The 277,581-nt window shown below is 43.3% G+C and overlaps 9 protein-coding genes, 1 long non-coding RNA gene and 1 other non-coding gene across 16 annotated transcripts; 5 read left to right on the top strand and 6 right to left on the bottom strand.

The window, feature by feature from the left end:
• Nucleotides 1-18,556: 18,556 nt before the first annotated feature.
• Nucleotides 18,557-34,980, bottom strand: cdk16 (cyclin dependent kinase 16). 3 transcript variants are annotated; one of them, XM_085261074.1, is made up of 17 exons: nucleotides 34,837-34,980; nucleotides 33,726-33,920; nucleotides 31,427-31,579; nucleotides 29,486-29,604; nucleotides 27,746-27,874; nucleotides 26,686-26,742; nucleotides 26,266-26,380; nucleotides 26,076-26,170; nucleotides 25,932-25,994; nucleotides 25,515-25,638; nucleotides 24,186-24,306; nucleotides 23,903-24,000; nucleotides 23,573-23,678; nucleotides 23,284-23,326; nucleotides 23,046-23,136; nucleotides 22,884-22,961; nucleotides 18,557-22,790 (listed from the first exon to the last, which is right to left on the bottom strand). In XM_085261074.1, the coding sequence occupies exons 2-17, from the start codon at nucleotides 33,847-33,849 to the stop codon at nucleotides 22,753-22,755; spliced, it is 1,554 nt and encodes a 517-aa protein (XP_085117200.1). In that variant the 5' UTR covers nucleotides 33,850-33,920; nucleotides 34,837-34,980; the 3' UTR covers nucleotides 18,557-22,752. The 3 variants fall into 3 exon arrangements, with proteins under 3 accessions (XP_085117200.1, XP_085117201.1, XP_085117202.1); XM_085261075.1 differs by lacking the exon at nucleotides 34,837-34,980 and adding an exon at nucleotides 34,260-34,386; XM_085261076.1 differs by lacking the exon at nucleotides 31,427-31,579.
• Nucleotides 34,981-35,973: 993 nt separating this feature from the next.
• Nucleotides 35,974-41,954, bottom strand: abt1 (activator of basal transcription 1). 2 transcript variants are annotated; one of them, XM_085261077.1, is made up of 6 exons: nucleotides 41,792-41,954; nucleotides 41,242-41,654; nucleotides 39,391-39,741; nucleotides 37,487-37,662; nucleotides 37,184-37,369; nucleotides 35,974-37,093 (listed from the first exon to the last, which is right to left on the bottom strand). In XM_085261077.1, the coding sequence occupies exons 2-6, from the start codon at nucleotides 41,552-41,554 to the stop codon at nucleotides 36,911-36,913; spliced, it is 1,209 nt and encodes a 402-aa protein (XP_085117203.1). In that variant the 5' UTR covers nucleotides 41,555-41,654; nucleotides 41,792-41,954; the 3' UTR covers nucleotides 35,974-36,910. The 2 variants fall into 2 exon arrangements, with proteins under 2 accessions (XP_085117203.1, XP_085117204.1); XM_085261078.1 differs by lacking the exons at nucleotides 41,242-41,654; nucleotides 41,792-41,954 and adding an exon at nucleotides 39,877-40,012.
• rad51c (RAD51 paralog C) lies at nucleotides 41,756-42,644 on the top strand. Its single transcript, XM_085261021.1, has 3 exons — nucleotides 41,756-41,760; nucleotides 41,836-42,052; nucleotides 42,144-42,644. Exons 1-3 carry the CDS (start codon nucleotides 41,756-41,758, stop codon nucleotides 42,642-42,644), a joined length of 723 nt encoding a protein of 240 aa, XP_085117147.1.
• Nucleotides 42,645-45,253: 2,609 nt separating this feature from the next.
• Nucleotides 45,254-78,573, top strand: grm6a (glutamate receptor, metabotropic 6a). The gene is made up of 16 exons (XM_085258984.1): nucleotides 45,254-45,422; nucleotides 47,552-48,181; nucleotides 52,208-52,424; nucleotides 52,503-52,638; nucleotides 53,926-54,080; nucleotides 54,197-54,337; nucleotides 54,429-54,629; nucleotides 60,081-60,220; nucleotides 60,320-60,442; nucleotides 60,893-61,157; nucleotides 61,253-61,488; nucleotides 61,579-61,740; nucleotides 61,846-61,995; nucleotides 65,958-66,098; nucleotides 66,185-66,300; nucleotides 70,404-78,573. The coding sequence occupies exons 2-15, from the start codon at nucleotides 47,597-47,599 to the stop codon at nucleotides 66,272-66,274; spliced, it is 2,742 nt and encodes a 913-aa protein (XP_085115110.1). The 5' UTR covers nucleotides 45,254-45,422; nucleotides 47,552-47,596; the 3' UTR covers nucleotides 66,275-66,300; nucleotides 70,404-78,573.
• Nucleotides 78,574-82,128: 3,555 nt separating this feature from the next.
• Nucleotides 82,129-86,820, top strand: tsr2 (TSR2 ribosome maturation factor). Its single transcript, XM_085258985.1, has 5 exons — nucleotides 82,129-82,404; nucleotides 83,474-83,564; nucleotides 84,329-84,420; nucleotides 85,639-85,797; nucleotides 86,446-86,820. Exons 1-5 carry the CDS (start codon nucleotides 82,198-82,200, stop codon nucleotides 86,545-86,547), a joined length of 651 nt encoding a protein of 216 aa, XP_085115111.1. The 5' UTR covers nucleotides 82,129-82,197; the 3' UTR covers nucleotides 86,548-86,820.
• A 1,393-nt stretch (nucleotides 86,821-88,213) lies between these two features.
• On the bottom strand, nucleotides 88,214-105,213 carry srpk3 (SRSF protein kinase 3). 2 transcript variants are annotated; one of them, XM_085258982.1, is made up of 17 exons: nucleotides 104,721-105,213; nucleotides 103,631-103,727; nucleotides 98,109-99,241; nucleotides 97,904-98,012; nucleotides 97,728-97,815; nucleotides 97,550-97,637; nucleotides 96,623-96,729; nucleotides 96,371-96,536; nucleotides 95,967-95,992; nucleotides 94,277-94,369; nucleotides 94,133-94,184; nucleotides 93,835-94,053; nucleotides 92,752-92,849; nucleotides 92,542-92,649; nucleotides 90,522-90,591; nucleotides 90,291-90,383; nucleotides 88,214-90,133 (listed from the first exon to the last, which is right to left on the bottom strand). In XM_085258982.1, exons 1-17 carry the CDS (start codon nucleotides 104,728-104,730, stop codon nucleotides 89,949-89,951), a joined length of 2,742 nt encoding a protein of 913 aa, XP_085115108.1. In that variant the 5' UTR covers nucleotides 104,731-105,213; the 3' UTR covers nucleotides 88,214-89,948. The 2 variants fall into 2 exon arrangements, with proteins under 2 accessions (XP_085115108.1, XP_085115109.1); XM_085258983.1 differs by having other exon boundaries at nucleotides 103,631-103,724; nucleotides 104,721-105,212.
• Nucleotides 105,214-107,190: 1,977 nt separating this feature from the next.
• On the bottom strand, nucleotides 107,191-207,352 carry plxnb3 (plexin B3). The gene is made up of 40 exons (XM_085258981.1): nucleotides 207,003-207,352; nucleotides 176,714-176,789; nucleotides 141,574-141,978; nucleotides 140,684-141,407; nucleotides 138,473-138,652; nucleotides 134,618-134,746; nucleotides 134,364-134,464; nucleotides 133,978-134,110; nucleotides 133,074-133,233; nucleotides 132,701-132,809; nucleotides 132,499-132,607; nucleotides 132,301-132,417; nucleotides 124,770-124,883; nucleotides 124,576-124,666; nucleotides 123,588-123,757; nucleotides 123,095-123,246; nucleotides 120,139-120,241; nucleotides 119,920-120,056; nucleotides 119,661-119,837; nucleotides 119,417-119,582; nucleotides 119,200-119,331; nucleotides 118,356-118,460; nucleotides 118,105-118,266; nucleotides 117,794-117,945; nucleotides 117,437-117,537; nucleotides 117,004-117,221; nucleotides 116,699-116,877; nucleotides 116,523-116,589; nucleotides 116,107-116,253; nucleotides 115,947-116,027; nucleotides 114,766-114,844; nucleotides 114,490-114,593; nucleotides 114,296-114,383; nucleotides 113,955-114,121; nucleotides 113,356-113,516; nucleotides 113,113-113,260; nucleotides 112,953-113,017; nucleotides 112,728-112,803; nucleotides 112,560-112,634; nucleotides 107,191-111,263 (listed from the first exon to the last, which is right to left on the bottom strand). Exons 3-40 carry the CDS (start codon nucleotides 141,960-141,962, stop codon nucleotides 111,159-111,161), a joined length of 5,673 nt encoding a protein of 1,890 aa, XP_085115107.1. The 5' UTR covers nucleotides 141,963-141,978; nucleotides 176,714-176,789; nucleotides 207,003-207,352; the 3' UTR covers nucleotides 107,191-111,158.
• LOC146551237 (uncharacterized) lies at nucleotides 161,458-162,450 on the top strand. Its single transcript, XR_014890287.1, has 2 exons — nucleotides 161,458-161,903; nucleotides 162,228-162,450. It is a non-coding gene; the product is annotated as an uncharacterized LOC146551237 (long non-coding RNA).
• Nucleotides 207,353-208,758: 1,406 nt separating the features above from the next.
• Nucleotides 208,759-233,764, bottom strand: abcd1 (ATP-binding cassette, sub-family D (ALD), member 1). The gene is made up of 17 exons (XM_085259202.1): nucleotides 233,238-233,764; nucleotides 231,154-231,435; nucleotides 228,097-228,215; nucleotides 227,839-227,996; nucleotides 227,518-227,705; nucleotides 226,030-226,204; nucleotides 225,708-225,898; nucleotides 225,400-225,580; nucleotides 225,162-225,304; nucleotides 224,768-224,945; nucleotides 224,499-224,593; nucleotides 219,252-219,397; nucleotides 218,954-219,099; nucleotides 218,049-218,133; nucleotides 216,509-216,634; nucleotides 215,559-215,646; nucleotides 208,759-210,869 (listed from the first exon to the last, which is right to left on the bottom strand). The coding sequence occupies exons 2-17, from the start codon at nucleotides 231,280-231,282 to the stop codon at nucleotides 210,747-210,749; spliced, it is 2,271 nt and encodes a 756-aa protein (XP_085115328.1). The 5' UTR covers nucleotides 231,283-231,435; nucleotides 233,238-233,764; the 3' UTR covers nucleotides 208,759-210,746.
• A 7,023-nt stretch (nucleotides 233,765-240,787) lies between these two features.
• ccdc120a (coiled-coil domain containing 120a) lies at nucleotides 240,788-274,149 on the bottom strand. Of its 2 annotated transcripts, none has more exons than XM_085260108.1 (11): nucleotides 273,887-274,149; nucleotides 248,289-248,474; nucleotides 248,018-248,135; nucleotides 247,799-247,926; nucleotides 247,340-247,453; nucleotides 246,981-247,122; nucleotides 245,179-245,235; nucleotides 244,300-244,396; nucleotides 243,341-244,131; nucleotides 241,757-242,033; nucleotides 240,788-241,171 (listed from the first exon to the last, which is right to left on the bottom strand). In XM_085260108.1, the coding sequence occupies exons 2-11, from the start codon at nucleotides 248,334-248,336 to the stop codon at nucleotides 241,066-241,068; spliced, it is 1,878 nt and encodes a 625-aa protein (XP_085116234.1). In that variant the 5' UTR covers nucleotides 248,337-248,474; nucleotides 273,887-274,149; the 3' UTR covers nucleotides 240,788-241,065. The 2 variants fall into 2 exon arrangements, with proteins under 2 accessions (XP_085116234.1, XP_085116233.1); XM_085260107.1 differs by lacking the exon at nucleotides 273,887-274,149 and adding an exon at nucleotides 256,941-257,148 and having other exon boundaries at nucleotides 240,789-241,171.
• trnae-uuc (transfer RNA glutamic acid (anticodon UUC)) lies at nucleotides 263,007-263,078 on the top strand. Its single transcript has one exon. It is a non-coding gene; the product is annotated as a tRNA-Glu (tRNA).
• Nucleotides 274,150-277,581: the final 3,432 nt, after the last annotated feature.

Below are 277,581 nucleotides of genomic sequence, written 5' to 3' on the forward strand. Positions count from 1 at the left end.
GAGCAACAGAGAAAGGTGAAACAAATGCTATACGAGGAGTCAGGAGCTTTTGCTTGTGATGACGAAGACATAGGGTGTATTCCAAGCCTGCAAATGTCCATAAATTTAAAGGACAACATCCCAGTACAGCGAACCTATGCTGCAGTGCCCAAACCCCTCTACAAAGAGGTTAAAGAATACATCCAAGATCTGCTTGCCAAAGGGTGGATAGTTAAGTCAAAGTCACCGTACGCAGCACCTGTCGTGTGTGTCAGAAAAAAAGATGGAACATTGAGATTATGTATCGATTACAGGCTTTTAAATCAAAAGACTGTACCAGACCGCCACCCACTGCCTCGCATCCAGGACCTCATAGACACACTAGGAGGCCACAGCTGGTTCACCATCCTGGATCAAGGCAAAGCCTATCACCAGGGCTACATGGCAGAGGGATCCAGACACATGACAGCATTCATCACTCCTTGGGGTCTCTATGAATGGGTGAGGATCCCATTTGGGCTCTCCAATGCCCCAGCCGCTTTTCAACGCAGCATGGAGGAGATGTTAGATTCCCTGCGTGATAGCTGCTGCATCCCTTATCTCGACGACATCCTCTGCTACGCAAAATCTTTTGACGAGCATGTCGAGGGAGTACGTCAGGTCCTGAGGTCTCTAAAAGCCCATGGTGTCAAGCTTCGGCCCACAAAATGTGAGCTGTTCCGGCAGGAGGTCAGGTATGTGGGGAGGCTGGTCTCAGCTGATGGTGTCAGGATTGACCCAAAAGACACTGATGCGATCAGGCTGCTGCAAGAGAAAACACCCAATACAGTGGGTGAGGTGAGGAAGCTGCTTGGGTTCCTGAGCTATTACAGAATGTACATCCAAAACTTCTCTAGCATCGCTAAGCCAATCTACGAGCTGCTGAATGTGAAAACCGCCCCAGCAGTAACAAGTGGAAAGCTCACGAAGGGAAAGGGGGCCCAGCTGCCATCAAAGACACCTATCGTGTGGACAGATGAGCACCAGAGGATACTAGAGCAGCTGATAGACACTCTGTCGCACCCACCCGTGTTGGCGTATCCAGACTTTGAACTCCCGTTTGTACTCCACACAGATGCCTCTAAGGAGGGACTAGGCGCTGTGTTGTATCAGCGCCAGGGTGGAAGAATGAGGGTCATCGCTTATGGCTCGAGAACTCTGTCCCCTGCTGAGAAAAATTATAACCTGCACTCAGGGAAACTGGAGTTCCTCGCCCTTAAGTGGGCGGTATGTGAGAAATTCAGGGATTACCTGTTTTATGCACCCCATTTCACAGTCTATACGGACAATAATCCCCTCACCTATGTGCTGAGCACTGCAAAGCTTAATGCGGTGGGCCACCGCTGGGTGGGTGAGCTGGCAGATTTCCGGTTCGATGTCAAGTACAGGCCGGGGAAGGTGAACATAGATGCGGACACATTCTCCCGGTTCCCACTTGACATCGACACCTATCTCACAAAGTGTACGGAAGAGCTCACGGGAGACGCTGTCCATGCTGCCTGGGAGGGTTGTGAGTCAGCAAAGACAGAGGACGTTGCATATGTTGCTGCCCTGAGCTTAACATGCCCGGAGCCACCGGTGAACGGATCACCATTTACAGTCTGTCACAGTGATCTGGTGACATCACAAAGGGGGGATCCTGTTATCAGCGAACTGATCAAACTGAAAGAAACAAAAACAGTAATAACGAATGACGACAGAAGGAGAGCCAGTGGCCCTGTGAGGAAGTTGATACACGAGTGGGGAAAGCTCAATATCGAAAACCAACTACTGTATCGCACGGCAGGACAGCGGAGACAGCTTGTGCTTCCAACACAATACCACCCCCTAGTGCTGAAACATCTTCATGATGACCTGGGTCATATTGGGGCAGAGAGGGTCATTCACTTGGCAAGGGACCGTTTTTACTGGCCTTTTATGAAGAGGGACATTGAAGCGTATGTGACCAGGAAATGCCCCTGCATTAAGAAAAAGAAGCCGGTCAAACAGATCAGAGCCCCGATGGGATCAATCTCCACTTCTGCGCCGCTTGAACTGGTGTCTGTGGACTATATGCACCTAGAAGCCAGTAGGGGGGGCTATGAGTACATCTTAGTAGTCATCGACCACTTCACCAGGTTTGCTCAGGCCTACCCCACGAAAAACAAGTCGGGAAGGACGGCGGCGGAGAAGATATTCAATGACTTCATCCCCAGGTTTGGATTTCCAAGGCGGCTACACCATGACCAGGGCAGAGAATTTGAAAATGACCTGTTCATGGCCCTACGACGCCTGGCTGGGGTTGCTCACTCGAGGACGACACCATATCATCCACAGGGCAACCCAGCCGAGCGATTTAACAGGACGTTGCTCCAAATGCTAAGGACGCTGGAGGAGAGGGCGAAGAGCAACTGGAAGGAGCACCTACCCCAGATAGTGCATGCCTACAACTGTACCAGGCATGAGGCCACAGGCTTTTCACCCCACTACCTCATGTTTGGTCGGCACCCCCACCTCCCAGTAGACCTAATTTTTGGCCTGTTAACCAGAGATCAATCTGAAACACCTCAGAGTTATGCCAAAAAGTGGGCATCACGGATGAAGGAGGCTTACCGTATTGCAGCTGAGAATAGCCAGCACTCCAGTGCAAGGGGTAAGAAGTATTATGATCGTCACATACAGAACACAGTCACTCTCCAGTCTGGTGACAGGGTCCTAGTCCGTAATATGAGTGAGAGGGGAGGACCTGGAAAATTGAGACCCTACTGGGAGCAAACTGTGTATGTCGTCAAGGAACAAGTGGGTGACAGTCCCATTTACAAAGTATGCTCTGAGGCAGGTGGTGCTAAAACCCGCATACTTCACAGAAACCTTCTACACCTTGTAAATAATCTACCTGTGGACTTACCTGACCTGCAGAGGGGGCCATTGCCATCCAGAGGGGCTCGAAGGAAAAGGAGTGACCCTGCTGTGGGACATGATGGGATGGAGACGCCCGAAAGCAGCAACTCTGAAAACTCAGACAGTGAAGCACCCAGAGTGCAGTACTGGCTCAGAGTATCACCACAGGCTCAACGCCAAACAAAGAATCTGAGACCAATGCATCAGTCCCAGAGAAATATTGAAGGAGCCCAGAATGTCCCTGGAAAACAAATATACATGCCACGGTCAGGAGGTCATATGGCAGAGCAACCCAGAGGCACTTCTCCTGAAAGAGAAGTTGAACAAGAACAAGGTGAAAACCAAATTGCAGACTGCTCTGTTGCTGATCCAGAACACCTTGATGCGGAGGAGTGTCCAGAGACAATGACTGAGGGTGATGAGGCTCGACCGCTGACTCCTCAGGAAGCCACAGTGAGGAGATCCGCCAGGGACAGGAAACCCCCTCGGGTTCTCACATACGAGTCCCTGGGCCAGCCATCTTACCGAGCACACGGGTCACTTAACCCCGCTGGACTTTGTACAGTACAGGCCCTGCCAGTCTGGGGAATGCCACCCCTCACTGTGCCACACTACATCCCATACCAACCATTCCCCTGCACTGTTGTACCATACACAAACCCATATTGATACACACACTGACGAAATACCTTCGCTCTGAAATATGAAGATCAAGAACTGTTTCTAGGTGAGCGAGTTAAAGTGTTAAGAAGTGTGAACTTTTTGTGTATTTTCTTGAAATGTCTGGAGCCATCTTTTTTTTGTTTGGGAGCATGTGATCCACACAGAAATGTGGTCACAATTGTGAGTTAAGTGTCGTGATATATGGAGATTATTTTGCATGTTTTATTTTGCTGGTTTATTGGTGTAATTTAAAGCCACAATGTCATGTAAGTTCCCTGTTGCCAGGAGAGTGTATAACACTTTGGACAGTAGGGGGCAGCAGCGTGCTTTGGGAACTGAGTCGGGTGCATAGCTGCCGTAAGTTTTCCATTCTGGCAAGACTGACCAGGCGAACGGCAGCGTGTCTCCTGTGCTCACTTTCTCTCCTGTTTTACAGGATCGTAATCTGGCTACGCGCCCATCATAGTGGGGCCTGTAACACTCTCTTCCTTCCTAGAAGACTGGCTTTACATTTGCACCCTGGCTAGCACACCTACTGGCTTATTTCTTTTTAAGTTTTGAATACTTACCTGCTCACTCTCAAGCAATGATCACTCTAAAATCTCTGACTTCTCTTTTACTGTTTTTGTCCACAACCACAGGCTAATTAACATATATTGCACCAGCCCAACTATAAATGACAGCAACAACGTCAGCCGCTTACGTCGTAGGCTCTACAGAGATTCCCTGATTAACTCTAAATCAGACCTTAGCAAGGCTGTCTGCTTGGTGGTGGTCCTGAGGGTCATTGATCCACTACTGATCATGTGAGTGAGTTACATGGGGAGGAGCTGCTTGCCACCAAGTGGGGCGGGCAACTGTTTGGTGTCCAGAGTGGGGTCTCAACGCACACTGACAACTTTAAACTACAGCTGTGGCAATGTGTAAAAACAGAAGAAAAAAGAGGAAGAGGGGGAAAAGGTGGACAGTCATGAGTAGATAGTAATAACTGTGGGGGATTACATTGTTTCTTTTGTTTACTTTGATTTTTAACATTATGCCTTAATAATAGTCTATTGTGGACACGGACACCTGGAGACCCAGTGGTTGAGTAGTCATTCCTTTAGTAGTCAACACCTTTTCAGCTCTAAGTTTGCTGTGGTATGTGTAGTAATTTGGACCAGAGCAGACATTGGCAGATTCATGGATGCAGAAAGTATAACTGAGGATTGGGTCAACTTAATTGGCTGTGCTGGTCATCATGACACTTGATCAAATGTGCATGGCCGAGAGTCACACTCATGAATGTGAGGCTCCAAAGGACTCCAGAATCACTACTGGTCACATGGACCAAGGTGTGAAAGAAAGCATGGGTTGTTATCATCACAGGAGCCAAGATGTGAATCCTTTGTGAGACCACCTGTCATCATTTGAGCTATTGAGTTCACATGGGTCAAGCGGGAGCTGAATTGCCTGGGAAAGGATATCAAGCCTGCAGTGTAAGTGACTGAAAGCCGATGTCATCTGTCCTCTCAGTCAAAAAAGTGAGCATCCTCAAAAGAGTGTCCTTTTTCCTTTAAGAGCAGATGCATCTACACTCACCTTGACGTATCACACGCTTAGCTAACCAACTCATTCACTTCACCCCCATCTTACAATGTTCTACTAATTCCAATGTATTTCTGCATGATTGGCGCTCTTGAAAACACTGGAATTCCTGAGGAGGAAAATTAAAGTTACGGTAGCTTGTTTTAGGTATCACATTGTCTTTTGTTTGTTGGGGGTTTTATGTGAAAACAGCCTGATTTTGAGGGTTCTAGATCTTAACAAGATTATTCGATAGTATTAAATCAAAAAAAGAAATTGTTTAGAAAAAAAACTGTGGTGCATTTTAAACAAGGCTTTGGCCTGAGCATCACTGGCTATGAAAAGGATTTCCTAACACTGTCATTTTCTGAATTTGTGGGGTCAGAAGTGCTGCTCAGCCAGCGTCGGTTTAAAAACTCCTGACGACGTCTTTCCTCCTGCCAGCGCTCTGCCTGATAGTTTAATATCACTTACAGTTGTTTATTTACGACCCAGATCCCCATCTGTGTTCTTAGCTTAATTACTTCAGGGTTATGTGTAATCACTGATGGAGGGTCTGGAGACAGAGGGGGGAGATGAAGTGAGAGAAAATTAAGGTGAAGGGGGAAAAAAACTGGGAATAAATGTGAGAGGTGCATCTGGGTGGGTGAGAAGGAAATTAAGGAGAGACATAAATGTACATGAGGGTGAAAGAAACTCTGATTCAGCTATAAGAAGAACAAAAATGAAGTGCAGAGGAAAATGAAGAGGTATTAAAAGGATTTTTTTAAGTGCAGCACAATCACATGGTCAGTGGATTATGATCATCATAATCACAGTATCATAACTGACACAATGATTTAAAAATAGTGGTGGATTTGAGACGGTACAGCTGGTAGACAAGCATGATACTAACACTGGGTGTTTGATTAGGTTCTTTGAGATACTGTGCAAGCTGTTTGTCTCCTTCAGATGGCCTAGAAAGGATTCATCATCATACATTTAAAATAACATTTTTATAACAAAAATCTCCAACTCGAAATGAACTGGAATGTAATGTTAACTTTGTAGCAGTGCACGCATTTTCCCATTTATTTTTATTCCCATTTATAGGGAGTGAAATTCTAGTATTTACTGTATTTTTCGGACCATAAGGTGCACTGGGTTATAAGGTGCATTAAGCGAAACAGAACAGTAAGATAAGTCAAACTTGACTCAACTCATTCTTCTTGCTTCCTCTACTTCCGTACCACTGATTCATTAATGTTGAATTCTCTCGCAGCTGCTCTATTCCCATGTTGTTGCAGTATAACTAACCTCGTATTGTGGATGGATCATCTCAGTTGTTCTGAAGTTTGGTCCGTTTATAGCATCCACCCATATGATTGCATTTGTTCCTAACCATCAGGAACCCTCACGTTTACTTTTATCAAGTGGGAAAAAGTTAGCTTACATCCTCCAGCTTCACTGTGTTTATGTTATGCTAACATAGCTGTGTTGCTAGCAATCACGTAGCACATCATTATATACCAGCTAGCTCAACTTCAGTAACCCTACAAACGTCACTGCTGTTTAGTTTTCTGTCTTCATTCATGTTGCAAAGCACAGCTGTACGTTTTAATTTTTCAAAAATCTCTGTCATATTTAGGTGGAAACTAGCGAGCTAACTTCCTGCTAACTTCTAACTCCGTTAAATTTCATAAATTCTGTTTTCATGGATGCCTGGATGTTAAACTTAATTGTTACACCCGGTAAAGCAGCAACGCTGATCATTTTATTAAAGATGAAAGAATTTAGACAGTTTTGGACCCAGGTTACTCTGCAAGGCTCCTGACTATGGTAGCTGTAATGTTCCAACAATCCATCAAGCAGTGCGGCTTCGTAGCTTAGCAAAGTGGTACTAAAACATTTTTTGACAGATTTTTGAGCGCCATGTAGCACATAAAATCAGTTTGAGGTCAGTAAGCACAACCAGAATTCATACATAAGGTGTATCGGATTACAAGGCGCACTGTTGATTTTTGAGAAAATTAAAGGATTTTAAGTGCGCCTTATAGTCCGAAAAATAGCATCAATTAGCAGTGCCTGTATCTATGCAAAGCACTCATGCAATCTAGCTTGGCTAGCATTAGCAGATAACTTAGCACTCCACCCTCCTATCCCGATTCAGTCACTTCTGGATCTAAAAACCAAGCTATCAGGGGGCAGAACACTAATGTAAAACCTTCTCTGGAAATCAACTTATGGTGGCTCCATCCATCTTGTAAACAAAGCAAAATGAAGGCAACCTTCCACTGTGCTGCTGCAAGTTTTCAAGCATTTATAAAGTCTGTAGCTACAACAGACTGTGGCCGTTCAGAGCGAGAGGACAGAGTGTTATGGTTTCCCTGTTCAGGCGTTGTTTTCAGCTTTGACCTAAACTGGGCTCATTGGTGTCTAACAGAAATACAGATGACTGTGTACCTGTGGTGCAGAAGCCACTTGGACCTCCAGACTCCAGCAATAAGCAGGTGCCGCTTCATCCCGCCAAAGCAATAAGCTAAACGCATCTCCCCTCGGAGCCTCATGCCTTAAAACAAATAAACCAAAAGCAAAGCATAATGAAATGGGCAATTCAGGGATAGCATAAGCTAGCGTCCACAATCAATACAGAGGACAGATGGTTTTTCTCCTGACTTAAGTATTTGAAGTCAGGGACTCTAAACTTTGAAAGAGCCTTTAAGAGGAAAAATGACTGGGAAGAAGTGCACCTGCTTTTATAACTGCTTTTATTTGCATTTAAAGTAGTACTGTCACTTCTTGGTGATATTTTTCATTTTGTTTGCAGTTTTGCCACAGTGAGGGGGGGGTGAGGTGGTTCCAGTCATTGCTTCTTCTGCACTGAACCCTCTGGGGAATATTTCTCATATACTGTGGCTACGTTTCGTGTCTTTTTTTCTTGTGGCTTTTCAGATGATGTAATTTTTGGTTAAGTAATTTGAAGGTTGTTTTCTGCAGCACTGTCATAGAATTTAACCCTTTGAGGTCTAAATCATCATCTGTGAGGATCCTGATCTATCAGAATATGTAATTTTTGTTCTTTTTAAAAATGTTCTCACAAGTCTGGCATACATAAAAATCTGTTAACTTTTTTTTTAACGAAAAAGTACTTCTTGTTTGTCTCCAACTCAAAAGTTTAGAGTTCCAGGCTACAGCTGGACACCAATGACAACTAAGACCTCAGTGTAGTAGTAGCTTTTTTAAAAGTCTAACAAATCATTCAGTGTAATTTATAACACAAAAATGTGAAACATGAGTTGGTATAAGATACAAATATCTTACTGTAGCTTTAAATTTGTCTCAAAACTATGAATGAATTAATTTTCTCTATTGTCATTATACAAACAAATTGTGAAGAACGGTTCACTCAAGAGCTCAGTGAATTCCAGTGTGGTGCCAACTGGAATTCACTGAATTACTAAATACTCCACAGTCAGTTGTTAGCAGTATAATAACAGTGGAAGCAGTTAGAAACGACAGTAACTCAGACAGAATGAAACATGGGGATAAGAAATGAGAAACTTTCACAAAACTCTCACAACAGAGTATTTTTGCATTGTGTTAAAACTAAAGTTATTCAGTAAATAGCCCGAATACTTAATTCGCAGCTGGATGTCAGTGATCTGCCAAATTAAATCTAGCCTTAAAACAGCTTGGTAGCTTATGTTTTTAGGCTAAATATTTTTCTTTTATTACACTACAAAATGAAACCTGCTCTGTAGATTATAGTGCAGAAACATCAGCATTACACACACACTAAAATGTGCAAATAAAACACAATGAGGCAGAGAGATTAAACCTTCAGGTGGCCCGACAGTCATCCAACATCAGGTCTTTTTATCCAACTGTCTGAATGAGAGCAAACACACAAAAAGGCACACAGCTGAACTGCACGAGCACGATACTTACTATTATGTTCAGCTGCATAAAGTCAGTCATACAGACGATGAAAGTGCAATGATGCTGAAAGAGGCATCTCTTATTCCCAACGGCAGGTTTCTCTGTATAAGATTTTTTTTAAATACCATTAGCAACAAGTTGGACTGTGCTTAGATAGACAGTCTCTGCTGAATACACACCTACAGGGAGCTGGATCCCCCCACCCCCTCCAAAAAACCGCACACGTTTTCATTACCATTATGTGATTTGCCTTCATCGCCATTATGTTCAGAGCATTCTCATTCCCAATACGTAACATACCCACGATTTTTCATGGCCTGAGGCGTCTCAGGATGCAAAAGGTACCCTTCAGTGTCCTTATGAGACACTCTAGGTTTTCAATTGAATGCAACAGAATTCACATGCGTCGCTATGTTACGCGTTGGGATGAGAACGTGTTATGTTATAAATAATCAGACACCAACAACACCAGTCCTATAAAAAGAAACATAAAACATGACTCTAGAAATGACAGAAATCATGTGTATTTTGTTAGCAAATTCCAAGACTATGCTGACTGTAACTAGCTTATACTTTAATACAGCTAGCTACTCTAACAAGCTGACAGCCAGTGACATGACTCAAACTCCCAGGTGTGCAAAATCGACTCATGATGCAGAGATGGACATGGCTTTACTTCTAGCTAAGCTAACTTAGCTAACTCCCACAAACTAAGCTAACTACTGTCAAAGTAAACAAATTAAATAATAGATCTGTCCCAATTCCTAGGCCACATCCTTCAAAGGACCCGGCCTTCGCGTTCTACGTGGGCGGGTCTGAAGACAGAGAAGAGGCTGTGGAATGGGACGGCCTAGGCTTCAGATTTGCGTCCCCAGCTGTCTCTGTGGAGTTGAATAAACTCAGCCGTCTGCTCCTTGCTATCTAATATATAACAGGACATTGGAGTATATTCTCGACTAGGGATGGGTATCGTTTAGGTTTTATCCGATACCGGTGCCAAATCAGTACTTTTGAAACGGTGCCGGTGCTCAAACGGTGCTCAAACCGGTGCTTAAAGAATGGAGAACACAAAATTGGTCCAAAAACCTCTCATGTTCAGCTGTTTTTTGTAAAAAGATAACAATGTTAGCCTTTTCTGCAGCTGTGGGGCATATATGGTATCACTCTTGGCTGGAAGCAGTGCTTAAACAATGGAAAAAACACAAACTTTGTCCAAAAACCTCTCATGTTTAGCTGTTTCCCACTTTTTCTTTGGTCATTTTAGCCTTTTTGGCCAGGGTGAAGGAAGTATCTGCCATCAAACAAGAAGACAGCCGCATGTAGCTATGATGATGTTTGCTAGTTCACTTTACATGCATTAATGTATGTTGGGAAGCATTTAAGTAACAAAGTGTTGCAGGTTACCTTTGTGGTGGCCATCTTGTTTTCCCAGTAAAGAGGAAGCCTGCCTCAATTGCAGCTCTTTTATAGGCCGGTCTTGTATTAAGAAGGTGTGTCTTTAGAGTATTTAAAGGGAGCAGGAAATGGATTGGGGGCCATTTTGAAAAGTTGCTGTCTGCATGTGCATGATGTTGGCAAGAGACAATAAAACAATTACTTTAATTGGGATGGAGTGAAGTCTGATGTTTCCCTCACCACCCCTCACTGTGTAACAATGTAATAACGAGCCTACTCAACGTAAATTACACACAAACAACATTAAGCTACTCACGCAGAGAAGAACGGCTGCTGCTGCATCATCATCCTCATCATTTCTGCTACACTGGCAGGGCTAGGGGCCAGGACTCTCCTCTTCGGGTTTTTGGGTATGTTGCTAACTCCGGGTCTGATAACAGGCACCACACCCGCAGTAGATGCGCTCGGTGTGAGGTCTCGCAGCAAGCTATTAAATACGGCGCATTTCTCGGCTTTTAAAAAAAACGCTATGTGTCGCCAGGTGTTTCATCAGATTTGAGGTGTTACCTCCTTTGACAGTATCAGCTTAAAGCACTTGTTGCTGCTGAGTTTGCATATTTTGCTGTGAAGTACAGCCAGACTTTGACCGCTTCGCCTTGGGCATTTTTAATCTGTAGCTCTGCTCTAAAAGAACGTACGTACCTGGACCCGCCTACTATCCTCGGAAACGTAAAATGATTGGCTAGAAGTGTATCACAGCTCAGGAAAAAAAAGCACCGAAATAAAGCACCGAAATAAAGCACCGAAATGTGCGCTGCTTTTCGGTCTGGTTACTACCGTTTATGTCAGAACCGGTGCCATCATGGCACCGGACACCCACCCACCCATCCCTATTCTCGACCATCTCACACTTCTGTTTATTCAGTTTTCTGTTTGATGTTTATTCAGCTGTGTAAAAACTATAACTTTAATCTCAGCCAAACTGATTTACTCAGGAACAAACACTGATAAAGCCAAACAATAACATTTTTATTTTTATATATCATATTTAATTTAAGTAGCGAAAGACCGCGGGGGGTCTGAAAACGATGTGCTGGGAGTTCACTGTTCTCGCCGGCTCTAGTGAGCCTTGAACTCCCGGCTAGCTAACGAGCTGGTGGGTAACAGACGTCTCCGCATACGTCGCAGCACTTTTGCAAATATGTGATGTCTTGATAAACCGAGCAGATATTTGAAGTTTACACATCTACATTCTCGCCTGAAAATATTCTCGCCTGGCTGTGACGTAATCAGCCTTCAAATGCAGCCTCCGAAGGATGCAGCCTAGGAATTGGGACACAGCCAATTTGTTGCTAGTGGAAGTTAGCTAAGATAATTTAGCTAACTTAGCTAACTTTTGCTAGTTGAGCTAACTAATGTCAAAGTAAACAAATGAAATAATTTGTTGCTGGTGGAAGTTGCCTCATTGAAGTATATTCCCCCACATTTACTGCTAGACTAGCAGCATTTAGTTATTTATAATTACATTTATTTGTTATTATCATCTCCACTCACCACTGTCATTCTTTTTCTTTCCTGTATTTTGTTTTTTCATTTTTGACTTCTCTTTGGATTTATGTTTTATCATCGTCGATTTTGATGTTCACTTAATAAAAGGCTTATTTTATCTTGTTCCGCCTGCTTGGTGTCCTGCATTTGAGTCCAGACATAAGATTTGCTCCCTGCATATCATAACAATTAGATATCTGTATGCCAGTAGAAGTGTGCTGTGGATGAGCAGGATACCATTGTACCAGGCCCCACTCCTCTCCTAAACCTACCTATGAAAAAAACTGATGTGCAAAACACCAATTCTGAAGCCAACCACAGTTTCCTGGCTGACAAACATGCAATTTATGTCAACATCACTGCTCCAGTAACCACCTAATGTGAACTTTGTAGATCTCTAAAAGTAGAACGTTACATCCAGGCAGCCACTCTGTCAGGGCGCTGATGCCACAGCGGGAAGATGCAGAAAGCATCTGACAAAGCAGTTGCACTTGATGCCTTGGGAAAGTTGTGTTGTTTTGAATAGTAGGCTATCCACTCTAGATGACACTGTCAGCGGTGAAGACTATTAGTTCAATTGTCTTTCCCAGTTTCCATGGCGGACCCCTGAGCTGAAATGAAAAGGAAGACTTTTCTTGTCCGTGTGTGTGTGTTTGCATGTGTACAAATGCTGCACTTATCTAAATATAAACAGGCTTTAAAGCACAGATTTGAAAATATATCAGAGTCTCTGCTGCAGCGCTGTAACCAGTGGAAGAGAGAAACGAATAAAAAGACGACAGGCAGAGGAAGAAAAGAAGACAGATGAAGGAGATGCAGAGGAGAGTACAGAGCAGAAACCGAGGAAAAAGACGACAGTCTAAGGGAGAGGGAGAGAGATGCAGTGACATCACAGCAGAACAGTGAGGTAACGTCTGTGACACAGAAGCTGAACCCATAGAGCAGACTGTCATTTTTCACATCGATTAGAGCTGTTGATGCTGCAGCTCATGAATACTTAAAATGTTTTTATAAATATATTTAAAAATCTGACACCAAAATAAATTTTTTAAAGGAGCTGTTTACCAACTGAGAGTACTAGACTGTAATTTTGCAAGCCTGGGTTTTTCAAGGTCGATGCACTTTAAGGCTGCAGTAAGTAGAAGGAAATGAGGAGGCAGAGGAAGTCACATACTAGGACATTTTTTCAAACACCTAAGATCTGAGTAAGAAGGTTAGAAGTGTTGTTGCTAGTTTGCTAAATAATCCTTAGACAGTGTTGCTTGACCTGTGGTTTTCAGCCAGCCTCAGTGATACAGCTGAGATGTGCACGTTCCTAAGAAGCAACCTAGAACACAGATTGTGTGTCATGTTGTGTAATGTGCTGGAAATCTTGGACAGAAATCATTCTGACACACTTCTGAGCTTTTAAGGTGGAAACAATGGCCTGAAAACACAAATTTAAAAGCTTGTTATACCCTAACTCTTATGTCTGCACCCAGGCACAAGAGGAGAGCAGAATAGTTACTTTTGCATGAATAATATGACTTCTGTCTTTGTTTGTATCTAAACACAGGTTCCCTTTCAGTTGGTACAACACACAGTGTGGAATATCACAACCTCACATGTCATATACTACGCTATATCTCACTTCCCTGTATATTCAGGGAACAGAAGTTACAGACATAACTGTTTGCCTTTTATTGTTCTTTCAGTTAGTACTATGTACTTTTACTGGAATAACCTTGTACCAGCCTCACTTTCTGAAACATTTTCTTTGTGAGATACCTCTCTGCTCTCTCATTGTCTTTAAAAGTGTCGCATAAACACAGAACTTCACATGTCTTCACAGTCCCTGCTTCACTTTTTAACCCAGCCATCCTCTGCCTTCCACATCTGATACCGTGCTTCTGGCACAATCTTTGTCGCTGTCACTCCATCAGGATAGAAAAGCCTCTTAACACCTTTAACACAGAAGCTGCATTCACAGCCCGCGTTTGGAAGAAACCATCTGAAAGCAGAGAGGGTTATGCTGACAGCTATAGCATTAAAGTAATGTGCTGGTGTTTCTGATCTATCAGCTTTACTTCTGTGTTCAGGGTGCCTACGCTGGCTTGATGGGACACTGATGCTGTCTTGCTGCCATCTGCTGATTACAGTCTGTAATGACATCACGATCAGAGAAGATGAACCGATGCACTGAAAATCTAAAAAAATAATAATAATACCTTTAATAGTAACTATTAATAGTTACTTTTCCTTAATTAGTAATAGTGATGGCACTGGCTAATTATTATTAACCACTGATTGCTCAGATGTTGCAAGTTAAAATGTTTCAAAATCATAGAGCTAAACTTTCTTAAAGAGAATATGTATAATATAACATATAATTTGAATAAATAATCCATTATTGTAACAGGACATACATATGAAAGGAGATGAAGGAAGGCGTAATAGGTCCACTCGAACTTTGCTCTGCCCCTCTCTGCCTGCCTGTGTCTGTCAACTCTGAATTAGGACTAATATAGTCTTAGCATAGAGGCAATTTAAGATCCATCCATCCACTTATCCACTTCAGGGAACCTGTCCCAGCAGTCACAGGACAAAAAGCAGGGTACACCCTGGACAGGTTACCAGTTTTGCCAGGGTAACATAGAAAGACTGACCACCTCGTACAGTCACATTCACACCTGTGGCCAATTAAGAATTGCTAATTAGTCTAACCCATGTGGGAGGAAGCCTGGGTGCTCGAGAAGACTCATGCAAGCATAGGAAGAAGTTGCAAATTCCATGCAGAAACAATAATAATAATAATAATAATAATAAGCTCAGACGGTAAGCAAACTGATTTGGTAGTAAGATATTTGGTTATAAGTGTTATCGTGGAACTTTGCAGTTAGTTCAAAAATCTTATAATTGAATCCAGCTTCACAGCTTGTCCTATAATTCAGCTGGTTTGAACTCAGAGCGTCCAGCTGAAACCTTTAAATTATATAACTTTTAACTTGACTACATTTTGTTTTTTGTTTCAAATGAAAAACATCTCTGCTCACAGTTTACGAGAGACTGCTGAGCTCTTATATAGAAAAAGACTTGAGCAGGTCATTATGAAGTTTTTATCAAAGATGATGGTTTTTATCCAGTATTTCATTTTCCTCTGCTTGTCCATGCAATAACAAACTAACAGCCAGACAATGTAAATCAAAACCTGCAGCAGATCAACTGGAAAACCTTCACAGACACACAAAAAATAGTTTTGAGAGGATTTTTTTTAAAGGAAAACAAAATCTAAAAAAAACAAAAAAATAAATCTGTGTTCAAGAAGAATAAAAATGTGAAACGGCCAAATTAAAACAAAGAACTTTATAAATTAGGCAGGAAAAACATAAAAACACACTCTTCAAATGAAGGTACGTCATGCTGAACTTTTACCTGCATTGAATCGAAGCCTCGGGTTTAATGTGAGTTTTTTGAATCCCAAACCGACTTCATCACAAACACTAAAAGAAAGAAAAGAAGACTAAACACTCTCCAGCAGCCTATAAAAACAAAATCACTTTAGAAAAGAAGAGTGTGCTCAGACAGATAGCGCTGAATGTTCGTGCACGTCAGCAGCAGCGCTTACACGTTTCATGTTTATGGAGAGAGAAGCTCAAATCTGCAGCAGCTTTTTGACTCCATTCTGGCAAAAAGCACCAATATCTTCATTTGTCTCTGCACAAAATGAATTCTGACGTATCAGCCCATTGTATGCAGTTTATCGGTTATCACTCTCACAAATGTTGCCTGTAGGAAGCCTCAACATGCAGACTCAGCAGGCTCAGAAAGACAGAACGGGAAAATGAAGAGGACGTGAAGATAAAGAACAAGTGCAGTGGGCAGGAAAATGGCGAAGATAAGGACTATATAAGTTGTAAATGACTTTAGTTTGATATATTGAGGGATGTCCTAGTTTCCTGTGGTTAGTATTCCACACCTAAGTTAGTAAAAGTGACTGACTTCACACAGTATCTGTGCTTGAAAACATTCCCTAATTACATGTATCGATTACACCAACTTTACTGTGGAGAAGTTTGTACATAAAACAAATAGATACTGTCTGTAAGCGCTGTGTGAAGTTTCCTCACAAGTCAGATTCACTTCATTTATCTCCTAACAGCTTCTCTGCCTGAGTCCTTTTTTTGTACACGGTCATTTAAGTTACTTTTCTTTCTGTTTTAGATTTAGTTGCATTTTTATTACCCCTCTCTGTCTGCACCTTATCCAGGATTTCCACTTTACTCAGTCCTCCAAACAAACCTGTTTTAGCAGTTACTCTATATTTCCAAAGCATTTGCTTCTCTGCCTTCACACACATATGAACTTATCTCACTCTTAATCCACAGGTCTAATATTACGGCGATCCACTCTTTCGGGCTATAACTGCTTCAACCTTCCTGGGAAGACTTCCCACAAGGTTTAACCCTTGTGTGGTGTTCGTATTTTTGTTACTCAGCCAGTGTTCATGGGTCTGGTGGACCCGCTAGAGTTTTGGCTTTCCAAATTAACACTATCAAACAATTTTATGTTAAATTACTCAACAGATGTTTACTTCATCCCAATTACAAGCCATATGAACAGCAAACATGGTTAATTTTTTCCCTTTACCTTTGTTAGATCACATTTATGAATTAATGTGCTTCTCGTTTTTCTTTTATATAAAATGTTATAAAAAAATCAGTTATAATCAAGTGGAGTGAGTGGAAAGACACAACACATTTACACGTGAAGCAATATGTTTCACAACTAAATGGGATCAGCTGCTCATCAATGGTGACATTATGAAGCGCCTTGAGGCGATATGAAGCGCCTTGAGGCGACTTTTGTTGTGATTTGGCGCTATATAAATAAAATTGAATTGAATTGAAATTGAATTAGGCCCAGGGTTGTAAAACAGGGGAGGTGGTGCACACACTTATCCCACACTGTCCTGATGGCAGCTAGCTTGTCTCTCTGCCGTCGAGCTGGTCTGTCGTCTCGGTTATCAAAACGGATAATCCTGGAAATTTTGTTGAAGTTTTCCAGAAACATTGATGCATGGAAAGTTTCTTGCCGGTTTCTGCATCCCACAGGGATTCTGTGGATTCCCCTTTGGACCTGAAAACTCCAGCAAGGATAAGAACCCCAAAGTAGGCCTTTGGGGTTCTTAGATGGATTTGGTCCATCTCCTTCCACCTCTCTCCAAAAACACACCTTCCTTCTAGATTACTGCAATCCAGAATAATTTTCTGGATGGAATCTGGGATGAAAAGCTCCAATGAAGACTTGATGTCCTGCACATGAGTAACTGTCAGCCGTGTTGGCCCTGGCTTATCACAGTAACAGCTCTGCAGGGTGGCTCATTTCTTGGGCAAGAAGACCATTCAATTTCACCAGTTGTTGACATCCATATTTCTTCACTTGCTGTCTGGTGGGCTTGTTCTGGTCCTGGAGCTGGCTGCAGATGGGGTACTCGTCTTCGTTTTGTTACTAAATGGTGCTCAACCTCATCCTCTTCTTCAAAGTCACTGTCAGACTCAGAAATGTGAAATATTCTGAAACCTCTTTGTCAACATCATCATCTGAAGCTCCTCTCTCTTCCAAAATCAATTGGACGGCCCTCACAGCAGATAATATTTTGCCATCTTGATCAGTTGTGATAAAGAACCACACTGGCAAAGTCTTATTTATAGTATTATGCCCCTAATTTGCAGGTGGGACAGGGTATGAGAAAATAAAATTTGGATCCCTAAAGAAAGAGGGTAAAATGTGCGGGAATGTAAGAGCAGACGGTGTTGATAGTTGAATTTTCAACAATGTTGCAACTTTGTGCAGGAGCGGGAGGGGAAGAAAACACTATCAGCAGCACCAGAAAGGAGGAAGACAGAGTGTGGGAACACAGGACCTACACTTTCAACACTTTTACTAGACCTGGGTCCAGTGGACCCGAACACCTTGTATGTAATGTAATTGCGTGGGGGGAGGTACAGTATGAGGTCATTGAAAATTTGTTCAGATTCATGCTCTTCACAGAAAATAAGCCAAAGCCAATGAATTTCAGGTTGAAAAAATAATTAATTGTTTAATTTTTCTTTTGAAAAAAACTGAAAACGGGTCTCACAGACCCGAACACCATACAAGGGTTAACAGTTGTTTATGGGAATTCTTGACCATTCTTCCAAAAGCACATTTGTGAGGTCGCACACTGATATTGAACAAAAAGGCCTGGCTCCTGGTTTCCGCTCTGATCCCAAAGGTGCTTTATCGGGCTTGAGGTCCAGACTCTTCCTACAAAATTGGGAACATGAAATTGTCCCAAATGTCTCGGTGTGCTGAAGCATTAAGAGTTTCTTTGACCTGAACTAAGGGGACAACGCCACACCATAATCCACAATTCGGCACAATGCAGTCAGGCATGTACTGTTGTCCTGGCAACACGGCCATGGAAGTGATGGAAACACCTGAATTCAATGATTTGGATGGACGAGTGAATACTACAGTACAGCGTACCTGTTAACTGTAATATCAAAGTAGAAACACTAATAAAGTCTAATAAACAAACAGCCAACACTGATAATAAATAAAGAATTTTAATATTTATGTACTTTAAATATATCCAGTATACATGAAGTAAACATAATTGTACACAATAACAGGATATACTTTCTTTTTCATACTTGGACTCGTATTTCAAGTATGCAGATCCATTATAGCATCAGATATGTCGCAGTGCTTTCTTGGCAAATGGAAGATTATTCAAATGAACAGCATAGAAGTTATCTGGAAGAATCCCATCATGCAGTGCAGTATATTGCAGATAACTTTGGTATGGTGTCGACCAAAACAAAGCATGTTAGTTCATTTACAAAAGCAGAGAAAACAGCATTTGCATCTATGTGGACCAGAAACATGCATGTTTCTCCATAGGTCACTAAAATGTTCCTAAACGTGACAAACATAGCAGACATGAACCCTGCTGCTGCCTCGCTTTGCATGATTTTGAATGATTCTTGTTTTGTGTCCCGTTTTGTTTAATAATTCATGTAAAAGCAAAATGTCCAAATCTGATAAAAGGTGTTAATACAACAAAAAAAAATCCCCTTTAGCAACAGCGGATTTGAAGTTTAGCATCAGGAGCACCGGCTTTCAATTTTGAGGACATTAACTTCCCTCTAAAAGGCATCAAGTGTGTTTTTGTTGTATGAAATAGAGGCAAACTGAAGATTTCATGCACCAGGATGTACTGCTCCCATCACAGAGCCGTGCAAACTGGATCTAAGCAAGAGGACACATATGTACATGTACAGTCTCCCCACAAAGCAGCACGATATGGGCACATTTAACAAAGCTGCCAGTTCAGGGTCTGTGAAACGCTTGGTTTGTGGTGGGAGCAGCACACACCAATGCACGAAACGATGATCCAGCTTTTGATTTTAATGACGTCTTTTTGTTGTTATAAATGGAGGCTGTTTAAAGAAGGGAAACTAATGGCTTCATACATCACAATGTACTGTTCCCTTCCCTGAGGTTCAGTGACTGGATACTATTAGAATGGAAAAGAGAGAGAAGACGTGTACATGTGAAAATACAGCGTTTGTAGTTTGAGAACCAGCCCAGTCGGTCTTACGTGCACCTTTTAATAAAGTAGTACATGCTGTATGATGATCTGTTAACTCTGCATTAGGCAACACACTGTATGTGGAAAACTCAAGTGATGACTGCTGAAAATGTACCTGTAAAATCCTGTCCTGAAGGATTTCTGACCATTTTGCTTTAATCTCAGATTAAAGCAAAAGTGCTTTTCTTTCAACAACTGGGACGTAGTGTGCTCCTGAGTTCTTTTCCATTATTTCATGTTCCTAAAACCAAAAATGCAGATCAATCAGTGACCTCTGAAGAAACATGCGCTCTGAACTTTCACATCTATACGCCGTTTCCTGTGCAATTGAGCAGCAGCTGAGGAACAACAACACTGCAGCGTGCAGATTAAAACCTGTGATTATCTCTAATAATCAGTAACTCTGTACACATTATTACTGTAAACCCAGCCAACATTAAACTACTGACCACATCAACAGTTTAGAGTTACATTCAACAGTCATTTGTTTAACCCAGCATTAGCACGGCTCACAGAAGCTTCACCTTTAGTCTGACTCTCGCCCCGTCACATCACTTTGAACACATTTAAGTCCTAAAAGAAAAACACACAGGTTGCAGTCAAATAGTCAGTTTTCCTCAGGAAAGGTAAGCAGCTAATACCCATGCCTAATTTGCAACAATTATATGTAATTAGGTCAAATAAAACAGCCACAGGGAAGGTTGCAGTATACCTCAGCTTGCATGGATATGTTCTCTTTTTGTGCCTTGCTGTGTTGCCAGCTTTGAGGATTATTACTGTTACTTCAGTCACAGATACTGGAAGCCTTAGACAAAGGTTGGTGAGGAAGTCATATTTATACTCTTCCTGAAACAGAACACATGGGACAAAATAACTAAGACGAGATTTTTGCATCGCTGGAGACAGAAACACCAAAGCATCTGCTGCCAGTTTAGTGTGTGAGCAGTCTGAGCACTGTGGCTCTTTGAAGTCCTTATAAATCATCCTTTTGTAACATGTTTCATTGAAGTTAAGGAAAAGTGATTAGAAAATTACACAGGTGATCATTTCTTTTGACCATTTGACTGCAGCCAGTGTCCAATTTTATTCACAGAAACACAGTAAACACTCTGAATTACTACCTATAACGGCAACTCACCTCCACAATGTTTTATCGTTTCGTTTCAATGATTCACGGGGAGCAAAAGTCTGAATATTTTCAGTCTGATATCTTTTTCTGGTATTTAAAAAAATGTACACCTCTAGAATCCATTCTACCTTTTTAAGACTTCAGACTTCTGCTGCCGTTCAATAAAACAATCAAACATAAAGGAGGTGCGTTCGTTTACGGGCACTGGATGTCTCTAACCTCCCACAAACATACAACTGTATGCAACATTTTTACAGCAGATTGAAAAGTCAGCTTCCTCTGAGTCAAACACCTTGTTCGATGGTTATTATTGTCTTATTATTTCTCTATTGCTAAGATTTCTTCACAGCTAAAAAATAAAGATTCACATCAAGAACAGCTTATCTCTTAAAAATATGAACACTCTTAAAACTGATAAGAATACAAAAAAAATGAAATAAAAATAAAAACTGGCTTTTTGAAATTACATCTGTTTTTGAAGGGATGAAATCTGAAAACTACCTGAAGGTTATATGAATCCCATCCAGCGACACCTGGACTCTGTGCAGGGGAAGATTAGGTCTCAACGAGGATGTGAATCTCTTTAAAATGTTCTTTTGCAGTCTGTTTACACACAGGCTAAAAACCACGAGCTGCAAAAAGTTCTTTATGAAAGAGAACGCGATGCTGCGTGTAATTTGCCATCAAAAATTGTCTGTTGCGCATTTCATAGGAAATTCCCAATCGGCTGAGTGCTGGTTGAGTCTGTGCAGAAACAAACTTGTTTGCTGCTGTTTAAACAGAATTAGCCAATCAGTGCCCTGCATTTTCCTCTGACATGTCATGGGGTCTAATGAGGCAAAGGCATCACACTTTTCAACAGTCTCCATGACAAAAAAAAAACAAGAAAAAAAAACCCTACTTACTGATCTCCAATAAACACAAAAAAAAAAAACAATAAATAAAACTCCAGTTGAAATAAATTCTCTGTGATAAGCTATATACGGCAGATTTATGGTGTTACCGTCTCTTGGTATTAATATATATATATTAACAGTATTACAGTATAAAGTTCGAGTGTACGACACACACATGCAGAACAGCAGAAATCAGGTTCACACTTTCAAAATAAAAGCAAAAGTTTAAATTTCCACAGATGTGTGTTTGGCTTCTCCTGCAGGCTGTTTAATAGTAACACTGAAGTGTAAAATGTAATACTGCAAACCGAAACACAATCGGCAGCTCGACACAGATAAGGAGACCGCTGAAGAGAACATTCGTCTTCAGCCTTTAATGTGAAAACAGCGCCTGTTTTCCTCTCGCTGCAGGCTCGACGTTACTCTGACGGTTTCATCTCATGTTCGGTAGCACGTTAAAAAAAATATTAAAATAAATCAAGCTGCAATTTAGGGAAAACTTTGGAGTCAAAATTTCTGAATTTTTGTTTTTTGTGTGTTTAACAAACTGAATTTTTATTGTGTTTCATCAGGTGTTATTAAAGTTTTAAGCAGGTACAGTTCAGCACGCTGGGACTGGATCGTGGCTTCAGTTTAACGCTGACTTTGCTGCCGCAGATGTTCACACGGATGATATGACGTATACGGCTGTTTCCAGGGGTTTCCATGACAGCAGAGCTGAATTCCAGGTTTTCCAGGACTTTCACCAACTTGATATTTATGTGTTTAATCTTTGCAGTGAAGATGGAAGACAGAACCTCCTGGAGAAGCTTTTACTACAATTCACCCGTTCATCTCTCCATGTACCGAGGTGAAGCCCTGAAACCCGTTAGTCCCAATATTCTGTGCTCTGATTGGTCAGGTAGCTGCAGCGAATCATAATTTCCTCTCTGTGTAAACAACGGGCTTCATCTTCTCGTCATAAATAATAGTAACTTCTGTTTTCTTCTACTCTGTTGCACTTGCTGTTAGTCGGTAAAGTAAATCCTCTAGCCAAAAAAAAAGCATCATCATCATCATCGTCACTTCCTGTCCTGTCAGTTTCCCTTTGTTTGTCCAGCAGCTGACTCCGCCTCGCCACGATGTCAGAAAAGCATACTCCGCCTCCTGTTTGGACTGTTTGCTGGACAGAAAGACAAAAATAGACGATGTCAGTGTCAGACTAACCCAGCAGGGAGCCACGCCGGCTCTGCCTCCTTCCCACACAGACTGTTACCTGGATCCGGTGCTGCTGCTGTTGGTCTCATCGTTTCCTTTTCAAGCTGAATCTCTGGCAGGGTGAAGATGGACGTCGCTGAAACAAAAACAACCACAGCGCCTCTGTGATGTTACCATAACAACAGGGACCAAATGGGACCGGTGTGAACTTTAAACTTACTGTCAGGAAGTAACTTCACTCTCTTTCCAAGGTTACTGAAGTAAGAGTGGTTCATCGACTCGTCTGCAGAGATCCTCTTCTTCCCCTCAAACTAAAGTTTAAATAAAGTTTAAACTTTAAATTTTTATTTTCCCCATCACATAAATGAACACAAAAAAAAAAAAAACCCCAAAAGGTTATTTATTCGTTATGATTCAGAAAGAAAAGGAGACGCACAAACACTGCGAGGTTAACTGACCTGTAGGAATTCTGACAACAGCTCCACTCCTTCAGTGCTGAGCCTGAACACAAAAACACAAACTTCGTTATCTGGTGCAGTGAGCCTTTAAGATTACTGCACATCTGTGTGCAGCTGCAGATCTGGTGACTTAAAATAAAGTAAAGAGGAAGGCTCTCTGGAGGCCACTGCAAAGGAATCACACGGATCCTGGTGGGTCAGCAGCAACAGGCTGGACATATGGATGAGGAGGCTTAGTGTTTTAACCCCCGGCTACTAAAACATGGTGTACATGTGTGCAGCTCTGCACCTGGGAGTGTGGTTACTCAGTCTCTCTGCTTTGTATTGAGGATAGTTAAACGCCACAAACTCCTCATTAGACGTGATCCCAGGCCAGGTCTGCTCTGTGGGAGTACCTGCACACAAAATACATACGAGGTTTATTATAAATATAAATGCAAAAGCTTAACAGCTATTTTTTTGAAACATACATTTAAATTAATTTACAAAATAAAGCTAAAAACAGCAGCATGATGAGGTGTGGTGTGACGTCCCTCCCACGTCCAACCTAAGGCATGCTTTTAATCAACACAGGTCGATGGAGTCCTCAAAAGATTACGAAGTAGAAGATGATTCTCACCCAACAATTTAAAGATAAAGTGAAGCTCCTCCTCGACTGTGGAACCAGGAAACAGAGGTCGACCTGTCGCCATCTCGTAAAAAATGCAGCCAACACCCCTAAAAACAGAAAGACAGACAAGCGCAAAGACACGCACACACACGGCAAGAGGTTTGTCTCATCAGATGGTTTAACCATAGATGATCATTTCACCACAGAAGAATCGATTTTTTTAAAATGTAATTTATCAAATTTTCTAGTAGCAGTACTACAATAGAGTAGTACAGTGTACTGCATCACTGACCACATGTCGATGTGAGTGGAGTAGTCGGTGCTGCCCAGCAGGATGTCAGGTGGTCGGTACCACAGCGTCACCACCTCGTTGGAGTACGTCTTTGTTGGGATCGACTTTGCTCGAGCCAAACCTGAAACAAACACACACACACACACGCACGCACGCACACACACGCACACACACACACACGTGTCATTAAAGCCTCATCATCACTGTCTTTACACTGATTCAGATTACATTTGTATCCTAACAGCTAAAATAAATGTATTCATTCTCCGTAAGGACCACGACTCACACTGCCTCAAAAGGCATTTTAAATACTTTCTGGGTGTTGCATTACAAATAGACGATGGGATGATGTGCAGTGACTCTGCTGTCCTGAATTCACCGAGGAGGTCATTCTGTCTCTGGTTGTGGAGGTCAGATGTGTGTCTGTAATCCTCCTCTGCCAAACTGCACAGAGCAAATCCATGTCTCTGGCTCATCGTCAAAGTCCAGGCATAAAAAGGGATCGGTCGCCCTCTGTGTCTTTAACCGCACGGCCCGAAGCGGTTTTAATATCCAATTCTCACAGGAACCAAAAATCGACTCTCTTCCAATAAAACTGTCTCCACTGGTAATACAGGAAGAACGGCTCTCTGCGATGCTGTGATAAATAAATGAAGTGAAGGTCTGAGAGAGGTCCCTGAAGAACTTCACATCTTCATCACTAACATGACATAACTGCCAGCTGGTTGGAATGACAACAACAACAAGATGAAGAAAATCACGAGGTTTAGTGATAATCGTGGAGCTGGAAAGGCAGGGATTCAGCCGGGGGCTCCCACTGGCCAAGGGTTCGGTCTGCAATTTAATAAGTAGCACTTGTTGTGTGTGTGTGTGTGTGTGTGTGTCAGTCACAGATGGGCTTGGCAACAGCTGGGCAGCTCTTCACACACACAGTTGATTTGGTCTTTTACTTTCTTGTAATCCTCTTCCAGTGTCTTAATTTTCTCCCTACGCAGCTTCACTGAAGTCAGAAGTTGAGAATAAATAAAATTTGATATTTTGCTCAGACGAGCAAGATGTTCCTCCAACCAATAAATAATGGACGTGAATGTCGGTCCATTTCTTCATGTTTTGTTCCACCTTCAGAGCCAACTGTTCTTGTTTTCTTGTTTGCCTTTTCCTTAGTTTTAGCGTGACAGGTGCCGGTAGCTCACGCTTACATCATTACACATTTACATCACTCAAAAGGTGAGTTTTGCACAAGAAAAACCTCAGACGCTAAGATTTAAATAGGTCCTAACTTTACAAAAAAAACAAAAAACAAAAACTAAGAGTGTCTGCAGGACTCACCAAAGTCTGCTAGCTTGAGCTCTCCTCGCTCGTTGATCAGCAGATTTTGTGGTTTTAGATCTCGATGGAGAACTTTCCTCCGGTGGCAGTACGACAAACCTCGCAGCAGCTGGAAAAGGAAGAGCTGAGGACAGAAACACCACTGCAGTTACAGGAAAAGTCGATGAGCACACGATGCAAAGAAAAACCCTCAAAAACAGGGAAACAAGAGAAGAAGAATTCCTTCTGCTTTTTTAAATTCATTTTTTATCATTGTTTAAAAATCTACCAAAATCAGAAAAGTTAAATCACCAGCAGGTTTGTCACATCAGTTTGTGCCACACACACACACACACACACACACACACACACACACACACACACACACACACACACACTTAATTTCATTATACTAAGAATAAAACAAACTTTTCTCACTTTGACATTGTGAACATGAATGACATTTCCACAGTCGTCCAGATACTGCTTCAGATCCTTGTCCTGAAACACATGAACACACATTCAAACCCACCAAAGAAGAAGAAGAAGAGGAGTTTGTGTATTGTTGTGTGCATTTCTTACCAGGTACTCAAACACCAGTGTGAGGGATTTCTGCGTGTGGATGATGTCATGAAGCGTGACGATGTTGGCGTGTTTCAAATCCTTCAACAGAGACACTGAGGAGTAAAAAGTACAAACATGCTGTCATTAGTACTTCTACTACTGTAGTACCAGTAATACTTCTGTTGGTTCAGTGTCAGTGATGCAGTACCTTCTCTGATTGCAGTACACGGAGCTCCTTCTTCATGTTCCAGTCTAATTTCCTTCAGAGCCACGAGATTTTCAGTCAGTTTACTCCGACCTTTATACACTGTGGCATAGGTCCCCTACACACAGGTGACACACAGAGAGGAGAGAGGCGGGGCATTTGGGCCATCGGAATCTTATTTATTGATTTCAGGAGCCAAAAGCAAACATTACAACAAAAAGAGTGGACTGTCAGGCAAAGCTTTTTACACTTAATTTGTAGAAAAGGTCAGAAAACTTTACATTAGTTAGTGAGTCTGAAATGAAACCTTTAAGGAGTGTCACAGAGCAGCACGGAGCACTTAGATCCTGTTTGTGTTCTTTATTAAACAGTTTCAAAGATCTGTCTGACATCAACCGATAGAAGGAGATAATGTGGCCTCACCTCTCCCAGTTTGTCCAGCTTGATGTAAGTCTCCAGCTTCCCAAAACCAATCTCTGACTGCAGGCAAAGAGGCAGAGATGAGAGGGTTAAAATAACCTGCACTGGCACACTAAATGCAAGAGAAACAACACAACAAACATCCTGCATTACTTGAAACAACAGAATCAGAAACCGGTTTCACACTTGCATCCCCCCCTACAGACACACAGTCTGCAGCCCAGCGTATCCAAATTCAGGGGCCGCATCCTTCGGAGGCCGCAGTTGTAGGCCGATTACGTTACAGCGGCGCGACAAAGCCTGCCCAAATGTCTGGGTCACAAAATAAACGTTTAACATATTTCCAGGCGAGAATGTAGCTGTGTAAACCTCGAGTATCTGCTCGGTTTATCAAGCCATCACATATTTGTAAAAGCGCTCCGACGTTTTCGGAGACGTCTGTTACCCACCAGCTGGATAGCGAGCCCGGGTTCAAGGCTCACTAGATCCGGCAAGAACAGCGAACTCCCAGCACATCGTTTTCAACCCCCCCCCCCCCTCGCGATCTTTCGCTACTCAGGTTAGACATGATTTATAAGTCAGTTAGATAAATTAAAAATGTTGTTGTTTGGCTTTGTTCAGTCTTTTATTAGTTCCTGAGTAAATCGGTTTGGCTGAGATTAAAGTTACAGTTTTCACACAGCTGAATAAACATCACACAGAAAACTGATTAAACAGAAGTGTGAGATGGTCGAATTTACTCCAATGTCCTGTTATATATTGAACAGCAAGGAGCAGACGGCAGAGTTTATTAAACTTCACTGAGACAATCTGCAAATTTCATTAAAAGTTTAATAAACCATCATCTTGTCTTTATTTTTAGTTAGAAATGATAGTTATATTAGAGCAGATGCTGGTCCAATAAGCTATACTTTCCACGTCCACTGGATGCATGATCCAATTAGTCGACTAATCACAAAAATAATCGGTGACTAGTCGACTATCAAAATCATCGTTTGTGGCAGGCCTACCCAAAACTGTCCCAAACACCTGCGTGAAAACAAAAAGAAGCAGTTACACATACCAGAGACACTCTACGCAGCCGCCTGCTGATTGGCTGCTCGAACAGAGCTGGACCAATCACATTAAACTTCTCCAGGTAATCGTCTGGAAGACGGATGTCAGCCGGTAACGACAGACGTTTGTTGATGTCCTGAAACAGAGAAGAAACACAACAGAATTCATGTGAACGTTCACCTTCATCCTCCGCAGCACCTGACAGTTTATTTTCATCAGCAAAGACCTTTTACCGCTGCAGGTAAATGTTCAGTCATCATGAAAGGAACCGTTTCATTTTAACATGAAATGTCTGCATTGGATCTGAAGTAGCACTAAAAACAAACAAAGGGCAGACAGCACTGGAAATGCAGGCCCTGAATGCAACCTGTGACCACTGCAGCAAACAGTAATCGCACCCGATTCCTCTTAAAGATGGCTGCCTGAGCGAGATTATAAAAAGAACCCACGAACTCCACAGCTGCTCGTTTGGCTCTCAGGGTGAGACCAACATGGTGAGGAATCCACCTGTACCTGTGCTTTAATGTAGCAGCAGAGGTCAGGATCTACAGGAGGAGCCAAAAGAAAATACAGGTTGATGGACCTGATCTGACCCAGCGGTAGCTGCAGAGCCAGACACATGGAGGTTCCTCGGAGGAGAAGACCTTTACAGACTAATGGAAGAACAATGTGAAATTATGAGCTGGATAAAGTCCGTCCCCTGACCTGAATCCATCAGAAAACCTTTAGAGGATTTTAAAACAGAAGGCAGAGAAACAAAACCTCCGGCCAGGAGTCAGAACATCTGTCCACAGATGTGTGACAGACTGGCATCACCCATTAGCCGCGAGGGGAGGTGGTGTGGGGGGGGGGGTCACACATCTGCCTGCAAAAACAAAAGCCCACATAGAAAATAAAAAGCTCACAGATGAAAGAGTCCTCACTCTCTAAGCGGTTTGCTTTTAATGACACAGCAGCTCAATCAGCCCACACTTCAGCCTGACAGTTATTGTAGCCTATTGGCTCATTTACAGCTTTACCAGCACTGCACAGGTAAACCCAGCTTTGTTAAGCACCAGTTCGAGTCTGGCGCTGAAACGAACACATTTTGCTCGCTCGTTCCTTAAAAGCAGGACCTGGACCAGCCAGCATGACAGCTGTGCATCTGTACCCGGAGACCAGCCGAGTCTTTCAGTCGTGAAAAAGATGAAGACAAGCTCGCTGACATGTTTGGGAAGCTGCAGGCTAAACCACTCCAACGCATCTTTGCATCTGATAAATATTAATGTTAGAGAAACACACGGCACTGTCTCAGTCAGAGCAGTGTGAAGGCCCTCCGTCAGCAGCTACGACGCGCTGGACTGAAGAAGCAACAAGAAATCTCAAACCAGACTTAGCTCTATAACACATTTGACTGAAGATGTTCCTTTGGAAGGAATGTAAGCCTGCAGAGCACGCAAGCTGAAACACCCACATCCAAACAACTAAACAGCCAGAAAACGAGCAGCTGGAGAAGAAAATATCAAAAACGAAACCAACCAAGGAGGCGAAGAGCTGCACCAAACCGCTAAAAGGTCCTCAAGGCTTTGCAGAAAACAAATAGTGAGTGCTCCTTAAAGACTGGGGAATATCCCAACATCTCTGCTAGTAAGCTCACTCTGTGTGTGTGTGTGTGTGTGTGTGTGTGTGTGTGTGTGTGTGTGTGTGTGTGTGTGTGTGTGTGTGTGTGTGTGTGTGTGTGTGTGTGTGTGTGTGTGTGTGTGTGTACCTCAGTAGAGATCTTCTTATTCCTCATTCTGACTTTAACTGGACTCTGAACATCATCAGAAGAAGAAGCTGGATCGCTTTCTCCATCTGAGCTCATTTTCACATCTTCATGGACGATCTCTGAAAACACACACGAATAACAGTCACACGCATACAAAGAGTAGAGCAGGCCTTAAATTCCCCATATCACCAAATGCACCAAAACAAGTCCGATCTACAGAGGCTCCTCCCTACAACTCATCTCAGAAATCCCGTGTCCAGGCAGGTCAGAGCTGTTTTGGTGGCATGACTCACAACTAATCCTCCTCTGCAGTAGCGTCAAAAACAGGAATATCCTGCCTGAGAGTGATGCTGAAAACGCACTCCGCTGTATCTGTCACTTCCAGGCTGGACTACTGTAATTCATTTATATCAGGATGTACTCATAGCTCTCTGAAAAGCCTCCAGCTGATAAAGAAATGCTGTAGTAAGAGTACTAACGAGGACTAGAGAAAGAGCCATTTCTCCCATATTAATTCTCTCATATTAACTTGTCTTCATTGGCCCCTTGTGAACTCTAGTATAGAGCTTAAAATCATTTTCATCACACACAAAGTCCTGAATGAGCAGAGTCCATCATATCTTAAAGACTTAATAGTATTGCATTATCCCAGCAGAGCACTTCGCTCTCACAGTGCAGGCTTATTGTGGTTCCTGGAGACTGAGAGGCAGAGCCACGCTGATCTCTTCTATGGCACGACATTATTTCCTGCGACACTCCATAGAATTGGAGGCAGAGCCTTGAGCTATCAGACGTCTCTGCTGTGGAACCAGCTCCCAGTCTGGGTTCGGGAGTCAGACACCCTCCCTGATTTTAAGCTTTTCTTTTTGGAAACAATTACATTTCGGGCTGGATCAGGTGACTCGAACGCTCCTTGGTCATGTTACACAACTTCTCATATTACGCACCTCTCCTGTGCTCTCTTTTTATATGCTGTGATTGCATGCATCCATTTGGTTTCGTCTATCTCCCCACAGTCTCTGCTCTCTCTGTATCTGTTCTGCAGGCCAACCTGCTCAGTATTTCATCTTATATTCTTTCTATTTCTACATCGCTCTGCTTTTTCCTGTCACTGCGACCGGTTGCAGCAGACTGCCTGGGTCAGCTGCAGGCAAATTCTTCTTTCTCAGTTCAGAGTAAATGGTAAAAATGGTAAATGGCCTGTATTTGTATAGCGCTTTACTAGAGAGCTGATATGCAGCAGAATGCAACTATGCAGCGCATGTTCTGCACAGTCACAGTCTGCAAAAATTTGGGAAAGAATTCATCAGTTCATGGACAAAACGCAGCGCTGTTTGTATGACGTGGCTAAGAAAACATCCACAGAGTAGACTTTGTAAATTTACAATTACAAGAAGAAATACAAACACCATTTCTGTGTAAAATGATCGTGCACGCCGTGTGTAAAACAAAGTATTTTGACTGGTGTGTTTTTATATTTATGGAGTGCATCTCTGCAGCACGTACACTCTCAAGCCCAGAAAAGCCACTTTCATTGATTAGAGCAGAAGTGTGACGTTGCAGCATTCAGCCTGCCAACACATGAAGCCACAGCGTCCGTCAGACTGTTGTTTTCTGGCTGTACTGAATTTAAATCGAGGGGAATGCCTCTTTCACTGCTCCAGCATTCAGATTTAAACTCACCAATTATGACTTCATTCCTGTTTCACAGCCAACAACTGATCTATGTTTTCACTTCACAGGAGAAATTAAATTTACTTAGTCGTTAAAATAAAACATCACCAGTTAAACTCATCTACATTTTCAAGCATACAGCAAAATCAACTTCTATTTTAATGTTGATAGATGCACAGTACATGATTATACTGTATATATTCAGCACGTATGTGTGTATTAGTGGTACAGTACTTGTGCATGTACATGTATTTGCGGCATTAGTACCCAGTCTGGTGGCGTGGTTCAGGTAGGAGCTCAGGCTGCGTCCGAGGCCTCTGGGTTTCCTCAGTGAGGTGCTGTACGACTGAAGTAAAGACTGAACTGAAGAGGATGAAGATCGAACCTTCAAACCTCCAGAGGAACGAAGAGACACCACCTCTGAGGGGAGAGATGAAGGGGCGAAGTGAGGGAAGGATGTGGGGAGGAAAGGAGGTAACAGAAGGGCGATGGAGGGATGAGGGAGGTGTAGGAGGAGGTGAGGGGAGGAGGCGGGTAACGGTTGGTTGATTTGGAAGGAAAAAAAATGAAAGTGGGGTTAAAGGAGAAAAAATAAATTCAAATTAAACAAGTGTTATATTATTGATTAATTGATTGATTGACAGATCCAAGAGGCAACCAATCAAATCACAGATCCAACCAACCAGTCAGATCAGAGGAGGGAATCAGGCGGGAAGTGTCAGGAATTAAACCAGTGAGCTTCCAGTTACTGGTTTGCTGTGTGAGTGGCAGACCAGTTTATAAAGCTGGTTAGCAGCTGGTTAGTTCTTGACTGTTTTAACTGGGAATAATTTTAATTAGTTAGCTACATATTTAAAAAAAGAGGGGGGAAATAAAATGAATAAATATATTTTATTCATGTTATTTACATACTAAAGCATTCAGCCAATCAGGACAAAGTTCTGCCATCACAGAGGTGGTTCCCTATTGGTGGAGCCGGAGGAAAAAGTCTGCAGCTCACTGCAGTCGCCAAGCTCACGGCAGGTTATGTCACCATGTGACACAGTGACACTCTGCAGCACCAGCGGACTTCAGACAAATCTTTAACCAGCATGCATCACGGCAAGCCAGGGCTGCACAGCCGGTCATGTGGTCGCCCGTACTACAACATATGTCCAACATGCCCAGAATATCTTTGCCTTATCGGGCTTCACTTTCTCTGACATCCACAGTCAGACTGAACAGTCACACAAAGGTGGCCATCAACTCGACAAGCTTTCAGTCAAGTTACAAGTGAGTTCCCACGAGCTGTGACAATCTGCTGGGATCATGTGGGAAAAACACAAAAACATAAACACTATACAGTTGCTGTGGTTCAAATGGAAGCGTGTGACAGGAAAAGCACTGGATAAACAGCATTTATATCCAGGAACTAACACTGGGGGTGGGATTCCTTATTTTCTGTCATATATACATATACTGGTAAAACAGTCGATGCTAGGGCTGGGAAATTTATCAAGTGCGTAGTCTTTGGAACATAAAGTCCGGAGTTCAAATCCCGGGTAGAGCAAGCATCCAGGCTATTCAAGCCTACCTTGGAACATGAGCGAGGTAAGCATGGAAGCAGTCCCAGCTTAACAAGCTCTGTGTCAGGTGTTGCCAGGACATACTGATGGGAAGTGGGTTACTCTTTGCACTGTGTGACATCAGAAAGCGAGGACAACCCCGACGTGGTCACCACGGAGGATAAACACATAAGCCCCAAACAGATCAGTAGCTAAACTACTGCAGTGGAACGAGAGATTAGAAACAAAATGAGCACAAGTCTCCTTTAATAGACTTGTCATGGCAGCACGAGCGGATACGACTATAATTACAACTGTGTATTGCATTAAATGAACGCGTTGCCTCGCTGCATTCTTATGTGTAAAACAGCATTAGCATTATTGTTTCCCTGAGGCTTTTTGACTGTCTGAGAACAAATGGAAACATAATTCTAAATGGTAAGTAGGCTGCCTTGCAAATTTCATATAACATATAAAGTATTTAACCCTAGAACACTAACGTCGGGTGATGTTCACCCACGCGGTGAATAAAAATCACTCGGAGGTAAATTCCAAGGGAATTTATAGTTAGCTGGTCATTCTCTCTCTCTCACAGATGTCAGTAATGTAGGGAAACTGGACAAAGCTCACATGTCCCAGGAATGGGAGCACCAAAGAATTTCCCAGTTTCATTATTTATTTTTAGGACTTTACCTTTTTTCTCTTTATGACATGTTGTATAAGGGGAAAATAAGAGTACTTTAATTTCCCATTTATTGTTGTATGTTTGTTTATATATATATATATATATATATATATATATATATATCTCTGTCCATCAAGGTTCAAGACATCTTCTAGGAATGGTGACACTATATCCAGTGGACAGCAATTTTCCATGCTGATCTCTCATCTCAAGCATAACCTGCACCTGAGCAGCCAGGTGTGTGGCATTAATTAAAGCCGCCATCATAAAAATTGAAAACCCAGCGCTGAGCTCTAAAATCTCGGCACAGGCCTCTGTTCACACCTGACAGGATTACCTGAGTCGCTGTGTGACGTTGCTTCCTGAGTGATGGTGTCACTCAGTGTCCTGTCCCCTCCCCCTGACCCACCCCTCCCCAGAGTGAGTGACAGCTGCCGTTTGATCTTCCTCATCCTCTCCATTAGCGGGGGCTGAGGGGGGAGAGGGGGACGTGACGCCAAGGGGGGCGGGGCTGCCAGTCTGGAGACCACGCCTGGACAGGTAGAAATAAAAGGACAAATGTAAATAGCCAAACAGTTGGAAACACCTGAACGCCTCAACATCTGACTCATCATGCCTGAATTAGTAGTTGTGCATATTCATCTACCATTCATTCACCATCATCACCTGCCACACCACAGCCGAATAGGTCTACCTCACAAGAATCACTCGTCTCACCTGAACATCATCACCTGTAGATCATCAGCTATAGATTCGGCTCACCTGTACATGACCACCTGTATTCATGTCACCTATGGATTTGGTTTACCTGAGACATCATCCTCTTTATGCTCATCTCACATTGAAATCACTACATGCACTCTCATCTCACCTGCAGGTAATCGCGTGACACTTAAAACTAATCCCACGGAACACCCTGAAAACGCGGGCACGAGTTTCCACTGGTGAATCTGACGCACACAGGTGAGTGTGATGTTACTCAGTGTTGATGAAAAGACTCGAGGCCTCGGATCTGTGTAGCAGGAAGTACCCGCACTCACTAATGAACCCAAACAGCCACTTAGATCCGCTTCATGTCACGTGCACACCTGACGGCTAACACCTGGCTGAGTGACAGGACATGTACCTGACAGATGCGTTACGTCACTGCCCGTGGATCTGACGGCACGGAACGGGAACTGAAACTACGTGTGTGTGTCCCCGTGGCAGCTGTTGTTTGTGTTCTGCCGCTTCGGGTGTCGCGTCTCCGTGGACCTGCCTACGCCTGTGTGTTTCTGAGCTGGAGAGGCGAGGACGGGAGCCGTGTATTTCCTGCAGTAAACCGTCCTCCTCACTGTTATAAATAGCAGCGGAGGCGGAGCGGCCGCTGCTCCCTCAACGACTCACTCACCATTTGATAAAGACGGTTTTCCGGTTACACGCGAGGCCCGGGGGTGACCGTTACTCACCGGGAGGGTTTATCCCGGTCTGTCCCGGGTTATCCGTGGCTCGGTTCAGTCTGACGGCTTCTCGGATCTTCCTGGCTCCCAGTAATCTGCAGCCATGTTGCTGCTCTGCTCAGCTCCGCTCCTCCGGTGCGTCCTGACGGAGACGCTCACGGCACCGTCGGTGACGTAACAACCCGGCACGTGTCCCCGCCCCTTTTCATTTCTTTATATATATTTTTTATTAAATATGTAAACATGTTGATTATACAAACAGAGCAGCTAAAAACAACAAGAAATTGTTCCGAAAAGAAGCCAGTCGTTTGTTTGCTATACAAACAATTTAGTTAATAAGTCACACTTGGATATGAGGGATATTTTTTATACTTTTACTAAATAAAAAGTTAAATAATCACTTTGTTAGTAGCTCGTCACAAACACATAATTTGTTCGTTCATTGCTTTTCAATCTATAAAAAATGACCAAACATGACTGTTAGACCAGCAAGCTGATTCGCTGTTATGTCCATATCTTGACATAATGTGGAGAGTAACTGGACACGTGGAGTAATGTCCTTTAAGAAACAGGAAAAAAAGCCCTGACACATGTCTGGTCTTTGAGTTGATCCACTCATCACTGAAGCCTCATCACAAATGGTATCAGTGGAAGGGTGGCTACAAAGGAACATGACTCAAAAATCCTGCCTCAGGTTGTACAGAGTTTGGTTTAAGTAGTCATCAATACGTATGGAGGAGGTCAGGAGAGAGTGAGTGTCTGCAGCCATCTATAAAACAGCCTCTGTCATCATGTGGGTTTGGACTTCAGTGTTATTGGAGATTTTGTCAAAACTGATGGAATTATGAATGCAGAAGAGTATCAACATCTTTTGATACATAAAATACCATCTGTGGGGTCTAATTAGCAACAACTTCATTTTTGAACATGACAGTGATTGCAAACATACTGCCAATGCAGTAAAAGCTGCATATAAAAACACAATCAGTCATGGATCGGCCTCCCCAGAGCCCACACCTCATCATCACTGAAGCAGTGTGGGATCATCGTCACAGAGAACAAAAGGCAGCCGACATCCAAAGAACAACTTTGGAAAACTATTCCTGAAGGCTGTGGTGAAAAAATAAAGGCGTCATATCAAATATCGAATTTCATGCTCATGAACCCATGAGTTTATTCAAACTGTTTCCCAATTTCCTAACAAAATATCAAGAAACCAGGAGTGGCTCAAGACCTTTGAATAGTAATTCTCCAGTGATCAGCAGATCCAGCCCACAGAATTTGTCCCCAGTGATTTTCTTCTCTCAGAAATGACCCCAGCTTCTGTCCTCAAGCCTGATGACATGTGAGCTGATCCCGAAAAGATACCCAGGCAGAAATGTCTGCTCACCAACACTGCATCGCTGGAACAGCGCACAAACATTAACATAAAATAACACGTGAAGAAAAAATATTGAATCTTTCCAAAAATATTTTAATATAATCCAGAACTCCCACTCCAGACTCTCAGTGGACACTCACAGGGTAGCGTGTACCATATGAGGCCCTGTGGATCTTCGACTGCAGTCAAATATCTTTCTGAAGGTTTAAGAGACCTCGCAGCACCACATTCTGCTGAAGTGAGTATCAGAGAATTTCTGTCAGCAGCCCGGATCCACACATGGAAACTTCCTGCTCTGGTTAAACTAAGCTTGTAACGCCTGTTGGGAGTCATCACTGGGAAACGTGCTTCGAGGTGACAGACCAATCAGCATGTTTTAGCAGAATGCTAGCATCTTATGAGCAAACTCAACTTTGCTTTAATAAAATCTAAATATAAGTGTTGTGTATTTCAGCTCAGACATGTTAGCGGCACTGCCATTAGCTTCACTGGGCGCCCTCTTCTGTACCTGTAAGTTAATCACAACAATTTCTATACAATGAGCTGAAAAGGAAGTGGAATGACTCCTCCATATTGGCTCTCCTCCACTCCCTTTGCTCCGCCCCCTCCCCTGCCAAAACTGGCCTTTGATTGGTTGGGGAAAGGAATCTACACTTTCTATGGAAACATTGGTCCAGGAGTTCATGAAGCATCTCTCTGTTGTCATTGTGACGGTTTGGAGTTGAAAATTTTGGTCAGAAGCGAGACATTCGATTGGCTCTTCTGCTCCATGAGGCGGGCCTTGTCCAGGTGCTTCTGCAAAACAGAGTCCTTCTTCCTCTTCTTCTTCATCTGGATCTCCTCCTCCGTCTGGCGCTGAGTGAAGTCCCACGTCTTCTCTTCCACCTGACGATGACAAACAGTTTTAGAGCGAACGTGCGTCTCTGCCTGAGCAGGGCTAACATTCGTCGCTTCAGCTCGTGCTTCAGCATTTACCTGCTCTCCGTCTCTCTGCCTCTTCTTTCTCAGCTTGTCCAGGTGAGCGCTCTTCTCCACGTTGTTCAGGTAGAAGTTTGTTTCTCTCTTCGCCTGTGAAACTTCAGTCCTGAGCCTCTGGTTTAGGACCGTCTGCTCGTAGGCCAGCCGCTCACTCAGGTGAATCCACTGGAACCTGTGCAGGTACTGCGGACACAGGTAAGCAGTAGGGACAAATTATTTGACACTATGATGACATTAAACAACTGTCTGTCTGCATTTTCAGCGTAACCGGTGTGCATTAATAGGGAAGAAGAGACCTACCTTCATGCACCACAGGTCAGAGGAGAAGCGCTGGCGTTTCCTGGTTCCCATCGGCGTGTTGTGGAGCGACGCCGCCACTTTCTTAGCCACACGTTTATCTCTGAACTCCACCCATCCTTCTGTGAAGTCACACCTCCGCAGCCCAGCCTTCTTCTTCCGTTTCCTCACCTGTCTGTCTGCAAGATGAGCACATCGAACATTAACAGGTGATAAATATCTGAGGGGCTATGGTGAAAGCTTCACTTTTCCTCACTTGCTGTTCATGCAGTGGCGCTGACGTGTGAGATCAAGTGTTTAACATGGCTGAAACGTACCATCACAGGATCAGGTTAGCCTCTCAGAACTTTACCTGTCCCCCAACAGGACAGGTGGACCCACAAAACTGGTAGCCACGTTCTCCAACTCCACATCAGACCCACTGATTCAGGTTTTTTAATTTGTCACTCATTTGATCTTTGAGTGTACATTTTCTCAACACAGATTAGGTCCCTTAAACTTTTTTGGTGATAAATTTAGAATATTTATCGTAAAAATTTTAAACATGTTATGTTTCCTATATTTCAATAAAAACAAACCTTTTTGAAAGCAGCTGACTCAGTCTTATAGACATCCAAGGTCTCAATAAATACATCCGTTAAGAGTTTAAATAATGTTTAATAAAGATGTCACCAAACAGACTAGAAGTAAGGATATTTCCTCTATTTATTTTTATTTCAGTAAGCCTCCCAAGGCCCTAACATCTTTGTTAGTTAAAGATCTTTTGTTGGGATGATCAGGTCAGCGGTAAATCTGGAGTCGAGTTATAGAGCAGTACAGACCCGTTGCAGTTCGGGACATCTTGGCTTAACGCTGCCTCTTATTGATTTCTGGAGGAGGAGTTCTGTTTTCCTTTTAGGATGTTGTGGGCTGAAGTGAGATGTTCTGAAGGCTGACTCTTGCCCACATGTGATATAAAACCATTGACTGTAAAATTACAGCTCGAGTGCGTTTCGTGGAGTGTTTTATTTCGTATAAAATAACCCCTCGAGGGGAAACAGAACCAAAAAACAAGCAGAATGCAGACACTCGCTGAAAAATTCTGCTTTAAACATTTAGTATCGCTCCATAACAAAAGGCATCCACACAAGGTTTAAGTCTGAGAGTTCAGAGCACTGCCTGTCTGTAGGTTAATCAAAAAAAGGCATTTTTGGACTGGACCCTCTGGAATTTTTATATCCAGGAGAAGCTTTTAATTGTGTATTTTTTTTTTTCAGGACATAAACCGAAAGAACGAGATCGCGAATACAAGCGGCGGAAATGAGTTTCCTCCGAAGGGTGGCTGGTCTCTCCCTTAGAGATAGGGTGAGAAGTTCGGCCATTCGGGAGGGGCTCAGAGTAGAGCCGCTGCTCCTCCACACTGAAAGGAGCCAGTTGAGGTGGTTTGGGCATCTGACAAGGATGCCCCCTGGGCGAGGTTTTCCAGGCATGTCCCACCGGACGGAGGCCCCAGGGCAGACCCAGGACACGCTGGAGAGATTATATCTCTCGGCTGGCCTGGGAACGCCTTGGTGTTCCCCCGGATAAGCTGGAGGAGATGGCTGGGGAGAGGGAGATCTGGGCTTCTCAGCTCGGGCTGCTGCCCCTGCAACCCGACCCCGGATAAGCGGAAGAAAATGCATAGATGGATGGACATAAACTGTGAAAAATGAAACAGTGACCCTTGTTTCATTTTTTTTAAATTCCATCACTCCCAGAAACACCCAGAAAGCACAGAGAGCTGGTACTCTAGATTACTGATCCAGGTACAGTTTGTTTTCGTTCATTCGTTAGTGTTGTGTGTGTATCGAATGAGTATATCTGCACCACATACTGTCTGTGTTATACTGTGGTAGTAATATCTGTGTGTATTCTGGTAGTACTTGTACCTTCAGGCTGTAGAAATATGCGTCCGATCTCTCCGTACACTGATAGCAGGTTCCTCAGCTGTTTGGGGCGGAACCTCGGAGGAATATGACCCAGGTAGATGATTCCAGGGACGCACTTCCTGTCCTGAAATACGTTCTTTACCTTCTTCTTCTTCTCTTTTACCTCAACAGCGTCTTTGTCACCAACATCTTTATCCTCATCATCTCTTCTGTCTGCAGCAGCTCCCTCCTCCTCCTCCTCATCATCATCAAAATCACCATCTTCCCGCTTCTCCTCCTCGTCTTGTTCTTCTTCATCTTCAGTCTGAGCAAGCGCCTTCGTGTCCTCGTCTTCCTCTCTTCTCTCCATCTCTATAAAACAAAACGTGTTTGCACGTGACTCAGACTGAAGAGATAATCGCGAGAGCAGCAAAACTGGACCCAGAATAACTTCCGCGTGCAGACTTTTTCAAACTAAAACACTTAAAACTCACAATAAATGCTTACTTTAGGTTTCTTTGACGAACTTCTGTCACAGTTATGTTTCACGTGCGCAAACCGTCGCATGTGATTGACGAAACAGAGCGTCGCACTAACAAAGATCAGCTGACAGTTGACTTCCGGTTATGCCTTCAAAATAAAACATTAGGTGGGCGTTGTATAATCTTCTTTCATAAAGGAAAAAATTTTGTCTTTCCCCAGCAGTTTATTTGTTGAAACAATTTTTTAATCAGATTTATTTATTTATTTATTTATTTATTTATTTATTTATTTATTGTGTGAAATGATGTCAAAGCTGGGGGAGGTGGGCAAAATGTACCTTAAACTCCATAGCATTTTTATTAAAGCTTTAGGTATTACCTGTTATTTTACTACTACGTTCTGCTGTATTATTATAGCCATCGCTGCGTGGCAGTACAGAAATAATGAAAAACTTCTCAATTACAACATTAAAGTGGTATACACATTAATGGACTAGTATGTCTGATTCATTAGTGCCATGGATATGATTCTGAATAATTAGTTATAAAGTATTTTCACATGCTGAACTTCATGTACTGTTACTTCTGTAGATTATGATATTTACTTAAATAAAGAGTCTGAAAAATCATTTCTCGACTTTGTAAAATATTTCTTAAAAACAATATGATGTTGAATTCTAGCGCAGCTCCATCTTTAGGACATTGGCGGTTCATGAGTCTAAAAATCCTGCAGTGTTTTTCTCTACAAACTTTAATCTAAGCTGTATTTCTTCCACCTTGTTTTTTCAGTTTAATAAATCCCAGGAACCATGTTCTGCACTCAGTCATCGAACCTTCAGGAAACCTGGCGAGAAATGCTGCAAACAGGAGGATCCCAAATTCAGGACCAATATTAGATTTATTTATTTTTTCAAAAAGTGAAACAAGAGATCATTAACAGCTGAAGGAAGTCAAACGGCTCTTATTTTGAAATTCAATCCGGATGTAAGTTTTTGTTTTCGCGTGTGAAACGCACGCCGGTGACGGCGGGTTGCTTTGAAGCTGTTAGCGTTTAGCAGCGGAGATGCAGAGACCGGTGTCCAGTTTGCCTCTGAGCCAGGCTGTGAGGCTGAAACTGGGTAGTGCTGGTTTCCAGCTCACCGCGGACCTATTGGACTTCAAACCGGACAAGCTTAGCAAAGGTACCGCTCCATTTCCCCCCACAGTTCCCAAAAACTCCGGTCAAAATGTGTCACATTTTAGCTCGTCTGTCTTTTAAAGCCCTGCAGCAGTAAAAATCACAGCTAAAACAGGTTCACAGCGTCCTGGTAACTCATGGTTTTCTCATAGCCTCTGAGAAGACCGTTTGTAATAAGGAGCAGGGATGGCTGAAAGCTGTTTGTTTGTTTACCTTTTATATTCTGCTGAAATGCAGACTTATGGACAGGAAGGTGCTCAAAACACTGACACTGAACTGAGTCACGTTCTTCATCACAATAAACATCAGGCTGCTTTTTATGTGAAACACAGCTGAGCCTTTGGAAGAAAACAAGTACGTGAGATTTATCGAGGAGTTTCATTTCAGAGACCGGCCTGAGCGAAGAGGAGGCTGTGGAGGTGCTGAAGGCTGTGAAAGGTGGAGGAGGAGGAGGCGGAAGTGGTGACATCTCAGCATCTCTGACCGCTCTGGAGCTCCTGCAGAAGGAGGAGGAGTTAAGGAGCATCGTGACATTCTCCTCTCAGCTAGACGAATGTCTCGGAGGAGGAATCCCTGTCGGGAAAATAACGGAAGTCTGTGGAGTTCCGGGAATCGGAAAAACGCAGCTGTGGTAAGAAATACACACACACACACACACACACACACACACACACACACACACACACACCATCATCTATAACCTTACAGATGTTTTGGAGCTGTGATGATGGCGTGAGGAAAACAGTCGAGGAAAATTAGTCACCGTGATGTGGATCAGTAAAGTGAGTGATGATGTCGCCCTTTCAGTCTGCAGCTGGCGGTGGATGTTCAGGTGCCTCAGTGCTTCGGGGGGGTCGAAGGTCAGGTGATGTTTATTGACACAGTGGGCAGCTTCCTGCTTCAGAGGGTCACCGACATCGCAGCAGCCGCCGTTAGACACTGCTCCTTATTGGCTGAGGACGATGAGCAACGAGCCGCCATGGAGACCTTCACCGTGGAGACCATCCTGTCCAACATCTTCTTGGTAATGTCTACTAAGTGATGTATGCAGTGATGTCACTATGCATCTGCAAACTTCTAAAATTCTGATTGGCTCTCTATCTCGCCTCACTCAGGTGCGTTGCCATGACTATGTGGAGCTGCTAGCTGAGCTCCATCTACTTCCTGACTTCCTGTCCCAGCATCCAAAGATCCGCCTCCTGGTGATCGACAGTGTGGCATTTCCTTTCCGCCTGCTCTTTGACGAGCTTTCACAAAGGACACACCTCCTTAATGGCGTCGGCCAGCAGCTAATCACCATGGCAATAAACCATAACATTGCAGTGGTAATCACCAACCAGATGACGACCCGGATCCGGGACGGCCAATCGCACATTGTCCCTGCCCTTGGGGAGTGTTGGGGCCACGCCCCTACAATCAGGCTCCTCCTACAGTGGGAAGGGTCGCGGCGTCTGGCGACCATCTTTAAGTCTCCATGTCACGTGGAAACCATGGTGCAATACCAGATCACCCCCGAAGGCTTCAGAGATGCCGATCAATCAGAAATGGCGCACAGCAAACGGCCTCGAATGGACACTGACCAATCAGCTGCTGAGCCAAAAGACACAAGCAGCTGATTATTGGGAAACTGTCCAGTAAGAAGAGGCTGATTGAGCATTTGTCTTGTGTGGATTTAATGACACTGCTGTGTTCACACAGGAGGTTCCTGTTTAAATAAAGTTCAGTTTGAGTCCAGCAGGTGGAGACACAGAACTGGTTATCAGTCAGTGGCTCCTCCTGTCTGCGCCGTTCATCCCTGACTTTCCCGAGCAGATGCTGAATACTTCTGCGTTTAGAGAAGCTGCTCTGCAGAAGAGCAGGGGTCAGAGGTTAGAGGGTGGCCCTCTTGCTTGCATATTCTTCATATTTAGATATGTCAATATTTATAGAGGGAGATTAGCACTACAGACACATCTGGATTCATTTAGTTTATTAAAACATTGTTTCTGTTGTTTCTACTGAGACGATCTTGTCTTACCCTCAGGTGCAACACACATTACTGTTGTGTTCAAGCTTTTCTTCTGCTGGAAATAGGCAGAAACACTGGCTCGTTTCCAGTCCACCTTCTCAGTCCATGATGAGTGTGATTCTGTTTAGAGTGCCTAAGGGTCGCTTAATTAAGGGGTGGGGTAGAAATACAGCGGCGAGCTTTGGGATGTCCTCGCTTTTCACTGATGGAAAACAAGAGGATTGATGTGTTAAAGCTTCTTACTGACTGATGACTATAAGCATCAAGCCACAATGGAGAGCTTCATGACTGCTTGTAGAAATCGTGTCTGGAATTTTCACCTGTTGAGTTTAAATTTCATTTAGGTCAAGTCAAAGTCAAAAAAACTTTATTTATCCCTGAGGGGCAATTAAGATAAAGTTTTTTGACATGAAATGGATTTATTCTTTTCTTTTATTATTGTGACAGCAACAATTAAAATAATGAACTTCATTGATGAAGCACCTTTCAGATCCAGCCATTTTTGGACAAATGTTATGGCCAGGGTCGCCACCAAGGGGGGCCAGGGGGGCCACTGGCCGCCCCCCAAAATTTACAAGACTGTCCAGTCTTGGTTATTTTAAACATGAGCACAAGAGACAGGAAGACACTTCACAGTGAGTTGAAATATTGTGTATCATTTTGAATTAACTGTATACAATTCTTTTGTCATGCCTTCACGATTTCCCGTCGTCCCTTCCTTCGTTGTGTCCCTGCACTGTTCTGTTTTTGGTGCGCCATCTCAATATTTTTAGTGGCCCCCATATGAAAAAAATTCTGGAGGCACTCGTGGTTATGGCTTCAAAATCCAGACGCTAACAGCAATGCCCGGTGTCCATCTTTTATATACAGTCTGTCTTTTCTCATGGGAGGGTCCACACACAAAGCCTGTTGGGGTTACTTCAGGTAGGACATCTGACATAAATACAAATCTAGCAAATTAAAACATGTCGAGCTGCCTGCTGTGCCGTTGTGAATAAGGGAGCAGCTGAAAAAAGCTTCTTCAGTGTGTGGATTTTCCACACAGAAGTAAGGAGAGAAAGGGCAACTAATAAATAAACACCATCTCCCATGATGCACTTCTGCTGACATGATTGGCAGCTGCAGAAATAAACTGAAATAATTTCAAAGAAGTTTTTGTCATTCCGAACTTTTTTGTTATTATTATTGTTTTTGACACTGAATATTTACAGGCAGATGTTCCCTAGCAACAGATGTTGTTATCACTACACACAGGAAGATCAAAGTGGGTTTAAACATCAGGAGGTAAACACTGAACACCTGTCCGACACCTGAGCAGGTAAACACTCAGAAGTGACGGAAGCCAGCAGTGGTGGCTGTCGGTAAACAAAGGGTCAGCTTGGTACATTTTGGGCACTTTTCAGGGCATTTCTTATAACTGCTGCCCAGAGATGTTTCTGAGTTACAGAAATTGGATATGCCTATGCTTTATTAAAAGTAGGGTGGTTACTGGTTTCTCCAGCTTAGTGAAGACCAAACAGAAGTCCTTCAGCACAGATTTGTGCCTAAGCTAAAGGAAACTGCAGGTCCTTTTCAGAAACCTCGGCTTTCACTACAGATGTTCACTCACTTAAAAATGTTAATGCTTTTATTTCATCACCCCTGGATTGCTGTTGTTCATTGTTCATTTGTCTTCGTAAAACCTCCTCATTAGCTTCAGAGTCCACTTTAAGAATCTGGTTTTTAGTTGTAGAGCTCCGTATGGACGGTGAATCACCCCCATCTCTCAGCCTGAGATCGGTGGATTCAGTCTGTTTATAAAAAATTACTCAATATCATTCTTTTAAACTTGTTTATAGGTAACTTTTTTGTTGTGAAGCATTTTATATTTACCTTGAAATGTCCTATATAAGTAAAATTGTACTTTTTGTCACACCTGACCTTCAGAGATCGACTCTAAAATAATCACTGGGCTAAATTAAAAAGCTAATAATAAAGTAAAAACATGTTCACGGAACACACACACCTACTTTCTCGTTGTGTGCTCGCAAAGACCCTCATTAACATGATTCAACCTGATTTGCGGAAACCTTCAAACAGCAGCGAGCAAAACGTGGTCCTCGCGCTGCAGGGAAGTCCTCAGCCCAGTCCTCATAAGGATGGTAAAACCAGTGCACGCCGAGCGTTAGTGTGCATGTTTTAATTAGACAGACAGACAGGCAGGTGGAGAGACAGACGGGATATTCAGTCCGCTGATTGGAGGAGCAGCAGGAGGTGAACCGGAGTTTGACTCAGTCGCCGGGACCAGCGGAGAGTTTACCGGAGAGGAGCGGCGGCTGTCTGCGGACCTGCAGGCGGAGCGGGTTCGGGACTGAGCTCGGACCGCGAGGAGAGGGATCCCGCTGCGGTGAGTGCAGAACCTGGTGAAGGAAAACCAGTCAGAGAAAATGATTCCAGCAGAACCAGTGAATGAAACCAGTCCACGATACAGCAGGACTATCAGGCGAACACGGAAAACAAGCTGCTTTTATGTAATGGTCAACTGTGAGGGTTATTTTTCTTTTAAACCCAGATAACTGATTAACCTCCGGGGAGGAGTGAATGTGATGTGCAGCACGCATTTGGCTGTGTAAACATTCAATGAGCTGAACTCATCTGATCAATATATTTGTGACTTAACTGATCAATAAATAGATACATGAAAGTGATTAATGTCTATGTTCTGATGGTCGCTCTATTACTGTTAAACTTTAGATTGCTTTTTTCAATAATATTGAATTTTTGGAGGATGTTGAGCTGAGAGATGCTTCTTGCCTCACACGCTGCAGATCATTTTTTCAGGACTTCCATCTTCCTCTTTGAAGACTCATTCTGTTGAAAGCCCCTCCGGCTCACTGATAACAGGCTCTCGCTGCTCTTCAGTAACCACCAGGCTCACTGGATGATCCTGTTAATAAAATCTTAATTTAAGATTAAAATATGACACATATCAAACTGACTTTCTACTTCAAGAACAAACTGAGCTGCTGATGGATCCAACATCCTTAATTAAATTCAGCACAGACATAAGTTTCTGACTTTCACTCAAAAGTAAAAAAGGTTAAGTCTGCATTTTTTTTCAGTACTAGGAAACAAAATTTTTCCATGAATATAGAGATAATGCTTTACCAGGGAGTGCTTAGTGAGAATACATCATCTGATCATTACTAGACTGCTAATCTAATCAGGAAGTGTTCCTCTGGGAAAATCAAGAAGGAAGGAGGAGGAAAAGATCTGAGTGAAGCTGGAGTCTCGTTAACATGGCTCGCACTTTTGTTTAATTTGTGTAAAAAGCGGTTTTTCTTTTTTTTATGGTGAGTTTGAAACATGCAATTAAGCTTATCTTTGGTCTTCTCTGGTGCTTTCATCTGCCACGTACGATGTGTCAAACTGCTGAAGGAGCAAAAAATAAAGAGTACAGTAGAGCTTAGAGATTTGGAGCATTTTATCTGATTCAACTTTAATTTGATTAGTAGTGTGTTAAATGGCAGTGATTATTGGAGTCATTCATCATTAGATAGTTTATTATTTCTAACGGAGGTTTGGAGACAGTGACACTGACAAAAGGATAAGAGGTGGTGCAAGGTGCAAAAGACAGCTCAGCGGTTTGGAGGCAAAGTTAGAGACATGAGGTTGAGAAGGTTTGGACATGTGCAGAGGAGCAGATATATTGGATAAAGGATGCTGAATATGAAGCTGCCGGGCAGGGGAAAAGGAGGAGCACAGAGAAGATTCATGGATGCAGTGAAAGAGGACATGCAGAGTGTTGAGGGGATGGTTTAGAGGGTGCAGTGGAGGTAGATGATCTGCTGTGGTGACCCCAAAAGAGAGCAGGTGGAAGAAGAAGAACAGAGCCAGCTTTTCCTCTGTTCCACTGGAACTGTGATTGCTAATAAAGTTTATCTCTTTAAAATGTTAGCACAGCTGAAAACTGCTGTGATCATCAAAGAGGAAGTAATAAATCTGGCGAACTGAGTGTGTGAAGCAACTGTGGGTTTGACTGTAGCCTCAAAATGCCCCTAAAAGCTAAACTGTGCGCTTGTCCTTTCACAGCCTCGCAGAGTTTGGCTCTGACCGTTTAATGAAGCAGCCATTTGAGGACCTGTGCCAGTTTCTGTTTGTATTTTGCTTATCACATTTTTGTGGTGATATGTGATAGCACAGCAAACACAAATTGTATCAAATTTATTTCATTTTGTTAATTTCCATCATGGAGCTGAAATAAAGTTCACGCCATCCTGTTGGCCATTATCAAACCCACACAAGCTGATTCTTCTGACTCTGAACTAGACACATTTTTTCCTAATGTAGTGAAATATTGCCTCTGTATGCCTACACAGAGAACCAGTCTAATGAGTTATGATTATTATGCAACAGTTCTGATCATTTTCAGGCTATATTAGATCAACCCAGGTCTTATTTTCTTCACAAAAACCAGGACAATCTTTGAGTCGTAGTGGAGTTACTGACACCACTGACTGTTTCTTGTCTCCTTAGGTTTCCACAGCAGGATGAAAGCTCAGTTCTGAACATCACCTCAGTATGACATCATCAGGCCCTGCCCTATCCTCTCTCCCCCTCTGCCATCATCGTCATCTTCATTACCTTCATGTCTTCTTCTGCACTTTCTACCAATATCATCTGTGGCCCCGCCTCCTGCTATCTCTCTGCCTCTGGACTGGTGGACAGGTGGTCCAGGTGAGCGCTTCTCACCAGCACTTCCACCCCCACTCCATAAAGATACCAGGTGACATCACTCTGGGCGGGCTGTTCCCCATCCATGCCCGCGGACCCCATGGTGTAAATTGTGGGGAGCTAAAGAAGGAAAAGGGGATCCACCGCATGGAGGCCATGCTGTACGCTCTGGACCAGATTAACAGCGACCCTGAGCTGCTGCCAAATATCACACTTGGGGCCCGGATCCTGGACACCTGCTCCAGAGACACCTACGCTCTGGAACAGTCACTCACCTTTGTTCAGGCTCTTATCCAGAAAGACACATCCGACATTCGCTGCTCCAATGGCGAGCCGCCCATCATCCGAAAGCCGGAGAGGGTGGTGGGAGTGATCGGAGCATCAGCCAGCTCTGTGTCGATCATGGTGGCCAACATCCTGCGGCTTTTTGAAGTAAGAGCACACCTGTCTTTATACAGCATGAATATAGAGATTATAGCGAGTTAGCCCTAAAGATGGTTAAAATAACTGGAGGTTGTGAAGTATTGAACTAAAAACTGAGAGATTACTCAGTATTTACTCCACACAGAGCAAAATACATCAAATGTCTTGTTTTAGATTACATGGGGTTGCAAAAAGACTTCATAAACATACACTGGTGCTGGAGACTGGTGCACATATGGACTGGGATCCCTTTAAAGTAAGGTAATGAACAAGAAATAGAGTGGCTATTGGAGTATATGTATCACTGGCATCATTTGGATGTTAAAGAGCTTCTTGGTGGATATTCTTGAGCAGTTTGAATTTATAGAAAATAATTTTTGAAAAGCAACTGTGGAGGGGAAGGAGTTCAAACACAAAAGCTGGGCAAAATCCCAACATTGTTGGTCAGATTAAATCTGGTAAATCCAAAAATGGAGACCTTATTGTTTGTTAGATTACAATTACAAAACAATAAGTATAATTTCCCAGTCAGATTAGACTCTGCACAGTTAACAAAGGGATAATGCCATTGCATAATGAAACAAGAACACAGCAGTGTGAGTTAAATCAGGTGTAGAATGAAGTTCAGTTTATTTTATATTAGATCATCATTTACAACAAAAAATTGTTTAGAAAGTTGAGAATTTGTTAGTTTATTTTTTATTTTACTTCATGGTTTATTTATTTCATTTTTGAACGACATAAATTCTTCATGTAAGTGAAATTAAAATGTGTGTTCATTTGTATGGTGGTCTGAAAAACACGTGCAGAATTAGATTTGTTTTTTTCAAGTTCATTCTTTATTTATTATTTATACAGCACTGATCCATTCAAAGCAGTTTCTATTTCAAGATAAAAACCCTTGGACTCACTCTATAGAGAGAAGGCCAACTGTTCTCCTATTAGCAACATGAGGGAGAATAAAACACCCTTTTAACAGGAAGCCGCCTCGAGCACACTTAGAAAAGATCATAGGGAGACAACAAACAAAATAATAATAACACACATTGTTGATTTAGCCCAGGAGCCGATGATACCAGTACGAGGAGGTGTAAGAATAGCAGTGACAAAGCACAAACTACAGGAGACCAAAAACGCAAAGTTAATGATATTCAATAGTTATTAATAACACATAAATGCAGGGAGAGCAAAAGACAGCAGAGTTGGTTGAGGTGGTGAGTGCATTATAAGAAGCCCCCCAGCAGTCTGGGCAATATTGAAGCATAACCTTATGGATGGATCTCAGTAACCTCATTCAGCGCTGACGATAAGACCGTGACCCAGACTTTGACCTGTAAAGTTTAAAAAGTACCGGCTCTATCACAGAAGCCTGTTTGCATCATTCTTCATTAACATGAACTAAATGCAGGACTGAGATCCAGCAGGACAAATATGGAGACGAGTCCATGTGTGAGTCTTTGAGGAGATAGTTAGAGGCTGTCAGCGTTAGAGGCTGGATATCAGCTAAAAGGCTCAAAGTTAAAGGTTTATATATGCAGCCCAGCCGTCCCCAAACTTTTTTGTGCCACGGACGGTTTAATGTCAGACAATATTTCCACCACCGGCCTTTAGGTGTTGTGGATAAATGCAACAAAATAAAATGATACGACCAAAACATAAACTGTGGTATTTTTTTTAAATATAATAATAAATTCTGTTTGTAATTGTGTAACTTTATTAGCAACGTCCTCCTGAAATGCACCGACAACATTGAGAGTAACACCCTCCTCTCTGCCCCTTAGTGCTCTCTGGTCACTATGGTAATGTGTAAATATTTATTTCAAAATAAGACACAAAACTACAACAGGGAAGACCCAGGGAAACTGAGTTAACAACAAAACCCCTCAAAACCATAAATTTCACACCCGAGCCGGGTTTGGATGGAATATTGAGGTTGGTTTAGAAGCAAGCATCTGTGCTTGGTGATGTATCTGGGCCATCTGCAGGAAGCAGCTGAAGATCAAAAAACGAACCACAGCCTTTATTTATATAGAACTTCATAAAGTATTTAATATGAGAACTAAAGGATTACAAGGCTCAACAGAGCTGTGACCCTTTTGTGTTAAAAAGAAGCCTGAAGTTGTTCTTGGTTTCTTAATGATGAATATGAGTATACCCGCCACCACAACTTCTATAGATTAGCATTTTTGAATTGTACAATTTCTCTGAGTTGTTTCTTTTGGTTTCAAAGGGGCTGCATCAACTTAATCGACTTATGTAGGAGTACACTTTAGATCGCCGCTCTCTGTCATATATCAAGAGTGACTGTATTATAATAATTAAATGTGGTGTCTGGCTTTCATTTTCAGTATCTATAGTTCAGGTTTCCCATTTTGGGTGCAAAACTAAGAGCAGTCAAGTGTAGGTTGATTGTGCATGTGTGTTGTAATGGTGCTTTTTGCAGATGCCACAGACAAATTTCACCCACAGACCCATGCATATACAATATGTACGTATCTTCTAGGTGTGGATGGTGAAGACACCACTATCTTAAAACTGCCCTCCTTATAAGAGCTTTGTGGTCAGCAGGCAGTGGCTCTTGTTAGAAAAACATGAAAGGGCATTGGGTTCAAAGGTATGCTTTCAGATGATTGTGCAGTATTGTTTGGTTTCTCAGTCAGATCCGCCCCTCTTTCATAACAACCCAGACAGCAACGGCATTGATTTTACAACCTAGTAGGTGATGTCACGACGATCACGCCCATGTTTTCTATACAACCCATAACTTCTTATGGATTGTGTATATATATATAAGGATGGCTAATCTGGTTTAACATACACTCTTAGAGACAGACAGGTACAGTAGGGCAGACAGTGAATGGATGAAGCCGTCTGGTTGGTGGATTAATGTTTTAAACAGACACTTTGTGTCTGGATGACTGACTGACTCTAATGAAAGCTTTTAATGACTCTGTTACGGGTGCTCTCTGTGTGCGTTTTTGTGAAGATGTGTGTCCTCAAATTAGGTCAGATTTTTAAAGGGTTTTTGAGCGTTCAGAGCCGGGTTTGAAGGTTCAGTCTAGAACCGGGTTTACACTCCTGACTGAGTGTCCGTGAACCACACACACGTGTCTCGGGTATATTTTCAGCAGCTGAATTTTAAAGCAAACCCCAGCAGAATACACGTAATCACACATTACAAACTTCAGCTTCTGGCACATATGGAGCCCCATCTGTATTAAATCATGACTGTTATGTTTTGACCGATGAATGGAAAGTGCACTGAAAGCCATTTTCTCCATTTACGTACTTTAAGCTCATGATTTGGGATGGGTGTCGTGCTCAGAGACACTGCTGCATGTATACTAGAACAGCCAAGTGTCAAACCACCAACCTTACAATTATAACCCAATGGATCCCATGAGCCATAGCTACCAAATTTAGCAAACTGGTCAATTAGCTGCAAGCAGCGTTATCTGCGTTAACGCCTTCTTTTATAGAGAACCGAAAGCTGAGAGGACCCGATCACCTGAGCACAGACCTGCACCCCTGCTAGGTGATGTCACAGAGAGTTGGTGGGGGGTTGATGGTGCCATGGAGCGTTCCTAGGTGCTCACTGTTGACATAAATTAAGTGCAGAGATAAAAGTGAAGGCTGTAAAGTGAGACTCAGTTCATGTCTGTTTCGCTCCACTGAGGATTCTCCCTGATGATGATGATGGCTGTCATAACGAGGTCTGCTCTCATTAATGTGAAGACCTTCATTATTTTGCTCACAGACACACACACATACACACAGGCGCAGTGTTGTGCGTTAATGTGATTGTTATTCTGTTTATTGAGGCTCTGACACACATTCTGCTCAGCTGTTACACAACATTAATCCTCTATGTGCGTGCGTGTGTGCGTATTGTGTTCCGGGCCTGTTAAACTCCAGCAGTGTCTCCAGTCTGACCAGTGTGTTTAATTTAACCTGAGCGCTGACTGTCAGGATAAAGGACGCGTCTTTGATCAGATTCTGTTTAAACCTGTCACCTGTTGGATGATTGTCTCTCAGATCCCTCAGGTGAGCTATGCATCCACAGCTCCGGAGCTCAGTGATAACAACCGGTACGACTACTTCTCCAGGGTGGTTCCTCCGGACTCATACCAGGCTCAGGCCATGCTGGACATCGTCAAAGCCATGGGCTGGAACTACGTGTCCACCCTGGCCTCGGAGGGTAACTATGGAGAGAGCGGAGTCGACGCCTTCATGCAGATCTCCAGAGAGGCTGGTACACAGAGCTTTCTTTCAACTTGCGTGTTTTTCTTGATCTGTCCATCTCTTGGTAACATCTTTCTTTTTATGTCAGGTGGGGTGTGTATCGCTCAGTCGGTGAAGATTCCTCGCGAGCCAACAGCTGGAGAGTTTGACAAGATCATCAAACGTCTGATGGAGACGAGTAATGCCAGAGGCGTGATCATTTTTGCCAATGAGGATGACATCAAGTAAACACAAACACACAAACATCACTTTGTAGAAATCCCCTTTTTATTTATGTAGCAACAGTTCACAACAAGGTCCGTTTCATAACTGTCTCACTGTATGGTAAAGACCATGAAGTATTAAAGAGAGAACTACAATTACACAATCCCCAGTGAGAAAGCATTTGGCAACAGTGGGAAGGAAGAACTCCTTTGTAACAAGAAGAGATCTCCAACACACCAGGGGCAGCCATTTCTGGTGACATTATAGGAAGGTTCAACAATCCTATGGGAGCTTAAATAAGGGATGCTTCAGCTGATTCAGCACTTACTTTAACCTTTAATAAAACCCAAACTGAGAGCTGGCTCCACTGATAGCTGAAGGCGCTGCCTCCCATTTTCCTTATTGAAACTCTAAAGAACCATAAGTAAGCCTGCAGTCTAAAAGCGAAGCGTTCTTTTGGTATAATATGACACTTTGAAGTCTTTGAGACACAATGGAGCCTGATCATGAAACTTTGTATGTGAGGAAAACGATTTAACAGGGAGCCAATGAGCAGAAGCCAATATGGGACACATATGTTCTCCATTTCTAGTCCCTTTCAGTAATCACTGCAGCTTTTTGTGTCCACTGAAGGCTTTTCATGGAGCTTTTAGAGCAACCGGATAATAAAGACTTACAATAGTCCAGCTTAGAAACAAATGCATGAACTAGTTTTTCATCAGCACTTTGAGACCAGATGTTGCTGATTTTGGCAATATTGCACAGATGAAAGTGGGCGGTCCTAGAAGTCTGTTTAACAAAAAACCCAACCTGACCACAACTAAGTCCATTAATCCTTTTACGTTTAGTCCAGATCAGGAGTTTTGACCAGCAGTGCAGGTGATTAGACACTATGAAAAACCAGTGACCTCCAAAAACCACCAGCAGATATTTTACAACATTGTCATAATATGAAGAACTTATTGGAACTTTTCTCAGGTTTAACTGATTTTATTTTACTTCTCAACCGTTTAAGGTTGATGGAATTCGAAGTGTTCTGAAAATCTTGTTAATGCGATAACTCAAGAAGGAAGTCAGAATTTTCAAATTAATACCATAGTTGCATCTATTAAAAACTCAGATGAGTTTCAATCTCTTTGACCTTGACCTCAAGGTCAGAGGTCAAGTTTTCTGGGGAATGAGGCGACTTTGAAATCGATACCATATGTGTGTCTGCTCAGAGGCTGAGGAGTAGCAATGGCAGCGGACTCATCCTCATGTGTTGTCACATCACTTACTGTCTGATTCTTTCTGTCTCTTTCTGGTAGGCGTGTCCTTGAGGCAGCAAAACGTGCTAACCTGACGGGCCACTTCCTGTTTGTGGGGTCAGACAGCTGGGGTGCAAAAAGCTCACCGGTCACTGAGCTGGAGGATGTTGCCGAGGGTGCAGTCACCATCCTGCCAAAGCGGGCTTCGATTGACGGTAAAACCAAGAAAACAAAAACGCAACAGGCTGGAATCCCAAAAAGTTGATTCATCTGGACGTTTTCAGACTCGATGCTGTTTGTGTTTTATGCGTGTTATACTTTTGTTGTGCAGGGTTTGATCAGTACTTCATGACTCGCTCCCTGGAGAACAACCGCAGGAACATCTGGTTTGCTGAGTTCTGGGAAGACGATTTCAGATGTAAACTGACCCGGCCTGGAATCAAACTGGACCCCGATAAGAAGAAATGTACAGGTGTGGCTACACCTGAAGGGCGTCTGGGACCAGCTGTGAGTCAACTTATCGAGTAGTTTCCCATTATATGACACAGTGTGTGTTCCTGCAGGTGACGAGAGGATCGGACGGGACTCGCTCTACGAGCAGGAAGGAAAGGTTCAGTTTGTGATCGATGCGGTCTACGCCATGGCTCACGCTCTGCACAACATGCACCAGGATATGTGTCCCGGCAGCTCCGGAGTCTGCAACAACATGGACCCTGTGGAGGGACAAGTGCTGCTGAACTACATTAGAACCGTCAACTTCAATGGTAAGAAAACACGCAGACAAAACATTACACTGTTTTACGGTAACAGTGCTTTACCTGAAGTAAGGATACGAATGTGTCCTCATACTCAGACCTGGTCTTGAACCTTGGCTCGTGAGGCATTGTGGTTGCTAGAGGAATGGGCAGAGAGCTTGGTTTGGTTGCTATTGTAAAACTGGTTCCATGGACATCATCTCTCTGGGGAAAAAACGTGATGCCAACTGGGTGTAATTCGTCTCCGCACTCTGGAAACAAACCCTTGGAGAGCAGCTGGACTGCCTTTCCGGAGGTATCAAGGTTGGGATTCACACTACGTGGCAGTAGTAAGAAAAACAAGTGGCCCGAGGGGCGGATGCTGTCATATGTGGGTGGTAAACATTAAATTGGCATTTTTGAAGCACCAAAACACCTGAGGACCAGGATGTGGTCAGGTGTACATCTTCCACACTGAGGTTAAGAGGGGAGCAGAGCTTCAGGGCAGAATCAGTCCTGGCTGTTTTGAGTGAGAAGATGATTTGCATGCACTGACCAGGGATAACTGACAAGCAGTGGAAAGAATCCTTTGAGGAACTCCTGAAAGTGACGGATCTGTCCTTAATAGAGAAGGCTAATCTGTAAGACTTAGAGAAAAGCTCACACATATCCATGTACGAGTGTGCTGATGTGAGTCTGCAGGTGTGAACAAGATTCTTCTGAAGATGCTGAAGGCTCGGGACCTGACTGTGAAGCATCACGGCAGAGAGGAGACACAGGGAGGAGGCTCATGAATCATTTATGTTAACTAAGAGCTTAATGTTAACACAAATGGACGATACAATGAATGTGGCAGTCAAAGGTGTGCCATGTGGTGAAACGACGTTGGATTTCATAAATCAAACATATGCAGGGGGAGAAGAGCTACACTCAGACTGAGGAACAGTGAGAGTTTATAGCAGGGAATGGGATTGTGTAGTTTGCTCTCAGTGCAACACGAGTGGAAGAAGAAGCTGCACAGCTCACATTTAGCAAGCAGCAACCTCGAGGGCTGAGGGTTGTTTTTTTTTAAAGCAACCATTTTTATGCAATCTATCATGTTTAAACAGACACAACAAAAACTGAAGCTCCTGCCAAGTAACCTTCAGTGATGCCACCAAATCCCAGGAACACACCCAATTTGACCACAGAAGGACAAAAGAGTAGAAAAAAAATAAAGCACAACATGAACATGAGACAGATGAATAATCTTCTGACTAAAATATTTACCGTATGACTGCAGTGTAGCCTTTTTCTCTCTTTTAATTCATATACAAATATGTTTCAGTCAATTCAATGAACTTTTTTCTGTTTTTGCCATCAAACATTTAGACGTTGATTAACCGTCAGCTGCTGGTCTTTTCATGACGTCCAATCATAGTTGGACTTTACCATGATGTCGGCTTGAGTTACATCTTTGTTTCATTAGTTTCTAATAAGAATGATTCCTTATTCCGGAGTTACTTTCTACAATCTCTGCATCGAATAAAATGTCAAATAAAATGATATAAACACATTTTTAAGCAAGTTGTTTGATAGAAAGAATAACAAGAAACCTCCATTTTTCCTACTGGAATAATTGACTTGACATTAATCAAGCAGCATTCCTGAGTCTGTAAGTTCAGCGTGCCACAAATGAAACAGAAGTGAAATTTAAATAACTCGTGTTTCAGCCTGTGCACGTCTGTCCACAGTCATGCTGCTGTTAGTTGTCTTTTAAAAAGAAAAACAGATAAATGTGTTTCATTCTGATCTCTGTTTCTACCTTTGTAAAGACGATTTGATCTTCGATCTCTAAAGATCTCTAATCTTTGTGGATCAATATCAACATTCACACGTCTACAGTTCAGTTTTTGCCATTGTATCACAACCAGTTTTGACCAGAGAGAAGCTACAAAAAACTCTTTCTGTTATCAGAATCAGAATACTTTATTAATCCATAAGGAAATGATGTGGTTACAGGTGCTCGAAGACGATAAGAACAGCAACAGACTGAATTAAATTAAATAATACAGCATATTACAAAGTTACTGAATATAAGAAACAGCTCTGATACTTACAAATAGCTCAATTAGAGATATCCAGAATATTACAGAGATTAAATATACATGATTGACATTTTAATCTATTTAAATGCTGCATAAATGCGTTAACTGCAACTTTAGTTCAATTTTCAAGAGGAGTTTCACATTTTTAACCGTTAGCATTTCATAGACATCAGGGACACCAGCCAGGTGGTCTGCAGGATTTCACTGTCCCAGTGAAGGAGTCTCCATCCATCCATCCATCCATCCAACATCCATTCTCTTCCATGTATCCTTATCGGAGTCATAGAGGGGCTGGAGTCTATCCCAGCTACCACAGGGTCAGGGTACACCCTGGACAGGTCACCAATATGATGCAAGGCTAACACAAAGAGACAGACAACCATTGGCACTCACTTTCACACCTGTAAGCAACTTAGAATGAATCAACCAATCAATCTAACCCCATCGATGGGTTTTTATTTTTTGTTTTTTTAGCATCTCTCTACATCTACAGAAACTCCTCAGGACCAGGTTTTAGATTTTTTTTTTTCAAGCAACTGAACAAACTGTTCCTGTTAGACATCAAATCCATATTTTATAAAGATGTGAAGCTGCAGCAGCTGGAAGACCGAGAGGATTTCATCTGTAACCACCGGAGCTGCATGCCACAAAGCACGCCAGTCTCTCTCATTCCTTCGTCTCCCTCTACATAAACTTCATCTTCTTCAAATCATCAATATTTTATCATTTTAGTCCAACTGTTTTCTTATTTATGGTTCTTTCTGATTTTTAGGAGATTGAACTTTAAGAAAGGCTGATTTTTGGTTCTGTGAGACTAGACACAAACCTGAACAGGGACAACACAACCAAAGTTGAATCCTGCAGACAGACACCTGGTGGTCATGTGATCTCTGAGGCCCTCTCATACTAATATTGGGATTTTTCTCTATAATGAAAATATTGCATCATAAAGAGCAACAGAGTACGAGGAGCAGTGTTTTGAGTTCATGTTCTCTTCATTTAGACTGAAAGTTACTTTTAAAGGAGAGCCTGCTGATATATTGATATATTCGGTTATTACTGTAACCTCGGTGTTATGGGCAGCGGGTGCTGAAGGGGGATTGTTTGCTCTGATTTTTCAAGTTTTATTTATATAAAAAAAATACAAAGTGCCTTGAAATCATAATAATTCTTATTTTTAACAGTAATAATCACAATAATGACCAGTTTAAGGTACTTTTTATTGTAAAATCGAGTCTTTATAACATTATTGCGAACTACACAATGATCGACAATCCCATTTGAGGAGCACTTGGTAACACTGGGGAGGATAATATTATTACATTGAAATCTATGTAACTATGTAATAATAGGCAAGAAACTGGGGATAATAATGTTATAATAAATTAATGCCTTTGAAGCAAAACCAGTTTTTATAGGACAGTAATATATTTGTAACAATGTCATAACCTGCTACCAATAAAATGACAATATCTTTGCATAATGTGCAAATTTTTATAAAGTGACTCGTGAAGAGTCAAAATTTCACATTTATATCTAATTCCATGTTAATAGCCTATTAAAGTAAACCTCAAGAAGAATGATGATAACCTGGAAACACATGTGATCGTTTATTTATAATTCCCTAAACAATGCAAAACTTCATTGTTCATTCTTAATGTGGAATTAGACAGAAACAGGACCACCATGCATGTTTTCAGTTAATATCACACAATGTTAAACACATTATTTATAATGTTACTTTCAAACAAAAAATACTACTGCAGACATAAGGTAGGATTTATTCAACCATTATTACATGGTAATAATATCTTGAGCCACGGGGCTCAAGAGTTGGGAGTTTGCCTTGTAATCGGAAGGTTGCCGGTTCAAGCCCCGGCTTGCACAGTCTTGGTCGTTTTCTCCTTGGGCAAGACACTTCACCCGTTGCCTACTGGTGGTGGTCAGAGGGCCCGGTGGCGCCAGTGTCCGGCAGCCTCGCCTCTGTCAGTGCGCCCCAGGGTGGCTGTGGCTACAATGTAGCTGCCATCACCAGTGTGTGAATGTGTGCGTGAATGGGTGGATGACTGGATATGTAAAGCGCTTTGGGGTCCTTAGGGACTAGTAAAGCGCTATAAAAATACAGGCCATGCCATTTATCCTAATATGGTATGGAATCAACCAATATTATGCTCATACTATGAGGTTATTGCCACATGTCAAGATATAGAAAATTACCATTTTATTGCTGGCAGGTTATGATGTTGTTACCAAAACATCACTATACTACTACAAACTGGTATTGCATTACAGGCATTCGTTATTACCTGTTCTTACCCAGTTACATACATTTCAATCTGATATAAAACCACTAAACGGCTAAAACCACTGTTGACGCAAGATAAATATTTGGATATTACTTTGGCAATTTCCAGTAATTAAGAGGTAAAAATTTGTTTCCATACTATTACTGCCTTGTTTCAGCTTATTACCACACTGTCACCATGTTATTACCAAGTTGTAATGGAAATGACTCTACGAGGACAACACGTTCTGGATCAGCTGGAGTTCTCTATCTTCTGATCGCTGCGTGGTTCAGGTGTTGATTTAATTTCCACAGCTGGTTTTTGTTTTTATTCAGAGTCACGGAGAGATAATAAGTTAATGCACTTTGCCTGTTTCCCCTGTGGACTCGGTCTTTCTGATGTACCGTGTGTGTGTGTGTGTGTGTGTGTGTGTGTGTGTGTTAATAATTAAAGGATGCAGCTGCTGAAAACTCTGAAGAAGCTTTCTGCTTAAAGGACTAGCGAGAGAGTTGTGAGAGTTGAGTGAATGTGCTGCAGTTACAGGCAGTAAAGGTAGTTCTGCTCTCTGTGATCTGCTGAACTATTCAGGATAAAATCAGATTTAATACAACCATGAATTTCTGATGTCTTGTCTGTATGCACAAATGCAAAAAGACCAGCAGGTTGGCTTGTGTTGGGATAGACCTCAAGAGCAGTTAAACCAAAGTTAAACCAACACAGAGCTTTGAAAGTCAGAGGTAATCCCAGCAGGAAGTCCAGCTCTGTCAAACTGATCCTTTAAATCCCTCCACCTGAAGCTTCAGTGTTCCCTTTGGGTTCATTAATATGTTGATTCATTCTGTCCTACTGTCAAACTGGATTATGTTCCTGCTATTTCTTTCAGCTCAGGTCCACGTCCATGTGAGAATGACCAACTTTTAGCTAAGTGTCCTAACTAGCTACACTCTGAGTTGTTGGGTCTTTAACTGTCTTGTCCAGCTTTCTATCAGCCAAATAATGTAGTTATTGTGCAGCTGGGTGTAGCTGCTGTTTCCCCTTAAAGTGGAGATGCCACATGTGGCCTCACAGAGATGAGCTGTTAAAGGTGACGTGGCCTGTCTGTCTCGCAGGAAGTGCTGGTACAAGCGTTTTGTTCAACGAGAACGGAGACGCTCCTGGACGCTACGACATCTTCCAGTTTCAGATGACCAATCACAGCCACCCTGGCTACCATGTCATCGGCCAGTGGACCAACAATTTGAGACTCAATGTAAGAAGAGTGAACATGAAAGTACTCCTGCTGGGTTTTAGTGTTCTGTCTTTCTTTGTGTGGCTGTATGCCTCTCTCTTTCTTCCTGGGTGTCTGTAGCTGGAGGAGATGCAGTGGTCAGGAGGGGATAGATCCGTTCCAGAGTCCATCTGCAGTTTTCCTTGTAAACCAGGAGAAAGGAAGAAGATGGTGAAGGGGGTTCCTTGCTGCTGGCACTGTGAGGTAAACGTGCAGCATGCATGCATCTTTTTATCTGAATTCTGAGAATTTATAATTAATTTGCTGTTTAGATCATCTTCGCTTTATCTGTGCACTATTATTAAAATTAGGAACATCCTGTCTTAGAGAAAGCCTGCAGTTGATGCAAGACGTTGCAGCAGAAACTAGAAATCAAAACTATTAGCTTCCTTTTATTGTCCCAACAAAATCTGACTACAGTTTAATATAACATCACTCTGCTGACATGCAAAGCCCTCAAGCACTAAGCTTCATCAGTTTTCTTCCTGTTAAAAAGATTTTTGTCCCTCACTGGCACCAAGTGTTGCACATTACAGATCACTGGATTCGAGTTTGTCTTCTAACCTGTCTTTTCTCTGATCGTTTGAATGTTGTGCTTCTAAAACCGATGACAGTCGTTCTTCAGTCTGAACAGTTTCTCTCCCCTGTCTGCAGCTGTGTGATGGGTATCAGTACCAGCTGGATGAGTTTAACTGTGAGACCTGTCCGTCAGACATGCGGCCGGTCCCCAACAGAACCGCCTGCCGTCCCACTCCCATCATCAAACTGGAGTGGAACTCTCCCTGGGCCCTAGTGCCTGCCTCTCTCGCTATGCTCGGTATCCTGGCGACCAGCGCTGTGGTTATCACCTTCATCCGCTTCAATGACACGCCCATTGTCAGGGCGTCAGGGAGGGAGCTCAGCTATGTACTGCTGACAGGTGTGTATCGGTAATTACATCATCAGCTGTGATGATGACGTCATCAGCTCTGAGGGTGCCGTCACCTGTCCGCCCCTCTCTCTCACTCGCTGCAGGTATCTTCCTGATCTACCTGATCACCTTCCTGATGATTGCGGAGCCAGGTGTGGTAGTTTGTGCATTCCGGCGCCTCCTGCTGGGCCTCGGCATGGCCATCACCTACTCTGCCATGCTGACCAAAACCAACCGCATCTACCGCATCTTTGAACAGGGCAAGAGGTCGGTGACCCCGCCCAAATTCATCAGCCCCACATCCCAGCTGGTCATCACCTTCATCCTCATCTGTGTCCAGGTGAGTCCACAGGCGCCACATGGCTTCCTGTTTCCGCCTATAGCATCTCCTCACATGATTCCCACTTTTTGTTCTCTGTGTGCGCGGCAGGTCCTCGGTGTGTTTGTGTGGTTTGGCGTCGTCCCCCCTCACACCATTATCGATTATGACGAGCTCCGCCCTCCGAACCCTGACCTGGCCCGGGGGATCCTGAAGTGTGACATGTCTGACTTGTCAATCATCTGCTGCCTCAGCTACAGCATCGTTCTCATGGTAACACACTGACCTGTAGCAGATACGTCAATGACCATCTTATAGAGCACAGATTCATCGATGTTGCTAGGCAACCTTTATCAATCCTGCTTGTTTCGCTGTTAGGTAACGTGTACGGTGTACGCCGTGAAGAGTCGTGGCGTTCCAGAGACGTTCAACGAAGCAAAACCAATTGGCTTCACTATGTACACAACCTGCATCGTCTGGCTCGCATTCGTACCCATCTTCTTTGGTACCGCACAGTCCACCGAGAAGGTAAGAACCAGGCCAAACCGAGCCAAGCTAGGTCAAGCTGCAACCAGAATCAGGTATATTTAAGAAGGCACGTACAAAAACATAGATATAATCATGTGACCTGACTTACTGGTTTGCATAGAGCTGTTTTGTGGTGGAGTGCATTACATACACACATTTACACACAGTTAATGCTGAGTAACGTGACGTTCAGATGCTGGAGTTTCACTCACCAAAACTAGACTGCAGACTTTTTAGAGTTAATCACACCGCGTTATATTATCTGTTAGATAATGGCATTAAGAATACTCCACAAGACACCAACAGCACAAATACAGTGAAGTGACCCAGTTCACTGGCACATATTAGCTGAAGTTCAGCAGAGAGTCTGAGCAGATGTGCTTCTAAAATGCATAATGTATTAATAATATGTAGATCTTTGAATTACATAAAAATAAAGCCACCATACTGCTGTTACGGTGGGGGGAAATAACCTAAGGATTACAAAGGCGTTTATGTAGCAGGTTGTAACATGTTTATTTCTGATCTAATTTCCTGTTTGTAGAAGATGATTCACTTTTGGACGCAGCCTCAGGTGGACATTCAAAGAACTGCAGTCAACTTGGTCAGAGCGGGCGGTACCAGGCTGACTGTCTTGTCAGCATATTGTTTTCAGGGTTAATCGAACTTCTCTGTCATGTTTTGGTGCTGGTGCCTCTGTGACGGACTTATCAGACAAACGCATGTCCATGCAGGAAGCCTGTGCTTTGATTGGACAAATTAGTTTTATTTTTATGCACTAATTACCAAATATCAGTCTAACACACAGGGTTCAAAATGTGAACGGTATGGCTGACATCATATTGGCTTCATCTGTTATATACATCAATAGATCCTCAGTTTTTCTTGTGACAGACCGTCAGGGAGATTGAACCCAGCAGACACATAAAAAGTCTTTTGACGCTAATATAAAAAATGCATTTCTTTACTCTCATTAACAAATAACCTGAAATGGTGAACCTCATAGGATCTCGTTACTCTTTAAGGAGGAAACCAGGAGTCACTGTTGAATTCTGGTGAGCTGTGCTTGAACTCATTTCTGAACTCGTCCTTCCTGCATGTCCGCAATAGGACCTTCATCATCACGCTGAGGAAGGTCATGTGATATAATCGCGAGCTGTGCCTAAACGCTGGGCTTATTTATTTACAGCCACGGGGAAACACAAATACGTCCTCACCTGCAGAGCGACGAGCTCCTGCTTTTGTTTCCTGTGAGGGGAAAATTAAAACTGTGAATTGACCCAGAAATGTGGTGAAAGCGGGTTTTAGTGTATGTGGTTTAGTCTGAGCTGAGGGAGGGACGAGTCTTTAATGCTGCAGATAAACCGGAGCAGAATTAGACACAAAGTGGAGGCATTTCCAGGCTGAGAGGGGAACAGCTGGATTATACAGATTATGGACAAACACAGGACGTAATTATAGAATAACTTTTTTAAACCAAAGTTACAAAGAGCTCCACCAAACAGATAAAAGAGACAATAAAAGACTAAAATAAGAGGAAGGAAAGAGCAGCGTCAGAAAGAAGCACGTCCAGCAGATTTATCTCAGAGCGGAGAGGAAACCACAGGGGAAGAAGAAAAGAGGCTTCTGGGAAGAAGAGATTTAACACGAGTGCAAACATAAAGATACAGAGCAGACCATCCTCGTGTGTTTTTGCTTCTGCTCTTTCCACTTTAATAGCTCGGATCCTGTAGCCTGAGGTCACCGCTTAGGCCAAACTTTCATGGTAACAGCACAGTTTGCAGTCCTGCTGAATGATTTGGTGACATGTTGTCTGCATGTTGTGTGAAGCTGTACAGCAGACCACAGCAGCCAGTCTGGCAGGTGTTTCATTAGACCTGCACTGAGCAGCCCTCCTTCCAGCTGAAAACCAACCAGAGCTGCCAGAAACAGCACAGAGGTGAAGCACGAGCCAGATTTCCTCCGTGTTGGAGTCGATCAGCTCACACGGGCTCCTGCCTGTCACCGTCAGCCTGAACGGAATAAGCTGCCGTCACCACGGAAACCGAGAAACGCTAAAACTACATTAAGTGCGATTGTTTGTTTGTTTGTTTGTTTGTGTAAAATCCAGGAAAGAGTGTGCGATATTGTGGAGGAGCAATCACTAAAATTAGAATTAAAATCCTTCCGCCTCCTCCTCTTTTGTTCCTCCTCTGCTCCTCCTGCCTCACTCTGATAACATTCAGTCCTCCTCGCTCCTCGTCTCTCCTCCTCCTGCCTCAGAGTCGAGGAGTGACGGATGCTGGATGGAGGAGAAAATAAAAGAAGCTGTTTTTATTGTCGTCTTTTTTTTTATCTGAGGCCGAGAGAACAAACACGCACACAGAGCTGCAGGAGGATTAACGGAGAGAGGGAGCGTGTGTGGTTTTACTCTGACTGTGGGGACATAAATCTGTTTACACACTGTGGCCACTCGCCTCTCTTCTGGAGACAAAAACAGGTTCCTGTAAATCACTGCGGTTCAGCAGTAAGACTTCGAGTGAAGGTCAGACCCCAGAAAGCGAATCCAGCTTAGTGTGATATCGTCTGAAGTGATGGAAACACAGCTGTGTGGTTGAGGGAATTAACATGTCTGCAGGAGTTCACACGCACTTAAATAAAGCAACGCGATGGAAACTTGCTGGCACTGTGTTTGTGGGTTCCTGTGCGTGCTGCAGTGTGTGTGCTGTATGTATTTTATGTCCTCACATGTCACACACAGCATTGTGCAAATGTCCTGAACTCTTCCTTTCTTTATTTTTTGCTTCCAAGTTATTTTTTTAAACTGGTCTTGAACCATCGCTCGTCAGGCTTTCTGAAGAGGTTTTTCTTTGGACATTCGCTGCTTTTTCTCTCATTTTCAGTCCAGTTTCTGTACCTCATCATTTTTTTATTCATTAAAGATCTTAATGTTGACCAATGAATCATTCAGGCATAAAAACTCTCTCTATGGAAGTGTAGTGTCTACACATAACAGACAATTTTGTTTTGTATATTTAGGCACTGCTACTAACACACAATGTACTCACATTTCTTTAGCCGAATCTAGGAAAAATGGCAGAGATAACAAAATTTGACTGGCATGAAATATTATTTATGCACCGACGAGGTGATTCACAACGAGGTTGTAGCTGAAAACGTGGCATATCTCAGCACCGTGAGAAGTTCTCTTTCAAATTTGAGGAAACTAAACAAGTAGAGGACAAAAGAAGAAGTGACAGGCGTATAGAAACATCTACAGCAGATGAACCTTCAGCTGATCTGTCTACTGTTCGCTGAAGCCTCAGTAAAAAGGGAGACAGGAAGAAGAAGCTGAGGTACCAAATTATTCCTGAAGACTACTTAAAGAAATTACAGAAAGCTGCCTTGGAGATTTCAGCATGTGTTGAAGAACAAAAGTATTCATAACAAACTTTTATTTTCCAGCTTGTCAGTCTTGTACAAATTCAGTTTTTGTCTTAGTTTCTGTGTTTCCATCTATGTTTCTACTTGTTTTGATAAATTTCCTGTTTCACGTGAAGCATAAACTGGTAAACTGCACAGCAACACCCAGTACTGTTTACACCTCCGTGTTGCAGTGTGTGTTTTTGCATATTTCACAGGTGCACCAGTAAAACATTCGAATAGCAAACTGGTCGTCCAGTTGTGACCTTTAAAAAAATGTCCCTTTAAGCCTGATTTGGTCACAAATTGATTGAAATTCTTCTTTTCAGGCTGTTACAAAGGCTTACTGAACTCCGGGCGTTCACCGATATCCCACTGAGCAATTTTCTGCTGATTGGAGTTCTAAAGAAAATCTGCCTCGACCATGAAAAGTTTAAAAAATCGTGACTGTTGGTGAATCTGCTGGACGTCGGGGTTGCTAGAAGTCAAAGTAATGAATTTGTACAGAGGTCACCTTTACGTGGACAAACGTTCTTCAGCATCAGCCTCTCTTTCCACAGATGTTCATCCAGACAGCCACTCTTACCGTCTCCATGTCTCTCAGTGCGTCCGTCTCTCTCGGGATGCTCTACATGCCCAAAGTTTACGTTATCGTTTTCCATCCCGAGCAAAACGTCCAGAAGAGGAAGAGAAGCTTCAAGGTCTGAGAGCATCTTCGTCTTCCTGTCGTTGTCGTTGCTTCCAAGTTGCTGTGTTGCCTCACAGTTGCTGTGTTGCTGTGTTGCAGGCTGTTGTCCAGGCTGCCACATTGTCTCAAAAATCTACAAGTGACAAACAGAATGGAGAGACAAGGATTGAACCTGACAGATCGCAGTAATGCTGCAGTAATACTACAAACTAAAGGTACTGAAACTACAAACTGTACACACTGACGATCGGCCTTTGTTTGAGATGAGTCTTAAATGTGGGATAATTAGAGCTCCCCTTTATTGCCATTGGTAAACTTTTCCAATATTTAGCTTCTTCCTGTCAGCACAGTTTGTTCGGCTTATGAGGCATCTCACAGTGCCCTCTGGTGGTGGTTCTTTTGCTAACGCAACAGTGTGGTTAACCTTCAGCAACTGCCCCTCTAACACCAGTGTTGGATGAGTGGATGAAGCTGTCCACAGAGGCTGAGCCTTTTTTCTTTACCAGGCTGTTAGGTCTCCTAACATGTGAGTTTATGATAATTCACTCATTTTTAGAGGCAGCTTCAAGTGGCCATTAAAGGAATTGCAGTTTTTTGCACTTCCGCCTTTGTCTGGTACTAGTAAGAGACGGGCAGGATGTGAGGAAACACAACCCTGAAGCTGAGATGACTCCAACACTCATGTGAATTTATTCTGCTGGTTTGCTGATAGTCCAAGACTCCTGCATGGATGGCAGGTGGAGGTTACATGTGTCTAATGAACAGAAGGCAGACGACTCCTGGCTCGTGGAAGCCACTGCAGATATTTTTGGAGCTTCTGATGAATATTTCAGCCGCTGGTTAAAGATTTATCTTGATGTTAACAGCTGAGGTTCTTTGTCCTCAGAAGCAAGGCACTAGCACTAACGGGTGGCGGTTCTATTCCCTGTGGAACAGGGCTTAGCGTAGCATCTTATTCCTCTTCTGTATTCTCTGCTGGCTGATGCGACTGCTACCTTTCTCCTCGGGGAAAAGCACCAGACTGTTAGCCACAGGGTGAACTTAAGAGAGCAGAGGAACACCATCTTTGCACGTCCAGTGGTTTCCAGTGTTGTGTTTGATCAGCTTTCAACTGTTACACAACTCTGATTATTGCTGATAAAGAGGTTCTGCTGCTTCTAATTTGGGGTTTCATGTTTTCAAATTTGAAACCCTAATCGATGGATACTCCACAGCTGAGCTCTCATTCACTTCAATACAAACTGCACGTTGTCCATGTACTCAGCTCCTAAAGTACATTTCTGAAGGCAGACCATAACGCAGACACAAAGCATTAATAGAAAGGGATGCCAACACAGAAGATGGGTGGGTGAAGTGGAGCAGGAAGGATAAAAAGTGATTTAAAAAATGCATTTTTCTGCACTTACAAGAAGTCATAATTACTGCATCTTCTAGGTTTTTTTTTTTTTATTTGCTTCAAACTTTGATATATAAGTTCAAGACATTAAGATTGAAGTTCTAGTCGGTTAAAACTGTTTTTATTATCCAAAATCTGCAGAAAAAAATCAAGACTCATCAGACCAGGCAACGGTTTTGAGCCTTCTATTGTTCAATCAGTGGTCCCCAACCCGTCCGTGAGTCGCTTGGTACCGGGCCACGTGAAGCTCGGGGGGCAAATTTATGGTTTTCAGGGTTTTTATAGTTAACTCGGTTTCCCTGGGTCTTTTCCTGTGTTGTAAAATGGTAAATGGCCTGTATTTGTATAGCGCTTTAATAGTCCCTAAGGACCCCAAAGCGCTTTACACATCCAGTCACTCACCCATTCACACAGTGGTGATGGCAGCTACATTGTAGCCACAGCCACCCTGAGGCGCACTGACAGATTTGTAGTTGTGTCTTATTTTGAAAGAAATATTTACACATTACCATAGCAACCAGAGAGCACTAAGGGGCAGAGAGCAGGATGTTACTCTCAATGTTGTTGGTGCATTTCAGGTGGACACCATTAATAAAGTTACACAATTACACCGTGAATTCGTGTTTATTATTATATTTACAAAATACCACAGTTTTTGTCTCAGTCGTATCGTTTTATTTTGTTGTTTTTATCCGCGACACCTTAAAGGCTGTCTGACATTAAACGGGTCCGTGGCCCAAAAAAGGTTGGGGACCGCTGCCTCAGATCACCTATCTTCATTTTCAGGCACATAGATTCTTAAGATCAGGAACTGAATCTCTAACCAAAAATGTCAAAAGCTAAAATGACTTTACTTTTATGAAACAGGAAGTTGTGATGTTTTACAGTGTGCAAAGAGTGTGAAGTGTAAAGCCCATGTCAGTCAGGATTTATGTTTGTATCCTGCAATTGTCTCAAACCTGATTGGCTGATATCCAGTTTGTTCTTAATAAACAACAGCACGATGTTACACTCCCACCACCTGCCTGTAAATAGCAAATGTTGTAGCACTAAACTTTTAATAAATGCCCATGTTTGGGTTTTTTTCTAATTTTGGAATTTTTGTTGAATAAGAGATGTGGAGTAGGATCTTTTAACACTTCATTATGTGTCACTGGTAGATCGTGCTCAGCTGTTTGCAGGTCGGACAGAGAATCAGAGCAGGCTGGGTGTAACACCGAGCACATACCTGTGTGTCAGTTCAACAGCTAGGTTTGCTCTGCCCTTATAAGACATTCAATCTGGTAAAGTGGCGACATACTGTCAGTCAGATATGGGTCACTCTTCTGCTGGTGTTTTCTACAGCTTCAGTCAGAAACAACAGTGAGAGAGAGAGAGAGAAATGGACAGTGCATCAGCTACGTTTTCTTTAAATCATATTAATAGTTTCATTGTCATTTAGAAAATGCTTCACATTTGGAAATCCACAGATAAAAGCAAGTATCAGCACACTGCGTATAATAAACACCTGTGTGTGTGTGTGTGTGTGTGTGTGTGTGTGTGTGTGTGTGTGTGTGTGTGTGTGTGTGTGTGTGTGTGAGAAACATCACCAAGATTAAAGAGTGCAACTAAACCAAACTAAAACTACCTGATTATTTATGACGAGGTTGAACTTTAAGATGTGTTTTCAGCCAAAACATCTACAGGAGGCTGTTGCACCACCTCAGTGCAGCCTGGTGGTTTTGTGTGGGTAGCTCCCGAAATGCACAAAACATTCGTCCTTTGGTCTCGTGTGGACCTTTCAGCACCAGTTACATCCTGTAAATCTGGAGTTTTACAGTAAATGCACTGGAAAGACTACATCAAACCAGCTTCTGGTTCTTGCAGTCTGGTCAGTTTGTAATAGATGTGAGACTGCAGAGAAAAGTGAACAATGGAAAACTAAAGATTACTGATGATTTTAGCTCCGCCAGCTAAAGGCATGCAGGTATCACTGGGTCCAAGTTCATGTCCTTGGAGGTTCATATATGGACCATGTGCTAGTCAGTGGTACCCTGACCGCTGTTAGGTACCAGGTTAAAATCCTCACATTACTGTCAGTCATATCCTGATGCACTGGGTCCTCAGTTCATCCTGGTCCAGGACAATGTCAAGGCCAGTGTGTGTAGACAGTTCCTGGATGATTAAGCTTCTGACAGGACAGACCTGCATCCAACTGAGAACCTCTGGGATGTTATGCATCCAAATAACACCACAAACTGTACACTGTACACTCACTAATCATCTATTGTTGACTTCTACAGAAAAATGAAGAGGTTGCATATTCAGATATGTTTAGTTGCCATCAGATTAATGAAACGAGCGCATGTCAGACATAAAACTTCTTTCACCTCATTGTCTGATCGACTCCTGCTTCTTTCTGTTCAGACGTGTGCATGAGATTCAGGCATCATACCATTAGAGGTTTGTGTGCCCACCTGCAGCAGACTTTCAGATCCACACTGCAGAAGACAACCCATCACTTTCAGCGTGGCTCGTTGCTCCGATAAATAAATACCAACGTCTGCTGACTGCTCAGAGTGCAGCACAGCAGCTGGCTGTCAGCCTCACCTGCCTTTAGTTCAAATCAATTTTATTTTCAGTCCCAAATCCAAAGTTATGTAACGCAGAGCCACTTTTTCATAGGAAGGTCAAGACCTTCGGTATTAGAGTGAAAAAGCCAGCCATTCTCCACTAAGCATCAGATTAGTGCCCCTGCTTTACATGAGCATTCAGGACGTGTTGTTTTTGGTGTTGGTGACGGAGGGTGGGCCGTCACATAGGCAGGCACTTTCACACAGTTAAAAATTAAATCAAAAAGGAAATGTGAATAATAATCAGGACTAATGGAAACGTGTCAGGTAACACGACTCAAGCACTCGTTTTTTGCTTTTTTCCCCTTAGGTAGCTGTGGACCAATCCCCATGCAGAGCCTGATGACATCATCATGAAGATCACATGGTCACACACACACACACACACACACTCAGAACAACAGTACACTCAAGTGCATAATATTATGTCAAAATGTCAGATAAAGCAACACCGGGAGCCTCATTCATAACCATTACATACACACAAAACTAGGCCTGAAACAGTACGGCACAGGTAATATTTGTGATCTAAACTCTCATTTTGGAAACGAGGGAAAATGAAACAGAAATACGACACATTTTATTTCTCACTTTCATCATTCCAACTTATTCCTAAACACTGAAATCAGTCATTTTATCATCATTTTCTCCTGCATTAAACCTTTCAACTAAATCAACCAGCTTAAACTTCAAATCAAATTCTGTTTACCACGGTCACCATCACACTCACCAGCCCTGGAGTGCAGATGAGAGGCCCAGGCTGTGTGCTGTGACTCGGAAAAGGTAAACCTGAGGATTTCCTGCCAGGACTGTTTCTTTTTTTTTATTATTCCTTTTACACTAATTATATTTGGTGATATAGCTTTGTTCTGGGACACGTCCGCTCTTAAAAGCAAATATGTGTAAAGCCTAAAGGCAGAGAACTAAACAGAGCAGCCACCGGTGACAGTGATTGTTTAAGTCAGAAGTAGCATGAAATAGAGGTGTTGGGGTGGTGGTGGGTATCAAAGTGGCTTGCAGAGATTTTTCAAAAAAGGTGTGCCGAATGGCACGCACTGGAGTGAGCTGATATACTGGAGCTGCTGGCTGAGCTTGACTGAGTGGCAAACCAGAGCTAATGTTATGTCTACTTAGTGGAGTAGCTCAAATGAAATGCATTATGATGCCGGGATGTAGCAGCTGGATTCTGGAAAATCAGACTCAGTTTTTCCCCAATATTAACCTGTTAACCTGTCAGAAATTTTCTTCACCTCACACAAAAAAGACGATCACCGACTAACCAAGAAAACCAAGTCCCAGTTTTAGTGGATCACAAAACATTTAATAGTTGTGAGATTTTTTTTATTTCAAAAAGGAATTTTCATATTTTCTAGGAAATATTTAAAGACTTTTTTTGTTTAAACTTTGAAGAAATCCAATATCTCAAATTATCAGGACATTTCATTCTGTCCTGATAAGTAAATCATTAAATAACTTACTATTAAGACGGCATAATTACTGTGTATCTCTCAGTCTAGTTGGTTGCTGAAAAACCTGGCTGTTCAGAGTGATGTATAGACGCATATTAATGGAAGGTCGGCTGTAAGGTAAAGGTATGCCTGGAGAAAAGGCAACAGGGATGACCACAGCCTCGAAAAGATTTACGAGAAAAGTCAGTTCGAGAATATAAGAGCTTCACAAGGATTGGGCTAAGGCTGGTGTCAGCGTGTCAAGAATCACCACTGATGCATCGAGTCACTCCTGAACCAACGACAGCACCGTAAGCATCTTACCTGGTCAAAGGAGAAAAAGAGCTGGACTGTTGAGCAGTGGTCTGGTTTTAGAAGAAAGCACATTTTGTGAAAGTCCAATCCTAGGATGCTAGAGAAAGTCCCAGAGTCTGGAAGAAGAGGTGAATCCAAGGTGTTTGAAGTCCAGAGTGAAGTTTGGAGTGTCGTATCATCTACTGTTGGTGGTCACCCACTGTCAGGTGCCATTCGGTTCATCTGGACGCAGCATTTTCAACAGGAAGAACATTTCTTAACATTTCTTAAGTCATCCAAGTGAGTTCTTCAGTCTTCAGCTGACTGCAGGTTTCCCCAGCGCTATCAACAGACTCTTATGAAGACTCTAGAGCGGCTCTTCCTCAACTTCCTCCGACCACAGGTACAACATGCCCAGGACCCACTACAGTTTGCATACAAGGCGGGTGTCGGAGTGGAGGATGCCATCCTGTACCTCCTACACAGAGCCCACTCACACCTGGATGGGGGAAAAGGCACGGTCAGGATACTGTTTCTTGACTTTTCCAGTGCCTTTAATACCATCCGGCCCTGTATGCTTCAGGAAAAACTGAACAGGATGGAGGTGGACCCCTGCCTGGTGGCTTGGATCTCCGACTACCTCACCGACAGACCACAGTACGTCAGGCTGAAGGACATCACGTCTGACACTGTGGTCAGCAGCACAGGAGCACCACAGGGAACTGTGCTGTCCCCTCTTCTCTTCACCCTGTACACCTCTGACTTCTGCTACAACTCTGAATTATGCCACATTCAGAAGTTTGCAGACGACACGGCCATCATGGGGTGTATCTGGGATGATCAGGAAGAGGAGTACAGAAGTCTGGTGAGGAACTTTGTCGCATGGAGTCACACAAACCACCTGCAACTCAACACCTCAAAGACTAAGGAACTGGTTGTGGACTTCGGGAGGTCCAGAGAAGGTCCACTGCCGGTTCAGATAGAGGGGGAGGAGGTGGAGGTGGTCAACAAGTACAAGTACCTCGGGCTGTGGGTGGACAATAAACTGGACTGGTCATGCAACACAGAGCACCTGTATAAAAAAGCCCAAAGCCGACTGTACTTCCTCAGGAGGCTGAGGTCTTTTAACATCTGCAGGAAGCTCCTGAGGATGTTTTACCAGTCGGTGGTTGCTGGAGTACTTTTCTATGCTGTGGTGTGCTGGGGGAGCAGCACAGCAAAGAGGGACTCATCCAGGCTGGAGAAACTGATCAGGAGGGCTAGCTCTGTGGTCGGCATGAAGCTGGACACTCTGGTGACAGTGGCAGAGAAAAGGACATTAAAGAAACTGATGGACATTATGGACAATGCTGGGCATCCTCTGCACACGGCCATTAACAATCAGAAGAGTCTGTTCAGTGACAGGTTGCTTCTCCCCAAGACAAGAACTAACAGACTTAAAAACTCCTTTGTCCCACACGCCATCAAACTGTTTAACTCCTCTCTGGAGGGGAGAGGGAGGGGAAACAGGAGGACAAAGGAGGGGGAACAACTAAGCTGTAGTGCCTCTTCACCTCACTGTGCAATACCTTGTGCAATACTTTTTGTAAATAGTCAACAGTGCAATAGACTCAATACTTGAAATGTGCAATTCACTTGTATTTTTATTTTTTATTCCTATTTATTCTATTTATCCCCTTTGTATATTTTATTTATATTTCCCAGAGGAACCCACCCGAGGGATTAATAAAGTTCTATCTTATCTTATCTTAACAGTACAGATTCAGTTGGGTGGCTGAAGCTCAGGAAGCAGAGCAGGTCACCTGCTCCAGTCTGCATCCTAAATATCCTTGGACAAGATAACAGCACATATTAACAATCATGAAACTGAGCTTGTAGATTGTTAAGCAACGGTACTAGTTTTGGTTGTAAGATGGTGAGATATGTACTCTGAGGCCCCCTCTCTGGTGCAGAGATGGTCTTCCCTTTTTCATGTAAACCGCCTCCTCGACTTCCTGCTCAAACTTGTGTTCCTTCCTGTCCAGGATGCACACATGCTCCTCTCTGAAAGAGTGGTTGCTTGCCTTCAGGTGTAAATAGACTACACAGTCCTGGCCTGATGACGTATCTCTTCCGTGTTGTGCCATTCCCTGAGTCAGCACTTGTTTGGTTTGCTCAGTTCAGAACCTGATCCATGCGCCGGATTACTTTCTGGCATGGAGCGTTTTCACGTTTGAAAGCCACAGAGACCTGATGTACTGTAAAATATGTCTCACCTGTTCCAATACTTCTGACTCATAATGGCTTACCGATGGTTTCTTTGGGTATCTTACTAGTTTTGACACATGACCAGCTGGGATAAGCACATTTGATCTGGGTCTCTTTGATTGGATGTTCTTCTGCTTCTCTGCCCACTTTGTCTGTGGGACTGGTGTTCGCTCTGTTTTGCAGAGTCCTGTGTAATGTGGTAATTTCACAGTCTGAAAATGCACAGCTGTAATTTTTATATCCTCTCTGGTGAACGTGATGTGTGTGTCCACCAAGTTAATAAGATCAGTGAACTGTGGCTCATCCTGAGATTTGATTTTCACCCAGGTGTCATCCGCATACCTGAACCATTAGCTCGGTGGTGTTTCGGGAATGATATCAGAGCCCTCTTCTTGACTTTCTCCATATGCAAGTTAGTCACAATAGGGTCAAGTGGAAAACCCACGGTGCATCAATGTGTCTGTCTGAAGTCCTGGCCTTTGTATATGAAATATGTAGCTTGAAGTAACAGCTCTCAAAAATCTGAAACCTCACATTCAGCCTTGGTTAAATAATGCCACCCAAGCACTCAGACGGGTGTGTAGGAGAGCTGAACAAAAATAAAGGATAGACTTCTGGTGTCTTTTCATGCTCTTAGAGAGTCTCTGTTAAATTATCAGAGGCGTTCCAGTAAAAACAAAGTGTTTGTCTGATATTGTTTCTCACAACTGTCACAGACGACCCTGTTTTATTCAGCATTATTAACTCTGTTGTTAATCCTCCTGGTTCCTCCTCTCATAGAGTCCAAAGCAGTAGATGAGAATTTGCTTTTGATGCCAGGATTGTAAGTATTCGGTCTCATATCATCCCTCCTGGCTTTGACCCATCGTTTCACACATCCTCTGTTGCTTTTGACCACTTTGAGTCTGTGTCTTTGCCCCTTAAAACCCACAAAATGTCTCCTGGACATTCATCTTGGCGACTGATGGATATTTTTGGCACTATAGCAAAGAGTTTACTCACTATTATCAATGGCCGTGGCATACTGTGGTGGAGTCTATTGTTTAAAAGCAAAACCTTGAGCCCACAGTTTTATCCAACTTCTGACTGATTTCTAAACTTCTTTCTAGTCTAAGGTCCTGGAGAAAGCTGTTTTCCTTCTCTCTATTCCTTTTTGTGTCAAAGCAGTGTTACTGAAGAGTTTCAGAATAAAAGGGGCTGGAATGGTTTAAATCTTGCTTTACCAAACAATTTTACAGCTTAGGCGTGCATCTTCCTTTCTTATGTGGAGCCACTCGAGTCCATTCTTGGTCCTTTTTTCATTTTTAGATGCTTTTAGATGCTCTGGCAGTTGACAGTATTTTTATTCTTTGGCTTTTAAACCGGACTGCGTTCCGATGACTTTTTATCCACGCTGTTTTACTTATCTTCTAATCTTTTTTAGATATACAGCACTTTTTACATCTGTTGTTTTCAAATGTGCTTATAAATAAACTTGACTGGACAGAGACACTTGGTTGGTGTCGAGGGTGGGCTTGTCCTCTAATCTCTTATGAGCTGGTCCGGTAGCTGCAACACAAGTGAAGAAGATGTAACGGCCTCATAAGAGGCCATTGTTTCATCTGGTGTCGTCCAGCGTGATTCGAATGTTGCGTTTGGTGCTGCACACGAAGCGATTCAGGACCAAAGCCAGAAACTTGGAGATAGGTGACAGAAATGATCATATAAAGTTGGGGAAACCTGCAGTCAGCTGACATGAGTGATGAAACCTTTTTTCCCACAGACAATGCTGAATCCAGATGAACGAAATCAACTTTCTGAGATTTCCTTATCTGGATCATTGAGTCTACACCAAGGCATCTACCAGGAGGTTTTGAAGTAATGTTTCCTTTCACTGAAAGCTTTATGGAGAAGCCAAATTCCTTTTCACCAGGACTTAGCACCACTCACAATGTTAAAACTGCTCCCAAATGATTTGCTGACCGTGTTATTATCATGTTATTATCATGCTTAATCATACAGCCAACTTGCCTGATCTGGATCCCACAGAGAATCTGTGGAGATTGTCAAGAGGAAGATGAGAAAAACCTGATCCACAGAAGGCTTCTGTCAAAGCAACCTGAGCTTCAGTAACATCCATACCTCCATGCCACGCTGCATTGATGCAGTAATTCATGGAGCCTCAAAAGAGTACTGTGTATACAATCAAAACATAATAAACTACACATTATTACATTATTATTATTATTATTATTAAAATATATTCTGCCCACAATTCTAATTTTAACCTTTGATTTTATATATTTCGGGTTTTTACTCAAAATAATTGCTTCATGTTTATTGAAGATGACAAATCTTTTTATTATTATTATTATTATATAATAGATACAGTTTTCAAAGGTTTCTGCATTTCCTTTTTAGATTGATCTTTGGAAATATCCTAATAATTTGAGATACTGGATTTCTGATTTTCATTAGCTGTAATGGTGTAATTAGCCATAAACACCAAAATGAAAACAAAAACCATCATTTTTAGTCAAAATATTCAAAAGTTATTTATTGAAATTACCACAAATTTATTTTTTTGTGATATTCAATGGTTTTTAGATGCACTAGTAGATTGTAGCAACACGTGATCCTGTTAGTTTTAATTTTGTTTTGTGGAAAATTACTGCAGTTAACACAACTGTCCTGTCAAATAAAAAAATAAATGATGTTCACGTGAGAATCCAGAGGTGAAGGTACTGTAGTTGCCATAGTTTCGGAAAGTTGTGGGTCATTTTCTCTGGTGTAAACGTACAAATACTGCAGATAAACTAATGCGCAATGATGGTTAAATGGACTAGTACTTAAATGGCACTTTTCTATTCTTTTCCTCCCTGACATGCGTGTAAACATGTTTTATGAATGAGGCTTCTGGACTCCTGTTCGCGTAGCATTTATTTTATGAAGAGGATTTAGTTTGATGGTGAAGTCACGCGAACCAGCATCAGTTTGATGTTGGCGCTCAGACTCAGATCGGTGTGCCAGATGTTGATGGTCAGAGGAGTTCGGGATGACTCACCTTGTAGGTGACCAGGATTTCTGCCCCGCTCACGCTCAGTAACGTTTATTCAATTCAGTTTTATTTATACAGCGCTAAATCCCAACAACAGTCGCCTCAAGGCACAAATTTTATCCAGCTCCCGCACAGACTTTATGTGTTTTAAACCAGCTACCATTTGAAGACACATAAAACATTTCTACAAATATATGCATCAGAACCTAGACACAACTGAAATAAGCCAATGACTGCTCAGAGTGGGCGTGGTCATAGACAGGAACCAATCACAGTGCTCAGTGTCCTGGATTAAGACCCAGAGAATCTTCTGCAGCTGCAGCTCCATCGTTGCTTTTAAACCTCCTCATTTATTCATCCATTCATGTCAAAGTGTTTCTTTTCCCATCTCATTCAGACAGGATTTAATATTTCAGACAGAGCAGGTGATGAAATATTAGTCTGATACTCAAACACCTGCAGCTGCTGGTCCAGGATCTGGTCTGGGTTCTGGAGCCATGAAGGGTTTTTTGTTTTTTTCTGAGGTTTCTAAATTCATATTTAGTTCTTAAAAATGGAGTTCACATCCAGATCAGCCCTCACGCACTGCAGGAAACATCACATACATACAGAGGATTCACAGATAAACGTGTGGGTGCTGAAATCAGTAAAAGAAGAAACAGAGCACGAGAAGGAGAGAGTGCAGGAGGAGGATTAAAAGCCTGCAGTGAAATCCTGTCTGAATGAGCTTTTATTCTGAAAGAAAAAGAAGACCAGCAGGATTTTCACAATAAATTGGTTGTCAGAGAGACAGAAAGCTGCAGGTCAGCAGCTGATTAATTCGACCCTCACTTTTCTGTTTGTCTGTGAGGACCCGTGATTTCATACTGTACTGCCAAAAGTACGTGGACGGCACCGGCTGGGTGTAGCCAAATATTTAGCATCTTGTTGCCTGTTAAAGAAGAATCTCCCAGTTTCCATCTGTGGTGTGCAAAGATGATGTGGTGATGTCATAATGAAGTGTTCATTATTTAGACGAGGTTAGTTTTTTTCCAGGTTAAATCAAATATTAATGACATGTCTTATTTTATAAAGACTGAAAGTTTTATCTTGAAATAAACACTTGTTTTACTTTATATTTATCATGTAATTAGACGACTTTTTGAGGATGAGATTACTGAAATATTTTAAGGTACTGCTGAAAGATTATTTTTGCGGTTTTAAAGTTCGTCTTGAGAAACGTCATCAGTCCTTTTGGGCGTTTGTGGTGATTTTACAGTTTAGTTCCACATAAATGTGTTTTTAAGGGATTTGTTGTGTTTGTGTTTTTAACACAAACAGCTGCATGTTACGCTGTCATGTGTGTACAGCTGTCCACATACTTTTGGCCATAAACTGTTTCTATATTTGCTGTGTTTATAAAGTTGATGTGATCGTCATTTCTGCACTGACAATAAAGGTTTCTGTTAAACTGATCAAGGATTTATTATTGTTATTATTATTATTTATTTTAATAAGCTTAAGAAAAATGATCATTTTTCTTTCTCTGAGGCGTCCACGAACTAAATTCTCAGACACATCAATGTTTCTAAATAGATATGGAAACAATACAACCACCTTCCACCACTTTAACCCAGTTAATTTGCAGTTTTTATTTCCTTTTATCAGAGGTAGCCTTCATCATATTCCCCAAATAATTTTTGCATATGACTTTCAACTTTTGGCGGAGCACAGAAAGCAAAAGATGGTGACCAGCTCACCAGCAGGCGACATCTTCATCAACATGTATCAGATTCCCCCTAAAGAGGGACATCTGCTCACCCTGAGCGGCACATGGGGGACTGAACAAAGCAGAAAGGGAACACATTCAGTGTAAAGAGCTGGTTTAGAGCAGAGTGTATTGGTTTTGGTGATCACGGGGCTCATGTGCAGCCCTGGGCCTGCCTACTGATGTATTACATGAAAAATGGCTGCACAGTAAGTTTAAACATTTCCCTTCAGGTTTATTTCTATAGTGCCAAATCGAAACAGCAGTTGCTTCAGGCTCTAAAACTCTACAATAATTGTATGGACAAAGTTTGCATCCAAAATTTTAATAACGCAGAAGAAGGAAGCATAACACAGAAATACTTAGCAAATATATTTGGACATTGACACGAGTTTATGTTTTTTTCACCTGTTTACTGAAGCATATTCCAATTCTAGTTATATAATGGACATGGACATAATGTGCAGACCCTCAGCTTTCATTTGAGGGTATACGAATATTTATGGACCTACCTGTAAATGACTGAAAGCTCAAATGATCATTTTGGAGGATTTCTGGTTATTTTTATAAATTATATACACTGCCAATTTCCAATATATGTATTCCCAGGACACTTTAAACTGTAAGGTAAAATAAATAGCAACGATCACAGAGATAAAAGCATGTGGAGAGAAAAAAAACTCCCTTTTAAAAGGAAGAAGCTTCCATCAGAACGGACATCAAATATCTGCCTTAAAAGGTTGGAGTAACTGGAAAAGAGAAAAGATGAACACAAAGGCCCAAAGGGATGACAAAAGAATATATGAAAAACAACTCAGCAGGTTAGTGGAGCCATCAACCAAACATCAGGAATATGCAGGTCCAGTGTCAGAGATTCCTTTCTGTGGGAATTTATATTATTCCAGGAGAAAGGCACAGAGATAGAGCACAAACTGTTGAAGAGAGAAGACAGAAAGGCAACGGCATGCAAGAGCAGTACATAAATAAATTCAATGAGTGCGAAGGAAATTAGAGATGAAGAAAGCTCCTCCGGGCCTATAGCGACAGAACTAATGCATGCTTCAGGGTCACATTTAAAAATATAATACAGACTAAAAGCAACACAGCTGCTGCTGCCGGTGCTGAAGGAAACCTGCAAAAATGTGACTGTGAACATGTGAGTTAATATTAATAGGATCACTGGGGAGGTGAGGAAGCAAGCGTTGCATCCATTCATTAGGTGAATATTTGAAAATGTCTGGAAAAGTGAAACAGCTGCAATAACACAATCTCCACAGCTGCAGACTCCGAGGTAACGTCAGCCAATGAACTAAAATTCTTCTTTGTGCTTTGATTGTGCGATTAAAGTTTAGTTATTATGCTTTTTTTCTTATTCTCTGTCTTGTGTTACGATGATGGATGTTCACTTTAAACATGGCTGAAGTTTTAAATAATAAGTTTGGCCATAAAAACGATCCCTATGAGCCAAAACCTCCAACATTTTATTCAACAGCGGTGCCGGGTGGAGATCAGCTCCATTTCATTAAATGTATGAATTGTTTAATACAGTTTCAAAATGCAGTTCTGGTTGTGTTTAGAGGTCGTAGGAAGAGTGAATACACAAACAACAAGTAAATGATTTCAGGGTCTGCAGTTTAGGATCACATCCCTGTACAAACACTATGAAACACTCGGACTGCAGCTCAGCGCCGTCCCTGAGAATCTTTTTTTCACAGTGATGTTAATCAGTGAAAGGTGTCGAAAAACTCCTTAATAACTCTCACAAATGGCACACTGAGACCTTTTAATGCCATATTCCTGAGAACTTATTGCTTTCATATGAGCTGAACTGATATCTGGAACCTAACCTGCTTTCACTCAGGCCTCCATCCAGAGGCAGACATTTGAGAAGCCTCAAACTGAATCAAATCCTTTCTCAGACAGCAGATGAAGACAGCATGAATGTAGAACATTTCTAAGTAAAATAATAATAAAAATTATGGACAGTAGGTTTGTTTGTTTTTTGTAAGTCTCGCTTATGTTTAGGTGGATTTCTGTTGAGTTGCTGCCACCTGGAGGTGGACAACAGAACCTGCACAGATCGAAACTGGACAACAGTACATATTTGATTCTATTATGCGCAAATACATACCATTCATCTTACATTAGTGTTGAAAAGGATGATGATGGTGACCCTGAGAGGAAAGAGAAAAAATGCTGCAAAAGCTTTAAAAAAAATCAGGAAAGAAAATGGAAGTGTTTCTGGGACACTTGACTGAACAGCTGCAAAGAACTGCAGTGAGGCACGTTCAAAAGAAGCAGAGGGTTCATTAGTGTTGTGAGATCTAAGGATGTAAGGCAATGAGTGATTTAATCACATTATTCGTTTAATACTCTACACACATGTTTGTTACTGTTTACTGTTAGCGTGTCACTTCCCCCGGCGTTCAGTCAAGTTTTTGTTTCCCAAGAAACGCTTCTGTTTTCTTTCCTGATTTTTTTCCTCAATTTTTTTGTTGCTGTCTTTTTCTATTTCCTTTGTGTTTTGTGTGCTTTTGCAGCATTTTCCTATTTGCTGGTGTGTGTTTTTTTAAAAGTTGCAGTCCATTTGAACTCTCAGGGCCACCGTACAACAACAGTTGAGCAGTCTCCTGTGTGTGTAATGTCTGGTTTAAAAAAAAAACTAACTAAAATGACAACAGTGGAAACCAGCAGCTACATCCATCATTTATATACAGTCTATGAGAGTTTACGTGTTTCTCATTTTCTCATTTGCTATTTAAAAGTAAGTGCGGTTAGTCAATGGTCTTCCTAGGGGAAGACATTCTTTCAGTTACATAATCTGTAAAACCTTAGATCTTCCATGTCATGTTCATCCATTTATGACCACAGTGTGCCCGTGTTCTGATACCAGGCTAACATACAATGTCACAAAGCTAAAATCATCTTAAACCGGTTTCTGGTTGTGGTAGAAAAGGACATTCACATCATGGACAATTGTGGAGAGCTGGGAGTGACAAAACTGATTAATTAAATAATGAATTAAATGTTTCATTAATTATTTAAAATTGGAATTAATTCATTAAATAAATATTTCAATAATTAATTAAATGGCCATTCATTTCATTTAAAACATTTAATTATTTATTTTCAGTTGTATTTAATTGATGACATTTTAATTAATGATATATTTAATTAATTATTGACACATTCAATTCATTTTTTAAATGATGTATTTATTTAATTCCTTTTGGCACTCCTGGGCCTCCACAGTACAATAATGTCAACATGGGCGGAAAGTTTCCAGCACCTTGATGAATCTGACAATTAGAGCAGTTCAGAGTTTACATGCATGTCTGTTTATTTCTTTAGCTTTTTGTCACAGTCCCGTTTCGATTGGAAGGAGCACGCTTTTCCTGAACGATCGCTTCTGTCTGATCTCTGTTTCTGCACTCGGCTCCTTCCGTCTGTCAGACCCAACATGGCGGCCTCCGCGGCTTCACGTGAGGTCTTCACAGAGGGAGTCCGAGCGGTTCTTCAAACCTGGCCAGTTCTTCAGGTGAGTTAGAGCCGATCGAGTGCCTCCGGAGCGGAAGGCAGACGGGTCCAGCTGATACCCAGACGGGTTACTGATTCAACGATAACCGATATGATGCTAACATGCTAACAGCTTCTCACGTGAGGAGCTTATGTTCTGTTAAACCAAATCACAGACCTACACAGAGCATTTTTATGGCAGCGGGACCTTTTAACTGGATAAATAAAGGATAAATACAAAAGTCACTCTGCCACAAACTGACGGCGACTTCTACCTTGTGAGAGGAATGTTGTTTGTGGCTCAAGATGACTTGATATCATACATGAGGAAGACAGTTCACATATATCTCACATATTATAGGTCAAAATGTCTTTTTTATGGAAGTGTAAATACCGGGAATCACTTTTTGGCACACGGGGGTTGTGTGGTGATTGTTTTTATGTTGCTAAGTAGACTGTAGTCGGCAGGATTTAGAAAGCAGTTTTATATCAAATAAACAGAGGACCTGTTTTGGAAGTATCTTCATGATTCTGCGTTACTGTACCCACATCATCATCAATCCAGTCCTTCTTGACCAAGATTAGTGTTATTTATTGAAGTGTGGAGCTCAGTTCGGATGTGTAAAGATGGAGCTGCAATGCAGGAGGACAATTTGAAGACCAGGATTAGATTCAACGATGTAGTGAAGCAGCACATGCAGAGAGTTGGTGTGACTGTAGACAGATGATCTGCTGTGGCGATCCCTAAAGGGGGCAACCAAAAGAAGGTGATGAACTTTGACCTTTGGATAGTTCATCTTTTTAAATGTTTCAAAATGATTCATTACTTCAGCAGAATGCAGGTAGAGCTTGGAGTTTGGGCGTCTGGATGCTGGGGGGTGGAGTCAACACATAGAAGAAGAAGTGGGAAATTTAAACAGACGTGTGGGGAGGATGTGTTTGAGTTGGGTGCCTGCAACATCTCGCAGGATTCTCTGTTTATGAGATTTTATTAATTAGCTCGTTTATTCTTAAGTCAACATTAGAAATCTGATGTTATGTATGATGTGAGGTCACAGCAATAAAATGTACCATCTCTGTTTGTCGGACAGATTGCGGTGGATAACGGGTTTGGAGGCATCTACGGCCAGCAGAAAGCTGATTGGATGGTGGATGTGGTTCAGCAGTATTTCCATGACAACGGTGGGTTTGTGTAGTTGTTACGGTGCTAATTAGAAGTGGGTGAACCCTTTAAATCGAGTTTAAGCTTTCAGTGATCATTAGATGTGATCTGGGTCGTCTCAGTTTGAGCTCGTGAGGATGCATGAATAAAAGTGACTTTGAACCTCCAACGGTTCAGTCTGTTTTTTGAATCTGACAAAGGACAGCGTGAGATATGGATTGAATTTAATGTTGCATAAGAAAAGACAAATAATTAGACAAAGTTTCTGTCGATATCAAGTTGATTAAAGGGAAACTCAGTCAAGTGTGTCTCAGAGGTTTAAAGGGCTCCTGTTGTCCTTCTTTTCTGCTCCATGTTCACATCAAACTTAAGTCTCAAATAATGAGGTATGTATGTAAAAGCAACCCATGTGAGCCTAAAGGCTTCAGACTGCTCCAAATGCTCCTCAATAAGATGCCAGAGAAAGAGGGTATGTTTAATATGTTCATCTCAACACGGCTCTGCCTGTAGACGCTGAAACCCCGCCCACCTGTAGTTTAAACCCTCTGTTTACAAGACGTAGCCTGTCAGAAGAAGTTTGGTTTAAAGGGAGATGATCTATAATATTTCAGACAGGATGAACTGAGGAGCAGTTTAAGATGTTTTGAACTGTGCGCCATGCAGAGCTTTACTAGTGGAGTCTAAGAATAGAAATAAGGAGCAGAACCACGTTTAATTAAACAGCGAAAGCTTCAGGGTCATTTTTGATGTTGTGTTAACATCTCCGTGTGTCTGTGTGTGTCAGCTGACCTGCAGCAGTACGAAGTCGAGGACTTCATCGCTGAGCTGATGGATCAGGAGTTCAATACAGTGGTGGATGATGGGAGTTTACCACAGGTACACACACACAAAGACAACAGCAATAACAGTGTTTCTTTTTTAAATCCTGTTTTTAAAATGCATTCATCTTCACTATATTTAAGTCTTCTGTGGAGAAAAGTAAACCGTCGGGATCAGAGGCTACATTTCTCATTCTCTGCATGGATATGATGTTATAATAAAAGCAGCATGTTTATGACATGTCTGCATGTAAATTCTGGTTGTCTTCATCACCTTCCTGCCTCCTGATGTCAGCATTATATCTGCGTGGTCTTATTAACGTCTTCATCAGTTAGTTCAGTAGGACGAGCGAGGCATGAGTTCATCGGTTCTTCTTCTCGCCAGGAGAATATTTAGTCTTTTTGTTGTGTTTGTGAAAATACACGGCAGTTCTCGCGCTCGTACTGCCTCACGAACGAAGCTGCAGCGTTCACTATGATGTGATTAATGATGCAGAACTCGCGGTTGAAAATGGGCTGTTCGTGTTTTATGGTCGAGCAGAGGTGGTGCGTTCGCTGTCCGCTCCAGAGCTGGCAGCGAGCTCTGTATTCAGATGGAGGCGGTGCACGATGTGCTACAGCCAGTCTGTGGTTTGCAGAACATAAACACTGTTTGATGATGAGCTCCCAGATGTTTCCATAACCCCGTCCGCCCATCCTGCTGCTTCATCGCTTTTCTTATCTGATGCCTCCTCTTTCTTTTATGGGGTTTTTGTTCCTGGGTGTTTCCTGGTCGTCCTTTTGGAGCTGGCGTTGAGTCCTCAGAGATTCATGTCGGTCTCATCCTGGAGAAGAGTCACACCTGCTGCTTTTCTCCAAATTTAGCATCCACCTTAACAACACCTGCTTCTCTGTCACTTTGAAGTTTTGCTGCCTTTTGAACAAAAGCGCTGCGGATTCTGTTAAAGCGGCTCCGTTTGATCTCTTCTGCTTTGTTTGAGCCTCGTTATTTCTTCTTTCCTGACGCTTTCCAGGACGACTCGGTTTCTCTGAGCTCTTTGTTCTTGTAAACATTCAAGCGGCCAACTTTTCACTGTTCAAACCTCTAAACTCTCCACACAGTTGTTTCCTCATTGACGTCAACTTGTTTGAACTAAAGCGCAGCAATTAAAGTAGTTTTATTATTTTATTCCACACCGAACAAAAACTGAAGGAATGAACACAGAATCGTCCGCTTGGTGCCGGTCTGCAGGTGTGGATGTTTGAAGGTGATGTGTGTGTGTGTGTGTGTTTGTAGGTGTCCGCCAATCTGCTGCAGATGTTCGGTCAGTGGCGGCAGGGGGCACTGGAGCAGCTCAAACACACCATCAACACTCTGACACAGAATAAGAGTCAAAGGGCAAAGGTCACGGCTCAGCCCACACAGTCTGATGAAGAGAGCAACGATGACGCACAGGTACGGCTCACCTGACAGACACACACAGGTCAGAATCAGGACTGTGGATTTTGATCTCCGTCACTCCCACTGAGAATCTCTGAGCGACGTTCAACCTTTTTGAACGAGTAATCTGAATCTTTCACACCTGAATTACATTTTATAGGCTTTGTTAAAACCTGCAGCCCCATCAGTTGTGCGCCCACTCGAGCAGAAATCTTCAAAAAGTGTATTTTGTGTGAGTTTTGCAGTGTTGCATCCATTTTGATCTTCTAGCCGTGATTCCTTTTGTGGTTTAAAAATGACTGTATCACATAACTACGGAGTATTTGCCATGGACTGTCCAGTATGTGTCTTGCTTTCAGCTCCAGCTCTGGATGGATGGAAGGAAACTGTAGTTTGAAAATCTTTCAGCTTCTCTGATGCAGTTACATCCTCGTTCTGTCAGTTTGTAAAGTTGTGCTGCTTCTGTGCTCATATTATAGTCGTAAACAGACAGAAAACATTACGATATGTGGAGTGGGTGTAAAATGGATTTGGTTGCTGTTTTAAAACAAAACTCAAATGTGTTTCATGAAGTTATGAAGGTTTAAAATTCCTGGAAAAACCACGACACTAAAAAGCCAATTATGGCCCCGCCCCGTGAGTGATGGTTGTTTGTGTGTGCAGGAGATGGAGTGTGAAACGTCTGGTCCATCGGTCAGCAGGACACATCCTCCTCCTACTCAGGATGAAGAAGATGGCTGGACGGTGGTGAGGAAGAAGAAGTGAAGATTTTAGGATGAACTGTTAAACTGAGAGACTGAAGCATCTCACCTTTGACCTACAGGAAGAGACTTTTTAGTGAAAGCTGGGCCTCAGCCTCCACCTGCTCCAGACTGAAAGGGTCCTGCAGGCTCAGAAAGGCGTGCTGTTTGTCGGCCGCCTGCTGGGACGTTCAGTCTGGAGCAGGTGGACGGGGACGATGTCCTTAAACCGGAGTCACTCTGCTTCCTGTGGATGAATTTTTTATTATTATTATTATTATTAAACACTTTGACCATACGCAGTGCTGTCGCTATACTGTACATCACAACATATAGAATTATACATCTTACTAGTACTGGGTCAGACAGACTTCAGAGGTTCGTGCAGTTGCTTCAGGTTTGTGGAGACCACCTGAGTCCAGTGAACTCGTTTTCATTAACTATGTTGCCAAAAGTATTCACTCACCCAGCCAATCACTGAACTCAGGTGTTCCAATCACTTCCATGGCTACAGGCGTATAGAATCAAGCACCCAGGTATGCCGACTGCTTCTGCAAACATTTGTGAAAGGGACCCCAGCGTGGTACCGTGATTGGATGCCACCTGTGCAACAAGTCCAGTGAAGTTTCCTCATTACTAAATACTCCAGTCAGCTGTTAGTGGGATTATAGCAAAGTGGAAGTGATTGGGAATGACAGCAACTCAGCCATGAGGTGGTAAAATCAGAGCGGGGTCAATCGCTACAGACCTCCAAACTTTATGTGGCCTTCAGGTTAGCTCAAGAACAGTTCGCCGACGGCTTCATACTGTGTTTAAGAAACTGGTCCTCTGTGCTGTGCACCACTGCATGGATGACATCGACCTGATGAGCCTCTCTACGGGAACACACCAGGTTCACGTCCGACAGCTTTGTTCAAGCTTTCGCTCAGCTGGAATTTCAGTCTGCGTGGGGTCGTAATTTGAAATATAGACTGCCTCTATGTGCCAGAACTCCTGCTCTCCTTATTTGCTCTGTGCAGCTTGACTTTGCATTAAAGGAAAAATATATATTTTTAGCAGCGAGCAGAGTCTACTGCAAATGCGTCTGCTCGAAATGCAAGCATTGTTTTGAGTGAACACGAGCAGCTTAGTCTACAGGCACCTGTAGTTGAACTACTCACAGCAACTTCTGGCCCGTGTCTTTCTCTGCAACCAGTTGCAGTTCTCACCAACCAGCTGGGGAATACACGTTTTTCCCTAAATAGGGAGGGGGGTCACTGATCGGTCACTGGGCCTGTGTGAGCGAGGCCTTAACCAGCCCACCACAGTTGGAATGTAATGCAGCTGCAAGTGGTGTTTTCCCAGGATCAGTTTCTGCCACAGGCCCATCAGCAGCTAAATCCGGCTCTGACGCAGAATCAGCCCCGGCTTCTTGTACACTGATTTATGTGTTGAAAAGCAGGCTCCCCTTCAATTTAAGCAGATGCAGTGAAATAAGCAGACGTCTCTCGTCATCTCAGGAGGTTATAAAGCAGTGAGAACGGCTTCAATCAAAGGCAACGTCTTCAGTTTCAGGTTTTTCTTCTAATGACTGATTTTAAAAAGTCAGAAGAATTAGCCATGAAATAATGAATGCATATAAAGGAGGTGATAAACAGCAGTAACCCAGCATATACTGCAAGTGATCAATAAAGCTTCAACTAAAAGTCAGGTGAGTGTTCGTTCATCTTTATTTTCACAGAAGAAACATTCCACACTGACATGTAGAAAAAAAACAACCTTATTATATCAATGTGATGGGGAGGAGGGGGTGGGGTTATTTCAAGGCACTATTTATCATATGAACATAGAAAGAGGTGAGGGCAGGTGAACAGGGGAGGTCAGAGGTCATCAGAGGACAATTCGGTTTGACCTTCAGCTACAAAGATCAATACCATCATCAATAATACTGTGGTCAGTGTGGGCGGGGTGGGTGGGTGGGGGTCAACTGTTGTCGGGAAGCTACAGTGTGCTCATCTAAACAAAAGTCATCAGGGAGATTCACGAGTCCTAGAAGTCTCTGATCAGTAATCAATAGTCATCATCTCACAGGTTCAGCAGGAAGTGACAAAGGGACAGGTAAATATGAACTCAGCAGAAATCAGAGAAATGCAGCCGAGTGACCGGGACAGAGACAAAGTGCAGGAAGGAAACTTAAAACTCGCTCATTCAACCGAGCCAAAGGTCAGCAGAGGTGAGAAGACTGAGGCTGAATCCAAATGTTTCCACCGTAAGGCTTCGTCAACACCGGCTAGGCTCATTGTAGCATTTCAGCATAGTTTTATATTTAATTTAAAATAAAAAAGGCTGAAAGCAGTGGATTGCTTAGAAAACTGCGGGAGGAAGAACAGCAATGGCAAAAGGTTCAGGGCAGAGATATCCTTGCTTTACTGAAAGTGACAGACAAGGATGAAGCAGGTTAGGACGTGAGCCCAGCTTTAATTTTCCCGTCATTTTGTGACTAATAACAGATCCAAACTCTGGAGTAAAGTCGACACAAAGGTGCCAACGCAGCAAACACACAAAACAAAATCCTCTCGCTCATCAAACGCCCTCACACACTTCACTGGCATTCACTGGTGTCGTTCGCTTACAGTGAATGAAACGTAACTAATAAATATTAAAATTTACATTTTTTAAAAATTCTTAATATAAGGAACTTTGATGTGCTCTGATTCAGTTCTGCATTTCCTTCTGCCGCAAACCAACACACTAAACGTCATTTCCCATGCTTATTAACACTAAAACTATATTTAACGTCACAACACTACGCTAATATCCTCAAGCAAAGCCTGCAAAAATGCAGACTTTTGTGAGGTGTGCATAAAGAGATAAAAACGTCTGCGAGCGGCTGATAAAAGTTAGGAGCAGGACGGCCCTGATCGCTGACGTTTGACCTCGGGGAGGGCAAAAAACTCACCTCCGCACAGTCAAACTTAATCAACACAGGAAGATCAAAGGAGGAAGAGTACAGCTTATTTCGCTTCAGTGGACACATCAATAAAGACTGCATGTTGGTTAAACTGGTCTTTAGAAACAGGCTGTGTTTACTGCTGCATCACCTGTTCGGACTTAAGTCCACCTGACTCTTATTTAAGCACAGGAAGTCCCACAACAAGTCAGCAGGAGACGCAGGTTTAAGTTCGATGTAGAAAAAAAGAGAAACTTGGAAGAACTGGAGTTTTCTATCAGAAATTATACTGAACATATTAAAATACTCACATATGAGACGTGAGGACTCCGATTCAGTTTGGATCCAGCCTCAGCCAATCAATCATCCAGTTACTTCAGGAATCAGCGCAGACACATGATCAAGATAACAATTTCCCACATTATGTGAACTCAACAGACGCTTCCTCCCCGACCGCCGACTGTCTCTGCGTGCAGCCCCTGAGGCTGCGTGCGCATCTATGTCTGCAGCCACGGGTGCTGCAGGCACTCTGCCGCCGTCGCCCTACGCTCAGGCTGCAGCTCCAACATGGTCAGCAGGAAGTCACTGAACTGAGCCGCCTGGTCCAGTGGCCACTCGTACTTCTCCAGCAGAACCTCGAACAGACCCCACGGCTTCAGGTTGGAGATGTGACGCAGGTCACCTGAGACAGGAAGAGTGAGGCATCTGGTTTTAAAAACAACCAGGTTCACTGAATAAGGAGGACAGAAAAACTCCCAAGCTTTACCATCTGCAACAAGAGTTCCAACTTTCCCCTCCTTTCTCTACAGTTTAGGATCACTGAAGGTAAACTGTCTCACCTCTCCTGCTGAAGTACTCTCTGGAGTACCTGCCAGACAAAGCGAAGGGCAAAGGAATCGGCCCCAACAGCTCGATGATGTGAGCGATGTGATCTGAACACACAGTGAAAAGTCACACTGAGGTAGTGTAAACACAGTCAGTCTAACACTACAGTACTCTGTGTGTGTGTGTGTGTGTGTGTGTGTGTGTGTGTGGTACAGCTGAGTGTACTGCCAGCTGTGCAGTAGTACCTTCATCTCTGGTGTAGTCTTCTCCTGAATGGGGCTCGAACAGGTAATCTCCTGTTGCCAGCTCAAACGCCTGAAACACCAAAATCAATGTTTCATTTAGTCATGTGACCACTGACTGAATCACACATCAATAACTTGTCAGGGAAACACAGATGAAGGACACACGGGTGGCGGTGTGTACATTCTCTGCATAGATCAGTGCACGCAATCAGAAGGTCTGCTGCCTGCACCTATTAGAATACCAAGTGAATTTAAATTTGCCTAAAGCAAAACGTCTCAGGACCGAGCTCGCAGTACAGTTTACACAGTTTACTCTGCCTTACAGAAACCTGGTTGCAGCAGGATGATTATGTTAGTTTAAATGAATCAACACCCCCGAGTCATTCTAACTACCAGAAACCTCGAAGCACAGGCCGAGGGGGCGGCGTGGCAGCAATTTTTCACACCAGCCTGTTAATCAACCAAAGACCCAGACAGACTTTTAATTCATTTGAAAGCCTGATGCTTAGCCTCGTCCACCCCAGCTGTAAAACTCAGAAACCAGTCTTACTTGTTATCATCTATCGTCCACCTGGGCCTTACACAGAGTTTCTGTCTGATTTCTCAGACTTTTTATCTGATTTAGTGCTCAGCTCAGATAAAATAATTATTGTGGGTGATTTTAACATCCATGTAGATGCTAAAAATGACAGCCTCAACATGGCATTTAGTCTGTTATTAGACTCAATTGGCTTCTCTCAAAATGTAAAAACCCTTTTATCACACTCTAGATCTTGTTTTAACATATGGCATAGAAACTGAACATTTAACAGTGTTTCCTGAAAACCCTCTCCTGTCTGATGATTTCCTGATAACATTTACAATAATTGATTACACAGCAGGAGAGTAGACTTTATCACAGTAGATGTCTTTCTGAAAAGAGAAAGGCTCTCCCTCCCATTTGTTCCTAGAGTATTTAAAAGTAGAATGGGAGGCAGAGCCTTCAGTTTTCAGGCTCCTCTTCTGTGGAACCAGCTTCCAGTTTGGATTCAGGAGACAGACACCATCTCTACTTTTAAGATTAGGCTTCAAACTTTCCTTTTTGTTAAAGCATATAGTTAGGGCTGGATCAGGTGACCCTGAATCCTCCCTTAGCTATGCTGCAATAGACGTAGGCTGCCGGGGATTCCCATGATGCATTGAGTTTTTCCTTTCCAGTCACCTTTCTCACTCACTATGTGTTAACAGACCTCTCTGCATTGAATCATATCTGTTGTTAATCTCTGGCTCTCTTCCACAGCATGTCTTCATCCTGTCTTCCTTCTCTCACCCCAACTGGTCGCAGCAGATGGCCCCGCCCCTCCCTGACCCTGGTTCTGCTGGAGGTTTCTTCCTGTTAAAAGGAAGTTTTTCCTTCCCACTGTTGCCAAAGTGCTGCTCATAGGGGTTCATATGATTGTTGGGTTTTTCTCTGTATCTACTGTACAATATAAAGCGCCTTGAGGCGACTTTTGTTGTGATTTGGCGCTGTATAAATAAAATTGAACTGAATTGACACCACCACACCAAATCTGAGACTTGCAAAATCTCTTCTGAGCATCATTTTGTGCAGTGACAGCCAACACTCCCATTACTGTGTGACCCTCAAACCAGTCAGAATAACAGAAAAACACAGATCAGCAACTTATGTGTTGCCAGATGGGTAGAAACTGCATTTCATAAACAATCTGTCAGATCAACCTTGAAAAAAAAAACAATCTTCATCAAATTATCCAGATCAGATGACTTGGAAATGGGATCGTGCAGGGACCGTGTATAAAACGCAGAGTTTAGGCAGAGTTGTTTCACACACACCACTGCTCTCATCTCGTTTATTTTAGGGAATTGCTTTCGAAATAAAAGGCCTATTTATTTATACACAGGGACAATATTTAATGGCTACATACAACAATGGTCTGATGAATATGCTGTAACAGTCAGACTGGGGAAAATCCCGCATGTAAAGCATGTCTATGTATTTTGCACCAGTGAGTACGTGTACCATGCAGGCAGTGCTCCAGATGTCAGCCGGGGGTCCGTACTCTGCTCCAATCAGAACCTCCAGAGCTCTGTACTGTCTGGTCTGAATGTCCTCTGTGAAGTGTTTGTGCTGGAAAAGAGACATAAGACGGGAAAAGAGAGAGGAGCCGTCTGATTGGTCTGACGGGAAAATAAACGAGAGGAAGAGATGACCGTGAAAAAGGATTCTCACCACCCAGCATGCATTTCCCAGATCAGCGATCTTCACTCTGATCTTGTCTGCGTTCTGGGAATCCAGAGGACTCAGGACAAAGTCGGAGGCGCTGAATGCTGAAATTTAAAAAAAGGAAAATCAGTTAAACCTGATTGGTTTAACTGCTGTTTGTGTTAATGCAGGATTTAGAAGGATTTGGCTAATTTGCAGACACTGAGTGAGGTGCTGGAAGAACTTCTGCTGGGTGGCTTCAGTGGTCACGTGGACAAACCTGGTGGTCCGGGGTGGTGGTGCTCTATTATTGGATTAGTTTGCCCATAACACCATGTTTGAGCATTAGCATGTTCATCATGAGTCCAGTTAGCAACAGGACATCCTAGGCTGCCACTCAATTCTAGATTTTCTGACTGCATCATCGGACCTGTGGCTGTAACTCTTTCAGCTGTTTGGATGAAGACGAGTCAAACTGTCAAAAGATCACCACTCGGCGGCGAGTAGGATCATGAGGTGGGGGAGCATGTCTGGCATACTAAAGCATATAGCGAGGGTGGAGTGGGAGTGTTTGGCAGAGGTCCCAGTCCAGGAGATTTAAACTTTCATTTGGCAGAGATTACAGGACTCAGAGTACAAATGGGCCACGTTCCACCTCCAGTTCAGAGTTCCCTAACCAACCATTGAGCTGAAGAAGTCCCTTCAAGTGTGGTTAGCTTATGCTGTGTACAGAACATTTTTGGATAGAATTTTGGGGACAGTGGGCTGTCTGAATTGTTGAGTCTGAGGATCCCTTTGATACAAGGAGCACAAATCAGCTTCCTCTGAAAGATCTGTGGGAGGAGCTAAGAGTAGAACAACTCCTTTGCTTCATCATCATATCATTGTAGGGGATGCCTCCCTGGGCTGGTCCTCAGTCCCCTGATCAGAACCTGCTCTTTATCCTAAAATCTGTAGAATAACTTAGAGCAGTGTGAGAAAGATAGTAGTGAAATATAAAACTGGAAGTCTTTCTAGGGAGAATGGGCCAAAAATCTCTCAGTTGCTACAAAAACAGACTACAAGCGATAAAGGCGAAGTATTAAATTGAAACGTGTGAGCGTGTCCAACCTTCTCGTCCACTCGAGTATCCGGACTGAGTAGAAAGTGCAGATTCAGACGTTGCTGACATCACTGAGCTGGAGAACCCTGATAGGCCAGAAGCGGGACTTGAGAACCGTCCGGGGGCGTGGCCGTTACACCCATCCTCAAACCAAGAGCAGTTGGACTCTGGGCTGGTTTTGCTGTTGGCTATAGAGCAGGACGTGTTGCCATTGACAACCAGAGAGCCTAAGAACAAAGAAACACCGTATTTATACTGTGTTAGACAACAAATTCTACTTCGGCCTTTACTAACGGTCACACTCACCGATACTGTCTGCATCCTCAGCCTGCAGCACACCATCGTCTTCCTCCATCCTCTGAACACACAAACAGAAGAGTTAACCCTGCAGTACTGCTGGAGGACTGGTGCAGCATGTTTCACAGTACTATTACTGCAGTGCTACTGTACCTGTATATCAAACAGTCTCTCCTCTAACAACTTCTGCTGTCGCTTTGCTTTTCTTTTTAACTTCTTCTTCTTGTTTTTAGACAGTTTTCCGATCTGCGCGCACACAGGGCGAGACAGGCAGCAGGACAGTGAGGCTTCAACAACAACAGTAACAATTTTATGTTTCTGTAATCAAGACGCTCAAACACACGCCTGTTGTTACTGACAACACACACCCATGCACACAGTTCCTTTTCTTGACCTTCGGCCAATCAGCTTGCAGTAGTTTATTACAGCTATAACGTATCTGATACCTGCACTACAAGGCAGGATCTGAGGCTGAGTGAGGTAACTTCAGGTTTGAACTCATCTTTTCAGTGTCACAAACGCAGTTCTTATGGGAGAACAGCAGCAGGATAACTTATCCTGTTTGAGATACCTTAGAGCAGGAGTGGGAGAACTCCAGGCCTCGAAGGCCGCTGTCCTGCAGGGTTTAGATATATCCCTGATCCAACACAGCTGATTCAAATGGCTAAATTACCTCCTCAACATGTCTGGTAATGAACTAATCATTTGATTCAGGTGTGTTGACCCAGGGTGAGATCTAAAACCTGCAGGACACCGGCCCTCGAGGCTGGAGTTCCCCACCCCTTCTTTGCAGGTATGCAGCACATATAATGCTCGCAGAAGGAGTTTCTCCAGTTTTTTGAGACCCAAATAATTTTTCATTCCTGATTAGCTTCAGTGAGAGATACAGTACTCAGCAGAAGTGAAAACATAATTCCTGCCTAAATTTCTGTCCCACTAGCAGCAAGTAATCTTAGAGCCATTTTGCTCCATATAAAAACAGCAAACCCTTTTAGTTGCACACCAGCGTATTACCAGGTTGATTGTGAACTTTTTACCTACTTGTGGCTCCATAGTGTAACATGCAAAAGGTCCCTGGTGTGAAGCTACCTGCTGTGGCGACCTCATGAATAAGGGAGCTTCTACATTTATTACTTTTGTATATGCCTGCTCTCCCCTGCTCTCACATTTCAACACGAGCTGAAGAATAATTATTTTAAAAATGATCTTGCTGTGCCTCAGTGTTGGAACGGTGATACCGATCAGTCTAATAATTCACACAGTCTGATTTTCTTTCTGGTTTTAACAGGACTGGTTCCAGGGCTTTCCAGTTTTACTGGCCACTCACACTGTTTTACACTCACACATCAATACAGTGCTTTTTTACACTATACCTGCATATAAAAATATGCTAGTAGACCTTTCCATGTTTTCAGTCGACTACATACTGCCAAACAATTGCCACTGGAGTTTGTGGTGATTCTAACTAAAGGTATCAAGCCGATAATCTCCACATGACTGCTTAGCCTGATTGATGATTTTAGGGTATTTGAAGCCAGATAAAGGAAAGATATCCTAGGTCAGGGGTGGCCAACTCCAGGCCTTGAGAGCCGGTGTCCTGCAGGCTTTAGATAACACCCTGGGTCAACACACCTGAATCAAATGATTAATTCATTACCAGGCCTCTGGAGAACTTCAAGAAATGTTGAGGAGGTAATTTAGCCATTTGAATCAGCTGTGTTGGATCCAGGACACATCTAAAACCTGCAGGACACCGGCTCTGGAGGCCTGGAGTTGGCCACCCCTGACCTAGGTGTTTAGAGGTTGCACTTGAATACAGTAGGCATCACATCTGGACACTTACCTCTAGATCCCTGGGAGCCGTGCTAACTAGAGAGAGAGACACACAGGGACAGACAAACAGGGAGGAAACGGCAGAAACAGGAAGAAGAAAAGGAGGAAAACAGAGAGACAGGAGAAACAGTGCAGTTAGAGCTGTGTAAGAAAGGAGAAGGAGACAGCTCAGAAAGCAGACAGACAGGCAGGTAGATGTCTCTCTGGATGGAGTGGAAACCACAGCTCCCAGTAACTGTCTGTAACACGTCTTAGCATTAAACATTTCTGTTTGTCACTGATCACTGAGCTCACTGATCGATTTCTCACTTTGATTGGAAAACACTTGACAAAAGCTTCATTAGCAGGTTCCTGACACTTAAAAAGAGACACTAACGCTTCCTAGTTCCGACCAATCACATAGCAGCTGATCACCTGATGATCCAGAAGGGGGTGGGGCTCCAGCTCTCTGCCAGATAGTAGCTTCAGCTGCCAATCTCCTGACGTAAACCTCATCAACCTCCAGCAGGATGTTCTCTGGTTTGATGTCAGTGTGGATGATCTTACACTTGGTGTGGAGGTAATCCAGACCCTGCAGCACCTGCAAGCGCACAGCCGAGTCCATGCGGGTCAGCAAGTCCAAGTCACTGTATATATACTGTATAGATCTGTGTTTGCATGCGCTACCTGTCTGATGATGGCCTTGACACAGGCCAGAGGAAGTCCCATGTAGTTTGACTTGATGATCCACTTTAAGAGCTGGTGGCCCAAAACTTCCAGAACCATACAGACATCTGAGAACGGCTGAGGAAACTAACAGCCCACTCTTTCTAAAATTAATTATTAAACAGTACCACACAAGTACCAAGTCTACTTGGTAAAAACGAATGGAAAAACATAATCAGCTTCCTCTCCAGCAAGTCTCCTTCACGGATGGATCTGTCCTGCTCTGCAGCCTCGCTGAGCTTCGTATAGCGGCTCGCTAACCGGTTCTTCGTGTGCTGGTGAATCTCCAGAACAGAACCAGCAGATTTGCTTTGATATGATGTCGTCAGCCCGCGTAGATTTACACAACACCACCTTAAAATACCTCAACAAATATAAAAATTCTTAATTGATAATAATCAGGAAAGTACAGCAAAGAGTTTAATTCATTCTCAGCTTCTTCTTCTTCTTCTTCTCGATGTCTTTAATCTGCCGACCTTAAGGGCGAAGAGGAAGGATTCCTGTTCACAACTGTGCAACGAAAGACCTGTGACTTTTCACATTTGCAGTAACAGGGCTCAGGATTGTGTCGATCCGAAACACTGTGGTGTATATCCACAGACAATGAAAGGATAACAGGTCTTCATGTCTGTCCCACTGCAGGGCCAGACTGTGGCACAGCCGCTGAATGATTCAATGAATCACAACAACAGCGACTGGTCAGCTTTCCAGTATGAAAAAGCTACATGGGAAATGCTGGAGCTAGCTCCACAGCAGTGACTGAACTTTCAAATTACAAACAAGGGGGTCATTTTTTATATTGATCACTAATTAGCGTGTAGCGTCATTCTGAAAGATGGAAAAATAAATCTTTTAAAAAAGAAATTAGAAAACTTGGTTAAAGGATACGCACTCCATTGACTCCAGAGATCTTGAAGTCATCAATGAGCTGGACGATGGTTTCTCTGTAGGGGTCAGAGGGGTCGCTGTCTCTCACCTGGAGGGACCGACAGACACTCTGGTTACCTGAGCCACAGCCCACGTTGTTGCCGTTGTTTAGAGAAAGCATAAGAGAGCAAACACTCACGCATCGCAGCAGTTTGATCTCGTCCAGAGCCGTCTCAGTGTAATGAGGAGCGCTCTTCACCACTTTCAGCGCCACAAAACGCTTCTTCCTGAATCAGACACAGATTCAGATCATGTGACAACAGAAACCATGCAAAAAGCCAACGAACTGTCTTCAAAACATCATGTGTGCCGTACTGCAGATCCCAGCAGAGCCAGACGGTGGAAAAGTGTCCCCAGCCTAGTTTCCTGACCACGTGGTACCTCCCGTTAAACAGATCGCCAATATCCACAGGGTAGTATCCACCTGGAGCGCACAGAAAGAGAAGAAACCAGAGCTTTTATTTGATTTTAAACCCACGACAGATCTTTACTCTTGCAGGTTTCTCTGATAAATTCTCACCTTTACAGTAATCAGACGGGTCCTCCTGCTCCTCATCATCAGAGCCCAGCAGCTGGGCTGGGGGTGGGGTTAACTCTGGAGGGGGCGGGGTCATAGCTGGAGGAGGTGAGGTCAGTTGATGGGTTGCCGTTGGCATCATGGGAGGAAGGCTAATGGGAGGTCCCAGAGAGTCGAGAGAGCGCATGAAAGAGGGGGAGGAGGAGCAGAGGGGGGAGTACAGGTGGGAGGAGACACTGGACGTAAAGGTCACTGAGGTAAGCAGGTAAGGATCGGGTTGGGAGGGGCTTAATGGAGGAGTGGGAGGAGCTTTGGCAGGATGCGTAGCAGACACCGACGGGGACTTAGAGGCATTGTGGGTAACCGTGTGCGGTGAGGTAGGAGGCGATTTGTAGAGCTCTGTTTGACCGTCTGCTGTGACGGACTGAAGAGTTCTGTGAGGCGATCTGGAGGAATCCTGGGTATTATTACTCTGAGTAACAGTTGGCAGTGGTTGGCTGGGACTGTGAGGAGAATGTGGAGAAGCTGCAGGAGGTGACCGGTTGCAAAACTTATAGCTGCTGAGGGCAGTTTGAGGAGGTACCAGGGGTTCCTCGGGGGAAATTATTGTGCCTAGAAATGGTGATGAGATCTGGAGGGGAGGTGGTGACGGCGTACGGGGAGCATTCAGCGCTGTGATTTCAGTGGTTAACGGGGGTGTTCGTATGGGCTCCTGTGGAGGTTCTTGGTGGGGTGCCGTGGTAGTTTCATAGGGATCTTCTGAGCATGCTGAGGTGTTTTCATGTGGCGTGGTTACTTCTGGAGTGCTTCTAGGATCATCTGGAGATGTTGACATGTTTTCGTGTAGTGTGGTTGTGTCTGAAGCGCTTCTGGGATATTCTGGAGATTTTGATGCGCTTTTGTGCAGTATGGTTACTTCTGGAGTGCTTCTGGGATCTTCTGGAGATACTGACATGTTTTCGTGTAGTGTTGTTGTGTCTGGAGTGCTTCTGGGATCTTCTGGACATGCTAACGCGTTTCCATGCGGCGTGGTTGTGTCTGGAGTGCTTTCATGGGGTGGCAGAGCAGTCTGTGGGAGTGCTGTGGGTACCCTGCTGTCAGCATCCAGAGTCTGAAGGTTACAGAGGTCATCAGACCTGATGGTAAAAGAAAGTAGAGTATATTGAGTGGATTGAGAATACAGGGCAGAAAACTCCCAGTAAAAAAATAAAAATAAATAAAAAATAGAAAATTCATAATCGGCAAGAATTATGGGGACATTTTTTAGACATTTAGTTTGCTGACAAAAGTATTAAAGATAATTCAGCTGTGAATCTTAGACATGGGTTGCAGGGGAAAGCTATAAACTCACACAAGTGGCAGCTACGTGAGCCCGATCAGGATTTCTCTTATTTATAAAATGTTTCATCCACCAAAAGTCAAAAATGGACAGTGACAAAAAAAAAACTACTTTTTTAATTAAATTTTAAATTAAATGCCTTTGTGTCTCTCAAAGGGCTAAAAATACCAATAAATGCAGAGATTTCAGTCGAATAAAGTAACAAAGACTCTGTGTCTCATCATTATGCAGCTTTTATGTACGACCAGGGGGCCAGTCGTGCTTAAGTGCAATCAAAAGGCACATTTTTAGCCAGGAAGAACCCCAGTTGATACAATAATAACAAAAATAATAATGATAATTTCACAGTGTTCAACCATGTGGAAAGATTAAAAGACTTCGAGAAGGGAGTAACTCATGTGTAAGAAGACTACTTCAAAGAAATTTGAAAAGCTCCTTTAAATCTGGGAGAAAATAAACCAACGAGGATGAACCTCAGTCGCTGAAATGTCAAAAAGTTACTGGAAACGTTTCAGGAATATGAACTCTCAGACCACACGACAAATCAGGTGAAACCTCGTACACACAACAAAGATGCGGACAGTAAAATATGAAGGTCGAAGGACTCTTTTTGACATTCGGATGAAGATTTGGAGAAGTTTATTTTGTGCTTTTTGAAATGAAGCAGGTGTGTGTGTGTGGGTGGAATCAGACAAGCAGTTTGTTTTGTTTGTTTCTGTAAAAATAATTTTAAAAACTTTTGAAAACAAAAACAAACAAACAAAAAGACTAAACCCTTAGCTCTGTGGACTGTTACAAGCTCAGTAATTATCTCATTCTGGACACAGACAACCTGCAGAGATCAAATAACACACACACACACACACACACAGAGAGCTGCTTTCCATCATATCTGAGTCATGGACATTGTTGAAGTTTGCCTGAGCTGTACTGAAATAGACTGAAGTGCGCACGTGTGTGTGTGTGTGTGTGTGTGTGTGTGTGTGTGTGTGTGTGTGTGTGTGTGTGTGTGTTGTGGGATCATAATTCAGTCTCCGGTTCTATTATTGGATCTGAGTGTCTTCAGGCTGAGACCAAAACTGTTTCTGTCAGCGGGACAGCAGCTAGCTTAGCAGGAAGCCTGCAGCAGGCTAGCTGTTTCGCTGACATTTTGTGTGTCGTTATGTGACGAGCTGTTTATCGACAAGACTCACAGCTCAAAACTTTCACTGGAAATCTGTCAGTCCTCATTCGTGGGCAGTTAAACTCAGTAAATACCCAGTCTGATTGAGTTAACTGTCACATGTGTTGATGCCCTCACTTCGGTCTGGCAGGCAGCTCTTTAGTCATGGAAAATTAAAGGTCATTACTCAGCCAGTGCAATGCCAACCATGAACCATGAAAGGAGACATCTGCTTCGTCTTAACGTCTGTATTACTGTTTCTTCAGTTACCTGAAAAACCAAAGCTACCAGCAAACTTTGAAAAACTTGAGCTTGTTCTCCATCACTCCAAATACTTCGCATGGAAATCAGCACCTACTAATCAACTCATTTTCAATCAGACCCAGGTAGCAGATAGCAGACAGCAGGCTGGATGGCTCCACAGAGACTTTCCCCTTCTGTGCACAAGTAAAAACTTTGATTGTCCCTGTCAAATATTTAAACTACTGCCAACCGCCAGTGCTACCGCTCAGCCTCTGTGTAGACACACCTATGGTATCGATTTCTAAATGATACATCACCTTGTTATAGAGTTATTACATTCACAAGATATTCAGAAAACTTGACCTCGAGTTCAAGATCACTGAGATTTGAACTCGATACACCTAAGGTGCTACTACGTCACCTCATTTTTTAGTTATCACATTCACAAACTTGGGTATCAACACCGGCTGCCTGCCCCGGACGGTGACAACAACACCTCGTCAGCATTTTACAGCTCAGGAGTAAAAATACTAAACATTTGACGTGGTAGCTGTTCTTCAGTTTAAACCTGCAGAGGCATAAAGTCAAAGGTAAATGGTTGGGAGGCCATGTGAAGTACTTTCACCTGCATTCTTTCTAATGACCAGCAGGGGTCGACTCAACAGAAGTCTCACTAAACACAACCTGATGCCCAGTTTGTAACGTATGGTTCCATGATCAATGACAATGACTATCATACACTGTGAGATATCAGTGAGTACCCCTGATAACTACGAGTACTGCCTCTCAGCAGGCTTCCTGGAGTTGGCCAATCAGAAGAAAATGGGCTTTTGGGCAAGGTGGTCTTAAAGAGACAGGAGCTAAAAGACCACATTTAGACATGTGGACTGAGGGGGCTTCTTAAACTGCATAAACATAAACAGCTGGATATTAGCAGAACAGAAACACTCAGGTGCAGATGTTGCACTCATTTTGTTATGGTCCGTGTCCACAGCGAGAGAGATTGTTGTTGCTAGGTTACAAAAACCATCTTCTTTAAATTTTTCTTCTCTATCCTTAACTACAGTGTTGATACTGTAAGTCACGACCTTTCTTGAATTTAAGTGGTCGTGAGAGAGAGGTGCCAGTGAAGAGCACAGAAGTGTTCCCAGAGATGGTCTAAGAGCACCGCGAGAGCAGAGCAGAGGGGAAAAAAGAAAAAGAGTGTGCTGAGGCTGTTTTTGTGATGGATTTCAAACACCATCAACGCAGAGATTCAAAAGATTTATTTTCTGTAAAAAAAAACAAACAAAACAAGAAAGAACAGATGACAAAAGTGCAAAAAAAAAAAAAAAAAAAGGCTGTCTGTGCACTCAGAGCTTTACTCTGGTACAGCTGATCTGCAGTTTTCTATATTTCTGCACAAACATGTCATAGAGGTAGAAATAAGAACCATATTAACCAAATTCAACATAAATATTGGTCTTAGCTGTTGATTTATTTACATAAAAATAAAAGGGAGACAATATTAACCTGTGCTTCAATAACTGGTGCAAACCCATCGATGCTGCGATAACTACAACTAAACATAACTCTTGATTAGTCCTGCACACCGGCTTGCAGGAGTTTTTAGTCCAAACTTCAGCTCATGTAACTGACGTGAACGCCTCACTTCAGACTATTTCACGGCCATCTCCATTATTCTCTGATCATTCTTTGCACTAACAGTGTGTATGCTGATGCTTATTTTCTTGGTGCATGATCGACTTTCTCCTATTTCAGGTTTCCTGAAATTATCCTTCAAAGTTTGCTGACATGATTGAGAAAACAAGCCCAAACCATGTACTACTGCCACCATGTTTCACAGATGGGATTAGGGTCGTATGCTGAAATGCAGTGTTTTCCTTTTTCTACAGATGATGCTTCAAAGTTAAACCTAAAAAGTTCTGTAACAGGCTCATCCACTTACAAAGCACTGCTCAAACAGCCTTCTGTTTCCTCCACATAATGTGTGGAGAATGTGCACCGACGTTGCACAGTGATGACACGCTTATGAACATTAACATTAACATGGGTTATGATAACCACACTTTGATAGATCTATGACCTGCAAGGGAAAAAGCGGGGCTTACTCACACCTGATTGCAATCCCACTGAATAAAAAACATCTGATAACAAGTTCATCTTCAAATCTACGGCTAATCCCTCACACACTTTCACCTTCCCCCTCACAGATAAATAATACTGAGTCATTTTCTGAAAATAAATCAACAACAAATGACAATATTTGCATTTTATCCATTTAGTTAGGTTATTTTTGTCTAGTTTTAGAACTTGTATAACGTCACTTTCATGCAGAAATAAAGAAAATCTAAAAATGTTTCCCCACAGCTGAAGATGCTGGTTAAGTTCTGACAAGGGGAAAAATGAACAGGTTGGTTCTAATGTGTTTCTGTGATATTAAAGCATAATAGCAATCTTATCTTATGAAGCAATCTTGAACTTTAAAGTTACACAAATTAGAAAAAGTGAAAGCTCATTAAGACACCAGAGATAATTCTTTGATAAGATAAATGAGCTCAAACTTTTCAGAACTTGTTAATATGACGCGATCAGGAAATCAGATTAAGGAGTAAAAATCAATGCTCTAAATGAATGGAGGTGACACACAGGAAGTTAAAACCAATTTTCTTGGAGTGCACCCACATGCATTCACATTAAGACACGCCTCTAAATTTAGCCTGTGAGTTTGTGTATGGGGTAAGCAGCTGATCCAGTCTACAGTCTCTGCTGGTTTCTTACCGGTTCTCTTCAGCTCGAATTCTCCGGTGTTTTTTGCCTCTGCGGCGGTGTTTCTTGCCCGTGCCGGCAGGGTTTCCGGATCCGGCACCGACTGCTGCTGAGAGGAGGAACAACGTCTTTAAAATACATCATTAACACAAGGTTCAATCACATAACAAACACCATTAATAATGTGAAAATCCAATGATGTGAGCCTTCCTGTTAAAAATATCATCATAAATAAATAATCAAAATACTTTAAAATAACACTATCATAACTCTGATAAGTCTGTTCCATAAATATTAGATAATTTAGATTAGCATTATGTTACCAGCATTTTACAAAAAGTAATCTTTTGTATGTTGTATAGTTTAATTTGCATAAAGATGTAAAACTGCCAGATTACATGTTACTGTTTATTCTGATGTTTGATACTAATTAATAAAATACAAGAAAACAGTACATAGTACACACACATCACTGCTACAAATATCCAACACATTGTAACCAGCTGTCATGCATATATTCCCTAGATTCACGACAAAACAGTAGAACACGAACCAAACACGATTCATAAAATTCTTAAATTTGGGATCTTTAATAGTTGTGTAGCACCTACACAACTATTAAAACAGAAAACAGCACCGGATGATGGTAACCTGACACAACCCTACAGTACGGCCTGAAAACATATAACACAAGACTGCACGTTTATGACCGAAAACAATAACTCCAAAGATCCTGTTCTCCATAACCCTGAACCCGGGATGGGGTGGTGTAGAGGCGACAATCATGGAATACATTAGAGATTTGAGTTAATGAAGTGTCACCTGGAGGCTCAATCGTGTGCCGAATTTATCAGCAGACGTTTTTATTTAATTTGACACGTAAGTCAGGTCGGTGAATTCGACAGTTATCTGATAAAGAGGCAAAACCCTTAAATACAACATTTTTCGAATGGAGTCTGGCATTGAAGTTGGCGGAACCCGAAACCCCAGTCCGTGTGTGTCACAGCCTGGTACCTCAAGCTGATGCGAGCTAGCTTAGCATGTTAGCGTTGACTCCAACTGTATCGAGCTGTAACACCGAACTAAATCCAGTCTACTTTACCTATCAGCATCTCGGCTCCCGGTCCCCAGTCCGAACCGGTCAGAGAGCGTCTATCTCGTCCGGGCTGACGTGCTCTGACGGCTCTCGAGCGTCCTCGACCCGGTCGAGCTTCACAAAAAAACAGCCGCTGGACTCCGTAAACAATGCGGCTGCAGGAGGTTCCGAAAGTCCAAAAATTAGATCGGGTCGAGGCGGATCCGCACGGTGCAGCGTGGTTACCACGAGCCGCTGGCCTGTCCGTTAGCCCGTTAGATAAGAGCTGTCGGTCCGCTGTCAGTTAGCCTGTTAGCTCCGTTAGCTCCAGCTGCAGATCACCAGCTGGTCCTGCTGAATCCGCCCCGACCTGTTCGTCTCTGAGCCGGTCCAGAACCTGGTCCGCACGCTTTATTTGGGTGTGTTTAATTCGCTGTCTCGGTCTTGCCGTTCATGGACTCAACAGCTGCTGACAGCCTGACACCGGACACCGGGCTTTACGCATGCGCAGTGACCGGCCACGAGCTAAACTGGGAGCAGTGGCGCATCTAGAAGGTAATTTAGGGTGTCTGTGATAACAAAACAGCAACAACCCAGTGCCCATTCTTATTGTTCATGTGCAAAAATGACGTCAGAGAAGTCAGAGGAAGTAAGCTGAATCTGCTGCTGATGCTGATGTTGGGTAATACCTGGGAGACCAGGATAGGATACATGTGTACATAGTTACTATTTCTATTTATTTATTAGTGTCCTTGAGCACGATGCTGCTTTCTCATGGCATTCCTGTCAATGGGTGAATGCGAGACACATTGTTAAGCACTTTGCAGGACTGCTGAGATTAAACGGTGGAATATATGCATTAAACCGTTTAGGTTTAAGCCACAAAACTCCTTGGCTGTGGTTTCTGTTAAAATAGACCATGTTAGGCAAGCTTAGAAAGAATATCTGTCAGAAAGCTTTTCTTCTTCTTCTTGCTGTCATAAAGTGCTGAAGGCAAACTTCTCCTATGTGTGCTGGGATGTGGTTAATTCACTATCTGTAATCACAGCAGGATGGCAGGCTTCATTTTCCTCCAGCATATGCTGCAGCAGAGCTGATGCTGAGGCAGATTCCAGATGCATTCAGCTCAAGAACTTGTATATTGTGGGTTTTGTGCACACAAAATGCTTACATTCATCAAAGGGCTTTCGTCATTTCTCACATTTTTTGTCTCATCGACGGGAAATTGATCTCTGTGAGCCATGCTCAAGTTGATGATGCACATATAAGAGCCAACACACACACACAGCTGGAATATTAGCACAAGTATTTTTCTCTAGAAGTAGTTTCAAATATTTTTGAGAATGATGACACATTCTTACTGCCCTTTGTTTAACTGAAAGGTATGCTATCTTGTCACGTTGCCTTATTATGAATTTAAATAAAGGTTCAATATGAAATATTGTAATATATGTTACCATAATCTCCGTTACAAGTGAGATCATAAAAGCAGCTGTAATAAGGCAATAATATAACAATAAATGATGCACACTGCAGCTGTGCCAAATATTATTTCAATATGGAGAGATCATTCGGAAGAACTGAACAAAATCTATTGAGACAGAGAAATTAATTCATCTATTTGGCCACTGGACTCTGATGACCCATCATGGCAGAATGGAATCCCAGCGGGGACAGGATTTAGGGCAGGACCCCCGTAGTTTAGGTCCTGGTGGTGGTGAAGATTAAGATGAAGGCTTGGATGGAGTGAGTAACTCGGGTGAGGTGAAGATGGGAAGGAGAGTCTGAAAGGGAGAATGTATCTCAGTGCTCTTCTTCAAAGCATGCAGAGTGGCGGCTGACTGGGTCAAAGAAGGCGGCAAGAAGATGACTGGACTGGTGTAATGATGCCAGTACGGAGTTTGACAGCATGGGAAAATGGTAGTGACTAGCAGCTAAACATCCAGGAAAGCAAGCAGATGAGTTAATATTGCAGATTGTTCTTGTTGAACTTATGCATGAACTTCATATCTTATTTGAAAAGCTTGAAAATGAAAGAGATGAAGAAGGTTTCATGTTGTAAAAAGCCTGTTGTCCTGACTATTCTTTCCTTCTCTTTGGAGCAGAGGGAGACCAAGGGCAAAACACAAACTACAGGAGAGAGAGATGGCAAAAGTTTGTGACTTTTCCAACACCAACATCTCTGCTGCTGCTCATTCAATGGTCTGAAATCAAAATGGTTGATGCTATAAAGTGGGTCATGGGGCTGTGACAACCCTAGGAGCTAAAGAAAGGTGATTTATTACGATTCATAAAAAGATCCAAACATACTGTCTCACCTCTTTCGTCAAAAACATGATAAAAATAATCCAGAAGGAAAAATGTTTTTTGCTACAGGTCCAGAGGGCCTCGTTTCCCCCCAGGAAACAGAAAATCCAGACTTCTCATGATGATGTCGTGAGAAATGATGTCATCATGACATCAGAACTGAAGTTTGAGATGCCACAGCACAGCTGAGAACTGTTAAAATTATAACTTTATTTTTACATGATACAAATTGTGTTTGGCCTCCTGCCTTTTCACAATAAAAGCACATTTCCATTGCAGACTGAATCATCATCATCATCATCCTCAGACAGGTATTTACAGGCACATTTACACACTGTTAGCAAACTGTACACAGTCAGTAGAAACAACTGATCCTGGAGTTCTTTTATACAAACCCTTAAAGTTTCTTTTATTTATTTTTTATTCCCTTATAGTAGAAAAAAAAAACAATTTCGTAACAAACAGAGCTCAACCAATTAGAGCTGAGGATCAAACTGTACAGAGATCAGGTGACATGCGCATCATCACTGACAAGGCAGGTTTTAAGCCCCGCCCCTCACCTTTAAAACAAAAGAAAGAAAATTATACTGAAGAAGCACCATAAATCTGCATCTGCATCATCATCATCATCAACACACGCATGCAGAAATCTATTGTGACCGAAGAACTACAACTACGGGTCAAACACAGGCTCAAAAAGCACACAAGCAAAACACAGAGTCAGAAATAGAAGAAGAAGAAAAGTCCAGCAGGAAGAACTGGGTCAGCAAAATCTGGTTCAGGTCTCTGGTTTGGTTCAGTTCAGTAGCAGGGACCATCATCAGAGTCCACCTGCTAGGTTCAGTCCAGCCAGAGGCCATAAACACCGGGGGCACGCACCCAGTGTCGTCAACGCCATCCACAAAGACCAAGACGACACACTAACAGCTGAAACATCATGGCTGCCTTGAAGACCCAGCTGTGACGTCGAGCAGAATCCAAATATCCCGAGAGATGTCGACTCTTTAAACCGGGATCTGGAATTTACACGACCCTTTAATCCCGGTATGTGCAGTGAGTCCGGATCCTCGAGGGCTCCGACCGTTTTTGTGCTATAAACATTACAATACTGATGAGAACGAGAAAGCATCCATAGATTTAAAATGTGGTACTGGATGTGAACAGCCCAAGACCTGAAAGCTCTGTGGTTGGTGATTAAAACCACGCAGGGCATCAGCAGCATCCATCTACCCAGTAAAAGTGATACTGGTGAGATACATGCACAGATAAAACCCACCCCATCCACAGCCTGTTCACCCTGCTGCCATCTGCCAAGCAATGCAGGAGGATCCAGCGGTGCACCACCAGATTTCTTTCTTTTCTTCCTTTTTTTTCTTTTCTTCAGGCTGCTGAATTCATCGCCCATCCTTTTTTCATTAGTAGCATGCAGCAGCTACGTCTACAATTTCCTTTTACCACCGTGTGTTGGGTAATGGTAATAAAAATGAGCCTTCGATCTCTTAAACTTCACTCATTAGATTCGGGCAGATCTGATATCAGAGCTGTAAACTAATACCTGTCACGTGTAGCTCAGCAGATCTAAAGTAGATGAAAACGGCTACCATAACAATGGATGTGGCAGCAGTCGGTAACAACCGTGGCACGACACCTGGACCAGTGTTTCAAGTTACTCGTAGCTTCGTTCTTGAAGTACACTGCGTCCACCTAATGATAAAAAACATTTTTAACAGTTGCAACTCAGCAGAAATGCTGGGGGACATACACGCCAAGCAGAGAAAAACAGGAAGCTACAATCGCCACAATCTGTGACCTGAAACAGCAGCCGAGCACAGTGTGGTACGTGCTGTTTGTGCTCAGGGTTTGTGGCTTTACTCTGTTGTGTTTGGTGGGGGTGGGTTCTTCTGGCATATTGTCAGGGTTTGTGTAAGTTGCTGTTGTTGTTTTTCCTTCCCTGGTTCAATACAAGTTAAGCATTTAAACTGATTTATTTTCCCAATGAGCAGGGGGATACGTGATCAATAAGGCTGCTGTCAGAACAGACAGTGCCACCTAGCTGCAAGAGTGAAGGCACAGCTGGGATTAAATAAGTATAAATAGGACTTACAGTATGTACACACAATAAGTTAGTAACTAGCTAGCACACAGCCACTCTTTATCTCTTTATGTCACTTACACAAACACAAACACACACACACACACACACACACACACACACACTCTTTAACTCCTCCCACAGATTTTAGATTGTTTTTTCAGCAGGTTCGACTTCAATGTTTCAGTTCAACATTCAGTGTGACTCCAGTCTCCGTCTCCACCACTGCCTCCTTTCACCTGCACAATACTGTCTAAATTAAGGACATCAGTCATTCGTAGGCTGGACTTTTGTTCAATTCCTTCGGTCCTAAGAAGCTCCAGCTGCACTCTGAGAAGCCTTCAATCACCTAAAATGCTCCAGCAAGCGTACTAGCAGGAACAGGGACTGAAACAAGACAGAAAAGAGCTTCAAGGGTTCCTTTCAAGGAGAAAAGAGTTAAAAAGTTTCTTGCACACAATAGCCATAGTGACCTGCTTCTTAGCTTCATTATGGAGTTACAGGAAAACGGTTATAAACCCTTCTGAATAGACAATTCAAAAGGGTTTATTTATAACATTAAAATAATCTATGAACTTTAACAATTAGAAATAAAATGACATTAGAGCACATATCCTTCAATGCACATCAGCAATAGGCAGGGAGAGCAAGATAAAACCCAGCACAGGGCAGAGCAGACATCAGTGAAGATATATCACTTTGATGAAGTCAGATGCACCATGAAAGGTGAAGCTGGGCTGCAAAGCAGCTTGCACATCAAAGCAACTGCGGGCAGGCTGAAGCAGTTAAAAACATGCTGAGCTACCAGCTGATGTGGGTGAGGACTGTGGCTGAAGTTTGCAATTGTGGTGTGTATGAGCATGCATGACACCCACCTGATTCATAACTACTTCTGTAAGTGGTAAAAGTACTTTTTCCTTTCAGCATATCAGAGTGGAGAGATGCTGCTGAACACATCTGGTGAAATCAAAAGGAGTGTCTAGAGTAAGGGTTTCCTAAAATAGAAAGAGAAGTAGAGCCAGCTCCCACTTTGGCTTTGGGAAGCAGACACCCTGTTTACTTTGAAGACTAAGCTTCAAACTCTCACTCTTCTTAAAGCTAAAGTTCAGACTGGATCATTAGTCTGGGACAGTCTAGGAGAGGACTGTCACACTGGATCCTGTTACCACTGCAGTCCCTTCCTTGGAGTCCACAGTTTAAAAAAGATGTGGATTGAATTTGTTTTCATCTCTGACAAAGATCCTCACTTGGTCACATTCAGCACTCGCTGGTTTAGTTTCAAACTAAATCTAAAGCTGCACTCATACAAAACAGATTGATGAAGCAGTCTGGACCCACACCTGTAACTGAGGAAGGCTGGAAGGACTGGGACCAGCAGGTCACTGTTAATGAGAAACTGGAGTCACGCTGAAACGTGGTTTAAATGCTCCCTGATTTTGGTTCTTTTATTGCGCTTCTTAAAACTCTGCCCAGATCGGCAACATCAGAGCTGCTGGTTTCAGTAGAAAAGGCGAAACTTACAAACAGCACGTCTGCGACCAGGAGCTCAATAATCAATACATGAGAATCTGAGTATTTCACTTGTGCTTTTTGACTCACAGACAGTAGAACAGCAGGGAACTCTGGGAAACATAGTGCAAGGCAGCAGGTGATGGTGATATTCCCTGATCTAATTGGTAAGATTGTCGTTCTCCACCACAGGCTGGTGTCAGTCGGCGTAATGCGGCTTCAGGTTTGGTTTAGGTTAGTTTAACTTTAGTTTCAGTGCTGCTGCTCTGTGAGGAAATCTAAAGACCTAGGATCTCCTGAGTCGGACTATAAAAGCTCATATATCCTGACACACACACACACACACACACACACACACACACACACACACATACACACACACACACACACACACACACACACACACACACACACACACACAGATGCACACAGCAGGAAGACACAGTGCCACAGCAGTCCAGTCATTTCCACTGCTTCAGTCTTTGTAAAGATGTTTCTTATGATTCTTCATCCCCATCCTCCATCATCCTCCTCTCCTCATTTAAGATAAAAACACATCAGAGGTCCGTGACCTTGTTCTCCACCAAGGCGGCGACCTGCTGCAACCGATAGGCCAGCTGCATCTTCTGCCCTGAACTGTCCTCCTCCAGAGACATGATGATCTGAGCAGTAGACACAGTACAGAGAGTTGGACAAGTGCAGAAGTGTAAGATTAGTCTAGAAAGCTGCTAATAACCAAATACATGTTTGTTTCTTTTATTGTAATCTGTCATTTTAACCACTGGATTGCAAAAATGCAATGTAATCTGAATACTTCGTGATTTCTTCAGAAGAACAGAGTGCACCTGTTACCAAGTATTTTATTTATATAATACACTTAATGCACTGCAAATGTATATAAAACATTTGTAGTGCAATTAAAGTGCTAAGTGAGAACTTACAGGTGTTCACAGTAAATAAACTTTATACGAACTATTCAGACACAAACTGTTTCTTAATCAGAAGACTTGTGGAGGACTCACATATTGTAGTATAAGATAAGTTTTCCCTCAGAACTACTTTTATATTTTATTTTTCCTATAAATAAAAACAAATAAAATGGCTATTTTTTCACAGATTATCATAAAAAACAGATAATGATCTGGCAGCGTGACTTACTTGGATACACTGACTTCAACATTTAGATTTATTTAGAAACAGATGCGGAGATAAAATCAGATTTACTGTTCTGTTTCTTTTCTTGTAAATAAAATAATTTATTTTTTATTTTATTTTATTTAAAAAAAAGTTATCAGGTAAACCTGACAATGAACCTGTAATCTACTTACAGTTGCTTAAAAAAAAAAGTCAGGGCTGAAAATAGATTTAGTGAGAGGTGAAAATGCCTGTCAGACGATCCCATTCTTTACTGTTTTTATCACTTTTATATAAATACCATGCAGCACTCTCTCACAGTATAAGGCCCTCATTAATAGGTGGCACCTTTATTTTAACTATGTTGCTTATTTATTGTAGACTCCATTATTTTTATTTTTATCTTGCTGCTGTAACACAATATTGATGCCACAAGGGAAATTAAAGTATTAAAGTATCCATCCATTGATCCGTCCATCTACATCCCAATAGCATCCAAGCCATTACCAGCCCATAGCCTGTGTGTGTGTGTACATGTTTAGACATCTATGTGAGGACAGAAAATTTGCATGCTACTAAAATTGTGGAGACCAACAGTCACTTACGGGGACAAAATACCCATTCCTACGAGTTTGAAGGCATGTTTGAGACTCAAAATGTGGTTTTAGTGTCAGGTTGAGGGTTAGGGTTAGGCATTAATTTTTGATGGTTAGGGGCTAGGGAAAGCATTATGCCAATGAGATATAAAAACAAGTGTGTGTGTGTGTGTGTGTGTGTGTGTGTGTGTGTGTGTGTGTGTGTGTGTGTGTGTGTGTGTGTACTACCTGATCATAATATTTGTTGATGTACTTGTAGAGCTCATGGAGAGCCACAAGATTGTTCATTTCTGATGCAAAACTCTGGAGGCAGACAGGCAAAGACAGTTTTAACATCAGTTTTTCTTACAGCTGAATTTCAGTATTTCAGGCTCTGTTCAGTCTGTGTTTACTGACCCCAGAAAGTTCAGTCAGAGTGGAATTCATCTCTTGATAACAGCCTGACGCAGCACTGTGGATGTCACTGTAATACCTGAGCGCATACACAGAAGGTTATCAGTACTGCGGCTCTCGGGCTCAAAGAATCATCAGCTAAATTAGATCTTATCTTCCCCACAGCATAAAAACAGTCTCTCTATAGTGCATTATGAGTTAAACAATGGGGACAAGAAGCTGTCTCACCTTTCCACCAGCTGTTTGTATCTGGGGATCTCTCTGGCGTACAGCAGCTTGTTTACAGGCGAGTCCTGATTGGAGAAAAAGTAACCATGAAGCCTAGAAAACAAAATCAAAAAACCAAAACCAATACATAGCCAGGCTGAACAAGAGACAGAATTTTTACCCGTCCCACTTTGTGCTCAGAGGTGGTGCAAGAGTCTATGAAGGTCTGAGCGATGACAGACAGAACGGCGTCGATGCTGTCGGTCACCTGAACGTCCAGAACGAACTGAGGGTTCTTCAGGATGTTGACCCAGAACCTAAGAGGGAGACTGGAGGGAGAAAGACATGGGTCAGAGAGAGGGAAAGGGGTGAGAGGGTTGTGGGAGTTGAAAATCTCGATCGGATAACCAGATGTGTGCCTCACCTGTTGGTCTTCCAGATGTGGACAGTTTCTGGGTCGTCAATTCCATGTTTCTCAGCCATGTCGTCCAAAAAGTCGAAGAAAAACCTCACGGCGATCGGAGGAGGACGCTTTGTACTGAGTATCGCCACAAACACGTCATCCACAAACTTTTGCAATGTCCCCTAGTGAGAGACAGAAAAGTAAAGTTGAAGGACAGATAGCCAGGCGGTCAGTTCTCTGGCGTGTATTTGTTTGTACTTATCACATGGCAAGGACAGCTACCTGATAGAATGGAGACCAAACAAACAAGTCTGCACAAAAATAACCTTAAATTTAACAGGTATACCTGTAAAGGTTTTAGTGTTTATCCCACACACTCCTCAGACCAAGAGTTTGTCTGTGGAGGTGTGTGGTGGAGAGTTAACTCTTTACCGCCCCCTAGTGGTAAAAGATGGTATGGCAACAACACACACACACTAATATCAGAACACACACACACACATCTATTTTGCGCATATCTCCACCATGTGAAATTAATTTGCTGTTTAACCTCCAGAATCAATGGTGCCCACAATGTCTGACGTCCCCACAATGCTTAAAGGTAAGGATATGTGTGTTACCTTCATGGACAGCAGCCTGGTCAGGTAAATCTCTGGGATGGCCTTGGCTCTCTCCCTCTCCCTCATACTGCTCTTTCTGTGTTTTGGGATTTCAGGATCTTCACTGCTCTTCACCAGGTGCCATAGACGGAGACCCTCCTCCTCCTCACCCTCCAGCATTGGCGTTTCTGCAGCCACCATAAAGAGACGGTCAGCCACCATGTTTTGGTGTAATACTTTTACACAGAGTTTTATTTTTCCTCTTTTTTGTGCTACATTAATTTTAATCTCTGGGAGTATTAGATTTTAGGGTTATATTATATTTTTAATATTGAGATATTCTGTTAAGATGTGTTTCTTACTCTCTCCAGTTTGGAAGACCTGGTTGACTCCCACTCCACCTGAACTTTGAGAACGAGGGATGAGAGCGACTGTGGCGCCGTCGGGAACCTGAAGAACCAAAGAGCAGAGAACGATGTGAACAAGGAGATGGACAACTGGAAGGAGGAGCAGAGAAGGTGGTGATGGTGGAACACGATTGGCCAGTTGTTTTCACCTTATAGTGCTGCAGTGTGTTGAGTCGTTTCCAACGACCTTGAACCACTGCTGTGACATCATCATCCGACAAGGTCAGATGACCTGCTTGGCCTGAACGCCACTCTATTGACAAAGAAACAGGTACATATGAGCTGCCAGTCTGGATCTACGGATATGATGACACTATGCATTCTCAGATCCACTAACCGAATATTTAAAACACCCACTAATGCTTCGGCCAATTTAATCTACTTTCAGCCATCTCATACAACAGATAGGTGAGACAGGTGTTTACCGAGGTCAAGACTGTCAGCTGATGGTCTCTGAGAGAATGGAGCTCCTCTGTAGACCTGATCCAGAATCTTATCTTTCACCTGAACACAAGCAGACAGCAAAGTGACAAAGGTATTTAGAAATCCCAGTGGAATTAAGAATATAGACGACTACTTCTATGAATCTGAAATTAAATGCTGCAGTGAAATTTTGTATTGTAGTGCAACAGAAAGAACATGCCACCAGAGGGCATTTTTTATCGATGGATCGATGTAGCTGAGCTCAGTGAGCCGTGAAAAATAGCGAGACTGGGAGGGGCTTACATTGCAGAAGGTCAGAAAGGTGAGACAAAAGATGGCAATGCTAGACACTGCAAATGCCACTGGACCCTTCGGCAACCAGAAACAAGAAGGTAGGCATTTCCCCAAAGAGTAATTGCCTAAATGAAAACTCTAAAAGTAAGAAAACTAGTCAAAGGTGGCTAACTTTAGCAGTTACTAACTGCAGGGGCTTTTCATTGCAAATGAACACTGCAAATGAACACACACAGTATTATTAGTATTATTAATATAACCAATACAGTTTAGATAAAATAACACTTTTTTTAAAATCATCATTTAACACCTGTTCCGCCTTCCAGCTTGCAGGTTTGCAACATCAGGACTTCGGTTTTGACAGAGTACAGCTGCCCTCAGTTGCAGCTATATGGGCTGTAGCCACTGATTAATAGCTGCTTGCATGACCTAACAGTTGTCCCTTGATGAAACATCAGTAATTATTAAATCATCTATTATTTCTTATGCAGCAGCATATGGTCGCAGCAGATGGCCGCCCCTCCCTGAGCCTGGTTCTGGCATAGGGTTCTTCCTTTTAAAAGGGAGTTTTTCCTTCCCACTGTCACCCAAAGTGCTTGCTCATAGGGGGTCATGTGACTGTTGGGTTTTTCTCTGTATGTATTATTGTAGGGTCTACCTTACAACATAAAGCGCCTTAAGGCAACTGTTGTTGTGATTTGGTGCTGTATAAATAAAACTGAATTGAATTGAAATTATGCCAAGCAAGGTTTATTCAGCTAATCAAATATATATTTGTAGCCACAATAACTATCACCATCACATATCACTTACTATCATATGCAGTATAACCAAAAGGTGTGAAGGCATTAAAAATAGACACCGCCCTACCGTACAAACAAGCATGTACCTGTGTGATCGTGTCGGTGTCGAGCACTTTAACAGGACATGGCTGAACTTCGACTCCGTTTTTCACCAGCACTGTCAGAGTCTGAGAGAAAGAGATGACTTGTCATAAATGAATCAGTGATTCAGCTGCAGATCAGTGTGATGTCTGTTACTCTGGTTACCACTGAGCAATATTCAATGTCCTCCCGCAGCAGGTGACTGTCATTGAGCGTTCGTTTGGCTTTTCCCGTCACAGCATCCACCGGCCCTTTGTCCACCTGATACTTTATGGCTCTGTAGAGCATGTAGAGAGGCTCTCCCGCCACCTCCTGATAGACAAAAAGAGCAGCGACCGGGTGGCCAACATTATGCATGGTAGTTTTATACCCAACACTGAGACAATCTCGTGTTTTTTGATTGGTTCTAATTCACAACACTCAAAAAGAAATGTATCAATCTCTGGATACCCTCTGCTGAAATGTGAATTAACAATTATGGCAAAAGAAAAATGGACTACACCTCAATGATTCTACTGGGATGTGGTCAGGGACCTGGTGAGATGGGACAGGCAGTGGGACAGAGCCAGAGAGACACTTACCTTCAGGAAGGAATAGAGGCAGATGGACATCCAGTTGGTCAACATCTTCTCAACGACCGTCTCTGTTCTGAAAGACAAACAGGCAAGCCAAGACATCAGTAGGACAGACACCTTTAAACCTGAAAAGACTTCCTGTTGAGTTCTAATGTGACTGAAGTTGCTTTTGCTTTGCGTACCGGCGCAGCATGAGTTTGGGGTTCTTGGCAACATACTGCTGCACCAGGTCCTGCAGCAGGCTCTTCATGACTTCAGTGAAGTATTCCAGTTTGTCGTGCAGAGCCATGGTGAGCAGGCTGGCCACGTAGCCACGATCTCGCTGGGAGAAACCCTGCTGGGCCTCCAAAGTGTGGATGAACTGAGACACACACACACACACACACACACACACACACACACACAGAGGCATATAGAAAAAATGTCACCTGTGAGTCTTAGACGTCATATGACCATTCTCCTGCCTCCTCCCACTATCTCCACTCACCCTGGTGAGGAAGAGTCTGTTATTGAGCAGGTTGTTGAGCTGCTGCAGGCCCTGCTCCACAGTCTGCCTCCTCGATTCAGGCAGATCTAGCTGACGACTCAGTGGCGCCGTCTGCTGGCCAGGGAAGAAAACTCTCTCTGCATATATCCTGTAGTCCAAGAGGGGGACTCCTGGTCCTCCCACATCACTGCTCAGATCCATCATCTCTGTCATCAGGTCTGAAGGACAAGAGGTATACGAGGAGCAAATGGCAGCTTGAGATTTCAAAAACGTAAAGAGTTTAAATTTAAATGTATCCAATCAAACACAGAGGGCTCAGTAAATCTTTAAAGTTTTAACATTTTTGGGCAGATCTGCCATCAGGAAATCCAGATGACTAAGAAGTCCAACACAATACGAAGGTTTGCAGTTCATTTAAAATGTGTTTTCATACCAGTGAACTCTTTGCGGCACTGATCTCCCACGTTGATCTCCAGAGTTTCTAACTGCAGTAAAACCTTTTTATAATCTCGGAGAGCCTGTTTACTTTTCCTCCTGCACAAAGCAAAAAACAACAAAACAAAAACACTGAAGATTAATGATGAGATGAAGAATATTCTCATAAAAACATTGAGTCGACTTTTAAAATGTCACTGCAGACAAAAATGAAGTGATTGTCCTTTTTGTTTTTTAAGCACAAAAATACAAATAAAGGCGTTTGAGAGGAAACAAAATCCAAAACAAGACGTCACAACAGCACAGAAAAGTCGCCTAAAAACACACCTGGTTTCACACACAGGTGGATACTTACCTGTACATGAGGATGATGACCAACACTGACAGGATGATGACAGCTGCTCCTGCCCCCAAACCGATCTGAGCAGCCAATGGGACAGCAGGCAGCAGAGAGTTGCTGTCGTACTGAACCAATCCCAGGTCCACTTGCAGGTTTCCCATGAAAACCTAACAGAAGACATGCAGACAGAGAGTGAAAAAGGCTGAGTGTGAGAATGAGTAAACCACTGGCCCTTGTATACCAACCGAGCTGGAAAATCCCTAAAAAGCATCTCTGCCTTGGATATGAATCCCTGTAAAAGCCAACAGCTCAAAACCAAAGATCACCTTGAGGCTAGGAAGTTCATGGCTGTCATCCACACTGAGTGGTTGGACCTCTGGAGGGTCACAGTACAGGTGAGTACTGTCCAAAGTTTTCACGTCACACTCCTGATCTCCAAGCCAAGCCTTCACTTCCTCTTTGGACATGGCTCTGGTCAGGTCCTGGCCCTGACGGACGAAAAGAGACAGAAACGGAGGTTAAATCTGAATTTATTCCGTCTGCATGGCTCAGGATTCACATACGACAGTTGCTGTACCTCCACAGCGATCACTCCTCCAGGTTTGAAACGGAACGGCACATCTAGATTTTCTCGGTTGATTGGAAATAAAACTGGGTTTGGATAGTAAGTGAAGCTTTTACCCTGGAAGACAGACAAGCAGAGAGACAAAAAGGTTTTCCATCAAGCATTAGAAGTGGAAAATTGTTCAGTAAGGCTTCATTCACACTGGATTTCTGTCTGTCAGGCAGGTTTCAAAGCACGTATGCCTCATTTTTCAGCCTCGGGAATAATTCCAGTTAAAATCTGCTTTTTTTTAATCTCCTTTTATTTAAAACCCTTTCAGTCCCTTCCTTTTCTTTTAAGTAAATTGCTATTCAAATCCCTCTAGAGCCTCATCCTTTATTTTCAATCATCTGCATCCTTTTTTTATGCTTTTATATTTGACTATGTGAAAATTAACGAAGTGGAAATTTTTGTGGGGCTCTGCTAGACGTTAGGGAAGCAACGTGACAACATATGCCCCATTTGTTCATATTAATGCGTCACACTGTGTTTAAAGTGAAGTAAAAAATTAGGCTTTGATAAAGAAATGCATGTGTGCCGCTTCACTCCTAATTCCAATAAATCCATACAGCAGCCCAGTATCACCCCTTAAAAAGTATTTGAACTGACAAAATTCAGATTTTGGAGATTTAATCTGCTCCTATGAAAGCAGCAGAACTGACTCTGAGCAGCTCCTGTTCGCAGTGCATCGTGGATGTACGATCAAACGTCACAGGACCAGACGCTGAAGAAAACTGGACGAGTGAAGGAAGTCATCAAGGATGTATTCTCACTATAATCCACCCTGGTGTTTGACCCTTTTAATCATGGGAGGTACCTTGATGCTCTCATAGTGGACTCTGACGTTATCAAGCTGAAACCAGACGCCCTTAACTTTGACCTCTGGGTTCACTCTGGGGGTCGGGCAAGTCATCTGAGAGGACGACAGGATGGAGCAGCGCTCTGATACCTGAGAGGCAGACGGGGAGGTAAAACAGGCGTGAGACAGGCTAAGAATTTTAAAAGCTCGTCTCCGATTGGTCCGTTTGTCTTACCGTTGTCATGGTGCTGTTAAAGACAAGCTGCTGCTTGGAGGTGAGAAGAGCCAGTCGTTTCTTCCGTTTCACCCTTTGTACCTCTAGAGGCTCCACCCACACAGATATGATTGGCTGCTGCACCACATCCAGGTTCCTGCCCTCCACTCGTATGACACGCCCACCCCTAAAACGGTCAACAGCTAATTAGCAGGTGTGCGTGTGTGTGAGGATCGAGTGCAGGTGTAAGGCGACTGGCGCTTACGCGTAGAAGCTCTCGGCAGGTATGGCGCTGGTGATGACGGGGTCTTCGAGGTAATGGAAGGTAACGTTTGGAATAGTCCGCTCGGCTTTACCAAACAGAACCCGAACTGGGACGAGACCCGTCCGATTGCTGGAACCAGTCTGACACACCAGCTGCGTGTCATTCACCTCTTCAACTCTGAGAACAGGCGAGGAGACAGACAGTCAGGCAAGTAGTAGTATTGGTGCTGCAGTACCAGAAGCCGTGGCGTTGTACTTACATGTAGCAGGGCTGGGTGCCCAGGAAGGCGCTCAGGTCAGACGTCTGCCCGGTGAGCAGCTGTCGTCCTTTGATGGTCAGCCTGGTTCCTCCGGAGACGGGACCTTTATTAGGAATGAGATCCTGCAGCAGGGGATCCTGAACCACAACATGTTAGACATCAGATATACCTTTATACTGGTGACCAGATACCACGTAACACTGGGCTACTCAGTCTTACCTGATAGGTGAACATCTTTGTTGACCTCCCACGAGTTGTTCCCACAGTAACCAAGATGGGCCCTTCTTTCTGCTTCCCACTAGGCTGCAGCTCACACACAACCCTGATGCACACACACAAACACACACAGAAAAAGCAAACATGAGCTTGTGTGTCTCCATGCAGAGGAGGACAGCTATACTGGCGTGCCGACTGTGGAAGATTCCTATTGGTGGAACAACACTGGGAAAAAAACAACTTTTGTTTATTCCTTTGAGCTCTGAGTCACCATAGCCACATCCCAACTGTTCTGACGTGTGTCACTTACGTGTGTGTTTATCTATTTATCCAGTGACTGTTTTGGAAAATCAATTTTCAAGGTCAAAATCACATATTCTGATAACATAGCCCTGCTATAAGACACACTCGACTCGCTGCAGTCTTTCTACACCTACACGACAGATGTCACACCTCAGAACCTGATTGGTTCCACACTGGAATAGAAATGGAAAAAGTCAACTCAGGAACCAAAGTAACCATCCTCAGAACTTTTTAGATTTTTAAACTGCTGTAGCAGTCTCATCCTCACTCTTTTTACTTTTTAAAACATTTTCTTTCTGATTAAGATAATAGTTAGGGCTGGATCAGGTGACCCAGAAGTACCTGTGCGACAACCGTATAATAAGCAAGCCTGGTTAAACCCTGTGAATCTCATTTATCAAATGCACTGGAGCATCCTTCATGGAAGCAAAGGAGATGATGATAACCCACAACTCAACGAGTGCACCATAAGACTATTAATGAAAGCAAAGATAAAAATATCTGACACGATGATGGAGGCCAGCGTGTAAATTACAGCTGCGGCTTCCATCTTTTACAATAATGCATATGCTTTGAACTTATAATAGCCTTTTATTAAAATCTGCGTGTTATCTGTAATGTAGATTTAGAAATATAATAAGCTTAATTAAAATGATCAAAGTGAAGCGAGGGTTACAGTGTTACACTGGCTATGTTCTCATTTGGGATATTTCGGGATTAGCATCAATTAATTCTATTTCAGAGATGCTAAAAGCCTTAATATGGTTAGGAGATGTTAGATTTAACAATATTTCTTAATACCAGCATTTTATTTCACCAGCATTGATGTTACATTATATTGTTCATAGTTATAAAGCCTCCATAAAACATCAAGCTAAGAACACAAGTTTTTGTAGTTCCTCTACTGAAATTGTAGTTTTATCACGGAAGACCAGCGTCAACAGAATTCACTGTCACAAGCTTTTGCATCTTTTCTTGACCTTGTGACATTTTCCATGAAGGTCAAATAAGATGTGACCCAGTTCTTTTTTTTCCCTTGTTATTTAGCCTCGTTCCAACCTCGAGGAAGCGTTAACGTGTTTGTCTTTACTTGGTAACATCAAGCTGAAGTTGAGATAACAACATAAAACTAAACTGATAAAGTTTTAAACTTTGGAGCAGGTCCCAAAGTTCCTAAAGATACGAAATCCCCGAGGCTGAGTTGGTGAAAGTATTCTAAAATTAAACAAAGTCATGCGGAAGATTTCAATCTGATAGCTTATTCAAATAAGTCAAAGTCAAAGTCAAAGTCAACTTTATTTGTCGATTCTGCCACATGTACAGGACATACGGAGAATAGAAATTGCGTTACTCTTCAATCCCTAGATAAATAGCAAATGAACATTTAAATATATTTAAATATAAAAGTGATTAAAAAATGCAAGTAAAATAATTAAAAAGTAAAAATTTAAATAAATACAATTTTACATATAACAAGAAAGCTATATAATATACAATATAATGGGTAAGTGACATTGAGTGTAAACCAGGCAGAGTAGTGCAAATAGGCAAATAGTGCAAATGGAGATTTAGTAATGTACAGTAAGAGAAAGTGTAACAACAAAGTCTTATGAGGTAAAGCACGGAGGCTAAATCAGAATGGAGATTTTGCTCCCGAGGGAGTGAGTTCAAACAGAATCAGTTCTGAAGAGAAAAAGGCTTCGCTCCATAAAAGCTTGTGTTTGAATTTTCTCCCTGTGTGAGCATCAGATAGATTTGTCTCCTGTTAAAGGTTCTCCCTGATCTAAATCGAGGCTCTGAGGATGGGAGGCGTTATGCGCTGTACAGGTTGTAGAGCTCCTTAGGGCAATAAAGAAAAGTGACTCAACGGGCTGCTAGTGTCACACAGACAGGAATAAGAATATTTGACTATGTTAGAGCTGCTGAAAGGAAATGAGAGAGGACACGTTAGAGTGGCATCCTTGGAGGATTTCACCTGATTCTAGACTTTTTCTGTTTCAAGGTGTTCACTGAAGACTGTTTCAGCGCTTTAATATGAGACATATGAGCACAATCGAGCACTGAAGCATGGCTGGAAGTGTTTCTGATTTTATTATGATGTCGGAAAGGTGACCTGTTACTGTTTGGATTTAATAGGTCATTTCACGTGTCAGAAGTCAGTACACAGCTTTGTGATCACATCCACAGTACGAAATAAAATCGTAAAAATGCAGAAGTGTCTTAAACCTGCATGGTTTCTAATGGCCAGCAGGGGGCGACTCCTCTGCTGCTAAAAGGAGCCTCAGTTTCTCTATCAGATCACACATATGGTTTAAAAACACCAAGATGGCGACAGCATAAAGACTCACTTGAGGCTTCTTAATGGGACTTCACTAACCAGTGGGTGATGTCACGGCTGCTACGTCAGTCTACAAGTGGGTGTCTGTGGTTTTACACCATTCAGAAGAATATTGTTGGATTGAAAACTTCTGGACTATCATCATCAAGACATCAAGAATCCCAGTTATTGATATGTTATTGTGCTGAACTGGTGACTGCCAGGTTTGTTACAGAGCAGACAGAAAGGGAAGTCTCATCACATCTCTCTGTGATTCAGTTATGTGCTGAACGTTTGCATAAATGAATCCCGTAAACACTAATGTAATCATCATGTTACCTGGTGGAGATCTTGTAACCTTTAGACTGAGGCAGGCATTGAATACCCGCCACAGTGACGCCGCCCACCACATCCTCATACTTCATGCCCAGGTTCGATCCTGTGATCGTCACCAGAATGCCGCCCTCTAGAGGACCGGAGGCAGGCTCCACCTGCAGACAGACAGGTAGAAACAGTTTGAACGAGCTCTGCAGACACACAGACTGATCTTCCGATCATTATAAAAGGACGAGAGACGGAAATCTGCGGGAGAATTGTAGGAACACAAAGATGGCAGCTGTCCTGCCCCCAAATAGCCAATAACCACCTTTGAAGCTGCTTTTATTGGATGTGACTGATGATTCTGTACATGCAGTTTTTAGGTCCCAGTGACCACTGAAATTAAAGTTATACCAGGTTCACTCAGACAGGGCATCAAAATTACTGCCTGGATTTGATCCAGTATGGTGCACAGTTGCGGGACTTCCTCTACGTGGACTTTGACGAGACCCACCTTTGTGATCTGAGGAGGCGGGCAGGTGTCTGCAGGTTTACTGGAGCAGGTTCGGCTGTACACACAGCTCGGGGCTGGGCTTCCAGGACACCATACACAGCCGTACTCTTTAGGCACCGCCCTGCACTGTGAGCAATCTGATTGGCCAGCTGAGCAGTCATACAGCTGGACTGTATATTAATAAGAAAAGGAGACAAATATCATGAATGCATTTCTCTTTCTGTCTTTGTGAAAACATTAACCCCCATCCTCACCCACATGCTGACTTTGGTCAAACACAGTGGGCCTCATCACTGTGTGAATGCATGAGTCTGTGTGAGTGAGTGTTTTTCACACAGACTCAGACTGTATGCACAGTTATAGAATGACACACAGCTGTCCTAGAAAATGTTAATGCAGATATTTAAACTGAATAATACTAGTAGTGATATTAATACCAGAAACAATATCAAAAATAGTTAAATCTATAGTTGCTCGTTTCTAATTCTAATAAGCAATTGATCTTTTATACTATATAAAAAAGATCCAAAGACTTAATAAAGATAATATCTGAGTTTCAAATGTTTAAATTAGAATTATTAAAATGCTTTAACATTTAAAACCATTCATTTTCTAATGCTTTGGTATTAGAGCTGTATGAAATAACCATGAAATTGATGTCCTTTCATCCTTACTGCTGAACCTTCATTTCTTGGCAATATTCCACATATGGTTTCAGTAACTGCAGCGAGGCTTTTGTCGTAGGTTGGAGCTTTCCCTTTCCCTGCTTCCTCTTCCCCTGGTCTGTGTTTATTTTATGTATCACATACAGTTCAGGATTCAGGGGACACAACACTCTGATTCACTAGTAAAAACAGTACTGGGCACTAGAAACTTGTCATGAATCCAAGTGTAATTTCATGTGTGTACTTATTTTTTGTCTAAATATTAGTAAAGGAGGCCCACGCCCTCAGTGTGCACTACATCCGCACACAGGTAAGGCTCTTACGTCGGAGTCCAGGTGAGGCATCAATGCGTCGTTCCCCTCTCCGCAGGTAGACAGGAGCAGAATACTGAAGTTGACTGACTGGATGTTGAAACTACAGACAGTGGGACAGGTGGACAGACAGAAATTTAAATATCAGCTGTGTGGTTACTGCCATTAACTAATTATCTGCAAACGTGTTTGCGTGCGTCTCTTACTTGATGCTGCATGCAGGTGAAGGTGTGCGTGTTGTCGTGCATTTTCTCCACAGAAGCTGTCAGATTAGTCCGGGATCCTTCGATTTCAACAACACACACATACGGAGCTTCATCCTGCAGAGAGACCACACACAGACACTCAGCTGTTTGATTTTAGTGATTCAGGTCAATAGAACAGACCAACGCCCGAAGGCTGGTACCACGAAAATAGTTCAACATACCCGGGATACCTTTGCCTTATCTGGTTACATTTCATCTAAACGGCCAATCTCTTTAAAGTAGGTACCAGACAAAGCCTGGGGGCTAGAATCAGCCTGCCACTGATTCCAGTCTTTGAAAATGTGAAGGAGGGTGTATAATCTAGACTTTTAACTGTGTTTTTAGAGCTTGTACTACTGATAAAAACCTCCCCCACGCCTATTCATACTACACGAAAGTAAATACGATATATATAAACAATTAAATAACAGAACATTCCCGTTTTTTCACTACTACAGGAATTCATGATTTTTACAGTGAGTCCACAGGAAAAACATGAAAAAAGAAAAAACAATCTGTGCACTGAGCTAACAACATTTTTACACATTAATTTCTTACAATTTAAGCCAAAAGTATCATTATTGTATCACACAGACAAACTGAGATGTATTGCTGAATTTGCACTTTTTTGTTGTATTAAAGCGTCTCAGGAGTTAAGTGTGTGGTTAAACTGTGCGGTTTCGCTGATTCAGTCCACGATCACAGTGGCTCATGATGTAAAATGAATTTGAGATCCCTGCTATACTCTCTCACTATCTGCACACAGAGGTTCACAGGATTTTGCTGCGTTGGAATGATTGGTCAGTAGGTGGTGGTTTTGCACATGTTGATCTTGTTTCTTGTTAAGAAGAGTAAACCAAGGTTAACCCTAAATAAATTCATCCGAAAGTCCCAAATCATAAATTGCAGCACACGCTTACGTTTTATTAGCAGACTGATGGATGAACATAATATAGGAGGTCGTTTATTTTAATTGAAAGCAATACTTTTTAAGTGCATATTATCACAGTAACATGATGGAGCTGCAGCTGCTTTCAGGATTAGTTCAAAGCTGAATTTTTATCTGATGTTGGAGGTTTTTTGATGACAACAGCTCTGAAGATGAAGAAGTAACTGAGGCTGCTCATGAGGATTCTGTGCCTTTTACTATTTACATTCAGAGTTATTGCAGTTCTTTTCTAGGAGTCTTTATTTTGTACAAACGGTGGTGTACCGCAGGGTTCTGTAAGACGGCTTGTGGCTTCATAAATGTCAATTTACATAAGAATGAAATTAATTTATCCATCCAGCAGCAGCAACCTGATAATACCACAATTCTCCAAAATCCTAGAAAACCTGTTTAATAAACGATTAGACAAATTCTTAGATAAATATAAATTACTCTCTGACAGTCAATATGGATTCAGATCAAAAAAATCAACATCTCTGGCATTAATCGAATCAATTGAGGAGATTACGAATGCTATAGATCAGAAACAGTATGCAGCTGGAGTATTTCTGGATCTCAAGAAAGCATTCGACACAATCAATCATGACATATTAATTAATAAACTGGAACAGTATGGGATTAGGGGGGTTGTACTGCAATGGGTGAAAAATTATTTAAGTGACCGGAAACAATTTGTGAAGCTGGGTGTCCATTCCTCATCATGCTTGGACATTGCTTGTGGTGTTCCACAAGGCTCTGTACTGGGTCCAAAATTATTTATTATTTATATAAATGATATTTGTAAGGCATCTGATATATTAAAATTAGTATTATTTGCAGATGACACAAATATTTTTTGTTCTGGGGGGAATCTAAAGGAGCTGCTGGATACAATTACTTCAGAAATGTGCAAAATTAAAAAATGGTTTAACAGGAACAAACTATCGCTAAATCTAAGTAAAACTAAAATTATCTTATTTGGGAATTCCCTTAGAAATGCACAAGTGCAGATTCATGTAGATGGTGTGGAAATTGAAAGAGTACTTGAACATAAGTTTCTTGGTGTGATTATAGATGATAAATTAAACTGGAAGTCTCATATAAATCATATACATAACAAAATTTCAAGAAGTGTCTCACTCTTGAGTAAAGTAAAACACATTCTGGACCACAAATCACTCCACATTCTCTATTGTTCCCTGATTGCACCGTATTTGAATTACTGTGCAGAGGTTTGGGGCAATACTTACAAATGTTCGCTATCATCAATCTTTATATTACAAAAAAGGGCCATAAGGATAATCCATAAAACTGGTTACAGAGATCATACAAATCCACTATTCTTAAAATCAAAAATTCTAAAATTCACAGATCTGGTTCATTTTCTCACAGCACAAATTATATATAAAGCAATAAATAACCTGCTTCCTGACAATATTCTAAAAATGTTTTCTAAAAGGGAACGGGGATACAATTTGAGGGGGGAATTAAATTTAAAACATCCTCGTATCCGTACAACATTAAAAAGTTTTTGCATCTCTGTGTGTGGAGTGAAGCTGTGGAACAGACTAAGTAAAGATATGAAGCAATGTCCAAGTATGGCGCAGTTTAAAAAGCGGTTTAAGGATATGGTTTTTACAGGGTACAGGGAAAAGGTAGAGATTTGATAGGGTGTTCTTGTCTAATATTTTCATGTGTGTGCGCATGCACGGGTTTGTTGGTATGGGTATATATGTATGTGTATATGTATGTATGTATGTATGTATATGTATATATGTGTATATGTATGTGTATATATGTATATATATGTATGTGTATGTGTGTATATATATATATATATATATATATATATATAAAAAAAAACACCCAGCACGCCCCTGCGGGCGGTTTATCCTTCAAGCTCGGGTCCTCTACCAGAGGCCTGGGAGCTTGAGGGCCCTGCGCAGTATCTTAGCTGTTCCCAGGACTGCGCTCTTCTGGACAGAGATCTCCGATGTTATTCCCGGGATCTGCTGGAGCCACTCGCCTAGCTTGGGAGTCACCGCACCTAGTGCTCCGATTACCACGGGGACCACCGTTACCTTCACCCTCCACATCCTCTCGAGCTCTTCTCTGAGCCCTTGGTATTTCTCCAGCTTCTCGTGTTCCTTCTTCCTGATATTGCTGTCATTCGGAACCGCTACATCGATCACTACGGCCGTCTTCTTCTGTTTGTCTACCACCACTATGTCCGGTTGGTTAGCCACCACCATTTTGTCCGTCTGTATCTGGAAGTCCCACAGGATCTTAGCTCGGTCATTCTCCACCACCCTTGGGGGCATCTCCCATTTTGACCTCGGGACTTCCAGGTTGTACTCGGCACAGATGTTCCTGTACACTATGCCGGCCACTTGGTTATGGCGTTCCATGTATGCCTTGCCTGCTAGCATCTTGCACCCTGCTGTTATGTGCTGGATTGTCTCTGGGGCATCTTTACACAGCCTGCACCTGGGGTCTTGCCTGGTGTGATAGACCCCAGCCTCTATGGATCTTGTGCTCAGAGCTTGTTCTTGTGCTGCCATGATTAGTGCCTCTGTGCTGTCTTTCAGTCCAGCTTTGTCCAGCCACTGGTAGGATTTCTGGATATCAGCCACCTCCTCTATCTGCCGGTGGTACATACCGTGCAGGGGCCTGTCCTTCCATGATGGTTCCTCGTCTCCCTCCTCTTTCTTGGGTTTCTGCTGCCTGAGGTATTCACTGAGCACTCGGTCAGTTGGGGCCATCTTCCCAATGTATTCTTGGATGTTCCTTGTCTCATCCTGGACTGTGGTGCTGACACTCACCAGTCCCCGGCCCCCTTCCTTCCGCTTAGCGTACAGCCTCAGGGTGCTGGACTTGGGGTGAAACCCTCCATGCATGGTCAGGAGCTTTCTTGTCTTTATGTCAGTGGCTTCTATCTCCTCCTTTGGCCAGCCTATTACCCCAGCAGGGTACCTGATCACGGGCAGGGCGTATGTGTTGATGGCCCGGATCTTGTTCTTACCATTCAGCTGACTCCTCAGGACTTGCCTGACCCTCTGCAGGTACTTGGTGGTTGCAGCCTTTCTAGCGGCCTCTTCATGGTTCCCATTTGCCTGCGGGATCCCCAGGTACTTGTAACTGTCCTCTATGTCTGCAATGTTGCCTTCTGGTAGTTCAATCCCCTCAGTTCTGACTACCTTCCCTCTCTTTGTTACCATCCGACTACACTTCTCCAGTCCGAACGACATTCCAATGTCATTGCTGTATAGCCTGGTAGTGTGGATCAGTGAATCGATGTCTCGTTCACTCTTGGCATACAGCTTGATGTCATCCATGTACAGGAGGTGGCTGACAACTGCTCCGTTCCGTAGTCGGTATCCGTAGCCAGTCTTGTTAATGATCTCACTGAGGGGGTTCAGGCCTATGCAGAACAGCAGTGGGGACAGAGCATCTCCTTGGTAGATCCCGCACTTGATGGTAACTTGTGCTATGGGCTTGGAGTTGGCCTCTAGTGTTGTACGCCACATCCCCATTGAGTTCCTGATGAAGGCTCTTAGGGTCCCATTGATCTTGTACAATTCTAGGCATTCCAGTATCCAGCTGTGGGGCATTGAGTCATAGGCCTTCTTGTAATCAATCCAGGCAGTGCACAGGTTGGTCAGTCTGGTCTTGCAGTCTCGGCTGATTGTTCTGTCTACCAGTAGCTGGTGTTTTGCACCTCTGGTATTCTTGCCAATTCCTTTCTGTGTCCCGCTCATGTATTGACCCATGTGCCTGTTCATCTTAGCCGATATGATGCCTGACAGGAGCTTCCATGTAGTACTGAGGCAGGTTATTGGTCGGTAGTTGGAGGGGACCGGTCCCTTCTTGGGGTCCTTGGGGATCAGGACCGTCCAGCCTTCAGTTAGCCATTCCGGGTGTCTCTCGTTAACTAGCAGCTGGTTCATTTGTGCTGCCAGACGCTCGTGGAGTGCAGTCAGCTTCTTCAGCCAGTAGGCGTGAACCATGTCGGGCCCTGGTGCTGTCCAACTCTTCATACTGGAGACCCTTTCTTGGATATCTGCCACTGTGATGGTTACTGGACCCTGTTCAGGGAGGTCGCTGTGGTCTGCCCTCAGATCCACTAGCCACTGAGCATTGCCGTTATGGGTTGCATCCTTCTCCCATATGCTCTTCCAGTATTGCTCCGTCTCCAGCCTTGGTGGTGCTGTTTTCTTATTGTTCCCTTGCCACTGAGAGTACACCTTTGCTGGTTCTGTGGAGAACAGCTGGTTTATTCTCCTGCCTTCTATCTCTCTGGTGTACCTCCTCAAGCGGCTGGCCAAGGCTGTGAGTCTTTGCTTGGCAGTTTCCAAGGCCTCAGGTATGGACAGCTTGCTGTATTTCTTAGGCACCTTATTTGTCGCACCTTTCTGCAACTCTGTTAGTTGGCTAACCTCCCTCCGTGCTACTTTGATCTTGCCCTCTAGCCTCCTTCTCCATGGAGGGTACTGCCCCTTGTGGCTGTTCAACTTGTAGCCAAGCATCTCACTGATCACTGCTGCCGTATTGTAGATCAGCTTGTTAGTGTCGGTAATCGTGGTTGTAGGTATTGCCCGTAGTGCTGCATTAACATCATCTAGCAGACCTTCTGAGGGTACTTCACGTAATCTTGGTAACCGGCTACGGGGGATCCAGGTTTCAAGCTTGGCCATGATCCTATTTTTCAGGTCAGTTCCTCTCGCACTCAACGATCCTTCTCCTATCGCACTTGGGGCTATGTACCCAATCTCGGGTGGGGGTGATGATATCTCCCCCCTGACCTGGCGTCCTGACTCCTCCTTGCCGTAGCATTTGTGTTGTACCTCGTCAATCTCTAGCTGTGAGAGCAGTCCCTTCTTTCGAATGTTGGAACACTGAGCTACTAGTTGTTTCGCCGTCATTGTGGATGTTGGGTATCGAAGAATCCATAGGTCCCTCATCCTATTCATGTAGCCCCTTCCGCCGGGGTTACTTGCGTAGTAGCATTCCAACAACGCCCTGTTTTCATCTCTTGCCCACCGATGCCTTCTTGTTCCAGTAGCCCACTTTTCGTCAGGGTGCCCTGGTTCCTCAACACCTGACGCGGACCTTGTTGATCCGGGCGACGTCCGAGCCGGCATGCCTTCATATTTATCTGTCTCGCTCATGTCTGCGGTAGGCTTGCTTAGCATAGGGGGTCTAGCCTTAGGACCCTTACTGGATACAGACGCCCCAGGCAGGAATCGAACTTGCGATCCTCTGTTCCAAAGGCGTGTAGTTTAACCACTACGCTATCCAGCTGCTATATATATATATATATATATATATATATATATAAAATTGTAGGTTGTGTATCCTTCAGGTGTTAATGGGGTTATTGAAAATGTGTATATGTGCGTATGTGTGTATATACGTAGGTATGGATAGATAGAAACATATATGTGTATATATTAAAAAAAAAAAAAAAAAAAAAAAAAAAATTACACATAACATATAATGTAATTACAAGGAGGTATTTCTGTAGTCTATTGATACTAGATAGTGGAAAAGGGGTGGGATTAAATAAGCTTATGCTTCTTCCTGCTCCTTTTTGAACATGGACGTTATTTGGAGTTGTGGTTGCTCGTTTTCCTTTTGTTTGCTTTGTTCATTTGTCTCTTTTAATTCTATTTTTTTTTTTTATACTTTTTCAACATGTTCAAAATAAAGATTCAATCAATCAATCAATCAATAATTAGCTCAGACTAAAACACTGAAAATGAATTTATGATTCTCTTAGCTGCCTCGAACTCGCTGCTGTTAACAAACAAGCAGATATCGAGTAAAAATTTCCTTTTTGTGGAGCCAGAAGACCTGACGCACTCCTGGAAACACCTGCCTACAGCTGCTGCAGACACAGATGTAGAAACACGATGAGGAGCCAAGGCTTACGGAAACTAACAGAGACTCCTACACTCTTCAGTCTCTGAGCGTTTCTTCTTCACTCACCTCTCTACGTGTTCATTCACCACTTTGCATTTAATCGTTAGTTATGATTAATCTCTGGCTCTTTTCCACAGTCTGGTTCTGCTGGAGGTTTCTTCCTGCTAAAAAGGAGGTTTTCTGTCCCACTGTCACCAAGTACTTACTCATAGGGGTCATCTGATTGTTCGGGTTTTCTCTGTAATATTGTAGGATCTTTATCTTACAATATAAAGCACCTTAAGGAAGACTGTCTAAATTGAACAGCATCAAATCGGCTTCGTGTTTATGTGCACAGAGAACAGTGTAGCAGTGCAACCAGATACAACGACCAGGCTCCAAGAAACAAAAGCTCTAACTAGGTTACGCTAAGTGTCACTTTTTGGGAGGTTACAGCAGATGTTGCGGCACCAGATAGTCGAAACATGAAATATCAGTCTGATCTGACTAATGTTCATCCACTTCAAACAAAGACTGTTTTTACAGTTTTAGACATGAAAAACATTTTTTTGGTGTTTTGCATTAAACTGTTAATGGGACCATTCGATTAGACTCCATTTAGATCCCCGTCAGACTGAAATGAGGTCAGAGACGCGGACTTACAGTGTAGACGTCCAGGTTTCGTCCCCGCAGCACCACTGTGGCGCTCAGGCCCATGGGAACTAAAGCAGAGCTCTGTAGGTCGTAGACTAGCGGACAGGAAGTAGGACCAGGAGAGTCCTGCAGACAGAGAGGAGGCGGGGTTAGAGACAGGCTGACAGACAAAAAGATGGAGACAGACGGGGCAGCGGGCCGTCTTACTCTGTGGTTGAGGATGATGTGCTGGTTTGGACAGCTGTGGTTGTGAGTGCAGAGTTGATCCAGAGGACACCAGTTACAGCGCCACACACTGCTGACACACGCCAAACACCTGAAACACACACCACGGCCTTCAGCGTCTCCTCCATCACTGATTTAGATTCAGATAAACGTACAGCACTGTCACTGTGCCTACGTGACTTACTGGGAGCTCTGGTTCAGTCGGCTTACAGCCATGCAGTCATAGAAGGTCATGTTGCCTGTTGTGACGGTCACATGACCAAACATCAGTGACACGGGCAGGATCATGTGATCTGCAGGTGAGAGGTGACAGAAGTTACACAGTAGCACACCTGAATGAAGACGTTTTTACTGTCACTGCGTGCTGCACTCGGACTCTGTCACCGGCGCTCAAACTGCTGCGTGCTGTAAAATGCTTCACATGCAGTTAAACCTCCTGATATTTTTGGCAGACTCATTCTGAAACACTGTGTACTGGGACACACTAAATCTGTTTCTGGCATGCTAAGTAGGATGGTATTATGGAGGATTGGAACGCGCCCACAGTTCCTACTCACTGCTTCCTGTGGGCAGAGGTGGGAGGTGCTCCGGGGCAGGGGATTGGCAGGTGATGCTGTTTCCCATGACAATGGCAGGCTGAGGCGGGAGGAGCCCGAAGATGCAGGACAGAGACTCCTCCTTTGCGAGGGCGGGAAGCTGGGGGACCGACAGCGTTACCTGAGAGACGAACACAGAAACACGGTTACTGCTTTTCCATCGGGACCCTTCTCTCTGTCTCTAGAGCAGCTGTGTCTCGTATCAGCAATCCTTCCATTGTCTTACTGTCAAAAAAAGAAACGCCCATTGACAGTTTGGGGTCTTTCTATTATTTTTCTTTACTTATTTATATATTTTAGGTTTACAAACGAGAACAAAACCACTTCTGTGCTGGCTGAAAAAGCTCACAGTGTTACTTTTTTCTCCTTCTATTTTAAAAATAAACAACTTTACTTCACATCACAAAATCTTAAAAGGTTATTGTCTGAATTCATTTCACTCAGACCGCAATAACTCCTATGTTTGTGCTGATCCTTATAAACCCTGTGAAGATACTCGGTGAGGCACTAAATATGAAGATGTTTCGTTCATCCTGTCAGCGCTGCAGCAGTAAACAGCTGCTGCAGATGTTCATCGGCTGCTGTGAATCTTGTCTGAAGGATTGGAACTGGCTGGACTTGCAGTGCCTCTGCAATAACACACAGCCAACACAACAACACAACTGTGTTGAAACAGAATCAGCAACCTTCAGTCAATCAGAGAGCTGCTGAACTAGCACCTCAAGTTTTCCTTCAACCTGGACTGATACAGACACCTGCCAGCAACACCTAAGGGTGCCCTGACCCAGGCTGTCATCACTGCGGGAGTGGCTGACTGCATCATAACGCTGTCAGTCAGAATCAGATCAAAACAACAGCAGCCTACCTGCGTCTGCTCTTCTTTGCTGTGATTGGCCGGCTGCAGGCTCTGCACTGTCACGCACTGACTGGTTGGTTCAAAGCTCCAGAGCCAGTGGTTGGGCTGCAGGTGACGCTGACACTGATGTTTCCGGGAACATCTGCACAAAATACAAACATTTGCAGATTAGTAACAGCAACAAACAACCAAACGCAAAACGGCGTCAGAGCAATGTCACATCAACGTGCAGATGCTGCTGTGAGCAAACCAAATCTACTACACTTTCTTCTTCTACTGTCAGTCAGACTTTTTACAAAAAAAGTAAAAAGTTTACATAAAGTTTACAAAAAGATATAAAGAATAAAAATGTACTTTTAAAAAGTTACAAAACACCAGCCGACAGGTAGACCTACCTTCCCTCCAGGACACACCAGCCACAGTACGGGTCTCTGACAGCGAGACAGGAGCGACAGTCTGTCTGTTTCTCACAGGATGACACAGGAACCTTCGACAGCTGGGAGAAAGACAGGAAACAGTTTGTTTTCATTTTTTCTTAAATGGATCGTCTGATTGGATATTGGGGACAAAAGGAGGAAGGAGGAGGGGGAAAAAACTGAAGAAAAGAAAGTGAGACAGGAACTGAGGAAGGAGGTCGACTGTCTCTCACCCTGCTGTTTGTTAAAACATAAACATGTTCCTGGCTCTCATCCAATAGGAGATCAGCGCTGACGGCACTGCCACTGTCCACCAACTCGCTGCCATACAGATGGCCTGACTGATTGGAGATCACCAACACCTGAAAAACAACAACACAGGTGAGTCCACAGATTCCGACACTGTTCTGTTGTTTGGTTTGTGCAACCTCAATCCCTTTCCTCACCTCCTTTCCTTGTGTCCTTTATACCAAACAACAAATTACACATTCTGTTACACACACACATATCAGGTATTCATATCTTGTGGGGACATCTAATTGACATAATGCTTTCCCTAGCCCCTCATCCTAACCATAAAAAATGAATGCCTAACCCTGACCCTAAACCTAACCATAACCCAATTACAATTGTAACCCTGTCACTAAAACAACATTTTGAGTCTCAAAAATGCCTTCAAACTTGTGGGGACCAGGATTTTGGTCCCCACAACCATAGTAAACTACACACTCTCTCTCTCTCACACACACACACACACACACACACACACACACACGACTGGAGAAAAGCAGAAAGCTTGACAGCAGATTTCTAACATAAGGTATGAATACAAAAGAGAATCATTGTCCTCCCGCTATGTCTAATGCTTCTTTTAAACATCACAGGTGAAAAGACATCCACAGAGGGGTACACCTGTGCCTCCTCTAATCACCGTTCCTACAGCAAGCCTCGCGTCTCCAACTTCAGGTACTGACAAACCCCTTAAGATGGCATGACTGACTTCCAGATCAGAGACACGGAGACAGAGGGAAACAGGTTGGCCCTGGTCGGACCCTCCCTGCTGTCAGTACATCTCAGTGAAGGGCAGAAAATTGGCTGATTCCATCCCAGTTTCACTAATTGGCTCCATCCACACCCTGAGATGTTCTGGATCTGTACTAATGCCACTAAAACACAAACACACATCTCTGTGTACTGTTCATTGTTTATTTGTTCTGAGTACAACAAAAGAACGCTCTTTCTCTGCTGCACAGTATTTGTCACTGAATGACTTTCCTGCTCGAGTGATGAGACGGGATCCTTTCATGTGGACTCCTGCTGTGCCGACTGTGTGAAGTATTTTGAAAAAGTTAACTCAAGATGGAGAAACTCGTGTCAGCAAATATAAAACGTCTAAGAGCTGAAATGTTGTGACAAGTAAAAATGATGATCATCAACATTTAATTTCAGTAAAGTGACAACATGAAAGCAGCAGTGCCTGCTGCCGCTGCGGCAGCAGCAACAACCCGCCAGCAGGTGGAGCTGCTTCACCCCGACAACACCCCTCAAGGCACCTGCACTATCAGCAGCGTGTGACAAAGAGAACAATTCAGACAGTGAAAAATGCAGAAAGGAGGATCGTTTGAGTTTGAACAGACTCGATCCTGCTGTGCCACATCCAGTTTATTTTTTGTCTTTTTTTATTCTTGCTGAGATGGAACAGCAGCATCCTGACAAAGTAGAAACTCTGGAAATCTCTACCATATCTCAGCCACTTCACTCACTGATTGGTCAATTGTGTGCAAGTATAAAGGTATGGCAGGGCTTTAGTGTCTCTCTTATCCCTCTGTGTTCAATCTTCACTCAAATACTTTTGTCACGTTTCTTGTGTACAGCTGTGAGTATGTGAAACACTGAGTTTTTTAGAAGAATTGAAGTACTGTTACTGCTTTTTCCTGTAGAAATGCGAACCTGTCTCCTGGATTTCACCTAAAGGCATCAGGGTGTAAATCTGAGTTCAGGAGACACTTCTGCACCGCAGACTGCAATAACCTAAAAACACAATGCTTAGTGGAGTTTAATGCTGAGCATTTTCATCATCACCGTCTTCTTCTTTTAAACAGGATGCAATGAGGAAAGGATTTTTCTGACTGGGAAACTGAGGACATCACAGGTTCATTTATGTTTAACAATTTAAAAAGACAAAGACTATCTTCTCTGACTTAAAAGAACCATATTTGTGTTTCAACAGTAGACGGACTAGTTCTTACATACTGCTTATCTACTCAACTTGGGCATTCAAAGCACTTCATACAGCATTTGTCATTCATCCATTCACACAAGCACTTTCTTCTACACCTGAGTCCTTTCTATCTTACATTCACACACATTCATGCTCCGCTGAACGCATCAGAGATCAGCTTGGGGTTCAGTATCCTGCCCAAAGATACTGAGACATGCAGACTACAGCAGCCAGAATTTGAACCACCAACCTTCTGATTAGTAAATGACTTTCTCTACCTCCTGAAGAACAGCCACCCCCAGTCATAATGACCTGAATGACCTGAAACAAGTGAGTGAGCCCACAAAGTCTACAGGGCAAAGGAGCCAGAGCTGCTTTCACATCGATTTCTATATAACTAGAAGTCCTTTTACAAGCAGAGGAGTCAGGAGTCACTGTGCTTCTAGTATACATCCGCACAAAAATTTAAAACAAGTGCGGGGACTCTGCCTTTAGATATGTTAAAGTGCAGGAGGAAAACATGTGCATATGTGTTTCTTTAGTTCGGATAGCCTCGGGTGCCACGCCCACAGAAACACTGCAGGAGCGTCACATGCTGGAGAAACTGGTGCTTGAGCACCTTTCTGATAGATTCACTATTTCACAATCCCAACAGAAGCACAGCAGTTAACATGTGCCCGGGTTCGCCGCGAAAAACGTGGTGTTGCACTTGTACATGCCTCTTGTTGTTGATTGGTTATTGGTCCCTCAGGTGCACTCTGGGTAAGGATCCAGCAGGAGGCCCTGAAACATTTACAGTGTGTGTGATTAAATATTAACGGGGAGAATCAAAGCTCTGCTGTTTACCTCGCTGAGGCTCCGAGGCAAGATTAGAGCTCATTAACGCACACACGCACACAAGTTTGTCCTTCTAACTTTGCGAGGACTATGAGTCACACGGTGCATTCCCAGGACCCTTACCCTAAACTTGAACTTGATAAAAACTTCGAAATGAAATGGGAAAAAAAAGCCTCTTAAGGTGTCCCGCAGCGAGAACAATTGGGTACAGAATCTCATCACTTTTCAAATGTCCTCTCTAACAATGTGTAAGACTGGGTCCTCATAAGCCACATGTACAAGTACACACACACACACTTACACCCAGTTAAAAGCTTCAGGGGTGTCCTGCTGGATTCTTACCAGACTGCACCTGAGAGACCAATCACCAATCAACAACAAAAGTCTGAGCATGCTCCCATGTGACCCTTCCCACTCTTCCCAAACGCACCACACCCTCGAGCTAAACGCCTGTTAGTCACACACACACACACGCATACATAGAGTGTATCATTGTGTTGCTTATAAAGAGCTTCAGGCTACAAGCTGCTCTGTTCAGTGTGTGTGTGTGTGTGTGTGTGTGTGTGTGTGTGTGTGTGATCATTTTCCTGGTGCTTCTCTTCAGACCTTCCAGTTACAACATAAACAGGAAACAGCTGATTCCTCCCTGTAGCTAGAGATGGAGACACAAACGCCTAAACAGGCCTTTTCACTGCCAAGTAAAAACCAGTCTCACCAGCTGGTCTCTTAGCAGCTCCATTAGAGTGGAGGGGTCTGAAGCCTGTTCAATTAAGCATTATTCGTATATGCATTTGCACCCCAAAACTTTTCATGTGAGAGTACAAACGGTTTTATACTACAAGTAACTGTCTGCTAAATTCACAGCAGGGAGATTAAGCATCATGTGTCATATCGCTCCATGTTCAGCCACAATGTGCACCATTTCAGCTGTTGTGTGGGACATGTGGGAAAGGGTAACTGAGGTCAATGGCCCAACCGACGGCGTCTACTTCATGTGTGAAACGGCTGTAAAACATGTTGGTGGTGTCACCTTTTGCAGTTGTCCCTTTCTATCTCCCAGGAAAGCGATGGTGTGGCCCGCCTCAGTTGCTGTGGTGACAGCAGTCAGCTGTATAGTGGAGTTGACAATGGGCGTGGCTTTGAGGGGCACGGCGCTAGCGATGGGGTTGGGGGTGTGTTCCCCTCCACAGGGGTACTCTGAGAGAGAGACCTGATAGATGAATAAACAGAGAGAGAGAAGCCAGTGAACACAGGTATGTGGTCAGCCCTGCTTTATCTGTTTACGTCTCTAAACACAAACAATATTGCTTCCATTCACCTTTAAAACTCGTGCTTTTTTCCACTCAGCCTGTCATTTTAATCTGTGTATTTTTGCTCTATGTGGGTCAGCTCTGTGTTACAAGCTCTGTGTTTGAGTGGCAGCTGTCTGATGATAAGTCCAGATGCTGAAGATAACCACTCTAATCCACACACACACACTCACTCACACACACACACATAGTATTAAGGTCAGCAGCGAGGCAGATGACAACCATCGACAGCTTCTTGCCTAAAGCAGCTGCTAATCTGTGATGTCATCACATGTAAAATGTGATGTCATACGATGTCCCACTTGGCCGACCAGGACCTCAGCGATCCGTGGGATCATCTTTGGACTCTCATTGGAACAAGTTTACTGTCCCATTGTTTTCAACTGTCACCCACACTTCTGTACTGCACTCTCATTACTAGCAGTAGCTCTAACTCTGTCATCTGCAGTATCTGGAGTTTATATTTGGCTCTATCGCTCTTTGCTTGGACCTACTTCTGAGAGCAGCAGCAAAGACAACAGATTGGTCAACTTTATTAAAAAAAACATGAAATTAAGGACTTGGGGTGGAGGTGGGTTGCAAAGTGACTTGCAGATCAGAGCAACCATTGGGTGGGGAAAAGCAGCTTAAAAGCATGTCCTATATGAGATTTACCAGTTGGACATGTCGAACGGTAAAAATCAGCTGATTACAAATAAGCTTGACTTTGTGGTCTGAACTGAAGCTTTGGCATCAATCCATTCATATATATTTTCAACGTAGAACTGATATTATCACAACTCTATTGCCAAAAAACTTGAACAGCCTACCACAAAGTTATTGCATAGAAAACTGAAACCACAGCTTTCATTCGCTTTAGGAGGGGCTACCTCCCACCCCCCAATCTAAAAAAAAAAGAATAATAATGATTTGCAAAATCAAAATACATTATGCATGTATTATGTGCACCAAGCTAGTGAGTGTTCCAGGTAAGGAGGTTACTCACAGCCAGTAATGGTAAGTGTTAAATCTACATTAGTGCTTTCTATCCAGCATTCATTCTCCGACGGATGCATCGAAGAGTATCGATTTAGTATCTTGCCCAAGGATATTTGGTATGAACACCACCAACCTTCTGATTAGTAGATGACCTGCTCTACCTCCTGAGCTACAGCCACCCCCAGTGCCAATGCTGGGTGCAACATGTTACTGGTACCACATTATATTTTTCAGTCATGCAGTAATGTAATGAGTTACTGTACAAAATTCAGTAGTTACACTACAGTTGCAATTATGTCATTACTTACATTACAAAGGTTCTTTAGTTCTGTGCACACTGAGCAGATAGAAAGAAAAAAACATTCACTTTTTCTTCTGCACCCCTACGCAAAAAACAAACACCTCGTTTTGATTGTGTACAAGGAGGAGGGAAATGGTTTAGTGGTCAACAACATTTGTTGAGTGGTGATATGGAAATCGCTTTTATTACAAGAGCATGATTATATAAAGTGCAAACTGTGTCCAGGACAAAAAATGACAGTGTTATACTGCTAACATCGACTCTTTGTGAGCATCTGCACGGACAGCATGCTAATACAGAGCTAACGAAGAAGGCAGTGTGATGTTAAAGTTGAGCGTATGCTGACCCCAGGCCTGCATCCAGAGCCTGAGCTTCAACAGGTAACAAAGGCAGCGATTAAGTGACGCAGCCTCCACTTCTGTTCATGTTTCTACAGCAAAATCATCGTGGCGATGACTTTGAAGTTTCATTGAGCTGGTTTCAAACTTTGTTATGTCGGCTTTGTGTTCTTACATAGCCTCAGGTTTACATTGTGTTTCAGGTCACGTTACAGAGTAGCAAGAAAGTAACGTAATGAGTACTTTCTCTGGGGACAAATTCATAGATTACTTTGTTAATCACCCCAACACTGCTCAGGTGTTTGTGAGTTTACCTTCGGCAGTTTGAGACATTTTGATGACACGCCGTACTCGATGTAGGCCTCCTCCTTTCCACCGCTGCCTTGTCCTCCCTCTGTGTAACACACTTCCTGTGCTCTCCGCAACATTGTGTCTAACTCCGCCATGCCATAAACGCAGAGAGCTGAACGATTTGTTGCTACGGGCGTGGACGCCTGCCCCGCTGCCATGACGACAAACAGGTGAGGTTCACCTGAGTGGTTGCCTAACCATGCACCCTGTGCCAGGTTATACCCACCCTGGCACAGCAGCGGCACCTCAACGTACGAGTAGAAGCTACGATCAGAGATGCAGAGCCTAGAGGCATAAGTCCGGTACTCCTTCTTGTGCCGCCGTGAGAACAGGAAGTAGACATGGTTGCCATGGACAACAGCCTTCACAAAGTGGTTGTTGTAATCGGAGTAACTTCCTACAACAAGTTTTCCAAGCTCCTCCTCCTGAGAGAACGCTCTGCGGGGTGGAACCACTGGAAACAGCCGCCGTGTCGTGATTGGTGGGATGTCACCAGGGCCTTTGCTAGTGTAGCTTCGACCAACCAGCATCAGGCGCAGCACGTCACCATCCCCACCCCCTTCCTGCTTATTTTTCGTGGTTATTACCACGGCAACAGTGGAGACACCTGGAGCGTTGGCTGCGACGTACTGAGTGTCAACGGGATTGGACGTCTGATAGATGAGCTGAGAAATATTGGACAGACTCCTGCAGAGAAAGACAGGACAGAAAAGTCATTCTTCATACGTGTTTTGGCTAATCCAGACATCAGTCACCGTTGATACATGCAAAGAACAGATACAGTGTGAGAAAAATGTATTTGGATAAACTCTGGGAACACAGTGAGGAAAACTAGCACAGTAAACTGACGTACCTCTTTTCACAGATTCCCTGGAACAGTGATCCACAGACTATCAGACTCCCTGGCTCCACCCCCTGCCCCGTCTCCATCAGCAGCAGTTTGTTGTAGTTGTCGGTGTCCTTGGCTGATGGGCATTCCTGGAGCACGATTGGTGGGAGGCACTCTGGGGAGTCCCGGTAAGGGCCGGTCTTTACGTGCAACAACACCTCGAGGCCAGTGGTCAGCTGGTACAGATTATTGACCCCGCCCACATAAATATGTCCCGCTCCAGGATCCAGGAGCAGGTGCGACAGGGGGGCGCCCTTCAACTCCACATGTTTCGAGGCATCCACAGGTTGGGAGAAAGGGGAGAGGATGTGGAGGAAGAGGAGGAGTGACGGGGGGATGGAGGAGGCCAACATGGCAGCTCCTCTTTACCTGAAACAGATTAAAGTTCAGGAGAATTAAAACTTGTGAAAAGCAGCTGCTTATGATTATTCACAGGTCAGCAGGCCCACTTGCAGTTAATCTCACTGCCCGCTGGTCAAAAACAGACAAAACTTGTTTTTCTTGTTTTATCTGTCCAAACCCTAAAGATATTCCCTTTACGGGGCGATCTGGTGGAAAAAGGAAATGAAATAAACCCTCCGAGAAACTGAAACAAGACAATATTGTAGATTTTTGAATTGTGCAGAAACTGACCCCAGATCTGAACTTCACTGTAAAATTTGAAATCCACTAAAGAATGTCTTCTTGGCTTCACCGTCCGCCCACAGAAAGTCAGCGGTCTGTCTGAATACAAAACTCAAAGCTGTGATTGCATCTTATTTCCACTTTCTCCCCTGCAGCAGAAAACCTCGCCCGAGTTTCAGAGCAGAACTGAACCATGACTGTCTCAGATTAAGGTGGAGAAACACGGATCTATTTCATACCCCAAAAAGAAAAAAAAAATCTTAAATATGTAAAATACACCTGAGCAGGTGAGGCTCAGCCCTGCAGACTCGCTGCACCGTTTCTCTTTCTCTCTCTGAAGTTATTAATAAAATATTTTTGCTGCTTCACACTTTTCATCTGGCGGTCAAACTGTAGTTGCCTGTAGTAACATCACCATGGCAACAAACCGGTATCCACGGCAACACTGTGAAACGACTCAAACCTCTGGTGGGTTGTTTGGTTTTTATGACAGAGTGGAGTTTTAAACTGGTGTCAAACTGGTTTCAATCTTGCGGGTCCTTCTGTGTCTTCAGGTTGCATCACTCTGTCAAAGTGTAAAATATTCCTCAGACCTCATTCCTCTTCTCCTGAGGATAAATCCACGATCTTTCCTCCAGCTCTCCCACTACTGCTACAAACAGCCTCCGCCTTCACTTCACCTGAAACAAGCTGATTTACTATACAGCCGAAACGAGGAGAAAGAATCACTATTTAAAGATGAAATTTCAAGCAGCACAAAAAGTGTTCTTCCAATGCTGAACCTCCAAACGGTTTTATTCACAGGCCGCCTACAACAGACACGGTCAGCAATTAGTTAGCTGTTATGGGGTTTGTTTTGTGGAAGGCAGAAGTAACCATATACTGATGAGGGTGGAGTACTACGTTATCAGCCTTCGTAGACTGCAGGGGTGACTGGCACTAACACAAAACCTGCTAATTAGTGCTGATGATACTTTTGTTATTCCATCTGTAGTCATCTCTAATTGGTTGTGTGGCTTTGAATGGAAAGCCAGAAGGCAGTGAGAGTAGCACCACCTACTCACAGAGCAGAGCATGTATTATTACAATGGCTGTGTTATTGATAAAGTCAAAGATAGCATGAATGGCCTGAAACAAGCTGGGGGTGGAGGTGAGGTTGCAAAGTGGCATGCAGAGGTACCAGTAACCCTATGTTGAACAGCTTAAATATAATGTTATGTATAAGATTTACCAACAGGATGTACAGAGGGGTTTCAGGCGACATCAGCTGGCACTGAATTATGCATCTCTGCCAAATTTGCAGGAATTTGGCTCCATGGCTGTGATACAATTTTAACTTTTCATATTAGTCATATCGTTTATAAGATAATTACATTAAATGACTCTAATAGTGTCATTTATGCTTAGCTTATGCATGTATGTGTGTACATGTTTAGACATCTTTGTGAGGACAGAAACTACTATACTTGTGGGGACCAACAGTCAGTTATGGGGACAAAAATGTCCATCCCCAGGAGTTTGACGGCATTTTTGAGGCTCAAAATGTGGTTTTAGTGTCAGGGTTACAATTAGGTTATGGTTAGGTTTAGGCTGAGGGTTAGGGTTAGGCATTCATTATTGATGGTTAGGGTTAGGGTAAGGAGCTAGGGAAAGCACTATGTCAATGAGATGTCCTCACTAAGATATGAAAACGAGTGTGTGTGTGTGTGTGTGTGTGTGTGTGTGTGTGTGTGTGTGTGTGTGTGTGTGTGTGTGTGTGTGTGTGTGTGTGTGTGTGTCATTATGAAGGGATAAAGCAGGTTTATTTGTACTGTAAATCTGGGCATTTTAACACAGGAGTCTATGGGGGCTGACTCGCTTTTTGAGCCAGCCTCAAGAGGCCATTTGCACTACAGTTTTTGGCGCTTCTACTTGGACTTCATATCTCTGTCCCAAGTGGTTGCCACATGGTTCTATCCAGTATGTGTTGGAAAACACGCCTGTTTAGATACTCAAAATATGGAGAGAATGCACACAAACAGCTTAGCTTGTCCATCGGTGTAATAATGTGTAAACATTTTCAGTTCAGATATAATCTGTTTTGATTTTCATTTTTACCTTATAAAGAGAAGCCCAGGGGTTTTCTTTGACTGGTATTTTCAGATAGTGGGGCCAAAAAAACTCCCAAAACTCGAGCAGAACCATGCGCAGGAGGAACTGTTTGGAAACATTTTTGCAAATCTGTATATTTTTTGCTTAAAGACAACATCAAATAATCCTGGCAAATATCCAGTCTTTCAAACAACCATCAGGTCTAAATCAAACCGCAGCAGTTAGAAAAGCCAAATTCTATCCATGACATAAACTCACAGTTATGACATTTGATCATCAAACTCCCAATAAAATGGTTTTTAATCTCCTTTTTTTAACAAAGGTCAGTCAGATTAATCTTGAGCACTAATGTGGTCAAAGGTTTTACCACAAGCCTCAGAATTTCCTCTGAACACTTTCAATCAGTCGTCTTTTTCTCGACAGCAAAACAGATCTTTAACTCACATTTCCACACAAACAGCCAGCGCATATCCTCTTTTTAACAATATTCCCAGTTCGGCAACAAAGAGGACTTTCTCTTGCTTTCTCGACACGTCAAAACAGTCACACATCAGATCTGATTCAGCTTCATGCAAATCAGAGGAAGAAAAACTCATTTACATCTGTAGTCTCAGAAAATACCACAAACTGTGGGTTTTACTGTGCTGTGGCGTGCCTCTGATTAGAGCCTGGGACCTCCAAACCAAAAAATAAATCATCAGGATTTTTCCTCTTAATCCAGCTGGAGCCTGAGGGAGACGACACACCAGGCGTGCACCGATTGTGAAATTCTGGGTCAGTACTGTTTGCAATTTTCAAAATAAAAATCTGCATCCTAGTATATACATATACATATAACACTCAGAGGGTGATTTCAAACAGAAAGCCAAACATTAAGCCCCGATTAACATTGATTAACAGTATTGTTAATACATCACATGTGATGACATCACTGTTACGTCCCTCTGCAGCTTTTAATCGTCTCAGTGTTTTCAGCTGGTGCTAATTGGCCACACCTAGTCAGGTGTGGATAAAAGCATACCTGAGGCAAGCTTTCCGGCAGTGCACTAGTCTTTGCCTTGGTGGCACCAGCCATTTTAGCCAACCTGGTTTTCCATTTTAGGATGAAACCTCTTCTCACCCACACTCTGTTATTCATCTCCTTTTTTTTATGTTGCGGCTTTTGAGCCGGGTCGTAACAATCACATAAAAGAAGGTCTATGAAACATGAATTAAGAAGTTGTTTAAAGGAGGAGGTTACTGATTTCATCAGTCGTATCTCCTCAGGCAGGTTGTTCTAAAATCGAGGGCCCTGATAGCAAAAGCACAGTCACCACCCAGGAGGATCGACATATCTGGTATGTATCTCAGGCTCAGACTCAGATGTACTTTTAAAGGGATCAGCAAAATCTTACAAGTTGACTCTATAAGCTTACAGATAGTCAAAGCACAGAAGTCAGGACTGGGGTGAAGCTCTGCAGTCCACCAAAACCAATAAAACCCCAGCTGTTGCATTTTGAATGAGCCAGAGGCGAGAGAGTAACTTTGTGTTTATACGAGTGTGGACAGAGTTGCAGTAGCCAAGCCTGGAGAAAACAAACATGGGGATGACTTTTTCCAGGTATGACAGTGAAAGCTGTGATTTAATTGAAACAAGACCAGGCGGCTTCTTTGATGTGTGCCTCAAAGCTGAATCAACTTGCTCCCTGCTGCTGCGGAGTCGGGGCGGTCTGCCTCTCCCCACCGCAGGGAAAAGGGTAACACCACCTGGGTCTGGGTGCAGTTCCCCCCTCCAGGGGCAAGGGTACCTAGACCCGGTTAGTAGAGTACGCTTGGGGAGTGTGATCGTGTATGTCTGTCTCCACGTCGGTTGAGTGTGAAGTACATATGAGAGCATGAGGGTGGGAATGGATGTTTGTGTCTGTGTGTGCCTGTATGTCTGTGTCTATATGTCAGGTTGGGTATCAGACGCCACCTCTCTGGGGACATCTCGGGCCCTCCAAGGTTTGGAGGCCTATCTCCACCCACCACCACTTCCCCTGCCGGTGGCGGACTCCCTCAGGTATCGGTGCGTTGGTGGTTCTTTGTATCTGGGGGTGGGCGTCCAGGTACACACCGGCTCACTCCTTGGCGGCCGCTTATTGGGGCTCGCTCGGGCCACTTTGGAGGTGGGGTGCCCCCGGCCTCTCGGCCTGGGGCTCGGTCACTCAGGCACAGCTGGCTGCCGGCGGAGCTCACGGGCGCGTCACTGCAACTCCCCCTGGCTTCTGCTCCGCGGCTGCTGAATGAGCTCTCATCTGGGACTCTCCTTAGCTCTTACTGGGACAGTGGCGCGGCTGCCCCTCTGTGGGTCTTCCTTGGTCTCTTGTGTTCTGGGGGCCTCTGGATGTCTGGAGTTTTGATCTCCTCCATACCTGCTTGATACCATAGAGGACAGGGCTGTGGCTCCCCACACTCTCTAGCAGATCATTACATGGAGAAACCTTTGGAATGCAAGCATGCTGATCCACACAGGTATGCACACAGGTGTACACATGGGTATTCACAGATGCGGACTACAGCTTTCTTGGCTGCTGCCTCAAAGCACACTGTGCGCTGTCTATCTTGCGTGCTGCACAATATCGTTTATTATTTAGTAACTATTGATATCTATGACTAGCTAGTTTATTGTGATGGTGCTTTTTTTTTTTTTTTATTATGTTGCTCTTTGTTGTTTGCTGTCTCCCCTGTTTTTTTTGTTTTTCTTTCTCTCCATACAGGTGACCCAGGAGTTTTTTTTTTTTGTTTTTTTTTTTTTTCTCTCTTCCCCCCCTTCTCACCGTCTCTTCTCCCCTTTGGTTTTCTTTCTTCCTCTCCCCCTCTTTCTTTCATTCTTTTCCCCCTGTCCTATTAAAAAAAAAAAAAAAAAAAAAAGGATGACAAAGGATGACGTGATGTCACATGCTGCTGTTTCTGATGTCACTTCCAAAAAAAAAAAAAAAAAAAAAAAAAAAAAGCTGAATCAACTTGTGCTCACAAGATCCTGGCAATGGGCTTCACTTATGTGGACCAGGGTCAGGGTAATGGTCGCGGGGCGCGGGTAAAGTTGAGTTGGAAAAAAAAAGAGACTAACATGGTGGGAAACAGCAATTAGGCTCTTAAGGTCACCGAAACTCATGGGAAGGTACACTGCATGGACAAACCTACTGGGTCACCTACACATCACACCTCACCACCATAGAAACCCAGCCATGAAGCTACTGGTGTGTAGTTTTTGTGCAGCTCAGCACTTGGTAACAACACTCTTTAACTTTTCTGCTGAATTGCTGTGCTTCTTAAACACTTTCTACGTTCGAGTTCAGTGACCTGTTAATAGTGACTCATTGTAAAGGCAATCGGCATGGCTTGGTGCTTGACTTTATACACCTGTGGATATGAGACTGAAAACATTTTAGTCCACATATCTGTATGTTGTGAGAGTAGCGAAGAAAAAAGATTTAAGATTTAGCTGAATGGAAATGAAATTGAAATTAAATAAAAATAGGACCTAGAATTGAACCTTGCGGTACACCACGGTTAGTGTGAACAGCAGCTTAAACACAGCAGCTTTAATGCTTTTTCTGCCCACCAAAGGACAAACTACAATGTGAACTTCAAGGCCATTTTAAGACACGTTTGACAGCTTCTCCTTCATCCCTTTATCAGATACCTTAATTCAATCACACAAACAGTCTCACTGAATCTGGTTCATACCCAGTGCTTTATAGCAGTGGGCCATGTTTCCATCACTGATACTTGGTGCCATTTGCTTGGCACCATGTGAGTATAAGTCAAGTTATTCACTCATAGTAAGCCATAAAAGAGGTGGCTTTATCTGTCAACTGACAAGGTTTTTTCTCTCTCTCTCTTTCATTTGGTTTTAGGTCCTGTGCAAAGGTGGTTAGTTGTGGTTGTAATCGGTGCTCCTGTATAAGAAACACCTCAATGTCAAGCGGGGCCTTTGATGTGCCACAGTCTTATAACCATCCCACAGCTACACAGACACATTTTACAAATACACAGAGACACTCAGGTAAGGTGAACATAGCTGTAGGGAACACACGACCGAGGTAACGAGGCTGGGAAAGTAAAACTGAATACTAAATACAGAGACAAAGGCTACCAAAATAAAACAGGAAATAACATTACAGGAACAGCTAACACGGAGACGAAGGCTAGACAGGGTACTAGGGAACATGCGGGAGGCGGACAACTGTAAATATAGACCTAAAGAGACAAAACTGAGTACAAAAACAAACAATACCTGTAACTGGGGATATATATACTAGGAATCAAACTAAACATAAGACCTTATGAGTCCAAATACAAAAAACGATGGGTCAAAGACCATCTCAGACCGCAAAGGTACACCTGCACTTGCCTCAAGGCACACCATTTGGAGATCACTGTTCTCAAAGATAAGAATTAAAACCAACCAAATGCAGTGTCCTTGATGCAAACTCATTTTCCAACAGGGGGCAGTCGCTTAAAATGGCATGATCTACCCTGAGTGTGACGGGCAGATATCAGTCAGCAGGGCTCATATCGGCTGATATGCACATCCCGGTGCCGTCCTGCCATGAAGAATAGGAACTGGATGTGACAGCTGATTTGAGCCTAGGTGAGCTGGTCAGATAAAAGCTGAAGTTGGAGTAGATAAATAAAAGCAGACTACTGAGTGTAACAGTTTTTTAAAAGAAAATGAATTTAAAAAATCTCTGTGCAGCTGGGCTGATGAAGAAAAAGTGAAGGCTTCAAACCAGCAAGGACAGAAGAGGCTAATCTGAGTTCGGCTAGCCCGTGTAGCTTTCAGCCAACTTCAGTTCGGTCCAAAGCTTCAAGAGGACTTTACACGATCAGTTTGGCTTCATATCTCTCAGGAAAACAAGATTTTCTGCCCCAGTAAAATTAATAAGAGCCTCTGATATGTTTTACAGAGTGTGTTCCTCTGATACAAAACACTATTCATCTCTCTCTCTCCTGGTTAACTCGTGCTCGCTCTACCCTCCCTCCTGCTGCGTGTTGGTACAGACTGAAACTCGCTGTTTAACTTCCCCCCCAGTGCATGCTGGGAAACAGCCAGTGAGGCCTCGGGACACACAAACACACGGTGCCGAACACACACAGCAAGAGGCACACATGCTTCAACATTTCCATGGTAATACTGATCATCCTCACACACAGTCAGTCTGTATGCTAATCACTTCCTCCTTCAGCCTGATGGGTGGGGAGGGGGGCTTCATCTATAATTCATGCTGCTGAGGAGAGAGAGAGAGAGAGAGTTGTAGGCTGTCAGAAAGTAAAATGAGAGGGAGAGTTAAAGTTGGAAGAAAGAAAAAGAGAGAGAGGTTATAAGAAGGACAGAAGAAGGCGAGAGAGAGCGCTGGAGGCGACGGAGCGTTAAAGTAAAAAATGAGGAAAAAGACTCAGAGAGAAAATAAATTCATGTTTGATCTGCTGAATTCAGATCAGCTTCTGTCAGCCTGTCTATCTGTCTCTCTGTTGACCCTGAGAGCTCTGCACACTGCAGCTTAAGAAAGCTCAGGCATGGGAAAGTGCTACGGACACGTCCATGATACCTTTTTAAAATAAAGCCAGTCTCCGTCCATACTAACGCGCCTAAGAACATATCGCGTACACCGAGCCACGTCTCCTAAGCACAGATGCAGAAGCAGAATGATAAAAGGCAAAGTTGAATGGCAACAGCTGGTGCCAGACATCAAGGTCAGCAACGCCTGTTATTCATCCTGCGTGTTAGTCAAGGCTGATGTCTTTGTTATCTTCTCAAAAAGCATCATATGATAAGAGTGTCACAAATCAGAGTGGAACACTTAGCGCCCCAGCAAACACGTGCGCCTGCATCGCCGTTTCCAAAAGTCAAAGTTTCCGTGAAAGGCTCGGTTTTCAGTCTCAACTCAGCTGCATTTACAGAAGCCTCCACATGCCAGGCGAGCGTGGATGCTCGGTCAAAGCACAGAAGAAGAAAGTACATGAACATAAAATGCATAGTTTATGACTAGTTGGTTAACCCTTGAATTGAAATTTCTATGTTAATTTTCATGTTGCTCTTATTATACTCATCATGTTTTCAGGATTATTTAAACAGGAGGGCGAGCAGGGTCAGAGAACGAGGCAGGGGTGACTGCAGGAAACCAGAATAGCTCATCATAGATAAATACACTGTAAAAACTGGTGTATTGTCTTAAAATACTATAAAAAATTAGATTTCACAAAAACATCTATAATATAATGCTGTCTATAGTAATATGTCCCAGTGTAATAATAACTAAATAATAACTAAAATCAAATCAGGGATGTGGAGTACATTTACAGCTATAATATATTAGAGTAAACTATATTTCAGTAAAGTACTCGAGTAGATGTACCAAGTTGCATTCCCCCATTGGTCCCATCTCTGTCATGAGGTGGCACATTAACTGTAATTTTAGTCCAGTGGAATTATTCAGGAGGAGAGGACCCCCTGAATGAGACAGACAAGCTCATTGTCATAATAATTGCTAAAATAATTAAACCATAATTAGCTAAACAAAAAAAAGTGCGTTTGAGAGACCACGTTTTATCTTCAACGCTTCTCTTTTCAATGCAATCATTAGCTGTCGTAACCTGTCAGCTGCTGTAAGAGCTCACAGAAGGAGAAAGCAACAAACGCCTTCGTGTTCACTGTGAGCAGAAAGCCAGCATCTGAATTTAATGACAGCCAAAACTCCAAAAATGTGTTCAGGGTTTAAATGAAACAGCTATACAGCTGAAAAGTGAGGCGTGATTTACATATTTGTGTGATGCCTCAGTTTCCTAATGGCTCTGATCAAAACAAAGCCAGGAAACAGACTGTGCCTGGAAAAAGAGTTTGATCAAGGCAGTTGCTCCCGGCCATCGAGACAGACAAAGATCCACAGTGAAGCAGACGCCCGAGTTTCTCGCTAGATTTAAAGGCAACTTTCCCAAAAATCCTGTTGACATTACACAATTACCACAGATATGTTATTCATATTTATTTTTAGGTAAAACTTTATTATTTAATGATAGTTTGGTAACACTTTATATGGTTCAATTTAAGTAAGCTGTTTAGTATAATGTCTTATGTATTGTATTAAAGCTGTTAAAATATTAATAATTTAATTTAACATATAGAAACTGTTAAAAACTGTATTATGTATTTGCTCATGACTGTGTCCGTTAGTAATGGGTCATGTGATACTTGGGCTGAATTCCTTGCTGTCCCATTTTAACCTGTTAAGCACTCCGGGGCATCAGTTTTTCATGTGCAGGGCTAACAATGTGAATTTTAAACCTAGTCAAGCAGTTCTGCAGCCTAAATCTGACCGTGTAGTGAGTGAAAGTGACATTAGAGGACACAGCAACCTACCAATATACCTGAAAAACTATCTGAAGTGTCCTGAAGTGGCCTTCAGGTCAACACTTCGTGTATTTTAAATGTGCTGTACGTGATAATAAAGCTGACTTGACTATAACTACAGGTTAATTAACTCTCACTTTACTGTTTATTACTGATGATTGTTACAAAGTAACTGCTCAGAGGACAGTTGTCTGAAAACTTATTTCAAAACTGGGGGTATTATTAAAAAAGGTCAGAGAAGCCCTGAAACATGCAGGCAAAAACACAAAAACTGAAACATGACCGAGGAGAATCGTTTTCCCTTCCAGGCTGACCAAACCCCCTTGAAGGATCCCCAGAAACTATTCCAGTAACCTTCATGCCTCCTCAGGGGCTCGAGGAACATTTTTACAGGCTTATTTAACCTCCTTAAAAGGCCTGACAATTTCTTCGACAACCCCTGGAAACTTTTCATGCTCCTTTGGAATCACCCCAGGGGCCATTTTCACATCCTCCAGGTCCCCCGAAACTTCTTTTGTGACCCGAGTCCTTTCCAAGGACAGACCCGAGGAATTAGCTGCACTAAAAGGCACCTGAAACATCTTCCATTACTTCTGAACCCTACTCCTGCTTCCTCAAGGACCACCGTCACTTCTCCAAAAGCCTTGAGACCTCCTCCAGGACCGCTAGGACTTCCTCTGCGACCTGGAACTTTGTCTAGCGCTCAGAATTAAACAGCCGTGAAGAACAGGTCCTGCTCTCTGATTGACCGCCAGGTGAGCAGATTAACCTCTGTTTCTGCATCGCAGCTCCAGGTGTTTTATTGTGCTAGTAACCGTGGCAACGGGGACGATGCTGCAGGTGTGTCTGCAGTGAAACACGCAGCAGTTTACTTTGCTAATCGCAGCAGTTTGTACTTCACTCGTCTTTTGTTCCTGCCCTCCCTCCCCTCTCTCCCTTCTCTCTTTCTCTCTTTTTTTAATTTTCTCATGGGTCCTCTCCTCGCCTGGCTCGCCCCCCTTCTTTTCTCCGCTTCCCTCCTCTCTCTCTCTGTATGTAAATGAAGGACAGCCTGCTTTCAACACAGTGAGGTGATGATTACAGGCTGCCTTACCTCAGGCGCACACACACGCACACACACACACACCTCCACCCCCATATTATCTCTGTGGTTTGGTGCTGACTCTCACACTCACTCTTCAAAGAGACGACAGAATCAGATGCATACACAGCTGTGAGTGTGTTACTGTGTGCAGTTAAATTTCTTGTCTTTGTTCATTTCCTGTCCTTCCCTCTCGGCGACTCCCCTCCCTCTGTGTTTGTACTCGTCCTAGTTTCAGTCTGCTGAGGAGCCTCAGAGCCAGGCAGCTGCAGAATACCCTCAGCACATCAGGGTCCATCCTGAACCCGGTCTCAGCACAACCTTTGGCTCCCGCTTTCTACCTCATAAGAAAGCAGAAATGAGCCAGCCACACCTTCCCGCTTACATTCCAGTGGAGGAGATTCAGACCGCCGTCTTCCTCCCTCTTTACCTTCAGGCAACATTCCAGAGTAGGAAAAATTTCATGCTGATGCATCAACGGCCTCGCAGAGCATCACATGTTCAGCATCATATAATGCAGAGGCTCGTCACATGATCTGTGGTGCCTGAATCTATGCACTGTGTCTGCAGCACTGACAGGATCCATGCAAGTATTCAGTAAAAGCATCTGAAGTGTAACACAAAGTAAGACGCTGCACAATGCTGTAATACATTAGTGTCTGCAGCCTCTTCCATCCACCTCCAGTTTTTGGCACACTGTATGTTAGGCACATGTAGCCTGATGGCATCATTATGACTGCATTGTGACATGCCACAAAGGGACATCATCCAGCTCTTTTTACACGCCGATGAAGAACAACCAGGACACGAGAACCTCACAGCTGCTTCTGGATTCACATCTATCACAGCATCTCAATCGGGGAACATCTGCAGACCAACTACAGCTGATGTGGACGTGCCAAAAGCTGCAGTTCCTCTAATGACCACATCACAAAGCTGACTCTTAAAGCGAGTCGATCCCTTCAACTCCCATCTTTAAATCCCCAACCTAACAGCAAAAATGAGCCATGTTTGTTTCGGTCTGTGGCTGTTGTACACTTTGATCAGCTGCACTGGATTGTGCACTGTGTTCTAATTCACCCATTAAGGCTAAACTGAGGCTTAAAGTTAGGGCTGGTCTGGTCTGATAGCTGCTCAGCTTCAGTAAAATTCTATTGCTTTATTTGTGCATTAGTACATTTGCATTTTAAGTACACCCTGCTGTTACTATAACACTCCACCAAATCATCCAAATACAGTCACAAATATATGTGCTATGGACAAAACGCTACTATCAAGGTTTCAAAGCAAAATGCAATAATAGAATGATAATACAGCAGTAAGAAAGCAGGAGAGAGCAGGGAGAAGACACGCACTGTCTGCAATATCCTTACGTCATATGGGTCGCCTGCTAATCGGTGGACTCTGGACACCCCCGCAGAATACACTTAGTGGGAAGGAAGCGCTTTAACAGGAAGAGACCCCTAACAGATCGAGGCTCACCCTTAACCATGTGACGTGTTGTTACAACAACAACTTTCTTGTACAGACAGAATTATTTGCTGAAACATTTTATAATAACATGAAAAGTATTCAAATGCTTCAGCTGGTAACAACAGTGTTGTGGTAAAAACACGAGAAGTTTCTTTGTTATGAGGAGAAAGCAGGTCAGAGCTGCTGTGGGACAGAAAACGGGAACAACGGCTGATGAGACTCCTAACAGTGCTGGAGGTCCTGGGGACAGGTACACTACAGGGTACAGACACACAGCAATACTACCTCAAATACTAAAGAATGTGAACCACATACACACAAACACTCATGTCGGGTATTCATATCTTGTGCAGACATCTAATTGATATAGTGTTTTCCCTAGCTACTAACTCTAACCATCAAAACTAAATGCCTAACCCTAACCTTACCCTAAACCTAACTATAACGTTATGGTAACCCGGACACTAGAACCACATTTTGAGTCTCAAAAATGCCTTCAAACTTGTGGGGACCAAGATTTTGGTCCCCATAAGGGCTCTTGGTCTCCACAAGTATGGTAAACTTCACCTTTTGGTCCCCACAAAGATATGAATACACACTTACACACACACACACTCAGAGGACTACCACTTCTCTATGCATTTCCTCTCCCTTCCTTTGTTTTTCTTTTCCTTCTTTGTCTCTTTCTTCTGCTTCAGGATTATTTTGTTGTGTGTTTGGCTTTGTTATCACACACACACACACACATACACACACACACACATTAAAAAACACTCCCCTGGTGAGCTCATGAATATTTTTTGGTGTTCGAAGAGACGAGGACGGTTTGATATCATCGAGGGTGTGTGACAACTGTGACACACAGACACACTCCGTGACACACACACTCTAAATCCCAGTGGGATTTAGAGTGTGTGTGTTTCTCTGTGTGTCTCTGTGTGCGTGTTATGCATGTTGTCAGCTACTGTCACAAAAAGTCATTTCCCAAAAAGGCATTTTTTATGTCTGCGTGTGAATCATAGAGCTGACTGTACACAGACCTTCATCATCGTCCCCACAGGAAGTCAATTTGTTGCCGTGGTGATGCAGCTCATTGATGTAGAAACATGATGAGATGTTTAAAAACAAACAGCCCATGCTCCGGTGCTATTATTATGGCAGTTACTGTACAGCAGGCTCGTAGCAGGGTTTGAACTCGCAGGTCTTTTAGTGTTTATTGGTAAATGTTTAGCATTTGAATTTAAATAGTCTGCCTCTGTGTCACTTTTTATTCTGCTGCTGTTCAGTACAACATATACACAAGCTGGTAGAACTAAAAGGAGGCCTCGGAAGCATATTACCAGCCAACAAAAACTTACAGAAGGGCCAACTTTGTCAAACTTCTAAACAATGTTGAGGTTTTATTAAAAGGTAAAATGTAAGGGTGTGTCTGCCAAATGAAAAAGCTTCGATTTAAGTCTAGAAAGTCACTTCTTTATTTCTGCATCGTTCTCAGATGGTTCCTAAAGTTAAACCGTTGAGGCTTTCACTTTGATAGTGACGTCCCACCTGATGTTCTTTAGCTCACTAATCAACAGGAAGCTGTCCAAAGGGGGTAAATGTGAGAAGGTCAATGGTTGAAATTTGGTTGAATTCAAGAGAAGATTACTTTTCACCTTTCACTTCTAAATTCTGACTTACAGGGGACATGTTATTAAAGAACATAATGGGTCAAACTGTTACCTACATATTGTGTCATAGCAACGTGATGCATATCATGTTACTGGGATTAGATTTAATCATATATCTCAATACTTTGTGATACTCTGAGGATTTCTTTCAGGAAATCTGATTGTAAAGAATTTGTCTTATTATAAAGAAAACCTTACTTAATTATACCGTTAGATTTGTGGTCTTTGTATTTGCTTTCATCACAGTTCAGTCAGGAGCACTTTCATCAAAATATAGCTGTTATTCGGTCTGCAGTAATTTGTATTTGGTGGAATGGGTCTGAAAAGCCTGAAAAGGGGGGACCTGACATAAATGTGGGTTGCAGAGCGGCTTGCAGAAGTGTGGGAAGGCTGAAGCAGCTTCAATAGCCAGTCTTAGATTTTTCAATTGGATGTGTAGAAGGATATCAGCTGAGCTATCAGGTCACATCGACGGCCACGGAGCCGCTGATCTCCCGTCATTACAGCTAAACTAACGCTGTGCTACAACCCAGGAAGGTAGCAACATTTTCCCTGTAAAAGCTTTGCTTGTTATTTGCTAACAAGTGGCTAAATAAGATAATAAGATAAAACGATGATAAGATGATAAGTTGCCACAGACACTGAACATCAGTAAGCGGAACAAAGGAGCTTAGTGATAATGACCTTACAGTCATGCGACAGTGGTGTAGTTTATTTTTGTCATTAGAGTTTTATTTTGCTGAATGCATTTACACTCAGAATCCACAAAAACAGACTAATTTCTGTAGATCATCTTTCTAAATAAAGTCTCTTAAGTGTCATAAACCTTTATGCCAAGCAGACCTTATTTTTTGTGATAATCCAAAAACCTGAGGGAAAATCCTTGTGTCGAGGAAAACAATGCTAACTACCAGGGTGGCCTATACAAGCAAGCTATTCATGCAGAACTGTTTTGATAGAAGTGTGTCGATAATTTCTCACGGCTAATCGCGTTAGCTTGATGTGGACACAGGACCGAACTGTAGCTCAGACTTTAGTTTTTGTGCAGCAGATGTCTTTGTCTCCGTCTGAACTGTTTTCAGCAGCAGTGGGACTCACTTTGATTCTGGGCCGTTGTGTTCTGATCCGATCTGAATGGAGCTAATTCCTCTTTTTTTTTTCACAGACAGAAGAATGGTCCATCGGGCTTTAAACTGTAACTGTGTGCGTTCACATAATCATCAGCTCACACTGGGTCTTTTTTGATGATGACGAGGCTGCTGAGCAGCTATTCCTGCCTCTGTGTCTTTAATCTGGATTAAATCCTGTTTGCACTGACAACACATGTAAACACACTCAGAGCCGAACGCTTGACAGCAGGATCAGATCAGAATAAGAAGAATTAGAGATTCTCCTCAGCTTAATCCCAGACACCAGATCAGAATAATATGTGAATAACAGCAGATTAACAGCAGTTCTCCTGCAGGGAAACAACAACCATCTAAAAATATCTGAAACTCGAAGGAATTAAAGGAGTCGTAGCGTTTCTGTGAACAACTGCAGCTCAAGTTTGGAATTCACATTTCTGCTGCACATCACATCTTATTCATAAAAGCAACAGTCCAGCAGTCTGTAAATATCTCTGTTCTGAGTGCTTTTGGAACCCGTAAGAACCTGTGCAGACTGGGTTGCAGGTTATGACTGCTTTTCATTGTGCTTTCAAACCAGAAGCTTTTAGATAGGTGTCAGTGAAGGCCAGCACTGAACACGAGGTGTTTAAAAGGCAAATATTGACACCAAATATTTGATTCAGGCTTTTAGGTACACGGGTACTTTATTGTCATTCAGTGCACTCCCGCCACAGTATGTGAGCACACTGTGAATGGAAATGCTCAAAGTAAATAAAGCAGTAAGATACTAAGTGGCCTGAACATACATTTATTTTAAAATTCTAGTAATTTAAAGATTTTGATATACCTGTTACAGTTTTCTTTCTTTCTGTGCAAGTTAAACTGTTTATGTTTGATTACATTTAAATATTTAGTAGATTGACTCAGACACCTACTGAGTCAATATAATGACTTTACTGCTTATTTCTATTGTGTGGATCTGTTTTTCTCTGTGCTTGTCCATTACTGCTGTAAGATCCAGACTGAGCATGTAGGCAAAGCTGCAGGTCTGCAGGAGCAAATTACAGACGTTAGCTAAAATACTGCATGCTGTCATACAGGTTGTTTGTTTTACCTTCATGGTAGAAACACTCTGAAAACTCTGACACCATGAATACATTAGGTTGCTGGTTTCATCGCCGTGTCAGCACTGATAGAAGTGCACTGAGGGATGGCCTTCTTATTGTAGAAGGGAAGCTTTTGAAGTAAAGCTATTTTATTGCCGCTCGTCAAAAGTGAAACATCACTCACCATAAATATTTTAAGAACTAATAAGGCAAAAATGAGATCTAAGTCATGGTCTGTGATGACCCCCAACCCTACGGCTTTGTTGTCAATATATGAGTTTTTTTATTGTTCTCCCATATTGCAGGGAATAAAGCAAATAGTTCTAAGCAACACATCAAGAACTCTTTATTTTAGGGTTAAAACCTAACAGTTGTGTTCCTTCAGGGCAAGCAAGGCGAGGATTACTAGTTTCTAATTTAGCACTACCAAGTTCGAAAAACAGACATCAATTAAAACCAAAGTAAAGCAATTTCTCTATTTGCATCTAACACAGTGTTCTGTCTTAAAGCTTCTGGCTTGTTTGCATTATACCTTTAAATTTTTGCCATCTTGTGGCTGCAGTTGGCCACTGTCTCTGGAAGCAGTCTTAACTCTGCTTGACTATGAGCCACTGAAATCTGTATCGTGTCAACAGCTTTTTCTGGTTGTGTTTGTGCATTGCGGATGAACCTAAACTAACTCAGAGTAACTGAAAGATAAAACAAATCCACAGACTTCTGTTCTAAAATATATATATATTTCTTTATTCATCACATCCACCAGGTTACAAATAACTTGGTGGATAAACTGGTTTAGTTGTAGGGTTAAAGGTCAAGGTTAGGCTCCTACTACTCCAACCTAACCCTAACTGTGGGGACATAACAGTTATTCAAAGGTGTAGCACTGGACCTCAGTTGCCCTCTTAAATTTTCTGTCAACTTATTGGGTTTCACAGTGAGCGCCAAACGTTGAGGCCTCAGAAGTCATCTGTGCTGAGTAAAAGCAACAACTGTGCTTGTGCTGTCAATAGATTTTTGTAATCAGATACTTGCATTTTTTCCTGCTGAACATAAATATTTCAAAAAAGTGGCCATGCAGCAAAATGTTAACTGAAGGTGAAAGGTCGCCGCTGCACTGACAGCAGGACAAAAGTAAAAGGGATTGCTCCGCCCAAAGCTCAGAAAGATCAGCAGAGGAGTTTCTTCTTCTGCACAGACAGAATAAATCCACTCGGCCTCAAACACACATCACATAGTTTCTACTGCTCCCTTTCTGCACTGATGTTTGGGGGTCTCTACTTGGTTTTCCACCACAGCATAAAATCTTTAAATTTGTTCATTTCACAGTTTTCATCTCACACTGTGTTCTGCTGCACTGTACTGTACTCTATTGTACTCTACTGTAATTGTTTCTACTGTATTTCAGTGCAGTCCTCTGCAGCCACAGCAGCAGCAGCCTGTTCTCCTCCGCAAACTGAATACTGATCACTGCAAACATTAAATATTAATAACTACAAGACTTTGATACTCAAACTATAACACACACACACACAGATGTGTGTGTGTTTGAGGGTAAATGTGTGAACAAGTGCAGGGAGGTGATGGGCGTTAATGATATTGATGCTAATTCCATCACTCTAAGTGCAAGTATGTGTGTTTCTGTGTGTGTTTCTGCATCCGTGTCTGTGTGCGTGGGTATGTGTGTGAATATATTATCTCTCCAGCCTCCTCTCCAATTAGCAGACTATGTAAGTGGTTCTGATCAGCAGGAGATCACATGACAGGATTTACCTACACCTCCTCGGCTCGCGGGTCCATCACAGCTACACTGAGAGGCTGTTAACACACCTCAGTGAGCCAGAGTAACACTTCCAGTCCCTGTCGGCACCCCTGACAGGATGCAGCCTTCAGAACAGAAACGATGAGCACAAATGATGTAAACAAATAATCGTTCTCCGAGGAGTGCCTTTTTATGCAATCGTAATCCTCCACAACATAAGACCATCCTTTAAACTCTACACAGTGTCACTCTCTAGAGAGTGAAGTCCTGTTTTAAGCCCTAATATTAGCATTTGGGTGTTAGAAGCAACCCCTAGCAGCCATGTGAGTACTTGTAAAATGTATAATGTGCACTGGTATCACCACTTCTAAATGAGGTGGTAGAGAGGTAAGAGATGGTTTGGACATGTGCAGAGGAGGGATAGAGGATATATGGGACAAAGAGTGCTAAAGATGGAGCTGCCAGGCAGGAGGAAAAGAGAACTACAGAGATTGTTCATGGACGTAGCGAACAAGGACATGCAGAGGTTGGTGTGACAGGTTTGGGATAAGGTGAGGCAGATGATCCTCTGTGGTGACCCCTAAAGCCAAAAGAAGGTACTCAGCACCCTGGAAACCTAAAAAAGGAAATCTATTAACATGTATTTAACATTGTAAAAGGGGGCATTTCAACCACAATCATGATCTTAATAATGCTTAGCATTAAAGGTTAAAGTTGTTTTTGTACCTAAATCTAACAAAAAATGAAAATGATTCTTAAAATGAGTCCATAATGAAACTCTAGCTCCAGTCTCCCAGTTGATTCATGTTTATGGATGTATGGACACATCACACAGACACCAAAACTTAAACCTTTTCTTCGTTTTTGAATTATTAGTACAATTAACCACACATCAAACCATATTATTTGTCAGATAGTTGTACTGGAAATGCTCCAACAGTCGCCATCTTCCCCCCGTTCAGCGCAAACATTCAGTGAACCAATGGCGCTAAGGTAAAGTCAGCTACAGCTTCCTGTCACTCAAAGTGGCCACTCCCTTTTCTTTAAGCCTTAATAAAAATTTTAATAAAACAATCTCCCTCAGTTCCTTTGAAAGGCAAGCTTAGCCAAAGAGGCCTGAACCATTTTTGTGCCAGACCGTAAACATGTGTTCTCTGCTGTAAATTTGCCCATTTAACACAGGAGTCTGTGGGGATCTAATCAGTTTGAAGTCTCAAGTGGCCGTTAGAGGAACTGCAGTTTTGGGCTCTTCTGTTTCTCAGCCCCCGAGGCTGTTTTGTTGGACTGTCCACCGCTCTGCTGGTTGGGGTCCACCGGGACCAGCCCCTCCATCAGATCTAATTCTGCCCCCCAGGCTATTAGACTCCCTCCTGGACCCAATCCCAGCTGAGGACCAGGTGTTTGCCTTTAGACCAGAATGCTGAAAACAAATATGTCCAGTATCAATGGATTAAATGATAATTGTTTAAGGTAGTCCTACCCCTCTCACAATACGAGCCCAGCTGAGGATCGGGGGTCTTTCTGAGATACAGTGATTTAGTGTTTGGGGTTGACAAAGAAGAGGGAAACAAAGTCATGTTTAAATCTGGTGAAAGTGTCTTATTCTGAACCCTGGACCTGAATTCACCCCAGAGCCTCACCTGGACCCGGGGCATCATCTCAACAAGTCATCTATTCAGCCCCCATAACTGCTGCCGGTAATAATAACTCCTCAGCTGCGGCACTGAGACCCTCTATTAAATCGCACGTTGGTCCAGATTCAGTTGTCATGACAACAAACACAAAGACGAGCAGAAGAAGACAACAGCTGGACGGAGAAATGGTTAAAACGGGAATGAAACAGGAAGTCGACCTCAGAGCGTCGCCGCTGACACCGATAATCCAGTGCGAGCATGAAAGTGACGCATCAGCAGATTCAAACTACCGAGGCGCAAACAGGGGAGAAAAAATGAGGGCTACATTTTCCTGCATCAGGGTGGAGACGTGTAGAGGAGAAAGAGGAGGAGGTGCAGTTATATTAAAACCGAAACCCTGACTGTGTTTTACAGCTGCTGTCTCTGCTGCCTGCCGCCCCTCCCTCTGTAGCTAACAGGCGTGAACCAGCTTCATTATGTGTTTATGAGAGAAGAATTTTTTACAAGATTAAAACAAGGCTTTGAAGGGGGGTGGGGGAGGCAGAGGGGGGCAGTAAATGACAAAAATACTGTAATAACAGAGAGGAGGAGGAGAAAGAGGAGGGGGGGGGGGGGAGATCTGAACTCTAATAAACATGGGGGAAAAAGCAAAGGGAGGAGATTCCTTTATTTAGCAATCTGTTTGATTCCCCACAGAAACAAGAAGATCAGGACGAGAGGAGACAACTGGACCTCCATCATCTCCTCCCGCACCGGAGGACGACTGAAGCCAACGAGCCTCGTGGAGCACAGATTTCCTCTAACAACCTAATTGAATTTCTGAATGCATGAGTGACTCCAGTGTTGAAGTCACTCGTGCAATATATATATATATATATATAAAAGAAGGAATATGAAAATAAAATGAAGATAAAACACATTAATGGCTGCAAGTTCACCGCTTTTATGATTTTTATAGTCACATTCTCTCCTTTAGCATCTCCATAACCATTACATTAGACCTAGTCTTGTCTGAACTGCTCATTAGATCCGTTTTTATTGCTTTTTTATGTCACACTGTTCCCCCTCTTCTGTCTGCTCCAATGGCAGCTTTATTTTTAATATATCATCGTTTCAGTTGCTCTTATATAACCCCCGACTGTGGTAGCTGTACTGTTGGGGAGTAGTCAGAGAAATGTAATTAAACCCGTAGTTGAACTACATTTCACTGCATCTTGCTGAGCTTTCAGCTACAATCGCAATCATCCCTCAGGTATTTAGATTACTTTTTTAGCATTTTTGTTGAAGTTAACTATTGAATAAGGAGCACGGAAAGAGAGGAATGTTGTGTTAACTCATTTTACCGGTGCTCCTCTGTTGCCTCGCTCCCTTCTCCTTTCATCCTGACCACTGTAAAGGCATGCAATCATTCATCAGTCAGCCGCCACCACAGACTTTAACTTCACCGGAGTCCACGGGGGAAAAGAGCGGGCGTTACCCAGCATTCACACAGCAACAATGCCATACATCTCCTGCATCTCAACCTAAAAAAAGCATCGCCACAAAAGTCACCAACAAGTCCTTTGTTCGTGTGCGAGCAACGAAAGCCGAGAGTAAAACACACTCTGCACTGCAAAGACTGATCTTTTTTTTTACAAACTAGTTTAGATCACCTTTATCTGAGTAGCTTTAGTTAGCTACGCTAGAGTTCTCCCTCAGGTGGCTTTTATGTAATTTGGTTTCTCCCTGTGCAGAATAAGTGGTAGGTCTGCTTTCACAGAAGTTTCCCCACCAGCAGATATCTGGAACAGGAATTTAAAACATTTTACTTCCTCACACAAAGCAGAGCAGATAGCAGATCGGTGGAAATTCAGGTGGTGATTATGCTTGTGTTGTTTTTTGGCTAATGCACTTCATAACTGAGGTGCTTCCATTGTCTGTGTGAGGTCATCACACAGTTAATTAGTCCTGAACGTGCAGAACTTTTGCACAGACTTTTTAATGATATTCATAATTCACCGCACTCAATGGAATATTCTTCAGATAATTGAATTAAAAATGCTCCAAAAGGCCTTCATATTACAAACACAGTGGATTGGTTGAGTTCAGTCTGTAATTATGAAACTTTAGGCATTAATGCAATCTAAACTCTCTGGGTTATAAAACAGTTGCATCCAAAGCCTAAAAGCCTAAAACCATTTTTGTATCAGGCTGTAAATGTTTATTTCTGCTGTGCAGTTTAACATTAGAGTCTATGGGGAGGGACTTAGTTTTGGAGCCAGCCTCAAGTGGTCATTGGAGGAACTGCAGCTCTTTTTAAGCACTGGCTTCATTTGTGAGCAGAACTCAGGTTAGAGAAGTTCATGAGAAAAGACTGAATTGTTTTCAATGAGACTCAAACACTTTAAAATGAAATTTGTATCAGCAGCCACAGACTCAAAGTTCTGCTTTAAGTAATCGGTAGTTGTGCTTCAAACACTGAGTTTCATCAAAAACTGGGTCTTTGCTGCCAGAGCACAGGCGAATGCGCCAACCATCGGCCAGAATCCAGCTGCTTCGGGCTGTTTTTCTCTTTGGTTCATTCATAACAGAAGAAAATGATCAGAGACTGTCAGCGATGAAACAGTAAAGTGTCTCCGTCACCGTCTGTGCTGCACACATCTGCATCTCTCAGAGTCTCAGAGCAGGAATGCAAAGATGTCAGGTGCCAGACTTCGGCACAAACAGGTAACCACAGAACAAAAGGCCCGTACTGCAGCATCATGTGGACCACAGCACCGATCTGATTGGTTGATCTGTCCCCTTACAGAGAACCGATTCAAGTCATTAACATGTAAACTGGATGCGGTCGCCCACAGAGACGCACGTCGACACATTCAGGGCGACACATCAGATGGTTAGCCTTCCACCAAAGATCAGCTGAACTTCTAGAAAACGTTCAAAAGAAAATTCTGACTGAATGCTCGTTTCCATGCACTGCGGCTGATGGCCGGTCGGGCGAGCAGCAGGTGGAGAAAATTCACCACAGAACCACCGAAGAACCCACGCGGTCGAGGTCATTAAAATGACTCCAATCACAGCTGAAACAGTGCAAAAGGGAATCAGAAAACATGGCAGAAACAGGCTGTTTCTGTTGGCTTAAAATGACACTAACAGAATCAGGATTTCCCTTCATGATTATCATGGTTTTGGCATTATTGCAGCTATAAAAAAAAAAGCAATAAAGCTGTCAGTCAAATTCAGATTATATTACTATACTATCTGTGGCAAGATAATTAAACTCATAGAACAGGTGCACGGAGGTAATGAGAGTCTGTAAACTAAGTCTAAAGTGTACAAAAAGAACAAATATTTATAATATTTTCATACGTGCATAACTAACACGACCTTTCGGTTGTCATGCCACCGCTAGTCAAAGATTCATCCTAGAACGTGCCCTCGTCCAAGCAACAGCTGGCTGTGTCACCTGACAGCAGCCAACAAATTTGTTATTTACAGAGACGACATCCGTTAAACTGTATGTCGAGAGCAGAGAAATCCAAACTCAGCATTCAGTCGTTCAAACATGTGCTTCAGCTCGAAACTACTCTGGACAAAGAACATAAACGTAACCTGCCAGCTCGCTGGCACAAAGACCGTGCGTTGTTCAAAGCCACAGATGTGCAAACAGTGGAACTAATTCCAGTGCACTCCCTATTAAAGGCTGGTGTCTGCCTCCATCCAGGCTGCTCCATCACCTGAACCACATACAGTCTGTCAGTGCAGAAGTTAAATTGTCCTCAACCTGCCAATTCTCTAGCACACATTCCCCATCACACCTGAATGCACCAGTGTGAGAATAACACAGGTAAATGAGTGCAACACGACCTGCACACTCCATCCCAGCAGCTCCCAGCATTTTTATACTATGAACATGCATTAGAGGTGGGCTGCGTCCCACTGCGTGCTACGTGTGAGAAGAAGGATCTCCACAAGGTTAATGTGTGAAAATGGCTCAAGTTAAATTCTTTTTGCAAACCTGGATGATTTACTGAGAAACGGCAGCTCTGCATGTTGTTTGTGCAGCAATGTGAGTGCATGTAACAAGTGCTTCAGTTTCACCACCTTTAGATGGGACAGAATTAATCGCTAACCCTGTGGTTTCCTCTGGCGTGCTGAAAATAGTCCTTGTATCACACCTCATGCTTTGTTTGTTTTTCCACTTAATCAGTCATACAAAAATCCAAGTAGAGCTTTATATAAATACACTTCACCTTTATTTTTGCAGGAGCTATGACCCCCTCTCACCAAAAACATCAAATTCACTTTATCTTCACTTCGTGTTATTAACCTAATTGTTTGCACACAACTTGCAGCGTCTTCACTTCCCAGTTTAAACACCACCGCTCTAATCCAAACCTAGCCCCGTGACATATTCTCAGAAATAAAGCTTTCAAACAGCTTTCAAGCTTTCAAAAGCTTTTAACCTTTTAAAGGGCTGCCTGATGTTTTCCTAACCTGATCAAGAGGACACGGATGAAGACCGAGCTTTAAAAAAAACTGTCCCAAACCAGATTTGAACCCAAGTCTCCTGAAACTTGGGATGTTTCCTCCTCTATGACCTGATTCACTAGTGAGACTTTATATTCTTGGAAATGGTTGGATACTTCAGGCGTGTTTACGTGGACACAAAGCGGTCAGGTTCGTGACAGGTGCTTAGAACATTGGAGTGAGATGATCAAACCACAGAGCATGTTACATACCGAGAAATGTCACTCTGTTAACACAGGAAGCCCAAATACTTCAGATATGACACATTTCTGATGCTGCAGGAAATTTTTCTGCAACGGCAGCATCACACCTTCAGAGCACTCGACTGTGTTTCCTGGCGGAGCTCAAAGTTTCCTCAGTGACTCACTGAAATGTCCTGATGGTTCAGCCTATGTCTGAACTGACAGACGAGGCAAACGCTGCAGACAGTCGTGCATGCGTGTTGCAGACGGCAGAGAAAACCGAACTCCGGCGAGTTCGCTTCAACATCTGCAAACAATCTGCAGATTATTTTCCCATTTAATCAATTAATTGTTGCTGCTTCCAGTCTGAATCTCCAGCTGTGACGCATTCAGCCACCATGAAAACTCATTAAGGGCATTAAAACGCTGCACTTCATTCAAAGAGCGCGTTTAATATTTATCCCATCACACTGCTCTCAGTTATTGCTGTGCAACCTAATAGTTTACAAACAATAACTACAATGAGATAATAAAATATAAAGATTTATTAAACTAAACTGCAGTTTAAATGTGATTTCACTGTAGAGCTATTAAAATCTGCCCCTCCAGCTACTTTATTACTGACGCATCAATAATAATGAAATATATAAACACAGGAGGGTTTCACACAGCATAACACACACACACATGAAAAGAAGGATTGTACATTCACTGATCAGAATTCATTAAACTTTATTCATGAGATAAAAAGATAAAAATGAGTTTTTTAAACACCCAAATCAGGCGACATCATCAAAACTTAATTAGCTTTAATTAATTATTCTGCCAAACTCTGCAACCTTTCGCCTCAAAAATCACACCCAAGCAAAGAACGTGACAAGACCGATCAGACAAATATGGTTAATTATTCTTTGATTCATTGCTTCTGCTGTTTTTGCCACACAGGGCGGGGCTGTTATTGTCTAATGAGCCCATAAAGCTGGTTAACTGACCTTCATTTGTAAAGATGTTAAAGGATCCTTTGAGAAACAGACAGTTTTATTCAGTTATTAACTCGAGGTTTTATTGTCCGGCTCTGTGTGTCTCTCTCGGGGCCCTGCAGGTCCACGTCACGAGCTGGTTCAGTTTAATTAAAGCGCTTCATAAGACGGTATGAGAAGCTTTGCTGTTGTTCAGCAGGTTTGGAGCAGCGTTCACGTCCCCGTGCGTCCTGTACTGTGCGGTGTTCACACATAGAGGGGCGAGTGTGACATAAGTCTGCCTGTCAGGAGTGGATAGCTTGCATGTTTTTGTTTTGATCTTGTTTTTACCCACAAATGTGTTTCACTTTTACTCACTGCTGAGAATCAGACACAAACTTTCTGAGGCTTTGGAAAGCACCGCTGGCTTACATTTGGACACTCCTCACTGAGAGGGACGATGCTCGCAAGATGCCACGGGTGTTGGTTGCTTTTTGGTTTTTCTGCCCTCACTATTTAAAAAATATATATGTTATGACCGGCAGCCCAAACGCAGCCGTCAGAACTAAAACTTAAAAGTTGCTGCAGCTTTCAATGCTTGGGCTAAAATATAACCCTTCGCAGCATTTGTCATGTAGGTTAAACGATGACAGCCACCAAGAGCGTTTAACGTGATGCTTTAGAAGTGTCCACATGTGATGAGCTGTGAGTGACGGGCCTGTTTCACTCAATCTAAACTGCTTTGAGAAGTGGCAGGGGCTTTGAAACAACAGCAGTGTTTGACGCTGTGTGAATCAGACTGAGCTGACTGTTCATAGACGTCCAGTTTCAGGTAAAACTGACTGCGTTTAAATCCTGTGACACTTGTACTAACAGGTTGGGGTGGGTCCATTTTTGACTGGGATGGTTCTGCTTGCTTTGAAATGCTGCTTCATCCTGAATTTGATGTTTTACTTGTAATTTACTGTAAAATATTTTGTTCTGAATAAAGATTTCCAGGGTTTTACTGCACAGTGTTGTACTTTTGCAGCAATGCTGCATTTTTGCCCTGTGACCTGTCCAGGGTGAACCCCACCTCTCGCTTAATGTCAGCTGCAAAAGGCTGCAGCCCCCCTGCCTCTCTCCAAAGGATAAAGCAGGCAGAGCTAACAGATGGGTGAATGGATGGATAGATGGAGACCCGCCGCACTTCTTCTACAGTGTACATTGTCAAGCAGCTTTCAAAGGAAACAACACAACTCAGACACAATAATGAAGGGTTAAGTTACCGATCACTGCACACGGGGGACACTTTTCATTTCAAACTGCAGGATCTACTGTTTCTATTTTATTTCACTGTCGGTGAGTTTTTATCGTGTTTCACGTCAAACATTTTTGTCCCAAATGAGACTTCAGACACAGACCATGACCATGAGTCTCTGCTGCAAAGAAGCACACAGATTTCAGCATTACATGGACTCGTGCATCCTCGGGTTGGCACATTTTTAAGTGGAGGGGAGGGTTTTCGTGGGAAATTCTTCCACATCTTAATTGAATAAAGCCCTCAAACAGCGGCAGCTTTGTCACAGAGCTTGACACAGCGGCTGCACCTTTATGCGCACAGCGCTGAATAAACTGCCAGCAGCAGGAGGAAGACACAAAAAGATGTTTACAGGGAGATGCTTCACGTTTGTAGCTTCTTTTCTTTCTTGTTTGACATGTCTGAAGTTCATCACTCTGAACACTTTACTGAAGCCGTGACTGCACTACCACGGAATAAAACCAGCGTGAAAACAGAATTCAACAGTCAGCGACACATTTCAGAGCAAAAGAAACACAGCTGCGGGAAACTTCTGCGCACAGCGAGAGAAAGCGACGGTCAGAGTCCACGGCTCTGTGCCACTGATCTGATTCCTGCTCCACTAATTAAATAACGGCGCAATTAAGGAGAGTCAGCTGTCAATCAAAGCCTCCTCTACGAGCGAGAGGAGCGCACAGCGAGGACGGAGTGAGAGAGGGGGAGAGAAACGGGCACTTACTTCTTTCAGGAAACAGTCCGTTTTTCTTTCATTCCTCCAGAAAATTAAAATTAAAGAGGCGACAAGAACTGAAAGAGCCTGAACACCGGGCGAGAGAGAGGGGGAGAGAGGGAGGACGCAGGACTACCAAGAGACAGATGGAGAGAGAGAGGGGATGACAGGAGAGAGAGAGAGAGAGAGGGAGGGAGAGCAGCCGGCTAGATGGCTGTAATCCCATTATTGTGAACGACACATTGTTCTGAGAGAGAGAGAGCGAGAGACGTTCACAGGAAGCAGGGAGAGAGAGAGCGAGACATTCAAAGAGAGCGGGGAAGAGAGAGAGAGAGAGAGAGAGACCCACTGGGAATAAAAGGGGCGGGGCTTATCGGCCACACTTCTAGGTGGTGTCAGAGGGGGCGTGGTCTTATATTAATATTTAATAGGTAGGTTGAAGCGTGAAGTTAGAGAAAGAGAGGGCGAGAGGTAGTAAATCAGAGTGTCGCCACACCCCTGCAACTGTGTGAGCTGCTGTGGGCTGAAGGAGTCCAACCATGAATCCAGCCCCAACATACTGCAGCACCACCTGCAAACTTCTGTTATTATTACACGATCAGACCAGGCGCTTCGACATATTCAACAAGCATGTGAGTTTATGAGAATGAAAAATAATTGCTACACCTGAAAGGAAACCGACCAGCAAAGCTCAACGTTTCTCACACAAACAAGAGTTCTGAGTATTTTTAAAGTGGTTTACGTTTTATTTGCACGCGGTTATCGAGACGGCTGTGGCTCGTGTGGTTAAGCTACTCCGGCTACCCTGGTCCACATGTTGAAGTATCCTCGGGTAAGATACCAAACCCTGAGATGTCCCCAGTGCATCTATTGGGGTGTGTGCATGGATGAAAAAGTGTTCAGGCATGGAGTTGTGCGATTGGGAGAATGAGACGTGTAGTAGGAAGCACTTTGAGTGCTCATGTTGAGTAGAAAGGCACTGATCCATCTTTGTGAGGGTGCCTTTGCACTGCAGGAAAGTTGGACTGTTAAATAGCAGCAAATCAACACAACAGTTGGCCTCAAAGCGCTTTATACTGTAAGGTAAAGACCCCACAGTAGCACACATGACAACTCCTTTACGGAAGCGTTAACACGGGGGTCTATGGGGGTTTAATTGGTTTTAGAAACAGCCTCAAGTGGTCATTGGAGGAACTGCAGCTTCTTTTTTCCACTTCCGTGTTGGTTTCCTTTTCAGCCTGGAGGTCTGCTGCTCTCTAACCGACCCTTTTAGACTTTATGCTTCCACTGCTGTGCAGTAGGATCCATCAGATCGAACTGATGATGAAATGATTTTGCAACAGCTTTGTGATGCAGTTGCATCATTGTTGTTTGTTGCATCCACCTAAATGATGAGTTTTATGTTGTCGATAGTCAAGTGGAAGAGGAGACGAATGCTACCGCTAATACATTTGGTGCTTCTTGTCATCGTTTTCTCCAAGTCGACCTCCACCCTGCAGTTTTCTGTGCCCAGAGAAGTACCTACCCCAGAGTAGGCCGTTTGTTCTGCCCCGAAAATAGCAGTAAAAGAGGCTCTTCAAAGGCAGTTCCTGCTGTTGGAACCGGAACAAACAGCCACCAGTACATGCAGTGGGAAATTATTACATTATACTTGTTTAGTCAAAACTTTGTGTTAGTTTAAATGAAGTGAAAATGCAAACAGAGCAGGACTGGGGAGAATCTGCTGCTAAATCAACTCGGACTAATCTCAAACAAACCCAGTGGAATCACACACTTTATATAAATAAGTGTTCCAGATATTTGACTGATTATTGATGAGCTTCTCCTGGTCTGTTTTTTTTAGTTCATGTTTTCTCATGAACTGCTTTAATTGAACAGAAGCGACTTTTTCTCGCATGAAAGCCGAGCAGCTGCTATCTGAAGTGCATCGTGAATCTTCAGACATCTATCTCTGTTCACTTTGATGCTGAAGAAAACTTAAATACTAAAAGGTTCTCAGGCAGAGTCAGAACTTTCTGTGGGTTTCTCGTGGTTTATTTTGGATAGAGATCAGACACAATGACATCCTCAGGAAGTGGAAGTAACACAGAATCTAAACATGCTGTGTGCGCGCCTCAATGTGAGGTATACGTTCTCATTTCTAACACTAATGCCTGCCTCGCACCAAACTTTTCAAGCACTTTTAGTGTCTCAGACAAATTTCCATCGTGGCATTAAAATCCTGACAGTTTTGTGGAAGCTCATTTTGATGGTTAGGTGTAGAGTGAGCATAAAAAAGTCTTTTTCTTTTCTTGAATGACTGATAAATTCAGATTTCTCTAATATTAATGTACATTTTTCCGACTTGGCCTTCTCTCTGACTAAAAACCGACACATTATCTTTAGACATGACAATTTCCCAGACCATAGCAAGTCTTTTCAAAGTCTTGTAGAGTGTGGTAGGTATAAGATAAACTTCCTGTTCTGCTTACATATAACCTGCAGTTCTCTGATTGAGGATGTTGGCCTCATGTTTCGCTGACAGTCTGAAAACTGCCTTTTCACAACTGGAAACAAATCAAAACCAATTTACCTGCAGGATTACAGGATACAGCTGCCAAAATCTGACAACGCTGGAGCCACTTCCTGTCAAAGCAGGCATCCGGACGTTATCTGTCCGTGTTATACATGTTATGAGATATTTGAGTCATAATTAACAGGCTCGGGGCTCAGATTTCGCGTGCTTGGGGAACGCCGCCTTCTTCAGTAAAACCACCTCTGCAGCGAAATGAAGCGTCTCACAGAGAAAGCAGAGTCCCTCTGAGGACGTCTCTCTGAGGATGTCCCACAGCCGACGCGTCTCTTTGATTCTCCTCCATCAGCTGCTGCTGTGGGCGGCCCAGCAATCCCACTGCGAGCCACAGTGCATGATGGGAACCAGCTGCTTAGTCTCCTACATGTTCTCACAGTCTTCAAATTGCAGCAGGTGCTCGTCATTTCCCTGCTCCGGACCGAGGTCGGTCTTATTCATGTCTTTTTGATGTTGTTTGCTCTTCTTTGCTCTTCCTTTGTCAGGTTTTTTGTCCCACACAGAAATGAAATCCAGCAGCAGAGCAACGAGCAGACTCACGTTATCAGATTGGCTCGGGCTCGACACTAAACGTCTCTGCTAAGGTGAGTGAAAGTTTCTGTTTTCTGTCGCCTGATTGGTTCACAGCTGACAGGTCACAGCAGGTGAGAATCCCAAGGTCGTCATGGTAACCACCGACTGTTTAATGTGATGTGAAGACAGCGTGAAGACTTGGTGCGTGCGCGAGTGTGTGTGTGTCTGTTATCGCCGTCATCTTATCTGTGACACACACTCTGCTGGTAAAACATGTGTGTGACCTCAAGTTACTCAGTGTGTGTGTGTGTGTGTGAGACGATATACTCATGCATTCATTCATGTGTGTGTGTGTGTGTGTGTTAGAGCTCAGCTGGGAGTGTTTGTCCACCTCTCATCAGGAGCCCTCATGTAATATTAATCACACACGCATACTTAGGGTCACACGCACTACTGAACACACACACACCGATCACATCAATCAAACACACAAAGAGAAACACACACAGCCGTACCCCAGGATTAGCTACTATCTATCTTTGTGGGGACATTTTGTTCAGGCCTCACTCTGGGACGGGCCTCAAAGGGCCGCTCAGGGTTCAGATCCGTGGAGCAGAAGCAGGTTTACGCTCAGGGTTACAAAAGCGTCACACTTTCCGCACTCGTGGGCTAAATTAAGTCATCGGGCTTTTGTGCGGTTGTCTGCAAACTTCACATTGTCGCTGTTGTTGTGTAGACTTGTCTGCATTGCCGCCACCCAACTCTGCATATAAGTAACGCGTTCTCCAAGCAGACCAGAAAGTGCATATAATAAGAGCAACCACCCGTCCGTTGTGCCTGCAGCTGTCCGTGTGTGCATCCGCAACCCAGTATAATCCGGGCCCGAGTGTCCCAGGAGTGCAGTGTGTGCCTGAGGGTCCTCGCAAAGATAGGAGAACGGCCGTGTGTGTGGCCAGCTGGTGCAGCAGCGTCCATGATGTGATTTTATATTTCTGCATTAACGTCTCAAACAAACACTCGTTATTTAAAGGCCATTTAAAATCCGTCCACTCGACAATTTACTGCCAGTCACACAAAGGAAATAAAACATGCGACCAATTATAGCCTGCTCTCTTTTTCTAAATAATCCACTGCAGGACTGTGTCCTCACTGAGCCACACACTCATGTTCTCAGCTTTTCCATTAGTTTCAGCAGCTGTTCAACAAACAACAACAGACCACATACCTCCACCAAGGCTGGAAAGTTTCTCTACACCCTCGATTCAGAATCATATTTGGGTTAGTAGTAGATATTTCATCTCAAAGGATGAAAGGAGGGATAAAAAAATATTAAATTTTTCCTTCAAGATTCCTGCTTCTGGATCCCGGTCTGAAACAACTCTAAAAGTTCATGATGTTGGGCCGAGCTCTGGATACCATCCACCCACACACAACTTCTTGAGCAATCTTGCTAATAAACTGGACAAATAAAAAATAAATTGAGCCAATCACAGTGGAGATAACACCCATGGGAACAAAACAAACTTGCTAACTTGAAATTCAAAACTTTGCTACTTTCTGCTGCTTGCTCGTGCATCCTAAAACATCTGATGTAGACATGAAGAAAAGTGAATAGATTCTTGAAGTACAGTGAGACTAAAGTCAGAGTTTTCAATATTTCATAAAGGGATCTTTACACCTGGCCTACTGTGGTTCCATGTAGATGCTCAATCATCCAGGCAAGGAAATCCCAAAAAGTTGATTCTGTTCATCTGGACAGAGAAACGTTTCGTCACTCGTCCAAGTGACGTCTTCAGTCTCAGCTGACTGCAGGTTTCCCCAATCTTTTAAACAGTACATTTTCACAATAACTGAAACTAGCACCACTGAGGGAACAATGGACTGTGAGGTCAGGTTTTTGATCACTAATATGCAAATTGCCATGACCATTGATCAATGGCCATGAGTACCATTCACAGTGTGTTGGGGAATGGCTGCAATCACAGCATTGTAAGATGGTGAAAGAGGTCCTCTTAGGCTCCCTCCTTGATTCAGAGATGGTCTTTCCCTTTTCACGTAAATGGCCTCCTTGACTCCGCGCCCATCCAGAAAGTGCACATCTTCATCATTGAAAGTGTCCACTGGCCCGTAGGTATGTTGCTGCCACTGAAAACGGTTCATCCAGATGAACAGAATCAACTTTTTGGGATTTCCTTGCCTAGATAGATTGCAAATATGTTCGCAATCTGTCTGCATTTATTTGCAAGTTTTCATCAATCTGTCTGATTGTTTGGAGTCAGGTTGCCTCCCACCAACCAATCTGCAGAATCAACGTGTTAGTGCAAGTGCTCGCCCAGGTCTTGGGCATGTTGCACACTCCTGTTTATAAACCAGGCGGTCGCCACAACTAATTGCGAAAACGTCAGTGCAGTCACCACTGATTTTTCATAGTCACGAGGAGGCTGCAGCCTGTTTTTCCCTCAGGATTCCCTCAGGAGTTTGCATGCATGCAGGTCAGAATGGGGGGAAAAAATAAAAAGAGCATAAATATATGTCATGTTTAGTGTTGATTTGCAGCTGTTATTACAGCTAAAAGCAGCTAAATGCACTTCTTGTGAGCATGTTTAAATATTTCTAGTTTTAGAAAATATTTCTACAATTTTAGAGCTTTGTTAACTGCTGGGAATCAGTCTGCAGGCACTCAAAGGGCCTTCATGCAGTTTCTCGTTAGACATGATCGGCATCACTGAATCCAATGAATAATAGAAAAAATATATTCATATATGAAGTTACAGAGGTAACTATTTTCTGCCAGCATCCTGCTATCTCGTCTTTTCTCTGCACCAGTGTAGATATTTGCTGTGCAAAGAGTCAATTGATGCATCAAAAGCCCTCTTTTATGTGAGCCTGAGGAAGAAAGCCTGGGGTAACAAAGAAAGTTGATAACCGCTGATGTGATACCCATTATCTCTGATTGGAGTTTTAGGTTTTGTATAGGCAGCCAACACAAAAGAAGGCTGGCTATGTCAAACTTCACAGCGCAGCCCTCCTCGAGACTTCGGCATGAGATAAGATATGATATTTCGGGGTGCGTGTGTTTTTTCCCAGGTAAGGCTTTGCAGTAGAAACAAAAGATGAAGGACGAGTGAAGAGGCTTTAAAGGGGGCGGAGGATGGGTCGAGGAGGAGCGGGAGGAGGGGAGAGGTACGTGATGAAGGGGGAGGTGGGGGTGAGAGAAGGGGGCAGGTTTAGAGAGCGTGAAAAGCAGCTTGTACAGAGACGAACCAACCAGGCGGAGTAATGAATGAGGGGGGAGGGGAGGAGGAGGTGAAAGGTGACACGCAGTAATTGGGGGGAAATGTGTGTGTGCGATGCAGCGAGGCGACGTGTCCCAGATAAAAATCAAAAAATCTAATTCAGCTTTATTTATCTTCGGGGTCGTTTCGTTTAACAATCAGTGAAATAAATTAGGTTAACGCAAACTAACACATGACGGGAAATACATCTGTGTTTATAGATATGGATACAGATATAGCTGTATGAGAGACAGGAGACGGAAATGAAAAATATGTTCTTATGACACAGCTGAATGTGGAATTTAATTTTGGGTGAATTTATGGCCGTAGAAATGTTTCTTTTATTAAAGTCATCTGTCTGAATTTTCCTGTCTGTAATCTGCAGAAACTCATTTCAACAGCAAGGCAGCTGAAACCTGATCACGCAAAAGTTTGATTAATCACGCGATTGACTACCCTACGAGAGGGAGAGAGACACAGGAACACAGAGAGAGAGGCGCCCTGGTAACAATGGCTCTTCTGTTGCAGTAACTCTCTCTGATGATCTTTGGGTCACTGATCCTGAATCTGCAGATTCTCTGTACCAACTAATTAGATCACTGCATCCTCCATCTATCACTGAACTCCCAGCGACTGTAATAAGCCGTTTTCACACGTGAACTTCGGCGTCGGAACAATCAGGTCAGGACTTATTCCACAGTTGTCGTTTCTAATGTGCAGCGCGCAGCAGGAAATAGTCCGCTTCCGACTCGTTCTCGTTTCTAATCCGTTTGGTTTAGGCGAGGGCGCAGAGGCAGCACACACGACGCCCACTCACTCGCTGTGAATTAACTGAACAATTAGCTGCGGTACTCTCACATGGGCACAATCAAGCATCACATGGACTTTGTAGCAGGGAGCTGGCAGGTTAGAGACTGTTTAACGTCCAACTCGTTCTCACGTGCAGCTCCATCAGTTGAGAAAGGTTCAAGGCTTCAGGTGTGAAATGCAATACAGACACAATAAGCAGCAGAATATCACACAAAGGCAACTCTACGGGGCAAGCGTTTAGTCTCAGTGATGTTCAAGAATGATGACATCATCAGGAGCCATGTGGCAGCTGCCTGTGAGGTCACCGGTGAGGACATCCGGACTTATCAGAAGACAGAGATTAGAGCCGCACCAACCTGTTGAGGCAACCTGCTGCTGTGATGTAGAAACTGAGCTGTGAGGAAGAGGAACCTTCTTCATCAGGAGGACGTTCTGGAGGAACACAAAGATGTACATCAGCACAGATGTGAAGTGCATTAATCCCAACTTTTCTTCTAACGGCCGGGGGTGACCTCTCTGGCTTCAAATCAGATCAGTTTGTATGGAAGTCTATGGGAAAATGACTCACCTGATTTATAAGCTCTGCAAACACAATGCTGAGTTTATGGACTCAGCCTTTACTTTAAAGTCTTATTGAATACAACATGATGCTAATTTTTTAAAGTTTTGGCCCTGTGTGGAGTAAAACAGGTGATAAAACAGTAGAAACTAGTGCTGTCAGCGTTAATCTCTTTAAAATGACGTTAATGCCATTACTGCATTAACGCCCCAAATCTCAGTTATCAAGTTAGCGTGGATCGCCCCATGAGTGGGATTGGACGGCACTAACGCGTTAACAAGCTAACTGCCCTGACGCGTTGACACCGTGCAGCCCGACGGATGGAACGATCGCACTAGAAGAAACATATAAACAGGTGTTAAACAGTCTGAAAATTGAACTCAGTTCCTTAAACTTGTATTATTTTATGACCAGCAGGGGGCGACTCCTCTGGTTGAAAGAAGACTTCCAGTTGTATAGAAGGGAAACTGCTCCTGGGCTCCCGCGCTCTTTGGCCTCAGTAAAATTGACTTTATGGGCGCAAGTGTCACATAATACTAGATAAAACACAAAGTTCATTTTTGAAAACTATGGTCATACTAGGGTCAGAGAGAGGGATAAACAAGCAGGCAGCTTTCTTTCATAAAAAAAGGATTTGAGGCTTTCAGAAAGCAGTTGGTGACGTCACAGTGGCTGCATCCATCTTTCATATACAGTCTATGAGTATCTGTCTCTGTTAGTGAAATGAAGTTTCATTCAACTTGAGGCAGAAGACTTTTTTTCTCTTGGTCAACATGTTGACAAACTCTCACATCCAGCAGGTTTATCTGACCCCCGGGGTTCAGGTGTTAATCAATAACAATTGTCAGCACCGCAGATGAATTATTGATCGGCTCCCTGATAAATCAATGGTTTCGGCATTATTTTCATGTGTAATCACAGACATTTCCCCGTCCGCAGTCTGAGATGTCAGAGCTGTCATCGGGGCAAAGCAGACAGCGGCTGCGGGCCCCTGAGGGTCTAAAGTCCCTAAAGGTTTCTGTCATCATTCGAGCTAGGAAACCATGGAAACAGGCGTGTTCACCCTGTCAAAGTGTCTCCTGCATCTCCTGGCAGTGTGCCCACAGTCTCGTGTTTTGGGTGGATTACTCCTTTATTGGCTCTTCATCAGCCATCTGCCTTCAAGGCCAACTGTGAGGTCAAGCAATGAATCACTTCCTGTTTGCCTGCCGGAGCCTATAATGAGTTAATGAGCTACGTGGAGTGTACAGCTAATCAATCACCGCAGCTATTGATTGATGATCTATAGACCGAGCTGCTCCTGCTCATCTGTCCTCGTCAATACAGCCGCTTCTCGCTTATTAACCTGCACACACCCGAGATCTGACATCAGCACATTTAAAGAGGACTTGGGCTAAAGTGCACTGAGAACTTCTCTTTGAGACTGGATGCTTCACCAGTTTAATCCAAACTGGGAAAAGGGAGATTCTCTGACAGCTGCTCACCAATACTTGCCCTCTAAGTGAATCATAAGTGTGAGTGTCATAAGTATTTTGGCATCTTCAGCTGAGGTTAATATCTACATGTGTGTGAACAGGCCGAGGAAAAACCTCCCACCTCCAACCCTTCGCAGTCAATTTAAGACTGACTTTAAAAACTGAACCTGTCCTTTAATGAACACAGCCTGCGGCTCCGCCCCCTGTTAATCAAACACAGTCATCAGGTCACAAACGCTGAAGCACTAAAGCAGCTTCGGTCTGTCGCTGTCAGGCGTTTTAAAAAGAATGAAGGACGACCGACAGCGCAGAGCCAGCTGAGGCATTCGGTGACCTTGAAGACAAAAACCAGGGATTACGACCCTTCCGTGTGTTTGTGTTGTCATTGTCTCTTTTTGAGGATCAGTGTCCTCGCTGCTGATAAATCCAGCCTTCACTCCCTCTTACAGCAATAAAATCTGATCTTAAGAGTCCGTTTGTTTCAGATTTTAACAACAGGAAGCGTACATGAAGTTAATTTTTTGGAGAGTTCATGTCTTATTCATGTTTTCGCGTTTTTCTTTGAAGATGTTCGTCCTTAAGCTGAGCTGAAGTCAGAGACAGATGTTGTAGATTTGTTCTATTTTAAGACTCAGCAGCTTGTAAAGTCACGCTTTAAGGATTACTGTCGACAATGTGAGGAATTTTCTTTGTTTTGTGATATAAACTCCTGAACGGAGGCGACTTTAAAGACAAATAATCCAGCCTGGAGGATCATTAACTTTTATTTCACACAGTTTATTGTTCATACGAGGCTCCATACCGAGCCTTTTTGTTGGCTGTTTGTTTGGATTGCAATTTTTCTTTTTCGTGCACACACTTTCATACTTAATGCTCTTTTATGCTAATTTTTATACTTCAAGGAAACTTACATTTCTGTTTTGTTTTTTGCAGAATACTAAAGTCTCCATTATATTCAGCAGCTCGTCTCTGTCTGTCAGTTGTTTGCTGCATGTGGCTTTTTATAGACGTTTCTCCATAAAACACCGCCAAGAGTGAGGCAGAGCTGTACAGTTGTAGCTGGACAGCTGAACAAAGGGATGACTCGCTGTAAAGAGCAGAGCTGCAGAATCAGCTCATAATTGTCTGCAGCTTTGCTACTATAACAATTAAATCTGTTTTCACACTGTCATTAAATACAGTGGGATAATAAACACAGTTTATAGTCTGTTTAATTAAAAGTGGTGCAATTAAAGCTGAAATATCTCTCTGAAAGGCAACATTACGTATTTGTTGTGAATGTGGATTTTGCAGTTCAGGCAGGCTAAAGAGGTTTTCAGATCATGTCTCTGGGTTCTAATAGTAAACACAGAACCAAAAACAGGAGCTGAAAGAGGCTAAAAGAGCAGAAGATGCCGACTGATGGCGTTTCAGGTTCTACACGAGGTCGGCATCTTACTCTGCACATGTGACTGGTTTACAGTCGGCCTGGTAGCGATATCAAACAGCACCAGCGTCAGAGGAAGTGATCCCGTAGTGAGGTCAGAAGGTCTCCGACAAACACAGAGGCTATTCACTCATGCATGCATTCATCCGTCAGAGTAAAATATCAGCTCTTTCGTCACTCGGCCCAGTGTTCACATTCAGCCCAGTGTTCAGCAGCAGGAAGTTTACGGAAGTCAAAATCCAGGGTTTTCCCTGCCACTTAAACAGTTTTATACAGCCCCAAAGTCAAACGAGCCAGAACACACATGGAGACTGGTATATACTGGGTTATATGGTGGGGAGCTACACAACAACCTGTTCAGTAATGTTTAATAATGGAGGGTTTCCCAGGTTGTTGCTGTGGTAGCCTCAGATTCGCCCGCTAACTCCGGTAAAGGGTTTTATTTTCACAAAAGAAAGAAGAAGCTCGACCGTCACACATGCTGAGCTCCAAACAACAATCTGAAAATGCCACAGAAACCAGAGGAAAGCATTATGTTATTCATTAACCACTGACACGTCCTCCAACCTGATGCACCACATTGGTGTTTTATTACTCTCAGGGGATCCGCTGCAGCAAACCAGCAAGAGGTAAACCGTTAAAACCAGTAATTAACTCTTCCTTATGTGACAGTGCTGTGGTAAATGGATGGTTTGGGGCTAAAAAAATAACCTGCTGCAGTTTAGAGAACAGATCCATTCTGGGTAGAAATAAACACTCTGTTGAGGTTAGCAGACCTGTTTCATCATGGTTAGAGTAACAACAATGTGGTGAAAGGGAAACTAATTTTAAAAAACTTAAAGTATAGCTGGGTGTCATCTCCATGAAAACAGAAAGATCTGAGGCTTTCTACAAATAGGAACCAAAGAATTCATACAAGGAAGGAAACTGGACCTAGTAAAGATCCTTGCGGTGCTCCTCACCACCACAGGTGATCCAGACGAAGACACCTTGTTACTCACTAACAGAGGCTGATCTGTTGATGCTGGAAATCCACTGAATAAAAACTTGATGAACTTAAAGCGGACTCTTATCTGTCAGGAGTTTTTCCGAGGAGCCGATAAGGTGAAGTCTTTCTTTGAACAGATGACGGTGTGTCAAAATAAACCCATCTATCCTCCTCCCTCACTGCTTCATGGCCCTGGAGTATACAGATGGGCTCCACATGAACTCCAGGGTGCACTAATTGATAAAGAAAAATAGCGTCGGTTGTAAGAAGCTGCCGAGCAGGCAGAAACAGCCCGTCCAGCTGAAGCTCCACCGTGATATTGATCATTATTGAACAGCACATCATCACAGTAGGAGACCTGCTAAATCGGTGGGTATAGATGCATTTTTATAGCTTCGGGTTGACTTTACAAATGTTGCTGCTAAAATCCTCATCTGATCAAAGGGTTGTTGTCTATTTCCTGCTAATGCAGAAAGTTACATCTGCAAGCACTACTCAGGGCCGAAACGACCCATCCAGGTAAAGTATGTCATTGCACCAGATTTGTTTGTTCCTGCTCACTTTGCACTTCAGTCCAATCAGCCAATCATTGTCCTTAGATATAGATACGTGTGTGTGTGTGTGTGTGTGTGTGTGTGTGTGTGTGTGTGTAACATTTGAAGAACAGTGGTCAGCAGTTCCTACCATCCCTATTGTGCTCTGGCTGCCTCTATGTCCATGATGGCTGCCTGGATTTTTAAAAAGTGGATTTTGAATTTCCACTTTACCTCCCGTGTCTTACATTTTACTTCTCTCGTCTTCCCTGTGGTTGTTCTCCTGTATGCATTTATGTTTCCTGCTGATCAGGTGTAGCTGAATTAAAGCATAAGGACACATTTCTCTCTATATATATATTCTATAATTATAATGAAACGCGATACCCGTCTCCATGAGGTCAGCAGATATGCTTCATTACGACTCCCAGACTTCTTCTTTTATGTCTAATATGAAGGCAGTGGCTGAGCAATACTCAGAAAAACCCTGACAATGCAGCTGTCACATTTTCAACTTGTGATGCTTGAAAATTGTCACCTCGCTCTGACCACTATCACCTCTGAGAAAACCACAAGGGCTCATTACTGTGAAAATCACACATTTCTACAAAATCTCTGCCTTTCAGAAACTGACAAGCATCCTCGTTCACACCTCTAAACTTTCAAGCAAGCGGAGGAGAAGAGAGCAGCTGATGAGAAACTTCATCCTGGATGAGAGGACCGACCCTGGCTCTTCACCAGAACCAGACTTTCATTCTGCGTCGGTGCCTTTGGTTTATTTAGATCTTCCACTGTTCTGTGATTTTTATTCTAGTGTTTAATCTCTTCGTTTTATCTTCTTATCTTTTATCTCCCTGCGTCTCTGTTTTCGAATCCTCCTGCGTTTCTTGTATCTCGTCTCGAAGCCTCGCGCGTTTCATGTGCAGCCCTCTGTAGCAGACAGCAGATCTGAGATAAAGCAGCAGCGTGTCTGTAAACTGTCGGATCTTTCATCAGGCAGTTTGGGTCAGAGTCCTCCTGCTCACACACTTCTCTAAATAAACTGGACAAACCGGTTCAACAGTTTATAAGACTCCGTGCTGAAGGTTTCTCAGGTTTGGATTAAACTTGCAGATGTGGAGCTCATCTCATTAACAAGAGGGGGTGGTTGAGATGTTGTAAGTCGTGTAACTCTGCAGGGAAATGAGGAGCCAGACCCAGAGAATGTTAGGAAGGGGCGCCGCGGGAGCCCCGACCCTGACTGACTGACAGTGTTTCTGAGCGTTGCATCATCAGCTAACGGAGACTCATCTGCAAATATTTTCATAACTAACAGCTCAGATGTGCTTTAATGTGGGAACAACAGGCTGCACGCTGGTATTCTGTGACAAAGGTGCCTCTGTAGAGCTGAGAAGCAGCTGTGAGCACATTTTGAGGAAAATGCAATTCAACCGTGACCACAATGTCTAACCGCTTATTACTGATGTGTGGTTAATCAGCATGCAAACATTGAACCTTACACACACATATCAGACCATGCTTGAACACTTCTTCTAGCTACACATGCGTGTAACTGCATTTTCATCACTTTTACTTGTCACTACATTTTTGGATCTGTAAACTTCTTCAGTGAGTCTCGGTTTCACATTAGGTCAAATTTAGCTGTTTCCTTTCTGTTTTCATTTCCGCCAGTGACTAATTCACCAAAGACTTGACACCAAAGATCTATGAAAGTGGATGGCGTGCATGCACTATTTAACAAACGTCACAAAAACAATGAACACTTCTGCCTTTGAGCGTACGCAGCTCCACTTGACCTCCTCCTGTTTATCCTCCATCCACCCGGACCTCCTGCAGAAGACTCTGGTGCAGCTAAAAAATATTAATCAATTAAAGAGAGGGAAACTTGATGCACTGATATGAGAGCTTAAAGCGAGAAACATTTCCGTGCTTGAAAGTGCTCTGTGTGTGTGTCTGTACATGTTTACATATTTATGTGGGGACCAACAACCCTTATGGGGACAAAACCCCGCCCCTTGCAAGTTTGAAGGTGCTTTTGAGGCTCAAAATGTGGTTTTAGGGTCAAGGTTACAGTTACGTTATGGTTAAGCATTAATTTTTGATGGCAAGGGTTAGGGAAAGCATTATGTCAATTAGATGTCCCCACAAAGACATGAAAACACGATTGTGTGTGTTTGGCTCGATATGCCTACTCTTGCCCATCATGTAAAATTGTAAGCATCCTCTGCTTCATTTCCCGCACTCTGGTGAATGTTTGTGCACCACTTTGTGCGTTGTCTGCATGAGTTTTTTGTTAAATGTTCACATCAATGATGAATTAATTCATTTTAATTAAAACAACTCCTCCTCCTTTGCTCTTCTCGCTCCTCGATAGTTATCAGGCTGACTGCCTGCGCAGGGCTCCAGATGAGAGGAGGAGATTCTGTGCCACTGCTGATTGAGATCACAACACTGTGCATGTGTGTGTGCGTGGCAGGGATAAATACGTTTGCATCAAACAACTCAGAAGCTGTGCGACTTCAAATTAAAATTCTTTTTCTCTTTTTCTTTATTTAACCTTGTGCACGTGTCCTCGACCACGAACGGCAGCAGTAAGTTGGTGTTTTCAGTGGAGGACGAAAGATTTGGACCCACTTCCTGTGAGGCAAGAGTTCAAACCACCAAACCAAACTAATGCAGTGGTGCTGCCACTGCATTAGTTTACTCACAAATTCATATTTACGAACACTCGTGCTACATATAGAGGGGAAAGTAAGCAAGAATATTCTTCTAGAAATGTAACTATCCATTCAGGAATCTAAATTATTGCTAAAATATTACTTTAAATAAAAGCTTGTTTCAGAGTTTGATATCTTGTTGTTCTTCTTACAGGTTCAAATTTGTTTTGTTTTGCAGGATTACACAAAACGAGGCAGAATTTCATGAAAATTTGGAGATGTAGCACATGGCTGAAGACATAATCCATAAAATCTGTGTGCAGAGCTACATTTCTTTCACTAAAACTGTGAAATAGGGCACCTGCTGTGGAAGCGAGTGCTCCTCTACTTTCTGCTGCTTCTATCTGATCTGCGAAACTGAACCAAACTCGGCATTCAATTTTTATTTTTGGTGCACAAAAAAAATTAAACCGAAGCCTCCAAATAGGCCACCAGTCCTTTAAATCCCCATTAAACCTGCCCCTGAAACACACACACACGCAGTCAGTAGATTAGGCAGCCTGCCTTCAAACACTAATCTGTGGAGTTAATCTGATGGTTGTAACTCTGCAAACTGAGACATTATAGAGCTATAATCTGCATATATGGAACACACACACACATGCGCGCACACACACATAGAGTCAGCCTTGTATGCAACATCTTTTTGATGCAGGTTTTTTGCACAGAAGTCTCTGTTTCAGGTTGGAAACTCATGAAAGGTCAGTTTCAAGCTGTGTTTACGCCGTGTGTTGTCATGTGATCCATACCTGCACTCTCACACCTTCACCTTCCACTACAGCGTCATTCTGCTCTTTGTTTACATGTTACACAGCAGCCTAAAGCAAATGTGGTTGTAAATACGTACGGCAACAATCTAAACTCCAAACATGAAACACACCTGCGATGCCGCCACACGTGCACCACTACTCTCACTTATTCATTACTGCCTTTGTTACATTCACGTGCTGCTTATGTCGTCTGCAGCTCTGAATGTGTGCACTCAAACTGAAGGAATGATTTAATGTCCTGGTGTGTGTGTGTGTGTGTGTGTGTGTGTGTGTGTGTGTGTGTGTGTGTGTGTGTGTGTGTTTCTAAGTTGGGGGTGTAACAGATGCTGGTGAATGAAGACAGCTGCACTCCAAGATACCAATTATACACACACACACACACACACACACACACACACACACACACATACAGACTGTATAATCTTCAGTGTGAGGCAGTGACACCACATTATTTCAGTCTGTAATCTGAACACTGACAGAGGCCATTAAAAGGAACAGTCCAACATTTAAATGAAGAGTACAACGGCATGTAAAGTACGGGTGTAACGTATAAAAATCCAATATTTAAAATATAATTTTGAGCCCAACATTTAGAGGAACAGCACACATTAAGTGTAATATTTACCAGGACAGCCTGGTAGGGCTGTCCTGGTAAAGAGGGTCGATAGTGTGTGTCAGAAGGCAGTCAAGTAAGGAGGATCTGGCGGACCAATCCCTGACTGAATACCTGGAGACCCAGGACACGCTGGAGAGATTACATCTCTTGGCTGGCCTGGGAACACCTCGATGTTCTCCCGAGGAGGAGGTGGAGGAAAGGGAAGTCTGGGTTTGAGCTGCTGCCCCCACGACCCAATCCCAGGTAGGAAGGAAGGAAGGAAGGATGGATGGATTAAAAAAAACTGGCATTCAATGCAACAGCCCATCTACCCAAGGTAGAGCATGAGGGCCCAAAGTTCCCCTAACACACTTTAAAGTACAGGAGACTTTCATCCATCACAGAAGACAGCAAAACTGCATCTCAGCTAAAAAGTGAGACAAATATAGTCAGAGAAAAAACTTCTGAGACACTCAGAGGCTCAAACTACGTGATGTTAAAATAAATAGCAGCACAAGTCCTGAAAACGCTTCTGTAACATGGCAAACAGAACAATCCAAGGTTGACTAGAGAGTCAAACTGGGAATCAGCAGCTGTTAAATAACAAGAACCACATAGAAACAGATCAATGAATCAATACCTCCAGTGGATGGATGAGTCAATCCAACCACTGAGATCAGTTTGTTTTTATTACAAGACAATTTTTGGATGTTTTTTTTTTCTGAATATCAAAATCAAATAGTCTTAAAAAAAAATGGAGGATACTATAATCCGCACATGTGACATTTCCTTGAATGTATGATTTTGTGCTGTTTTGATAAAATATTGCCTCAGACAGACAGAATGATACAGACAGATGGACAGAAAGAGCCAAGAATAGAGGGGGAAAGGAAGGAAGAGCAGCACAAGGGGAGGAAATGGAAACACAGAGACAGTAAAAACAGCTCATTGTACCACAGAACAGGAACTTCCTCCTTCATTAAACACAGCAGGATACAGTCACAGTAAGCACACACACACACACACACACAAAGTAACACAAACACACGGTGTGTATCCTGACAGTATCAGAGTGAAGCAGTGTCTCATTGGGACAAACTATCCTGTTAGTCACCGTCTCATGAAGCTCGCTCTGTCCCTCTAAATATACAATGTAGCAACCGAGTGCATCATTACAGGCTGATCCAGGGTCAGCGAGGTCTTTCAAACAGTCACTGTGATAACAGACTCGTGGCGAATCAGCTCCAACCTTCAAACTCAAAGACTAATCACAGAGCTGAGACAATCGAGTCGTTGTTGGACGCCTTGACGTTTAGAGTAAAATCATTTCATGGTTTGTTATCGCTGCTTTAAATATAGCTTATAGTTCTAACATTTCCGCTGCCTCGCCCCAGTAACTTTACACAGCGATAAGACTGTAAACACCGCGTGCTGTCAATAAAGCTTTTCCAAAGAGCTCATTTTTTCGTCCTGTCATTTTGTTCCCCTTTGTTCACAGACTTTGTTTAAATAAAGGCTTCCTGTTGAAGCCTGACTGTTCATTAACACTGTTCACCCCGAGTCTTTCAATAAAGTTCATTTAAATTCACATCCTTTTGTTCAGGCGGTCTTTGTCTGCAGAGCTCATTTAAATAAAGAGACAGTGTCAAAGCCTGGAGTTTCAATAAAAACTATTCAGCGTGCTGCTGTGAAGATCCTGTTTTCAGTAAAGTTCACTTCATCAGTCCCAAATATGCTGGAACACCCAGCAGGCCGCGAGGTTCCTCGAGTCGTGTCCAGAGACGGTTTGACACACAGAGATGTTCAACGACAACAAAAACAGCTCTCTCTGTATAGCAGGCCCGATTAAAGCCCTGAGGGGCCCCAAACTCCCAGGGGGTCCCTGATTAAAGTGCCAGGGGGCTACAGGGACCACCATTATTCAGTCGCCAGAAAACGTTTGCAAACCCTTTAAAATTACCGTAATTTTAAATGTGGTCTGATCTTCATTTAAGTTATAATCACAGACAAGCACAATCGGACTGTAAACTGTCAACAACAGATATTCTAAATTCAGTTACACGATGCAGTTTAATGACAAGAAAATAAATCTAACAGTTCTGACAGCTGTTTGTCTCCAAAGCTGCAGAGCTGCTGGATACGTAGAGATGTGGATCTTTTATAAGACGTGTTTCTGTAGAAATATTTAGTAAAACTTTTCATTTTTTTGCTTTAAGGACATTTCAGGGGTTTGAGGGGGCATTTTAAAATTCCATTATCCACAAAACTACCTGAACTAGGTCCTTGAAATGTTTTAGGGTAAATATCTGGTACCGTGTTTCGATGAATATGGACACTCTGGAGTGGATGATGGATGCTTGAATTCTGTAAAATATTTGGATGTCCGACCACAGACAGCAGATTTGGAGGCCTGTAGAAACCACAGGTTTGCAGCAAAGCGACTGATGTTTTATTTACAGCTTCTCAGATTCGAAGCCCTCAATATTCTTTGGCCCAATCAGGTGAATGGTTTCACAGATATTACAGCTTGAATGTGAAGGGACTTCAGCGTGATATTCCCCGGACAGGACACCATGCACCAAATCCAAATGAACTTTTTTAGACAGAGTGAGTTTCTGTTATTATTTCTATTTGTGATCATGCTCTCTCTCAGTTTCATAATATCAGTTGTTGGAAATGTTTATATCTATGTATGGCAGCCAAATATTTCATATTTTCTAAAAATTTGCTTGTTTTTCCTCTTTCATGCCTGGTTTTCTTTCTTCAAACCAAATCTATTTTTACATTTTTTGTTTTTAATTTTTTTAAATATGATGACTTGAAATCCCTCCTAAAACATTTTTGAGACATTTTACATGCTTTATTGTATTTTTTTTAACTTTTTAAGTAACTTTACTTAAAGGTAATGTACTTTCTATTCTTACTTTATTTTGTTTTGTACTTCATTGAGTTCCTTTTGTGTGTGTATTTTTCCTTAATGAGCTATTTACCTTTGTTATAATGTGTGTGTGTGGTTTTTTTTATTGTGTTGTACTGCTTTATTTATGCCATTTTGTTGTGGGTTATGTTTTGAACTTTTTTTTTGGGGGGGGGGGGGGGGCATACTTATTAACAAAAGGAAAACCATTTTTTGGCTTATAAAAGTCCACAAAATAATAAAATGTACTAAAGTAAAATCATGTAGCAGGGGATGACACGACTATTTATACACATGAGGGCTAATCAAGAAACAGCCACAAGCCACAGGTGAGGGTAGACATGCAGGTGTGAACAATCGATGACAATGAGACATATGAGACGAGGAAGATGGGAAACACCGGGGAAGACAGCTGCAACAAATCAGGATAAACGAGACAAGGGAAGTAAAACTCAATATGAAGCACGCAAGATATGATAAAAAATAAAACAGGAACTAAAACACACACATACTGAGACCCAGACTGAAGTTTGATTTACACTTCTGCAGGTAATCTAAGCCTTAACTTACGACACAACCAGAAATCCCTCTTAACCATGAAAATTGTTCCAGCATGTAATTACATTTCTCAGGAGGTGCACGTTGGGTTACGTGTGAGGTTATGATGTAGGTTTAAAAGGCGTTTCGGGTCATGTAAGCATAATTTCCTGCTGAAGTATAATTCACGACACGGGAAGCCACAGAAAAAGAAAAGAAACAGAGAAACCCAGAGGAGAGCAGTTAAATATCTAAATGGTAAATGGACTGATACTTATATAGCGCTTTTTCTCCCAGAGTACTCAAAGCGCTCTATACAACATGCCACATTCATCCATCCAAACACATCCATTCTCACCAGCACTTTCTCTAAACTGAGTGCTTTCTAACTACATTCACACTCCGATGGATGCATCAGAGAGCAACTTGGGGTTAGTATCTTGCCCAAGGATACTTGACATTGCAGACTGGAGGAGCCAGGGATCAAACCACCAACCTTCCAATCAGTAGGTGGCCTGCTCTACCTCCTGAGGTCTAAGGAGCTTGGAAAGAAAAGCGTCTTTTTCCAAGCTCCTTAGCCTACGAAGACCTGGATGACTGAGAACCTTCACAGACATATCTATTCAATTCAATTCAATTCAATTTTATTTATATAGCACCAAATCACAACAAAAGTCGCCTCAAGGCGCTTCATAGATACAGAGAAAAACCCAACAATCATATGAGCCCCTATGAGCAGCACTTTGGCGACAGTGGGAAAGAAAAACTCCCTTTTAACAGGAAGAAACCTCCAGCAGAACCAGGCTCAGGGAGGGGCGGGGCCATCTGCTGCGACCGGTTGGGGTGAGAGAAGGAAGACAGGATGAAAGACATGCTGTGGAAGAGTGACAGAGGTTAATAACAGATATGATTCAATGCAGAGAGGTCTATTAATACATAGTGAGTGAGAAAGGTGACTGGAAAGGAAAAACTCAATGCATCATGGGAATCCCCGGCAGCCTACGTCTATTGCAGCATAACTAAGGGAGGATTCAGGGTCTACGTCCTGAGCTACAGCCACCCCATGGCTTGCAGCCATACCACCCTGAGCACGCCCAATTTCGTCTGATCTCGGGAGCTAAGCACAGTTGGGCTTGGTAAATATTTATAAATATCTAAATATTATTGATGGTTTGATGAATCCCCATGAACATGTTGAATCTTTCCGTCCAATTGAGTCACAAAAAGGAAGTTCATGCGATGTATGAAGTATCAATCGCAGAATGCCCTCATCAGGTCCTGTGTTATATATATATTATATCCTCTCTGAGTTTGATTTAAAACTTGTGTTATTATTGGGAGATATGTCACAACGCCCCTTTTGTGGGACACGGGGCTCGGGGGTCCAAGGTCAGCTATAACATCACTAATTTACTCTACATATAGTATTAATATCAAGAAAACATATGAAACAATGTGAAATACTCTTATATTTACACACTATGCACATACTATACCCAACAGAGGTAAGCAGAAGTTAAACACTGATCGAGACGACTCCTTTTTCACACACGCGCAGACAAAAACTGACAATAAAGACAACAAAGAACCAAAGAGTGAACAATAATAAAGAATTCCAGCTCAAACCCCGGGAACACCCAGTTTTCATGACAGTGTGGGCGTTTTCTTCTACATTTTAACACAAGTTTTGACCAGTTTTGACAGCCCCACGCTAAACTAATAGCGCAACAACAGCTACACTTTTATATCATTTGAACACATTGTGTCATCTGTGCAGTGCAGGCTGCAAAAAACAAGCAAGCCTCTGTGCTAACGGCTTCTTCAAAGGCTACTTGGAGTCAGGTGTTTTAAGTTAAGGAGTGAGTGAATTGTGCAACGCTGCTTTATTCAGAGGTGAGCCGGTCTATAAATAAAGGCATTCAAAGACTGCCTATTAGGAAAGATTGACTGGTATGAACTTTCACAGGGCGTCAGAGGAACCATTACAGAGATGCACACAGATATAAAAGACTACAAAAGCTTTTCTAAAGACCACAGTCCTCATCAGTCCACAACCAGACAAACCACTGACAAAAGGAAGAGATTCAGGACTGCTGCTACTCCTTCCTAAGAGTGAAAGTCCTACAAATACTACACAAAGAGCATAACAAGTCATTCTGAAAGAGATGAAAAGAGCTCAAGGTTAAGAGGAACACACCTGCAGAAATCTCCTCAGCTCGCTCAAATCTTTGTTCTTGCGTCTCTCTGGACGACATTTGTGAGGCTGGAGAGCATCCTCGGACACACACACGCTGTTTTGTCACTGATGTTTGTGTCACAGCTCAAGTTTGTGTTGACTCTTACTGTATATGTATATCACAAATCAGACGGCTGGTTCTGGGTGACTGGTTCTTTGCTTACTGGTTCTGGCTTCACTTCAACATCAAAGAGAATATTTTATCACAGCCAATTATAAACACACACACACACACACGCTCGTGTTGGTATTCCTATCATTCTGAGGTCCCTCACTGCTCGCCGTCAGCCATACTCCTCATCACCATGGTAACCCCGACCGTCTCCATGGAAACTCGCCTGACTTTAACCACAGAGCGAGTTTCTTCCTGTCTGTGCAGGAATCCTGAAACTGAACCCTGCGTAATTCTGGTCCCGGTCCGGATCCTGGTCCTCACCCAAAGCCGCAAGTCTGAACTTTAAACTGGCTCCAGTGACATGAAGAGTGATGTGACTCCTCTCTCAGCTGTCAGGCTGCAGTCAACACCATGGACGTGTGAAAGCTGTCACAGGGAGGCAAGAGAGAGAGTGAAACATCCCAACAGGTTCGCTTTTAGGTGGAAGTGTGGCTGCCGTCCACTGGGACCCACTAAACGGGAGGAAACACTCCCATTAATGCTCAGTTTTATTCCAAACACCTCTGGACTGTCAGTGAGCTGATACCGGGGAGGCTGAAATGCTTATTACAACAGCAAATTCAGTCCTGCGAGTGATTCATATTGTAGCAGCTGTAACCGGATTTCTTTCATATAGTTTTTGCCTTAAGGCCTTCGTTGTGAAAGACTGAATATTTTTTTAGCAAGCTTATAAAACAGAAGTCTAGATTTTACAGTTTTTTGAAAAGTTCCCCTGAGCAGGAGCAGTTTGGGTGTAAAACAGCTTCCTCGCTCAGACCTGATTGTGTCTGCTGCTTGCCAGGAAAAGCTCCTGCACTGGAAAATTTCACTGGCTCTTTCTCACTTTTGCTTCAGTTTCAGCAAATTAAGTTTCAGCTCTAATTTACTTTCTTTGTTTATTATAAAACATGTCGCAAAATGAAACCCAAGTGCTTCTGTAAGCGAGTCTTACTGCTCTGTAATCATGCTGAAAAGCCTCCAGCTGCTTATTTTTGGCAGTTATTTTGAAGTATTATAAATCATTTTTAATTTCAAGAGACACAGGGACATAAAAGCTGCATGAATACAATAATCAATTAAATCTGATACTTAAAAAGTTAGCTGACTTTGCCCCAATAAAAGCTTCATCCTCCACCTGCTCTGCTCATGAATAGTCGTTTATGGGGCTTCTTATCTTTTCATAAAGACAACGATGAGGTGAGGCATAACTGGCTGACTGTGGCTGCTGTTCATACTGGTGTGCCGTGAGTCTGTGGTGTTTATACAGCTGACCACGAGAAGCATCGAGAGCCATTAACTGCAGTGTTTGTGCACCTCACTGCAAAACCAATGAGTGAATGAATGAATCTCACTCATCCAAAAAGAAAACTGCATCCACCCGAATGAAGCTGTGTTATGAGGATGTTATAATTCTTGGTGCTGGCAGTTTGTGTGCCAGGGCCAAATCTGTGCACAACAATTTTTTCTGTCTGTGCTGCTGAAAAGCAGTACCCACTCAAAACTGACTGGCAGAGTGCTGGAAAGCAGTCGAGGAAGGAACAGCTCTCCTTTCCTACTTCACTGTCAGCATAGACTGTATATAAAAGATGGGCGTACTCCTGTCATGCAAATTTTAAAAAGCTAAAAATGGCGTCAGTGAAGACACTTAGATTGAGGATTTGAGAACTGTACCATGCAAACCAGTGGGTGATGTCACCATGGCTACACCCATCCTTTATAATAAGCAAAGCCTTTAATTGGCAGTGATGGTACATGTAATTGGTACATTGCTGCTACCTGCAACTCTGGAGACTGTGAGGTGAAACCTGCTCACAACCTTTTCATATAGCACATTTTACAGGACACAAATAAACAAGTTTGTTAAGTAATATGTAAGTTTCCAAAGTGCTTGAGTAATTTTAATAACTGCATAACTTCAGGTATTTCACTGGAACGGAGACAAATTAATCGGCAAGTAATTTAAAGTACTGCATAAGTCATTTTAAGTAGTGTATATCTTTATGTATTTTACAGGAAAGAAGGAAAAATTACACTGCAAGTAATTTCAAGTACTGCGTTTCTGGTAGTTTTGCAGAAAAATAGATAATCTTTCCCATCTTACACTGTGAATATCCTGTTTTTTTGTCTTGCTTTTTTCCATCTTTACTTATTGTTCATTATGCTGATGTGCAGAATAGATGTTTTGTTTCTCAACTATCCTGTATTTTTACCAATATAAATGTGCTGTTCTACTTTACCAGGTTACAAGAAAAAAATCACTAGCATCAACATTTGCATGTCTATGCCATCTTATAATGAACTTCTTTCCCCCCATCACTTAATTGTTCAAACACAACTTTCAAAAGTAGTGTGCAGGACAGGTGTGCCGACCTTGCTGTAAAATACCTGGACCAGGTTAAGTCACTCCATAGTAAGGCCACACCCCAAACAGTGTACTTTAATTTTGTAAGATGGGGAAATATTATTTGTTTTTCTGCAAAATTACCAGGAAATTATGTGGTTCTTACTTATGTAGTACCTAAAATTACTTAATATTTGTGTCACCTTTACTGTAAAACATCTGAAGTCTACACAATATTACTTACACCTTATTTAAAATTAGGTAATAATATAAATTTGGTGATGTAAAAACCTCCCTTGTTCGCCCTCATTCTAGTGTGTATACTTTTAATCTGTAGATAAATATAAATACATTGTCATTTCAAATAAAATACATGATATTATAGAATATGGGAGAATTAATTAATCAGAGGTCATATTGTAAATGGTTTATTAGACCATCTGCTATAAAAACAAGAAATCACTTTTTATGTCCTTATTTTGTTATTTATTTAAAAATTTACAAACTGAAATCATGTTTTTATGGCAAGATTTAACCGACACACCAGACGTCTCTGAAAAGTCAGAAATGAATCAATCAAAACAATCAACCACTAAAACTATTTTTTTCTGTTCAGGAATCCAAGTAAATAACTCTAATTTGGACTCCTAAACAACAAATTCACTATTTTCTTCTGCTTTTTAAGCAAATTTGAAAATCATTGCATATTAACGATATGCAACTTCTCAGCCAAGCTTGCTCGCGTCAGCTGGTAAGTTAGCATTAGCATTCCACCCTTAGATTTGGCCTGTTTTGCTCAGAGAAACCAGGGAACTGCACATAAACAGTCTATGATGGAAACACTACAGGTGCATTTGTTGATAAGCTAAAGATCAGTTTGTAAGTGTAACTGCTGAGTGGCTGAACTTTCACAGCATAGAGGACACTTGAAACACTAACCAAAGGAATTTCCACAAACAGCTGAACACTGCAGCATGTCTGCAGCTCCACCACGTGCAGCAGAACCGTCAGTCAAAATGAGTGCATTAGTGCATCTGCACTAAAGCAGATCTCTAACATATGGCACCTCACAGATGTTTTATGGAAATTTGCAGGTAAACAGCAAGAAGGGTTTTTATTTTTTGTTGTTGCTGTTCATTTCTGTATAAAATGTCTAAATATAAACGGCGATGTTTACATGTGGTGATTGTTTAATTTGTCAATGTGCACGTCCTCCCGAACGCTCGCTGCTGAGAACAGAGTCGGCAAAGATTCGGCTCAAGTTTCCAGGAAATTAGCTGAAAATATGTGACTGTAAACTGAAGTGTTACAGTGAGAAGGCAGAAAGTGACTCCACCATCCTGTCTGTCTGACAGGCAGCGAGACAGCTGGTTAGCACTGTGTGTGTGTGTGTGTGTGTGTGTGTGTGTGTGTGTGTGTGTGTGTGCGTGCTCCACAGGGAGCGATTGAGAGAAACCAGCTTCTTTATGGATTATTAATATCACCTCCAGCTACACACACAGTTAGTGTGTGTGTGATTTCACACACACACACACATACGGGGGAGGATGGGAGGGTGGGTGGGGGAGGGTTGGGTGAGTTTGAGGAATAGGATGGGGGGGGGGGGGGGGGGGGCTCAGCAGTTGGTGCGATCAAGGACACTTCATTCATACTCCACTCTACGGTGCATGCGTGTGTGTGTATAATCGGTGTGGAGGCCCCACCCTAATCTGGGATCAACAATAGACCCCCAAACACCCACCCAGAACCCCCCTTTACTCGTCTTTGTGAGTTCTTGTTTGTTTCAACTCGTCCTCTGGTCACCCTCCAACCCCCAAACACCACAATGCACCCCGCCCTCCTCTTCCTCCGTCTTATCAGGTCTGTCAGTTCAGGTTCAAGCCGCCACAAAAAACATCAAACACACCTGCTACAGCAGACTGCACACGGCCCACTTATGAACCATTTCAGAATGCTAAAGTCTGCTATGGTTCACTGCAGAAGTAACTATTTTTAATTTCTGGCTTATCCAAAGATTCTCTGCAGGATTAATCGATTGAGAACTTCAATAAAACATCAAAAACCGGTAAAAACATGAATCCGCGGGAACATCCTTCTATGTCTTTTATACGTCTAAAACTTCTGCAGTTTTGCTCAGTAAGTCACTTAATAAGAACTTAATTAACTGAGTTATTTTACATTAGCAGGCTTTTGTCCAAATGTAGAACAAGCTGTAACCAAATTTCATGAAAATCTCAAAAACATGAATTAAAGCGTGTTTTCTTCCACCATCTTTGTGTGAATTTGACTTCATTGGTTCTCACAGCAGGTGGAGATTATCCTCAGTCTGTCCATTAAATGACTTCAGAAGCAGACTGCAGTCTAAGCCAGAGAATCTCTAATATAACCAGTAACTCGCACTCTCTCAGATTTCTTAGAGGGCACACATGAGATAATCCTGAAGGAAAAGCCGTGAAGTCCAGAAAATGAAGTGAAAAATCTTCATCATGTTTTTGATAAAAGAGTTGGACACAATAGTTCAGATTTTGATTGCAGTAAAATACCTTCAGGTGAGTTTTAGGGACGTCACAGCAAGGGAACATTGGTGCCCTCACAAGTTATCGCCCAAAATACTAGTTGGTTAAAGGAATCACTCATAAGTCAGCAGTGTAAAACACTAGTAAACCCTCATTAGGATGCATTCCCATACAGCTGTGCCTGTCTGTGCTGGTAAGCTATAAACACCCACAGTAGCAAGCTAAGATGACATTTGGATGAACAAGCTCTGCATTAAAAAATGAGTGATTTTATCTCCGCTGTGTCAGAGTAAACCGGCACGAAACCACAGGAATACCGTGACAGCTGACCACGTTCTGCAGTGGACTGCCTTGTTTATCAAAACTTTAACAGATATATTGTTAAAAATGCTCGCTCTGACTGTGCCAGCTGACAGACACCAACACCAATTTGTCTAGCAGCAGGTGAGTGCGTTTTCCCTGCAGGCCTTTACAGACACAGCACCAACATAAGGATGCTCTTCTTTAACTACAGCTTGGTGTTAATACAGTCACACAGGAGAAGCTGTTCGGCACGCTCCGCTCCCTCATCAGCTGCCTCCAGACTCTCCAACTGGGCGAGTGCACATCCTCCACCCTGAGCGCTGGGATCCCTCCATGGTTGTGTGATGAGCCCCCACTTTCATGCACTCTTCACGCATGGCTGCTAGCCCAGCCACACTTCAAACCTATTGTTAGGTTTGCGGGTGATATGACAGCCTTCAGGCTCATCAGACTGCAATGAAGCTGCATTTACGGAGGAGAATCAGAACCTGAAAACACACAGTGTTCAACAATAACCTGGTTCTGAAACACCACAAAGACCAAGGAGGTCTTTGAAGAGAACCCCCACCTTTGGGCTCCTGGGAATCCCCATTAAAGAGGACCTCTGCCTGTCTGACAGGATGTCTGCAGTGCTGGGGAAAGATGTGCCTTCATTAGAGCCTTACTGGGAGGGCCAATATATTGGTCCGTTTTAGCCATATATTGGCCTGTATATTTAATAAATGAAAATCTAAAACAGTAAAGAAGAGATGGGAGAAACTCCCATCGATGATATAAAATGATGACATCACACAGTTTGTTCAACAGAAGGCAACAGCACAACAACTAGTAGATCCAAGCAGTCCATGACTTAATGTGATCATTCATATTTTGTTTAGTCACATGACCAACTCGCTACCCTGGCGGGCCAAACATTACTCCATCATGAGGGCAGATAGTGGACAGTCGGAGTACTATTGGTTTTTTTTCACCTGTCTCAAGGCAAGATTACCTGGATCAGCGGTTCTCAACCTTTTTTGCGCTACAGACCGGTTTATGTCCGACAATATTTTCACAGACTGGCCTTTAAGGAGTCGCGGGTAAATACAACAAAATAAAACCAGTACAGTACCAAAAAAAAGAAGATTTATTCATAACACACGGGAAAAGACCCAGGGAAACCGAGTAAATGATAAAAACGATTAAAAAAATAACAATAAAATCCCTGAAAACCATAAATTTCACACCTGAGCCTCAACTATCGCGGCCCGGTACCAAACAACTCATGGACCGGTACCGGTCTGTGGCCCGGGGGTTGGGGACCGCTGACTTGGATCATCTATCCACACATCCATCAATCGAAAACTAAGATGTGAAGAGAAACTACACATTTTGGGGACTTGTTCCAAAACCAGTGGTTTTATTTAAATTTCTGAAAGTGGTGATGTGTCCCCCAGAGCTTCAGCTCAGTGTCATCTACGTGTATCTTTGCTCACCTCACACCACTGCAAGGATGAAAGCTTTCAAAGTACAGACAGCTACATGCATTTTCTTTGTGGATGGGTAGGTAAGACGGCCGTGTGGGAGATGAAGAACACGAACTTGTGTGTGGTTACGACAAACATAAGTGCTACATAGCTAGCTTAAATGAACTACCACACTTGTGTTTTGCTGACTTGGACAGAGAAGTTCCAGTAGTATAAATTTGTCACATTAATGTCGCATCATAACAGTGAAGTCAACCGAGTATTCTTCCAGTGTCGGGTAAATCATTCCTACGGTTTAAATGAGCCACCACTGACAGCCGGGGCTGCTGTGGAGGGAGGTGTTGGTGCCATACTCCACAAACTCTGCCCTGCTGGCAGCTGTAAATAAACGCTGATTAGTGCACCCGACTGCACAGGAGCTATCTGGCAAGTTAAACTCGAAGATGTTCAAAGGATGGCTGGAGGGCAAAGGACTGCAGTGCTCCAGGTGGGCATGTCCCAGTGGCTCTGACATCATGTGAAAACTAAGGATAAAAAGATGATGTTAGGGAAATATTTGTGCTTTGTGTGTTGAAATGCAAAAAAGGTAACAAAAACTGGCCAATACATATTTTTACATGACCAAATATCAGTTCTGGTTCTTTCTGGTTTGAGTTCATATTCTTTGATTTGTTGGTGGTGGTGGTTTCGTTTCTCTTCATGGTTTTGTGCTCATGTTATAGTTTATAGTCTTTAGGCTTCTGTCTATGTGTCTCCCTGTGTTTCATGTTTTTGTGTCTCCTTGTCTCAGTGTCAAGTCCGTGTCTTTGTGTTTGTCTCGTGTTTCCTGTTTTACTTTGACAGTCTCACGTCCTGTGTTAGTGTATTCCCCGTCTCGTTATGTTTGATCTCTCCCAGCTGGGTTTCTACCTCCCTCGTTAGTCCCTCGTGTGTTTTCCTCTGCCCGTTGTCTCGGCATCCCCACGTCCTGAGTGTTTCCTGCGTGGTCCTCATCATCCACGCTCCTAGTTTCTAGCTCTCCAGTTTATAGTTTCCCAGCATCTCAGTTCCTCATTTCAGTTGTTGGTTTCTGTATTGAGTAATTTTGCTACATTGCAATAAAGCTGCCTCTTTTACTTTAATTCAGTTCAATTTCAATTTTATGTATACAGCGCCAAATCACAACAACAGTCGCCTCAAGGCGCTTTATACTGTAAGGTAGACCCTGCAATAATACATACAGAGAAAAACCCAACAATCATATGACCCCCTATGAGCAGCACTTTGGCGACAGTGGGAAGGAAAAACTCCCTTTTAACAGGAAGAAACCTCCAGCAGAACCAGGCTCAGGGAGGGGCGGGGCCATCTGCTGCGATTGGTTGAGGTGAGAGAAGGAAGACGGGATAGAAGACAAGCAGTGGAACAAAGCCAGAGATTAATAACACGTGTGATTCAGCAGAGAGGTCTATTAACACATGCTGAGTGACAAAGGTGACTGAAGAAGACTCAGTGCATCACAGAATCAGCCTTTGTGTTCGTGAGTCCTGCATTTGGGTCCTTATCCTAAATATTCTGTATCAGTTGGCCTGTAATCAGTTACATTTGAATAGATATTGTGATAGTTTACAAAGAGTCATTTAAATGATGTTTACTGTTTGACCCAGCAGCATTATAGATGTCAACCAATGATTCTGGCTGGCTTTATCCACCCAGGTTTCAAAGCAAAGTCCATCCAGAAACGAGGTGATGTCATGGGGTTTGTGTCCATCTTTTATATACAGTGTTTGGACAATAGAAAAAAATAAAAACGCACTGAGTGACAGCTTCTTCTAAACGCTGTGGCTTTGCTGATCTCAAGCTTCCCCTGTGCTGACGTCACACCCGGGTACCCCACCACCGCCACTTAGTACCTGTCACACTGCACCTATAGTACACTGACTCTGGCTCATGCTCTGAGGTTGTGTCTATTTACAGAATATCAGTCCGCTCTGATTCGATTTACTGGATCAATCTGATTAATCCTCAGTGTAAAAGTTGAGGCTCTGAATTCAGCTCTGCAGCTGCTGGAGTCCTCGCTGATTGACCGGCAGTCCCTGGAGGGAAAAACGAAGCACCTCCATTCAGCCGCTGGGGGAGTGTGAAATGCATTCCGGGATAGCTGGCTGCCACAGTGTCCAAAGAAAACACGGGGAGTGAGACAACTTCCGCCAAGAAAACTCGTACTCTTGAAGTGAAGCTGCTCAGAAGAATGCAACCAAAACAAAAGAAAAACATGATGGAACCTGGATCAGGAGAAACACACACGCACGCACACGCAGACACACAACCTCCTGAGGATTGGTGTGTGCGTCATTGTGGTTCAAATCAGTAGCAGCCAGCCGCTGGCTGAGAGTCCCTGAGGAATCAAACCAGCAACTCTTTCATCTGCAGGAACACATGAAACACACACACACACAAGATCCTCTGATGTTCTGCAGCCAGTGGTTGTCCTACAGGATTAATAACATTAAAGGGTCAGTTCACCCAAACCAGCAGTGCCGTTTTCTGCTCAGAGGGTCTGATTCTGGTTCCAGGTGGATTCTGGGGTCCGTTTGGGGGAATTTATGTTTGGAGATTTGATTTTATTAAGAATTCAGAAACATAAATTGATAAAACATAAAGTCAGATTTTCTCTGTATTTCTTGTTTTTATGAGTCAAACTATGTTCTAATCAGATTTTATGTGTGAAAAGCAGCAAACATCATTCGGGCCACAGATCGATTAATCGTTCGGTGCATAAAACATCAGAGAACAGCTCGGCTCAGTTTCACAGAGCAGCGTGTGACGTCAGCAAAAGTCCAAACCATGAAAACACTTCGCTGATACGTGCGGCTCTGCTGGTTCGTCTCGGGGTCTTTGCTGGAAAATATGGCTCTGAAGGAGACTCCTCTTTTTAATATTCTGAGCGCTGAAGCTAATCTCCGGTTATTTCACTGTTGCTGTTTCTGTTGCTCATGTTTGTTCAAGATAAGCGCTAATAAAGAGCTTCAGGTGACAAAACTGAGAAGAACTGAAAACCATGCCAAGAGCAGCTACAGCAGTCATTACTCTGCTGCTCATCCACAAAAATGCTCACAGTTTACTTTATATTTTAACTTTTAAGACTACAACGTTATAAATAAAGTCGATAAAGAAGTAAGGAGGTCTGAGTGAAGATCACGAGGAGCTGCTGCAGACAGCACGGAGGAGGGCGGTTTGAGAAACGAGCGGGACGACTTTCAGTTGGTTCGCGAAGCTCCTCGCTCGGAGGAAACAAATGAAACCTGGAGACTTTTAGACACTTAGACAAGCAGAGATACATCGAGCGGTGATCGGGGGAAGCTTTCTGTGGGAAGATGCGGCTCACTGGTAGCTGTGCTAAGCAAGATTACAGCTGACACAGCAGCGAGCGTGCGGGCGAGTCGCCACTCAGGAGACTCTTGAGTAGAAATTCATGGGAAAACTGCCCAACGCCAGTGATGGAGTGATGGCGGTTGCCCCGCCGCCTCTCAAAAACCCAATCTGCTTTACAACATATTAGCCAATCATGACGGGGCACACAGCCGGCACACAGCTTGATGACTGTTTCAGCTGTGTGCTGGTGAGTACAGCTGCTCCTTATCAGAGCAAAGATATAGCCCAGTGTATGTTCTCACTCTTTCTGGTTCACTGCACCCATAATGTGTCAGAGAAGTGTCACCGACAAACACACCAAACTTTTCTACCTATTTTTAAACCAGACTTAACTGATCTGAAGTGATCGCGTTCCCAAACATCATCCAGATCTGGAGAGCAGCCTCGCTCACTGAACCTTCTGCAGATATTAGATCTTAAATTAATTCCAATTATCTTTAAAAGAACCTGCAGACACATAACAGCACCTGTGCAGGCGTGTGTGCATACATGGAACATGTGATAACAATTCCCAGGAGCACACACACACACCCAGTGTGTACAGTGGAGTAAAACAGATGGTCACACAGATTGTATTAGAAACTGACAGCTAATCAGACACACAAACAGTGAAGCGCACACACTGTTGCTGTTTCCGTCACGTCACACTGACTTCAGCTCAGCTCCTCGAGACTGACAGCAAAGCGGGCGAACACTTTTAGTATTTACGAAACAAATTTCAACTCAAATGTATTTTCTTTATTTTGTCTTTTTTGTGTTTCTCATGTTTCCCAAACTGTCATTTATCTTTAGGACACAGAGTTATATAAATCATTACAAAAGTCTTTATCACATTATCTGCAGGGCTGAAGATAATAATTCCCCTCCTGAGGGGAAGGAGTTGTCAGCGGGGCCCCCGTTGGCCCCCTTCGCACATGTCAGTAGGATTATTTCCCCAGAAACCAGCAAGCAGTCCACACCTGACCCGATTACTCGATTAGCAGATGGACGGGAAATTATCTGGAAGCAGTTTTATTACTGATAAGTATTGTGAGTCATTTCTAAACACAAAAGAAGAAAGAGAAAAAAACGTGCTCCGTCGCTCTCATTGAGATGTCACTTGACGTTTTCTGAACAATCAGTAGATTATGAGAGAAAAATAGAACCTGCTTGGATGTCTTCTGCCTCCACATGGCTTCAGTCAAACTTATCTTAATGTAATAATTGTCATTAGGATGACTGAACATGATTATTCACTAACTTAACAAACATTGTGCAGTTACTAAACTTTCTGAAATGTTTCCTTTTATGTTGGATCTCCTCAACTTATTGAACTTTAATTTTATATTAATAAGTGAAAATAAGGAGGTGAGGGAGGACATCCAGCTGTTTGAGCTCGGTCACGACTCACATCTTTGGGACTATAAAGTATCACATGACCCAGTAAAAGATTGTGAGAGACAAAGGCAGCTGCAGGAGCGCCTGATGATCTTTCCACAGGCTCATTGAGAAAATGTCACTTCCTCTTGTGAGTCAGTGTGGGCTTTTATTTATAGAGGGGGTGGTAATGCAATGTAAAGCAAACATAAAATACTATGAGAGTAAAATTTTAACCCCGATTATCTTGTTGTTACTTTATAAACCTTTATAAACTGAGTTCAGATGTTAGAAGCAGATCCTCGCTCAGAGTCTCTCCACAGCACTCGGAGCACAGGGCGGGGGGTGGAGAACCAGAACATTTAACAATCCTCTTCCCCTGTATTAGGATTCCCCCCCCATCTCCACCGTCTCCAACTTGTTTCCTAAATATGATGACTAATATTAGTTTACATATTCGCCTAACAAGCAAAAGATCCCCGGTTCGAAAAAACAAAACTCTTTCGGGTTGTGTTAGGGAGGGCATCCGGTGTAAAAACTGCCAAATCAGACACGCTGTGAATAAGGGAGCAGCCGAAAGAAGCTTCCTCGTTAACATTTATTTATTCTGATCTTTCTCTCACATCATCGTGAACACTTTTTCTATCTGTTATTTATGCCTTCGCACCTCCACAAACACATTCAGCGCAGTAGTAAAGTACATTGTACAACCAGAGCATATAGAAATATAGAAATGGCACATTAACACCAGCAACCAAAGTGGTCTTCACAGTGATCACACACAGGACTAAAATAATCACATATTTCTCACATCTGTGAAGTGATGTTGTCACTGATTCTGCAGATTCTGCCCCGTTTAAAAAGACCTCACTCTATTTGTATTTGCTGATTAATCAATTAGCTGATCAGATCAGCTCATCTGCTAACACTGCATCAAATCCTCTGCAGCAGGAAACGAGGAAACACGATGGTGACTTTCAGGAAAGTAGAGCACTCTGTGCTGGTGTTACTGGTGCGAGCCCAGTTGGACTAAAACTGCAGATTAAAGCACATTAACCCTGTGTGTGTGTGTGTGTGTGTGTGTGTGTGTGTGTGTGTGTGTGTGTGTGTGTGTGTGTGTGTGTGTGTGTGTGTGTGTGTGTGGATTAGACAGTAATCTGACTCTGAAGCTGGACTCAGACTAAACCCTTCAGATTAGTCAAATGGGCATTTCAGTTAAGTAATCTTCATCTCACTGATGATGAGGAGGAAAAGGAGGATGAGGAGGAGGAGCATGATGTCACTGCCTCAAGCCGATCACATGCCAGGGTGGTCAGTGGGTGAGCTTCATTCGGGTTTCTGGGTTAAATCGGGTAAAGGAGTCTTCAGGTTGTCTCTTTAAACCAGAGTCCATTCAGAAAATCTACAATTTAACATTTTTATCAGTGCGGCCCTGAACTGTGACTGTCAGGCTGCTGCAGAAATCTAATGATTGCACAAAGAAACAAAGTCATGCATTAGAGCTGCTCCTCACTGCCAGCAGCGAAACCTTCATTTTGTTTTCAATAAACTTTGACCACACTGCCTCTATTTTAAATCTGTTAATTGATTTTCATCAGTTTCCATTTGTTCCATCTACGTGTGAATCACCTTTACTGTGAATTATCAAGGTTATTAAACATTAGTTATGATATTTTTTCATTTGGACAGTTTTTATGTATTTGATGCATTTTGTTGTTCTATTATAATCTTATTGTCTTACTTATGCAGCATGTGGGCAGCTCCTGTACTTTTCAATAAAAAGGAGCTGGAGGAATAACACGGCTTTGCTTGTGAGTTAAACTGAAATAATTTAATCAATAATCAAAATTCATGTTTGGATTTTTTTCAGTCTCTGTGATTTTTTTTCTGTTTTTCTCTAAAAGAACGAGGTTTTGTATAAAAGAAACCTGAAGTGCGTACAGTCAGAAATCCAAACACAAAATCATTTCAACCAGAATTATAAGAAAGACGTGGTGTTCAAACGAAAAGCAGCACAGATGGAGGTACGAGTAAATCTTCTGAGAGGAAAAAGAAGGTTTTTAAAACTTAATGTTGAGGAAAACCTTTTAGGCAGATTCTTTCATATTTCACCTGCAGCTTTCATGTCCTGGTGACCATTAAAACTGGCAGCTGTCATCAGAGGATGGGTACACTGAGGTCAGAAAGGTGTGGACATGCTCAGTAAAAATATTAAGGCAGGCTGTGATGGTTAAAAGACGCTCAGTTGGTACTAAGGTGCACAAAGTGTGCAAAGAAAATATGCTCCACACCATTTCACCAGCAGCAGCCTGAACTGTTCACAAAGCAGGATGGATTCATGCTGTCATGCTGTTTAAAGTCTGTCCCTATCATGTGAATGATGCAGCAGAAATTGAGACTGACCAGACAATGTCTTTCCAGTCTTCTCCTGCCCAGTTTTGGTGAGCCCGCGGGAACTGCAGCCTCAGTTTTCGGTCTTCTGCTGCTGTAACCCTGCTTCAAGGTTCAATGTGTTGGCCGTTCAGAGATGCTCTTCTGCATACCTTGGCAGCAATGGGTGGTTATTTAAGTAAATGTTGCTTTCTTATCGCCTCAAAGCAGCTTGTCAACACATCATTTTAACCCAGAGAGCTGCAGCTCACAGGGTATTTTCCCTTTTACAGACCATTCTCTGTAAACCCTGGAGATGCATGTTTGGGAAAATCCCAGCAGATGATCATTTTCTGAAATACTCGGACAGACCCTCTGGCACCAACAACCACCACTGTTCTTCCTCATTCTGATGAGTAGGTCAGCTTGACCATGTCTACATGCCTAAATGCAATGAGCTGCTGCCATGTGGTTGCCTCATTAGATATTTGTGCTAACAAGCAGTTGAACAGGTGTACCTAATAAAGTGGCTGATGAGCTTAAGTGACTGGAAACATTCCCAAGATAGCAAGATGTCTGGAAGAGGAGTGGGTAAACTGAAGCAAGTTAGCTGAGCACTGGAATCCAGATTTAAACACAGTTTCTTTCTGTCTTTAAAAGCATGAACTTTAAGTATCTGAACAAACCATTTTCCCCAGTGTTCCATGTATTGTGTTCAGTAATTCAAACCTTCATGCAGAACATCAAGAGTTTGAACGAAAAAAAGGTTCAGCTGTTCCTAAACATCACAAAATAATAAAGGAGCATTCTGCTCTTTTTCGCACTTTTTCAGCAAACCACAGACTCAGACCGATAATCTCCTTCAGCACCATCAACCGGATTGTCACTGCAAACTAAACCAGAGCGCCACTTCTGCCTCTGGAAGGAGTCCCAACAACTTTACTATTCTATAGGCTACATTCAGCAGGAGCCAACATGCTGCAACCACAGACAGGAAGTCTGATACACCAACAAAGCAGCAGTTAAAGCCTGAGCAGGATCTGTGGAAGGGTAACACAGTGCAACTTTAAAAACTGAATCAGGACCAGCAGATCTGCATCAGCCTGGAGTCATGTGGTATCCAGGAGCTTAAGGGGCCCCGAGGGCCCAAACAGAAAATATCAGCGGCCCTGCCCAGTTTCCCTAGAAATACTGACCACATTAATTTAAACTGGAACAAAGAGCAGGTCCAGCAACTTTCTGTGTGTTTGTGTAGGAGGAGGAGAGGGGGAGGAGAGGGGGAGGACGGGGAGGGAGGGGGGGGGGGTTGTATTGTTTTTTGTTTATGTTCTCAGAGTGTCGCGTGATGCTCACTTCCCTTATGCAAGTCTGCAAAGGTGACTTCTAAACTCGCTCCAGCCATAACAGCAGCACAGAGTGTGAGAGTGTGTGTGTCTGTGTGTGTTGGAATGCCAGCTATTCAGTGGCTGCTGCGGCCGTGCCGTGCCGTGCCAGGACAGGCTGGAAACGGCCGACACGGACACACACAGAAGCACTCAGTGAGGAGGCAGACTTACAAACTGAACCCAGCACCACATTTATCACTCCTGCTGTTAAACCGGCTTCAGTCAGACCGCCGGCCAGACTCCCTGAAGGGATTGTCCACTTTTAAACTCCCAGTCCAGAGTCTGAGCCGCTCTGTATTTACGGCTCTGTAAATTAAACCCGGGGGACATAACCTGGTGCTGGTCATAATATCAATGTTTCTGAGCGGAGTCAAAGAGCATCTCCTCCCGGTTCTAAAGCCATCGGCAGCTGCCTCCCTCAGATAAACAGCCTAACGGAAAACCGGCAACATCTAAAACTACTACATTCCTGAATGGAGTCTGGCGTGTGTCGGGCAGACACGCCTGACTCTCACGCCTTTTCCTTCCTACAGCAGCGGGACAACTCAGAGCCGTGACAAGGGGGGCGATGAGGTCCGGGTCCGACTCACCTGAGCTCGCCAGGCTGCTGTGCCGTCCTCCCGGCGTCCGAGTAGCCCGAGAAACTTCCAAAAGACCCCAGCAGACACCCGGATCCGCACAGTCCGCGCGGAGAGACGCACAACAGGTTTGACAGAGACCCCGCCCCGCTGCGCTCCAAGGTCCACAGCCGAAAACCCACCGCGAAGCCTGGCTTAGAAATCCAGAGGTTTTAATAATTAAAAGCTATCGATCCCATCTGTCCAGTCAACACTCAGTGTCAGTCAGAATATCGATCCTCTGAAAGTGAAATACTTCATGCGTGGGTTTAATATGAGAAAAAAAAAATTTATTTATATGAATAAAATAGGCGACTTTTACCTCTGATACTTAAGATGGCCCAATTAAATCCACGTTTAAATAACTCAACAAGTAAAGTCTTATTATTAATATTACAATGTGGGTTTTTAGCGGATGAGGATGTATCCAGATACTTTTGTTCTAATAGCAGTACTAACGAGCAAACGTGTAGTTAGTGTAGTACAGACGCATCCCTAACAGTAAATTCTCGCGTATGATGCTACATCTTGTACCCCTGTGACGTCTATTTGAAGAGTCGTGTGGTTTCCAGAGTCTCCGTAAACCACCAGTACAGTTTACTAAACCACAGTGGAGTACGTGTTTTATTAGCCAAACTCTTAATTTGAAAAGCCAACAGGGATTAAACTGGTGAAACTGGGCAGAGGTAGGAGCGCTTTTAAACCACGGGCTGGCAGGGGTTAAAGGTCCGGAACGCAGTTGAGTCTCACAGGCATGTTAGTGCGTATTTCTGTTGAATGAGTTCCTTTTAAATAAGCCCCGCATCGTTTCCAGCGACGGCATGCACATACTCGCTCAGTAATCACAAACTAATGACATCCTACGAACAGGATACACCTTCAGCACCTTTTCTAGTCCTCCTCCCTGTGATGCGTTCAAGGTGCAGATGTAACTTCATTGCGCCCGTGGTAATCAGAAGGTAGCCAGCGCGAAAAATAACGTTTGTTAATGTGCGTCAGACTCAGACATGGAGACATTTGTAAGAAAGATGAAGATTATTGCTCACTTAAGAGGAAATAATTGATTATACTGTTTGTTGGTCACCTGATCAGAGGAAAAAACAACAACAAACAAAACGCATTAGTAAACTTTTTATTTATTTATTTTTAATAAACATCCAGACATCATCATCATGACATCACACAGCATCGTTATAATTGGATCTTCATCACCCTCCTCTTCTTCATTCTGATTGCACTGGAACATGTAGTTTACATTTCTCTAAATAAAGTTTCTTTATTCAAACTGCAGCAGCAGATTATTCTGTTGTTGATCAGTGAAGCTGCTGTTTATATTACTGATTGTGCATATAATATACTGTTTATTTGTACACGCAGGAAAGGATTAAATATCACAATTAAAAATATATATAAACGGACTCCGCTGTCACGTGACTGCTTAGCAGTCATGTGACTCAGCTGATCCTTTTCTGTCAAATCTGCTGCTCCTCTCTTTGTTCTCAGTCAGCTGACGGCTGCTGTCAGATCAGTGTTTACGGTCCTTGTCTTACTGTCTTTGGAGAACCAGCACAAACTTCACAGGTTTAAAAGGCAGATGTTATCCAGTGTAGCCCCACCCACAGCCTCTGACATCAGTGGTTTCCCCAGTGGAACTTATTTTTCTGGAGCTATACTGGTACTGTTTGTTTTTCTGTTGTTGTTTTTTTTTCTTTTTTTTTGGGGGGGGGGGGGGGGGGGGGGGGTTAGGACCAGCACACAGTTGGTGGAAAAAAGGTCAATGGCATATGTGGATAAACTGATCCTCACCTTTCAAATTAAAAGTCTGTTTACAAAAGCAGCTTACAGACTGTTTGGCGAGTGGTTGCTTGTGTTATCTAAATGAAACTGGTTTAAAAAATGTATACAGTGCTGCACCAAAAACCTCTCAGATTTCTTTGGTCACTAGCAGACTGCGACAGACGGATGTAGTTTGCATGGAAGATGGCAACCTGTCTGCAAACACTCACCAACCACTCACTAACAGAGACCGCCCACCTTCAAAGTAAAAGTTGCACATTTTGAAACATTTGTTTCACCAATAAGGCACAACTTTTACTTTGAAGGCAAATTGGTCTCCGCCTCTGAGTTGCATTTCACCTCCCCTCAGTGTTTAACGAGTGTTTGCAGACAAAACGGCATCTTCTATGCAAACTACCAGCAACTGCAGCACTCTGGCAGCGACCAAAGCAATCACTAAGTTTTTAATGCAGCACAAATACACAACTACCATACTTGCAAACTGGTCAAGGAAAGCATATTTTTCCTAACACAGGCTACCAGGTGATCAAGACCATTTATCAAGTTGTATAAAAACCTGCTGTTTCTATACAAGAATACTTGAGCTATCAGCAGAAAAAACCTCCCCTCACCTCACCTGGACCACTTCAGGCTGACAGCCAACCTGTCATAGCCTCACAATGCAAAGCGCTCTAATGTGACTGCTGTGGCGATTTCTTATTGTAAATAAATGGTAAATGGCCTGTATTTGTACAAACGCTTTACTAGTCCCTAAGGACCCCAAAGCGCTTTACACATCCAGTCATCCACCCACTGGTGATGGCAGCTACATTGTAGCCACAGCCACCCTGGGGCGCACTGACAGAGGCGAGGCTGCACTGGTGCCACCGGGCCCTCTGAACACCACCAGTAGGCAACGGGTGAAGTGTCTTGCCCAAGGACACAATGATCGAGACTGTCGGAGCCGGGGCTCGAACCGGCAGCCTTCCGATTACAAGGCGAACTCCCAACTCTCGAGCCACGATCGCCCCTAAAGCTGAATTGAATAAAAACTCTAGGTGCTTATTTATTCCAGCCAACTAATGTATGTAAACAAGGTTACGTGACAGTAGAAACGAGCCATTTAAAATAAGCGAGATAACCAATCAGGACAGGAAGTGCTTCGTAAAAAACAGGCCAACTGATCATGGGCGTCTTTGAGAAACAGCAGCTCTGACAGCAAACCGGCAGTGCTCACGAGATAAAATTTAAAAACAAACAAACTCACAGTTAAAACTCACTTCAGTCATACGATTTACCTGCTTAGCATGTGTGTGTGTGTGTGTGTGTGTGCGCGCGCATGTTTGTCCATCTTTGTGTGGCCCATCCATCAGGCACACTGCAATATGAGGACATTTCTGCATAGCAAAAGGTTTTCATGCACAGTGATGGAATTTCTGTAATATGAGGAAAGTTCTGAATTACAAGGACATTTTGGAACACTTTGAACTATACTGGGATTTCTACACCATGAGGGCACTTGTGCTTTCTCAGAGCATTTACATCTCTGTATTATGAGGACATTTCTGAACTCTGGTGAGACGTCGACATTTTGAGGTAATATTAGGCTACTTTTTAATTCTGAGGATTTTTTTTTTTTTTACTTTGAGGACACTTCTGAATTGTAAGGACATATCTTCACAGTGAGGACATTTGTGAATTATGAGGACATTTCTGCATTTTGAGGACACTTTGGGGATAATTCTGCTTTACAAAGGCATTTGTACATTTTAAGGGTATTTATAACATGTGCGGTCACTTCCGCTCTCTGGGGACTTTGTGTCCAGTGCACATTACAGGAGTTACATCAAGTCAACGCGGGGCCCTACAAGTAAGGAATACAAACGTGTGTGTGCGTTTCTCTCAATGCTAACCAGTAAATACAATCATCAGTGTGTAATCTCAGGAGGCTAGCTTCTCTTCTTTCTCCCCTTCGGCCTCCCCCAACAGGACACACAGCTCTGAAAGTCTCTGCTGCATCTTAGGAATTCCCAGCAGCTGGTTCTCCAAACGATGCTTCTCCTCCTGAGACACAGCACATCACAGAAACCACAAACACAGACACATAGAAATACAATGAATATATTATGTTTACTTTTCTCTGAATATTGCTGTTACAGGTGTTGCATTTGTTTGTTTTCTCTAAGCTTCCTGTCACTCTTAAATCCACCGGTGTCTGTACTTGTACCTGAAAGCTCTGTTTCCTGATTCAGCAGCTTTATCCACCATTACTACAAACAGCATCTAGAATTATAATAACTTTGGTTATTGCGTGTTTGCTTCCTTAATGTGGCCGCCTGTTCCTGGTTGATACCCCAGCTAAACAATAGTCATTAATGTTTACTCTACAGGCAAAGAAACAACTGACTGCAAGTCAATGGAAGACGAAAATATGACGCTACAAACTGAAGCCTGACACTCGACACTGCATGATGCATCACAACTTCCTGTTAACATACCACAACTTTTTAGCGCTGTTATGATGCGATGGAGCCTTGTGAAGAAGCTCAAGACTGTCATAGTTACTCACTAAATACTAAATTTATCAAAACAAAGAAACACGAGGAAGCATTACTACAAATGTGTACTGCCACTCGCATGTCTATGTGGCTGGGAGCCAGCTGATGTGTGATTTATAGTTCTGCGTTTAATCTAGACTACACATGTAGCTCACGCTGTTGTTTATACTTGTTTCTCGTGTGCCTGTGTCTCTCTACACTTTCACAGCCAAAACACGAGCTCATGGTTGGATTTCTCTCCTCGAGCTGATCCATTCTCTTCCAGAACAGGAGGAAAAAATGCAGAAATAAAATTGTAAATAATGGCACGTACATTACATTGACATCTGTGAACGTAGCATAATGCACAGAGTGAAACGGTAAGTGGTCCAATCTTTACCTCCACTTTGCTCACAGTAAACTTGTCTGACACAAGAGTTCATTAACAGTGTTTGCATCCTCAGGCCTTTATCAATACACCCGGCTGGGACCTCACCAGGCTGCTTAGGGTCAGCTCAGGCATGATCGATACGTTCTTAAGGACTCTAATCACACAGCTCTGCTACTGCTGCTGAGTATCTCGGGCGTGAACACTAACACAGCGTTTTTTAGTAAGTGCAGTGAAAGTAATAGTGTTACAGAAATTACCAGAATCACACCAGAGGAGACTGTATCAGATCCTTCACCTGGTATCAATAATACAACTATCCAGCAGGTACTTTCCCGTAAATACCAGGATGTAACGATAGGCCATCTGTTATCCTGGAACGCCTTCGTCCGTGGGGACGAGTACACAGATTGCTTTTTTGTTATTTCTGCAGTTCAATCGGTGTAATGTGTATACGCCGAGCCTTTATTTCCTTTCGTATTTGGCAGCAAACACGACGCGCGATGCTAAATCATTGCATGGATCCTCGTGTGATATGACCGCTGATGTGCTGGTGCTTAATATCAATATTTTTGCATATTTTAGCCGCTCTAAGCGGTAATGACTTGAGTACCTGAAGTCAGTACTTCACCCGAGCTCCTCACATAAGTGAGGGTAAAATAAACAAAGTCACCAACGTGCACTGAAGAACAAGAGACCCGTTTGTGCACCAGTCAATCCTATAATTAGATACTGTGTTTAATCGCAGATTAAGTGTGCGATGATGTGCTTGAATCCTGCTGCTGTGTTTGTGTGTTAAATATATGTATCTTTGTCTGATTGTCCTTATTATAGTTTTCTCCGTGAAGCTGCAGGCTGAGCATCATGATCACTGCTGAGGTGTTGGGATCGACCCCTGAGGAGATGAAGTCTGTTAGACTTCCCGCAGAGTAGATCTGTGTGTTCTTCCCACAGCAGCTTCTGCTCAAACCTGTTTTCACTGTTTCAGGTGAAGCTGAGCAGGTTAATAAGCACTTCATGCTCTGGATTAATAAACTCTACCTTCAAATCTGGAGGCTAATGATAAACTGCAGCAGCCCTGCAGCCACTAATGATCCGTCACATGACAGCGAGGAGCCAGCTGACTGGCTGTTCTCACTCTCCTCGCCGCTTCCGCGCTTTGACCTCACTCGCTCACACATCATGTGCCGCAGGCGTGTTGTTGTGGTGCTGATGGTTACCACAGTAACCGCTGCATGCGCAAAGGCAGCAGTCAGAGGGGTCGCGGTAATTTTAGCGTGTTTACGAGTCAGGAGGGTTCAGTGATCAGCTCCGCTCTCTCTCCTCGGCGCAGCGGGATGATCACAGCAGGATGTGAACATCGCTTTCACGGAGTTACAGATGCTGAACAGTGATGCCGGGGGGTCGTCCTGCGGGTACGAAACAGAAACGCACTGACAGAACTGATCCAGCAGCTGCTAACGGCTCACAGTCAGGACGCTGAGCTTGTTTAACTCCTGCAAAGAGTTTAGGTTTCTGTTCGCGCGGTATTGAGCTGTGTGTGGGTGTTCCAGTGACAGCCCTAAGTATCGCACCAAAGCCCCTCCCCTGTGCGAAATAATTATATTCTAAAAATCTGAACCGTATAAATTTCTATAAAGCTATCATCAGGCCTAGTTTTTCTTTTTATTGTGAAAGCCATCAACTCAACCTTTCACCTAACAAATCCCATCATGTGACCACGAAACTGAGAGGAGGGGAAGCATTTCAACGAAACTCTGCCGAGGAGTTTGCAAAGCCACCGCGCACTCTGACCCCCGATAACAAGACGCAATCTTTCAGAAACAAGTCATCCACATGATGTTGGACACGTGGCAGGTTTTAGAGATATTTCTGCCAAACTTGGAGATGCTTTTGGTACATTTCTGTCTTTAAAAGCAGTAAAAAACTTCCCAAAATGAACTGAGGTCATCAACAAAATATGCAGAAACGTCTGAACTGTGTAAAAGCTTAAAGTCTGCAAATGATAATGACCTCTGTTAACCCTGCATAACGAAGGGAGAACCGTTTAGATCCCACGTATAAGAGGAAACTGTCTAACAACGGGGCATCACTGATCATGATCCTTCATGTTTCTCCACTTTCTGTCACATTAGGAGAAGCTGTTAGAGTCCAATGAGCCCATAAAGCTGCAATAAGTGATCTCAATGTAAAAATAAGTCAAAGATACCTCTGAGATTCAGTTTAATTAAAGGAATTCATGACCCATTGAGCAGAGCAGCCTTGCTGTTCTGTATGTATTAAGCAGTGAGCTGTTATTAGAATTCAGCTTGCAAATGGCTAATAAAATAAAACGTCCAGTTATGAGTAAAGATGAAGTGACCGTGTAGCCTCTGTGTTTTGAGCTCTGTGGTTGCAGATAAATGTGGGTTTCCAAACCTGAACCTGTGCGGTCCTCTGGCCTATGCAAACACAACCGACTCCGATTTACATACAGAGCGGGGAGCTGGGATTACAGGGGTCACTCGAGATGACTTTTATATGTATGAACAGCTATTTATAAAGTTACTTTGACATAATCTTGACTCTATGCAAAGTGATTTTCCTGCTGGTGAAGTTTGGGATACTACGCCTCCTATAGAGCTTCTCAAAGGACACGTGGAATATGACCAAATAATTTTAATGTTAAATTTTTTGCTGAATGTTTTACATTGTGCGCCTCAGGCTCGGACTCAAAGGTCTCCTTCATCACGGAGGGAGATGCAGCACCGGCCGAATGATGAAGAATATTAAGACCGACTCGCTGTTTAATCCCGGTAAGCAGAAGGCAGTGGGCGACTCCGTGGTGCGTTTGATCACCTTTGTTTTACCTGTGTATGTTTTAGCCTTTGATCTCGTCACCCACTGTTATCTTCCAGACTCTTCGTGTTATACGTTTTGTCTCTGCTGAACACTGATTGTCGTCCCCTCCCATCCACTCTCACAGCAACACCAACAAGCCCAAAGTTTGAACACACACGTTAAATATCAAAACTGTGTGTGTGGCAACAATCGGCAAACTCTAAATTCTGCTTTTTAGCTAACAGAAGATGAGAGCTGCTGTTCATACTCTGAGACGTTTCAGTTTTAACACTTTAGTTTTTATCCAAATGAACACAAATAACTAACAGCTCAGTGGAGTTTAATGGCTTCATTGTTGGCTGAAACCAACTGTTTTTTTAATGTGCACTATCATATCAAATCATATGTGTGCATTTCATATTGATCACTCTTTTAATAAAAGCACTCTTGGCATGTCGCCGTGTCGTCATCCAGCCTAAATGTGCAGCAATGTTATCTGTGTAGCTCTAGAGTCCAAGCGTGGTAATCCAGCATAAATTAAAGATCTGACAAGTTATTTTCCACATGCAGGTGTGCTGAAGTAAAAGCATAATGCGGCGTCGCATTAGAAAGAAGTAATCACAGCTTTTCTGGCATTTTTGCAAGAGACTGATGACAGCACTTTGAGATGCTTTTCTCTTTTGTTCCACAGCCATTCCTGACTAAATCCTGATCTGCGCTGTATTGCTGAAGGAAAATCAGAGACAGCTGCATTCACTTTAAGCTGTTTTAATGCTTATGGATCAATAATAAGCACATTTAAGCCGAGTTTTTGTGTCTTACAGCTAAGTTTAAGTATAAATCTTACAAACAGACCTGAACAAGAGCCACCTGGGGGCTGGACCCTCCAAACAAACTGCGCACATCTTTTTTGTTTCTAACATGACACGGTCTCACAGCAGCACACGCTCAAATAAAACACCTGCTGCCGGGGACCAATCATAGAGCTCGAATTAAACACACACAGACCTGCAGAGAGAGGCGCGTGGAGGCATCCAGAGGTTCAAACCTCCACCCTCCTTCTCCATCGAACTGCAGCAGGTGAGAGTGGTACTTCCTGTGAGACAGAGGAGGAGAAGATTAGTTGGAGGGTGTGGCAGCCGGCAGCAGCTCAGAGCTATGCTGCCCCCTGCAGGCTGAAAATAAAATTAAATAAAACCTGAGTTCACTCGTGATCTTTGAGTCACATGAGTCACGTAGTTTTATCTGCAGTTTTGGCATCTCGAGTTTCACTAGTCTGTGGATTTCAGTTTTGCTGCACGCTGTGTAAAACTTTATTTATGACATTTAAAGACTTTGTAAAGACATAAAGACAAAAAAAATATTAAATGAAAGCATTTACATGTTCCAAGTCAGGAAACATCACCTTGAAAAGTGTTTGAATGTCATTGTTGTTTAGAAATTGTGCAAATTTAACCCACAAAAGTTAACCTGATGACACAGAAGCAGCAGAGATGACAGACTCAGCTGGCATCTGATCTTTTAGAATACCACGCTTTCATTTTGCCACCATGCTTGTTTCTTTTGCGTCTTGAATGCAAGACATGAGAAATAATCCACAAAATTCAAATAAACGTGTAATAGGTGACGTCTCAGTTATAACACACTCTCAAAGAGCAGTCACAGATATGATCATTTTCAGACTGCAACAAAAACCATCCAGCCACATTTTAAGAGTCGCCCTCTTTTTCATGAGCACTCACAGTGTAACTGTTGTCTTTGGACTCACATGATGCTGGAAGCTTCCCACATGACCAATGACACCTTTTTACTTTTAGTACTAGCAGCAGTACCCCTCAGCCTCCTAGCAGATTACAGTTTCAAAACCGTTCCTCCTTCAAGATATTCGGAAAACTTGACCTCTGACCTTGAGGTCAAGGTCACTGAGATTCAGTGTGTGTGTTTGTGTGTGTACTGACCATAGGGAAGGCCTGTGAGTAATTGACAGCAGTGCGATCCCAGCATCCTTCGCAGCCTGGAAGATTCCTCCCTCCACGTCGATGCTCACGGCGCTCGTACACTCGTCCAGCAGAGCGTACCTTGGGCTGGGCGAGAGACATTCACAAACACACAAAGAGAGGAAAAGAGCGAGAGAAGACAGGGTGACTATGGTGGGCGCACACAGAGTCACTGTCACGCTGAGCATCTGTGACATTTGCATGCTTCTAAAACGGCTTTCTCAAAAGGCAGCTTCTATTATTTCTACGTTCTGAGTTTTTCTAGCCACCAAAATAAGTCGGCATGAAAATAACATGAATTCTCTACAAACGCAAACACACATTTACCTGTACGCTAAAGTACAGTCCCATTTAAACTTCAGTTTATATCTCAGCAACACAACACGCAGACGTTTCATGTGTCACGCTGTCTCATCTTGGATAGACAGACACTTGCTCTTCTGTGATACAGAAACTTGACCTTTCACTGCAGAATTTGTACAGATTTGGGGCTAAACTGTCCTTTAATATTTGTTATTCTTCCCTGGGAAAAAATAAACACAAGAAGTCGTCAGCTGTCTGAACTGGTGCGAAATCTGTTCACGGCTCATAAACAGGCCACTTACAGTATGTTAGTCATCATAAAGGTGGCAGCAGATGAAACCATTATTTTAATAGCGGAGCATAATCTGACAGAATAAACAGAAGCAGGCCTGACGCCTGCGCTGACTGCATCTGAACCAGCTGCAGGGACGTTTCACCCTGATGGAAAACGGAAACATGTTGGTTTAACAGTGCTGAGGTGTGTAAAATAAACACGGCAGCGGTCACAGTCCTAAACAGGTCATGGGGGTGCCGATTTAACTCACCGGGTTGACCTGATAATGAATAGGCCATAATGCTAATACTGAGGCCAATAGTGAGAGCTACGCTGAAGCTCAACACGAGCACGCCCAGCGTTTAGAGTTTGCTCGAAGGGAGCGTGTCCAAGGAAATGTGGGCGTTACTGGGGTGGTTATTTTAAAGCAGCTATCTAACTGAATAGGGAGAGAGCCGTTAACTTTAATGCCGTTGAAACATACAGAATCATCATGAGTCAAATCTGATTTCATATGCAAAGTTAACACATTACAGTTTCTAAAGGCGCTCAGTTCAAAGCACCAACACGAGCTACGTCTCAGATCCTCCCACCCTGAGCCAAGAAACACAACAGTTTACATTATGGACAAAGTGAGCCTACACTCACCTACATACCACCTATAATACAGCTACTACACAGCAGCAAACCTCTACTGCAACACCACCTCAGTTAGCATGTTTCTCGGTTCAGCTGTTGGCTGGCTCTGTGGAGGCAGAGGGCAGGTTTACCACCACCTTTACCATTAAAAACGCTTCCTTCAGATTTCTGTTCAGAACTCTTTGAGCACCTCATCGCTCTTTCATGACGTCTCTGTCCAAAGTCCAGCCCGAGCACAGCCAGATGCTGTGAGCATCCTTCACTCATTGAAGAGTGAGACCTTACCGGTGGTAGAACATCCGAGCCATCCCCATCCGCTGCTTCTCTCCTCCAGACAGAACATCTTTCCAGTCATTGACCGACTCCCAACCTGAGAAGCACATACACAGGTGTCGCCACAGCAGCATTGCATTACAACAGCTACAGATGATCCCAGTTAAACGACATTTACAATTGCGTGTGTCCATGCACCTGCAGACTGATGCTTTATGAATCCGAGCCCAAAGGGAAATGTGTAAAAATTTCCCCCCCACAGTCTTCTGGTAGCGCTGATGTACACATGATGTGGCTCAAGTGTACGTGTAACACTACTAATTCAGTATTTACATGTTTACTGATTGATTCCCACTCTCTAAGACATCATTTTATACGTTTTTCTACACTTTTTTTTGCAACTAATGATAGATATGTTCATTCATTAACTTGATTCAGGTGAAGTGAAAAGCTCTCTCTGTATTTTCATGTTTAATACTGCTGACAGGTGAGCCGGTCTTTCCTGAATCCTGCGCCCTGACACATCCTGGCATCATCCTGCAGCTGCTGCGAGCTCTCAAACTGACTGCAAGTGTCAGTCAAACAGTCGAGCACCCTTCACGGCAGGCTGGGGACGGGGCACTGATTAAATATTTAGCAGAATTTGATTTGAGCATTCGAACCGGTTTGAATGTTTGTGATGGAGCGGTTCTCAAAATTAAGTGTCATATGAAGTGAAATGAGGTCGAGGCACCATTAGATGTGAAATGACTCCTCATAATTAATTCTTGGTTCAATCACCGCCGCACAATCTGCCTCACGAGTTTCCCGTCTTCTATGTTTGTTTGTGTAGTTGAGTCTGAGTTGCTGTGGAGGTTTTTCTGCCTGTTTACTCCAAACAAAGCGCAGAGCACAGCTAAACACGCACTCGGACTGACCTCCCTCTCGGTCCATGATGTAGCGCAGGTGGACGGTGCGAAGGATCTCTTCCAGGTCTGAATCTGTGAGTCCTCTCTGAACCATCTCCTCCACCGAGTCCGGATAGATCACCTGGTCTCTGAGGGTCCCCTCTGACATGTAAGGCCTGCAAACCACACAGAACAGGAAACCACAACTGCTGTGGATCTAGGGCCTTAACTTTGTAAAACACCGACAAATGGTTGTTGGTGGTAATTGGAACCATATAAATATAGAGTGCTGAACTGAATTTGGTACTAGTAGTAGTAGTAGTGTTACCTCTGTGGGATATAGAACATGTGCTCTGGCTCCGGTCTGTACAGGACTCCTCCATAAACAGGCCACAGCCCACTGAGGATCCTGAACAGGGAACTCTTCCCACAGCCGTTTGGACCAGTGATCAGCACGTTCATCCCATCGTCCACCTGAGACACACAGAGAGACAAATCCACAGGATTGGACTCGTTTCTGGAAAGGTGTCTCCAAGTCTTTACAGAACATATGTGCACAGACGCCTGTACTGCAACGCATGATTTAGGAGTTAAAGATGTGAGATTACACCCGGGTTTTAAATATGACAAAGGGGTTTACTGAGGCAAGCCAGGCCTGCAAAGCCATGAAAACATGGTTTGGACTTGACCTGCTCTGAGAAAACAGCTCAACAGATGCAGAGCGCATCTAAAGGCTGTTGAGCATGAATGGAAAATACAAGTTCTCATTGTTTTCTGTAGCTGTGTACTCCAGATACTAATTAAAGCACTAAAACCTTGCACTTGTTGGCACTAAACTTGCAAATAATCCTTCTCACTGGCTTGTATTCAGTTATTATTTGTTCTTTACTTGTTTTCCACACTGTTTAACACCACCAGGCTGCAGCTGAAAGAACGAGGCTACGGCTAATAATCCTGTTAGCAACAGCAACAGATTCATTTAGCAGGCTGTGGTGGTAAATACAGTCGGATCGACCTTGTCTTAAAGATGAGTCTGTGTTTTAAAAGTCAGAATTTTTTCTTTGTTTTTACTGATTAACTACCCAACTAATTACTTCCTACAGCACAACTACTCAACAGCACAGACTCCTTATTTACAGTGGGGCAAAAAAGTATTTAGTCAGCCACCGATTGTGCAAGTTCCCCCACTTAAAATGATGACAGAGGTCAGTAATTTGCACCAGAGGTACACTTCAACTGTGAGAGACAGAATGTGAAAAAAAAATCCATGAATCCACATGGTAGGATTTGTAAACAATTTATTCGTAAATCAGGGTGGAAAATAAGTATTTGGTCACCTCAAACAAGGAAAATCTCTGGCTCTCACAGACCTGTAACGTCTTCTGTAAGAAGCTTTACTGTCCCCCACTCGTTACCTGTATGAATGGCACCTGTTTGAACTCATCATCTGTATAAAAGACACCTGTCCACAGCCTCAAACAGTCAGACTCCAAACTCCGCCATGGCCAAGACCAAAGAGCTTTCGAAGGACACCAGGAAAAGTATTGTAGACCTGCACCAGACTGGGAAGAGTGAATCTACAATAGGCAAGCAGCTTGGTGTGAAAAAATCAACTGTGGGAGCAATCATCAGAAAATGGAAGACATACAAGACCACTGATAATCTCCCTCCATCTGGGGCTCCACGCAAGATCTCATCCCGTGGGGTCAAAATGATCATGAGAACGGTGAGCAAAGATCCCAGAACCACACGGGGGGACCTGGTGAATGACCTGCAGAGAGCTGGGACCAAAGTAACAAAGGTCACCATCAGTAACACACTACAACGGCAGGGAATCAAATCCCGCAGTGCCAGACGTGTTCCGCTGCTGAAGCCAGTGCATGTCCAGGCCCGTCTGAAGTTTGCCAGAGAGCACATGGATGATACAGCAGAGGATTGGGAGAATGTCATGTGGTCAGATGAAACCAAAGTAGAACTTTTTGGTATAAACTCAACTCGTCGTGTTTGGAGGAAGAAGAATACTGAGTTGCATCCCAAGAACACCATACCTACTGTGACGCATGGGGGTGGAAACATCATGCTATGGGGCTGTTTTTCTGCCAAGGGGACAGGACGACTGATCCGTGTTAAGGACAGAATGAATGGGGCCATGTATCGTGAGATTTTGAGCCAAAACCTCCTTCCATCAGTGAGAACTTTGAAGATGAAACGAGGCTGGGTCTTCCAACATGACAATGATCCAAAACACACCGCCCGGGCAACAAAGGAGTGGCTCCGTAAGAAGCATTTGAAAGTCCTGGAGTGGCCTAGCCAGTCTCCAGACCTCAACCCCATAGAAAATCTGTGGCGGGAGTTGAAAGTCCGTGTTGCTCGGCGACAGCCCCAAAACATCACTGCTCTCGAGAAGATCTGCATGGAGGAATGGGCCAAAACACCAGCTACTGTGTGTGCAAACCTGGTAAAGACCTATAGTAAACGTTTGACCTCTGTTATTGCCAACAAAGGTTATGTTACAAAGTATTGAGTTGTATTTTTGTTATTGACCAAATACTTATTTTCCACCCTGATTTATGAATAAATTCTTTACAAATCCTACCATGTGGATTCATGGATTTTTCTTTCACATTCTGTCTCTCACAGTTGAAGTGTACCTCTGGTGCAAATTACTGACCTCTGTCATCATTTTAGGTGGGGGAACTTGCACAATCGGTGGCTGACTAAATCCTTTTTTGCCCCACTGTATGTAGTGTTGAGCTACGGCTGAAAGTACGACAGACACCTGCAAAGAAACCTGTTTTTTTTCACCGACTGTGTTTTATCGTAGTGCCCAACCCCCACGTATTAAAATAAAAAGTATTACAAAATGTATCCCGTGTGATCTCGATCTGTTCCCCACATGAAGGCTGATAACGTGTCCTCGTGTGTATAATTAAGAGAGAAGCTGTAGCTTCTCTTCTCACTTGGTGAAACGCGGGCAGCAGACAACAAAGAGTCGGCACTGTGAAGATAATCCTTTGTTGACAACAATTATGGCCATTACTGTAACTGCAATCAAAGCCTTTGTGGGTACAAACACCAGGTGTACAAACCACCTGTACAACAAGCTTTTGCCTAATATGAGAAGCATGCGAGCTTGGTTTGCTATTATCTTCAAATTTGGCAGATTCTCGTAAGCTTGTACGAGAACCACCCCCCCACCCACCTTCCTTCTGCAAACCTGCAGACGGCACGGGTGCGTCTAAAGCAAGGGTGTGCAGTAGCCTCCTGACACTTCAAAACATGTAATTATGTTTATTCCAGCATTGCACTGAAGCACAATTCTGATATCTTTGCAATTCGATGTCGTGCTTTTGTTCTGCTTCTGCTCCACAGCGTAAATGTTTAAGCTTTGGTTAAGTATTATTGTGGTAGTTTAGATTGTTAATATAAAATACAAATCTACAAACATGTAAAGTTTATTTCAGTTCAGTAAAAATACCCAAGGACCCACCTGGGGCAAATACATACTGCATTATTAACCATACAGTCCGGATCTTTTACCAGCTTTAATTCTTGGCTCTGGCTACAGCAGCTGTCTTTCTTTTAGCCTAGATTATATTTTTAAATCCCTCACATTTGTTTAGTTCGCTGCTGTTTCATGCTACGTCTGTCCTTAGCTTAGTGTGGTTGTGTTTGTTGGGTTTAGTTAAGCCAAAAACAGCTCAAATCTATCCTAAGCTTGCTGATGCTGAATTCGTTCCCTGAGCAGGCCCCCGTGATGCCTGTAAACATGTGACTGAATCTCGGAGGTCCCTCCTCGCAACAACACACTGAAAGAAGAGACCAATCAAAGCACATGCTGTGAGAGCAGAGAGGTCAAAGGTTAAGAACCAGACAACAGAGAGGAGTTTCTGTGTCCATCAATGTTCCTCTTCTTCCCCTCTATGTTTCCATCTCTGCTGCTTCTTCTTCTCTCATCCTCTCGTACTGAACACAGGAACCTCATTCTATGCCGCGAGCACGCACAAACACACAAAGTAGCACACTCTCTCACTGTTTCGGCACATGCTAATGAGCGATGACCTCTGACCCCAGGCGCATATGGAAAGAATGAGCCCAATCCCAATGTCCACAGACTCACAGTCTTTGAGGCTTGCTCCCGCAAAGGCAGCGAGGGTTCAGTGTCTGACACCCAGTGTCAAACAGGCTGCAGGAGGGATGTTTGGTAGAAATTTTGAGCCCTTTATTCATTCTTTTCTGTAATTGCTGCAGACTTTGCCTGAGGGAAATTACCCACAGTTCACAGCGCTGTGGCGTTAAACACGGAGGCTGCAGGGGATGCTTCAGAGGAAAAACACTTAATCAAGAAAGCATCGGCGGATCAGCCAGACTGAAAGTTACGAGTACAAATATGTTTACACAGAATTAGATGAATGCCGTGTTTGTTGCTTATTCTTTTTCATTTTTGCTCAATTATGTTTTGACTATACTGAGAAAACTGATTATATAACTGTTTCTTCTCGTCCCATCTGTAAGAGAAGAGCTAGGAAGAAGCATATTCAGTGCGGCTCGTCACTCCCATACCTGTCAGACGTCCATCATTACACCCCTTCTCTGCCCTGTGCTCAGCTTCTCCTGACTGCTCCTCACTTCAGACTTAACACCAAGTGTGCCGGAGGACTTTAGCTGTGCCGCACCTCATCTTTCAAACCTATCAACACTTCCCCTTCGTTAGACAGACTCTCGGACAAATCACAGCTCAGAATCGATCTGTTTTCATCAGCATATCAACTACAGCCATCTAGTTTCATATCATTCACAATCATATTATTCCAGGATTTCAAATCCTTTTTATTACTGTTCTTGTTAGTTTTGTGTTGTAAGGTGACATTGTTTTTAAGGGCTTTGAAATGTGCCAAGAAATTATTATCATTAGTAGTAGTATTACTATTATCATTATTATCATTATTATTATTATTATTATTATTATTATGTGCAGAAAGTAAAAATACATTTGTGTGTCTGTAAAGCGAGCATGTACAGTTGACTTCCTTTAAATCTGTGATGGTTTTGTGCTTAATCCAAATAAGGACTGGACTGCAGCAGTGCCACCATGTGGCCACAAATGTTAGCTGCACACTGAGGCGACACTGACCACACTGAGGATTCATGGTTCGGATCGTAACAGACATTAAATTAAAAATAAATAAAAGGAAAAGCCCACAGCAACGTCCTCTGCTACAAAGAAAGTTCAACATACCCAGGATATCTTTGCATTATTTGGACTCACTCATGCTAACGCTGGCAGTCTGGAGCTACTGTATTAATACATTTTTGCCTTGGCTTCGTCTACCTGCAGTCGATATGAAGGCCTCAAGTACAAATAAGTGTCTTAATTTGTTTGGTTATGCTTACAGAACAACAACATTATTGTAAAATTGTTTGCACACAAAAGGTTGAAGGATAGGTTACCATGGCGATGTAACCCACTAAGAAGTGAACCACCTTCATAGTAACAAAATGTCAGGGATAACCCTGAAGTCACCTGGATAAGTGTGTGTGTGTGTGTGTGTGTGTGTGTGTGTGTGTGTGTTACCTGGATATTCAGACAGGACACTACTACATCTCCGGTAGGCGTGATGATTGGCAGGTTCTCACAGCGAATCCCCTTTTCCACACTGATCACCTGACCTGTACACAACACAACAGACAAAACAGCTGTCTCAACTTCCTGTTTGGAGTTTGTGTGTGGGCGGGGTTTTGCCCTTTAGTGACTGAAGCGACAAATGACACCGGGCCAAAGATAACCCAGCTGAGAGTTTGGGAGTAAAGTGCTGCAGAGGTGTTACATGATACAAGACTCACCTCTGATCTGTAGCGGACCACAGACTCTCTGCCCGTGTTGAACTGCTCCTCCTCCTCCATCAGCTGTTAACTCCTCCTTCTCTCTGTCTGCGGAGCGGCGGTAGATCCCCTGATTCACATCTTCAAACACATCCAACATCTCAGAGACTCGAGCAGTGTAACCTGCCAGCTCCGTCACCTGCACAGCAGTCAGTCGTCAGTGTGCATCATTTAAACATCAACATGGCATGAAGGAGAAAGGGAGGAAACACAAGGTGAAGACTGGAGGAAGACGAGCAGAAGAAAGGAAGTGATAGTCTCCCTCCAGCAGCTGCCTTCTTCAAATACTCCTCTGTTAACCATCAGCCAGAGAATCAGAGGAGGTGAAAAAGAGGAGGAAGCATGGCGTGCATACCTCCTTGTAGGAGCTCATGATTCTCTCCACGGCGTCGGCTGCAGCGTTCAGGAGGTTCCTGGCTGTGGTGAAGGCCTGCGTCCTTTCACTCACAAGCTCCTCCTCCTTCATCACCATGGCAGCCTGCTTCACCTCCTCCGAGTCTGAGCACATCACAGGTCAAAGGTGAAGCAGCTGAACGCCATACTCGCACCAGACTCGCTGTGATACTGTACACCGATAACAGGAGTGTGTTTACCGTGTTCAGCGTATCCGGTGGCGGTGATGATGGGCACGGCGACCATCACCAGGCCGGAGGCACTCCACACGTACTTCATGAGGAACTGTTCCAGCATGATGTACCAGAGGCGCTTCAGCAGGATCTGATGGATCTGAGAGGACAGAGACGTGTAGCTCCTCCGCAGCTGGGCCAGCTCCACCTACAAATCAAACACACCCAAACTCGCATGACCATCACAGACATGGTGATCTCCATCCACAAAGTTTAACAGTAACCTACCTGTCATTCAAACTGATCACTTCTTAAAACATCGGTGTTTTTCTTACCTTGTGTCCTCCATAGAAGGCAATCTCCTCTGAGTTGGTGATGATTCGTGAGTGCATGTAACGCAAGTCTCCTTTCCTCTTCGCCTCCTCGGCCACAAGCTTCCCGAATCGAGGCGAACAGGAGCGCAGGACTTTAGCCGTGAGTGCTACGACCAGGCCGGCGATGACCGACGGCCACGTTGTGTTTGCTCCTGCAGAAACATGTAGCGCAGACACGCTGTTAGAACAACCTCAGCCTCAGTCAAAAATAAGCATTAATTACAAGCAACACACCAATGTGTTCACATCATGCGTGAAATCATTTGGCGCTAACATAAGCAACCTTTGGAGTGGGCGGTGCGTATCAGCGTGTAGCAGGTGACGATCACGTCCAGGATGGGTTTGGTCAGGTTGGAGTAGAGGTGAGCGATGGAGGCCGAAAACATGACGATGTCCTCAGTGAGGGACTGATCGGGATTGGACAGACGCCCGTCCATGTTGCTGACTCTGTAGTAAGTCTGCAGAGATCAACAAGTTCACCAATCAGAGTATAAATAGGTCAAAAATAAGCATCAGACTAATGATCAGAACATACAAACTTCAGAACACTCAGTGGATGAGATAACAAAAGATAACAAAAAGGCCACAAAGATCATCCTCAAGTGGGACACATGCAACTATAATAATGGGTCAAAGATTAGCTTGTAACTGATTGATAACGGATAATGCGGAAGATAAATGACATTCACTGTCAGAAAACGTTCTGGAGATTTGCTGCAGTACCTAGTTGAGCCACCAACTGTTCAGTGAGGCAGCGCTGCAGCTGTCCCTGCTAACCTTCCTTAAGGGTAACATAAATAGAGCTTCTCCCTGCTGTCCAAGTAAGGAAATCGTGGCCTGCTGGGCTCTGCGGACTGTCTTGTTCATGAACTTGGCAGCAGAAAGGTGTGAAACATGTGCCTGACAGCTGTTCAGTTCACAAACTAGTTCCACAGAAAATGTGAAGATTTGCAGATAATCTAAGTCACATTTAATTAAAAGTAGCACAAACACAAAATCCCAGATCCTGAAACAGGAGAAATACTTCCATTTCTTTCTTTTTTTTCTTTGATGTTAGCAGCAGGGGAGGGTTTCTCACTGCGTCTGCTTTTAACAACACTCATTAAGTGTTTGGGAACCGAGGAGTCCAGCTGCTGTTGTTCCAAAGCCAAATGTTTCCCCGATCCTGCTTAATGCTACATGTTTTCAGCTGCTCAGCAGCTCAGTTTTCTCCCAGTTCTCAAAGGTACAGACTCGTTTATGGAGCCATGCTAATGGGATATGTGCAGAATACGTATTGATATTGTCTCACCTGAAAAAATACAAAAAGGAGGTTTGGATGGTAGCACATGCTGCCTTATAATCTTCACATATCACTCAGCTTTAATAGTGCTTTTACAGACCACCAACTTACCCATGCACTCTAACTGATATCAAACTGAACGCCCATTTTTAGCTCAGAGGATGCGGAGTTCATGATTCCATGTCTCCACTTCACTTCATCTTAACTGAGCTCTAGATCTGTCTGTGTTTTTTGTTTGTAAACTTCTATTTGTGGTTTCAGTGATGGATTTATGATGGAGTTGTGCTTCAGTGATTTCGTTTCTGGTTTAATGAAATGCTGTGTGACAGCCTGATGGAGGTGATCAGTCATTCAGTACCAGTTTTTAGGCTCGAGGTCTCTCGAGACTGTCCCCGTCCATCTGTGCTTGAACCAGTGAAGTGTAAAAATCAGACATTAGTCCTGATAACACACCTGTCGAAGCTGTTTATTTGTGTGTGTTTGTGTTACCTGATTGGTGAAATACAGCTGGTAGGAATGTTTAACCAATCGGGTCCTGAAGCTGAGGCTCAGCTGACCCTCCAGGAATCTGATGGCGCTGTTTATGAAAGTTGCAGGAACTGCAACGAGGAGCCACTTGGAGAGCTGAAGCACGAAGGCCTGAGGATCCTTCTGAACAATACACCGCACTATCACACCTGACACACACAGCAGATCAATACTGCTGATTAGCGATGATGCCAAACTAACTACGTCACCATTGATACTAAAAATATGATCAATAATAGCGATGGATAACTAATGACTTTATAGACAAACAAGGAGACAGACCGTCCAGAGACGCGACGTAAATCGACAGGAAGGTCCGGGACATCAGGGTGAGAGAGTGTAAGGCGAGCAGGGCGATCTCTGGACAAAGTAACCGTGGAAACAAGAGCTTCAGCAGCCGGGAAAGTCTGAGGAAAAAGTCCCTGTTGACCGACGGAGACCTGAGGACAGAAACACACGAGAAGTTCATCCTGAGCTCGACCCTGAAGGCCCGGAGCAGCCAGACAGGCGAGCAAACCCTCTGCCATTTTAAAAACACACCTGCTGTCACTCTTCTTCTGCTTCTTCGCTTTCTTGTTCTTCTCTCCGCCATCATCAGCAGAGCTCACTGCACCCACTGATGGATCAGATACACCCAGCTGTTTACCTGCTGCTCGCCTCTGCAAAGACAAACCCACAGTCACCTGCGCTGTTTGTACAGGTGTGAACAGGTCTGTGCAGTTCTGTTTTCAGGTCAGTTTATTCTGAGTCAGCTTCCAGAATATGTTTCCTGGTTTCAGTTTATATATTTTAATCTCATCTTTAGTTTTCAGTGTTTTTGTGAATGTTCTTTTGATAATCCTGGGGAGGATTTGTCTGTGGATTTAGGAAGTTCAGAACAAATAATCCAAACAGAAACGTAGGCTGACTCACCTTCACGTAGACATCCCAGCCTCAGCAAACACATGAACTAATGCTTCCCTGTATTCTTCTTGCTAAACAAAGACTTAAACTAAAGGAATCTTTTGTTAGGGCTGTCACGACACCGACCACAGTTAAATTAAAATACATTTCACTGGTTCACAGTATCTCCAGTGGCTCCACAGTGTGGTGGTTTACACATGTAAACGTGTGAGAGGCTCGAGATCAGGAGGAGATAAAAATCCCTTCAAGGTTGCATCAGGAAAGGCGTTCCCTGAGAAAAAGAATTTTTCCTATCTGCCGAAAATATACAATAGACTCTGTGCGCCTCAGCACATGCTACTTCCGGTGGGGAAACTCCTGTAGAGCGCTTCGTTTCCGGTGTGATTTTCGCTCCTTGTTTATGGTCGGTTTTTCTAAAACAAGTCAACCAAACGCATGAATCAAGCGGTGATTTACATTTCTCGAGATGTCTCGGGCATTTACCGAATATATCTGTAGATGATGTTCGTCGACTTGTCGATATTTTCCCCTCACCCCTCAGAGCAAAAGAGAAAAAGGATTCAAATGTTATATTTCTCAGTATTTGTGTACAGCGGTCCCTCGTTTATTACGGGTGTTATGTTCTAAAAATAACCAGCGATGGGTGAAATCCGCAAAGTAGCCAACTTTATTTTTAACAATTAGTATAGATGTTTTAAGACTGTAAAAACCCCTCACTACACACTTTATACACTTTTCTCAGACAGGCGTGAACATTTTCACACTTTTCTCTCTTGTTTAAACTCTCAAAGTTCAAACCTTTGTAGCAAAATAAGTCCAGTATTATAGAATAAAACCAAAGATCAAACCCTGTTTTCAGGTCCAGAACATGAGAATAGAGCAGCTGCGAGATAATTCAACATCAATGAATCAATGAATCAGCGATCGATGTAGCGATTCTGTACTGTACAGGAGAGACGGCACGGAGGAGATCGACAGTGTTCTGCAGCCAATCAGGATGCAGAACACAATGACGCATGCAAACTTGCACAAAGAAAATCCGCGAAACAGCGCAGCTGCAAAAGATGAACCGCGTTATAGCGAGGGACCGCTGTAATTTTGAAGGTAAGTCACAACATACCCTTCGTAAACACTAATGTATAGAAATCCTTACCAGCTATGATTCATTTATTTTTTGTGGCTTTTTTCACGGTTTGTTAACATGCTGTGTAGGTGTGTACTTGACTAGCTGATATCAACATAACGGGGAAACATTTGACTATTCTTCACCTGTAGTCTGAATGCTGAACATTTGCCTGTTTAAATCATAAGACCAGTCACTATACAGAGATGTGCTTCTGAGTGTGGACGATGTGTCTTCTGCTGCAGTGATGCAGTTCTGCTTGTGTTGAGTGACGTAAACAACCGATCGATCTACACGCTTCAAACGTCAAAATTGACCATTTGATTTTTTATGCCACAGCAGCGGTGAGTGTTCCCACCTCTGCTCTTTGTAACTTAACGCGATCTTTCCGTTTTCGTGTTTTGGACATGATTCTGGAGTCCATCTTCGCAGTAGCGATTGACTGCAAAATAAAGCTACCGGAAATGTACAACCCTACATCCGGTCGTAAAACTGGAAGTTAGCATTTTCTCGTGCACAGGGTCTATTAAAGAAAATATTTTATATACTTCACTTTACTAATTGGCTACTGCCAATATGAGTGAAAAAAGCATTGATTACACCAGTATGAACAAATGCCACAGCTATAAGTTGACCCACAAACTGAAGAAACACCTGTAAGTCCAGGTGGAGGGCAGAGTAGGAGTAAAAACCTCCGGGGCTGAAACATGAAGCTGACACTGAGATACCCAGAAACTGCCTTTCCTCTAACAAACGCCTGAGGCAAACTCCAAAAGGGAGTCAATCCCCATTGTCTCCTATGTTAAAATGTACGTTACAGCAGAAACCCACTGTAATGTAAAATGTGCCCCACCATAAGAACTGTTCAGTGGGTGAAATTTGTATAGCAGTATCTATCAGTGTCCATCTAGTGAGGTTAACATTAGGGGGTGTGGCCACTTTGATTGCCATGCACCTGCAGCTGATTGTTGTCTCACTCATTGAACTGGTCCTCTCCACCATGTTTGTAGTCTTTGTGCCTCTCAAAGCATTTTTAATGAAATAATAATAATGTCCTGCTGTGAGTTACAGACCATCCAAGATGTTTGTGACTGTCTAGAGTTTTATTGACCTGTTACTACTTAGCAATAATTAGCAGATATCCATGTTAGTGCATTGCTACGGGTCCAAAGCTAACCACAGTGACAGGTTAGACCTTTGGAAAGCAGAGAAGGGAGGAGCAGTGTCTCACGCAGCAACACAACAGCTCCAATGTGAGTGACTGAGCCTGATTAAGAGCTTGTGTGTGAGAAAAGTTGCCAGAAGGGAAGAAAACTGTTGTTAGTGACTCCGTGATTTATTGCGTCATAAATCTTTTTTAGTGCTGCGATAAACATCAAAGAGAATCTGCAACCTGAAGCTGGGCTTTTGCTTTGACTGTAAATCTTTAGTTTAGCTACCCAACAATTTCTCATGACTAAAGTATAATTAATTTTTTTATTTCTGGTGACTAAAATGGGTTTTTTTTTCACACCTAGTTTTAATGTTTCATTCAACAATAATGACCTTTGTGTGTACAGGTGTGTGCGTACCTGCAGCCTCCTCCACACATATGGAGACAGCTTTTTGACGGCGTACGCTGTGAGCAGGACGGCCGTCAATTTCCTGAGTCTGGAGCTCCGCCTGAGCTGAGCAGGCAGCTTCTCATAGGTCAGCTGCATGCTGACAGGTAGCCGACGAACGACCAATTGATGTCCAGAAATCGCAGCGTGTCACCTAAGGTCAAACCGAACCTGATCCCAGACGGGTCCACTGTGAACCGATGCGGGTTTGTCAAGGAAACGCCATGCTGACCTCAGAGCGTGAGCCACCACCTGCACAGACAGGATCAGGTTTTAGATTACACCTCAGTCCAGCTGTAACCGTTAGACAGTTCATGCACTCCATTACACTGCAGAGTAAGCAAACAGCTGCATGGGGCCCAACAAGGCCCTCCAAAAAAAAACATGTGGCTGTGAATGAATGATAGGGTCGCACGGCTCTGTGTTCACAATCGTGTAGTGAAAAAAGTGGTCATCAATCAATTTTTATTATATTAAAAAAGCAAAGACATGTGCATTTATTTTTATTGTAATGACTGATCAACATTTCTTGCTTTGTCTGAGACTAAACCACTGCTCTGGTGGAGTCAGACCAACCAGTCTTAACTGGGAGAGCTCTTTGATTTCACCCATAAATAAAGACATTAGCAGTGCAATCTGGTGCATGACCCATTCAGCAGAATTCAGGAAATTAAGGACCTGACTCTCACAATTTCCTCCAGGACCCCCACATGAATGTGCTCCTTTCTATATTATCTACACCCGTGTGTGTCAGTGTGTAATGCAGGGGTGTCACGCATGCAGCCCAGCCTGCCAGAGGGTCTGATCCGACACCCTGGATGACTCTGCAAGGTGAGAAAGTTGCAGAAAAGTCTTCAATAATTTAATCTTCTTAATAAAGTAATCTGCTGTTCTATAAAAACATCAAATAAAATTGTTACTTAGACCTAAATAACTCCACCTGAGCTTTTAAAGAGCCACTTAAATCTGTGAAGCACATGTAATGTCAGCTCGAGACAAGCTGTTTCAACTGCTCTTCTGTTATGTCTTCTTATATACCTTAAAAGGATATCTATGTTAAACATCCCCAGCTACAAAACACATTTACGCTCTGTTAAAAACATAAAATTATTCTGATGCAGAAGGAATATCAGCCAGAGGACGACCCTGGAAAGACCTTTCATATGCTATAACCTGGTTGTCCAGCCACCTGTCCCACGTGGTCCTCTGACCCTTGAGCCCTGAAAGGTAACTCAAAGTACTTTTCCCATTTTTCTCCAGTGACTTATAAGCACACAGATAAAACATGTTATACACATTAAATTAGTGCATTTTCACTGCTGAATCTATGTTTCATCTCATGATAATAAAGCTTAAAATGAATTATAGAAAAATGAAATGTTGGCTGTAGACTGTCACACCTGCAGTGGATCTAAACCTGATTCATGTGCAGTTTAAACAGAGCTTACATGTTTTCAGTCCTGGAATTTTATTAAGTTATAAGGGCTCCAATGTGTTCTTGCTTGGGGGTCTCTAACTCTGAGAACAGCCATAATATGAAGGTAAAACTTTCCATTACTTCATTAGAAACGCTAAAGTTATTATATTAAAGAAATCAGCTGATTCTGGGGGATCACGTGGAGGTATTTTCAGCTTTTACTGGTTTGACACGGAATAACCCAAAGATTATTACGCAATGCTTTCATTGGCCCACGCTGAGCTGTATGTGACCATGAACTAAAGCACACACCCCACACCCCCATGTAACCCGATTTGATTAGTGTAACTTTATACGTATTATAAGTGTTGTGAACAGACAGAAGGAATTTAGGTCTGTGATATATGTAATAATCGGACAAAATGTTGTTATATAAGGTCAGTAAACGTGCTGTGACATACTGCACACTGTTATATAACGTTAATAAACGTATAGAGATTATACAACATTAATAATAAGATCCTTGCTCTCTCTCTCTCTCTCTCTCGCTCATTTACTATCGACCAGGGGGACCGGCTCCACTTTAACGCCCCGCAGGTGTCCTGTCGGTGTTCCGGGTACTCTGGTAAACACTCACCCGGGTTCAGCAGCAGCAGTCGGTGACCTGTTGAACATCCACAGTCGGTGTGTCGGTGTACAGAGTCCAGCTCCGGTGTGTTAGCTCCGGTCCCCCTAGCTTCTAAGTCTCCCGTGAACACTGACCGTAACAAACGGCTAACGGCGCGCTGTCGCGCAAACTCGTTTATAACACTACTGCCGTTCGCAGAGTGTCCTGCCCTCCCGCCGAGCAGCTCTCGACCCGGACTCGAACTTTACTCCGGGCTGGGTGACCCGGCAGCGGACCCACGGTTGCTAACTGAAGCTAACTGCTAACAGGAACTTTGTTGTTTCTCTGATGTGGACATGAAAAGCGCACGAAGTTCCGGGTTAAATCGCTCCTCCTGCTTCACAGCCGCCCGGGACAGACGCGCGCATGACCCGCCGTCACTCCTCCACCAACTTCTTCTGCTACACTGAACCGGTGTGAGGACGGTCACACCGGCGGAGGCAGAGAAAAGTTCAGCATCTGTTTACCTGAGCAGCGGCCCGCGTCCGGATACCGACACAACGTGCCCTGAAGGGCGGGCCGCGTTCCGATACTGAGGACGTGACCTCCCTCTCCTCCTTCTGCTTTTATCCGAACAAAATATAAGTAGCTGCAGGGTGGTGGGGAGGGGGTGTGATATTTTAAAAATAAATGAAATAAAACCTCTGATGGTTGGAGGTTAAAGTGATACATTTCAAATAAAATTATTTAAAGTTTACAAAATTAACTTCTAAATTAACAATAAAAAACCTTGCAAAAATTGACAAATTTATGTAAAAAAAAATACTACCAAATTTCAGACAAAAATATGGGAAATTTATAAACTAAAAGATGAAAAATAAGTTTTTGAGAAATAATTTTGCAAATGTACAATGAAAAGACGTAGCAATAATTGGAAATTTATGAGAAGAATAATGCCAAATGTCTGAGAAAGAACTGCAAATTTCTGGTGGAAAAAAATAAAATAAATAAATAAATGTATATACATATAAGGAATAAACGTTTTTCTTTTTAAAAAAATACAATTTGAGTCAGAAAGCCTAAATTCTCTAAATAACTTCCACTTGATAGAAAGAACATGAATTTATACCCAGTTTCACCAGGATCTTACATTTAGATCAAAATCTCTCAGGAGACCTGCTCAAAAGTAGCAGTCATACACTGAATCATAATGAAAACAATGCACATGCAAAATTATATTCAAATATAACAAAAACAGCAACCGCCACATCCACAATTCAGCAATACCTAAAAACATGTTTGTCATGGAGGTGTCTTCCATCCTTTGTATACAGTTTATAACATAGTGATTACAAATAGCAGCAATAATGAACTTGAGTGTTCATTTACAGGTAGCTCATAGTCTTCGCTAATTCTTTAGTTGTATTAAACAGACCTTAGTTTGAGTTAAAAGGGTTTAAGATTTGTTCAAACAATGAACTCATTTGGTTTCTGCTTTGCATATTCTGTCACAATTACTTCCTACTGCTGGACCGCACACTAAACACATCAGCACTTTGTCAGGCAAACTTGTTCAGCTGGTTATTTATGCAAATATGTGATCAGACAATCACATGGCAGCAGCTGAATCTATTGAAGTAAGCAGATGTGGATAAGACGACCTGCTGAAGTTTGAACAGAGCATCAGAACAGGGAGGAAAGATGGCTGAAGTGACTTTGTACATGGCACAGAGCGCCTTTGGATCAGGTGACCCTGAATCCTCCCTTAGTTATGCTGCAATAGGCCGAGGCTGCTGATGCATTGAGTGTTTCTTCATTAATCACTGTGTTTTTACACCACTTTGCATTTAATTATTAGGTAGTATTAATCTCTGGTTCTCTTCCTCAGCATGTTTTTGTCTCGTCTTCCTCCACAAACCCCAACTGTTTGAACCAAATTGCTGCCCCGCCCTGAGCCTGGTTCTACTGGAGGTTTCTTCCTGTTAAAAGCAAGTTTTTCCTTCCCACTGTCGCCAAAGCGCTTGCTTATCGGGGACCATGTAATTGTTTGGGTTTTCTCTGTATTATAGTAGAGTCTACTTTACAATATAAAGTTCCTTGAGGCAGGTAAGACTGTGTCCTTAGACATTTTTTGAGTCCCTACATTGTCAGTATTATTTTACTGTGCGCGCAGTAAAGTTGTTTCAGACACACTGAACTACAGATGTCAGTGAATTTTCTTTTCTCAGATCATTGTTGGCATCGTGATGTTTGCACACTTGCATTTACTTGTGAGAAACGAGTACAAACAGCCAGGAAACAAGAGGATCTAACACTTACTCCCCTGTGTGACTGCGCTGGAAAAAAAAAATCCAACAATAAAACACTGCAGATCTAAAGGAAGAGAAATCTTTATTTAAAAAGCACCTGCTGACAGCCTCAGGCTTTATTTACACCAAGCTTCATTTCCATCATGAAACATCAGAAAGAGTTCAGAGTGGAAAAAGTACAAACGACCAATAGAAAACCTTTTTTTAAACAGAGTTACTGTACAGCAGAAAAAAACAGACTGTACACAGTGCACCTGAATGCATCGTAGCAGAGCCACAGTCCACACAGTGGTACTACAGCTGGTCCTGGACCTGAACTGGGACACAGAATGGCAGCAGGAGGCCCCAGAGCAAAGAGCTGTACTGGAGACTAGTACAACTTCAGCAGTACAGGAAACAGAGCTTTAACCTAAAAATCCAAGTACTTAACTCAGCTGGAGGAAATTTTCTCTCATACTGAGACACAGAAAGAAAGAAATGTTAAATCATCAAAATACTGTACAGGGTTTGGTTGAGAGAGGCTCCACTGAACCTGGACATCAGCACGTCTGCAGTCCTGGTCCCTGAATACTAGCACTGCACATTACCAGTACTACAGCAGGAGTACAGCACTGCACTCAAGCTAATACTGGTACTGGAGAGTACAGAATGTGACAAATATTCAGACTGGTACCACACCATTATATCCTGGTACTGCAGTATGTTTAGTGGCGCTGCAGTATTATGTACAGGTAGAGCAGTACGGCAGCTCGAACAGTCGTGAACACGCGTGCTGTATTTACATCGTATCTTCACATGTTTCTGCTTTGGTGTGAGCGTGGAGTGAGGAGAGGGGCATGCTGAGACTTTCTGAAGCCGGAGGGTCACATGACCAGACTTCCAGACAGAAAAATAAAACTATCCAACACCCTGCCTGGATCTCTGGAGGTCGGCGATGCTTACGCAAAATATGACTGAAACGTTTTGCAAACGTGCCTAAAAAATGCAAACAAATGGCCCTGATTTGGATTTGGCCATTACCCACTCCCAGGTCAATACAACATTCCCAGTCTCTTCCGAATCACCTGCTGCTGAATTCCTTAAATTCATTTGGTTTCCATTGAATGTTCGACCTCAACAACGCTTGATAAAATATGATCCTTGGAGACTGGAGAGAATATGGGCAGGCCTGTTAGTTTTTAAAGAAAACCAGGCGTAGCTCATCCTCCTAACACTGTGGGCTCTTCCAGTAAAGACACTATTTGGACTATTCTTACACTGCTGGAAATAGATTTATTCTCGTGCTGAATGCACCCTACTGTTAGTTGGTCTATTCAGCCATACCCACAACCCATTATCGATGACTTTTCCTAAGCAGCTGGCAGGTTAAATACTCATTCATGTCTGATTCAACAGTATTAGAAAATAGCCTGAAGCTTCAGCTTCATAAGGCACCAAATCACTCTGGACTGTCTCAAAGATGGCTCTCCTACATGACACCAGACATCCAAGAGCTGGAGCAGATTAAAGACCACTTTATGTATTTGGGTAAGTCCTGGAACAGTTCTGGGCTACAGGTCATGTGTGAAAACTGGAGATCCAGCTCTCTCGATCCTCAAAATTAAAGTTGACGTTTGCTCTCTGAGCAAGTTTGAGATCCACACTGAAATCAACAGAAGAGCGCTGGAAACAGGATAGTGCTAAATGGGAGAAGCCTACACTAACTGGGACGACAGCCAAACTTAAATCAGATATGATTTTTGCTTTTGTGATAGAACACAAATCTGATGTTTTCACCTTTAAAATGTCTTAAAATCTTCTTCTAAAGTGAATCTGTGACCTGAGAAACTTTCTTTGATGTATCGTAACCTCTCAAGTCTCAGTCTGATCTACCGACTTGGTCTGAGTTTGTCGTCATATTGGGTCATGTGACCGCGGCTTCATTGTGGGGGAAGCTGGAGGTCAGGCCGGTTTCAGTGAAGCTGAATTTAAAAATACAAAGCTGGGACTGGGTCAGGCAAAGCTGCAGCTTATGAAGACAACCGCACGCTGAAAGACGATCAATAAATACAGACAGTAGGAACGTGTGGACACAGATCCTGATCAATAACTTATGGATTAATAACACTGACTTCACAGCGCTGAAAAAGCTGCATTTCATTCACGGGCATTTTTATAAAATCTTTTTTCTGGAGCAGAGTACCAAAAAAACAAAAGAAAAAAACAGAATAAATTCTAATTCATCGATTAAACAGTCACTACTGTGACGACTGTGACATTTCCTGATTGTCGCTGCAAATGCTTTTTTTTTTTTCCTGAAAGAGCGATAAAATTTGCAAAGGGAAACTTGGAACAGCTCCTCTTATTGCTTCAGTCGTCCTGGACTTGGAGTCCCGGTCAGCTCAGCAGGACAATGGCTTCACTGAGGGCTCCGAATGGGGCAGAAAGTCTGAGTGGTTCTTGCAGCTTTCCAGCTGCTGATGCTGTTTCTCCACATCTGGATCTCATTTAAACCACAAATACAGAAACCTCCAAAGCGATCCCTCTTAATCAATCGAGTGTCTGATCAAACAACTCCTGGTTCCCTTAGATGTGACTATTTTCGTCTTTCTGCGAGAATAAACTGTGTCGCAGCTGATGACTGTTTCATTATGGATTCATCTGCTGATCATAATCTGGATTCACTGTTTAAAAAAACATGAACAACAAAAACTGGGGAGGGGTTTCCAGTGCAGGAACTACGGGTAGCTGTGGGGTATTTTCCTTGAATTGGTGCCTCATTCAACAAAGAGCCTTTACACTTCCTGTTAATGCAAAACCCTCAATGAATGGGAGTCACCGGAGCCAAATCGCTTAAATATTTATTAACTCTTCTTCTGTAATTTTCACAAATGCAAACAACTTTCTCAGCTGTCACTCTGCTAATGTGTGCCAACTGGTCTGTTAAGACCTTATGAAAATCTAGAAGCAGCTGTTTGTGGTGCATGAAGGCGACTCATCTCAGGAGGCTGCCGAACACCTAATAACTAAAAAAAGATATTTTACCACAATCCAAAGTTTCAGCTCCATAGAAAAGAGTATTGGAAACAAATGAGAGAAGCCTTCACCAAAGGGGATGGCAGCCAAACTTAATTAGTGTCTTTTGCTTTTTATAGGAACAGTAGTTGAACATTTTGAGGGGATTCTTGTGATGTCTTGGTGTTCTACTGATGTCTAATGATAAACTGAAGACTTCCCCTTTAACATTTCTAAAAAGGATCCTCTAAACCGAATCAGTGACCTGTGGAAGAGCGCCATAGAGCCCCACTCATTGTGGGCCATCTCAAGCACATTCCCTAAAGGAGGCGTTTACCGACCATGTGCCTTTGTTTTGCCCTGAAAGGAGTCTTCCAGGTGTGGTTCTGACAAAATATGTGCTAGTCGTTCAAATTCTAGGTTCAGACTACAAGAGTTTAAGTTTCCTTTGTCACATTTGTAAATTACTCTCTGGGGTTAAACTGCCTGGAATGGGCAGCTCGGAGGCCACGATGCACCAGAATTCATGCATCGGCTAAAGCGTCGACTTTGCACTCGGGAATTAAATACTGGTTTATTTGTGATCTGACTGAGCTGGACATGGGCTGAAGTCATAGTAAAGCTGTGTGAGTTGCATGTGTGAAAATGGCTCTTTGATAAGAAACAGCTGCCAGGGGTTAAAATAAAAATAAACTTTCTGCGTTTGTCATTTCTCACTGCAAAGTGCTGCTAAATGTAAAACTTTACCATAAAACCTCTCCGGTGTTCCTGCAGTGGAAACCAACAAACTATCCAAACCTTAAAATGATTAGAAGTGAATTACTAAAATGAAAAGTGTCAGATATTCACATTTCAAATCCTTCGACTCGGTTAAAAAGTCGAGTTTTCAGAAACCAAATGAACCTTTCAGCAGTTTGTATCGGCTTTTAAAGTGTCCCGTTTGCAAGCATCCTCGTTTCCAAGTATCTAAAGTTGTCAGATAAATTAACGCGTACAGAAAATATTTCCCTTTTCGGAGGAAAGGCTCGTGAGTACGTCAGCTTCTGTGAGTCCCTCTGCAGCAGTGAGGTGGGAAGCTCCGTTTACTTCAGAGGATTTATTCTGTTCACGTTTGGTTTCTACTCGAGCGCTTTGCAGCTGCTTAAAGCCACAAACAGCAGCAGCGACAGTTCAGCTGGTGTCAGTAAACTCGGTGCTCGAGTTTTAGTGCAGAGATGTTGAGTCCAAACCGGGAGAACGCTGGAGAACCTCACCGCGACGCTCCCTGCCTGGACTCACCTGAGGGATCGACAGGTCACCTGATCAAGTCACCAAAAAGTTCTTTTTGCGCTTTGCTGGTTGGCTGCAGGTAGCTGGTGATGTCATCTGTCTTCAGAGGAGGTACGTCCTCCTCGTTGGTGTTTTGAGAGTCTGATTGTCTAAGCACAGTCTGAAGGGTGTAGGAACAGAGCCACGGACACCTTGTTCAGTTTCTGCTTTAATCTAAAACCTTTCAGAAAATGGCTGCATCTCTGAAAGGACTCCAGAAGTCTTTGTTCTAGCTATCCCAGAAACAGGAACCTGTGAGAGACGCCGTATCTCCATCTTCAATCTGAACGCCTGAGAAATAACGACTTCCACAAAAGCAGAGAATCGTCTTCGGCTCGTCCATCTGCAGCTTTTAACAATAAATCTTAAAATGTATTTGGAAAAGACGCGTACAGCATGTGGCTGGTGTTTCAGCATCAGTCTGATGCCACCGTAGGAACCCGGACCTTCCTTTCTGAACAGTTACGGCTGCTTTTGGCCAATGATCATCGGGCTGAGTTCGTTTCTCTGAGAACTGCGACTCCATTGAGCGAAGAGAACCAAAGATTTGGCCACGACCATTTACGTCGCTTACATGTTAGAAACTAAAATCCCTCAGAGTGAAGTAGCCGTTAGGATAGTTTGAGAAATCTCAGGGCAGGTCGTGCATGTGAACATCTCTAATTAGTCCAGAAATGTAGCATCTTCCACAGCAGATGACACTTTTGGTGGCAGTAATCAGGGCGAAGCAGAACGAGACAGATTACTTTCTGAATCCAGACTTTAATGCCTGCAGGGGACAACTGTCAGAGGAAATCGCTCAATCTTCTTCTTTGCAACACAGATTGCTGCAGGAACTTTTTCCTGTCATTAGTTCCTAATAGAACTGATGTTTCTGGAGAGTTTGGTGGAAAAGCAGCTGTTGACTTAAAGTCCATCCCTGATAGAAGAAGTTCACCGAGCAGAGCAGCAGTGACCCGAGCAGCGAGGAGCAGGTCCAAGGAGGGAGGAGGGTTGGACCTCCTCCCTCCTTGGACCTGGTCTGGGGTTTGGTTCATTTTTACAAACAGAAGCTCGACCCTGAGGGCAGACGAGGACGAGGCGGGCGGGGTTTTCCATCCTGTACGATCAGGAACTTCCATTCATCAGTACCAAGGTGTGTTTGATTCAGACACCTGGACACGCATTCCTTCATACTGCTCATCCCAGGAAGCCAGCCTGGAATTAGTCCCTTTGCCTGCCTCTCAGCATCGTGATTGGTTGCTGAGTCAGACCAGAGTCCCAGGAGACGGTTGGTCCATCGGCGGATCTCTGAGAGGGACTTCCTGTTTCTGAGCAGGAAACGAGTCGTGGTAGAGCGAGCCATCCACAGACCTGTAGGAAGGACAGAAATGGATATTTACCCACACAGCAGGAAAGTCTTCCTAAAAGTCGCCTCAAACTCATTGCGCTGCTTTTGTTTGACCTTTTAGGTACTTTAACATTTGTTCTCATTTTAAATATCACTCTTGCAGCTTCAAAACAAACATTACTGCTGAACAGAGGATAAGAGTTCTTCAGGGTTCGGACCGACCGCGGTGACCAGCAGGTTGGAGCGGATCTGTAACGAGGAGGCTTCAAGGCTCAAAGCTGAGGAGAAGCGCTCTCTGCTGAATACGTTTTGACTAATTTACACTGATTACCATCATCGAGCTTGAGGATAGTCATGTTGGAAGATCTAAGCAAGTTTTTGCTGCCGTGTCTGGAATAAAGAACCTGCTGTGATCAAAGACGAGTCGGACGCTCCGGCTTTCAAAGCAAAGACTAGAAGTGAAGAAAACCCGTGCTTCGAAAAAAGGATCCAGTAGATTTTAGCAGGTTTTTATGATTTTAATCTACTTTTAGTCCGGACACATTTGCGTCTTAAACTATGCAACAAACATCTGAGTATAAAGGGGGGCGTGGTCATCTGACCCATACCTGCCGTGCAGCGGGTGTCCGTGGAACGTGGCTGAATGCGGCAGCGTGTGTTTGTGATGCGGCGCAGCGTGATGATGATGATTCGTCTCCGTCTGATAGGCCGACTGCTGAATGACACCGTGTGTCGTCCGTCTCCGCTGCAGAGCCCCGCCTCCTCCCGCCTGACCTTTGACCCCTCCATTCATCTTACTGCCGTTGGTCCCTGCGGTCACCTTTCCATTGGCCTGGTTCTGGTGGGAGGAGCCTAAGGTGTTCCTTAGGTACCAGTCCCTCAGACCTGTCAATCACACATCAACAGCTCATCACAGTTTCTGCTCCATGGAAACTTCTCCCATCACCACACTCAGAGCAAGTTTCACTGAGCTGACTGTCTTTAATCGTCAGCCATCTCAGCAGGTTCAGTCCAACCTCTGAATCCCCTGCAGACTTTAGCTGTGTCTAGGTAGAAGATATGGTTTAAAGACTCTCAGTATAACCACAGTTGTTAATGACACCCACATCAAACCACAGTGGTCTGTTGCACTGTTACGTGTACTGAACCTTAGATTACACATTTAAAAAAAATAAATAGAGGAAGTCACTTAGCTAACCGATCACTCACTGGTTAGCTAAGCTTCATGAACGGGTTGAGGTTTCACTCTGATTCTTTTGATGGTTACAATCCGGGTGTTTTTAAACCACCTGTGTCATTATGTGTCACCACACGCTCGTGTGGTAACAACTTATCTGTCTGAATACACAAACCCTGTTTTATCTACTAACTCAATAAATGAACATCGGGTTACATTAAACAAGAAGTGAAACTAGAAATGAGGTCACAGAAGGAGTGAGCGCCGTTTACCCTTCTATTTAAACTCTATGGTAGTGCGCCTGAGACTTGATAACAGACAATAAAGTTGACTTGATGCAGTGTAGACAAATTGAGTGATGAAACAAACAACAGGCGGTGACCTCCAGTTTACACTGAGGCAGTCTCCGGCCAAGTGGGAAAGAGTGGGAATAGAATTAGCACCTCCAACTTCGGGACTATGGAGTCCAGGATGAGTTGCTGCCCCAAGTGGAAGAGTTTAAATATCTTGGGATTTAAATAAGTGAAGGGAGAGTGGATCGTGAGACGGACAGAGGGATTGAGAGCCAGAGTAGAGCCCCTGCTCGGTGACTCAGGATGAATAGGATGCCTTCTGGACACCTCCTAGGTGAGTCTTACCAGGAGGAGACCCTGGGGCAAACCCAGGACATGCTGCAGAATCACGTGAGGTCTAGAGAAGTCTTAGCTTCTCTGCTTAGATGATTGCCCAGAGATGCAAGCGTGGGTAAGCAATGAATGGATGAAGCAAACATATTTGTGTTATTCTGTCTGACTTCCACCAGGTGGCATCACCTCCTCACTGCAGTACACCAGTAGACAGTTTCTGCTGCACTGACCCAGTTTTATCTCCATCCCATGAAACATTCAACACGTTTGAGCTTCACAGCTTCACAGATCAGCAAACATCAGGAGGTAAGAGAGGCTGAGCTGTAAGCTAATGAGCCCAAAGCCTCCGTACAGGAAGTGCAGAGCAGCTAAAGGGTAACAATACTCACCTTCCAGGGCGAGGGCCTTGTGGAGGCTCCTGGTGGCCTCCTCCAGTTGGGAGTCCTGGTTGGGGGGCAGCTGAGGGGGTCGGGGCGGCAGCAGGTGGGGGTGGGGGTCGGGCTGAATGGCGACCAGAGGGGGATTGTGGGTATCAGTCTGGCTCTGCTGCACCGGGAGGAACGGACCGCACGATTTGGTTCGGGTTACCGTGACCCGCCGCTGGTCACCTTGGGGGCCGCGGTAGGTGGGCGGGGCTCCTGATGGCTGCTGGGAGTAGCCATTGTAGACTACCTGCTGCTGCGATGTGATTGGCTGTCTGTGGGGCTGAGAATGCTGTCTCTGCAGCTGCTGCTGTTTTCCCCAAACATAGTCCAGCAGGACATCGCTGTACCCCGCTCCTCTTCCTCCTCTGTCTCCCCTTCCTCCTCCCCTTCCTCGCCCTGCACCTCCCCCTTTTCCTCTCCCATCGCTGACTCCATTATTTGCCCTCGACCGTCCGTCTGTCAGCGTCTCCGAGTTCCAATACGCGCCGGCTGTGCTTGTTCCTCTGGACCCCGGCAGTCCGTTTACCCACAATCCCCCCTGCTGCACCCCAACATCATCCTCAGGAGGGGTGATGCGGTCCAGGAGGCCATCAGAGCTGTTACTACGGCGAGCTGCATTAGCCTTGAGTCCTACCTCCCCTCCTGCTCCAGGGTCAGACGGGCCAGAGGAAGAGGAGTCCTGAGAGCGAGGGGGAGGGGGAGGAGGTTGTGAGGGAGGCAGTGGGAGGGGCTTCTGGCTGTCCAGATGCTCAGTTCTGAAAGACAAAAGGAAATATTTTCAGTATACAGAGGGGAGGGGCTGTTCGTGCTTCCAAAACCAAACATGATGAGGTGACGCCGAACATGAAACCTCAAGAAATCTGTGAGCTCCGATCATGAGATCACAGACCGTGACACAAATGTGGACGTGCTCTGAGCTGTACCTGTGCACGGAGTTCCTCCTGGTTCTGTTCTGATAGAAAACCTCCACCGGAGACCCAGAAGAAACCAGCAGGGGGCGACACTGAGACACACCGTCATCTGCCAGATACATAGACAGAAATTTACTTGTGCTAGAAATATTAACTTTAATTGAAATCTATACCTCAGTTCAACTTATAAAAGCTGTCAATCACTTATATTTTCCTTATGATATTGTAAGTCAGGATAAAGACAGCTGTAACCATGGTAACCGTACACAATGAAGATTATGTCAGATATCACGATGTTTGTAAGACAAGCAGGTCTTATCATTTAAGGACATTTAATTTCGGAACAGTGTAGCAGGGAAAACATCACATTCATAAACACGCCCTTTAAAAAGATCGATAAACCTGCACATTATGAAATAGATAAAATAATTAACTGATTAACTGTCTAGTGTTTGCCTGATGTCTAGTATACAAAATGTCTTATGATAAAAATATAGAGAGAGAATAAAAACATGTGTTAAAAATAAAAAAAAATGCTAAATAATCAAAACATCCTATGCCGAATCAGTCTGTTCGCCTATTCACTGCCAGCAGCCGTGCAGTTCTCCAAAACGAGACCAGAACTGCATTCAACTTTTACTGTTATTCCTCCTGTCAGCCAGCTGAGGGCGCTGCAGCTACACTACCAGTTTTACAGTGTGTTTGCTTGTACATCCATCTTTGCGAGGACCACTGAGAGCTTCAGAGTGAGAGCAGGTCCACAGCACAGACCTTCTGTTTCAGGATTACATCAGAATCGGGTTTATGTTCGGGCTCAGGAGTGTTGGAAAAACATTAAGTGATGGTCCTCGTACAGATAGAAGGGTGTGCGCGCGCGTGTGTGTTCATTACCATTGTCGTGTCCTGTTGAGTCTGATGTCGAGCTGCTCTCTGACCTCACTGTGTCGTCTGGAAACACACACACACAGAAACAGAGTAAGAATAAAAGCAGGAAGACGCTGGTTTCCTCATCTTCCTGAAACAATGGCTTCTCATCTACTGCCAGCTGTGAGTGTCTCCATATGTATGCATGTGTATCTATGTCACATCTATCGCACTGACTGCGCCTTCTGCGTCTTTAGTCCTTTGAAGACCCTCCAAAGAGGACGGCTTTCAGGAAACTGATTAATTTAGTTGTGAGGTCAGTGAGTGTGATGCAAACAGACTCATATCTTTGACTAGAGCTGATTGCAGGGTTTTACTCACTGCGCGAACGTTACATAATGGACTCAAATGAAAACATGTGAGATGTGATAGTAATGATGAGATTACAAAAAGCATAAACTGTATCCCCCTTCTCTCCTCACGTTGACCAGTCCCAGCCTCTGACCACTCGCATGTGAACAAACCTGCGCAGATAAGAAAGGCCTTCCATGTCCATGATGTGAAAGTTCTCCTCACCTAGGAAGGAATTAGTGTGTTTGGGCATGAGTGAGATGCGAAGGTAATGTCAGAAACCTGTGAAGTGCAGTTTCTGAATCCCTGGCAGGAGTATTCTGTAGACTTTTAAAAGTCAGTCAGAAACATTTACGTTGACTTGGGATTTTTAGCAACATTTTTTTAAACCTCTTGAACTCGTTGCAGAAATCTGAGGACCAGTTTTGGAGGTTGGTGAACCAGGCGATCTGACCAGAGCCTGGCAAACTGGATACATACCAGTCCTCGCATTATTTAGAAAATGGATGCATAAGTTGCAGAGTGTGAAGACTCGTTGCAGGGTTCTGGGGACTCGCTTTCTGATGTATGAGGACTTCTGAGGTAGCGGGACGAGTTAGAGCGGTAATAACACTACCTGCAGAGATCGGAGTACACACTGCACAGGTCTAGGAACTAGTTTAAGAGGTCTAATAACTTTCTAAAGAGATCAGTAAAGTACAAAGTAGTTTGTGCCTCCTATCTGTGAAAAGTGCTGCATAAATTAATACTATTTGCTTCATAATGTCCTGAGACATCTGCGGGAGGTTATTTGATGCAAACCAAACTCAAGTTCATGGCCTGCTGTCACGAGATGCAGGACGTGTTGATGTTGTTGTTGATGTGCCGACAGAGTTTCCAGGGTGACCCGAGTGTATCACTGAGTGAGGTGACTACTCTGAAGAGGATAGTACCCAAACTTCAATCAGGCTTTCGGTTTCTAGAGATACATGTATGTACGTTTTTGATTAGGCCTTATAAACATGACATAGCAACTATACCTGAAAACCTCTCAACTGGAGGATGACAGTATTAATTTTATTTATACAGCACCAGAGCATAACAGCACTTGCCCTGTGAAGTCTTTGTTGTTTTTTGCAAGTGCTCCCCTATAGAAGAACGAGATGGGTCAGGTACCATCTGTATCATAAATGTGTGCCAGGTGAATATGGCAGCAGAAACCGGATACTGTGTGTGTGTGTGTCTGTACTTGTTTAGACATCTTTGTGAGGACATAAATTTGGCAAGCTGCTATGCCCACCACTTTGAAGGGATTTTGAGGCTCAAAATGTGGTTTTAGTGTCAGGGTTACAGTTAGGTTATGGTTAGGATTAGGATTAGGCTTTCATTTTTGATGGTTAGGGGTAGGGAGAGCGCCTAGGGAATGCATGTGTATTGAGTGTGTGTGTGTGTGTGTGTGTGTGTGTGTGTGTGTGTGTGTGTGTGTGTGTGTGTGTTACCTGTGTGGCAGCCTCTGTGGACAGTCCTCTTCCCGTGGTGTGTGTGTGTCTGCGTGTGTGCGTTGTGCTCAGAGTCGCTGTGTTTCCTCAGAGCTCCGCTGAATAAATTTTTCTTCGGCTTCGAACGCTGAGCGTCTTCCTCCTAAAGAAAAAACACACGCAAATACCTAAAGGTCACACCAACACATGCACGCACAGGGATATACAAACAGACTGCCTCAGCTTGAAACACACATGAAGGTCAAAACTGTTCCATCAACAACAAAACAACACACACAGAAACACACACAGAGGGGGACAGTAAAATTCTCCACCACTGTTGAAATTATTTAGAGTCAAATCACTCCTCAGCTCCTCACCTCTACTCGACACTTCCTGTTTCCCTGGCGGGACGTCCCACCTCTCCTACGAACACAGGGGGGCTTCTCCCCTGCCTCCAGGGGGAAATCACTGGGCACTGCACCCGTCAGCTCCTGACCCAGGAAAACACAGGAAAACCCAACTTACAGCTATCTGGCAGTTACTTTAGTCACTGTTAAAGTATAAACTAAGGTAGAGTCGGCTGAAGTAATCAGAGGTTGGGGACTGGATAGAGAAGACTAGTTAGAGACATAAAAAGAGCATCTGCAGAGGTTCAAGCACCAGATAAAAACATCTGAAGACCACGTGGAGAGGACTAGTTGCAGAGAGGGATAAAAGGATTAGTTGGAGAGTGAAGAAGACTAGTTAGCTGCAGAGCTAAGAAGACTTTGGTTTAGGTGGGAATGCACTGTCAGTGTCTTAGTCATATTGTCATCTCTTTTTATGACATCACTTACAGCTTCCTGCAGACAGATGCGTCTCAGCTCAGCCAATCGGCTGCTAAGCAGCGCCTGGAGACTCCGCCTCCTCTCCTGTAGCTCCACCATTCGCTCTCTCTGCTTCCTGTCTGGGCAGGTGAGAGGGTCTGCAACATGCAAGCAACACACACACGTAAGAGACAGCTAACAGACACACTCGAGAGTGTAGCATCACCACATGTCAGCGTTTATTCTCACCAGGTGCTGAGATGAGTTGACCTTTGACCTCCATGGCTTGTGTGTCCCATATGCCCTCTCCACCTCCTCCTTCCTCACTACTCGACTCCTGTTCACCTCCCCACACACTCTCTCTCACCTGCAACACGTTGTCATCACAAATAAAGGTTAGTACTGCAAGCTAGCACAGACTTCCTGCAGTCCTGATGACACTGACAAACCCTGCTGCTCGTGTGATGTCAGCGCCATGTTTTGACCAATTAGCCAATCAGAACCTTCGGGACTTTCTCACCTTGCGACTGGGTTCATAAGAGTTCCAGTAGTTCACTCCTGTGGCCATCCAACAGTCAGAACACAAACCACAGCACTGCTTCACTAACTAGGCGTCTCACTGCTCGGTTAGCTGTTAGCTGAGGGTGAAGCTGCAGTTCCAAAATGGGCCTGAAGAGGGAGGCAAACAGTCTTCAGCGCTCCTGACCTAGGAGAACAAAAGCACAAGAAGAAAAAGGTGGTAGAGTGAGGACCAATCAGGAAGTCAATAAAAGATTATAAGCTAAAGTTCAAAACAACAGATTTTCTCTCAAAAAGTCACAAATACTATCAAAGTAAACATTTTAAAATGTAAAAACTACGTGCAGTTAGCTTGAACTTAGAACCTTAACAAATACATTTACACAAGAAATTACCAATAAAAAATAAAGGTAGAAAAAAAAAAACCTTTCTAAGAAATACTTGGAGTGGCTCTGGCTGAGCAGGCGACCCTGCCTGGGTCTGATTCCATCCTGGACCATTTCCTGAGACACATTTCCTCTTGCCCTCTCTTTCTCTTTCCTGTCTACTCTCCTCTATATCTGTCCTGTCCAATAAAGACCAAAAGAAAGAAAGAAAGAAAATCACCAACTCTGGAGGACGAGGTCTCATTAGCAAACTACAGCACAAACAAATGTTTAAATAGTGAAACATGTAGGTGCACTTTCAGCTGCTCCTTTATTCACAGCGCTCGCCACGGCAGGTAGCTCTGCACGCTTGATTTGGCCAATTTATGTATACTCCATATGACTCTATATGTTTGCATCTGTGCATTAAGTGAGCTGTTACACTCAAGCAGCATCAAACCTTGCAGTTGTTTGGCCACATGTTGGTGGCTGCAAAAGCCAGTAGCTCACCATAGACTCTCATTAAAATGTGCAACTTCTCAGCATTAAAAAGCACGTTTATTGGCTGGTAGGAAGAAAGGTTTGGTGTCTGTGGACAGCTGTACAGGGGGGATTTTTAATAACTGATCCACCTGCATACGGGTGAAGCAGATGTAGCAGCTCGGTGTCTGCAGGGTCTCACCTCAGCTAACTGCAGTCACTGAACTGGACCTCCCCAATGTTTTTGTGCTGCGTTTTTAATGGAGGATCAAATAACACTGCTTGCTCTGTGATACAAACGTCTTTATTAGCACCAATTAGCAGGTAGGTGTGCCAGTGTGTTGCACCCACAGGGACACTGTGGAGAATATCCTGACCTGGTTCTCACAAATCTGATGTTGTGGCTTATTTGTAGATGCTTCCAAGCCTTCAGCGGCCAACAGAGAAGCATCAATCTCGCCCACCTGATTCGACCCAAACACCAACAAAACGTTTGGATTCACATTTTAATTGCAGATTTGTTTTACATGCAAAGAAAGCTGACCGAGTGCAGGTAAAACCTTAAACCCATTTTCTGTTTGACTGCAAAATAAAGACAAAGTTCACACGTTACATAAATGCTTCATACAGTTTTATTCTTTAAAAGCTCAACGTGCCCTAAAGTAGCCGGTCTCTGCATTTTTACCAAGCAAACAGGAGAGGATGTTGCATTCATTAGAGAATGAGACAATCACATTTGGTGCTTTCGCGAGAGTTTTTACAAAGAAAACCTACAAATACTTTGAGTTCATGGTGATAATTAAGTATGTCAGCCACTAAGGATGACTCAGAGGCTTTAATAGTTTGGAAAAGGCAAAGCCTTGAAGATCCTCGGGTTTAAACGCACAATATGAGCAGAGATACGATTTAAATGGATCTGAAACAATGAAGTATTTTCTCGTGGAGCTTCGTGATTAAACGCGCAGGTTTGTGTGCTGGAGCTGCAGACAGAGAGAGCTGGCTCCAGATTTACTGGGTTTAAAGGAAAAATGTGGAGAGAACGGCGAGTACTGACATGCCTCAGACAAAAGACACACACAAAGGTTTATCTGTCAGTCTGTAGCCAAAACAGAGAAAGACCAAAACACACGAAGCCCATTTACAGTGACAGCGTGGTCAGGCGACAGATGTTTAAAGCTCGTGTGACCTCTGCGTGTCTGTCTGGAGAAATATTATCTGGACCTTTGAAAATCCAAATTTTAAAAAAGAGAGAGTGAGAGCTTAAGTAGTATCCTGCCTTGTGATTGGCTGGGAGCAGGTGTTTGATCTCTTCCTGCTGGTTGGAGGAGTGAAACTGAGAAACATCTGCATCATCAGACAGCAGCAAAGTCACAGCGCGATGGAAACGGGCTCTGAGCTTTTGTAACATTTTTACATGTAAACTTTAACCGTCTCCAGCTGTTCCTCTGGTTTTAGTCAACATTCATCAACAGTTTTTTCTAATCCAACCACATGTGCAACACTGACTGATGACAGTGTCACTGCGTTTAAACCTAATTAGTTCAAAAGCCCACAGAGGATAAAAACACACCATGCAAGCCTCTTTGTAAGAATAAAGAGGTTTTACATTTTAAATGCTGTCAGTGGCAGACTGCACGTCCGGAGCTTGCAAACGTTTCCTCGAGGAACCTGAACAGCAAACCTAACAATATTTAGTAAAAAGCACAAATAGGTTCATGGATCTCTGAGAATCCACACTGCAGATGTCTTTCTGTAGTGTTTACAGGACTGCGTTGTGCACATACAGCCTCTCTCATGCAACATCTACCTCCCTGTTTGAGCATCTGTTATAACAAGGCAATCAAGACCAGAGCAAAAGGTAGTTTTTCTAGCTTTAGATCTGTTCAGATTTGATCATCTCCTGTCCGTTTGCCTCCTAACAGGGATTCAATACTACAGAAAATCTTATAAAACCACAGCACGACGTCACTTCCCATCCTGGAAATGTTCCAGCCCAACAGAGGAAAGCAGACACGAAGAAAACAACAAGTGTTACTTAATCACAAAACAACAAGGAGTCTGAAACCTCTGCGCACTTTTATCCTCCAACTGGAGGAGAACGAGATGTCCTCCGACAGCACAGCCCTGAGAACAGGAAGTGGAGCCCAACAGGAAACAGGAAGAAGGAAATGAGTGATGAAAAAAAAGGGGGAAATTGGGGGGGATGGGAAGGACTGACTGGGAACAGCTGAAATGGTTGGTAACACTGGTGTGATTCACGCCACAGTATCCAGCAGCGGAGGATAAAATTCAAGTTTGTGTAGAAATGGCGAGGATCAGAGAGGCGGAGCTTATAGCATTATCACCGTCTTCTTCACACAGATGTTGAAACTGTGTAAGGAAGATTGCAGCAGATGGTTTGACGTCCTGTTTCTTTGGAAAGCTTCCTGTAGAGCAAAGAGTCAGTGTAGGGAGGAGGTCAGGGTGGATGATGCAAGATGTTCATAAAACGTTAAACTGGCTTTTGTTGTGACCAGTAAAACACATCTACTGACCCAGCTGCCCAGGAGGACAATAAAACAAGAACTAATTTGCAGTAAAGCTTCATTTGTCGACCGTGTACGGACGCTGAAGTTATTTCAGTATTTTCAGACTGCTTCTTGGAGCCATTGGTGAGTCAGGCATGCAGGGACGAGTGCCAGGAGTCCACCAGGAGACGGAGGAGAAACAAAATTACAGCCTCTACTACTACAGAAAAAAAGAAAAATGTTCAATCTGACACTAAGATCATTGAAAAGGGAAAAAGAGCAGCTGTACGTGACATTTTCCTGCCCGAGCTGGCAGCTATTGTGAAAAAACGGGTGTGTGCACCAATTTTGGTACCTGTATCCACTTGTGAGCAATTTTCATGACATATGAAATCATCTGCTGCACGAACTACACCGATCTCACCGAAACCATGGAGTTCGAACACGGCTTTCACTGCTCGGGTATTTATTTGCATGACATTACAGAGGGGACTTTTATAAAAGCACAGATGCAGCACTGATCGACATCTGTGGGAAACACTGGATCTGGACTTTAACGTTAATCAAGGAGTTTTTCCCTCAAGGAAAAACAAATAAGTGTGGAGATGAGCCAGAGCTTACTGACGGGGTTTTCTGACACCAAATGCTCTGTCAAATGGTCTCCCCCTCCTCTCTGTCCTCCTCCACCCTCCTCCGCCTCTTACATTCCTGAGTCCTGCCGGGTCGAGTCCAGACCTGCAGCTCCTCCCTTCATCCATCAGCGGCTCGATTGATCGGCTTCAGCTCGTCCGTCTCCTCACGCCGCGATGCGCTGCTGTGATGAGGTGAAGTCTCCGAGACAGGTGGTTTGTGCTGCGAGGGCGACATGTGCTCTTTACCGTCGGCGTCCTTTGGTGTTTTGTTGCATCTCGTCACCGGAGGTTTGCTTCACATCTGTTTTTCTACTCTCACACACTCACAGCCTGGTCTTTGACCTTGTTGTCTGTGTGTGTGTTTTGGGGGAGGGTTGGGGTGTCACTCTCACCTCCCCTCCCCCCTCTCAGGTGTTGCAGGCCTGAACAGCTGATCTGATAACAGCCCGCTGAGGCCAATCTGTTTCCAGTCTGAGTGCCTGCCCTGATCTCTCTGAACCAGCACAGCCTCCATCATCACTGCGAGGAGCAAACGCTTTCAGAGCCTCGCCGCTCGCCCACGTCACAGTCCAGGGGTCAGATATACGAAGGATGCGTGCACACAGACGACACACAAACACGGCTTTTTGTGTTAAAAGTTCAGAAATCCAGAACAAGAACTACAGCTACATCCAATTTTCAGCACTGAAGACTAAAAACGATGCAGCTCTTCTTTTAAACCCTTACCTTCTTCTGTAAATGATTTAATAACTGTAATTAAACGGATTTAATTTGATAGATTCACACTTCGTCGTCTCTTTTGTTTCAGTCGTGGCGCTTTAACAGCTGCTGCCTCCATTTATTTTGTGCCTTCGGTAGTTTTTCATCCGCTTGTGGCATCAGATCTGAGATTACCCAAAACTCATTTTTCCTGAATGTCTCGCCTTTATATTGTGCTTCTTCTTTGCTGCTGACCTAACATGACATTCATTCACAGCTAAATGTGAAAACATGAATGATGCTCGTGAACATGCACAACACTCCAAAATGATTGGAATTCACAAAAAGAGGACCAAGCACACGTGAAGCTTTATAAGTCAAACAGAAAATGCACAGGTTTCTGCCTTTGTGCACTTTTAGTCATGAATCTCTACAGTTCAATGCGTCTGGGCCGAGAGGTCTGCACTGTGAGGACTGAACCTCAGGTTTAACCTGCGCCTTCAACGTTACAAAGGTGGGTCACTTCTTAGCCGTGCATCAGACTGGCACTCTGTCCAGGACGTGCTCTGCCTTTCGTCCAATGACAGCTGGGACACACTCCAGCACCTCTGCAACCGTGAACTGGTCAAGTGGTTAAGAAAATAGATGGTTGGTTCACTTCTTATCAGCGCGCATCATTGTCATTTCGTCCCATCTTCCTCCCTCAGCTGGTCGTGGCAGATGGCCCCGCCCCTCCCTGAGCCTGGTTCTGTCACAGGTTTCTTCCTGTTGAAAGGGAGTTTTTCCTTCCTACTGTTGCCAAGTGCTTGCTCATAGAGGTTGTCTGATTGTTGGGGTCTTCTATAAATAAAACTTTAGTTGAATTATTGGAAATTATGCTGCAGACCTAACTGAGCTGAGAACTCGAGATAACGTGCGTAAAACTACCAGCCAATCAGTCCTCTGGAAAAAAATCCTGGAGACTTCCATGCTCAGGGAGTAAGAGGATCAAAGGTTTTTGTCTTTCCTGAATGACAACCAATAAAAAAAGAGATTCACAGAAGCAAATTATTCCTTCACTCGTGACCCCCCACCTCCCCCACCACGACCCAGAAGACTCCAAGTATATTTCATTGTTTTATAAGCCTAATAATTGCCATATTTCCTTAAAACAGGATACCTAAACCTTGTATTTGTTCATCTTGCAGGTAAAATTCTTCACTTGCTCTCAGACCGTTTAAAACCAACAAGGCTGCAGCTGAATAACCATAATAACCTTTATTCAAGCAACAGGCTACACATCTGTACTTGAAGCCAGTTCTTCCCTTGTATTAATGAAGGAGCAGTGTACCTGATTACTGTTTCTAGCATTAAATGAACTACAGCTTAACTAACCACCTCTCACATGCTGCCGATTCATATTTTTCCAATACTTCAGTTTGATCTTTGTTTGTGAAACGCTGCCAGCAGACCTGTTCCTGTGATTGTGACAAGATGCTGATAGTTAGACTGAAAACCCTGAGCTGACACATCCAGCTGATAACAGCCTTCATGTGATTGCTGACTGCTGATCTTAGGTTAAGTGAAGCCAGATAAGGCAAAGATATCCTGAGCATGCTGGACGTGCTCCAGGATTCGTCCTCCAGATTCTGCTCAGACTCACAACTGTGGAGTTTTACTCGCCCACAGAGCAAGACCAGAACCAGAAGAAACACGTCGGGCCAATCAGGATCTGACGTTCGCCGCTAACAGCAACATGATGTAAACAGAGAGGAGCTCATGAGCCCAACAAGTCAACAACAAATCGAACATTTAAAGATGAGAGAGATTAACACATCAAATGCACAGAAGAGGCTCAGCACTTCATACTGAACACACACACACACACACACACACACACACACACACACACACACACACACACACACACACACACACACACGGTGATGAAAGGCTGCAGCTGCAGACAAAGAGATGCAAATACAGGATTTAAATATTCAGCAGAGAGAGATGGATGCTCTGTGCGTGTCCTTTCTCTGCCCTCACACTAAACCAGGAGATCACAGCAGCACTAATCCTGTTATCACGAACACTCTCAGTAGGAACTGAACCACGTCTCAGACCCTCTCCGGTCCAGTACCGGATCGGTGCTGCGTGACCACGGCTTCGGCTGCATTTACATTCATCTCACCAAACTCAGGCAGGAAATCAGAGAAACACGGCGAACATATAAATCACGCTGCCCAGAGTTCACCGATCGTGTCCTCGCAGCAGCAGCGGGTTCACACGAGTCTGTTCCTGCTATTCTGTCCACCCCACCTACACATCAACCATCAACTCTCCTCTAAAAGTCACCAGCAGTCTGAGTACAGCTCAGTCACGGACCGGCTTAAAATTCAGACATCCGCCACACGTTCACCTGCATACAGCTGACTCCTGACGGAGAGTCCAGAAGGACCACAGGTTTGTTCCACACCATGTCACAGCCACAGACGTCCACTAAATAAAGAGAACACACTCATTTGAAACTCTTTAAAGCCCAATTCTTACTGCATAAAGGTGACACAGGAAACGTTTAAACTTGGACGTTTTTACTTTCAAATAAAAATCTGCCCATTTCTAATTCGGTGCCAGGAACAAGCTCCAGTAAAGTCGGAACAAGTTCCCCGCTGTGATTCATCACCTCTCCCTTTTGACACTGCTCGCTGCATGCCTCCCATTCTTCTACTTCAGGTCTCCTTTGTTGCAGTTTTTTGTTTCATAATCCTCCAGCTGGTACAGGTCCGGACTGCAGGCAGGCCGGTTTAGCAGCCGGACAGTTTCCCTTATTCGTGTGCAGAATGCGGTTTGGTTTTTGAGTTACTGAAAAAAGCAACACCTTCTCTAAAAAAAAAAAAAAAGATTGAAAAAGCTGCACATATTGTTCAGCGTCAATGTTGCCCTCACAGATGTGGTGATACCTGCATCCTTGTGGATGCCGGCTTTGAACTTTGTGCCGATAACAAGTCGGATGAGCTGCTTCCAGCAGGTTTTTGATGGGGCAGCGCGACAGCGTTCACTTTGCCTCCGTCCATCGTTAATGAAAAGAAGGCAGCGGCGTTTCTTCAGATCGTTTATGGCTTGTTCCTGAGCACGAGCATTGATTTCCACTTCAGAATCGTGTGTGTCTGTAATGCTGCTTGAAGATCACAGCAAAGGTTTTCAGCTTCGTCTCTGTCAGCAATGAAGTTTTTTAACAATGTCATGAACAGTAGATAATAAAACCCCCAAAGTTTATGAAATGTTACCTTCATGTAGCTTCATTACACATGTTCTAATGAAGGACCTCACCTTACTCTGTGTTTCGTTTTATACCCAGCAGACTTCCTTCCCAGTGTGACCCTCAAGAGACTGGTGTCTCCTCCTGGGATCAAACTGGGGAGCTTTCGCCTGTTAGGTGAACATATAAACCACACAATAGACACTCTTCTCTTTTTACCAATGTTACCTAATTATCTAAAAAAAAAAAGTAAATAGATTTTTTTAATCTTACTCCAGTCTTCTGTTGCTCCTGTCCCAGCTGTGTGAAACGTCATCAGATTGAAAAGGAACAGTTTTTCCTTAAGAACATTTTTTATGTTCTCCTTGCACAATTTTTAATTAAATGTCGGGTTTAGATAATCAGTATTCTATATTTTGTCTAAATCTCAGCATCAACTGAATAATTAATCTGCTAATTTATTGAGATCTATTAGCTGTTCTGAGACGTTTAAAGGGAGTCAGCACCTTCTCTAAAGAAAGTGCAGACATTTATTTTCATTTAACTTTTTCCATTTTTTTATTCTCTGATTTTCCTACTTTTGTTCTGGCGTTAAAGTTCTTATAATACCGGGACCTTCATCTTTATCAGTTATTTACTTCATAACTTATTTAACTGCACGAAAGTCCATCCAGGAAAGTAACGAAGGTAAGGCCAGAGGCGAACCAGCAGCGGTGAAAAGGCTGTAAATACCTGCGAGTCTGAACCATCCTGTTTGCAGACCAGGTGTGGTCCAGCTCCAGCTGTCCTCAGGACGGGCACATCCACAACAGGAGCCGAGAAAAGGGAATTAAAACAGCTTCAGTCCCGCGGATCAACCCGCCCGTTTGCCAGTTAAACTCCGCTTTTCTCCTCTCAGCGTCTCTGAGCTCTGACTCGCTCTCTCTGACTCTCAGCTGAGTCCCACCAACAAGCTCTCCGCTGTCACCACCCCTCCACTTCCGCTCTGCCGTGTCAAAATAAAACGACAAAAGGAAGTCGTTTCACATCTCCGCGGGAATTCGATTAAGCGATGACGTATGAACTGCGTACGTCATGAACTGCGTCCATTTACAAATGCGATCGCATTTGTCCGTAACCATCGGGAACCCTCACGTTAACTTTTATCAAGTGGAAAAAAGTTAGCATCCATCCTCCAGCTTCACTGTGCTAATGTGTTTATATTATGCAAACCATAGCTGTGTAGCTAGGACATCATTATATACCAGCTACTCTAAATTCACTAACCCTATAAACGTCACTGCTTTTTAGTTTTCTGTCTTCATTTATGTCAGAAGTGACAGCAGAGCTGTACGTTTTAATTTTTCAGTGAGAACGTGATATATCCTCTTTAGATGGAAACTAGCGAGCTAACTCCCTGCTAACTTCAAACTCAGTTAAACTTCATAAATTCTGTTTTCATGGATGCCTGGATGTTAAACAGTTACCCCTGGTAGAGCAGCCACACTGATCATTTTATTAAAGATGAAAAAATTTAGGCAGTTTTTAACTCTCAGTGACGCCGCAGTGTTCGTTTGGGACCTGAAGCGGAGTTTGGGCGGCTAATTACGTCAGACTTAAGACCGGATAAAAGTCCAACGTACGCTAGCAGCAGCGCCTTATGGCAGCACAGAAGTTTGAGATGTATTTTTAAAAGGTAAGAATTTAAAAACAAGTCTATATGTCATAAGCACTCATTCCAGCTGTATGCTAAGCACGGGAACTATTTGAAGGCTACATGACACACATGGTGACCCCAAATTCTGAACCCTGCTAACACCACACTTACTTAAGGTGTCTGGAACAGGGGAAACATCTCCCAGTTACATTGGCATGTTCTGAATGAAACATACCTCCCACTCCCACTAGAGTCAGTCTGGCAGACAGGTATCCTGAAGCTTAACCCTACTTTTGATTGGAAGGGTGTTTGGATCCCTCTGGGAATCCTGATCAACAACAAATACGCTTAAATTTCATACACAGCATGAATATGACTCCATGTGGACTCAGATGTTTCGGGCACTGGTTTATCTCATGGTAAGAATGGTGACCAGTTTTGTCAGAAAGGTTTTAACACATTTAACGGCAGATAAAAATTCGGTCGCCACCAGGTGCAAACCTTGTTGCCTGGGGTGGTTGATCAGTTTTACTGATGATACTAATCTTAAGCTTTCAAATGAGTGTTTTAAAGTTTAGCAGAGATGATGGAGGATCTTAAAATCTTACTGAAATGAGACCCGGGGATTTACTGAAACATAACCAAACATAAACTAAAGCACAGTGTAAAGCTAAAACAGGGTTTGTACAATTCTACTGAGTTTGAAGCAAGTATGTGGCATTTTTTTATTTATTTATTTATTCCTTTATTCTTGAACTCTCATACGCAGCTTTCCTGTATTTTCTTTAAGTAGTTTTAAGAACTATTTCCCCGGGCTTCTTGAAGGACATTCAAAGCTCTTCTCTGGATGTTGTCTGCCTGTTGTTCTGGTGTCCAGATGACTCCACACTGCTTCAGTAGTGTTGATGTCTGAGCTCTGGGGAGGCCAATCCATGACTGATTGTCGATGTGTCTCGGATCACTCGCATGCTGAAAAATGGAGCTGTTGCTATTCAGATGCTTTCCAAATGGTATTGCACGGTGGATCAAACTCTGAATGTAATTTTCTGCTGACCTCCTCTGTACACACTGCCGACGATTTGAAATCTTTTGAGGACACTGCAAAGTTTTCAGCTAATAGCTGTTTGGAGTCACCTTGTTGTTACAAAAATATAATTTTATACCTGTCAGACCGCCAGTAAGTGCCTAAAGATACAAGTTAAAGTTGGTTGTTTGGTAAGTTGTCTGTTATCTTTAGACAAAATAAATGATATAAATAAAAAGAAATAAAAACATTTGTTCACGTTACATTTATTTTATTCTCATACGAGCTCCATTTTTTCTCCTGCTGTTCCTGACTCTGTCCTGCTGCTCTTATTTTGAAAGTGGCAACATCCTGATGAAGTGCAGCAGATTGAAGGTTTCTTTTCTGCCTCATGAAGGTTTTCTGATTCTAATGTGGGTCTATTTTCATTAAAGACGGGAAGCTGGAGGACTGTATTTTGAGATTGTGAGATCTGCCAAAACTCAAAGATCGATTTCTGCCCCAGAAACACAGAAACATCAGAAATTAACAGATGTGTCAATAAAAACTTAATCAACATAAAATATAAAATCTATTACTGACATTTGGACAGTTTATTTTTTATTAATCTTTTCTATATTCAGGTTTATTTATGAAAAACGCTCATGACAAAAAAAAATCTTTCATTAAAAATAAAAGTAATATGAAAATTTATGTCATTTTCATTGATACTTTATATTATAAACGTTGAAAAATTATGGTGAAAAAATTGAATTACATAAAACTTAACTTTAATTACATAAAAAAATAAAAAAATTACATAAAAAATTAAATAACTACAAGTGTGAAGATCCTAAAAAAAAGCTGTGATGATGACAAATAAAAAAGATTTATTTTATTTAAAAAAGTAAATAAATAAAATTTGAACTTCTTTGTCAAATTGTTACTTTATTTTTACATTTTTCTACAATTTCTTCATGTGATGAAATCCTATTTTGTGTATTGATTGCTGGACATGTGTGAGACTTTTTTATTGAATTAAAATAAATGAATTAAGAGGACAAAGAGCTGATGCTCATCAGAAAACTGTTTCTTTGCTTCCAGCTGTTTTGATAGCGCTGTGCCCACCCCCACCAACATTAGCAGAACAAAAGGCACACACAAACACATAAATCACTGGCATTCTCACACTCAGACAGACAAACACTGAGACTCCTCCTGTAACTGTCTGTTCTCACATTCTCCAGCTCAGCAGGACAGAAGCAGGGAATTCTGGGAAATAAAAACCTCCTGATGTGTACTTACAGACTTCCTGCAGGTCGGCTTTTCTCTCATACACAGATTTTCCCATTTTTCCCACCAAGCGCCTGTCTGGAGCCGGTGCCTCAGCACACTCTCATTATTCATACATAAACAGCCCAGAAGCCACACAAACTGGCTCTACTGTGCTTACTGGTTACACTGGTTAAAGTATTTATGAGCACAGCCACAAACAAGGGTCGCTGACTGAAGTACTGCCCAGTATTTAAACTGTAAAACATGACATCAAGAGCAGCCATCAAAGCTGAGAGGTGATGCTGTACTTTCAATCTGTCTGTCAGACTGAGAAGATCTGAAGCCATGAATCAGCAAGTCTGTGCAGCAACTCACACCCAGCCAAGAAATCAAGCTAGTAAATGATGTAAAAGATATTTACTTCACATTAAAAGCAAGCAGACTCTATCAGATAATTCAAATAACTTAAGGTAAAGCTGCAAGTGCCAAAAACTGCAGTTCCTGTAACGGCCACTTGAGGCTGACCTCAAAAGTGAGTCAGTCCTGTAGTTTAGATCCTACTGCAAAAAATATTTTGCCGTCTATGGATAATTTTTGCCTTCATAACATCCATACAAGCAGAAACGGCCCTAACCAATCTGGCGCCCTAGGCAAGATTTTAGGTGGCGCCCCCCTACATCAGCAGTGTAGTGTAATGTTGTAACAAATAATATTTATATTAAATAAGCTTTACTTTGCATTTTAATTAACGTGGAATTATTTTTTGTATTTAGAAATAATAGTACCAACTTCTTTTTTTTTCAACATTTGTGGCACTGGCGTGGCGCCCCCTGATGGACGGCGCCCTTAGCATTTGCCTATACGGCCTATGCCACGGGCCGGCCCTGCATACAAGGCATGATTTCTTTTTACATTAATCTTCCTGGATCACAGAAAATATAAAAGACACACATTGCTACTGTGTGTTTGTTCTGCAGTCCTGCTTTGAAGCCACCTGTTAGTTGATACTTTACAATCTGGTTGATTAATAAGAAAACCCTGATTTTAGCATAAAACCTCTATATCATCAGGAGCAATCAGACTTTGAAGAGATATTTCCATGAATGGGGCAAATACAGAAGAAGGAAAATGTACTGAATCGAATGACCTGACAGCTTTTAAGCATCAGGGACAACAACCCACCACACAGATGGAGGATATCGCTGCTTCCTGCATTCATACACCAGCGTCTTGTCTCACATGTGGGTGTGCTATTCCTTGTTTGGCAAAGGCATCAGCGGCACAAGTGAAGAAAAGCAGCTCCTTTTATTTTTACCGCCCTCAAACTGCAGATCTGCACTCCCCCTGGAGTTCAAGGAGATTAATTAAATGATTTTAATTATATTTGCATCTGTTTTTTATGACCTCTCTGGTTATTGTGTTCTTCTGCTGTTTTTCTGTTCATTGTTCCCGAAGGTTTTAATCTCACTCAAGCTGCCTGATTAAAAAAACATGAAACATGTCAAAGGCTTTATCAAATGATCAAACGTGATTCTACAGCAGGCTGAAATCTAAAAGTGAAGGACGGTGGTGCAGAGTTAGAGTTAACACTGATTGGAAAAACATGCTTCAGCTGTTTCAGGCCAGCAGTTGATGCTTTAACGTTCACTAACAAGTTTAACAGCTGCTAAAAAACAGCAAAATCTTAAGAAACAGATTAACAGCCATCTTTGTGAAATGACTTTTGTTAGGTTTTAATAAACAATTAGTTCCCCAGTAACTGCACATGTGCCATGAATACTTATTACTTATTACTCACAGCAAGTTTGATGTTTACAGGGTGATTCACAGAGATCGGTCCATAATGAGAACTGCAGAGTCTCTACTTAGCAGTGCGCACACACACACACACACACACACACACACACACACACACACAGGGCTCTGCAACATCATAAATCTGCTCTAGCACTGGTCTGTTACATAACATATTGACATGTCTGTCCAAATGCAGCAATTAGCATGACTTAAACCTGTTAAAATGACGTCTGAATCTGTGTCAGCTCTCCTCGTGTGTTGCCCACAGCATGCAGGAGAAAAAGAAAAAGAAAACCAGAGCTACATTTACACACGTGGAGTTGTATTAATAACACGCTAACTCGTTCAGAGTCCTGCAGTAAAAAGTCTCGGGTCAGCTGTTAAACACAGATTTCAGGTTTTTATGGCAGACTTGCTTTTAATCAGGAAACCTTTATGAAAAACCCACAGTGCCTTTTAATATCAGAATGGTTAGCACTTCTAACAGAAGAAACTGGTTCTCCTTCAGCTACCTCCCATTGATTGAAGCTTTCAGAGAGAAAACATGTTTATATTATGTTATTTTAGTTTCTTGCTCCTTCATCAGGCCTTTTTGTTTTTTAACTAACAAATCTGAGCTGCTTGTGGTAGATTATTGGTGATTATTGAAATGAACTGGCTGGATTTGTGCTTGTAAATCGGCACCTTATTAATAGATTATTTGGACTTTTCATTTGCTTATTTAGGATTCATTCGTTCATACAGGAGTGCGTCTGCTCCTCTCTGTCAGCCCAACAAGACGAAGCTGTAGATCTCACCTTTGGAGGGAATTCGATGTCACCAATCAGGCAAGTCATGCAGCACAAGTATGTCCAGGATCTTTTGTAAGTCTACTGATTCTCGAAGTGAGTCAATTTCTCTTTTGTTTGGTTGACAGTAGTTTTCACACTGAAACACTGGTGCTTAGTGGCTTAATGACAAATCAGATGATTTCCCAGTATCATCTCGTTTGCCGTTAGATTCTCCTGGATGTTAGGTGTCACCGCTTAGAAAATATCTCACACAACAAATAAGTGTTGGCAAGTATTGGTGCACAAACTGCAGCTTGTCCCATATGGTCTAGCGGTTAGGATTCCTGGTTTTCACCCAGGCCGCCCGGGTTCGACTCCCGGTATGGGAACCCCCTTTTTCCTCGAGTTTTTACCCAAATTTGCTGTGCAAGAAACTGCACAATCAGAATCAGAGACACTTTATTTATCCCCAAGGGGCAATTAAGATACAAATAATGACAATGACAATAAAAAGCTCTACGTCTCTTATTTCAGTGAATATGGCGTCACTTTGGTATAACCTTTGTCGTAAGGTGCTGTTCACCACTCGGTGGGTATAAAGGGGCCCTTAACTGTTCTTTGCTCTGTAGACTGTTTCAAGCAGCTCTAAAAACCAGGACTGGGGGTACATCTTTAGTCCCCCCAGGGATCAAAATAATTTAGCAGATCTAGGCTCATGTGGACCAGAGGTGGCCAATCCCCTTCACCCCTGCTGGGAAATCACATGTTGCTTTGTTGAGCCAAACAGTCAGAGATAGTTTAGCCACACTCTTAGTAAACTCTGTTTATAGTGTGGCTGACAGAGCTAAGCTAGCTGATGTTGACTAACTAGCACAATGGAGGTGATTCGGAGCAACATGGCAGTGAGAAAGTAAACAATATTTGGCCACTTTAAGCAACTGTTGGTGAAATAACAACACAAAGTGGGCGGGACTTGAGGTAAACATCTTAACTTTCAGGTCAGCAACTTGAGCAACTACCACTGAGAGTGAAGAACACCACTGACTGACATTAGACGGTTTTCTACTGATTTTTCTTGACTTTAACCACAAAATTATTTTTTCCCTCCCCAATTTTAACACCCCTGCCACTCTAACCTGATGCTTTTTATTGCTGTTAATGATGAGATAAAAACAAGTAAGCAACTTTTTGCTTCCTGTAGAAGAATCTTAAGCGTTACACTGAATTGTATTATTGCTTTTCGACGGTCTGTCAAAGTTGAACTGAGCATGTTTCTAACAGGAAAAGTCAGATGACACTGTTGGATAAAGGTGGTTTATGGGGAGCTGTGGTTAAGTTGGTCCATTGGAGAATCAACACAGTGGAATTTGGCACCGACCAATCAGGGCAGCTGCTGAGAGCCGGCTTCTAATTCAGGAGCAGAGAGAGTATTCATTAAACACAGAGACAGAGAGAGATAAACACCGGCTTCACTGCGGAGATTTCAAATACTTTGAGCGTCTAAATACAGAACGTGGATGAGAAACTGGATTCACACAGAGGGTACAGAGGGCACACATGCAGATGCTGTGGGAAGGAGGAGCCGTGACCTCACACTAACTGTAGAAATGCTGTAATCAGTGTCACTCTGTGGTTTTTGGTATTTAAAAGCATTTTTATTTATAAACTCTTTGCACAGCTTTAGTGTCTCCTGCATGAAGCAGATGGACCTCATTTGCTTTGAGCGCTACATTTCTGTCTGTGAAGGTCAGGTCATCATAGTACTACATTTCCCATAACACACCTGAGGCTCCCTGCACTAAATGGGGTCAGAGAGGGCGAGGTGATGCAGCCGCTGCCCCCTGCTGGAAATGCACACACACTGCACACTGGTGACAGGACGCGACCCTCATCTTTTTTCCCCACGAGGGTCTCTGTTTTGTTGTGTCTGACACCGCCGGGGGTAGAAAATAAGAGTGGGCGAGAGACTCTGACCCAGAGGGAGAGAGAGAGAACTTCAAACAGCTGATGTTTAGATGAGATATGAAACTGCAGATAAAACAGCAGACCAGTGTACTTCAGTGTGTGTGTGTGTTGTTTTTGTTTCTTCAGATGAATCTGCTCTGATATCAGAATAGATAAAAGTGTGATTTTATAAAACTAATTTTCTCCAAATTCCATTTTTCATAGTGTATGTTTGAGGTATATTTTATTTTATTTATATTTATTTAACACAATTCAGTGGCTACATCTGAACTTCAAGGATAGAAACAAAATATCGATCATATCTCACTACTATCAATCCAATATCAATACCAGCGTTGGTATCAATAGTATAGATATTTGGAGTAATTGATTTGGACCCATCTAGCCCCCCTTTAGTAGCTAATGCCCGAGTACCAAAAACTGCAGTTCCGCCTTTGGCCGCTTGAGGCAGACTCCAAAACCAAATAAGTTGTCTTAGGGTCCCAGGTTAAAATGTCCAATGTTACAGCAGAGATAAGCCTATCACAGCTATCATAGATTGAGAAGCCGGGTACATCCCGCAGACAGGTCGCTGTTCACGCCAATGTTCAATTTAGAAGCACAAATGAACGTAACGCCATGTACGTCTTTGAACTCCAGGAGGACGCCAGAGTTCACAGAAAAGAAGCTGCATGCAAAAAAAGTCCAGCCTGGATTCGAACTCAGGACCTTCGTGGTGTGAGGTGCTAGCGCTAACCACCGGACCAGCATGCTGCAGATTTAATTAGCTTAGCTTGGATTTTATAGACCAACACTATAATATGTGTATGAAGAGGATGCTAAATATGAAGTATGCAATGAAAAAATGTAACTGTCCAGATCTGTAGTTGAGGAATTGCTGGAATGAACATGCTGACCGGGAGAGTCCCAGGCGTTCACACTGGCCAAGGAAGAGATTTAATATGCTTCTGATCTACGAACGCCTGCACCGTCCTTCTGACAGGGCCACAGGGCGGGGTGCTGCTGCAAGAATGGCACAAATACAGCTTGGAGCATTTCATCTCTGTCGAGTCAGATTTGCACCACGAGTAATCAGATCAGAGGTGGTGCTCCTGGTCCATGCAAGTCTGCAGGAACAGCTGGGACACGCAGCCTGCCAACAGCCCACCCGGCCTCGGTCAGCATCAGGCAGTCACGGCAGGGTGACATTGACGCTGTGCATACACTGCTTTATTGTGTTCTGAGAATTCAGTAAACTGAAGCAGTGATGAGTTGTACAAGCGAGACAAGTTAGCAATGACTAAAACCAAACTTCACCAAATATGTTCGGGTTTTCTAGGAGACTCAAACAATTTGCTGAGAAATGGATAAAAAAAACACACTTGACGTCTCATGACATAAAATCTGTTTCTTTTTTTTGCTACAGAGCTTGAACTGAAGAGATATATAACTTGTGACGATAAAGAAAAAGTATCTGAGGCCGTCCTCCGAGCACGTTTGACCCAAGAAACTGAAAAACTGATCCAGGACCTGTGATTGTGTTACTTTCAGGTCAACCTGTAACCTCACCAGCAGCAGCACAGAGACAGAGGCTGAGCTCTCTGATTGGACGTGTGTCACAGCAGGGGTCTCGGGGAGTTGTAAATGGTCTTCTGTGTCAATCCGTGGCTCCGCCCTCTGAGCTGCTGTATGTGCGATGTCACTGCGACATCACCTGAACGCCACGCTGTATCGTTCAGCGGATAAAACCAGGACACTAACTCTGAATCTGAAAAGAGTCTTTAAAAAGGTCTGACCCCGTCAGGCAGAGGTGTCCTCACTACCACGGTTTTTAAACTGAAATTTATCCACACACACACACAGAAACACACACACACAGACAGTGCCTGGGGGTTGAAAGGTTATTGGCTGCCTGGCTGGATCTCTCAACCAATCCACTGCGAGTATTCAGAGTTGGGATTTTGTGCATTGTTGCTGTGCAGAGAATCAGCAGCGTGACCTACATTCATCCTCGACACACACACACAAACACACGCACTGTAAGAAACACACACACAGGTGCTGAGTGTGTGAATCAGTGTGTGTTTGGCTCAAAGGCACAGAGGCACCAGCTTCATCAATACTACATGTGTGTATTCTCTGGAGGGCGCGTGTGTTGTTGTGTCTCTGTGAGGGCCGGGCTGAGCTGCGGGACGCGTCCTTCACAAAGCCGAGCAGCATCCAAACCTCCTCGCTCTCTGAGATCATCACATGGCTTTAATGCTGATACAGGCAGGGACACGACGGCGTTAACTAGAGCGCCGTGCACACACAATTCTCCGATCAGTTCAACAGGAGAGACAAAGGAAACACGGAGGAGACGGTTTCTGTCGGGATGAAATCATCCCATCCAGCGTCTGTTTTCCCAAAAAAACATTCCTGCACCAAACGCTGCTTCCCGTCAGCGAGAAAAGACTCGGATCTATAAAACAAATCCAATAAAATCTGAGACATCTTCGTGTTGAACTGAAGCCAGCAGAGCCGTCTCAGTGCCGCTGCTTTTCTCTCCATCTGTCAGCACTGTCATCCGGTTTGAATAACATTTATTGAACTGCCGGAGCGCGCGTGGGCTCGGTGCTGAAGCTGACAAACTCAGGGACAAACTCCTGCCCCTCCAAGCTGCTCTCACACATGCACTGCTGCCCTGAATCTTCCTGAATTAACTTTCTGTTCATTTTGACCCAAAATATTTTGATTTTAAACCTGCATCATCTGCTCCCGGGAGAACCAGACTCACCACGGTGTTTCCTTGAAGCTTGAAGGCTCTTTAAATCTTGCTGAAGCTTTGGGAAAGGCTGAGCTCTGCTGATCCTAACAGGACTTGAGTGTGGAGTCTGTCAGCACTGTCACTGGGTCTTATTGGTATTTTGACACCTGGAACATCGGCAGGGTTTAAGGATAAATGACGGTGATGTCCTCATGAGTGGGTGTAGTAGTAGAAGACGTTGCCTGCCAGAAACTTAAAGATACTGGTGAAGGCAAAGTTTAGCTAAATCTAATTGGGCTAGTGAGGAGAAGAGGCGCTGCTCTTCTCTCCATCTGTCAACACGCTCATCCAGTTTGAATTAGCTTTATTGCATCTTTCAGGACAGCATGGAGGACAAACTTCTGCTTCCCGTCTGGCTCACACATGCTACATGCTAATCTAAAATAAACACATGGAAACAACTAAAATTAATAATTGGGGGACGCGTTGAAATGACAGCGTAGTAAAGCGAGTGCTTCACTGAAACCTGCACCTTTCTGGGCAAACACGGGGTCTAACTCTTGCCCCTCTTGGCTCACACATGCACTGCAGCCCTGACCTCTTCTAGAGACTACCTGACATATGATCACATATTAAACTGCCTTTAACACATCTGATATTTGCCCATGTGAGAACAGTGCAGGTAAGACAGATCCACACACAGGAAGAACCTCTACTCTGACCATGCTTGAGACAAGACAAGAGATTCTGCACGTGAGAGAGGAAAACGGAAAACAGCCACAGATACAAACATGAAGCCTGAGAAATGTTCTTCACTGCTGCCTGCGGCTGACAGCGATGAAGGCGTGAGCTGGGGATAGAAGAAGGAGCAACAGCAAAGAGATGAATACCATCACACCTGCAGATCGCTCAGTAACAGCCGAGGACTTCTGGTTTGTGAAGTCCTGATCGCATTCAGAGCAGTTTACTTGTTACCCATCACTCTGCAGCACACATTCACTCTGCAGCACACATTCACTCTGCAGCACACATTCACTCTGCACAAACTGAATATAAGAAACAAACACAGGCACAGTCATGACTTCAAAACCTCAAGCTGAAAATTTTTCTCAGCTTTTACTGTGGACGTGATTAATGCTGCACTCTCATTGCGGCTGACCCTAAAGCATACCAAACCTTATTGTCTTTCTTGGGATTAATGAGGACCATAATTTAGAGCACAAACCTCGTGTCGTAATAAATAAGAGTTGAAACAAGCGACTTGGACCATAAACTAGACCAAAAGAATTTACTGAGTTCAAAGAGACCAGGGAAGCTGCAGGGTCTTTTTTGCATGGACTTCAATACAATCAAACTTCTTTTTACAACCAGACAAGTCGCCCCCTGCTGGTCATTGGAAAGAAGGCAGGTTCAATGCGCTTCCACGTGACCTTCACTTTTCACACTACGTGCACCTTCGATCAGCTGATGAGTGTTTCCGTATCCCCGCCTATCACCGTAACCTTCTGCATCATTTGCTCCTTTCTCCCCGCGTGTCCTTGCATTATAATCAATAATGTAATCAACGAAACAGCATTTAATCTCAAACCAGATGTTTGCAGATGTTCTACATTAGCGGTCCCCAACCTTTTTTGCGCCACAGACCAGTTTATGTCCGACAATATTTTCATGGACCGGCGTTTAAGGTGTCGCGGATAAATACAACAAAATAAAACCAGTACAGGCACCAAAAAAAGGAGATTTATTCATAACACACAGGAAAAGACCCAGGGAAACCGAGTTAACTGTAAAGATGGTAAAAACCCTGAAAACCATCAATTTCACACCCGAGCCTGAACTCTCGCGGCCTGGTACCAAACGACTCACTGACTGGCCTGGGATTGGGGACCACTCTTCTACATGACTATATGCTTTATGCATCTGAAACATCTGTGGTGTCCGAGTGAATTGGTGACATCTGGAAGGACAGGAAGCAGAGGATCTGACATCACTTCCTGTTTAAATAAACTAAGGCCATCTTATTGAATCTCTCTGAGCAACATATCAGTTCACACAGAAACGACTGCAAAGCATCAAAAAGGAACTTTAAACAGGATAAAAAGGTTAAAGGTCAAATAAAGAGAAGGTAAAGGAAGCTCGGTTAGGCGAGTCATGTCAGCTCATGTTCCACACTGACCCATGTTCATGAACTTTGGGTAATGACTGAAAGAATAAAACCACAAGTATAACTCTCTCCAGCCACCTGCGCGGGGTGCCCGCGGCTGATTTAGGACTCTCAGGAGGGATTACACTTGCCGCTGAGCCGGGAGTGGCAGGGGATCCCCTAAGAGGAGCTGAAGGAGGCTACTAGAGAGAGAGAGAGAGAGAGAGGAGCCTGAGTGCCTCGGCTCCCTCGATGCCGCCATGAGCCTGAAACGGAATAAGCTGCTTTACTAAAACAGAGAGAGAGGAGGAAAGAAAGAGTGAAAAGAAGTGAAAAAAGGAGCAAAACAGCAAAACGAAAAGAAAAAAACAAGTGTAAAGAAATTAAAAAGCAAAGTATACAAAGAAAAATCAATAAAAGAAGAACAATTTTTATATTTTATTCTATGGCTCTATGCTGCAAAGTCTCTGCATCACTTTGCTCTGACAGCTTCTTGTCGGTGAAAAACAAACGCAGAAGCCTCGAGCTGCCTGCTTTCTGCTGACTGTCTCCAGCAGAAGCTTCAAGGCTCTCCTAAAACAAGCACACAGCTGAAGGCTGGTTCAGCTGACCCTAACCGGACTCGAACGTGGACACACCGACCTCTGTGCAGGTGCAAACGCCCGTCAGAGTGATCAGACTCAGACTTGGTGTTCTGCAGGACCGGCTCCACATGCAGCCTGAAGGTCCTCATTAATACAGTAAACATGGGCCGTGAGTCTGAGAGAAAAATCTGAATTCATCAGATTTAATGTTCAGCTCTGACCAGCACGTTAAATCCTCTAATCCTCCTCTCTCTCTCTCAGTTTTAATTTGCTTTATGGAGCGAGCACAGAAACAGACAAACAGCAGAAGAAGAGAGTTCAAACTCCAGGAAACACACACCAACGATTACCACACACACATACACACAAACATCCATCTGCTCCTGCAGCAAAACAACAAGTCTGTCCCCCTCAGCTCCCATTATCCTGCTCTCAGAAATAAGCGTCCTGCACACATCTCAGCCTGCTACCAACACTTCTACACAACACTACACTGCTGCAACGCTTTTCCATCCACGAAACAAGATAAAGTCGCTTACTCGGTGTCACAGTCAATCTGCAAACTCGTAAACGTGTAGTGAGCCAGCTGGAATCACCAGGATTTCCCCACTGATTACTCAAAATGTGATCTAATGTCATCTGTAAAAGCTGAACACAGCCACTGTCACGCCGCCTGTGAGTGGACTCAACATGTTGATGCCTCAGCATCAGAGCCCGTAGTGATGACAAAATCAGGACAACAGGGCGGAGTGCTGCGTGATCATGCAGGCCGGTTTTTGTCTTTGTTGTCTCCGTTACTGTTTGTTTGCTTGTTTCACTGACATTTTGTGTCTTAAAGGCAGAAGCAGAGACGAGGTCTACACATTAGCTGAGGCTAGAAGTCCTACATGAGCTGGATGTATATGCAGTAATGTTAACATGCATGTTATGTGGTGCTAACAGCAGAAAGTATCAAGGCCCAGTACAGTGATTTGAATAGTTTCCCCCATTATAACAACTCTAAGAGGTGTAATTTTTTTCTTTACCTCTCATACACCTGTGTAATTAAGCTAGGGAGCATGGCTAATCACTGTTCACATAGCTATATTGCAGCTAGCTGGAGGTGCTGCATGGAGCCTGTTCACTGCAGTTTTAATGCATTTATATGTACAAACATAGTGTCCTGCTGTGTGGTACAGTTCATCCAAAGCATTTATGCTTCATTTTTGGTTAATTAGAACTAATTAACGGTTATCTCTGCATCGTACGCGTACAGTTTGTTGACGCAGCTTGCTAATTAAGCTAACTAGTTTTAGCTAATAGCTTCACTCCACCCTGTGGTGTAAATATGGTAACTTCCTGCCCTAAAAGACCAACATGATCTCAACCAGTAACACTGAGGTTTCAAAATCCGGATTCCAGAACTAATGGTAATTCAAAGGTGGCTACGTCCATCTTTTATATACAGTATATGGGGAGTTATTTGCTTTTAGAGCTAGCCTCATGTGTTGCTCGAGGAACTGCAGTTCATGTTTCTGATGTGGAGGTTGCAGCTTGTAGCTGACTAAACACACAGTTTTTTAAAAGGAATAAAGCTCCATTAGCAGCTACAGCCTCTGTTAGAGTTTACTGAAAACTTTGATTTGTTCCTTTCAGTTTATCGACATTTCTAGGATGTGTTAATTGAACAGAGCTCTCCAGGTCATGCCTCAGCATGTCAGTTGTGTTAAGGTCAGGCTTTCTTCTTCACTCTGGTTTTTGTTTCATTGTGGGCTTCAGCTCGTGCCTAAGCTTCAGGAGGAGTCTAATCCACTTCTGAGCCGCTTGAGTTAATGTGAGAAAATCTCCTCAGATTAAATTAATCTGCTTCAACACTCATTGAGTTTTTTCCTCACATCGGATGAATGAAGTCACCGAGCTGCTCCTGAACTCATTGCTGGACTTCTGATCTCAGTTTTACATCAACACTGAAGCAGGACACTGTTTCTTTGCTTGTTTGTAATAAACGTTAATAAAGAGTCTGGGAAAAAATATCTGCAGCACGGATCTACCTCCTCTCTGATTGGTCTATTTGGTTTTAATTTATACTCTGAACAAACCAGGAACACATCAGGACATCTAACTGACATGACTTTGGTTTTCCTTCAGTTTGGTGACATTTTTGTTCATCCTCAGGATGCACAGATTTGTGTTCAGGCAGACAAACCAGTATTTGTGTCTATATGTGGACCAGCCCTGCTTACAGTGGCTCCCCGAAGGCTCATTTTGAGCCTCACACAAGGCAGGACAGCAAGAATAGCTGTCTGTGTGTGTGTGTGTGTGTGTGTGTGTGTGTGTGTGTGTGTGTGTGTGTGTGTGTGTGTGTGTGTCCCAAAGCGACTGCACAGGGAGCACATCCGAGGGAGGAAAAATAAGGGAAAAGAAAGAAGGAGGTCAAAATAATGGTTCTACCGCCATCACAGCCGTGGGGGCTCTGCCCACCTGCAGTACTGTAGAGAGTACTAGTAACGCCATTGGATGAGAGCATGAAGGAGAAAGTACTTTACAGAGGTGCAGTTTTCATGTACTTCTAAGTATTTCTGTGTTAGGACGGTTTCTGCTGCAACTTCATTATATTTCAGATGCAAATGTTTGTACTCCGTAAAAATTTATTTTAAAGCTTTCATAACTTTTTCTTATTTTGCACATTTTATGATATAGTTCTGTTTGAATTATTACTGTATTTATTGCAGAGTTATGGCAGCTGACTCTCAGTATTGTAGACATATATGGCAGATAACAGATTTTACCAAAGTAACAAATAATAAAACTAAAGATATTTTCTTCAGAATTATTTTTTAATTTAGTTTTGGTTAACTAAAATAACTTTTGGAGTAATTCAGGTTTTTTGCGTGTGTCACATTTTAATTTAGATATTCAAAGCGAGGCCCTATCATGATTTTGTCTTTATGTCCTTATGGCTTAAAGCACATCCAGCTCCTTTCAGGGGCTGTAATTTACAAAGCAAATATCATGTTTTATTTATTAAGACCTAAAGCTAGTGATACAGCCAATAAACTCATCAAGAATGTGTTTGCTGGGCTCGTAGATCAGGTAGGAAGTGGAGAAGTTTTCTCATAGACTTCTATTCCATTGAAACCAGGTAAGTCGCCCCCTACTCGCGAGAATGTATGTTTAAGACAGGGACTGGTTTCAAGAGAAAACAGGAGATGAACCCCGACATATATGTACAAACATGCATATACCACACACACACACACACACACACACACACACACACACTATACCCTGGGTCTGTCCGTCAAGTCAGTGTTTTATGATCCTGAGCAGGAAAACTGGGAAAACCCTCCAACCTTTCATTAGATAATTATTAATAAATAATTACAAACCGATATGTAACATCGCGCGCAGGAGCAGCAGCGGCGGCAGCACGTGGCGCTGGGTGTGACGCGCAGCCACAACAACAACACTGCTGTCAGATCTCATCATCGCAGCGGCTTCGGTGTTAAAATCAGCCTCACTCAGGATTTTTCTGTCTCTGCGGAAAAACCTGGCACAGCTGCAGAGCACACCTCCGAGCCCGGCCCAGCCTTCCTCCCGCCGCCGCCCTCTGAACTGTGACCCGATTTGTTAAAGAGAGGCTAGGTGGACTCGCGGCACCGCCTCGTGCAGCTCGGCTGCAGCCCGCAGACATGCAGACTAAAAACAGCGATTTTTTGAATGGAGTCTGGCGGAGCGGCGGGGAGCCAGCCGGGGCCGTGTGCGCAGACAGAGCTCCTACCTGCTGGCCTGACCCTTTACCTGCAGCTCCTCCGTCACAACGTCCAGGTGCCGCTCAGCTGATTGTCTCCCGCTGCGGCTCGCGCTCAGCCTCACATCAGCTGGACTCTGCGCGCCGATTGATGACGCCGACGGTCGCCTCGCGCGTGCAGCGATCCGATCAGTCATGTAGGGTCGACACTCTGTTCATCACTCTTCATCCTCCTCCTCGACACGGCGGCCACTCTCTGTGCTCAGTGAAGCTCCATCAGCAGCAGCAGCACGAGGCGCGCTCACGACGCCAGCACCATGCGGCGGGCATGCGCACGCCCTCGCCCGACTCCAGCAGGAGGTCCCTTCATGTTTCACAACGCGACGTGTCTGTGAAGGTTCTCAGTCATCCAGGTCATCGTAGTCTAAGGAGCTTGGAAAGAGAAGCCTCTGGACTTCTTTAAGTTTATGTTTCACCTCCCATCCGCGACGATAATCAGAGGAAACTGTATCTGATGTAGAGCCATCCGCACACCTACATCAGTCTGCTTACACCACGCTTTTTTCACAACTTGATTTATAAAACACGTTTCAGCCAAAAACTAAGTTTTAAAAAACGTCTTAGTGAAGGTCATAGACTGGATATAAAGGATGGATGAAGTGCCTTCCTTTTCCGTGACCAGCAGGGGGCGACTCATCTGGTTTCTCAAAGAAAGAAAAGAAAAACCTTTTAATTGTTCTTATTCATGTTACTGTGTCTGACTAATAAGACTGCACTGTTGGACAGTTCTATAATGTGTAACAGTGGTCAGCCTTAAAATAACTGCTTTGTCTCCAGCTCTGTTCTTTTCGGAGCGATGAAACGTATTTGACCAGTGCTCATCTGTCAGTGTTATACACTGCAACACTTTTTAATCAGAGTTTAGCATCAGGTCAGTTAAACTGCCAGGTATATTGATGTGGTCAGAGGGTTGTTAATTAGTTTCATCTGCTTTGGCATTAATGAAACTAACAACAGCGGAGCAACAATGACACAACCCCAAAAACAGGAATGGTTTTACCCTCTTCATCTTTTCTGTATTTTACTAGTTTAGCATTTGGCTAGGGTCAGCGTCACTACTGGTAGCATGAAGCGATACTTGGACCTTGCACAGGTAGTCCAACTCCTCCAGGATTTCACCCATTACCACAAGGTTTGCTGTGGCACAGTCTCAGGAGCATGGAGGAGATTCCAGGAGACAGACAGTTACTCTAGGAGAGTTGGACAGGGCTGTGGAAAGCCCTTAATCTATCAGGAGGACCAGTATCTGCTCCTTTGTGCAAGGAGGAACAATGAGCACTTCCAGAGCTACAAAATGACCTCCAGCAGGCCACCGGTGAGAACGTTTCTCACAAAACAATCAGCAACAGACTTCATGAGGGTGGGCTGAGACCCCGGCATCCTCTAGATCCAATAGTTCACCTCTGGGACAGTGCCATCCAGACTGTCCAGAAGCTCAGAGAAGGCCTGGTCCAGATCTGGGAGGAGATCCCACACACCAACCTCTGAAGCCTCATTAGGAGCATGCCCTGATGTTGTCAGGTATGCAAAAGTGTTCCTTTAATTTGCTTCCTTTTCTCATTTGACTTTGACGTAAAAGCTGGAACGTGTTCCAAGAGACTGTATACATAAATACCGATTTCTTGTAGGCATCAGTGAAAATGATATGAACACTTTCCATCACAACCAGTGCAGTCTCTTCACATTTCCTCCTTTTACTGAGATGAATGTCTGTGTGCCAGAAGAGACTTGAAGCCAGGGACGATCACTCTGATGGAAACCCTCCCATTCCACATGATGAATGCTGGAACAGCTCCAGCTCTGACGGAGGCCGGGGCAGTAGGTCTGTGTGATCAGCTGGTGAAGAAAAATCATATGTAAGCTTGAAAACACAAAGGAAAACAAGTCATTTCACCTTTACGTGAACCACAGGGATCACGAAAAATCAACTTCACTCAGTGATAAAGTCATGAAAAACAGCTTTCTGTAACAGGCTGGATCTCTAGTTTCAAGTCAAACACTCGAGATGTGATTGAAGTGCAGACTTCCAGCTTTATTTCCAGGGGTTTAACAAAACTGCTGCATTTCCTGAACGAGGATTAAAGCCATTATTGAACACCGTCTGCCCTGTTTGTTAGAGGCTTTAAAGTAATTCAGTGACTGATGGATTTAAAATCCACTGTGATGGTCTACAGAGCCAAAATTACAAATACTGTCTGAATACGTACGTACCTAAATGTGTGTTTTGATTGTTAATCATATAAATATGTTGTTGAAAAAATATAAAAACCCATCAAATCATTTTAGGTTGAACTTTACTCAGTGAGCAATATTTAAAAACATGAATATGAGCAGAAGGTGACCTGCAGAAAACGTGGAAACAGAAACTCTGGTGACATCTGGCAAACTGTGAATCAAATGTGCATCTAAATTCTCCGAGCATCTCAGTTTGACTCGGAGCAGCACATCTGAAGGGTTAATTCAGAGAATAATCCTGCCGCTGGGACGAATCCAGAAGAATAGCTCCCCACCTACCACCACCACCACCCACATGTGCAGAAACACAACGAGGCTTCAGGCTAAGCTGCTCCTGTTTCCGCTGATTTCTGCTCAGATGATGTTTAAATCTGCTGCTGCTTCCTCTCTACTGTACTCCAATTACTATTTGACTGACTTTCAGCGTCTGATGATGTGAGCAAGCGCTTTGGTGACAGTAGGAAGGAAAAACTCCCTTTCAACAGGAAGGAGCCTCCGGCTCAGGGTTAGGGAGGAGCGGCCATCTCTTGTGAGCGGTTGTGGGGAGGAAGGAAGCATCTTCTTCTTCAGGCTCTCGTCTTTAAGAGTGCATCTCTCCAAAAAATTTGAATACTGTAAAAAGTTGTGTAGTTAATACTTTAATTAAAACACATTTCATTTCATTAAAGCAGCTATACTTTAATTAAAACAGGTAAACTCACAGTAAAACATTTTAAGCCTTTTATTTTGTTTAAATTTTGATGATTATCGCGTATGGCTCAGACATCTAGTATCTTGAATTATGATATTTCCTACGATCATTGAAAAAAGGATCTCCATTATGAAATGTCAAACTTCTGATCAGTTGTGTATGCACACAGAGCATTTGGGGCTCCTTTACCACAAATCACTGCACCCGTGTGGTGATACATGGAGGTGTTCAGCTCGGCTGTAGTTTTGGGTCAGATGTTTCGCCTTCTTGAAAATACTCCACAAATTCTTTGAGGGGCTCAAGTCAGGCAGGTGAGTTGACTGCCCGCTCAAACACAGGTAGCTGTTTTGGTGCTTTACGCCCAAAAAGGAAAAGGAAATTAGCATCTTTGTTGACTTTGGACTTGATAGAACACACTGGACCGACCACCACCGGCACGATCAAGCAGACCAACCCATCAGACTGTGGAAACATTAAAGACTTCAGTCTGTGCCTCTCTATTCTAGCTCCAGATCTTGATCTCCAAATTAAGTGCAAACTTTACTTCAATGAAAAGAGGACAGTCCAGATCTTTTTCTCCTCAGGCCAGGCCAAGACACTCCTGATGTGGTCTCAGGCTCAGGAGTATCTGGAATGTGACAGGTGTGCTTCCTGTCCTAAAGACGTCTGTGTGGCGGCTCTTTATGGAACGACTTCACCCTTTGTGAAGTTCTACCGTTCTTGAATAAACTTGTCTTGACATCACTGTTTCCTGCAACA

The sequence above is a fragment of the Mchenga conophoros genome, linkage group LG20 (assembly GCF_057382185.1).
Source record: "Mchenga conophoros isolate Kocher_MC1m ecotype Shallow Benthic linkage group LG20, M_conophoros_male_GT1.1, whole genome shotgun sequence".
NCBI classification, from domain to species: domain Eukaryota; kingdom Metazoa; phylum Chordata; class Actinopteri; order Cichliformes; family Cichlidae; genus Mchenga; species Mchenga conophoros.

Coding starts and splice junctions, on each gene's coding strand:
- plxnb3 (XM_085258981.1), bottom strand. CDS start 141,962: ATGTTGGCCTCCTCCATCCCCCCGTCACTCCTCCTCTTCCTCCACATC. Junction 117,946..118,104: donor ATGAACTTCCTAGCCTCAAG/GTGATCTTTGGT, acceptor GTCTTCTGTTAG/GTTTTCATGGGAAACCTGCA. Junction 116,878..117,003: donor ACAGACTCTTCCTCACCAGG/GTGAGTGGAGAT, acceptor TGTGTGTCTCAG/TTCATCCACACTTTGGAGGC.
- tsr2 (XM_085258985.1), top strand. CDS start 82,198: ATGTCTGTTTATTTCTTTAGCTTTTTGTCACAGTCCCGTTTCGATTGG. Junction 83,565..84,328: donor GCAGTATTTCCATGACAACG/GTGGGTTTGTGT, acceptor TGTGTGTGTCAG/CTGACCTGCAGCAGTACGAA. Junction 84,421..85,638: donor ATGATGGGAGTTTACCACAG/GTACACACACAC, acceptor GTGTGTTTGTAG/GTGTCCGCCAATCTGCTGCA.
- abcd1 (XM_085259202.1), bottom strand. CDS start 231,282: ATGCAGCTGACCTATGAGAAGCTGCCTGCTCAGCTCAGGCGGAGCTCC. Junction 224,946..225,161: donor TCATGAGCTCCTACAAGGAG/GTATGCACGCCA, acceptor ACTGCTGTGCAG/GTGACGGAGCTGGCAGGTTA. Junction 218,134..218,953: donor CATCATGGACCGAGAGGGAG/GTCAGTCCGAGT, acceptor TGTGCTTCTCAG/GTTGGGAGTCGGTCAATGAC.
- grm6a (XM_085258984.1), top strand. CDS start 47,597: ATGACATCATCAGGCCCTGCCCTATCCTCTCTCCCCCTCTGCCATCAT. Junction 60,221..60,319: donor CCAACAATTTGAGACTCAAT/GTAAGAAGAGTG, acceptor GGGTGTCTGTAG/CTGGAGGAGATGCAGTGGTC. Junction 61,741..61,845: donor GCTACAGCATCGTTCTCATG/GTAACACACTGA, acceptor TTTCGCTGTTAG/GTAACGTGTACGGTGTACGC.
- rad51c (XM_085261021.1), top strand. Junction 42,053..42,143: donor TCCTGTCCAACATCTTCTTG/GTAATGTCTACT, acceptor CGCCTCACTCAG/GTGCGTTGCCATGACTATGT.
- abt1 (XM_085261077.1), bottom strand. CDS start 41,554: ATGCTCCTTAACTCCTCCTCCTTCTGCAGGAGCTCCAGAGCGGTCAGA. Junction 39,742..41,241: donor ATTTCAGCAGAATATAAAAG/GTAAACAAACAA, acceptor TTTGTTTTATAG/AGATGGAGAGAAGAGAGGAA. Junction 37,663..39,390: donor CATATTTCTACAGCCTGAAG/GTACAAGTACTA, acceptor CTCATCTTGCAG/ACAGACAGGTGAGGAAACGG.
- ccdc120a (XM_085260108.1), bottom strand. CDS start 248,336: ATGGCCACAGGAGTGAACTACTGGAACTCTTATGAACCCAGTCGCAAG. Junction 247,454..247,798: donor GCATCTGTCTGCAGGAAGCT/GTAAGTGATGTC, acceptor TTCCTGGGTCAG/GAGCTGACGGGTGCAGTGCC. Junction 244,132..244,299: donor AGGAGGAACTCCGTGCACAG/GTACAGCTCAGA, acceptor TTTGTCTTTCAG/AACTGAGCATCTGGACAGCC.
- cdk16 (XM_085261074.1), bottom strand. CDS start 33,849: ATGGAGAGGATGAGGAAGATCAAACGGCAGCTGTCACTCACTCTGGGG. Junction 26,743..27,745: donor GGCTGCGTAGAGTGTCTCTG/GTATGTGTAACT, acceptor CTTTGCCTGCAG/TCAGAGATTGGTTTTGGGAA. Junction 22,962..23,045: donor AGTGAAGTTACTTCCTGACA/GTAAGTTTAAAG, acceptor TTTTTGTTTCAG/CGACGTCCATCTTCACCCTG.
- srpk3 (XM_085258982.1), bottom strand. Junction 97,816..97,903: donor TGGCTCTGCTGGGATCTGCA/GTACGGCACACA, acceptor TGTCTGATTCAG/GAAGAAGCGTTTTGTGGCGC. Junction 94,054..94,132: donor TGAGGATGCAGACAGTATCG/GTGAGTGTGACC, acceptor CTTTGTTCTTAG/GCTCTCTGGTTGTCAATGGC.